Raw genomic sequence first — 286,526 nt, 5'->3', positions numbered from 1 at the left:
CTTTGTTTCCCCTCCCACCCTTTGTCTCTCGATCCTTTCAGACCTTTGGGGCAGGGACTAACTCCACACACCACAGGGCCCCAATCTGGGGCTACTTATATACCAGACAACAGATAATCAAGACATCTATGAACACCAGTGAGCTGTACTGTCGTGGAGAGCACATGGTACTGGAAAGGCTCCCGGGTGGTCCTTCCTGGGCTTGTGCACAGTGTCTGTGGTTCAGCGTGTCCGGCCGAGGGGGCAGGGAGGTCTGACGCACACAGACGGGGGGGCAGGAATGTCTGACGTGCAAGGGTGGGAACTTTTTCTGTTGATGCAAGCAGCAAGGGGCATGGGGTGAAAATAGAATCCAGGCCTCTGAGCAGCCGTTTGAGTCACACCGCCCCTGGGGCGAGAGCTGTATCCAAACGCAGGTGTGTCACATACCAGGACAGAGCCCAGGCCGCATGGTCACTAGTTCGTAGGTTTTGTTTTCACACTCTATTTTCTGAAACATCAGCATCCCATCCCCTTCCCTCCCACCTGGTCCTTTATGCCTCTCCGACCACCACTTTAGCCTGGTCTACACTGGGGGAGAGCGATCAAAGTTATGCAACTTCAGCCACGTGAATAACGTAGCTGAAGTCGACGTACTTAGACCTACTCACTGCGGCGTAGCGTCTTCACTGCTGTGAGTCGACTGCTGCCATTCCCGTCTACTCCGCTTGTGCCTCTCGCGGCGTTGGAGCACAGGTGTCGACAGGAGAACGCTTGGGGGGGTCAACTGAAAGCGTCTAGACTGGACACGATCAATCGACCCCCGCTGGATCGATTGCTGCCCACCGATCCGGGGAGTAGTGTAGACATAGCCTTTGTGTAATGTGGCATCAAATTTGGACCCATTCCCTTGCCCGGACGCCCACTCTGAACTCTGCCTCACTTCAGTGGGGCTTCTCCACTCTCTCCTCTGAGCCACTTCAGTTAGAAGTTGATGGGATGGGACAGTGTTTAATTTGTGCCAGGGCTGCCAGAGCTGAGCCCCGGCACCTCTGGGATCGGCGGGTCAGAGCCCCAGTGCCTCTGGGCCTGGCGGTTCAGAGCCCCGGTGCCTCTGGGCCTGGTCGTTCAGAGCCCCGGCGCCTCTGGGCCTGGCACATCAGTTATGAATCTAGAAGAACTCCTTGAGCCCTGGCACTTCTTTCATTACAAATTAAGCACTGGGATGGGAATACACAGCTGGCAAGAGATGCCTGGAGACTCAGAGCCTCACTTTACCCACACAGACAAGCTTTTCCATGCCCCCTCCAGCCAAAATGGCTCTGGAGGGACCCAGGCCTTGGGCCCATTCTTCCTGGAATGCCCTCTCCTCGCCTTCTGCTAAGGCTTCCAGCAAAAGGGGTCTGTTAGGGCCATGCACGGTGGTGACTCTTGTGACAAGCATGACTATGAGGCTCGCCACTCAAACCATCACAGAATCAGAGGACTGGAAGGGACCTCAAGAGGTCATCTAGTCCAGTCCCCTGCAGCTCACGCAGCTCCTCAGAAAACAACTTACTCTCAATCTCGGGCATATTCAGGCTAGCCACCTTGAGCGGACATTCTCCAGGCCCTGAGCTGTGAAGAGCGACATTCTGTGCCACCGAGTGGGATTGGGGACAAGCCAGCCAGCAAACACACAACATCGGACAGCCTTAGGGCTGGCTAGTCCTCAGGGAGGGTGGGAAGGGGAGCTAGAAGCTGCAGTCTTCACAACAAGGCAAACTCCCCATTCCGGAGGTATTTGCTTTGCAGGGTGACTGCAACTGAACTAGAGAGGTAGCTTGGGGGAACAGCACCCGGTTGGAGCAGGAGCCCAGGGTGGGCTGACCCCCAGCATGGTGCTTAGAGGGGCAGAGGGTGGTGCTAGGACAGTGCTCAAGGAGATCAGCTCTTTTACTGGCAAAATTCCAGAGCTGCCCAGAGGGGAAGGCAAGTGGGGCAATTTGCCCCAGGCCTCATAGGGCCCCCCCCCAGGGGCCCCCAGGAGAATATACTATTCTATAGTATTGCAACTTTTTTTACGGAAGGGGCCCCCAAAATTGCTTTGCCCCGGGCCCCCTGAATCCTTTGGGTGGCCCTGCAAAGTTCAGCCCTTGCATTCCCCTCCCCAGCGTCACCAGAAGAACCCAATCAGCGATGCAGTTAAGGGGCTGAGAAGGAGCATGGCCGTGGAGCCATGAAGAAGGCAAAAGCAACACATTCCCCCGCACCAGCCTGACCGGTTTGGCAGGGCGTTTGGAGCCCGGCCTCGGTGACTGGCTCCGTGTATGACCCCAGGGCGGTTTCCTTTCTCTGGTTGCTGCGGTAAAGGCGGAGATGTTAGCAGAGGCATCTCTGGGGCAGCACTGGGAGCGCTGGGGTGTCCTGGCCATGCCTTTTTTTTTTCCTGGGCGTGCCTCTTGCATGGATGGTTGGACAAGAGGGTAACAGAGCAGCCTTCACCATGGCTCTGTGCCACATTGGCCAGCTCTTTGTCTGCCTTCAATGCACCGCAGACTTCACAGGTCAGAAAGCTGGGCCCTCAGCATAGGAGGGGTTTTGCAGTGGGGTTCTTGCTTTTCCCTGCCCTTGCCTCCCCTATGTCACTCCCTCAGAGCCCTCTGGGCAGCCACTGCTGTTACAGCAGCCTGGTATTGAAACAGCCAGGGATGTTCAGACTCTCAGAGCGGGGAATGCAGGGGAGGTGCTTTTCATTAGCTCCAGGTGTAATCCCAGCTCATGGCCCTGCAGCCTGGGGGGTGAAGAAGGGAGACTGTGGCCTAATTAACTGCATTAGAGGGCCAGTTGTTCTGCTGATGTAAACAATTAACACTCATTAACACCCCCACCCCCACCAAGTTACACTAGGATCTGGCCCAGAGAGTCCAGAGGCAAGAGGCTGGTTTATTCAGCCAGATATTCCAACCACACCACTCTAGCGCCGGTGTTTTCACCCAAAGCACCCTATCGGTCCTGGCTCACTCCACGTCAGGCCTGCGGCCGCACCTAAATACATAGGGATTGTGCGACCGGTGGGGACAGACCACACAGGGAAGAGACAGGTATATATACACAGCTCTTTCGATGGAAAGATTTGTCCCACGTCTCACGTCCCACGTCCTAGCTCCACAGTTAGGGTGACCAGAAAGTGTGAAAAATCAGGACAGTGGGTGGAGGGAATAGGTGCCAAAACCCCAAATTATCAGGACTGTCCCTATAAAATCAGGACATCTGGTCACCCTATGCGCACTGCATGTCAAAAACTAGACTCAAGATGGGTCACTTACAGTACACAAAACCGTCGCTTTATTGAAGCTACTAACTTAATGCTGGCTATGCCTACGTGCCAGGAGGTGGTGCTCTGTTGTCTGAGCATATGGAGTTAGCTATCTCTTTCCTATGGTTCTCCTGTCACGCTGAACATCCAGCCCCTCTCTCAAGATGGGCTGAACCAAATCCTGGAGCCAGCTCCTAATACTGTGATGTGAGCCCCTTCCTCTGGGCTAGGTAGGGATCACGACTGGAACATGCTGGGAAGCAGGATTCCAGGGCAGTTCACGTCCCTCCACTGTGGCTGGCTAAACCATCTTCTGTAGACTGGTTTCCAAACTCCTCTGCAACAGGACCAGGCAGAAAACGCTCCTCTACAACAGGAGGAAAATGCTTTGGGATCCTCCAGAGGAGATGTGCTTTCCCAGGAAAAACAACCCTAGGAGCACACCCACCATAAAGTGCTGGGCCTGAGACATTAGGAGAACGTCGTGTCCCTCGCACTGCGCCGGCTGCTGCTGAGAGTCGGCGATGGAGAATCCTCTTGTCCCACTGCTTTATCATTCTGCCTGGGAGGCTCTTGTAGCTAAGGCACGAGCCTGACAAGCAGAAGCTGTGGGGCCAATTCCAAGCTCTGCAACCAACTCCCTGCAGAGCTTATGGCAGGGAGGAAGGCCGAAGGGTTTATTTTTAATGCAGTGAAGCTCCTAGGGTCATACAACCAAGCCACAAAAGCTGGGAGTAGAACCCCTGAGTCCTGGCTCCAGTCCTCTCCTTCAACCACTACTCTCTTCTGCCTCCACACCTAGTCAGCAGCTCTCCCAGGCAGAGCTTACCACCACTTTACATCACCCCCTCCACTACCACAGAACTTGGGGAGCACTGGACTCTCTAAGGGGCCAACAGACTCATGCTAGCAGGCCTAGGGCCAGCAGGCTAAATATAGAATTGCAGCTCAGGCTCCCAGGCCTAGGGCAGTGGGTGAGTTTACATGCCCAAGCTGCAAGGTCCACATTACAATGGTTAGCCCTTCTAGCACGAGTCTGTTCACTCCGACCAGGGGGGCTTGCTGCCAGCTGCAGCATGGAGACACCCTCCCGTGTGATACAGAACCACCCCGGGCCAACAGGCCAAGTCACGCGTGGAGCTTCTGTCTTACCAGCCAGCTTTTGCTGGGAGACTTTTACATCCAACCCAGCCACAACAATTCTGTGCTTTAACTCATTACTAAGGCAGGGACAAGATTCTAAGCAAGAGAGAGAAAGGGGCTCCTTCCCCAGCACAGAGAAGGGAGCTGAGAAAGTGTGCATGGCTGGATGATTTTGTCAGGTTTCTTCTTGCCCAGAACAAGAATTTAGCGTTGCAGCAAACACCCTGGCAACGCCCACCAGTCACCTGTGTCATTAGCCTTCCAGCTGACAGTACAATTCTGTGTGAGTGTGTGTGTGAGAGAGAGAATGCTGGTGACAAGTTTGCACATCTTCCAAGCTTCTTCTTCCAGAGCCGTCCCTCCAAGAGGGAACATCACAGCTCATGACTCTCTGGGCATCCTCGGCACCACTTCCCCACCTACTGCACTGAGTCATCGGACTCCTTGGCCAACGTTTGCCCATTACTGTCTTGATAGAAGCCAGCCACAGGCCCAAGCTGCTCAGGACAGACCCAGGACTGGCTCAGCAGGGTGGAGGGTGAGACAGGAGTGGGAAAGTGAAGAGCACGGTGGGTCAGGACTGACGGTTGACCGCGCCCTTAGGTACCAGGTGGTCGAGTAGCGTGAGAAGCTGCCTGGTTTGTGCTGCGTTGCTCTCTCAGTATTGCCAGCCTGAAGAGCTCAGAAAGGCACGAGTCGGATCCCCCCAGGAAGCCAAGAGATGCATTTTTTAAAATGACCACGTTGTGTTTGCTCCTTTGGATTTGTATTGTTAACTCCCCCTGTCCATCCTCAGCGTGTGCCTGAGACATGCTTCATGGTGCCCGCTGTCCCAGATGATTTCAGCCCCCTTGCAGGAGTTCTCACCCCCACCTCTGCCCCCAACCTCCAAGTCAATCCTGTTCCCCCACCCAGCACTCACATCTACTTGCCCTCCCCCACCCCCTAGCATCAATTCAGCCCCCACCCAGCCTTGCATCTGCCCAACCTAGGCCCATGAGTTCAGCTACCCCAACCTCTACCCTCCTCTTGGTTTCTGTCTCCTCAGTCCTCACCCCCGCCCTCCATTAAGGCAACAAGATACTGGCTCTTCCTTCTTTATCCCATTTATATAGTGTGCTGGGGGTGGGGGCTAGTCCATGGCCTCATTCTCAGTGCTGACAGCCCCTGAATGTGCTAGTTGGTCATTGATGGTCTGTCTGTCTCCCCCCCACCCAAGTCACAGAGGAGCAGAATCAATAAAGGAATTTCACTGTGCATCTGAGTGACGGGTGCACCAACCCACCCATTCAGGCCCTGTGACAAGCCCCTAAAGACCACGGTGATAGGAGCAGGCAACTTTCAGGTGAGACGGAGAGCTCTCCCGTTAGAGCGACCACAGCGCACAGGCCAAGCGCTGTGGAGGGCCCAGAACCGGAGCAATGCCGGGGAGGTGGGTTTGAATAAAAGTGACTAGGCTGAGTGGACAGGGCCATGAGTGGGATGCTGAAGGTCAGCAGCGAGGTGCCTGGGTACAGCTTTCTGGAGAGGAGGGACCTAGCGGTGTGGGCTCCATGCAGCTCCACAGATCCCTCAGTCTAGCAGTTGAACCCCCTACTTTACCTTGCAGAGACTCCCCTGTTGCTATTGATTTGATGTGGAAGGGGCTCCTCTGACAAATACAGGTCACATTGTGCATTGGAACATTCTGTAGCCAAGGAGAAGTTGGCTGGGGCAGGAATTTCTAGAATTGGGCTGCTTCTGCAGAGGACACTCACGTCCCCTCCTTGAGCCTGCGCATCAGCAAGCTGACAGGTGTTTGGCAGAGAATGGAAGGCCTCCTACACCCTCATTGACACCACAACGTAATTGCCCAGCCCCTCCCCACAAATACTCTCCCTGTGACTCATTCTCTGTCCGCCGCGTTTCAGCTTATGGGCATGGCTGCCTATGTGCCCTTGATGAGCTCCCTGCTCGGGGCGGGCGTCCGACCTGGCTGTCAGTCCAGCCCTTCGGCTTCTCCATGGCAAGCCATGTGAGAAGAGCGACGCTGTCTCTTGGGTGGGAAGCATTCCCGAGCTGGGGCTGGAGACAAAGCTGCCGGTGTCTCCTGCCATCTCCTGGCCACTGCTGGGCAGTGCAGTGCATAATTGAAGCGCCACATCTGGGTAAGGAAATTGTACGGCGGGCCATGAATGCTCACAAAATTGGGGGTTGGGGTGCAGGAGGGCTGCGGCTGGGGGTATGAGCTCTGGGGATAAAGGGTCTGGAGGGTGGGAGGGGGAATCAGGGCTGGGGCAGGGGCACGGGCATGAGAGGGGGTCAGGCTCTAGGCAGCGCTTACCTCAAGCAGTGCCTGGAAGCAGCAGCATGTCCCCCTTCCTATATGGAGGGGCAGTCAGGCGGCTCTGCGTGGTGCCCCATCCGCAGACACCGCCCCTGCAGCTCCCATTGGCTGTGGCTCCCAGCCAGTGGGAGCTGCAGGGGCAGCACTTGGGGCGGAAGCAGTGTGCAGAGACCCCTGGCTGCCCCTACATATAGCAGCTAGTGGGGGAACATGCTGCTGCTTCCAGGAGCCATGCGGAGTGGGGCAAGGCCCAGATCCTGCTTCCTGGCAGGAACTCAAAGGCCAGATTAAAACACCTGGAGGGCTGGATGTGGCCTACGGGCGGTAGTTTTCCCACCCCTGGTGTGGATCAACCTCTATGCCTGATTCACAGAGGAGGTGGGCACCACCGCAGCAGGACCAGTCGAGTTCTAAGGCTACATCTACACTGCAATCAGAGGTGTAACTGCAGCGCCTGTAGTTATACCCAAGCTAGCTAGATCGAAGCTGCAGTCCCACTTCTGGCTGAACCGTGGCCAGACCTAATTTCCCAGACATCAGACTGGAGCACCCCCTATTAAGAGGCGGCTGATCAAAATAATTGTGCCTACCTCGTCTGACCTCTTTCTGATCAAAGGCCAGAGACTTCCACCTGATGATTCCTGCGCCCTGGCCTCCGGATTAGTGACACAGAGAAGGGCAGCAGCCTCCGAGAGGGAAGGAGCTGCAGAGTTGGGGCTGGCGTTAGATGTTTTGCCACCCAGGGCAAAAAACAAAACAAAACAAAACATTGTTCCGCATCACTCCCACCCCCAAGCCGACAGTCTAAGAAAAAAGACAGGGAGATGTGGCACCCCCAGCCCGTCCAGATTCTGATTTGGCACTACCAGAAGTTTGCACTGAGGGCAACTGCCACTATGAGCTGCCCTGCACAGAGCTTAGCAGCCACCAATGCCTCACCTGGCCCAGGACTTAGAATCCAAGCCCCATGAAGTTAGGCACATAACACCTGTCCCTGGCTTCCGCTACAGAGCCCTACGTCTCCTTGGTGAAGGGATCCCTGCTCTTTATTTTCTGCCTCTCCCCTTCCCTTGGCCAGTGTTTGCTGCATTGTCTGTCCTCAGTCCTGCAGCACTGTTAGAGCTATTCCCCTAGCCTTGTGGGCCCGGGAGGGAATAAGGGGGTTGATTTGTGAAAACAGTTGCCTGGTCTTGGAAGGTAGCATTTTGGCAGCGCTCCGGGCTCGACACACCCTTCTAACCGACCAGTTTATACCAAGCTAGTCCAACTTCCTCCTAGAGTGCCAGGTGCATTCCCCTCTCAGCCGATGCCCTGCCTCCACGGCCCTCGCTGACAGAGATGCAGAACACTGGATGCGCTCTCAGGGCCCAGAGGAAGGATGACCTTGTGGACTGGGATTGAGATCCAGTCAGTTCCTGGCTCTGCCAGGTCACTGACTTCAAGCAGAACATTTCACAGATTATTTCGTGACAGGCTCTTGGCTGGTTCGGGTGTGGAGAATTGTGTCTAGTTTTGGCTCCCCCACGACAGAAGGGACGTCGATAATTTGGAGAGAGTCCAGCGGAGGGCAACGAAAATGATTAGGGAGCTGAGGCATGTGACTTACGAGGAGAGGCTGAGGGAACTGGGGTTATTTAGTCTGCAGAAGAGAAGAGTGAGGGGGGATTTGATAGCAGCCTTCAACTACCTGAAGGGGAGTGTGACAGGTTCAACTACAGAAACGCCCTTGGGACTGTCACCTGCAGTGCTGAGACTACCTCTGAGCCCACTTTTTCTGCCAGTTTGGGCCTCCAGAACCCTGCCTTGTTGAGCCAGACAAGCCAGTCTGCTCCAACACAGACTCAGGGTCTGAACCACACGCCCCAAAACTGCCAGTTTAACTGAAAACAGCTTAAGAAGTGCTCCTGTCTCCAGCACCCAGACACCCAGCTCCCAATGGGATCCAAACCCCAAATGAATCCATTTTACTCTGTATAGAGCTTATATAGGGTAAACTTCTAAGTTGTCTGCCCTCTATAACACTAATTGAGAGGTATGCACAGCTGTTTGCTCCCCCAGGTATTAGTCAGTAACTCTGGGTTCAATAATAAGCAAAAGTTATATTTAATAAAACGACAAGTAGGATTTAAGTGGTTCCAAGCAATAACAGGCAGAACAAAGTAAGTTACCGAGCAAAATAAAAGAAAACACGCAAGTCTAAGCCTAATACAGTGGGAAACTGAATACAGGTAAATCTCACCCTCAGAGATGTTCCAATAAGCTTCTTTCACAGACCGGACTCCTTCTTAGTCTGGGCCCAATCCTTTCCCTGGTACAGTTTTTGTTAGCTCCAGCTCAGATGGTAACTAGGGGATTTCTCATGACTGGAACCTCCTTTGTTCTGTTCCACCCCCTTATATAGCTTTGGCACAAGGCAGGAATCTTTTCTCTTCTTGGGTCCCCATCCCTCCTTCTAAATGGAAAAGCACCAGGTTTAAGATGGATTCCAGTACCAGGTGACATGGTCACATGTCCTGTGAGACACCAAAGCCTTCATTCTTCCTGGCCTGACCGACAGGGAGACTTGCAAGTAAACAGAGCCATTTATCACCAGCTGTCCTAGTTGATGGGAGACATCAAGATTCCAAACCACCACTAATGGCCCACACTTTGCATAATTACAATAGGAACTTAGAGTTATATTTTATATTTTTAGTTTTAAGATACACAAAATGATACATTTATACAAATAGGATGACTACATTCAGTAGATTATAAGCTTTGCAATGATACCTTACAAGAGACCTTTTGCATGAAGCATATTCCAGTTACATTATATTCACACTCACTAAAATAAAATCATACTGAGTGCAACATCACAGGGGGTTCCAAAGAGGATGGAGCTCGGCTGTTCTCAGTGGTGGCAGATGACAGAACGAGGAGCAATAGTCTCAAGTTGCAGGGGGGGAGGTCTAAACTGGATATTAGGAAACACTATTTCACTAGGAGGGTAGTGAAGCACTGGAATGGGTTCCCTAGGGAGGTGGTGGAATCTCCATCCTTAGAGGTTTTTAAGGCCTGGCTTGACAAAGCCCTGGCTGGGATGATTTAGTTGGGGTTGGTCCTGATTTGAGCAGGGGGTAGGACTAGTTGACCTCCTGAGGTCTCTTCCAACCCTAATCGTCTACGAGTCTATGACGATATCAAATGGTGAAAGTTCGTTGGGTTCCGAGTTATGTGTATGCAAAAAAGTTATAAACTGGAGGAAACAAGCAGTTAAAAACTCACCTGGTGGCATCAGCCACTACTTCTCCGACTGGCTCATCAGGGCGCAGGGTGGATGGGCAGGTAATGAAACCGGATGGCAGTGCTGAGTTACAGGAATTGCATTCCACGCTCTGTATCCAGAGAAAACTCCCATCTGGAGGCACAGAATTCCAAAGGGATTGGCTGGCATCTGGGCTGGGATTAAGCAATAAGCCATTGGTGCCTGCCTGGTGTTGCAAGGCACAGGACAAAACATATAAGGGCTGATGATTCTCTGTGTTCAAGATGGGCACAGAGAGCCCTTGTTTCTGGGCCTCGCAGGAGTCTGCCCATCCTCCGATGTAAATTAAAGCAGCTTTAGGGCAGTTCTATTTCAGGCACATATACAGCCCTCTCGCTTGAGTGTTTTTATTCTCATAACACCTCTGTGCAGTACAGAAACACTTATTATCCCCATTTTACAGAGGGGGATGAAAGCACAGAGAGACTAGGTGACTTACCCAATGCCAGACAGGGAGTCAGTGGCAGAGCAAGGACTTGAAACCAAGTTTGCCAAACCCTAAGCAAGTGCCTTAACCACTGGACCATCCTTCCTCTTTGCTTCCTACTTGAACTCACATGCTGCTTCCCATGGGCTTTAATAAGCAAAGAAATGCTGTAACATGGGGCTTTCTAGCCACGCCTCCGGATTTTAAACATCGATTCCCTCTATCACTGGGAAGACAAGGTTCAGAGTGTTTTTAGTAATGTATCCTTCCCCTGAGAAAAATAGTGACTCACCAGTCGGCGTATCCCCCCATGGCTGGGCCTGACGTGGCTGGCTCTCCTCCTCTGGTGCACCCGGCGGACAGCTGCTGTTGCCCAGGCCATGGGTTGCTTCTTCTCATAGCTCAGCTCACATGCAGGCTGACCCCTCAAATGGTGTCAGAACTCCCCCTGCAAACAACTATCTAATAGCCGAAGGCCGGGACTTCAGTCCCCACTCTGGGCTCTCCTCCTCCCACCTCCTCCCCCAGGGCTTCCTGCAATCCTGGCTCCTCTCAGCCTCCTGGCTGCCTCCCTGGATAACATCCTGCCCTCACTCTGCCTCAACCCTTTCCAAGCTCTGCTGAGTCCTTGTACTGAGGGACACCTCCCAGGGCTTTGTCCCCAGAGGGCCAGCTTGTCCGCTCCCATCCAGGGCCTCCCCGGGGGGGGGGGGGGAAGTGGGGCAATTTGCCCCAGGCTCAGGGCTCCACAGGGGCCCCCACGAGAATATAGTATTCTATAGTATTGCAACTTTTTTTTATGGAAGGGGCCCCTGAAAGTGCTTTGCCCCAGGCCCCCTGAATCCTCTGGGTGGCCCTGCTCCCATCAGGGCTCATACAGGAGCACCTGACCCCTCTCTCCCATGTGCCCATCTGAGGAAAGGAGCCCAAGGCCTATGGCTCCCTTCGCCCCACAGCTAGCATTCATCCTGAACTGGGCCTGGCCCACCCTCCAGGTGCAACTCGGTTCACTAATTGCTCCCTGGCTCCACTTAACCCTTTCACTGCCCATGTGGCACAACCCTTCACAAATTCCTAACAGGAAATGACCTGGGAGGAAGGTTTTAAGCGCCATTTTTTCCAGGGGCCTGGACTCTGCTGACCCCCTTCTCCCGCCTCCTCTGCGGTCCAGCTTCAGCTAACACCTTCAGCTCACATCTTGCATTGCAACAGCTGAACGCAGAGGGTTGGAACACTACAGCCCTAATTTCTAATCAATATGAGCGAAATGCCAGGGCTACTGAGTGTGGAGGAAGAGACCACGTTGGCTTAAAATCCAGCAATTCTTTCCCAGGCAGCCAGAATCCTCACCCAGGAGGACTGACTCCCCGAACGCTGGCTAGAGGCTGTACCACCCCCTAAACCACTTCCACTAGCAGTTCCCTCCCTTTGCCTCTGCCATGCCACTCTGACCTGCAGCCTTGCTAGTGGGGCAAGGAGAACCCAGCACAGTCATTTATAGAGTTCAGAGTGCTACTTAAGCCTCATGCTTCAGGGCGTAAACTGAGAGATTGAAGGATCAGGAAGGCATCTCCTCCAACCTCTATTTAATGGGCAGCAGGTTTAAAACAAATAAAAGGAAGTTCTTCTTCACACAGCGCGCAGTCAACCTGTGGAACTCCTTGCCTGAGGAGGTTGTGACGGCTAGGACTATAGCAGCATTTAAAAGAGAACTGGATAAATTCAGGGAGGTTAAGTCCATCAATGGCTATTAGCCCGGATGGGTAAGGAATGGTGCCCCTAGCCTGTTTGTCAGAGAGTGGAGATGGAGGGCAGGAGAGAGATCACTTGATCATTGCCTGTTAGGTTCACTCCCTCTAGGGTAACCAGATGTCCTGATTTTATAAGGACAGTCCTGATTTTTGGGTCTTTTCTTATATAGGCTCCTATTACTCCCGACCCCCTGTCCCGATTTTTCACATTTGCTGTCTGGTCACCCTAACTCCCTTTGGGACACCTGGCATTGGCCACTGTGGGAAGACAGGATACTGGGCTGGATGGACCTTCGGTCTGACCCAATCTGGCCATTCTTATGTTCCTATTTATAGAACTCCACAGCTAATCAGGTGCACTATGGGATTACTTTTTCTTCTCTGAATCATCGGCTATTGGCCACTGCCAGAGCCAGGATAATAGGGTATGTATAATAGGGGTCTGATCTTTTTACTGTTGCCCCACTCGTTAAAACAGCCTTGCTTCATTCCAGGGCCTCAGAGCTGGTCACAGGGATCAGCCATGCTCCAGGAGGCATCATGGAAATGTTCATCTGAGATAAGAATCTATAGTAACACTTGCCCTTTCCAGGGCATTCTGTCGGAGCCCTGTCCTGGTTTATTGCTTGTCGGTGCTGACATTTTTGTGTCTGTGACTATAATCGCTGCTATTCAGAGTGTGCCAGACCGCAGAACAAATGGGAGAAGTAAATAAATGTAATAATGAAGACAATGAACCTTGCAAACAAAAAGGTAGCAGGTGGCAGGGTAGGCCACGGGGTGCTGGCTTGCTAGCCAGGACACCTGGGTTCTGCTCCTGATTCTATTGCTCATCAGCTCTGTGTCCTCGGGCAAAGCTCTGTGCCTCTGTTTCCCCTCCCACCCTCTGTTTTGACTATGTAAATTGTAAACTCTTTGGGGCAGGACGTGTCTCCCGTTTTGTGACTGCACAGCACCTAGCACCACAATAATGGCACGTAGCCCTTGCATCCGGAAGTCAGAAATCATTTTACAAAGGAAATCAGCGTCCATTTTGCATGTGGGGAAACTGAGGCACTGAGCGGAGAAGTGACTTGCCCAATAGGCCACACTGCCTTCCCAGATGGGACCCTCATCTCCAGGTGGGGCTCCATACAAATAATCTTTAGTGAGTGTTCAAAGAGTTACACATTGCAGGAGCTGGCTCAGGCAAACCACAGCAATTAGAGATGGCAAAACCCTGGTGGGCCACCTTTCCCCCGGCTGGTTTGCAAAAACTCAAGCCAACACAACACACCCAACTCATCTCAGCACATGACCGCATGGTTCTCAAGACACGGGACAGATTGTGAGGGCAGCGTTGCCTGAGCTATAGCTTTCTAACCCCGCTCCTCCACCAGCCACAAAGCTTGAGTCCTGAGTCAATTCCACACATTGCTGATTGCAAATGCTTTAGTGACATCATCACGACTCCCCTTCACCATGGCAACAGATCCCAACAGCTGCTAGCTCAGAACCGTGACAATAAATAAATGCAATGGACAAAACAGGGGATCCTGTGTTGGGCATGCACTAACATGTGCTCCAGATTCATGGTAGCCTGTGAAATAATAGTACCTACCTCTTATGTAGCACTTTCCATCAGTAGATCTCACCTGGCTTTCCAAAGGAGGTCAGCAGCATTATCCCCATTTTACAGATAGAGAAATTGAGGCAGGGGACCAGGAAGTGACTTAGAATAATAAAATATCAAGGTTGGAAGGGACCTCAGAACATCATCTAGTTCAACACCCTGCTCAAAGCAGGACAAATCCTCAACTAAATCATCCCAGCCAGGGCTTTGTCAAGCCTGACCTTAAAAACCTCTAAGGAAGGAGATTCCACCACCTCCCTAGGTAACGCATTCCAGTGCTTCACCACCCTCCTCGTGAAAAAGTTTGCCAAAGTGATCCCAGGCTTGTAATCACACTCTCTCTAGAGTCCAGGGTTCACTTCAGACAGGAATGATGTCAAAAGAGCCCAGGAAAACCCCCTCTGATATGCCTTTGGGAATGCAAATACAATGCATGCCACCCTTAAGTGAGACATCACCTGCAAGGTGCAATGACACATGTTGGGAAGCACATGGAGTTTGGTCCCCTGGGGCAGAGTGGCTGCAGCCCATGTGTTTGCCTTGCGGCCTGAGAGCAGCTCACTCTTCTGCAGAGATGGGCCAGGGGTTTTGTTGCATTAGAGCAGGGGTGCTCAAACTTCATTACACTGCGACCTCCTTCTGACAACAAAAAATTACTACACAACCCCAGTCAGGGCGATCAAAGCCCGAGCCCTGCCAGGAAGCCCAAGACCTGCAGCCCCAGCAGGACGCCTGTAACCTGAGCCCCCCTGCCCAGGCCAGGACTTGGGGCACAGAGGAAGCTTGCAATGCTGCTGCCCAGGATGTGCTTTGCTGTGGTTTAACAGAAAACCTTCCTCAAAAGCTGTCTGGTCCAGCAGACAGTGCCTTGGCCTGGGGTCTGTTTCCTGCCCTGCCACTGAGCTGCTATGTGACCTAGGGCGAGTCACATCCTCTCTTTCCCCTCTTACCTCTGTGTGTCTCTCTTTGCCGATTTAAATCATAAGCTCATCAGAGCAGCAATTGTCTCTTTCACCATGTTTTTTGTACAGCACCTAGCACAGTGGGGCCCAGATCTCAGCCACGTCTTCTGGGTGCTGCTGTCATAATACTAACTAAGACTGTCTCCAGAGCTGTTGCCTTTTACAAGCCCTCGACACACTTACAATATTTAAAAGAAATCATTAAAAAGGCCAGTGGTGCTGGTCCCTTGACACCCATCACTTTCTGCTATAGCTGCAACTGTTTGCAGTGCAGTAGTGACACCTGGTGGTCAGGTGGATCAGCAACACGCACGTAGGGTGTCCTACAGTCTGCTGTTGTTTAAAGGTTGGAGAGAATAATCCATTGTTTTAGGGACTGATTTTTAAAGGCACCTAAGTGCTTTTGAATATCCCACTAGGTGTCTATCTGCATCTTTATACACTTAAAAGACCTTTAAAAACCAGCATTGGTGCCTCTGCTGGGGTGACCAGATGTCCCGATTTTACAGGGACAGTCACGATTTTGGGGTCTTTTTCTTGTAAAGGCTCCTATTACCCCCCCACCCCCATCTCGATTTTTTCACACTTGCTGTCTAGTCACCCTAGCGTCTGCCCAGGTCTGCCTCCAATTGGCAGTCCCAAGGATGGAGGGAGGAGTTCTTGGTTGGCTCAAGAGGCAGAGACCTGGCCTGGGATTGTCAACAGAGTTAAAGGGAGTTAGATGCCCATGTTTCATGGGAGTTGGGCCCTTATTCCCCTGTACCCCTTTGATAATACCAGCTTTGCTGCTAACAGTCCTTCACTCAATCCCCGCCAATTACCATTTGTCCATTTTGTTACAACAACAAATTGATTAATTAACTTTTTGCTCCTTTAAAATAACGTTGCCAACATTCAGCTGATATCAGTATAAAGCTCTTTGAAAGGATCACGAAGCAGACCCTTTATATTGGGTTCCTCTGGCCCAAAGACTGGTTCATTTAACTTCTCGCTTTATCCTGTAGCTATTAGTTAAAAAAAAAATGAAACGGGCACAATAGTTAGCTCAAGTACACATGGAGTCAGAAAGATACAGTGAAAAATGAACAATGACAAAAGCCTCGTTTCAAATCAGATGGGCAGGGATGGAAGAAAGGGAGAGAATGAAGGCAAACAGGAACAGAAGGGAAACAGCTTCGCTGAAGAAGCTGGAATGATGTCATAGTTCTCGCTATGACAACAGTGATCAAACCTGTCCTGGACCTAAGCTAACTCCCCTAAAAGCCACTTCCCATTTTACCTTTAGGGAGGCCGTTTCTGCCTCCACCAGAATGTCTTCAGACAGCCCAAGGACAGGTAGCTCAAGACTATCCAGTCCAGACCCCATGACTCCAAGGTCAATGAATCCACAATCAGGCAGTCTAGGGACAAGGAGCCTCTCTCTAAGATCTGGGGCCCATTCTCCAGATCAGTACCTCAAGGCTAAAGGAGCAGCAGAAGAAAGCCGGTTCACTAGAGAGTGGTCTAGTTCCCCCGTGAAAGACCGCCCTGTTGTGAAGAAGACAGGAGCCGTTGTGATAGAAACGGGTACTGGGACCTGTAAAGCAGGGTTTGCTGGGCAGCAGAAACCCAAATCCATTGTTGGTACTTTGGTCGGCCATCTTTCGGAGAGGTCAATAAAGTCTGGAGGGACAGGACCAGACACTTTTGTTGGAGAGAGAGCCCGATTGCAACCCAATGTGGAGATCATTTTTCCTGTGAGGAATGGCATCATCATCGATTGGGAGGCAGCAGAAGTCCTCTGGAGACACATGTTCTATCATGACCTTAAGGTTCCTCCAGAAGAGCATGCTCTATTGATGTCAGAGCCACCCCTCAGCCCTACCACCAACAGAGAGAAGATGGTGGAAGTGGTGTTTGAATCTCTGAACTCTCCTGGCATGTACATTGCTTATCACTCTGTCTTGTCAGTATACGCCCATGGGAAAATCAGTGGCTTGGTGGTAGATACGGGTTACGCAGTGACCCACACTGTACCGGTCCTTGAAGGGTACAACTTGCCACATGCCATTCAGAGAATGGATATTGCCGGATCTCACTTAACTTCCTTTCTGCTACAGCTTCTCAGGGACACTGGGCATGCGTTTAATAAGAGGATGATGCATATTGTGGAAGACATCAAGCATAAGTTCTGCTACGTCGCTGCTGACTTTGAAAGCGAGTGCAATCTTCCCAAGAAGGAATACATGGTAGATTTCCAGCTGCCAGATGGCCAGATCATCAGCCTAGGGAAAGAGCGATTCCAGTGCCCAGAGAGATTATTCAACCCCCCCAATATGCCGGGTGTTTCCCTTGTGGGCATCCATGGCATGGCCCAGAGAAGCTTAAAGAAAGTCCCCAAAGAAGCCAGGAGAGACATGCACCAAAATATACTTCTCTGTGGAGGTTCCTCTCTCTTTGAGGGGCTGGAGAAGAGGTTTTCCAGTGAGCTCCTTCAGAAAGTGCCAGCTAACACCAAGCTGAGAGTTTCCTCCATCCCGCTGAGGAATTATGCTGCTTGGACTGGAGGCTCCATCCTGGCTTCCTTGAAGAACTTCCAGTCGTGTTGGATTCGAAAGGAGAAGTACCAAGAGCATGGGCCATACATTGTCCATCGGAAGTGCTACTGAGTTAAACTGAAGGCACAGGAGCCATCAGGAGAAGTGAGTTTGCACCGAAATTGTAATTTGCTTGTGGTTCCTGGTTGGGAAATGGACAGTCATATAATTAATAAATGTCTGCGCCTTATACGGTACCATCTATTCAAGGATCTCAGGACACTCCAGGCTGGAATTTTCAGAGGAGCCTTAACAAGTTTGGGAGCTCAAATCTCATTGAATTCTAGTATCAAATATGGGCTCAATGGCAGGGCATGCATCCCCTTGGGAAAGAGCTTCCCTTTACAGAGGAGAAGGGTGCTCCATCTCCCTGGTTCCTTGGCCTCTCCGCTAAGGCTGCCCACAAGGAGGAGCAGTTCATCCCAGTGGAGATGGGAGAGTGTGTGAGATACGGGTGCTTGTCCTGCCCAGGCGGAGACCCAGCACCTTGTTTTAGGTGGGGCTGCTGAATGGATGTCAGATAAGAATGACTTGCAGGTGCTGAGACTGAATTGGAACTGGCAACATCTGAAGGGGGAAGGCCTCATATTCCAGTCCCAGACCCCCTGAACCAGCCAGCCCCCTGCCCTTCGGCTAGATTGGATCCAGCACCTCAGAAAGCAGAAACATCTCTCATATCCCCTTCCCTAGGTGCTCAGCCAGTAGTCCCTCTGACCAGATGCTAGATAAGAACTAAAACCTTCTACAAGGGAAAAGGCCCCATATCCCAGGCCCCGAGCCAGCCAGTCCCACAGGAAAACTGTCTGCCACTTGTAGGCCCTGAAGTCACCGCTGTCTCATTCATGCCATTTAGTATCCAAGCCATGTTGCCATCTCCTGGCAAACACTGTCCCTAATCTATGTGGTGCATTATTTCCCCCTCTGTCTCTGGCTGTCACCCCTATTTCCCCCTCCCCTGGCACATCCCGGTGGGATATGCAGGCTGCGGTATGATACCTATCTCCCCCTGCCCATCCTGTCCCAAACCCCTGTATGGTCTCTGGAGTAGCTACACAAAGAGATAACCGTGACCATCTCTGCTCCCCCAGCACCTCTCATTAGCCCCACAGGCTTTGCAAACTGTGATAGCTTCCCTCACCCATTGGAATGCAGCTGCAACTGGGGTGGAACAGGCTGGTGGTTTAACAGCAGTGCGACACAACAGTTTGGGACAGGAAGTGAACAGGAATCCGCTCACTAGTTGACACCGCGGTTGGGGATGGATTAAATAACAATGCTGAGCTCTTACATAGCTCTTTCCATCCATACACCTCGAAGCACTGTACACAGGCAGCATTATCCCCAAAGTCCATAAACAGAGGTAACAGGGAGGGGGAAGGACTTCTGCTCGGTCACCCAGCAGCAGATCCAGGAATGCAATCCAGTATCCAGAGCCCGAGGGCAGCATCCCCATCCAGGGGGAATTTAGTTGGGATACCACAATTAATCTCCTGAGCCTGGGCACACAGTTCCGGACTGATCTGGGTTCCATTGAGCGTGCCCTGCTTGGGTGGACCAACGCTGCCCTCTGTTCCCCAGCTAAGAAAGGAACAGGGGCATTCCTTTGCCTTAGAGCCCCAGGGCTAGTGTCTGCACTCAGGCTGCTGATTAGTGGATTCATCTGCTGGCCCAAGGCCCCAGACAAAGCAGCAAAGGCTTCCCAGGCTATTGGGGTGGTTTGGATATGCCTGACTGACTGGATCTCCTGGGAAGTGACCCTCTTCCTGATGCCTCCACAGCCCACTAGCACCTTCCTGCCGTTCTAGCTGCCCCGAAGTGAACAACATTTAAACCCCATTTCTAGTCTCACTGGATAAAAGCTCAGAGCTGGGCAGCTCCTCTGCCCAGCCCAGCCCAGCGCCGGATCTCCCCCAACACCTAGATCTCACTGGTACCACCTCCGTGGAGCAGGTGTCACGCATGGCCCTTGGTGTTTCCCAGGCTCAGGCTTTGAGGGTCAACAATGAGCTCCCAGATAGGGCAGGGCACCGCTCAGCTCTGCCCCCGACCCCCACGGCAGTTAGCTCACTTGCCTTCCCCAGCCTTTGCCAAGGCTCCCCCAGCTGAGATCATATGCCTGGGAAGCCAGGAGCCCCGTCGCCTACTCACTGGCAAAGAATTACCACAAGCGTCCCTCACAAAGAGTGGCTGGCACTGGTCTTATTTCTACAGACTAAATTGCCCACTAGCCTACAGCAGAGCTATGGACCAGCCTATATATAGGGAATCCCCACCCACTCCCAAGTGGCTTGGAGGCAGAGCTTAATGGCAGCAAGCAAGAGAGAAAACCTGGCAAAGGATCCCAGCAGGAACAAGGGGCCTGGTTTTGCCTCTCCTGCCAGCCAGTTCTGGGGCCCAGCGTGCCTGGAGACCTTCCCCTTCCTGCCCCTCCCCAGGGGAAGGCCCCAGCTCCCCCTCCACTCCATTCCCAGGGCTTGTTCATCCATGATGCTCCCATCACCGTATGCAGGATCCATCCAGCGAGCACCTGTGGGGTCAGATCCTGTCCATTTCCCTTGGGAGCAGAGCAGGGGGCTTTCTAACCTTCTGCTGCCCGTGGAGATTGTGTCTCAGAGCCCCACAGATCAGCAACATTTCCCACTTCCCAGCCTGAGGGGAATGCAGAGCTGGGGGGAACACCCCCCCATGGCAATGGAAGGAGCCAGGATTGGGGGCCACACGGACCCCTGGATTGTGGAGCAATGAAAGTTCTGTCCACTCCTCCATTTGTCATTTCCAGCTCGGAAAAGAGGGTTAAAAACCATGGTTGCCACCTCCCCCCTCTGGATCTGAGTGGGAGGAACCTCACCTCAGCAGGGGCAGCTGATGGAATCGGGGGGCCAAGAACAGGGAAAGGGGGGAAAAGAGCCATCCAGACTCCTCCTCCCACAACTCCTGCAGAGTTGGAGTCAGGGGCTCTGTCATTCTCAAATCCACCCCTGCGGGACCTCCGGGACCTCATGAGGGGGGTTGCAGCTACCGGGGATAAGAAGCCCCTGGCCTTCACTCCTAGGCCACCCCTTGCACGCCTATCCCCTCCTGCATCCCTTCCCTTCAATCCTGGGGCCGATGCTTCCCTATTCCATCTCAGCCTTTGCCTCTTGCCCCTCACCCCCACCCCCTCCACTGCCTGCCCCCTTCTTCTGACCCCAGTTCCTTCTCAGCCCCAGCAGGCTGGCAGGAAAAGCCTGGTTTGGGGTCTAGAGATCATGAGGTCCAGTGTGTCGGTGGGGAGAGGGAGGGTTGCACACACTCGGTGCATCTGCCAGAGAGAGCAGTGTGACAGTCGTGTAAACAGGTTTCACCTTGGCCTTTCCAGACAGCTGGCTGCTTGCTTTTGCAAGCTTCATGTCCTTTTAACATAACCTGTGTGCGCGTAATGCACAGCGTGTCTATCAGCACCCACGGATACCCCCCTACAGAACCTACCCCGCTATGCAGACCGATCCTGCAGACACATGCCACACGCATGGACGGGCACGCACACACACACAGTTCTCTCACTGCAAATGGGGAGGAAGCGGAGGGAAAATGTCTCAAAAGGTCCCAAACTCAACGGTGAAACTTGGCCAAAGGCACCCCCCTGGCTATTCCCAGCCAAGTTGCTGAGCTGGAGTGACCTTTGGGGAACAGTTTTTTCCAACCCCCTCTGTGACGTCCCCTGCACCCTATCCCAGCATGCTTGCTTGCTTGGGTGGTGGTTATATTTGGGTTGGTGGAGGCTCATAACGCCCAGCTGAGTGGGGAGGTGCTATGAGCCGCAAGGATCCCGCGGGAAGCTTCTGATGAACAAAGTGCTCTGGCTGCCCATGGGATCTGGCCTCTCGGGCTCTCAGATTGAGTCAACCTAGCACCTTTTCATTTCCCCTGAAACTTTCCAGAGGAAACAAGTTCTTATTTCTCTAGAAATCTAATCCCCAGGTGACAGGCGAGAGAGAGCAGGCGGGTTTGTAGCTCTTGTGAAAGGACAACACCCACATCAGCAAGCTCATCTTGGAACAAATGCAGCTGCCTCCTCCTCCCCCCCACCTTCTCACTAAGGCACACAGAGTTGGCCAGGGTGGGTCCATGCCTGAATAGGAGCCCCGCTGGCTTTGCAGCCCCCCGGGGTAGCTACATTTGCTTCCTCGCTCCTCTCAAGGGAGAGAGGCCACACTATGAAATAACCCTCAGGCTGCTGGGTCCACACGGGCACTGCACTCACTCGTACGGGGCACTCAGACTGCCGGAGACGGGGAACACATCTCAGGCGCCCCTTGGAATGCAGTAAGCTGGGCAGCTCTACCAAGTTTTTCCCTGTGACTTGTGGGAGATCTTGTCTGTCTTTTCCAGGCACCGGGTGGGGGGAATGGTGGCAAGGGATTGATAGGGTGACCAGAAAGGGGGCGAGGGGTAACAGAAGCCTATATAAGAAAAAGACACCAAAATCGGGACTGTCCCTATAAAATTGGGACATCTAGTCACCCTAGTATAAGGGGGGCAATGGTCTCACTATTGTGGGGAACTTTCCTGGCTTCTGCGCTACCCCGGTGAAGTGGGCTAGCGAAAGAATCTGAGTCCTCGCTCCCACTTCCTTTACCTAGAGCCTCCCTGCCCTTAAGGATTCCCCTTCCACTCTCCTGTCTGGCAGAGTCCTCGTAACCCCAGCAAGGCTGGGCCCAGGATTCCTGGGGGGCTCGAACCCCAACCCTGCTGTGGTCACTTAGGACAGGGGCTAGGGTGTCCCCACTCTGGGGTACCCTCTCTGCACTGGGCACCTCCCTGACCCACTGATTATTCCATACAATTTAAAGCAAATACAAGTTGTTTACTTAACAATTAAATTTAAAGAAACGAGTAAGAAAAAATGGGAAAGGTTACAGGAAAACACATCACCTTGCTCTGTGGCAGAGAACATTACAAATAGTGTCAAGGCACTTTGCAGTCTGTTCCTTGTAGGTCCCAGGCCTCCTTCTCAGGCCCTGGCTGTGCTGCAGGGATGCTGCGGGTTGGACACACACCTCTGGGACCCTTCTTCCCACTGTCAGCCCAAGATCACCCTCCTAGCCTGGCCTGCAAGGACCCTTGGCTGGGGGTGTCTTTCTGCACTGGGCCCTTTGCCCAAGGCCCCCACTCCTTGGCTGGCCCCAGTTGCTCACCCTACCTGGCTCTATGGCTGCAGCTCTGGTCCCAGCACAGGATCTGCTCTCCCTGGCTGCAGCTCTGGATCTGGCCCCTGCTTTCTCCTTAGCTTGGCCCCACTCTCTCTGACCCAGGCAATTCCAGCTCACAGGGAGGATGGGACCCACCCTGGCCTTCTGACTCCTTGATTAGCCTGCGTGCCTTGTCAATCAGGCTGACCTGGAGCATTGGCCTTTTTTAATAATTGGAGATATACCTATCTTGTAGAACTGGAAGGGACCTCCAAGGGTCATCAAGTCCAGCCCCCTGCCTTCACTAGCAGGACTAAGTACTGATTTTTGTACCAGATCCCTAAGTGGTCCCCTTCGGGATTGAACTCACAACCTGGGTTTAGCAGGCCAATGCTCAAACCACTGAGCTATCCCTCCCCCAAATGGCCTCTCACCCTTGTTCCTGGGGACTGTCAGTCTCAGGGTCCTGATTTCCCATTGACCCCTCCCCTTTTAGTGCTGGGAGCTAGCAACCAACCCCCCCCCCACTGAATGTTAGTAAGGGGGCAACAGTCCCCTTACACTAGGGATTGAGGCCTGGCCGCCAGCCTGTCTCCACACTGCAGTGTGATTATGGGAGCAGCTCACTGGAGCTTCAGCCTATACCCCCTCTCAGGCCAGCCAGGTTGAGTTAAGGGTACAACCGCGCTGGAGTTAAGAGTTGTGTGTGGACGGGTTAACTCTGCAGCCCTTGGACTGGATGCTGCCATTCTATCGGGCTGGGCTGGCCCGGCCCGTTTGCTCTGAGGTTCCAGAAGGCCAACCCTTCTCAAAACCTCATCTTATGTGAATGGCAGAGCCTGGCTGCTCTTAAAGCAATACACACCCAAACGACAGAGGCAAAACACCAGGGGTGGCAAATGTGCACCCAAAAGACCAAGCGGCCTAAATGTAGCTGCCCCCTCCCTGGGCCGGAAGGGCAGGACAAAGCTAATTGGCTGCAGGCTTTTATTGCTGGCAGGCTCCCAAACCTGCTACCGAAATATCAAGCAACTTGCCTCCCCCTAGCCATCATTTCTATTAAATCATATGCCTCCTACCAAGGATGTGGGGTTTACATGCTTGGGGATGGGCGGGGGAGTGGGGTGTGCTCCCTGACTCTCCAGGGATAAAGAAAAGCTGAAATGGGGGGAGGTGTCACCATGTGGGGCCACCCTAAACCCCCAAATCCTTTGGCCAGTGGTGTTTTCCCCTCCCTGTTGAGTAGCCAGAGCCCTACATGAGCTGAGATTTCCAATGGCCTGGAGCTGCTCTGTCTCCCAGTGAGCTGTGCTTTACCTCAGGGGACTGGAATACGGACCAAACACCTGAGTCTCTTCGAGAGAGCAACTTGCAGGAGGCAGGTGGGACTGGGCCCCGCAGCTGGGAGTGTGGAATTATTCACAGGTGGGTCACAGCACCACGTAGGAATGAGAGTCCAGCATGGCCAAAGCAATGCTGGGGTGTGGTCCCACCCCTGGGCCTGCTCCAGAAGCTTCAAGAAGGCACAGGAGCAAGCAGAAACTGTGTCCCAGAGGGCCTGGCTCTGGCACATGCCTGCTGTGTGTCTTTGGGCAAGTATTGGTGCCTCAGTTTCCCCATCTGTGAAATAGAGGTTCTGATATAACCTTCCCAGTAACATCCTTTCAGCTGTGTGCATGAAAAGAGTAAGACATCCTCCTCAAAGAGGCGGTCAGATATTCCTTAGAGACAGTCTCAGATCTTGGCTCCTTGTCCTACCTTGGGGCCTTTGGCAGCAGGTTGGGAAGGTTCGTTCCTCCCCCACACCTGCAGGACAATGTTCTTCAGGGCTGTGTTTTCCCAGATGCTTCCCACTGGGCAGAAGAGGTGGATGCACATGGCAGCCCTGCCTTGGAAGAGAAGCGAATGGTGCAGGTCAGGATATTTTCCCTCTCCAATGTCTAAGGTTACCCATGAGGCCACCATAGGGGAGAGGTACCAACAGAAATGGGGAAGCTGGTGCCCTCTGCTCTCTCCCCGAGCCACACAATCCCCCAGTGGTCGCCCATTGAGTCAGTGTGAATGGCTTATCTGCCCTGTGGGTGTGTGGCTGTTTTCTGGTTGGCTGGCCTATCCCCTGTACAAAAAAGGGAGCACGTTTTACTCCCTCCTTCACGAGTTAGAATTGGCTGTGGAGTGTCTTGCGCCAGTTTAAAAAAAAAAAAGCAGCAAGAGATTTTTCAAACTAGCTGTGTCAATGCTTCGGTATCAGCTGTGGTCTTGGAAATGGTTACTCCCTCCTGCAGTTTTGCTTTCATGAACGTGCTTACCAGCAAAAATTCCTTAACCCAAACGTTCATGGAAAAGTCTTTTAGCAAGCTAGTTTTCTGCTTCTGGCATTAAGCCCTGGAAGGCAATTAATTGATGTTTGATTATTAGCGGTAAATATGCCCAATGATCTGTGATGGGATGGGATCTGAGTTACTGGGTGTCTGGCTGGTGAGTCTTGCCTACATGCTCAGGGTTCAGCTGATCACCATATTTAGGGTCGGGAAGGAATTTTCCTCCAGGGCAGATTGGCAGAGGCCCTGGGGGGTTTTCACCTTCCTCTGCAGCGTGGGGCAAGGGTCACTTGCTGGAGGATTCTCTGCACCTTGAGGTCTTTAAACCACAATTTGAGGACTTCAATAGCTCAGACATAGGTTAGGGGTTTGTTACAGGAGTGGGTGGGTGAGATTTTGTGGCTGGCGTTGTGCAGGTCAGACTAGATCAGGGGTGGGCAAACTTATTGGCCCAAAGGCTACATCAGGGTTATGCAACTGAATGGAGGGCCGGGTAGGGAAGCCTGTGCCTCCCCAAACAGCCTGGCCCCTGCTCCCTATCTGCCCCCTCCCACTTCCCACCCTCTGACTGCCCCCCTCAGAATCCCTGATCCATCCAACCCCTCCTGCTCCTTGTCCTCTGACCGCCCCATCCAGGGACCCCTTACCCCTACCCCCCCCGGATCCCACCCCCTTATCCAACCCCCCCTGCTCCATCCCCTGACTGCCCTCTTAACCCCTATCCATATCCCCGCCCCCTGACAGGCCCCCCCAAGACTCCAACTCCCATGCCTCCCTGTTCCCCATCCCGACAGCCTCCCCAGAACCTCTGCCCATCCAACCGCCCCCTCCTCCCTGACTGCCACCCAGGACACCCTGCTCCCTTACCCAAGCCCTCTGCTCCTCGCCACCTTACCAGCAGCAGGAGCTCGTAGCTGCACCACCTGGCCAGAGCCAGCTGCGCTGCCCACGCTGCCCAGCAGGAGCGGCGGGCCAGAGTGCGGCCCACGCAGCAGCGTGGCTGCGGGGAAAGGGGGAGAGGACGGGAGCTAAGAAGCCGGCCCAGACGGTCCCGTGGGCCAGATGTGGCCCACGGGCCGTAGTTTGCCCACATCTGGACTAGGTGATCATAATGGTCCCTTCTGACCTTAAAGTCTATGATTCTATGATTCGTAGAAGAGCAAGATTAGGCCATTGCTGGAGTAGTTTGACGCAGTGTTTTTAATCTTTCTCTGAACCCTGTACAGTTGAGCTTGTTGTAACTAAAGCCCCTGGCTTTACAGGGCAGAAATAATAAGTAATAATAATAATAATAATAATAAAAAGATTTTAAAATCTCTTGAATACTCTGTTTGAGATTTGCTAAGCTGCCTAAGAGATATGGACACTCGTTTTCCATTAGAAAGGAATGGGAATTGGGTCTCCAAATGCCATAAATGACTTTGAAAATCCTCCCCCACTACAATAATATTGCTAATCCCTAGTGCTGAAATAGACTTTTCATCAGTAGATCTCAAAGCACTTTACAAAGGAGGTCAAGATAATCATTTTGCAGATGGGGAAACTGAGGCACAAAGAGAGGAAGCCCCAGAAACAGGACTCAGTTCTCCCAGTCTGATGAGCTACCACTCCTTTGGTAATCGAGGTAGCACCTACAGAATGCAGGATATCCATCAGGGTTGATCTGCAGAGCATACTCAGTGCAAGACAAGCCTGCAATCATACCGATAAAACATTTTTAGCACACCGCCTCACATGGTGTGTGTGTGGATGTGTCTGTCTGTCTGTCGGTAAGTGCTCTGAAGCAAATGTCTCTCAGTGGATGTCTGTCAAAGAAATGAGGAGGTCAGAAGACAGAGAATAGAGAGAGTTTGAGGTTAGTCAAAGTCCTGTGGTAACCTAATGGAAAGTATTTCTCTACTGTAATCTTGTTTTGATGCCATCAGCAGGCATCTTCTGCTGCCTAGGACAGAGGCGACAAACGTGGGATGTGTGAACGGATGATACTACACTGGAAAGGTGACACCTACTCAAGGTCTCGCAATGATGCTCGTTGGGCTTCGTGTTTGACAGGGGGTGGGCCAGGAAAGTGGAAAATATTAAGGACAATTAATCTTTAAAAAACCCCAACTGTACCATTAAACCCATCAGCAAATGTTATTCAAAAGCAAAGGCATTTGCTCTCTCTGCCTCCTCTATACCCCGCAGACAAAATTCACTTTCAGACACAACCATTTTGCTCCACTCCAGTCCCTTCTCCTCCCATCATGTCTTCCCCAACCTGGCCTGCTCTCTAACAAGCTTTCGCTATCAGACTAGTCTTTGATCTCCGCACATCCAGCAAGGGGCCATGGGTCGCCCAGACTCTGCCACTGCCCAGACCCTGAAAGGCCCCTGCAGATCAGAGGGCCTTTTGGGGTGGGATGGGGTAGCAGAAAGGGGGGCAACTGCCACACCATGGGGCATGATCCAGGCACAGAGGGGGCCTTTGGCCTCCACTTCAGGGGGCTCTGGTCAAACCCGTTGTCACTAACACAATCTCTCAATGGCCTTTTGCACCATCCCTTGTCTGGTACTAGCGGCCCATTCAAACCTTTTGTTTGATGGGCAGAGCTGCCTCCCGGCTTCCCACCTGGCTTGGAAAGTTCTCGCCTGGCTGGTGCCAGCGCTGGGACTCAGCTGCCTAGGCCTGCCCTGCCTCCTAACCACACTGAGTGACGTGAGAGGCGGAGGTGTCTCTGGGCCTGCCAGGATGCTGCATGACCTCGTCTAGGGGCAAAATAGTCTCCCAGCTACACAGATCACTTCCTGTGCTGCCCTGCCACAGGCAGGCTAAAAATAACAGAGACGAGCTCTGTAATAAGGGAACTCTGAGCAAGATCAGTCAGTCGCTGCACAGGAGGGGGAAAATTGTAGCTCTCTATTTTCCAGAGAGCTACGTGCCATAACCAAAGCCTCCCCGCTGACCAGGCTCTTCAGAACTGCCCTGCAAAGCCAGGGAGGCTGCAAAGAGCGACTTCAGATGGGAGAAAGACTGCTCGGTCCTGAAACATATTTCAGTGTCACAAAGCCGCTATGCTCCTCCCTCACACCAAGCCCAAAGTGCCCCCCTCCATTACATTTAGTGGCCTTGATTTGCCATTGCCCTGCACCGGGGGCAGGGGGGAGGCTCGTCATTTACATCAGGGCAAAATGGTGAAAAGGGATCATCTTAGACTGGCAGTTCTGGAAACACTCTCCTTCCAACCACAGAGCAGGGAACTGCATGACCCTCCGGCTGCCCAGGAGGAGACTTCACCTTCCATGACCCATGCAATCCTAGCATCTCTTAGTCAAAACCAATGAGAAGGCCCCGATCCTCCCAACTGCGGCTTGGACATCGGCCCCCTAGAAAAAAGACTGACCCCACCAATTCCCTTCACGGGGGCTACAGAGTAGTCGCTCATCTCGCTGTAGTGGTGGGGGCTGTACTATAGTGGGGGTACACAGAGGTCTTCCACGGGGGACATCGACTCATCTAGATAGTTGCCTCATTTTAAACAAGCTACATAAAAAGCACTAGCAAAGTCAGTACAAACTAAAATGTCATAGACAATGTGACTTGTTTATATTGCTCTGTATACTATACACTGAAATGTAAGGACAACATTTATCTTCTGACTGATTTATTTTATAACTGGGCGGTAAAAATGAAAAAGTCCACCATTTTCTCAGGAATAGTGCGCTGTGGCACTTGTGTATTTTTATGTCCGATTTTGTAAACAAGTCGTTTTTAAATTAGGTGAAACGCAAGACGAATCAGTCTCCTGAAAGGGGTACAGGTGTCTGGAAAGGCTGAGAGCCACTGTTTAGAGGGTCCTGGGTGCTGAAGACCTGTGGAAAGGGGGTAGTTACATAAGAAATTAGGTGGGGGAAGTGGGTAAAGACTTGGGCAATTGGCCCTTTGTCAGTAGAAGCCATTGTTGTAGCAATTCCTCTGCTCTAGTTCAAACAGGAATTAATGCAGGGGGGAAATCCCCTGGTCTGTGTTATACAGGAGGTGAGACTAGATGATCAGTCTGATCCTCTGGCCTTCTAGAGGTGAGAGTCATTTCTGGTCACTTGCTGTGTCACTCCCACCCTGCAGGGCCCTGAAGCCTGGACTCCAGCTCAGCCTTGAAGTTTACACCGCAATGAAACAGCCCCACAGCCTGACTTCCCTGTGCCTGAATCAGCTGGCATGGGCCGGCTGTGGATTGTTCTTTGCTGTATAGACAAGACCCTCCTGGGTCCTTGCTCCTCCCCCCACAGTGTATAGTGGGGAGGGGACGGGCAGCTATGGGAGATGGTCACCCTGTTTAGAGTTGGACTCAGGAAGCTATATGGAGAGATTAAAGTGGGTTGAAAAAAGGGTTATGTATGTCTCACGGCACCTCACCATCTCTGAGGCCTTTATCCTCGCCCCACTGTAGCAAGGTTGAGCACTCACCGCCGCGGCGCCTCCTGCTGGTTGTCCAGGAATTAGCTCAATTCCAGCACTCAGAGCGCCTCCTGCTGGCCGGTGTCTCTCCTGCCTCAGGCCCCCATGTCCCTACCAGACCCCGGGGCCCCCTACCTTGGGGTGCTGCCCCACAGCAGTGCCCCCACACTCTGGGTCTCCCTTCCCAGGGGAGCCCCTCCCCCTATGCCCACCTTGCCTCAGTGGCTACTGCCAGTCCTCATCTAGCCCCTCGTTCTCTGGGGCAAACTGCAGTCTGTCATGGCCACTTATCACTGGCAAGGGGGTTGGACCAGCTGCCTCTGCCGATCCCCAGGATGCACCTCCACAGCCCAAGTACCTCCTTAAGCCTTAACAAGGCCTCAGCCTGGGGAATTGCCAGGCTGGAGCTCCCCAGCACTGCTCTGCCCTAGGTACCCTGTGTGCCAAGGCAGCTAGGTCCTTCCCCTTCCAAGGCTGGAATGAGACTGACCCAGCTCCTCCCTTAGCCCTTATATCAGGGCCAGCTGTGGCCTGATTGGGTGTGACCCCAGCTGTGGCCGCCTCCCCAGTCAACCAATCTCAGCTGCCTTTAACCTTTTCCCCTAGGAGCGGGGTAACTGCCCTGCTACACCCACCTCGAGGAGGCAGTGCAGTGCTATTCTCCCCCATTGTACAGACGGAAACTGAGGCACTAAATGACTTGCCCCAGTTCACACAGGAAGTCTTTGGCACAGCTGGCAATTGAGGCCATGTCTCCCAAGCTAGCCCTTCAACCATCAAACCGGACTCTCAGAGCATCGGTCAAGGAATCCTTGAGTCAGAGCCTAGCTTCCCAAGCAGCCTGTGCCTCAAAGCGCTGTGGCAGGGGGGAAATGTGTCCCTTCCATCTATGCTCATGGGGGATCCTACTATTTAAACCACAAGAAGAATCTGCATTAGCTGCAGCTGTGTCCTCTCAAGGCTTTGGCCATCACACAGGGCCATGCTTTGGCACCTCTGGCATTCTAGCCACTAGAGGGCAGTGGTGCAATGACATACTGGACACTCCCCAGGGCAAGGATGGTGCCTTGCCCAGGAGATAACTTTCTCTTAAAATGTGTTTAAATTAAGTGTTTGGGGGGATGCACCCAGCAGCCTGCACCTCCCTTAAAACGCAACCTGAAGTCAAAGAGCAAAACAGCCGTCACTTTAATAAGAAGAGAGAAACGCCGGCACCTTTAAGATGTGGAAGTTGGTTGTATAACTTCTGTTTCACAGCTCCACCAACGCTTCCTGACAGGAAGACTGGTGGGTACCAATGGGGCTGAGGCATCAGTGCAAAAACCTTGCAGCCTTGTGCTAAAACTGAGATTGTGGAACAGCTTTATAAAGATTGATTCTCTAATGCCAACCCCATACAGTCAGAAATCAGGCCACCCAGAATCATGAGATTGTTTTAATCTCATGCTTTTTTAGGATAAACATGTTAGGTTCTTTTGATCTGCTGTTGGGTTCCGAGCCTTTAGGGAGTTCGGATTGAAGTGCATGGATAAAATTTAGTACGGGGACTAGCCAATTCTGTTCACCCTTCATTTTCATGGGTCATTAAATTCTCCCCAAAACAGTAAAATTAATTAAATGTATTTTAAATGAAATCACACACACCTTGCCTAAGTGTGTAGGGAGATTCTGCAGCATTTCAAAACTTAGGGCTCTGCAGCCTTAAAGCAAATAGGATTTTTCCTGCGCTTATGTTGTGTGCGTAGTTAATCGTCTTGTAACAAATATATGGCCACCTGGGACTTCATGGCTGACTGTATATTGCAAATTGTGGTTATTCAGAATGTCACAGGAACAGTGGGGATGAAAGTCAGATCTTCACGCTCCAATAGCACCGGCTCCTGCTGCTTGAGGTGAAAGCAAATCACAGTTAGCTACGAGATGGGGCTAGTCAATATTTTAAACTTTATATTCATGGGAAAGTTCAGAAAAAAAAGAAAGTTTTCAGTTTCATTTGAAATTTCAGGGTTTGGGGGTGGGGGTTAATGTCCGATGCCTTTCTGCAAATCAAAATGAAAAATATTTTGGTTGTATTTTGAAATCTTTTTGTTTCTTTTTTGAGGGTTCCGCCTTCCCCTCTCACATTTAAACTTTCTCCCCATGGGGTATAAAGAGTAATGAAATGAGAGGAAGTGGGGGAGGACGGACCCATAATAAAACAAAACAAACAAAGTGAAACAAAAATGTTCATTTCGGCCCAAACCATGTCATTGGGAAAATGTGACCTCAAAATACTCATCCTGTCAAAAAGTCAGTTTTGTTTAAAAAAAAAAAAAGTGTTCAACACAAGATGTTTAACCCACTGGACTCCTTGCTGTCTGCTAGAACTTCTGACTTGTGGCTGCACAGTTCTGATTTGTTCCCGCAGAGGGCAGTGGTACACACACAGACACACACAGTCCATTAGTGACTGTTTTTTTGGTTTGTGAAAGCTAGCAGCGAGCTTTCCCTTTCTCAAGAAGAAAAGCGACCCCTATTCCCGTGAAGAGGCTGAATGAAGATAAGTGCATGCTGCTTCTTACTCATCTCTGCCCCCAGAAAAACACTAACACTTCAAAAGCTCTAGCTGCTTTTTCACAGTGAAATATTATTACATTAGTGGTGTTTACAGGGCTCCATTTCTCCCCTCGTTCCTCATACTGCCTTAGGGTGACCAGACAGCAAGTGTGAAAAATCGGGATGGGGTGGGGGGTAATAGGAGCCTATATAAGAAAAAGACCCAAAAATCAGGACTGTCCATATAAAATTGAGACATCTGATCACCCTATACTGCCATCCCAGAGAAGAGGTAGGAAGCAGTTATCATCATACTCAGACAATTCAGCTTGTGAAAAATGTTCCCCTCTCTCCAGGCGGTCACTCGCCCTGCTCTTCCTTTTAAAGCCTTGCTTCTTAAGGAGCATCGTTATTTCTATAGAGCCCCGAATGGATATACACCTAGGGCTTGTCTACACACAAAATTGCACCCGCTTAATTAAACCGGTTTAGTGAAACCAGTGCAAGCCTCTGTGTGGATGCCTTCGTTTCGGTTTAAGAGTGGCTGCTTTCTGCATAGACATGGCTTTGGTAAGCTACAGCCCCTGCCAAAAAAGAGCTTAGAAGACAAGCCAGACAAAAAATGAAGAAAAGGAGCCAAACTGGCCAAGGTAACAACAATTGGGGGGCAGAGCTGAGTATAAAACCCAGGTGTCCTGCATCCAAGGCCGCTGACCTAGTCACTGGGGTATAATGCCTCCCAACCTGCAGGCACACAGGCTAGGTGGACTGGGGAGGCAGAAGGGGTTGAGGCTTATACACCTTATCCTTCAAAATCTGTTCACTCAGTGCGGTGGAAGAGGACATTCACCATGAAACCACAACACGGTACCTTTGGTGCCTTCATTGGCAAGTGGGAATTAATTAGTATTACCAAATCTGTACATTCTTAGCAAAGCCTGTGATTCCGCATCCCCCCAAAACTCCCTCTCAAAATACATTCCTGGTTGGCTCAGCATGGTTTACACTGAAAATGTAGATCGACAGAGGTGTATCGCTCAGGGGCAAATTCTCACCCCTCGGTGCCAGAGCTACGCTGACTGAACCCCGGGGCAGAAGCAGCTAGGTCAATGGAAGAACGTGTCCATCGACCGCTACTGCTGCCTGGGGAGGTGGATTACCTCGAGGGATGGAAAAAAGCCCTCCCATCGCTGTTGGAAGCCTCTGCGCTCCAGCGGCATTGTAATAGGGTTCCACTCACTGCAAGGGCACCTCCTCCTGGCAGCTCTGGGGATTAGCTCTTTCCAGGTCTAACACTGCCTTCTGCTGTGCCCTGCCACCTTCTTCTCTTAATCTCTGCAGCTCAGGGTTCTCTCTCTTTGTGACTTGGCTCTTGGGCCAGGCAGTCTCAGGCAGTCTTCTTCTTCACTGGCCAAATGGTGCCAGTTCTCCAGTGGCCGGTGGGGGAACCTGGGCCTGCCCTCTCCCAGGGTTCCAGCTCAGGGACCCTCTAACCAGCAGCCAAGGTCTGCACCATCTTAAAACTTGCTGCCTCTCCCTGAGCCTTTTCCTCCACCCTCCCCAAGGTTTCCCTCCTTCCCTCTCTAATGTCCAAAGAATGGCTACAGGGTCCCTTGCTGCAGCCCCCTTCTGCTCCCAGCTGCCTGGCTTTATCCTAGCCCTACCTGGTCCTTCTCAGCTGGGCTCCATCATCATTCAGGGTTACTTAGGCCCCCTAATTCCTCTTAGCCGTGGCCTCTCCAGTTAACTGGCCCCTTCTCAGCCTCATTAACCCTGTCCTGGCTAGTGTGGAATGAACACCCCATCACAGCTATCACTACAGAGCCGTAGCTGTGCTGCTGTGCGCCTGTCATGCAGACCAGCACTTGGAAAGGGGCCCTGCCATGTGGACTGGAAACTTGTCTGTGAGAATCTGTAAAAATAGGCAATGCCCACCCGCCTTGCAGTCAGTTTTGGGGGAAACACAGTCAGGAGCGACGCCAGGGTTTTTGGTGCCCTAGGCGGGGGTCCTTCTGCGCTCCTGGTCATTGACGGCAATTCTGCAGCAGGGGGGTCCTTCTGCACTCCTGATCTTCGGGGCACTTCAGCAGTGGGTCATGGAGCAAGTGAAGGACCCGCCGCAGAATTGCTGCCGAAGACCCGGAGCATGGAAAGACCCCCTGTCGCCGAATTGCTGCCGAGAGCGGCAAAATGCCACCCCGCCCCCCAAATCCTGGCACCCTAGGCGACCGCCTAGTTCGCCTAAATGGAAGCACCGGCTCTGAACACAGTTATTAAGTAACATCTTCTGTAACATTTCAGTGATCTAGAAGGAAGAACTAAACAGCACCTTAATGGTATTCCTCAATAACATTAAACAGCAAGAATGGCCCAAAAAAAAACCCAGTAAGGGATCTTAACTGGTTAGAAGCATGGGGAGAAACTAGCAAAGTGAGATGCAACATGGAAAACTGCAGCTAATACATCCAGGGGGAAGCACAGTTAGTTGGGAAAGAGCAGTTCTGAAAGGGATTTTGGAGTGATGCAGCCGGCAAATTAGGCATGTTTGCAAAGCGTAATTTTGGTAGAGGCCAAACAGGGATCGGGGATCTGTGGTGGTAGGTGCTGTATAAAAGCAAGATGACAGTCCCTGCCCCCAGCATCTTGCCATCTAAATAGAAAGTGAGAGACAACAAAGGGACACAACACGCACATCTTCAGGATAACAGAGACAGCTGTGATCAATGTACTACGTAGCGGTCTCTGATTAAGATGCTGGGTACATTTTTAAGTGTTTACAGCCTATATTTTCACAAGTGATTGGTGGGTTGGTGTGTCTGATTGGTGGCCAACTTGAGCAGACTAAAAGGGGATCGATTTTTAAAAAATGCTGAGCACTTAGGTTCTATGCCTGGCTTTGCCACTGACTTATGGCTAGCTTTCAGCATGTCACTTGAGGAGAAAATCTACTAGATAGAGCAAAATATTGGGCATCTGGACTCCTGGGTTCTTTCCTGGCAATGAAATGGAGTGTGATAGGGCAGGAGGACTAGGAGTTAGGACTCCTGGGTTCTGCTGACATCTGTTCCCTGTGCTGTGCAGGAGGTCAAAGGAGATCATCATAATGGTCCCCTGTGGCCTTAAAATCTAAAAGACCGGCAAGAAAGCCGTGGACAAACTGGGCCACAGGGCTGGCATTTTTGGCAGGTTGGGAGGGGTGGGGGTGATGAAATAAGAGGCCAGATTGGAGATGTAGATTGAGGCTAGGTTAGAGACCCGTGAAAGTCACAGAGGCAGTAGAAGATGCAGAGGGTGGGATGATAGTCAGAGAGGCAGGGTGATATGGTGGGCAACAGATCCCACCCTTGATTGGTTCATGTACCAGCTTCTTAAAAAAATTGTTGTGAAACGAATGGCTGGAACATCAAGTTAATGTACCCCCCTGTGATACAAGGACCACAGTTTGGGAAACCCTGGGCTGGACTGCTGGATGAAGGAGGCCACACATTAGAGCATTGGGGAATGATTTGAGGGGTGTTGTGGGAGTCGAGGTAGTAGCTGAGATGGACAGTAATGAGGTCCTGGACAGGAGAGGTCACGAGGTGGTGTCAGAATAGAGGAGAGGCCAGGTCTTGGAAATGCTGGGGAGAAAGAAATGGCAAGCCTGAGCTCCAGCACGGCTTGGGACAGGGCGGGATCAACCTGGTGAAGGCTGAAAGCCTAGCAGAGGGCAATTACACACTTTCTGGTGAGGGACTGTGACAATCGCTGGGCTAACAAGGCAGTTGGGGGGAATATAAGGGGAAGACACAGGACACAAGGAGCAGCTCAGGAGGAAGCTCAGGGTGTGAGCTAAGGCTGGGGAGTTAGGGCTTTGCTGTAAGCCTGTATGGCACTGGGTTACTATGTAAGAGGGGCATAAATACACACCTTGGGGTGAGATAAGCAGCTCGATGTGTGTTTGTGACTGTGAAACCATCTCAACCGGCCAGGCAGTGAGGTTCTCTGGGTAGTGACGGAGGTGCCCCATGACGCGGCTGTGTGAGGTACAGGAGAGAGGAGGAGCCAAAGCTGACCCCACCTGGGGTAACGGGGAGGGTGGTGGCTTTGTCCTCAGGAACAAAGACCAGGGAGAGTGGGGAGGTATCGGAAGGAAAATGAGCAGTTCAGCTTTGGCCATGTTGATGCTGGGCTGGGTGAGCCAGGATGAAGTAAGGAATGTGTCAGGACAGGAGCAAAGAGGTAGGTTGGTGAGTCGCTAGGACAGAGAGGGAGAAGAGGGGGCCAAGAACAGAGGCTTGTGGGAGAATCCCCAATAATGGTTGGGCGGGAGGAGGAGCCACCAAAGCAGATGCTTAAGGAAGAGATAGGGAGGTAGGAGGAGGACCAGGAAAGGTCAGGATGCCAAGGAGGTCGGGGCGGCCATTGGCATCAATGGCAGCAGAGGGGTCTGGGGCTCACCCTCCATTCTGTTTTTTAAAGTTCCCCTCCTTTGCCACCACTGGTGCAGTTCTGCCCATGACGGCAAAGGACAGAGCTCTGGCAGCTCCCGGCATTTTAACCATCATGCCATCTAGACTCGGGATTAGGTGACACAGCAGCTGAGATGCCCAGCCTGAGTACTTCTGCCCTCCCTGACTCTTCCTCCCAGCTACCAGCGGTGGCGAGGATGGGGAATTTTAAGAACAAAGAGCCAGGGTCAAGCGGTCGCCTCTGGAGCCTGTAGAATTCTGGAACTTGGCATTTGGTTCTGGCACCTCGTGTCCAGAACATGAAGGACAAACCAGAGTGAGCTCAGAGAAGAGCAATGAAGCTGATGAGGGTGATGGAGAGGACGACGTACGCTGAGCTAAGCACACCCATCCTGGCAAAGCAGCAAATCTATGTGAATATCGGACCACAGTCAATTCCCACTGGAGTCCCTGTCTTTCCATTGAGTTGGCAGTTCCATTCCGACGGTAGCTGGATCAGTCCCCTGAGCACCAAGGAGGAAGAGGAATTATTTAGGGCCACGCAGGAAGGTATAGCTAGGGGTGATAGGATGGAACAAATGAAAATGGAGACTGTGGTAGAGTCCCCTTTGAAACCAGACTTTTGTGAAGCACTAGGAAACATATTGTAAGGAACCAGGCTGAGTTTGCTGGATGGCCCAAGAGCCCTTTTCCATCACTGGTTCCTAGGAAAGGACGATCCTAGCCATCTATGGGACTAACCTCCAGCAGCACTAATGTGACCACTTCCTCTCTTCACCTGTCACCACGGCTGCACTGGGCTACACATGTGAAAACCAAATAGAGGTGTTAAACTCAAGGGGACTCTCTTCAAAGCACATGCAGGAGGCCTATAACTTGTTCAGCTGCTTCAGAACCTTTGGGGTTGGGGATGGGAGGTTGTTTCTTGGTCCATCCTAACTGGTGCAAGAGGAAATCAACACAGTGATGTGTGAAACTTGAAAAGGTGATGGGCCCCCCTCCCATTGCCATCAGTGAAGCCTCTTGCCTCGCACTCAGCAAAGCTCCCTCTCTGAGTTCTTGTGTAGCGATGTGGTTAACGTGTGTTTGTTTCCTCTCTTGGGGGGACGTGATAAGTGACTTGGACACACACAACCGCAGTGCCTCTCACGCCACACGTCACTAGGCGAGCTTTCCATTTGCAAGCAACAAACCCCCTATCAGGCTGCTCCTCTGTGGCCTGAGTGGCTCTTTCTTTTCTTCTGGCAGCCAGAAGATAGTGTCATGGGCTTTGCCAAGATAATGCAAACAGCTTCTCTGCGGTCTCCCCACTCTAACTGCCTGAAAGGATCCATCCTGCTCACTGAGAAACCCTTTCCCAAGGAGCTCCTTGATCTGTTGGGGTTCTATTGGTCCCCAACCGTCATCCCCTGGGCTTTTTAAATAGCAGCATCCAGCCAAAAAATTCCATCCTGCTCAGCACATATCACCTGTCCAGTACCAACTCAACCCCAGTATGGAGCCATGAGTGCAATTCCATCATGCCCTGCTCCACCATCAAAGGACCTCAAAGCCCCTTAATTATTGTGAATTGATTAAGCTTTGTGATTGCACTGTGGAGGGACGGAAGGGATAATATACCCCGTGTTATATACAGAAAACCTGATGGGCGCAGAGAGATGAAGTGACTCGCCCGAGGCCACACAGGAGTGCTGGTTCCCAGGATGGAGCACAGTTGACTTGACCAAGCTGCCATCCACTGTCTTATCAACCCCCTGGTCCAAACCCACTGCTCCTCAAATGCCAAAGAGAAAAGCTCAGCTTGACAAATGCCTGGAAGGCTACCAAATCTGGACGTGGGTGGGCCAAAGAGGGAGGTGTGTTTTAAAGGACCCATCACCGGGAATGCTGGGCCAGCCACCCCTCACACCCAAACCAAGTATGCGCTAGGACTATCACCTTTGTTGACTGTCAGGTATTAAGGTCCTGATCCCAATCCCATTCAAGTCAACAAGAGTCTTTGAATTGCAAAGAAATATACTGCCTTCTGTGGGAGTTGGCTGGGCCTAGGGTGACCAGATAGCAAGTGTGAAAAATCGGGACGAGGTTAGAGTTAGGGTTAGGGTTAGGGGGTAATAGAAGCCTATATAAGAAAAAGACCCAAGAATCGGGACTGTCCCTATAAAATTGGAACATCTAGTCACTGTAGCTGGGTCCCTAACAGAGGGTTTCTGTCACTTGGCAGCTAACCTGTTGCTGTGGGTTATTCTTCACTTGGAATCACTGGGCCAGATGCATCCACCTCTGGTGTAAACTGGCTTATCCCTATTGAGTTCAATGGAGCTCCCCCAGTTTACACCAGATGAGGATCTGGCCCCAGTGTCTTACTAGCAGTTCACTATGATCTGTCAGAGTTTTATACTGCTACCTGTCACCGTCGTATCTGAGCACACGATGCCACCAACAGAGTCCTATGTCTTTGCAGACAGTAGGAATAAAGAGAAGGAGCAGACGAATCTTTCAGTAATTAATTTCATGCGCCATCACCACCTTCCCCACCGCCCTTCCCCCACACCCACACACCTTCCCAAAACTATACAAAGCAATTTTTTTTAAAAGCACACCCTCCATTCCTCTCTCACTAAACACAACTCAATCATGGGCAAGCTTTTCAGAAGCGACTGGTAATTTTGGCTGCCCAAGTTGAGACACTGGCTTTTCAGAGGTCAGGGGTGCAACATTTGTGTGTACAACAGGACTCCTGTATGTACATGTTGAGAGCATTTTCACACACAGGCCAAGTTTTTCAAAATGGACTTGTGGTTTTGGATGCCTCGTGTGTGGGGCCCCGGCTTGAGACACCTTCCAAGGGGACCTGATTTTCAAACAGTGCTGAGAACCTGCCTTCTGAAAACCAGGCGCCTTGAATGTGTCTCAAGTTCTGCATCCAAAAAATAGAGGCGCTGAAATCCCCAGTCAATTTTAAACACCCTCCCTTGGAACCTGGCCTAGAAGGAAGCATCAAACATACCATGGCATCTGGAGAGGCACAGAAAGTTCTAAAGTGACAGGCTCATTGGTGGAGAAGACCCTGCCTTTTCTCTTCTCAATGTGATATCATGGGAGGACCAGCAATTCATCCCAGTTGCAGAGATGGGACTTGGAATAGCAGATACTCCACCAGGCAGCCAGGTCTAAGAGTGCTGGGGGGGGGGGACGTACTCTAAATATTTCACTTGCTTGTTGGAATGTCCCCATCAGCACAAACATTACAGCTGCCACGATGCCACAGGCTGGGAATTTCAGAGGAGCCTAAGGGAGTTAAATGCCAACTCCCATTGGAAGCTGGGATCTTAACTCCCCTAGACTCCTTTCAAAATCCCAGCCACACTCCCTTTCTCTCTCTCTCTGTCTTAGGTACTTATATGGCCCAAATCACCATAGTATCTGGGTATACTGTGTTGAATGTGTTCCCCAAGAGACAGTGTGTTCTTCCAAGATCTCAAGGCAATTTTATTTCACCTCCTTGTCTGGAGTTAATGTTACTGCATGGTATACAAATCACAGAAGTTTTCCCTCACTTAAAATATCAAAGAATTCCTGACAATAATAGGCAAAAGTGGAGGAGCAGGATTACTTAGTGGCTGAACCACAGGACTGGGAATCAGGACTCCTGGGTTCCATCCTCAGCTCTGCCACTGACTCCCCGTGTGACCTTAGGCACATCACTTCACCTCTCCATGCCTCAATATCCCCACCTGTGAAATGAGGTTAATCATCGTGAAGGCCTATTTGGAGAGGAAACAAATTCAGTATAGTTTGTAAAATGATTCGCGATCCTTGGAAAGAATGTGCTAGGGAAATACAAAGCATTATTATATTAAATTAGATGAGACCCTAGCTAACTTTAACATGGGTTTATCTGAGCTGTGGGCCAAGTTTCGCAGGGATGAGACACCATAAAATTTTGGCCCAAGATTCAAGGATTGGTTCAAGCTGATTTATCAAAACTTTTATGATAAATAAGTAACATCATATGATGTGCAAGAACTAGGGAAATGACAAGAAGGAAGAATTGAATCAAAGTTCAAGTTGTGTGTACTGGACCACAATTCACTGGGTCATTTTAGAGTGGAAAGATGATCGGATGTTTAGAGCATCAACTGGCAATTTGGGAAACCTGGGTTCAATTTCCTGCTCTGCTACAGGCTTCCTGTGTGACCTTGGTCAAGTCACTTAGCCTTTCTGTGCCTCTGTTCCCCTTCTGTACAATGGCGATAATAGCCTGGTCCTGTCTCACAGGGGTGTTGGGAGGATAAATACATTAAAGACAGTGAGGTGCTCAGATACTGAGGTGATGGGGACCACAGATGGAGAGAGAAATTTTTGGTGCACAGATTTAATTTATGTTTTCATCAAATCTTTGGGGATTCACATTAAGTTTTGCATGCGGGTTTGAGTTAATTCTTAACAAGTTCATCTGGCACTAATAGAAAGCACATGCCAATAGGGCTTCACATTAAAATTCAAAGATAGACTTTATTTTATTCTACAACTGCTGCTGACTGAACACGCTTGTTTGTTTGAGGTTGAGAAGATGTAAAACCTCCCCTCTTCCTCCTTATGTTGTAGCCCACTTAAAAAAAATGTATCAAGTATGAGTAAAGCTACATGCGAGAAATGAAAGATTGTGGTCTTCAGAAAAACTGATATCATAAAACCAACCTGATGATTAACAGTTTAGTACATTCACACTTCTGTACTGTGTTTAGAATCCGATCTGGAGAGGCTAATGTAAGTTTTCTTTCTTCCTTTCTTTCTTTCTTCACCAAATGGCATGAGTCTGAGAGATGGTGGTGTCTGAAAAAAAGAGGATGCGAGTTAGGAGGAAGTACCATAAATAAGACCCCAGTAAAACTCTTAAATAAATGCTCAATTTAAGCACATGCTGAAAGGTGTCCCTGTATCGCAAAGCTCATAACCTGGGATTTTCAGAGGCCTAAGAGAGTTAGACACCAGCTACCAATGAATTTTGAATTGGCCCCTGTGGAAACCCCAGACATAAACTCATGCTGAAGTGTCACTGTGGTCAAGCTAAGCACACATCCAAATGCCAGTGACTTTGATGGAAACTTCATGGCCATTTCTTAGGGCAGACTTTCTGTATTTACCTGCTGACCCCCATCAGCATCGCACGACGAATGGACTTCATAAACATTCATGCATCTTTCCTAACTATGCCACTGGGGATTGTCTACAAAAAGACCCACTGGCAGCCTACTACCGTGGCAAATGTTGTCTCTAGACAGGGGTCTGGAGTTTTACTACCATGTCATCTAATTTTGCTCTGTATGGGGCTGGGTAGCTCAGCGGTAGGTCTGAACTTCAGCTTCCACTGCTACTACCACCAGTAGAACTGTACTGGTGCAGAGGAATGGATGCACCTTTTCCAAGTGGAGTTTTAGTGAAGTAAATCTTTTGAAATGTCCACCCCCTTCGCATAGACAACGCCTAAACGATCTACAGCAGGAGTGGGCAAACTTTTTGGGCCGAGGTTCACATCTGGGTGGGGAAATCGTATGCAGGGCCGGGGCAGGCAGTTGGGCTGTGGGAGGAAGTGTGGGGTGGGGTGCAGTGTGCAGGAAGGGGCTCAGGGCAAGGGATTGGTGCGCAGTGTATGAAGGGGCTCAGAGCAGGGGGTTGGGGTGCAGGAGGGGTATGGGGTGTACAAGGGGGCTCAGGGCAGGGAGTTGGGGTGCAGGAGGGATGTGGGGTATATGAGGGTCTCAGGGCAGGGAGTTGGGGTGCAGAAGGGGTTCAGGGTGAACGAGAGGGCTCAGGGCAGGGAGTTGGGGTGCAGGAGGGGTGTGAGGTGCAGGCAGGGAGTTGGGGGGCGGGGTGCAGGCGGGGTTTGGGCTCTGGCCCAGCACCACTTACCTAAAACAGCTCCGGGGTGGCAGTGGCATGCAGTGGGGCCAGGGCAGGCTCCCTGCATGCCTTCCCTGTCCCTGACCCCACACCACTTCAGGAAGCGCTGCGGCCCCTGGGGGAGGGGGGGCAGAGGGCTCCGCGTGCGCTGTCCAGGTACCTCCCCAGAAACTCACATTGGCCGCAGTTCCCCATTCCCGGCCAATGGGAGCTGCAGGGGGCTGTGCCTGGAGGCAAGGGCAATGCACGGAGCCCTCTGCCCCCAGTCCCCACCCGGAGGCTGCAGGGACGTGGTGCCAGCCCCTTCTGAGATTGGCACTGAGCCCACAGTGCCACGAGGGGCAATCCCGCCGGGCCGGATCAAAAGCCCTGAGGGGCCAGATCCAGCCCGCAGGCCGTAGTTTGCCCATCCCTGATCTACAGGAAGATGATGGCTGAGGTGTAAATAGAAACCAGACCAGATTGCATCAGAGAAGTCCAGAATTTACACAGCATGGAGAGCTATAGTTTTGAGATGCATTGGCGGAAGTGTTGGCGGCCCAGGACTGCAGCAGCAAGGTGTGCTGCAGGATCTGTAGGGCTGATGATGGTGGGGGGGAACACAGCAGGACTGGCACAGCGGAGGGTGCTGCAAACCAGGAGTCTGGGGCAGGGGCAGGGGAAACTTGCACAGAAAGGTGTTTGGATATAAGCAGAGCAACCAACTCCTCATTTTCACAGGGGCAAATTTCACCTATATAAAATGAAGGTAGCTCCAAGCAACAAAGGTATCCTTGTGAGAAGTAGTCCTCACCTGGGGCAGATAAGAAGGTTAGCACGAGATAAGGACCAAACAGCTCATGCTGACTATGGCAGATCAGTCTAGCCTCACATTATTTCTGTATATGGAACAAGATCTTTTCTGATCTCCAGCTGTGACTCGTGACACTATATAGTAAAATAGCACTACTGTAAATTCAGAGAAATGATGTCACCCAAGCAGACATCCTCCCGCCCAGTCCCTCCTCCTCATCTGACCTCCTTGACATTGAACTCAACCCAGTCATCTCTGTGCTCATCCGATGACCTCTCCAGCAGTGTGGGTTCCCTGTCTTAGCTACATAGCAGGAGAAGCTAACCCCCTAGCTCTCTGCTTTGAAGAGCAGATTCTGAACTCAGTTACGAAAGTATAACTCTGGAGTTCATGGTATTCATTGTGGTGGAATCACTCCAGATCACACTGGTTTAACTGAGATCAGAATAAAAAGCAGAATGTATCATGGAATATTTCAGCTTCCATAAATATAATCACCCTCCCCTGCAGAAATAAACCTGACTAGGGATTAAAGTAATGGGGTTTTATAGGAGTCTGTGGAAGCAGAGGACCTGATGGTGACCTATGACCTTGTGTCACTATTTATAGCAATGCAAAGTGAATGTGAAAAGCTGCCCCATCAGAATGGCTGCTTTGCACGTGTGTCAATATAAATCTTACGTCCCCCCGAGCCAAAGACTTTGAGAGGAATGAGATAAGGATTCTGCACTAGCCTATAGAATTACAGCGGGAGGAAACCAAGCTAGAAGGCGGTGGGCACTCTCAAATCTCAGTAATATCTGCCCCTCGCAGGATTGGGCATGCGCTGTGGGAGGGTGCTCACAGCACATCCAGAGAGAGGTTTTTCAAAATTAAGCTGGCTGGTTTAAAAATCTCTCTCTATTCAGTTCTCTCAGTACAATGGACAGTGCACCGGGCTGGGAGTCAGGACGTGTAGGTTCTGTTCCTAAATCTGCCACTGGCCTGCTGTGTGACCCTACACAAATCACTTCCCGCCTCTTTTACTCCTCACCCCCCCTCTGTTTGTCTTGTCTATTTAGACTGAGTGCTTCAGGGCAGGGGACTGTGTCTCAATGTAGGTTTGTACAGAGCCCAGCACAGTGGGGTCCAGAAGTGGGTTTGGACTTCTACTTGCTACCGTAATATGACTATTAATAATATACAGTTGGGATCCTTTGCTATTAAATTCCATCAGGTTGATCTATCGGACTACCTGCCAGTGATTTAGTGGGCTGGGTCACTTCCTCCCACTCACCAGATTCCTCTCCCTACACTGGGCAAGAAAGGGTTAATGAGCATCTGTGCGCTCAGACAGCCTCATCTGCTACCCTTGGGGTCAGGGCGGGTGCAAGGATGTTACGCGCCCTAGGTGAAACTTCCCCCTTGCACCCACCCCCGAGCACTGTGGCAGCTCTCCACCCCCTCCTCCACCCTCAGGTGCCCCCACCCGCAGCAGATCCCTCCCTGCTTCCTGAGGCCCCCCACCCCCTGTGGCAGCTCCCTCCGGCCCGGGGAGCCGTGTGGCAGCTCTCTGCCCCAGCTCACCTCTGCTCCGCCTCCTCCCCGAGCACGCCGTCGCCGCTCCGCTTCTCCTGCCTCCCAGGCTTGCAGCACCAATCAGCTGTTTGGCGTTGCAAGCCTGGGAGGGAGAGAAGCAGAGGGGGGCAGCGTGCTCGGGGAGGAGGCGGAGCAGAGGTGAGCGGGGGCAGGGAGTTCCCCTGCGTGCCGCCCCACACACACTTGCTGTAGGCAGCCCTCCCCGCGCCCCCGTCCCAGCTCCTTCCGCCTAAATGCTGATGACGACCGGGGTGGCTGAAGATCCGGCCACTGCGATCACCACCTAAGGACCGGAAATGCCGCCCCCCAAATGCTAGCACCCTAGGTAACCGCCTAGGTTGCCTAATGGGTTGCACCGGCCCTGCTTGGAGTCATGCCTGGAGGAGCTAAAAGGACTGAAGCTGCCTTGGGCTGGGGGGCGGCTGACCTCTGTCTGTCGCTCAGGGAAAGAAGGGCTGGAGCCAGGGAGCTGGGCAGGGCTGGCAGGCAGAACCTCCCTGAAGGACAGTAGACAGGCCTGAACCAGCGAGCCGAAGGCAGGCAAGCTGCAGGAATCTAGTCCCCCAGGATTCTCCGGGCTGGTGGAGGGGCGTGCAGGGAGCAGGAAGACTTGTTCTGGCTCAGGAAATGCCCTGTCTGGAGAGTGGAGAAAACTCCCCTGCAGTGGAACTGGCTGAATGGCAGAAAGCACTAAGAAACTCTGCAGTTAGGGTTACCGCACATCTGAGTTTTCCCGGACGTCATCTCTTTTTTGGTGGTCCACCCTCCATCCAGGCGGATTTTTCAAATCAGAGGAAACGTCTGGGATTTTTCAAGCAGAGCAGATGCTGCAGCTCAGAAAGAGCAGTCTCCCTCCCCTGCGTCGGCAGCTGCTGGATCCCACCCACCCTGGCTTGGCCCACCAGGTAAGCGGAGGCACCGAGCAGATCTTGGCCTGAGTGCCTGCCCCTTTTTGGGGCTTCAGAGCCCAGCCAAGACTAGGCTGCTAGGGAGGTATTGACTGACGGGTTGGTGCTGCATCCCGGGCCTGCACCAGCTGCCCTGCCACCATGACAGGTGGTGTGACACTGCCCCCCACCTTGAGTGTGACCCCCCCAGTACCTCCTCCAGCATCCTCCAAATACCCCCTCTCATCCCAGTATGCACACACCACTCCAGCACCCCCAAATATCCCCTACTGGTACACACACACCACTCCAGCACCCCCAAATACCCTCTCCAGCACCCCCCAAATATCTCCTACCATTACACACTCCCCTCCAGCATCCCCCAAATGCCCCCTCCCATCCCAGTCAGGGCCAGCTCCAGACACCAGCTCAGCAAGCAGGTGTTGAGGCAGCCAAAGGGAAGGGGCGGAACGCCGGGGTCTTCAGGGGCAATTCGGCAGCGAGTCCCTCGGTCCCTCTCAGAGGGAAGGACCTGCCACCGAATTGCTGCCAAAGAAGAAAACAGGGGTGGTGGAGCTGCTGCCGAAGTGTTTTTTTTGTTTGTTTGTTTTGTTTTTTCGCCGCTTGGGGCAGCAAAAACGCTGGAGCCGGCCCTGATCCCAGTACACACACACCCCTCCAGCACCCCCCAAATAGCCCCTACCAGTACACACACCCCTCCAGCATCCCCCAAATACCCACTCCAGCACCCCCAAATATCTCATACTAGTATACATACAGCCCTCCAGCACCCCCCAAATACCCCTTAAGCACCCCCAAATATCCCCTACCAGTACACACACACCACTCCAGCATCCCCAAAATACCCACTCCAGCACCCCCAAAATCTCATACTAGTACACATACAGCCCTCCAGCACCCCCCAAATACCCCTTAAGCACCCCCCAAATATCCCCTACCAGTACACACACCACTCCAGCACCCCCAAATATCTCCTGCCAGTACCCACACATCACTCCAGTACACCCGAATACCCTCTCCAGCACCCTTCCAAATATCTCCTACCACTACATACACCACTCCAGCACCTCCCAAATACCCCCTACAGCACCCCCCAAATATCTCCTACCAGTACACATACACCACTCCAGCACCCTCCAAATACCCCTAAAGTACCCCCCAAATATCCCCTACCAGTACACACACCACTCCAGCACCCCCCAAATATCTCCTACCAGTACACACACACCACTCCCAAATACCCACTCCAGCACCCCCTAAATATCTCCTACCAGTACACACACACCATTCCGGCACCCCCCAAATACCCCATCCCATCCTAGTACACACACCCCACCAGCACTCCTCAGCTGTACACACACACACAGAGCAGTGTCCTCTATCTGGGAACTTGAAATCTGGTTACCCGATCTGCGGTGATCCTAGAGAGGAGGCTCAGAAGTAGACAGGCGCTTATCATGCACCATGAGCCTGGGAAGAGCCTGGGAAAGGCCTAGGACACTTCAAGGCAGGAAGTGGCCCAGGGAGGAAGTGAGGGGTCTGTGTACACAGGCCTTGGCTACTTGTTAAAGGATCCCTAGACTGGAAGTCAGAGGAGAGGGATGGTCTGGGTCCGCTTGTGGGTTCACAGCTGAGCTGATCACCCAGTGTGAGGCTGTGGGGACTATGTGGCCGAGGGCCGAGTCATAAGAAGAAATGGACCATCACCCAGGCCTAAATGGCCTGTCACAGGCAGCTGGTCCTTTAAGGGGAGCCGGGCACAGTCTTGCCTGTGAACAACACCAGCCGTTATCCTCAAGCTGATCCTGATCTGGTGACTTAAATACAACTAGTGAACTCAGCTGTGAGAGGGTGTGATGGGGGGTGTCCACTCCACACTTGCCCTGAAGGGGTTAATGGAGGCCAGATGGGCTAATTAATGTATGAGGCTGAGAGGAAAGCTCTAATTTGGGGGAAGCTCACCTGTGTGCAAACAGGAGGGGCTTCTCTTAAGGCAAGGACCTGCTCGCAGAAAGGGGCTGCAGGGAAGTAGGCTGCAATGATGCGGTGGGTGAAGGGAGGCGTGTTTGGGGCTGCAGTCCTGGGGGAGTTTGGGATGGCGCACCCAGAAAGGTAGGAAAGGCTCAGGGGAAAAACAGCAAGGGATACGCTAGGGCAGACCTCGGCTACTGAGGGGAGGGCACCTGAGTTGGAACCCGGAGTCGAAGATGGGCCAGGGTTCCCCGGCCAGCTGCTGAGGAACTGGCACCGGCTGGGCAGCGTGTGGGAAGACTGCCTGAGCCCATTTGTCGGGAGAGGCCATGGTACCCCGGACGGAGGAAACATGCATAGTGATTGGGCCTGAAGGCCAAGTCATGAAGAGGGAGCATGCTGAGTTGCAAAGGCTGAGAGAGTGAGGCTGGCAACGGAGACTGCAGCAGAAGGGAGGCCCCGGACCTGGTAGGCGCTAATCCCCAGAGCTGCCGGGAGGCCAGTGGACGAGCGGTGAGTGGACCCGGTGACAGGGTCAGAGTGCACCTCATAGGGAGGGGGGAGAACACAGCTGGGGAGGAGTCCCTGGAGAGAGGAGCTAGGGAGCTCCCTCTCTGGAAAGGGCCGGGTGAAGGCAGGCTGAAGAGGGCCTTCAAGGAGCAGGGAATCCCTTGGGAGAAGCTGCTGCAATCCCTGGGCAAGGGAAGCCATGGGGACCCTACTAGGGAGAAGGGCCTGTATGGGTAAAGCCCTGGGAGGCCGTGCTCAGCATAAGGAGCACAGAAGGACTCTGTGGGGCCCAGGAATAAGGGTGAAGGGCAGGGAACTTCAGCGCAGCCCACGATGGGGCAGTTGTTCATATGGAGTTTTAGTTGCCCTTGAGTTACCCCAGAAGGGGACTGCACTAAGCAACTAAGACACTGCAGACTTAGACAGAGACAGGCCATCTCGGGGCCAAAGAAGTGGTTGACTGGGTGCTAGAGACACATGCCCCTGCACAGCTGCACTCTGACGCCAGTGGGCAACAGCCGTGAGCGAAACCAACTACGCCATCCCTCTAGTTTTGGTCCTGAATAGTGATTTCCCTTGGGCCGGGTGCTCTTTTAGGCTCCGATCCTGCGGCGCTCCCTATGGGCAGATCCCTGCTCTTGCGCTGGGTTTCTCCCAGGCCATAGTATTAAACGCTATGCCTCATGCATCCTCCATGACTTGCAAACCACAAGCAAAACTAGTCTATGTGCGTTCCCAATGCATCCCTGCAACAGGAATAGGGTGACCAGATGTCCCGATTTTATAGGCACAGTCCTGATTTTGGGGTCTTTTTCTTATAAAGGTTACTATTACCCCTCACCTCCGTCCCAGTTTTTCACATTTGCTGTCTGGTCATCCTAAACAGGAATGAGAGAGGGGGCTGTATGTGTCAGATGTCATGGGCACGCCCAGAGGCTCAGAACACCACCCAGACGTTTGTTTGGTTTCCATTTAAGGCTAGACCGGTGGGCCCACAAGCAGAGGGTGACGCATATTACGGAGCAATTGATTTCCCATATTTGTAATACTGATTATCTTTTTTTTGTATGGTTCTGGTTTTCTCCTGGGGTGAAATAGCGATCAAAATAGTTTTTAAAAATGACATTGACCTTTTCAATATATTGATATGTATAGAAAGCTATTAAACACCATGATGTTTATTACAACTACAGTGTACATTTCCAGGAGTCACTGCTAACCTTTTCTAACCCACTCATGATTATTTTGTTCCCCACCCATGAGTCAAATGTTGTAAATAACTCAGACAAATAGATAGAGCATCTGCAGTCATCCGATCGTCTATCACATCTGAAGTGGGTTTTAGCCCATGAAAGCTTATGCCCAGATAAATGTGTTAGTCTCTAAGGTGCCACAAGGACGTCTCATTGTTTTTGCTGATAAAGACTAACATGGCTCCCACTCTGAAACTAAAGGGTGTGAAAATCTTGCAGCAATATGTTGATGGTGGGATTTTAGAGCACTCAGTGTTTTGAGAACAGAATTGAGGGCTTTTTATAGTCCTACCCTAAAAGGACATAAGTCATATTTGTTGGCATTGAATTCTGATTTTTGGGAATGGTCCTTTATGAGGACAGAAAGGAAAAAAAAGAAAAATGTCTTCCCAAATGGCTATATTTTTGAATGGAGGGGGAAATCTCTTCTTTCCCCTGCCCCCACCCCCAAATTTGAGTTTGAAACTTGGTTTTGGATGCAAATGAATTCTCATTTGCACTGTAGTGATCAATGTGCCAGAAAATACATCTATAAATAAGCACTGAAAGTGAAAGATTTTTTTTTTATATGTTTGGATGTGAAAATAGCCATTTCACTTAAATTCGAGAAACACATTGCTGGAATGCAAAAATCTATTTCCGGGACTTATATGGCTTCCATAACCATAGTATCTGTGCACCTGACATCTGTGTATTTGTCACGGAGTGTGGGGGAGTCCAGCCCTGCACCCCTCTTCCTGGGACCCACAGTGACTTTTAGCCAGCCAGTAAAACCGAAGGTTTATTGGACAACAGGAACACAGGTTACAGCAGAGCTTGCAGGCACAGTCAGGACCCCTCCACCGAGTCCTTCTGGGCTTTTAGGGTGCTTGGATCCTAGCTAGGATACCCTGAATTCGCCCATCCAGCCCCAAGCCCAAACTCAAACTGCTTCCCTCCTGCCACTCCCTTCCTTTGTCCCCTTCCCGGGCAAAGGTGTTGACCTTTCCCCTCCCTTACCTAGCTCAGGTTACAGGCGCTGGCATCGTCCATCCCCTAAAGTCCTCTCCTGGTCTTCCACTCCCCACACATACAGTCCCTACTGCATCACAGTATTTAGCCTTACCTCACAGGGGTAGGTAAGTATCTTTATCCCTACGTCACTGGGCAGGAAAGGTGGATGTTGTATTAATTTAGATGGAATAAATGGGCCCAGAGAGTTGAAAGTGTTAACATAACCCTGTCACTGTACAACATTAAACTGTCAAACAAGGGTGTGGAGTTCGGAATATAGAGCCTTGGACTGCTTTGCCCATGGCAAATGTGCCATTAACAAACATTTTAACCTTTGATTAAAGAAGGAAAAAACACAGGATTGGCAGTCTTATCAGCCACTTTGAGATCTGGCAAACTTATAACAGCATCAGATTGTTTACTCCTTTCACATAGCAAGCCTCTGAGTGCGACCCCTGCCTTACAAATTAAAAACACTCTTTTATATATTTAACACCATTGTAAATGCTGGAGGCAAAGCGGGGTTTGGGGTGGAGGCTGACAGCTCACGACACCCCCATGTAATAACCTTGTGACCCCCTGACAGGTTCCAACCCCCAGTTTGAGAACCCCTGGTTTAGAGCATTGCTTCTAGCTGTCTTTCCAGTTATAGGCTTACGGCAGTGTTGCAAAATACACAGTCTTGGCCCATTAAACCAGATTTATACTAAACAGAAGGCAAAGGCAGAGGATGAAGAAAGAGGAGAAATAAAGTAGGGAAGGAAAAGGAGACACAAGGGAGGGAGTGACAGCAGGAGACAAACTCCCGCTTACCAGGTGGGAGTTGGGATTTAACCGAAGCTGGTGGAGGCAGTGATGTCATTTGGATGCTTCTTTTTGGCTCTTAGGACACTTTTCCAGATCAAGCCATCAGTCGTGTTGGTTCTACTGAAATCCCGCACTGAACCTGACCACAGACCCCAATATTGGGCTTAACCCCAAACTGGCCCAATCACTACACCAGATCTCAGGCCCCTTCAGTGGATCCAGTTCTACACTGACATATTGAACTCCCCTAATGATGGGGTGGGCGGGGAGGAGGAAGAGCAGTGGGGATAAGCAGTTGAATTACTATGTTTGCTAAAGTTTCTCTGTAACCATCTGGATTTCTCACCCAGAGTGAGGATCTAAGTGGTAGGTGGCTAAATTGTGGCACCCAGATAAAGAAGTCCAGTGACCAAATCCCTACAAAACAAACAAGAACATAGTCCATTGACATGTCAGTGAATATGTGTTACTAAATCAGTATTTTCAGTGTAATCTTGGTGTCAGGAACTGCGATTCAAAAATTGAAGGGAAGAATGAATTCTGCTGTCATCTACGCTGGCGTGAATCCAATGTAGCTCCTTTCACTTCACTGGAGTTACTCTGGATTGACACTGGTGTAAAAGACAGCAGTTTCTGTCCAGGGATTCAGAGTGTGCTATTGCCAGAGGGCAACCACAAAGAAGTACAGTGTTGGTCATAAGTTTATTCTTACCATTAAACAACTGTATGCCAAGGCCAGAAATGCAGTTCTCATCAATGGCACAATAGGAGAGTGGTTTCGCACTACTGTTGGAGTCCGACAAGGCTGCCTTCTTTCGCCCACACTGTTCAACATCTACTTGGAGCTTATAATGACTTATAATACGCACAGTCAGCATTGGGGGATGAACAATCTCAAATCTTCAGCTTGCTGATGACGTTGACAGCCTGGCAGGCAGCGAAGATGAACTTGCCAGCCTTGTGAAATGATTGGACGAAACCTGCGCAAAATATGGCATGGAAACCAGTGCAGAGAAAACCAAGCTGATTACAAACACATGTGATGGGATCAGCTCACGTATCCCTGTCAGTGGACGAGAGCTGGAGACAGTGAAACAGTTAGTGTTTGGGGACAGTCATCACTGATGAAAGATCCAAGGCAGAAATTTGGGCAAGAACTGCACAGACAACATCAGCAATGGTGAAGCTAAAGCCAATTTAGATTCCAGGGAGATGTTCTTATTCCTCCAAACAGAAACTGTTGCATGCATTGGTCATTTCCATTTTTCTGTATGTGTGCGAGACTGGGACCCTTACGGCAGAACTTGAATGGAAAATACAGGTAGTAGAGATGAGATGCTTCCGTAAAATCCTGTGCATCTCCTACTTCGACCACATCACTAATGAAGAGGTTCGCAAGATCATCACCCAATGCGCTGGGTCATATGAAGACCTCCAGACAACCGTGAAGACGTGCTAGCTGAAGTGGTACGGACATGTAACGAGATGATCTGGGCTATCCAAGATCATCCTCCAAGGGGCAGTATAGGGGAAGAGAAGAAGAGATGATGGACTGACAACATAAAAGAGTGGACAGGAATGGACTTCGCGGAGACTCAAGCAATGACACACAATCGTCAGGGGTGGAGACAATTGGTTGATTGCTCATCAGTGACGGTGCCCCAACGACCAGTTCGGTTATGGGAGTGGTGGTGGTGATGATGATGATGATGATTTCCAGAGGCTTGCCTCTGAAAGAGATGAGTGATTTCCTTTGAAGCAGAGACGCAGCTGGTCCTCATACACCACCACTGCCCTGCTTTGGGTAGGAGCTGGTGCAATCGCTGTGTCTTGGATTCCAGAGCCTACAAACTACAGGGATGAAAGGCCAAATCTAAGGTTGCCAACTTTGTAATATTTAAAAACTGGACACTCTAACAGGAGTACCAGAACCGCCCGTGCCCCGCCTCTTCCCCCAAGACCCATCCCCTGCCCTGCCTCTTCCCCCAAGGCCTTTGCCCACATTTGTTATTTTTCCCCTGTCCCCTTTCTCTCACTGCTTTTCCCCTCTCTCCCCCCGCCACCTTCCCCTCTGTTGGGTCAGGAGGGACTCTCCTGCGGATCCAGCTCCAGGAATTGCAGCCACCCAACGCAGGTAGGAGGCAGCCCTGGATGAGTAGGGGCTAGTGCGAGTGATGACCCAGCACCTCCCCCGCCTGTAGTAACTGGACTTCGAGTGTCTGGTCAGTAGATGTGGCAGGACCCTGTCAGCTCTCCTTTTTGACTAGACACCAGACTTTCTGGTTGAAAGCCAGACATCTGGCCACCCTAGCCAAATCTCAGTTCATTAGCAACAAAAAGAAAGATGAGGTACAACCAATGCTTCTGAACTTGGCATTCTTAGTAGCAGGCTAGTCAAAAATTGTCTGATAAAACAGTTTTCTGATGAAAAATGCTGATTCAACCAGGTCATGGGAACATAGCTATTGTGTTGCAAATGTCAACAAACTATGGAAATGTTTCATTTCAGCATTATCATTTTTACTTTTTTACGTAATAGTCAAAACGATAAATGAAAATGAAACAATTTGGTAGAGTTGAAATGAATTCTCAGAGTAATTTGTTTTTCAAATCTGTCCTGATTTGAGACTAAACAACATTTTGAAGAATTTCCATGCCATGGAAATTGTGTTTTTTCAGCCAGTTCGTCTTAGTTGATCCTCTTTATTGTAGTACCTGCAGCAGGACCTGGGCTAGATTCCCCTGCCTCTTCTCTTTCCCTTCTGTATATCCCAGGGAGGGATTCCCAGTCTGCCCTGCTCTTAAAGGAACAGCATCCTTTGACAGGCCCACACAGTTGTGAAACATGGTTCTGGCCCAACTGGAATGAGTATCATGCTCAAAATAGCTGTCCGAGTGAGACATGTTTCAACTCTGATAGTTACCTGGGCTCGAGAACAATTAGGACATCTCTGTTTCCCTGTTTTCATACAAAGAAGAAAACACGTTACAATGAAGTAGGCTACAACCCTGTTTCATAACTATAGTTAAAGCTCTGCCTACACTTAAAAAACATCCCTTTAGGTATCAGGCAGAACTGTGGGTAAATGGACAGGATACTTTAAGGGTCTTTCACTATGAACTGATCAAAGCAGGGGCACCAGAACAAGGAGGGGGACCAGGGGCCATGGCCCCATCACTTTTTGCCAGCCATAAAGGGCAGGATCAAACCTGAGACCTCTACAGCTTACTGCATGGACCACTAATGCATGAGCTAAAAGCCGTATGCCTGTTAGAGAGAGATTTATCAGTCTGTTCTATGGCTTTAGCTAAGTGGTCTCTGTGCCACTAGATGGGCTAGAACACCACCCCCAGGAAGTGTGTGGGTTACAATGGCAACTTTGAAATTTTTGTTTTGAAAACAAATTGAAATCAGAGCATTTTGATCAATTATAATGTGATATAAAATCAGAGCCTAAATTGGAATGAACCTTTTTTATTATGTTGAAATGAAACATTTTGATCAACCCCAAATGTTTACTGTCTACACTGTAGAAGGGAACTGTGTGTCAGGCGTGTCAGATTGTAACGGGCTCCACCCCTCTGGGGCTGACCCTGGCTAAGAAGGAATGAAGAAGGTTGCATGCATGCAGCGAGCTGGAAGTGGAGAATTCCTCTCTGTTGGCACCCAGGACCAGGAGGGGCTCAGTTGTTTACAAGCCCAGCCTTTGTTCGAGTGTGTGAGAATGCCAAAGACGCTAACAGCAACCCCACCCATGTGTGAAAGATGTTGTCCAAGATAACAGGCAGCTGCAAGCTTCTGGAGGCTCAACATCCAGTAAGAAGCTGAAGGTTGGGAGGCCGTTTACAGGAAGCCGAGAAAGAGATAAAAGTGTGGGTCAACAATACAACAAACTCCTGTGTGGTTTGGATTCTGAGGATCCGTTTCCTACGCACTCTGGGGCTCAGGTTTGCTTTCTGTACCCGGAGGCCATGATAGTTTGGAGCTGGGGGCTGCAGGGCGAGGTCAGCACAGGAGCTGGCGTCCCCAAGGGACCTCCACCGGGCTGTGGTCCTGCAGCCATTTCAGAAGCGTGAAGTGGAGACATGAGCAGGACTTTGGGAGTATTCCGTGTGACTAGTCGCTCAAGACGTGGCCCAGCCCTCCTCCTAGGTGAACAATACAAACTGGCAGTGTATCTACTATGTATTCACACACACACACACACACACACCCCAAGAAGTGAGGTTTTTTTACCCACGAAAGCTTATGCCCAAATAAATCTGTTAGTCTTTAAGGTGCCACCGGACTCCTTGTTGTTTTTCTGGATACAGACTAACACAGCTACGCCCGATACTTCACACACACACACACACACACACACACACACACACACACACACACACACACACACACACACACACACACACACACACAAATGACTAGTTCAGGAAATAGTAGCACCCCATCTCCACTAGCACGCCTCGTGCTTAGCTCCTGTGCACCTGCCTGTTCTGCATTCTGTCCCCATCCCTTGGCCTGAACGCTGCATTAATGATTACAGTGATGTCTAGAAGCGCCAACCCATTTCAGGGCCCCATTCTGCTGGGCATGATACGATCACAGAATGAGACCGTTCCTGCCCTGAAGAACTTACCATCGAAGGCTACGTCCACACTACGAGCGAGGGGGGGCAATTCCCCTGTTTGTGTACGCGGACTCGCGCTAGCCTTCGCCGAGCTAGCATATATATCAATAGCAGCATCGCCGGGGCAGCGCACAGGGCTGAGCCATTCTGGGTACGAGCTGCGACATCCGCTTCAACTTCACACATTCATTTAGTGAGTAAATGATTCCAGTGATTGTATCAAAAGACAGTTTCATAACATCATCATAAGTTAGTTCCCACGGTCATTGTCCCGGCGGGGAGAGGCAAAGTCTGTTTCCTTCCCCTGTCCCCCTCAGGTCTAATTACATCTCAGAAAACACCCCCTAAACACAGAGTAAGGCCATGTCAATACGTGCAGCAGCAGTACATCTGGTGCAGACGCTCTGTGCCCATGGGAGAGAGCTCTCCTGTTAGCATAAAAAAACCCACCTCTGTGAGCGGCAGAAGCTATGGCGGCGGGTGATGCTCTCTGACATAGTGCTGTGCACACAAACGCTTTGGTCAGTGTAATTCATCTCGCCACCCCGAGCAGCCTTTTCTCACTGTAGCCTCCCCAGCTCTGGACCTCCTGCCATTACCACTGCCCCAGCTGGATTGCCTGGGGAATCGTCTGCTTTGTCTCCTGCATGCTCTGTCGGAGAAAAAGGGACCCCTTCTGGCCCCTGGTTTGGAGCAGAAGCTCCAATTTCTTCTGATCAGCAGCTGCCAGACCTCACTGTGCACACACCTGAGCGACCAGTTTTGCTGACATAGACTGTTGTGTAGACATAGCCTAGGGGCCACTTTTTCCCTTTCCTTAATATCTGCACTTTCCCAAGCGGTTCTGGGCTTTCCCCACCCTTTACCAGGGAGCATGAATTTGTCAGCAGTTTTACCACCCAGGTTCTCCCGCATTCCCAAGGAGCCCTGAGACAAGTCATCTTGCAGCCGGGCCTAGCACCTCCCAGCAGCATTCCTGCCCACAGCACTGCCTAGCAGAACTAGGGTCTCAATTGCTCTAACGCAGTTCTGCCTCCCAACATATCCTAGCTCTCCCAATGTCCATCGCTCCCGGCAAATTCTTGGCCTCAGCACCTTTTAGCTGTGCCATCGATGTGCTCAGCACCGACTCCATTTCCTCAGGGAGGGCAGATAACGAGCTCTCCCTCTTGACTACTGAATCTGGCCCTGGCGGATTTACAGCTGAGACCTCGGCGTTTAACCCTGTTACATCATTAGTGAAAATAACACGTCAGGAAAAAGGACTTCCCATCTTCCCATAGTCAGAATCCCCGAACGACCGTTAGTGTCTATATTGACTCAGGCTACCAGCAGGGTGATGGGATCCATCACACGCACCTTTGTTTGCCTGCTAGATCTGGCACCTTATGTCCACCTCCTGGGTCCCATGGGCATAACTTGACCCTCTTCTCCTGTTTGAGCTGCCTGCGTTTGTCCTGGCCTGCAAGCTTCTCTTGCTCCAGCTCTGCCTCTTCACTCTGATGCCCGGCCTCCAGCTCCATCCATCTTGCCACCATGAGCAGCCTTTCCTGCTGCAGCCTCCCCAGCTCTGGAGCTCCTGCCTTCACCACTGCCCCGGCTGAATTGTCTGGGGAATCATCTGCTTCATCTCCTGTATGCCCTGTTGGAGAAAAAGGGACCCTTTCTGGCCCCTGGTTTGGAGCAGCAGGTCCAGTTTCTTTTGATCAGCAGCTGACAGACCTCATTGTGCACACAGCTCTTCCAGTGTTGCCAACTCTTATGGTTTTGTCATTAGTCTCGTGGTAATTATTGTTTTCCTCAAAGCCCCAGCTCCTGGAGTCAAGTGAAGATGTGATGATTTCAGCCAGAGGCGGCTCTAGACGTTTCACTGCCCCAAGCACAGCGTCATGCCACGGGAGGCGCTCTGCTGGTCGCCGGTCCCACAGCTTCGGTGGACCTCCTGTAGGCGTGCCTGCAGAGGGTCCTCCGGTCCCGTGGCTCCGGTGGACCTCCTGCAGGTGTGCCTGTGGAGGGTCCTCTGGTCCCGCAGCTTCGGTGGAGCTGTGGGACCAGTGGACCCTCCGCAGGCACGCCTGCGGGAGGTCCACCAAAGCCATGGGACCAGAGGACCTTCCACAGGCACGCCGCCAAAGGCGGCCTGCCTGCCCCCCCCCCCCCCGGTGGCCGGCAGAGTGCCCCCTGCAGCATGCCACCCCAAGCATGAGCTTGGCATGCTGGGGCCTGGAGCCGCCTCTGATTTCAGCCTTCATTCTTAAAACAAAAGTAAGTTTCCAGTCCTCACGGCTGTGGAGGAAGCTTCCAAATGACCCTAAGGCTCAAAAAGCAGAAGGCAAATAAACATGATTTTACATAATCTCATGATTTTTGGTGAGCCTGACAATGATTTTTGCCAACCCCAGATACTCAATCTTGCTCCTCCAACTGCTTCTTGGTGAGCTCCGTGTATGTTTCTTGGCTCATCCTGCCTTTCCTGCTGCTCTATTCACCTCATGCTTTCTCTTGTTCTATTTCCCTTACCTGAAATAAACAAACAGAAAATAAACTGGAAACAGACAAAGAAAAAGTTCCAATCTTGTCATTCTCTTACAGTCCAGTGTACCAGTGCCTGGATCTGATTCTTAGCAAACTGGTTGTAAATTCAGCCACCACTGTGCACTGTGGTGGTTCTCAGGGTGCTCAGGACTACAAGTCACCTTTTTCCCCCGCACAAACACCTCCAGCAACAGAGAGAGCTGACATTGTCACCCTGACAGCTCCCTGTTAGCCATCCAAACAATCTGCTCTGAGCTAGGCCAGCCCTCACTTTGCCTTGCAGGTAAACATAGGTGCGACCCAGTTCCTGAGCCCCTTCAAAGTGTCCCCCTGTGGTGTCCCCAAAGCATGCTCCTTATCCCCCAAACACTCCCCAGTAATACCAGATTTGCTGTCCCCCCAAAAAACAATGTACACACCAGATTGAATGATCCAACTCAGGATCAGCACTTTGCTTAATACTACAATGCAGAGACATACTTATAGTGAAAACAATCATAAGTTTATTATCCAAGATCAAGGTTTCGGTGATAGTGAGTGAGGAAACAGAAGGGTTACCAGTAAAAGAAAATCATAACATTAGTCCTAGAGACTAAATTTAACAGGCTAAATAAGCTTAGCGCATCCCAAATGTCCTTTGCCGTGTTTTCAACCAGGCCCTGGTTGAGCTTCTGCGTTCACAGCTGCTTTTTTCATTGCCCATTATTTCCTAGGTGCAGGATAAAGAGGTATATTTTTGTCTTACTCTTGTATTCCCCAGGTTCATTGTCTGTCCTTGGACACAGCACAAAACCCTGTGGTTCAGTCTTCAGCGTCTTGTTCTCTGTTGACTTAGTATGTGATTGGGGCTTCCACTGTGTTGGCTTACAATGCTTAATTTACATGTGGCCCGAGAGATGGGTGAATACCCATCCTCTGTCTGGCAGAAACCTGTTTGTCAACCCTGCCTTGATACAGACTTTACATAGTATCTGTACATTCATTTCACAATGGTGTTAATGATCAGTATGAGCCTAGCTTCCCCTGAAGATCTTACATGACCCTTTAGTGAGACAGAATGTACCTATCAGGATAAAAGCAGCAAAGAATCCTGTGGCACCACATCTGAGGAAGTGGGTATTCACCCACGAAAGCTCATGCTCCAAACCGTCTGTTAGTCTATAAGGTGCCACAGGATTCTTTGCTGCTTTTACAGATCCAGACTAACATGGCTACCCCTCTGATACCCATCAGGATATTCTTTTAACCCTTCAGCAAGGGAGTTAGCACCAGGGGATTCTTAGGGTCACACAAACCCATGGTTTCAGAGTAGCAGCCGTGTTAGTCTGTATCTGCAAAAAGAACAGGAGTACTTGTGGCACCTTAGAGACTAACAAATTTATTTGAGCATAAGCTTTCGTGGGCTACAGCTCACTTCTTCGGATGCACAGAATGGAACATATATTGAGGAGATATATATACACATACAGAGAGCATGAAAAGGTGGGAGTTGTCTTACCAACTCTGAGAGGCCAATTAAGTAAGAGGAAAAAAAAAACTTTTGAAGTGATAATCAAGATAGCCCCAGTACAGACAGTTTCAGGCAGGTTTGTAGCTGGCACAGCCATGCCTCCACGGCCATTATCTGTGCTACAGTGGCTACACTGCTGTTTATACTTGTGCTTGGTCAATGAGAGCTAGCCTGAGGATGTGTACATGAGCAGGGGAATCACAGCCCTACCTCATAGTGTGTAGACCTAGCCTAAATAGACAAGACAGATCAAGGGTGAGAGGGGAAACAGGGAAGGGAAGTGTCTTGGCCAGGGCCACTCAGTAGATCAGTGATAGAACCAGGAATGGGAGCCAGATCTTCCAACTCCCAGGCTCTGTGACAAAAATTCTAACAACTTATTTTTTAAAAAATCTTATACAAGTAACCTGTCTGAAGCATCTGTGGGGGGAAAGGTGAAAATTAAATTCTTAGTTTAAGAGGAGCCATTTTCAACAGCTTCTTCCTCCTAAACTACTGATCTACTTTAATTCTAACTTTTCTTAAAATTCCCTCTTTATCTGAAGAGTGAGCCTTGTAAATCTGGTGCTGATATGCAGACTAATATTTTCAAATGTGACTATCGATTTTGCATTGGTCTTTGCTGCAGAGGATGTGAGGGAGATTCCCACACTTGATCCATTCTTTTTAGGTGACAAAACTGAGGAACTGTCCCAGATTTGGGGACCTCAGTAGAGGAGGATCTGGAACAAGTTGATAAATTAAACAGTAACAAATCACCAGGACTAGGTGGTATTCATCCAAGAGTTCTGAAGGAACTCAACTATGAAATTACAGACTGTGAGATGTAACCTATTGTTTAAATCAGCCTCTGTGCCAGATGACTCGAGGATGGCCAATGCAATACTGATTTTTTTGGGGGGGAGGGGAAAAGATTCCAGAGGCAATCCTGGTAATTGCAGGCCAGTAAGCCTAACTTCAGTACCAGGCAAATTCATTGAAACGATAGTAAAGAACAGAATTATCAGACATATGGATGAACACAATATGTTGGGAGAGAGTTCACACGGCTTTTGAAAAGGGAAATCATGCCTCACCAATCTATTAGGATTCTTTGAAGGGGTCAACAAGCATGTGGATGAGGGGGATCCCGTTGATATAGTGGTCCTTTCATGGATCAGTAACCGGTCAAAAGACAGGAAACAAAGGGTGGGAATAAATGGTCAGTTTTTACAATGAAGATGAGAGATAAATAGTGAGGTGGCTGAAGGATCTGTACTGAGACCAGTGCTGTTCAACATTTCATAAATGATCTAGAAAAGGAGGTGACCAGTGAGGTGGCAAAATTTGCAGACAATACAGAATTATTCAAGATAGTTAAGACCAAAACTGACTGCAAAGAGTTTCAAAGGGATCTCACAAAATTGTAACTGGGTGACAAAATGGGAGATGAAATTCAATGATAATAAGTGCAAAGCAGTGCACACTGGAAAACATAATCCCAACTATACATACAAAGTGATGGGGTCTAAATTAGCGGTTACCACTTAACAAAGAGATCTTGGAGTCATCATGGATAGTTCTCTGAATACATCTACCCAATGTGCAGTGGCAGTCAAGAAAGCTACCAGAATGTTGGGAACTGTTAAGACAGTGATAGATAATATGACAGAAAATATCATAATCCCACTACATAAACCCATGGTACATCCACACCTTGAATCCTGTGTGAAGTACTGGTCGCCTCATCTCAGAAAAGATGTAGTGGATTTGGAAAAGCTACAAAGAAGGGCAACAGAAATGATTAGGGATATTGAACAGCTTCCATATGAGGAGAGATTAAAAAGACTGGCGCTGTTCAGCTTAGAAAAGAGACCGCTAAGGGTGGAAATTATAGAGGTCTACAAAATCATGAATGGTGCAGAAAAAGTGAAGAGAGAAGCATTATTTACTCCTTCACATACCGTAAGAACCAGGAATCCCCCAATGAAATTAATAGGCAGGTGTTTTAAAACTAACAGAAGGAAGTATTTCTTCACACAGCTCACAGTCAGCCTGTGGAACTTATTGCCAGATGCTGTGGTGAAGGCCAAAAGTATAACTTTTAAAGATTTAAAAAAGAGTTAGATAAGTTCCTGGAGGATATGGCCATCAATGGCTACTAGCCAAAAATAGTCAGGGATGCAACCACATGTTCTGGGTGTCCCTAAACCTCTGACTGCCAGAAGCTGGAACTGGACGACAGGGGATGGATCATTTAAGATTGTCCTGTTCTGTTCCTTCTCTCTGAAGCACCTGACGCCGGCCACTGTCGGATGCCAGGCCACCTGGACCATTAGTCTGATCCAGTATGGCCGTTCTTCTGTTCGTATGCTGTGGAAGTGGGGCAGTGAAGAGGCCCATTGCTTCATGTGGGAGTTGCAGGAGTTGCAATCCCTTCCAGAGCTCCACCGCGACAGTACACACTGCACAGCTCACGGTGACAGTACAGCATGCTCCCCTCCTTGCAGTGGGCTAGATGCAAGGCGGAGGGGGAGCAGTATCACAGCTTTGCCTCCTTCCCACCCTGCCCTTCTTCCCTGTAGAGCCCTAGAAGGAAGCTTCCCCCAAGCACAGGGACAGTGACTGGTGCATGCACTTTATATACAAGGGGGCGGAGGGTGAGAATGCGCCTTATGCCATCTCCTGCCCGCTCTTTGGAAGGGCCAAGAGAGACAGAAGGGCAGAGCTGGAGCCAGAAAAATGGCTCAGAGATGGACGTGAGATAAACTAGGGTGTGAGGAGGAGCCTGCCTTATCTGTCACCTCCTGTTCTCTCCTGTTTGCTTTTCCTGCTGCAGAGCCACCCTTCCGCCCCATTGCCCAGCTTACACCCCCGTTAGCTTCACCTCTGCGTTTGCCCCCACCCGGCTCATGCAACAGCAGGAGAACAACAAACAGGAAGCGTTACTCATTTCTTAATCATCTGCAAATATCAGCCCATGGGTCCCTAGGTGGAGTCCCGGGCTTGGGCCCCCAGAGCTGGGTTAAGAACCGAACCGCCCAGGCCCCTAGCTCAGTGACGCCCTGGGCAATGGGAGATGCAGAGGAGGGGAACCTCTCATCAGTCCCGGTGGGTGGAGGAGCAAGAGACAAGACAAGCAGTGATGAGGGAGGGGAGTGGAATTTCCTACAGCAATAATTTCTGAGGCTGTTCTCATTGCCAGAAGTTGTCTCTGGGGGGTGCAGGAAATAGACAGGCTTGTGGTTTCTTTCAATCTTTAAGCATCACTGTGGCAAATTTCACACCTGAAGAGCGATTGCAGTGTCTTGGTTTCCCTTCAGAATTCCAGTGAGTACAGTAGGCTCGTCACCACTGAGCCGTAGGGGGCCACGGCCAGGCGGCTCACTGGCAGCCCCCTGGGTTTTTCCACTCGGATGACCGCAAGGCTGACGTGTCAAGGCTGCTCTGCAGTGCTAGATGGATAGCAGCAAGAGCTGGATTGGCTGCCCATGGGAGGTAGACCTCGCTAATCGTCTCGACCGGATGAGCTTTGCTGATGTGCCTCGCCCTGACCGCCTCTGGAGTATTGCTAGTATAGTTTGAATTGCAGTAGCAATAACAGACTCCGGTCAGTGTCCGGCACCCCACTGAGTGCTCTACATCCAAACATATCCATGCAATGAAAAGATGGTCTCTTCCCCCAAGAACTTAGTCTTAGGAACTCGGGGTGCATGTCCTCCCTGATTTGTTCCCGCCATGCTCTTTCTTCCAGCCAGCACAGGACCTGTACATTCCCTTTGTGGTCAAGTCTCAGTGGGACACAGGACCACTAGGAAATGGACAGAGAGATCCCCGAGGGTTGTGAGGGGCTGGGGCACAATGGCTAATGTTCACGGCTCTGTCATTGACTCACCGTATGACCTTGGGCAAGTCAATAAACCTCATTTTTACCCTTCAGTAAAATGGATAGAACATGACAGGGAAGATCTCACAAATGGCAGCTGGGGGCCGAACCTCAATAGGCAATTCTCATTGGCTTTCAGTGGGCACCCAATTGCTCCTCTGTGCCTGTGAGTTGTATTGTGTCATTTACAACCCAGCCCTGCACAGCCACAGGCAGGGCCAGCTCCAGGCACCAGCGCAGGAAGCAGATGCTTGGGGTGGCCAACGGAAAGGGGCAGCCATATCCGGGTCTTCGGCGGCAATTTGGCGGCAGGTCCCTCAGTCTCTCTCGGAGGGAAGGACCTGCTGCTGAATTGCTGCCAAAGAATGAAGCGGTGGCGGTAGAGCTGCCGCCAAAGTGCCGCCAATCGCAACTTTATGGTTTTCTTTCCACCTCTTGGGGCGGCAAAAATGCTGGAGCTGGCCTTGGCCACAGGGGGAACACTATGGAGGCTCTGAGTGGCAGAACTCCCTGGGGAATGGTGTGGAGCCCAAACTGTGACACCCCTTAATGCAGGCAATCAGTTGCATCTCAGAGGGGTGTATCTGAGTCACACACCCTGCCAGAGCTTCTTGATAGCAGAGCCACTAATGTACAGTCTAAACCTTGCATTCTAGGGGTTTGCTTAGAAGAAGAGCTCTTACTACTGATTATTAATAGCACAAGAGAGTCACAAAGGGCCTGATTCTCATCTCACTTACACAGGTTTGACTCACTGACTTCAGTGGAAATTTACTCTGCTGTGAGCAAGAAGAGAATAAGCTCCCTTACATGGGAATCTCCTGTCCGTGCACTTGGGTTCTTCTGAAGATAGAAACGGGTCATCATGGCTGTTTTCTGAACCACAGAAACTTTGCAGGGCTGGAGGGAGCAAGGGAGAGGTTTGCCATCTGAGATCCCAGATCTGGACAGGGATTTTGCCAGTGGGTTCTCTTTACAATGAGGCAAAGCAAAACCCTAGATACAAAGGTCCCTTAACCTTGGGACACCCAGATCTGAATTTTGCATCACCTATAGAACGAAAGGCACTCATGGGGCAGTGGCAAACATGCACCGTGGTGGCAGTCCTCAAAAGCAAGTGAAATGACATCAGCTATGTCATGAGACAAACTGAAAGAACTGGTAGGCAACATCCCATAGGAAGAAAATCTAAGGGATAAAGGAGTTCAGGTGAGCTGTCAGTTTCTCAAGGAAACAATATTGAAGTCATAGGCACCGATTCTGTGGGAAAAATTAGTGGGTGCTTTGCACTCATTGGCAGCCAAGCTCCCCTCCCCTCAACTCCTCCTCCCCTCCTCCCCTGAGCACGTTGCATCCCCACTCCTCTGCCTACCTCCCAGCGCTTCCTGCCCAGCTGCCGTTTGCAGCATTAGCATGCTCCGGAAGGGGGGAGCAGGAACGTGGCACATTCAGGGGAGGAGGCAGAGAAGAGGTGGAGGTGGGGCTGGGGCAGGGATTTGGGGAAGGAGTTGGAATAAGGGCAGGGAGGAGGCAAAGTTGGGGTGGGGACTTTGGGGAAAGGGTTGGAATGCAGGGGAAGGGTCGAGCACCCTCGGGAAAGAGGGGAAGTCAGTGCCTATGATTGAAGGCACAACTGCAAATTATCCAAATGCAAAGGAAAGATAAGAATGGTCAGAGGCCAATATGGCTCCATCAGGAGCTCTTTAATGACCTAAAAATCAAAAAGGAATCTTACAAAAAGTGGAAACACAGAGCTATTACTAAGGAGGATGGATAGCTCAGTGGTTTGAGCATTGGCCTGCAAACCCCAGAATTGTGAGCGCAATCCTTGAGGGGGGCCATTTAGGGATGTGAGGCAAAAATCTGTCTGGGGATTGGCCCTGCTCTGAGCAGGGAGTTGGACTAGATGACCTCCTGAGGTCCCTTCCAACTCTGATATTCTATGACTGCAAAATAATAATGCAAGCATATAGGGTTAAAATCAGGAAGGCTAAGGTGCAAACTGAGTTATACCTAGCAAGGGACATCAAAGGCAATAAGAAGAGGTTCTTTAAATATATTAGGAACACAAGAAAGTGTGGGAAAGAGGAGCTAACCACTGATCACATTAAGTAGGCTGAGGTGTTTAATGCCTGTTTTGTTTCAGTCTTCATTAAAAAGGTTCATGGAGACCAGACATTCAACACAATTAATATTAATAACAAAGGAGAAGGAACACAAGCCAGAACAGGGAAAGAAGAGTTTTAAGAATATTTAGCCAAGTTAGATGTATTGAAGTTGCCAGGGTCCTAGGGTACTTAAGGAACTTGCTAAACAAACTGTTAGCAATTATCTTTGAGAACTTCTGGAGGACACAGGAGGTCCCAGAGGACTGGAGAAGGGCAAATATAGCACCTATATTTAAAAAGAGGAACAAAGAGGACCCAGGAAATTTTAGCCCAATCAGCCAAACTTTGATATCTGGAAGGAAACTGGAACCAATTATTAAACAATCAATTTGTAAGCACCTAGAGGATAATAGGGTTAGAAAGAATAGCCAGCATAGATTTATCATGAACAAATCATGCCAAACCAACCTGATTTCCTTGACAGGTTTAGTGGCCTAGTGGATAAGGGTGAAAGCAGTAGATGTGGTATATTTTGATTTCAGTCAGCCTTTTCACACAGTCCCACATGATATTCTCGTAAGCACACTAGTAAAATGTGGTCTAGGTGAAATTATTATAAGGTGCATGAACAACTGGCTGAAAGACTGCACTCAAAGAGTAGTTATTGATGGTTTGCTGTCAAACTCAGTGGGTGGATGAAGTGGACCACGCAGAGGTTGGTTCTGGGTCTGGTAATATTCAATATTTTCATTAATGACTTTGATAATGCAGTGGAGAGTATGCTTATAACATTTACAAGCTGGGAGGGGTTTTGTGCACTTTGGAGGAGAGGATTAGGATACAAAATGACCTTTACAAATTAGAGAATTGGTTTGAAATCAACAAAATGCAATTCAATCAAGATACTTGCAAAGTATTACAGTTGGGAAGGAAAAATCAAATGCACATCTGCAAAGTGGAGAATAACAGAAACAGAATAGGTGGTAGTACTGCAGAAAAGGACCTAGGAGTTATAGCAGATCACACATTTAATATGAGTCAGCAGTGTGATGCAATTGTGAAAAAGGGTTAACTTCAGACTGGGGTGTATTAACAGGAGTGTTTTATGGCAGACACAGGCAATAATTGTCCTGCTGTCCTAAGCACTGATGAGGGCTCAGTTGGAGTACTGGTGCAATTCTGGGCACCAAACTGTGATGGTGCACTCTATATGAATTTATGAAAGTATGCTGATGAGTATGAATATAATCTAACTGGAATATGCTTCATGCAAAAGGTCTCTTGTGAGGTATCATTACAAAACTTATAATCTATTGAGTATGGTCATCCTATTTGCATAAATGTATCACTCTTGTATCTGAAACTAGAAATATAAAATATAACTCTGAGGGCCTGTTGTAATTATGCAAAGTGTGGGCCATTAATAGTGGTCTGGAATCTTGATGGCTCCCGTCAACCAGGACAATTGACTGCAGATGGCTCTGTTTTACTTGTAAGTCTTCCTGTATACATGTGTGCTGGCGAGTGGGCAATAAAGTCTTACAGTGACAGGGTAAATTGGATTTATTTGGGGTTTAGACCCCATTAGGAGTTGGGCATCTGAGTGTTAGACAGGAACACATCTGTAAGTTACTTTCAGTTAAGTCTGCAGCTTTGGGGCACGTTGTTCAGACCTGGGGTCAGCGTTGGAGCAGACTGGTGCATCTGGCTCAACAAGAGGGGGTGCTGGGGTCCCAGGCTGGCAGAGAAAGCAGGGGCAGAAGTAGTCTTGGCACATCAGTTAACAGTTCCCAAGGGGCTGTATGGCAGACACAGGCAGTAATTGTCCTGCTCTCCTCAGCACTGATGAGGCCTCAGCTGGAGCACTGCATCCAATTCTGGGCACCATGCTTTAGGAACGATGTGGATAAATTGGAGAGTTTGGATCAGTTACAACTCCCGACAGACAATCAAATACACTTAACACCTTTCTGGCAAGAATGAAGATTTTATTAGGCACAACGTCTGGACCCAGCTCTACAATATGGAGTCCAGATCTTCATAAATACAGTGGTTCTCTTCACATTAAAGGGCATTCTTTCCCAAACAAGCTTAAGGAGGAGATGGGGACTATTATTTCTGGAGGCAGGTGGCTTTCTTCATCCTTTTACATTGTCTTGTCATTTATGTATGCAGCACCCACAGAGCTCTAGGTGCATTCTAGACAAATAAACCAGATACAGTCTGTGCCCTGAAAAGCCTGCGACTTAAATGAAAACATCAATGTGACAAACAAAGAACAAAAACAGAAGGGAAGCAGGTGGAGTAATGCTCAAAAGTTAGATACAGATGTTACAGCAACATACAGCCAAGAAGCATCTTTGGCTAACACTTGGCATCCGCCCAGTGTGTATTTGCTACTGTCACAACATATTCTGCAGGGCTCTGTTAATTGAATAGTAAGCTAAAACACAGGGTGTGTTGCTGGCACCCTGTTAATGGGGAAGACAGGAAGGGGTATGAGGCAAAGCTAAGGGAACAAATCCTGGGTGCAAACACTCCCAGTTGTTAGGGGGGAATTGAAATCTAACATTTGAGCTAGAGTCCTATTTTGCAAATGGCCTTTAAAACAGTCAGAATCAGAACTCCAGACCAGACCAGACCTCCTCTGAATGTCCAAATCTGGATCTGGAACTAGAACCATAATTTGTGGCTTGAGCTCGTGTCTGACTTTAAGTTTGGAGACAGACATTACGCAGCTCCTTAATTGAGGTGCTCAGAGCATGGAATGGCTAGAGCTTGAAGGAACTCATAGAAGAGCAACAATGATTTAAGGGTGTTAGGGAAGGATGAAAGTTGAACATAACGAAGCATGTGTGACTTATCTAAGGAATGGCCAAGGAAGGACCCTGATAACTATCTACAGTATTTGAAGCATGTATCTACTACAGAGAGAGAGGAATTCTTTGAGTCAGCCATAGGGTCTAGCCAGGTACTAAGATGAAATTAAGCTGAGGAAAATTTAGGGTGGGAAATCAGGAGACATTTCCTAATGGCAACATCTTTTAGACCAGGGGTGGCCAACCTGAGTCTGAGAAGGAGCCAGAATTTACCTATGTACATTGCCAAAGAGCCACAGTAATACTTTAGCAGCACCTCCATCCGCTCCCCAGCCCCCCAGCGCCTCCTGCCTGCTGGCAGACCCCACCAATCAGCACCTACTCCTCCCACCCACCGCAGTTAGCTGTTTCAGGTGCGTAGGAGGCTATGAGGGGAGAGGGAGGAGCGAGGGCATGGCAGGGGCAGGGGCCTTGAGGGAAGGGTTGGAGAGGGGGCAGGGCTTGTGGCAGAGCAGGGGGTTGAGCAGTGAGTACCCCCCAGCACCTGGGAAAGTTGGCATCTATAGCTCCAGGCCCGGAATCAGTGCAGAAGTAAGGAGCCTCATATTAACCTCTGAAGAGCCGCATGCAGCTCAGGAGCCACAGGTTGGCCACCCCTATATTAGACGGCTGAATAGTCTCCCAAGAGAAGAGAGGGGAACTTCATCACCTGAAACATTTAAAGTCTGTACACTACTCTCAAGACAAGAGTGGACAATTCTTCACTAGTAGGGACAGACTTGAAGACCTAGCGAGTCTTTTCCATCTCTAGCTTCTTTACAGATCATTGTGCAGTGGCATCAAGCATCTCCAGGTGAAATTGCCATGTCTGTTTATAGTACCATGTAATTCCCCTGCCACTACCTGGAGATCAAACTCTGAATTAAGGCCAGTCTCCACCAAGAAGATTCTTCCAGGAGTGCTATGATTGGCCAGCGTAGGGATGCCACTGTGCCCCATCTCAACGCAGTTCTTCCTCTGCGGTGTTTGTGAACCTGTGCTCCTGGGAGCATCTGCTTTGGTGTCCAGTGAACACAGCACGAAGTTACATACTAAAGGAACAGGTGGATGGTCCATCCACTTGGTACCCTGCTTCCAACAGTGACCAGAACCAAGTGCTTTGCAGAAACCCAGCCACACCCATTAGCACCTAATTGTGCTATACCATTGTGGGGAGCGTTCTCCCAGCGATGGTGATGACTTGAGTATGCCCTTGAAACATGACGATAGAGAACATGTTAGCGTTATCTTGACTGTGTTTGATTCCAGCTATTAGCCACTGCCTGATGCTGGGGGACCTATTCCCGCAGGAGTATCAGGAGGTTTAGAAAATCAGGCTTAGTTCATGAACAGAAAAGGGCTACATTCATCTGATAACTTATTCACAGTGAATAATTTGAGCAGCTCTGTCACTGAGACAGAAGGGATGCCAGGAGGCCTCTGGCTTTGGACACTGATAGCGCAAATCACAAACGTCTGTCATGAAACACTTTCCCCAGCTATTGCTCAGAAACAAGTCTTTCCTTTCTCTGTGGTCTGTTAATGTACGTGTAATCCACTGGCCAGTGTATCCCACTGGCTGCCTGATCTACAGAGAATGTGGGTCTATTCTGGCTGTCCCCTAGCGAGCCCAGCTCCTTAATCTAAGCTGTAGAAACTCAGGGTTTCAGCTCTGGAGATTCTCAATTCAGTCCCTGCTGTTGGCCAACAGAGCAGCTGCTGCATAAACACTGTACACCCCTCTCCGGCAGTTCTCTAAAGGAGCAGGAACAGGCCTTCTCCTGTTCAGAGAGCCTGGTCCATCCAAGCAGCTGTTTTCTTCCACGTTCTGACTGGGAACAGACCCAAAGGGCCAAAGCCACTAATACGATTATCCTTCACTCTTCCTGAGTGCCCCAAAATGTGCCAGGTGCAGCATCTTGAGAAAAAGCTCCTTCTCACCAGGTTCCTAACCAATGTCTCTGATGCAAGCGGTTTGGTTAGAACAGAAAAATCAGTGAGTATCTAACCCTAAGCCAAATGCTAGCCCTCTGGAAGTTCAGCCTTGACTAATGTATACGGTCACCCATAAACTAAGATGCCCGTTTGGCTGGTGGAAGGAAATATAATCAAGTAGCAATTACACAGCACTTTGCATTTTCAAAGCCCGGCATGTTGATAAGGGCTGAATCCCTTGAGTGGGCTCAGAAAGTAGGAAACCACTTCTGTTCCCTCCACCCCACCCCCGCACATTTGCACAGGACCCAGAATCCTGGTAGCAGCACTTGCTGGGCTATGTTACTCTGTCTGAAACAGCAGGATGTCAAAGCATGCTACAGAATGTGTAGTGCGTGGCAGCAGGTCCACATGCAGGACCGGTGCTAGGGGTTTGAGCGCCCTAGGCGGACGGCAATTTTGCCGCCCCGCGCGCTGGTCCTGCAGCTCCGCTGGAGCTGCCGCAGTGGTGCCTGCGGAGGGTCCGGTGCTCCGTGGCTCCGGTGGAGCTGCCGCAGCTGTGCCTGCGGGAGGTCCACCAGAGCCGCGCGAGCAGCTGACCGTCCGCAGGTATGACTGCGGCAGCTCCACTGGAGCCACGGAGCACCATACCCTCTGCAGGCAACACTGCGGCAGCTCCACCGGAGCCGCCTGCCGCCCCCTCCGGCAAAACAGCGCCCACCATTTATTCTGGCACCCTAGGCGATTGCCTAGGCTGCCTAAATGGTAGCGCCGGCCCTGTCCACATGGCAAGTTAGGACTACGCTGATCATAGCGTGTATAGTACAGGCACTATACGTGTAGCTGTGGGCTGCAGAGAAAGGTTCTGGCAGCCAGGAGTCAGCAGAGAAACGTTGCGGAAGTGGGGAGCTGCCAGAGACTTTCTCCGCTGCCTCCTACTGCTGGAGCCTTTCCTCACTGCCAGAAACTTTCCCTGCTGCTGGAGCCTTTCAATACGGCAGGGAAGGGCTCTGGCAATGGGACACTGCACTGCTAAAAATAGCAGTGAAGACCTGGGAGTCCCCGCTTGGGTATGTAGTCAGCCATGAAGGGTACATACCTAGGGTTCATGTGTGTAGGGCACTTTATTTTACTCTGCTTGCCTAAGCCGTGCCTCACCGTCGACACTGTTGTTTATACCCATGCAAGCTGGGTGTGCAATGTCTGTACTCTACATGCTGCCCTAAATGTACACGTACCGTTAGTGTGCAGCAGGCTAGTGGATTGTACTTTCACACCCTGGCCTGTCGCACGCTACCTCTCCATAAAGGCAAGCCCTAGAAGTCCAGCGAACTGGCGACTGCTCAGCATTTCTGCTTTGGGTTTCTGGTTTGTAAATGAAAAGGGACAGGTTAAGCAGAATGAGGCAAAGGGGGAGATGCTGCATGGGGGCGAGGGAGTTCAGTCAGGATCAGGACCCTCTTGGCAGTCATTTCAATGGTGCTTTTTTGTTTTCCGTGGGAAATTTTGCACATTCAGCGGAAATTCTACTAGAGAAACATTTCAGCTAAAACCAAAACATTTTGCCAAAAAATGAAATATTTTGATTTGGAAATGTTGCAGTGTTGCCTTATGCTCCCATTCTCCTCGACAGGCTGGGCTCCCTGGGCAAGCTACATTTCCCATGATGCACCATGATCTCCCTTCTTGGAGAAAGGCAGTGGTACCTCAGGGGAGTCCCTGGTCAGGGTACATCATGGGATATGTAGTCTGGCTGGGGAGCCCAGCTCACAGAGAAGAATGGAGGCATGAGGAAACCAAACTATCATTCTCCTGAGGAACTGCAGCATCATTTCCAAATTGAAATATTTCAGGTTTTGTGCATATGGTTTTTCAATGGAAAACTGAAATTTTCTACAGGAAGCAGACATTTTTCATTAAAAAAAATAATGTAGCTGAAAACCCCATTTTCCACTGCAAAAGAAAAATTTCAGCCAGCTCTAGTTGTTACATAACAAGTGTCACAGCAGCCATCTTCTGTTGCCACCGTTCTTGTTGCCTCGTGGGGGGCCAAATCCCTGAGGTAGTTTTGATGATCCCAATCCAGATTTTTAATTTTCATTTAAAGCTGGCCAAAAAAAGAGGGAGTGGGAGGATCTAAAATTGTTATGTATTTCTCATTTTATCAAGTATCAGAGGGGTAGCCATGTTAGTCTGTACCTACAAAAACCACGAGGAGTCCAGTGGCACCTTAAAGACTATCACATCTGAAGAAGTGGGATTTTTACCCACAAAAGCTTATGCCCAAATAAATCTGTCAGTCTTTAAGGTGCCACCTCGTTGTCTCGTTTTATCAACATTTTTGGTGACATTTTAAATGAACATTTTCATGTAGCCCTTTGCTGGAGCTGCAGTGGCTGGGTTATTCAGGCTCTCCGTGATCATCCAATAGGTTGTTGGGTTGAGCCTAATTTGTTCTTCTGCTAGAACAGGGGTGAGCAACCTTTCAGAAGTGCTGTGCTCAGTCTCCATTTATTCACTCTAATTTAAGGTTTTGCGTGCCAGTAATACATTTTAACGTTTTTAGAAGGTCTCTTTCTATAAGGCTACAGTATATAACTAAACTATTATTGTATGTAAAATAAATAAGGTTTCAAAATGTTTAAGAAGCTTCATTTACAATTCAATTAAAATGTAGAGCCCTCTGGACTGCTGGCCAGGACCCAGGCAGTCTGAGTGCCTCTGCAAATCAGCTCACATGCCACTGTCAGCACTCATGCCATAGGTTGCCTACCCCTGTGATAGAACATCATCTCCAGCATGGTCAGATGTGGTACAGGCCATATCGCTCCCTGGTGTATCGCTGGCCATGAACACTGATGTGCCTTGGCTCTGCGGGGATTTTGGCTATAGTATCATTTTCAAAATAAGATGGTTTCAAATGAGAAATTTTTTAGTCCATTTAGTCACGTATTGGGAGATATATATTTTTTTAATTATTGCACAATTAAAAAAAAATCTTTTTTCAGAAATTTCTGATTTACAAAAGCGAATTCAATGATGAACAAAACACAAATATTTTTGATAGAATTCTCAATTAAAAATTAAAAAAAAATAATAATTTTTGCCTCCTCCCAAAAATGATGTAAAGAAAAATGAAACATTTTCCACTAGGCCATGCTGGTTAGGAGAAATGGACATATTCAGTCTGAAGAGAACTTGATGATTGACAGGAAATACAGTAGGCTAGATCCTGCTCTTGTTTTACCCCTACGTAAATCCACTGACATGAGTCCACATTTACTTCCAGAGTAACTACGATCAGAAACTGGATAACTGCTCTGCAAATGACAGCAGAAGCGTGTTTTACTGGGGAGATACTGGGGAGATCTGGAATCACTATCAGGAATCATGGAAGATATTCAAGGTAAGACAAAGTCTGAGCCATTACGAAATGGCTTAAAGGATAATTAAATCTGTTCAATACGAATCTAGGTGAGTATTGCTCTAGAGGCCCTTTCTTCTTCTCACCCAACTGGTTTCTGATCTCACTTCCCATCCTCACACACACAAACAGTCCCACTGCTTTCAGGAAAGTAAGGACAATGGGACTACAGCTGGAACGTGGTTGAATATCACGAGTCTTAGATAGTCCGCTACCTCTCTCCAACGCCCCCATTTGTCCTGAGACTGCTCCAGGTATGTTGAGGTGGGCGTCGTTGAAGCTGTCTCTGTCCATTTCCTGTTTCAAACAAGAAACATGAATAGAAGCTTTAACAGCCCCATCCTGTGGGGAAGAAAGTGTCCATGAAGCAAGAGGAGTGAAAATGGCTGCCACACCGAGCGAGTGTAGTTGGGGTGTAGTGCTGCTGGAGTATCATGCGCTGCTCACCATGCCTGTAATCTTGGCCTTTCCCATCCTCAGTCCTCCCATGCCTACCCCAGACCCTGCCTTTTGGCTCCAGGCATGAGCAAAGCAACAAAGTGAAACCATAAGCCCTCTGTTGTACACAGAGTGAGTCTGTGGGTCTCACTGGAACACGGCGTGTGGAGTTGTGGGGAAGTACTACCATGCCAGACACATACCAGCCCCCGTCAGGCCCTGCTCGCACCCATATCTCACATGTTCAATGCAAAAAAAATCACTTTCCCTCTTCAGTGCATAAGATAATTATCCCCCACTTTCTCTCTGCTTCCCAGCCCATAGTGTGTGGGGGGGGTCTCCTCTGCAATTTCAACGGGAGTCAGAGCCGCTCTCCTCCCAGCTGCTGAGGGCTTTAGTCTTAATTCTGAGTTTGTGAGGCAGGGCAGAATAGCTCCGGCCCCTGGAAGGGTCCTCCGCAGGGCACAGCTGGCTGCTGAGGGGGAGAAGGGATATTTTAGGCACTTGCTGCTCATCATCTTCATCTAATGGGCTTTTGGCGCCTTGGTTCCCTGCCTCAGCCATGCTGGGAGAAGTGGCCAAGAAAGGGGCATTGTCCATCGAAGGGAACCGGCAAGTGTATTTCTCCAGAAAGTGGTAATTGAGGTAAGGGGGGCAGAGCGTGGATTTGAAGGCTGATTCGAGTCTATTTGGCTGGTGAGGGTTCAGATCATACTGGGTGCTCAGTAGGGTCTGCTTTGGGTCAGAGCTCTGGAGATTTCTGGGTGGGGTAAGGCCTTTGTAGGCGAACTCCGTGGGCTCCACCATGCGGGGCACAACACCATTTGTCCTTAAGCAGCCCTCCCGGGTCAAGGGCTCCACCTCGAGGAGAGGGACGGCTGCTTTGCGCCCTCTGAGGTAAATCCCCAGGAAGTCCTGGATGGAGCCGGCCTGGTGGGCGTAGATGTCCGGGCTGATGAGACCGAAGTGCAGCTTCAAGGCCAGGAGCTCGGCCCTGAGGAGGGCGTTCTCCTCGTTGAGAGCCGCCAACTGGCTCTCCATGGCAAAGTCATTGAGTCGTCTCTTTTCCCGGGAGCGTTTGGCCGCCTCGTTGTTCTTGCGTCTCTTCTCCCAGTACATAGTGTCCTTCTTCTCGTCTGGCATGAACTCCCGCTTGCGTCGTGAGGGCCCGCTCGCCTTGCCGTGTAGCAGCTTATTCTTTCCGTGATGAAGCCCCAGCTCGCTGAGGGTGCTTAGCGGTGCCATAAAGCTTTCCATGGCGTCAGACACCACCACTGTATGCTGCTGCTGGGAACCTTGCAAGGTGGAATTCAAGTATCTATTACAAAACTGTTAGCACCGACATATTATTTGTGTTCGTTTATGCATGCAATTATTCATTTTTTTTTGTAGTGTAGTAGGGCCTAGGAACCGCCCACAATTACATCTATTCTCCTAGCCACTTTTGGAGCCAGATTTTCAAATGGGTGCCTGCACAACATGGGGTGCACAATCCCCACTTTTGCCTGCCAAATGGGTGAATGTCTGCATGCTTGAGCAAGGGGCGGGAATGCAGGTCAAATCTACACTAAAATGTCAGGTCGAGCCGACTACATCACTCGGGTGTGAAAAATCCACACCACTCAGGGACATCATTAAGCTGACCTAACCCCCAGTGTAGACAGCAGTAGGTCAGCAGAAGAATTCTTCTGTCAACCTAGCGACTGCCTTTTGGGGAGCTGGATTAACTACGCGACAGGAGAACCCGTTCCGTTACTGCAGCAAGTGTCTACGCTGAAACACTGCAGCCGTGTAGCTGCAACAGGCAACAAGTGGCTGCACACATTTTGCTGGTGCGACTTTAATAATGAAAAGACAGGTCTGCTAGTGCTTATCCTCCTCTGATTTCAAAGCGCTTGATGAAGGAGATAAGTAGCATCACGCACCTTTTACATATAGGGGACAAAAGGAAGAGAAGAGATTTGTCAAAAGTCACGCAGCAGGTAAATGGGAGAGACAGGCCTAGAACCTCAGTTACCTGATTTGCAGTTTGGTGTCATAGAATCATAGAAAATTAGGGTTGGAAGAGACCTCAGGAGGTCACCTAGTCTAACCCCCTGCTCAAAGCAGGACCAACACCAACTAATCCTATCCCCTGGGGAAACTCTCCTACTTTAGGAGCCAGTTTTGAAAATTTGGTTCTGAGAGCTTCAGGCATCTACGACTGTATGAACTCATTCATTATTTTACTTATTAATCAATTCTCATTTGTTAAATTATAAAAGGATTCTTAATGTGCTTTATCACACTCAACATTATGGCTTAAATTGCCATGACGGCATCTGCATAGTCTGTGTTTTATAACAGTGTTCTATAGCTCCATCTGTAAGTCAAAACTAATCATAATAATCCTTTAAGTAGCATGCTTTATTGGACTCTTATTAATCAGAGCTGAATCTTGGAATTTTTTCCAGTCACATGCATGTGACTGGGAAAATGTATTTTATAACATTTGGAAACTTCTTCCCTGCCCCTTTGTGAAATTGTAAAGTGCTTATGTGAGTCGGGAAACACAGCTCCATAAGGATTCCTGGTGGAGCTAGGGGGGAGATGTTTTTTTCATTGAAATTTTCAGGGGAAAATTTTGATTTTTCATTGGAAAAATATGTTTTCAGCTGAAAACGGTCCAAAACTTTTGACCAACAGCCTGCGAAAGTCAGTGTTCTGTGGAAAATTGTCAGGTATTGGGCTTTGTGTTTTCAAATGGGAGATTGAAATTTTGGGAGGAAAGCAGACACTTCTTGCAGAAAATGTTTGTTCGAAACCGTGGTTTTGCTTCCGAAAGGAAAAGTTTCAACCGGAAATTTTCAATCAGCCCTAGCTCCCTACATGTGGCCATGGAGGGGGTGGCCAGAGTAGGGGCAACATATAACTATTATTTATTATTATTCTTTTTAAAGAATCCTAAAATGTCCTAAGTGCTTCTCAAAACACATCAAAAATCCCTGCTCCCAGAAACAATACCTCACTCAGGTTGTTCTCTGGAAGTGGTGAGGAGGGGGTTGGCTGCAGTTGTTGTTCCTGTTCATGGACTACAGGAGTGCAGTGGCGGCGTCCTGCATGGGTTTCGGTGGTAGAACCTGTCATAAACTCTCTGGCAGTACATACAGCATCACAGTGGATAATGTTGGCAACTGAAAACGCAAAGCAAAAGAGACTTTGGCTGAGAATATTTGTGGTTTCTGACAACATCACAAGACAGAAACACTCTGTTTCAGAGCTTAATCACTTACCAGGAATGGTGGGGGGTTGTATATGACGTGACTCCTTTGTTAAATGAGTCAAAGATTACCACATGGCTTTTTCACTGTGCAGCCCCATCCCCTGCCTGGGTGAGCGGAGCTTGCTTTCTCCCCATCATTCTCAATCCAGCTGCCTGGCATAAAAGGGTCCTGTGAAAAGAATTTGGATGGTCATAACAAAATCCAGTTGTCCAGTGGAGCCCAGGAGTTCAGAGTGAGTCTGATCCCCAGCAGGGCCAAGGCCAGAAAGAATAACAAACAACCTCTCCTGATCCCTGAAACATGAACCAACCCTGAAACATGTATATTCCAGCAGTGTTGCTTAACCCTTTCAATCCTGAATTGGTTTGCTCTGAGGTGGGAGCTTGCCTGAGGTCCCACCGTGGCACTATTGGAAGTACAGCAGGTGGCATGAGGAGAAGCAAGACTGAGTTGGAGACGGGAGCTGAATATGGATCTGCGGAGTGTGAGAATTGGACTACAGAGAGGGGATCCTGTAGCAGTAGCCTAAGGGTGAGGGCTACATCTGGTATAGTCAGAAGAGGCAGTCATGGGAAGTTCTTATCTGAGGCAAGATCTGGCCCTTTATAGTTAAGGGATGAAGTCTCTGCTGGGCCAGAAATATGAGAGTTTGCATCTTGTATCCACAGAATATAAACCTCAAATCTACCCAGGTGTCATTTGTCTCTGGTGACATCTTCTCAGCAGCACTGACCCCCATCACCCACAGGGCCCTACATAACATGCAGTCAGCATCCACAAAGGCAAGTGGAAACAGCTTAATATCAGTAAGAACAATAAATTAGTTTCGGTCACGCATTTTATGCAACCAGCATTTCCCAAGGTCCACTGGCATCAAATAAGTTGCTCTCCAGCTAGAAGTGCAGAGTGGTTCCAGACTAGATTCTGCCCTCAGAGTAGGAACTACCGTACCAGCTCAGAGCACAGCTCCTTCTAGTCCAGGGTCCAATCTCCGGGAGAGGGCAGGGCCAGAAGCTTCTGAGAAAGGTGACACTTCCATCTCTCATCCTCTCATTTGCACTCATGTTGTTTAAACTCCATCCTCCTGAAACTGATCTTGTCTGGAATGAGACATTTTCTTTGTGCTGCTCATGTCCAGAGTCAGTGTCCCTAATAGCTTCCTCTTCCTAGTGTTGTTATATACAGAACCTATACAAAAGTTACACCCTTACAACCTCTATAATGGATCTAGCTAATGGTGTTTCCATGCATGGAGGAGGAAATTCCTAAACTCTGAGAAGCTCTGACTCCAAATCCAAATTTTACAGTTGATCCCTAGAATCTATAATCCAAAAATATGGGTGTGAATATCCAGGACCTTGTCTGGGGAGGGGGCTGATTTGCATTTACACTCAGACCCCTTCATACCACTCTACAAGTGGGCGTAAATTATATTTGAACTCATTTCTATGCAGCCACTAGATACTGCATGAGAGATTCTCATTTACAACTACGTTCCTTTTGAATGTTTTCAGCAACGTAAACGGGTCTCCGTTCAGGAGTCCAGTATTTTGGTTAAGACCCATCTTCCCTTTTTCCCCTTAACTCTTTCCTCAAGCGGCAGTAGTGCATCTGCATTTCTTTTTAGTGTGAGAAGTGTTTGGTGGTTTGTTTTCTGAAACAAAAATCTACTTTTGATTATGAATAAGCTTATATCAGAGTAGTTTGAAGTGTGTGTGTGTGTGTGTGTGTGTGTGCGTGTGTGTGTGTGCGCGCGCGCACTTAGCTGTAACTGCCACACACAGACATAGATATGCACCCACATATACACATCATCCCTCTCAGAAGTTAAAAGTGATACAAAATACTTGATTTTAAATACACCTCCAAATAAATCATTGTACAAATGGAAAAGCCATCCGTGGGCCATATTATGATTTCAGGAGTGGATAATAGGCCGCTTTCCAATCTCACGGACACGAGTGTCAGTCTGGAGAAACCCCGCTCAAATCATTGGAGTTACTCCAGTTTTACGCTTGTGAAACTGAGAGCAGAACTTGGCCCACTTGGGAAGCAGAGGATTTTAAATCAGCACAGAATTTGGCCCACTGGTATCACTGACACTCCTCCTGACATGCTGGCGTAACTGAGATCAGAATTCACCCAACTGTTACTCCAGAATTACAGTGGTGTCAAGTGAGATTAGAATCTGGCCCAGTGGAGTTACTCTGGATTTCCACTGGTTCAATGAGATCATTTTCTGCCGACAGTAAGCACGGTACATGTTCACAACAGAAAATCTCTGAAGAAGTTCAATTAACTGATGAACACAGACCCCGTGTTATAAGCAGGTTATTAGTCAGTACAGTTTCATTCTACCCTGCAATATATTAACTTTCTTAGTAACAGAAAACGCAATCTGTGGTTTGGTAGTATTTCAGATCACGCGCTAAAACCTTCGACCTATTTAAGATAAAAGGTTACCAAGTTCTAATTACTCATATTCCTGAACATGTTACGTTTGTACTAATGCAGTGATTACCAGATGCTATTGAGGAACAGGCTTTTTTCAAATTAATTGTTCGTGAGAGCAGAGAGCTGGGAGCAAAGCAGAATAGGGCCAGTGGTTTACATTCGGGGGGCTTCAGGAGAACTTTTCCTTTGGTTTCTATTTCCACAAGATTCCCTGTCGCTGAACATCACTTTGAGGTTCCAGTGAACCCAAAAGTCAAAGCAAAATTAACTCAGAAACCACGGTAACCCAGCAAAGCCATGGATTTACTACAGTTCTGTTTAAGAGCACAAAACAATTGCTTGTGCACGCCACAGCACAGTTGCAAATCTGTCAATAGGGCCCGATTTGCCAAAGTGCTCAAGCACTCACAATCAGGGCCAGATTTTCAAAAGAATCCGGCTCCCATTTGCTTCCAAGCTTTTGGGGTAATCTGGCTGAGTGCCACAATGAGAACCGCAGGGAGCTGAGCTCTTTTGAAAATATAGCCCCAGCTGTAAGTACTGAGCCCTTGAAAAACTGGCCCTTTGGGCAGATTCTGACTCGGAAGCATATTTTGAACTCTCTGGGGTATTAAAAATGCTGGATTATAGATATATCTCCTCACCTCCTCTCCCTTTATCCTAACCCTCTTTGTTTTCTTTCTGTATTATGATGAATCTGGTATTTTGGTATATTTGTTGCATTGGGAAAACATAATTTTTAAAAATGATGGATGCAAATTCAATCATTTAGTATCTGGGATTTGAGAAATACAGGTTGTTCACAAGGGATATGATAGACTAAATGATAGAAAGTTAGCCTGGAGAGGGGTATTCACAAACCTTTAAAATAGAGGTGAATTACATACACATCTCTCTCTGCATAATGTGGAAATGTATAGCTCTTCAGCTGTAAATGTATTAGATCACCTAGTCAGCAAGGGATGATTTTACAGTGTTTTCTCCAGACCTTTTCCTCTGCCCAATTTTAAATAGCTCCAGCATTGGGGGGTTCCCATCCTGTGCCCTGGGAGACTATACAACAGTTAATGCTGATTGGAAAATAGGGAGGTTTTCCCCTGTTAATTTTTTTTTTGGGGGGAGGGGGGGGAATGTTTTGGTTGTTGAAATTTTCCACAAAAAATTGTTGACTTTTTGGCAAAATATTGAAAACTAAAATATTTCATCCAAAATCTGAACTATTTTGGCCAAAATCTTTTCGAGGTTTGAGTGCTCATTTTTTTTCAACAAAATGTCAAAATTTTCTACACAAAGCAGACATTTTTGAAAAAAAAATTCCACTTTTCTGTCAAAAAAAAAAACAGTTTCAAAGGAAAATTTTGACCAGCTCTAAACACTCTGCCTTGGTTTTCATACCTTTCAAATCCTTGCAGCTGTCAAGACCCCCAGTAATTATCAGTGATTCAGTCCATAGGTACCATATTTAGGATCCATTTCTGATCCAAGTTACACAGGTATAAATCAAACGTGAAGTCAATGGAGATACTTCAGATTTACCCTGATATAAGCAAGATCAGAACCCATGTCTAATCTGTGGCACATTTTCTTTTGTGAAGAACTGACTTTTAATATTTGAAAAATAAGATTTACAATATACTGAATATGATATTGGTATAACAATTGACTAAAATAAGTTTTCTTTTTGAATAATATAAGTTATATGGGCAGATCCTTTGCTCCCAAGTTCATCAAAGTAAATCTAGAGTAACTCCACTGACTATAGAATTTGGATAAATAATAATCTAATAATTAATTATAAGAATACTTTGAATAACAGATATGAGAAATATATAACAAATATACAGTTATTATCATTTCATTGTTGAGGTTGAGGCATTTCTGGATCCATATGATTGCTTTTGTTTCCTATACTTTGTTTCTTTTGTCTGATAGACTGAAATCTTTTACATCGAAGTGAAAATAATGTATAAATTATGGCCAAATATTTTATAATTTGGTGCCTAAATCTAGTCACCAGCATCCCACTTTAGGCCTCTAAATTAAAGAAGTCTAATTTCCAAAGGTGCTGAGCATCCTCACATCCATTTAATGTCAGTGAGCGTAGTGGGTTCCCAGCATTTCTGAAACACTTTTACTTACATGCCTACATATAGATTTAAAAACCTAACTTTTGACTCCCAAATTTGAAAAATTTCCCCTGTATTTTGTACATATCCACACCCAGGTGTTCTCTATATGTGTACAGTGGACATCAAAATAATATTAGAAGTAACAACTATCTTTAGAGCGGTGGTGCACAAATGTTTCCCGCCATGCCATCCTTCCCATTACCTGAAATCTGTAACTTTTTTTTTTTGCAAGTTAATAGAAGGCATGAATACTTTATTTTCATTCCTAAATTTATAATTTATAAAGGTTATTAGGAGGTAGCAAACACGAAGTATTACAAACTGCAAACACAGAATTTCAGATGAAAAATAAATTAACCACTCACATTAACTATTCCTTCTTGAGTTCCTTCCTCTTCTTCCTATATCCTGCAGTGGGACTGGGATCCCGCGGGTCCCACAGGACCTGCTACCATAATAGCAGGAGCAGGATAAAAATCCAACAAACAATGCAGGAGTGGGTATTGCGTGGGGGAACAGAAGTCTTCCCACGCTGCAAACAAATGAACGCCCCAGTCAGCAGCCACCGCTTTTCAGCCACCCAGCTCTGAAGGCAGCACTGCCACCAGAAGCAGCGCAGACGTAAGGGTGGCAAAGGGGTACTGGTAAGTCTGCTGTGAAAAGTGACATTTGTATATTTGTTTTATAAAAGGGCCAAAGGTTCTTCGCCCCCCCCCCCACAAAAGTCTCTTGTGCCCCCACCCACCCCAGGTTGTGCACCACTGCTTTAGAGAATAAATGTCACTGAAAGACGCAAACTAATGAATCATAATTAATCTGCAAAGTAATTTACAGAAGTATCTGGAAAAAATATCTCTCCTTACTATATGTTCCACTCTAGGCAATGAAGTGGGCTCTAGCCTACGAAAGCTTATGCTCAAATAAATTTGTTAGTCTGTAAGGTGCCACAAGGACTCCTGTTCTTTTTGCGGATACACACTAACATGGCTGCTACTCTGAAACCTGAAAGAAGTATCTGGGTCAGTCTAGTCATTTCATCCTCCCAGATTTTCCCCACCCAGGGGCCATTCCTTGGGTGTGCAAAATTCCCCCCTGAAGTCAATAGAAGGTTTGATAGTGCAGGGAACGCTGGAAGAGCCCAAAAAGGTGAAAAATGCCCACAGCAAACCTCACCTGGTCTGCTGACCTAAATGGAGGATCGATCCAGTTTCTCCTAGGCCTGTTATCAAAGTCACATTTTATCAGCTTAATATGCGGGAGAACCAATCTTGTAAACTTGTATTGATGTGACTAGTCTTAGCTCATGCAAGTAATACCACTGACTTGAATTGGGAATGAAGTCTCACGTGAGTAAGGATGACTCATGTGAGCAAGTGTCCACAGATTCAGACCCCAGATCCTCCAATGCACAGGGTCACGTTCTCTAAAATTTGGGAAACACACACACACACACACACACACACGCAGGTCCTCAGCTTTGCAGAGCGGAAGAACAGAGGGGTGATGATAATCAGAGCCAGCGCTAGGCGTAAGCAAACGAAGCAATTGCTTAGGGCCCCAAGCAACTCAAGGGGACCCCCATTCGCTTTTTATTATAAGAACTTGCCTGTTTTAGTATTGGGGGAGGGGGAGGATGAGGCAAAAATACTCCTGCTTAGGGCCCCAGGTGGGCTAAAGCTGGCACTGAGGATGATGACTGTAATTACCGGGGCAAACTCTCCTTTCATTTACACCCACTGGGCCTGATTCTCTGTTGCTCTGGCAGTGTAAAGGGGCCTGAATGGGCGTGAATGCAACTTAAACCACTTGGAAGTTCCTTTACGCTGTCGTAGCGATGTAGAGGGACTGTAGTATGAATGAGACGGTTTCAGTGAGGCAGCTCAGTTTTAACTTTGATGGGAAGCCAGTCAAAACACAGCAAGCTTAATATTTGTGGACAGTAACACTGTGTTGCTCTTAAGACCCACCACAGTCTTGACTCAGAGAAGGAGTCCAGGACAATTTAAACTCGTGAATAAGGACTATGTGTGCGTGTGCCGGGGACTGCAGGATCTAGTCCTTAATTGAATCATGGCTGTGTCCTGTGACCTACAGAGAAGCAATAAATGAAAGATTAAAACAGGTCCATAGGCTGCATCGCAGAGGGCAGGGCGGTGAACACATTCATTTTTACACATGTATTAAGGTGTACAATTTAGCAGTTCTACACTAAAAATAATTGGTGTGCTATAGGCTCTGTTCACACTGGTGTAAATCAGGAGTGAGGCCATTGAGGTCAGCAGGATTACACTAGGGTGATATTGGTGTGAGAGGAAAATCAGGCCCCTCAGCTAACATTGTTGTCCGATGTCAAGCAAACTCATGCCCATTTTTGGCCTGCCAGTATACAATATGTGCAGAACAACAGAATGCGACCCGCCCGTTCTTCATACCCAGGCAGATGGAAAATTCCATCTGCTTCATACTGAATCTGGTAGAAACTGTTGTCCCAGCAGTTTCTTAAAAAGTGAAGATCAATGCACAAAGATAAGCAAATCATTTTCTGAGGGCTGCTCCAGCTCTTAAAATGACTCCTCAGCATGATGAATATATGAGATGCCATCTATACGCAAAACAATTCTTCTTTATTCAGAGCGATACATGGTTTTATCTTGCAGCCGGGCTCTGATTCAGCAAAGCTCATAAGCATGTGCTGAAGCCCATCTCTATTAACACCCTCATATGTTGTGATAACTCAAGAACTAGTGGCCCTCCAACAATGCGATTTCAGGATGTTGTCACCTAGGCACCTGTACATAGTTCAGCAAAATGAAATTTGAATTTAGCATTAATTTTTTTTCTGTATCAAAAGAATATGTGGGGTGTAAATCTACCCCAAACATGCTCCACTGTTATCCCATATTTTTAGTAGTTCTATGTACACATTTCCTTCTAGTGAGAGTATTTTGTACTGTAATAGTGGTAACTATGTCTCTCTCACTAAGCGAGCTGTTGTTTTTTACATAAATTTAATTTGTGTACACTACTTAATGCATTGCAGTGAAAATGGTTGCTGCATGCAATCACCCTAAGATGGAAGGTACTCCAACAATGTGTGAAAAGTGCATATAGACTCACACTGAATGAGATTCCTGCTAGTTCTTTCAATTTGCTGGTTAAATAATTTTTTTTTTTGCCTAAAACATTATGTTAGCTTCTGAATGTATTTCAAAAACCAAATTCCCCCAATTTTAATGTAAGTTTTTCATGACAGTGGATTTTAAATACAAACTTTTTCTCCTAAAATATTGAAGGATTGGTTTCTCGATGCATTTGGGGTACAAACTTCTCCCATGACACAGCTAATGTAACCTCTTTCTCGACGCTGGATGAAGGTTAAATCAATGCAATATAAGCACATGCTTAAAGTTAAGTGTGGGCTCAAACACCTTGCAGAATTGGAGTCTTAATCCTTATCCAAGCAAGATTGTCATTGACTTCAGGGAGCTGGTAAAGACCACAGGTCTTGGTAATTAGAAGTCAAGAAAAAACAACAAAGAGAACCAATTTGATAAATTGTGATTCGCAGACTTTCTGATCTGTCCTAAGAATGAGTCTCAGTGGCTCATGGGACCCCTTTGTTAAAATCCCACCTTCAAATTGAAAATGGAGGATGGTGATTTCCTTGCTAATGATGGGGTCACCCACTCTTTGGATCGTGCTACGCTATCACTGCCAAGGTGCTCTTACTACTTTAAAATAGAAAATAAAGTGGCATCTTGTTTAAAAGAGCCATTTTTCTGCTTTAGAAATGCACCAAACTCCACCAAATACCAGCTATCAGAAATGAAAACATTCCCCGGCAGCTGATAATCCTAAACCCCTCTATATTCTTTTCACACACTTGTTCCAAATCACCCAGCTAGAGTTGCCAATTCTGGTCAGACATCTTCCTGGAGATTTCATCACTTGACATAATATTTAATTAAAGATGAATCTTTAATTCCTGGAGACTCCAGGACAATCTTTAACCCAGCCTGAATGTCATGCTCTGCCTTCCAGACATGCAGCGCCCAGCTACCTTGCTCCTTGCACAGTCATTCACACCAGTGCAGATAAGGTGTGAAATGTTTCTCAGAAAGGTGAACCAGGCTCTCTGTCTGTTTTTCAGCAACAAAATAGATACCTTTCCAGCAAATACAGCTCTATGGGACTTTGCGGGCCCAGTGGTGGCAGCTTTTTCCTGGGCTCTAATTATGAAAAAAGATTTTTGCTTAGATGGGAACCAGATGAAGAGATCTCCTAGCCTCATGGCTTCTATCTGCAGCACCAATACCCCCAGAACTTATCACAAGGACCGAGGGGATCCCTTTCTTGAGCACCTAGATCACCCATAGATCAGTTGTATCATTATCCTCATTTAGCAGATTGGGAATCTCTGGCACATATGGGTGGAAATGACTTGCCTGATATTAGACAGCCACTGAGTGGCCAAGCTAGGAATAGAATCCAGATCTCCAGATTTACCTACCACTGCTTTGTTTATTGCTTTCTGTCCCTGAAACTCCCCTTCATCTTTTCTTTCACTGAGGTCTTGCCAGAGCCATGTACAGGTCTCTAAAGGCTTTTGCTTCTCTTTTAAAAGGTGCAAACCCATCAGTAGAAGCTTGTTTAAGAGACCTTCTGATCCTCCCTCATACCTTTGTGTGCACAAAGAGCACATCAGGGAAAGCACAATCGCATCTCTCATTAATCGTTAATATCAAGATTTTCTCTCAGAGGTTTCCCTTTCGCTACTTTATCACAGGAAATAAATGAAACGTCTGAAGATTCTGTAAGACAGAGTCACACATCGGCTACTTTCCACCGAGTCCCTAAAACACATGTAGTGGATGACAAAGAGATCTAGATGCAGGGTGAAATTACCTGCATTTTGGTTCTCTGGCCCAAAAGCAGCTGCCGTTCCTTAGCACTACGATTGCACAGAGCACTACGATGATGCAGCACATTTATACTGCATGCCTTTGTGTGTTCGAAATGAAAATGAATATGCAACTCACACAGAGCAGTCTTAGAAATATTCTCTCGTGTCTAAACTTGCTTTTTTACTGTTTCTTTTTAAAACCATTGGAAGAGAGGGTGATATACTGCGTTAGGGTCGGATGCTGATTTTGGTTGCACTGGTGTAAAATCCCAAGTAACTCCATTGGAGTTGCTAGAGGTATTCCAAACTTCTACCAGTGTAACTGAGATCAGAATCCAGCCCTTAATGGCTTACATAGAAATCAGCGACAGAAAATGCCATCTCCTCATCTACTCCATCCTTTGGAGTCTCCACAGTTTTGCACAGCACATTTTACATGACTCAAGCAATGGGGCTTTCTGTTGATATTTAAACTGTTTGACCATGCAAGAAAAGAGAGAGAAAAAAGAGAGAGAGACTCCCTACCATCACTCTTCCACTTCAATACATGAAGCCAAATTCTGCCCTTATTTACATGAACACGGTCCTACTGCATAGATGTGTAGTTTTGGTCTTAGGCAGGGCTGGAAATAGACACACTGCAATCTGTTTACTCACCAGATTCTTGCTTCTTGCAGGCAGCTACTTATTCTGAAAGATCTCCATGGGTAAGGGCTTGCAGGTCCCCCTCCATAGACAGACCAACCAAGGCAGAACGCTCTGCTCTACCTTAGAACACTGGAAAATATGGAATGCTCCACTCAGCCCTGAACTGCAGCCACCTCCATGGTGAAACGTGGCAGGAGTTTAACAGTAGACGTCACTACAATACTACATGAAACCTAGGCCAGGAAGTGGAGCAGAACACTGCAGCGGCCAATGGAAACTGCCAGGGGAATCTGGAGGAGACAGAAAGGGCAAACCACCCAAACTGGATTTTGCTGAGGAGGCTTGTACTCCAGCAAAAAGTGCCACCACAAGAGGTATCGTGAGCACAAAGAGCCATGTCCCTGGATTTACAACTCACCAGAAAGATGTATTAGAGTCTTGGATAGAACTTCCTGCCAACTCTCATGATTTTATCACAAGTCTCATAATATTTGGTGTTTTCCTTAAAGCCTCAGCTGCTAGAGTCATGATTAGTTGGGAATCTCAGCCTTTCATTTTAGAAAAAGTAAGTTTCTAGCCCTTGCGGCTGCAGAAAAAATCTTGAAAATGGGACTCCTAAAGGCTCAAAAAACAGAAGCCAAAAGGCAAAGGAAAAGAACCCCATTATGTTTTTCCTTAAATCTCAAGATTTTCAAGCCTATCTCATGATTTTGATTCAACATTGTTGAAGGTTTGGGGTTGGCAATACTGTATCCTACTTGGAAAATGTCCCTATGAATTAAGGCGAGATTTTTTTCAAAAGTAACTCACGATTTTGGATATCCCAATTATGAGATACCCAACCTGAGACATCTTAACGGGGTCTGCATTTCAAAAAGTGCTTTCTGAAATCCCCTTTAAGACATCTCAGGTTCGGCACACCAAAATGGAGATGTCCAAAATCACTCATCACTTCTGAAAATCTTGGCCTGCAGATTATGAGAAAAACAGTGGCTTTGGGTAAAAAATTAAATGCTGACATTTATGGCTTAATATCATATGTTCTTTATACTATTAATTTATTGTTTATTCATTATTAATTATTATGATTATGATTATTCCTCATATATGGAGATGCCATATGATGCACCTTTGGGTAATCTTACTCATCAGCCCTCTGCTCACCACTAATGTTCCAAACTCCTGAGCAGTTTCTGGCAGCCGCCATTTTATTTTAAAGCAGCCAGAAATGTATTCTTATGCTTCTCTCAGTCTGTGGAATTTCTCCAAAAAGTTTAGCTTGGCCTCAGGCCAAGGATGGGCAAGATCCCATGTGGACTGATAACCACTTTTCTATACCTATAAAGGTCACATCTTTAAAGTCCAGTACCTTGAAGGGTAAGAAACTGAAACTCTACATCACAAGAAAGAGGGATTCCTGATTTCCCAATGGGACGCAAGCGAACGTACAATAAAGCTGTGACATTTTTAAGTATAGAAAAGCTATATTGGGCCATATGGGGGAGGTTTTTATCACTCCCTTAGAAATTTGAACACTTGGCCTCCGAGTTACTATAGGCAGCTGATTATCCTGTTGGAGGGATTAAAAACAGTCCCAATAAAAATGTCAAAATCTCTCCTAAAACAATTAACCAGTGTGGACCATACCGAGTGGTGTGTGCAACGGTTTGGAGTGGGACTGTAAAAAGATTCTATCGGTCCTTGTGTGGGATGACTGCCAGCATTCACTCGCAGCTGCACCCACTCACGAGTAATAATGCAATTGTCCCAAATTCCTGTTGACAAAACCTTCATCCCACACCATCATGTGTTTTCTTGATATAGCAATAGAAAACCTCTGTTTCTGCATGCTTAAAGCTATATACACAACAATGAGCATGTATATTATTTGACCCTGTAGTAAAGGCTGAAAACACTGGGGCTGGGAATCTGTCCTCAGACACCTTCAGTGCCCTCAGATCACTTCAATAGGAGCTACAAACTTGTATCTGAGGTCAGAGTTTGGCTATGTATGTATTGGCTAGAAAGAGATGGAGGAAAAGCACCAAGATAACATCTTGATGGGAGCTTTATAAATACACAAATATGTGTCTCTCTGTCTGTATTTATATGCTGGGCCCATCATCCATGGTATCTGGGCACTTTTTACCAGCTCCTCAAAGTTATTTAGATATTTAATGATTTAATTTTAGGAGCCGGTATTTTCTCTCCCTGTCTTCCTCTCTCTAGTTATCTACAATTCTACATATCCAAATTCTGCCCTCAGATACACGTTTGCAACTCACTTGAAAGCACTGAAAATAGCCAAGAGCAGATTTTCATCCCGTATCATTGCAGTCGTTAGTATAATGTTAAATAACATGAGTGCTCGTGAATGTACATGTTGATTTAAGTATACAGAAATGGAAGTTGTACTCCAAAAACCGGTGTCCTCTTACTAAACCAATCTACTCTGTAAACTCTTTAGTGATAAAGAGTAGCATTTTCAAAACACATAATGGCTTAGGAGCCTAGCTCCCATCTTCAAGAGTGACCTCAGCTTTTAGGAGACTAAAGGTGTGTCTACACTGCGTTTTAAAACCCGCGGCAGCGTGTCACAGCCCATGTCTTACACATTCGGGCTTGCGCTACAGTACTAAAAGCAGCTGTGTGGATGTTTCGTTTTGGTCCGGAGCTCCAGGCCAAGTCTCAAAATCAGTACTACTGTCTTTAGCACCATGGTATGAGCCCTACAAGCTCAAGTCTGTAGACCCGTCTGTAGTCTGAGACTCACTGGCGTGGGTTTTCAAACGCGCTGTAGACATACCGTAAGACTCATTGAAAGTTAATGGGACGTAGGTTCCTAACTGTCATTTGAAAATGGCACTTAGCCTCCAAAGTCACTTCAGCCTAGAGTGTCCAAAATATTTTGGTGCCTAACTCCCGTGGGAGTTTGTGCCTAAACATCTTTGAGGATCTGGGCCTTCGGCACTGTTGTAAATCCCACTAGACAACTATCTTTAACTTGAGGTGCCTAAATCCCTTTGTAAATCAGGCCCAAAGAGCATTGCTGGACTCTCACCATCTCAGAATGATTTAGTAGGTTCAACTTTTAGAGAAAAAAACCTTTCTTTTCACTTGACGGCTGAGTAAATTTGGCCCAGTGTTACTGGCTGTCAGTATACATGAGAGAACATGGTTCTACGGTTGTTTTTTTAACAGAGGAGCTTTTCAGAGAGAAATCACACTTGAAATCTTAAGAATGTTTTGAGAATATGTTTGATATTTATTGACCGTCATTCATTGTGGGCTGACTATAAAAGGGTCCTGTGCATGGGGCTGTATTTGCATGCTGCTTACCTAAATTATGAAAGACATATTGAGGTTTACCAGATATGCAGCATCCAGACCAATTGGTATCTCTGTCACGTATGCCCCAAAAGCATTTCATTACCACACATTTTAAAATCCCATTGTCTAATTGCTGATGCAATGAGGGAAATTTTGCAAATTCAATAGAATTTTGGAAGATAACTTCATTTTCTTTTGCATTTCAACTCCTTCCTTTTTCAGTATTAGTAGTTCCCTTCTCTATGTGGCACGTACACTGACAGTAAAATTATAATATTCTTTTTTAAAATTAGACAAGCAAGATCCACTAGTGGGCATAGCTATAGGAGAGAAATGAAGAGTTAAATTCTGCCTTTGTCTGTGTGACATAAGAGCTCTGTTCTTGAAAGCCTGTCTCTCTCACCAACAGAAGCTGGTCCAATAGAAGATATTATCTCACCTACCTTGTCTCTAAAATATCCTAGAACCATCATGGCTACAACAACACTATCTATGACATGGGATGTGTAAGTTCCCCCACTGATAGTGTCTAATGCAAAGAGAAATAGAGAGTTGATTGGCTAGCACAAAAATTTAGTGAATAAATTATTTGGCAGATCACTGCAATATTCACTGAATAAGGTAATCTGTTAATAATATTCTACCATAGACAGAGTACATAGATAGATTGAAAGATTGCTCTAAGACAGTGAAACCTCTCCTAAGCAACCATTCATGGAACCCACAGAAACTAAACCCCCATTCCTGCTGAATTTTAACTAAAGTTTGCACAACATTTTTTGCTAGAAACCTTGAGGAAACTTGAGACTATTGGAGCAGAACCTTAGTGCATGTTTTAGAGTGCAATGAAAACTATCCCCAGTAGGCAATGCCCTTTGTATTCTGTGATTCTGAAGTCATGACACTGGCAGAAGAATTCATCCCTGGTTGCATATTTGTGCCCCCTCTTCTGGTTGCGGAGGTAACTTTGAAAATGGGAACTGAGTGTAATCAATGTAGCGCTGCCTGCCTGAGTCTGCTGAGTGCCTGAAACAATACATCTGAGAGAGGTGACCTGCCCTGTGCATCTTAGTCAGGGCTTTCCTAGTTGTTACAGAACTCAGCATTTGTTCTGGATTTTGCCAATTAGCGGCAGCAATAAAGAGTCCTAGGCAAAAACCAAGGAGGCAATATATATGCTAGGCCAGGGGACACATAGGATCAGCCTCTCCTTGCATCATGAACTCATGGCAGCTGTCACAGTCAGAATTCAAAAGCAAAACTGGAGTGATGGATGCTTCACCACAAACCTCAAACATTACTACTCGTAAATTTAGCACCTTCCTCGAATAAGATCAAAAAGCAGTTACCTGACACCTGGCTTCTCTGCAAACCCCAGTGTGGGTGGTGTTCAAAACTGTTCTCTCCTTCTTGCAAAACTTGCTTCAGGGCAGTAAAATAATGACCAAAAAATTATTTGAAACAAGATACAAAGGGTTTGTAAAAGAATGAGGCAGCCAGAGGGGTAATTTAGTTGGGGATTGGTCCTGCTCTGAGCAGGGGGTTGGACTAGATGACCTCCTGAGGTCCCTTCCAACCCTGAGATTCTATGTTTCTATGATAATGCTGCTGGGAGAAACATTGCCCAGGCTAAGCAATGGGGGAAGATAAAGCTTGTTTTTAAAATCATGGCCAACAAGCAGTACAAGCATGGGTCAATTGAGCTTTTCATGTCTCTGTCTGTCTAGGTGTTTCTGATGCACCAGTCCGCCCCGTGGGGGATGTAGTATTAGTGTCCTTACCTGATGGAGGAGCCTCAGAGAGGTCAGCTCCAATTCAGGGATTGAAAACAATGGCCAACCTTTCAGAAGAGCTCTTTGCATGGTAGCTGCTACTAGGTAGCAGCTTTGCGTTAGACACACAAGAAAACAAAGGATCTTAGGAAAGGTGGCTAAATAGGAATTTCGAGCCAAAACACAACCAGATCATGCTCCCAGCTACTCCAGCGCAGCCCTACTGACCTCGGGAAATTCCCTGCCGAATTTGGCCCTGTGTACGTTTCCCAGATCATGAAGTGCAGCAAAAGTCATTACCGTCCAGCGGCCTCTGCAATACGTTCTGTTCTCAGTAATATTCACATCAAAATAACTACCGGCACCGCTGGGGTTCACTGGCCGTGGCTGGCTTTCTCGGTAGACAGGCTGACAACTAAGTCAGCCAAGACATGCACAGTCCTCTCTCACTCCGGAAGTCCCTTCTGTTCAGGGGGGACAGCCATTAGCGGGAGATGGCCGGCGTTCAGCTGTGCTGCACTCTGCCTCGTTACCAGTCTGTGTTACAGTAATGAGTGCTCACCCAGAGACAGCAGGAGATGCCCTAGAAATAGGGTGACCAGATGTCCTGATTTTATAGGGACAGTCCCGTTTTGGGGGTCTTTTTCTTATATAGGCTCCTATTACCCCTCAACCTCTCTCCCGATTTTTCACACTCGCTGTCTGGTCACCCTACCTAGAAACCATAATGCTGCAGCATCCAGGTGCTAAACACCTCCCTAGTCTCATGGCATGTCAGGGTGAGCCCTGCTGTTCTGAAAAGAAGCATCTGCCACAGAACCAAGGTGGGGAATGGAGGACAACAGGCAGTAACAACCAGGCAAAGAGCAGTGGCCATCAGCCGCGGCGGCTTTGGGTCCACGGATCCAGTTGAGCTCCCTCGCCCACGGTGAGGACTGGCCGAGAAAACAGGGCAGCAAAACACCAGCTGCTGCAAGACAGAGGGCTTGGGTGTGTGGAGGGAGCCAAGCATGCCGGGGAAGGAGCTCTGCTGGAGAATGGGTCCGAGCACGGGGAGCTCACTTGGGAGGAAGAAAGGTGGTGGGGAGAGGCAGAGAAAGAGAGAGGGAAGAAAGGAGAGGGGAAGAAAGAAGGGGGAGAGAGGGAAAGAGAGACAAGACAGCAGAGAAAGTAAAGGGGGGTTCCCTCTGAGAGTCCCCCATGGACCAGCCAAGCAGGAGAGCTGTCAGATGGCTCGGGCTGAGCGCAGAGAAGTTATAAGGTATTTCCCCCACCATTGCTGCTGCCTGCTTAGATCCCAAACAAGCAAACCCACCATCCCCACCAGTGCAGATCATGAGCTCAGCTCTGCCCATTCATGCCACAGGGGCCCAGACTTACCTGTAAGACATGATAAGTCATCCAGGAACCAGCAGGCATCAATCCCCTCCACTCCAGAGACCCAGTGAGGGTGAGAAGAGGCCGGTGAACTCCAGTGCAGAGCAGCCTCCCATAGCACTTGTTACATCGCTGCTCCGAGCAACATGTTAGTGGGTCAGCAAGGCACTAATTGATAGGTTGTTGTTTTTTTGGTTTTTTTGCATAACCAGGTCTTAGGAAAGCAGGAGTCATGTAGTGATTACGTAAGAGCGAGTGACACGCAGTGGCAGGGCAGGCCGTGTTGCTAGAGGGTCAGGTGGGTTTCTCTGGCTACACAGATGCTTTCTAGATTTCTCAGAGCTTCCTGGTAGTCGCATACACACTGAACGCAACCCTCAGCCAGAGGAACCAGCTCCCCTCAGGGCTTCAACTTCACTGTTACAAAAAACCCTCCCTGCGTTGAGTCATATCGCTACGGTGCATTATAAATACGGGGGAGGGGGACAGTAGTGATGGGGATAGGTAGACAAAGATAAAGTCAGACCACGACATGAAAATGATGAAGATTGCGCTGCCTGCTAAGCCACACTCAGCGTCTTCAAATTGCTTCAGAAACATTAACTAAGCCTCACACAGTCCTTGGGAGCAGGGGCATCATTTCCTGCAAGGCACAGGGAGCAGTTGCCCCCACCCCCTGGATGTTTCATAGGTCTGTACGCTCCCCTTATCTCCCCCATCTCCCACAACTTGGCAGGATATAATATAATCACGTATAATGTTCAACAGGCTGACGCAACCTTACCCTAGGGTGACCAGACAGCAAGTGTGAAAAATTGGGCTGACGTGGGGGTAATAGGGGCCTATATAAGAGAAACCCCCAAATATCAGGACCGTTCCTATAAAATCAGGACATCTGGTCATCCTACCTTACCCTCTCCCCCAGTTTTCTCTGCAATGACACGCCTGCTTGGGTGGGGGGCCCGTTTGTATCCCACTCCCTATTTTACACCTGTGTTTAACCCTTAGTGGGCTGGCATGTGGTGTGGTGTTCGAACCCCTCAGGGCAGCTCAGCTGCCAGGCTCTGTGCTGGGTGGCTAGCTGGCATGGTGCTGAGGTGACTGTGTCTGTTGCTATTGGGTGGCAGGGCCTGGCCAGGCCCAGGCCAGCCCTCCCAGCCTGCCCTACCTCCCCTGCAAGGGGAAATACCACAGGGGGTAACCTTGGGTGGGGCAGGATGGGTACAGGCTGGCTGCTGGGGAACAAGAGGCTCTCTGCCCCTCGCGGGGTTTGGTGGGTGATCGTAAGGGGAGTCCCAGGAGAGGCCTGGAGAAGGTGGGGGGGTCACTGACTCCAGCAGGAGCAGGGACAGGCTTGTGAGTTGCTCAGGGGTGTGGGATGTATCGGACTCAAGGGCGTCAGCCGGACCCAGTCTCAGAATTAGATTAACACACAGACCCCCCCACCCCAGCACCCTGTCGTCTGCTCAGACTCCTGGCTAACGCATCGAGGGGCCAGATCCAGGAGGTTGTGCACAGCCCCAGTGAATGGGCTGGGCCCAGGGACTCCCCACGGAAGCTGGAGGGGACAGGATTGCCTTCCTCAGTTGGCTGTGGTTCTTGCTACTGTCTAAGGGTCTCAATACGATTCTCATCCAAGGCATGCCCCCACCCCCCGCAAAATACCCCTCTGCATTGGCATAGATGGAGGCCCTTGGGGGAAGTAGGTCTGCAGTGGTTCTGCTACCAGTGTGGGCGGGGAAGGAGAATTCACTCAAATGCACACATCTGGCTAAGCGCTCTCCAGCTTCCTCACAGGAGAAGGAAACGTTTCCTCCTTGGGCACAGCCCAGGAACTTGTGATCTGATCTGTCCTGTGACAAGGATCCTTATATACATTTAGTAAAGCACAAAGAGATCCTTTCGATTACATACAACACGATATTTCACCTCCTATTAAAAGACCACCTAGCAGCCCCAGCCTACTCAGCATCCTACCATCACATAGTGAGAGATAGCTCCTCATAACCTGAAGCCCAGGGGAAGGGTCTTGGCTGAGATCACATGGCAGATTAGTAGCAGAGCTAGGAATAGAAAAGAGGTCTGCTGAGTTACCATTCATCGTCCTATCCACCCGCATTTTCCAAACTGAGTTGTGACCATCATGGGGCAGGGGGGATGGGGATGAAAGGGCACCAGACCAAGACACGCCTGCTGCACAGTAAGAAATGGTTCCATGCCCCGCCACCGCCGCCCCAGGCCTTCTACACACTCATCAGTACACTCACCCTACAGCACTGCAAGGTGGTAGCGACCAGCCGACGCGGGGCTCGCAGCCACACCTAAGCTGTCCCCATGGGCACGAGGCGGGGGACCAACCCGAGCTGAGCCAAACCCAAGGGGGGCTGGGTTATTTTCTGATCCGACACTTGCAGGCAGGTTCCACTGGGTCCTGGCCTGGTTGCAGGGCTCTGTCTCAGACCTCTGAGGGTCACATGAATAGAGGTGAGCCCAAAGCGGGTGGCGGCGTGAAAAACTTTGGGATGCACCGCACTAGCCCGTGCTGCCTCGCTTTCCTGGTGTAGTTTGTGGGCCTAGGCAGATGCGGCAGGGGACTCCTCAGTGCTTTGAACTGTGAGCTGCTTGGTGCTTTGTCGTGTTTGCACTGAGAATGCTGCTTAAAGTATACTCTGCAGCTCCAGCAGCCCTGGCGGACTGAGGGAGCCGTAGGTGGAGGTGCAATCTCACTCTCGTCACCAGGAGCCTGTGGGAGGACAAACATGTTCTTGCTTTCTTGGCTGGTTGGGTGAAAGGGGTTGTGTGTAAAAGCAAATCTCAGTGACCAGCTGGTATCCATGCAAGGACCATGCAAACCTCAGTGATCCCCTGGTATCCATGCAAGGTCCGTGCAAATCCCAGTGATCCCCTGGTATCCATGCAAGGCCCGTGCAAACCCCAGTGATCAGCTGGTATCCATGCAAGGACCGTGCAAATCCCAGTGATCCCCTGGTATCCATGCAAGGCCTGTGCAAATCCCAGTGATCCCCTGGTATCCATGCAAGGCCCGTGCAAATCCCAGTGATCCGCTGGTATGCATTCAAGGCCCCGGTACTAGGGTGACCAGATAGTAAGTGTGAAAAATCGGGATGAGGTTGGGGGGTAAGAGGCACCTATATAAGACAAAGCACCAAATACCGGGACTGTCCCTTTGCAATCAGGACATCTGGTCACCCTGCCCGGTACCGGTTAGTGATCTGCTCAGAGCACAGCAGTGCAAGCCTGATGGAAGGACCCTCAGATGAGTGACCTCAAAGAGAAACTTGGGATGCTGCAAGGTGTGAAGCTGGTGCCCCTGTAGGGGGCACCCTTCTCTCTGACTCCATACTGAGCCAGCTCCTTAGGAGACTGCTGAGGAGATCTTGTGGTGCCCTGGGATGGGACCAAGTTCAGGCCTGGTTTTGACATCTTGTGTGGTCTTGGGCAAATCACTTCACCGCTCTGTGCCTCTGTTTCCCTGTCTGGAAAATAAGAAAGCTAATAACGGCATGGAGGCAGAGTTGCCTAGGGGTTAGCTCACTGGACTCAGACTCAGGAGACCTAATGCAGTAGCTCTGCCACTGTCCTGCTGGGTGACCTTGGGCAAGTTACAGCCCTGCTCTGTGCCTCAGTTTCCTCATCTGTAAAATGGGAATAATGACACAGACCTCCTTTGTAATGTACTTTGAGATGAAAAAAGCTATAAGAACAAGGTATTAGTATGGCTCTTGACCCTACCTTGCAGGAGGCTGGGGAGCTTAAGTCACCAATTTTTGTCAGATGCTCTGAGGCTGCTGTGGCAAGGAGCAGAGAAATACCTATAACTACAGATAGGGGTGCTGTGCTGTTGGTGATTCTCTAGAAACTGTGTCCTTCACTCCCTGTCCTAAACTGCTGTGTGATGTTTCCATACACTTTTAAACAGCTTCCTCATCCTATACTCTTTAACTAGTCCCATCCTGAGGCATCTGCATTTCAATGTGCGGGGACGGGGAATGGAGGTGATCCCAATAAAGTGCATTGGAATCCTTCCAGGTGCAAAACTTTGGAGCAATGGTTCTTTTTTGTATTAAGGGTGAGGGAATAATCTCTCTAAAGTGTCACAGCTGGGCGAGGCAAACCTTATCCTGAGCAAAGAGTTTCCACCACCTTCCAAGTTCCAGCCAACCCAGCGACTGAGATGCTAAGGCAGGGGAGTGAACACAGAGGTGTGGAAACCAGAGAGGAATGAAAGGCAGTGGCCTGGACTCAGAAGATCTGCGATCCTTTCTCGATTCTGCCACAGTTCTCCCTGGGTGACTTGGGCAAGTCACTGCATCTCTCTGGGTCTAAATACCCAATCTGGAAAATGAGGATAAGAATCCTTCCTTCGCCTATTTAGATTGTAAAGGCTACAGGGCAAGGACTCTCTCTTCCGAGGTGTATGCACAGCTCCTAGCGCAAAGGAGTGCTGATCTCAGCTGTGTTTCTCTGTGTTACTAGAATACAACTGGGGACATTCTCTAGATACAGAGAAGCTAGGCAGAGTCAGAGCTTGTATCACATACCCAGAGGATAGAAAATCAAATTGCAGGCTCTGCTGGAGTATGTGAGACAGTCCAGAATCTCTCTGGGACTTCCCTTCCCCAGAATATATTTTAGTGGCATTTCACCTGCCTGAAAGCATGTGTAGGTGCAGATGCCCCCTCATGGACGCTGATGGTGAAACAGCTAACCACCTGGGCTGTATTTAGTTATGGGTGAATAGAGTAATACGCTGGCTGAAATGCACAGATAATAATGCTGGATCCTGCCCTCAGCCCCACAATGCGGGCCTGCTTTGCAATGTGAGAATCCTCATGATTCTGGGGCTTTGAGAGGCAACGGGAGAGACGCATAACCAGCTTTCTTCAGCCTCCATCTCAAATCTGGTAGTGGGGAGTGTTAGCTAGCTGCTCCCTGAACAAGCAAGAAAGGGAGAAATCCCAGAGAGCAGTCATCTAGTCTGCAAAATCACAATTTCACAGGAAGTTTTGTGTGGCCTCGTTGTGCTCACGGCTGCATGTATGAGTTTTTACAGAAAAGAGCCATCATTTCAACCAGCTGAATACAACAGGCAAAGCTGCCAGTCCATGCTGAATGCTTGAATTTCTTGCCCTTGTTTTTAGCTGACAAGAGGCACAATTTTCAAAAGCACCTAAGTGACTTACGAGCCTAAATCCCTAACTGCTAAGTTATTTAGGCACTTCTGAAAAGTTTACCCATGTACTGTTTTTTTAATTGACATTTTTTGACAATCAGAAACCCAGCAAGAATTCCAGCTCCAGAACTCTGAGGACTTGAACATTTTTGTCTTAACTGCAGTTTAAAGGACTTCATTTGTAAAGGAGCATTGAGAGGATGATTTCTTTCTTTTTTTTTAGCTAATTCTGACAAGACTGAATCCTCCCCGATGTATTAACCATGACAGCTTCAACCATGGTGTCCTTCTGAGCTCTAAGGGGCGCTCTTGTTCTGCATTATTTCCATGGTGAGTTAACTCTCTTATGATGTGTGTTGGGGTGTGATACCAAGAATGATGGAAAGTGTTGATTTCAGTGGGCTTTGGATCGGGCTCCGGGGCTTCCTTCATCGGGCTGAGGGTCAGAAATAACATCTTTTTGCTAGCTAGCTGCACACGTTTGAGACCGTCCTGGGAGACTGTAAATGAAAGGGAGCTCCATATTTTACAGAATTGCTTTTCAGAGTAAAACATACTCTAAACTACTCGTACATACTGATGCGTCTCGTGAAAAAGACACAGGCACTGGAGACAGTTAAGGCATCTGTTCTGTGCCCAGCTATGGTCACTTACAGGCTATTTGACTGTAGACAAAAAATATTCCAGTGCCACTCTATGAATTGACATGCTACCCGCCCCGTGGTCACTGCGTTCGCTCTTAGTCCCTTCCAACCCAGCTAGAATCGAAAAGTTCCCCGATGCTGAGAGACAGATGAGGGGCAGGGGGGTGGAAATGATCAAAAAGGCTTGTGCCCACACAGGCAACCACAAATGGCTCCTCCTTCACACTCATCCTCTGAGCTGAAGCAATGTAACCACTGTGCTCCCCCATCCCCCAAATCCCAGCTCTTGCTTCTGCAGCTGCCAGCCCATGGACCCTTTGGAAAAGTCCTGTTTTAATGCAACCACTTTCTTAACCAAGAGAAGGAGAATTGTTAGAGCAGAAAGCTTGGTGTCAGAACTCCTGAGTTCTCTTCCTGCCTTTGCTGCTGACAAGCTGCGTGAACTTGGGAAAGTCAATTCCCCTGACCGCTGCCTCGGTTTCCCCATTTGTGATAGAGACAATGCTATTAAACTCTCTCACAGGGGCTGCTTGTGAATGGTCTAGTGGTCAGGGTGTTAGTCTGGAAGTAGGCGTTAGAAAACCTAGATTCAATTTGTGGCTGTGCCACAGACTTCTTGAGTGATTTGTGGGCAGGTCCCTTAGCCCCTCTGTGGTTCAGTCCCTCCTTTATGCACTGCACAACCACACAGGGGGGTTGTGAGGATAAATGCAATGAAGATAGAGAGGTGCTCAGATACTGTGGGAGTGGGGTCCACGCATGCACTTCCAACAAGGCAGTTGGACATTAAGGCCAAAATCCAGGTAAGAATCTGAGGAGATATGTGTGTGATTTCAGTGGGCCTGGAGCCAGAGAGTGGAGGGCTGGAGACATGCCCTCACTGCTACCAAGCAAAATAGCTGCAGTAGCAGCTCACTAATCCTGGAAAGGCAGGCCTCACCCTATTGTAATGCCCAAGGTGTGGGTCACCTGACTGGCTTGCACCTGCTATGTAAGCCTGGAGCTGGGTATGATCCCTGAGTCATTGTGCAGAAGCTCTGCTCTGCACTCTCACCTGACTCCTGCAATCTGCATGCAGCCCCCATTCCCAATCCCTGCTCCGCTCCCATCCTGTTCTTTGTTCCTGCCCTTGCCCTCAGCTCCTGGTGTGATTCCTGCCCTCTCTCTAGCCCCTGTGTCTATGCTCCACTCCTGACCATTGGGTACCGGATTCCAGCTCTGACCCTCAGCTTAACTCCTGGTTCCTGGCTCCAGCCATTAGCTTGACTCCCAATTCCTGACTCCAGCTCTGACCCCTGGCTTTGGTTCCTGAGACCTGTTCTAGCCATTAGGTAACATTTATGCCCTGGTTCCTAACAAGAAGTCCGGGGAGAGCAGGAAGGCTGACCCCCAGAGAGGAGAGGCTATGCCCAGCTTAGAACTAGAGCAGAAGAGTGTTGACTATTGGGACTGGGTTGAGTTTTTCTTCAGGAGCCCTATGACAAAGGGAAACTGAGACATGGTGCTGCAGCACCAACCCAGGACACAAGCAGATGCTCAGGAGGCAATGAACCAGTTACAGTACCATAGGTAGAACCTCAGAGGGAAGGTACCAATGCAATACGAAGTCGGACGTACACTCAGAGTTCAGAGAGTCTCAGGGCCTGATTTACCCAAGGGGGAGTGAGAGGTGAATCTCCTCCCACGTACTCCCAGCACGATGCAACCTGGGGTTTGTGAGCATGGTGTGATTGGAAAGTCAATATCTACCATGGGCATATCCGGTGCCCTACAGGTGGCTCTGGGGTTTCACACTAGTCCAGGGGTAGGCAACCTATGGCATGCTTCCCGAAGGCGGCACACAAGCTGATTTTCAGTGGCACTCACAATGCCCAGGTCCTGGCCACTGGTCCGGGGGGCTCTGCATTTTGATTTAAATGAAGTTTCTTAAACATTTTAAAAACCTTATTTACTTTACATGCAACAATAGTTTCGTTATATATTACAGACTTATAGAAAGAGACCTTCTAAAAAGGTTAAAATGTATTACTGGCACGCAAAACCTTAAATCAGAGTGAATAAATGAAGACTCGGCACACTGCTTCTGAAAGGTTGCTGACCCCTGCGCTAGTAGGTAGTTTCACCCGATAGCATTAGTGAGATCAATAGCACAGACCCTGCTTCCCTACTCCCTCCCATCCCCTCTAGCAGGCTAGGAGTAATTCCCACTGTCTTCAGCAGGAGTCACTCATGCCCTGCTTGGAGGAATGGGACAGCAACCGATTCAACAGCATCTCTTGGGATGGCCATTAGGCCAAATGGACCCTGTTGACAGCTCCTCCTATTTAATCTGTCCCATAGTGTAAGGCTAGGGAGTACTCAGTGATCAAAGGTAACATGCACAAATGAAAGAGAATCCCACAGATTTCAATGCCACAGTATAATAAGGAAGCAATTAGCTCCGCAGAGTTCAGAGGAGGATTGACACCTCGATGAACTGCGGTAGCATCCTACAGTTGGATGCCAGGATAATAAATCCAAAGGATCTAAACATTCAGGCCTCAGGTCTAGCTGGGATCAGGGAGAACTTTGCTTCCAGTGCTGCTGTATTGCATAGTTAGGCAGGTGGGTTAGGTAGGGCTTTTCCCTGGGCGAATAATTCTTCTAGGGCTCTTCCTGTTACCCACAGCCCACCGGCCAGGGCAATCTCTATTGAGCTGGTGTCACAAGTCGATGCCCATGCTGTCAGCACCGTCACTTTGGGTTCATGATCTGCCAAGCCTTGCGGCTAAACCCAAACCAAAACCTCACAGGATTTCCTAAACAAAATGCACAGGTTCAATCAAGAACAAGAGCTGCACCTGTGTATCAACCTTTCCGCTGTTCCCAGCTTCTGCCTCCGTCCACCGGTACATTACTGCCACCGGCCTGTACGAATTAGGCCCTGCTCAACAGGCTCATCCATAGCCATAATTAACCTTATAGTTGCTGGATTAAGACATCACTCTGTGCAAAAGACCCAGGGTGAAATGGCTTCTCTGCAGCATTGGCACTGTGAGCCGAAGAGGCTGCTCATCAATAAAGAGCCTGTGGTTTCCTGATGCTGTAGCAGGCTGTCTGCCGCTCTCAGGCAGAGTGTACCGAGGATTTTTCATTGGACGATTCAGCTGCCCACAAGAGACCAGAGGAGGCCCCTCTGCCAATTTCCATCAGAGAGGATTTTGTGGGCACACTGAGCTCGTGAATTCAGCTGCCCCAGCACGCTCGCCTACCACAGGTAGAGGAAATGAAGCAGACTGACAGGGTGGGCTGTGAGTCAGACTTCAACACAACCTTAAATATAAAGCCCCCTTCCATTCCCTGCCATGCCAACTTCCGTCGTTGCCTCCGACGTAATGGGGCCGCTGGGAGACCTGGCACACGCTTTGTGCTTAGCATGAGCTGGAATGTCATTACTATGTGGTATTTATATTACAGTTGTGCCTAGAGGCCTTAAGTGAGATTGGGGCCCTGTTGTCCTGGGTACAATACAGGCGCAGACCTCCCGGCAGAGCCAGCTTCCACAGGGCTTTGACCCCCAAGACCGCCTGTCCCGGCTGAAGTGAATGTTTCCCACATTAAGGGCTGCACTGAGGGAGGAGAGAGAAAGGCAGTTTGTTTTCTCTGGGCCTCCCACTTGCGAGGGCCCCCAAACCAAGCGGCATTGCAACCTGGCGCACGGGGTCGCAGCACCACTCAGGTTTGGCCCGTCCGCCCTTCCATCTTCGTCTCTGGAGGGGTGGATAAGCCAAAGCTGAATGGTGCTGCATCCTGCCTTAGCCGCTGGAAATGGGGGGTGGGTTTGCAGACGCAGAGTAGGAGAAGGAGCTCACAGTCTAATTGGAAAACCCCAGAGGCTGACATTTTGGGCACTTAGGGGTAAATGTATTTTTTTTTAAAGGCAAAAATGGCCCTTCCATTGACATGAGAGTTAGGCATCTAACAGCCTAGGCTGCATTGGTGCTGTTGAAACTCTCCCTCTTAGACCCAAAGGGTGAAGACGTAGCATCTGCACACAGAAACGTGAGCACAGGGGCATTTGCAAGAGCCATCGCTGCCGTTTGCCCACACCCTTGCAGTGAAAGGGGATGTAAAAGTAGGTGCACATTTCGCGCACGAGTCACTGCCTGCTGAAAACGGGGACTTTCAGCATTAGTGCATTGAGATGGATCAAGGAATCTGAGTTTGGAGTTATCATAACCCAGTTTTGATCAGGGGTCCAACCATCAAATTCTGTCGCATTTCTTATTAGGTCCCAGTCAAGTTCATACTCCTATCACACAGACTAACAGTACCCGAAAGAGCTTGCAATCTGAATAGACAAGAGAAAGCAAGGGTGAGAGGGGACACAATGCACAGAGAAGTGAAGTGACTTACACAAGGCCATGCAGCAAGTCATGGAAGACATGGAAATAAAGCCCAGGTCTCTCAAATCACAGAACTGTGCTCTAGCCACTAGGCTATATTGTCTCTTTTTACCAAGGTGGATTTTATTCCTATCTATTGCATAGACCCCCCAGTAGATTATATGAAGTTGTCTGCATGTAAAATAACCAATGTTGAACTGGAGTTAAAGAGGTGTTAATTTGATAGAGATTTGACAAAATTGATTTTTAAAATGTGAAAAATGATTCAGTTAAAGGGTCCAATGGGGTTGATAGAGTAGTATGTTCAGACACAAGATTTGTTTATATACTTGGTGCTTTTAAAGGGCCTGTTTCATAAAGCTGAAAACAAATGAGTCAAATCAGCTGGGAGGAAGAATTTAATCAGAAAATGTGAATATGGGAATCATTTAAGAATACCTTACTAGGTGCCCAAAAAGCCGCAATCAAGGATCAAGGCTTTATTGGTTAAAAAACCAACCTAGTTTAGAAGGGAAATGAAGGATATATAAAATATTTTTTAAATGACAGAAAGGGGAAATTGATAATCATTGATATAAATGAGAAGCTAGGATTTGTAGAAAACTGAAAAGGGAAACAAAGGGACATAAGGAAAAATCTGTGGCCTGCAGAGTTAAGGACAATAAGGAGTTTTTTTAAATGTATTGGGAACAAAAAATATCTTTAGCAGTGGAATCGATCCATTACTAGATGGAAATGGTAGAATTATCAATATAAATGCAGAAAAGGCAGAAGTGTTTGTAAGTATTTCTGTTCTGCATTTAGGAAAAAATAGATGTTATCATATAACACTCTAACATCCTCCTGAGATACTAGTGGAATGAAAAAGAGAAGCTACTAAAGTTAGATATTTTTAAACAGCAAGTCCAGATAACTTGCATTCAAGAGTTTTAAAAGAGCTGGATGAGGAGCTCATTGGACTTGTTAATGTTGACTTTTCAATAAGTCTTGGTACACTGAGGAGTTTCCAGAAGATTAGAAGAAATTTAATTTTGTGACATTGTTTAAAAAGGATAAATGAGATGACCCAGATCAATATAGGCCTGTAAATCTGACATCAATCCTGGACAAGATAATGGAGGAGCGGATACAGGATTGGATTAATAACAAAATTTTAGAATAATAATATAACTAATGCCAATCAACATGGGCTTGTGGAAAATAGCTCCCGTCAAAAGAACTTATTTTATGAAGTTACAAATTTGGTTGATAAAGGTAATAGCCTTGATGTAACATATTTAGACTTCTGTAAGGTGTTTGACTTGGTGCAGTATGACATTTTAAGAACGATTTAAAAGAAACATGCCACACATTGAATGGGTTAAAAGCTGGCTAAATGATAGGCGTCAAAATGTAATTGTAATTGAGGAATCATCATCGAAAGGGTGCGTTCGTAGTGAGGTCCTGCAGGGATCAGTTCTTGACCTCTGACTGAGTATACAAACCCCACACCAGTGAGGAAGAGGTTAAGCAGCTGTTATGGGCCTAGGCAGCCCCACTTCGCCTGCGAAGCATGCGTAGCTTGCATGAGGAGCTGAAAAGAAGAGCAGCCAATAGGCCAGTAGGGCCGCAGACAGTGGAGGTGAAGTGACTTATGCTCTGAGCTCAAGGAGAAGAGACAGGATCAGGGCCGGCTCCAGGCACCAGCCCAGCAAGTAGGAGCTTGGGGTGGCCAAGGGGTAGGGGTGGCACGTCAGGCTCTTTGGCAGCAATTCGGCTGCAGATCCCTCAGTCCCTCTCAGAGGGAAGGACCTGCCGCCTAAGTGCCACTGAAGAAGAAAGCGATGTGGTGGAGCTGCCGCAGATCGTGATCACGGCTTTTTTTTTTTTCCACTGCTTGGGGCGGCAAAAACCCTGGAGCCAGGCCTGGGCAGGATTCTCAGACAGTCTGAGACTATCTTTGATTTCAAGTTAGTTAATGTCTTCACCCATTTGGAGAAAGAGAACTGGTAGGAAGTGCTCCAGGGAGGCAGCAGTATTATGCTTTGCTGGACTCAGCTGCTTACTCTGGGCCCCAGGTTGGAGTGTGGTGGAGGGGGTGGGCAGGCCCTCCTACCAACTCCTAGGAAGTGCCAAAGGCAAAGGCTGACCACTGAGGACTGAAGGGGCAAGACCCCAAAATGTCAACCAACGCAGAAACCCAGAGACCCTCATCTGACCCAGTGGGCTGCCCCTTTGCTGGATTCTTTATATACCCCCAAGGGGCAGATATAAAATGTGACCTCACGGAAGGGCTGAGTCAAGGAAGGGAGAGACCACTCCCAAACCAGAGTGTCTGTCAACAGGAGCACCAGGAAAAAAGAGTGCCTGCCATGCCCTGCGTGACCACTGGGTGGTGCCGGCAGGAATGACCCCCTTCACGCACCCCTGTGTTATTTTAACTTTTTTTTGTATTAATAACCTGGATGAAAACCTTAAATCAGCATTGATTAAAGTGTGCAAATGATGTCACAGTTCAAGGCAACAGCACCTGTATCACCCGTCTATGATCCACCAAGAATCACAGCTCCCCTGCCATCACCTGTCCCCGGCAGAGAGATGTGTTTATCTAACTCTAACAGGGTTTTTTTGCAAGCTGCACAGTTCCTGGCCTATGCTGTGAATTCCCCTGCAAGTCAGATGCCTCAGCAGGCCTGCTTTGCTTTCTACTCCTAGGCTATAAACAGCGCAATCACCCTCAGTTACAAGATACCACACAACCTTTTCTAAGCAAGTACGTTATTCTTAAAGTGAAAGCATTACAGAGAAAACTTATTAAAACAAAGAAAGCCCCTATATGCATGCTAATAAGCTTACAAGAGACCACCTCAACTCCAGCAATGGCTCTGGTAGGAGTCAATCCTTCAAACCCCACCAAGGTGTTTTTCTGTGTCTCCAAGTTCATGGCCGCCTTGGGTCAGAAGAGGCACACCCATGAAACTCTGAGCCGTTCCTTTAAACAGTTTGGGCCTCTGATCTTGTCTTGGCATAACAGGTGATTAGCAACCAAAGGTCCCCTCCTCTGCCTGTTGTAGCCTGAGTTATTGTACAATTGGACATGCATAACCCCTACCTCCCACCATGAGATTTCCTGGGAAATCCACTAAACTTTAAAAGTTCATTCTTGTCTCAGCCATTTGTTTCAAATAGTCCTTTGAAGCTTGTAACACTTCCCAGAGTTACATTAATCATGTCTTCCCCGTCAAAAAAGTTACATACAATCCCCCAATAACACGCAAACACCTGCATTTTTAATACAGTGAATGCCGAAGATACTTAAATTTAATTCAATAACTGTCACAAATGACACTCAAACTGGAGGAATGGTAAATAATGAAGAGGGCAGGTCTCTGAGATAGAGGGATCAGAACAGGGGCAAGCAAACCAAGTGTTTTACTGTGGCTGAATGTCTACATCAGGGGTAGGCAACCTATGGCACGGGTGCCGAAGGCAGCACACAAGCTGATTTTCAGTGGCACTCAACCTGCCTGGGTCCTGGTCACCGGTCTGGGGGGCTCTGCATTTTAATTTAATTTTAAATAAAGCTTCTTAAACATTTTAAAAACCATATTTACTTTGCGTACAACAATAGTTTAGTTATATATTATAGACTTATAGAAAGAGACCTTCTCAAAATGTTAAAATGTATGACTGGCACGTGAAACCTTAAATCAGAGTGAATAAATGAAGACTCGGCACACCACGTCTGAAAGGTTGCTGACCCCTGGTCTACATCCAGGAGAAAATAATGTGGGACATATGTACAGGAGGGGAAACTCTATCCTGGGTAGCAGGGATTCTGAAGAAGATTTGGGAGTCATTGTGGGATAATCATCGGAATAGGCACTTCCAGTGCAAAGCTATGGCCAAAAGGGCTAATGCAATCCTTGGATGCATAAACGGGAATCTTGAGTAGGAGCAGAGAGGTTATTTTACCGCTGTGGGAATCCTGGTGCCCACAATTCCAAAAGGATGTTGATAAATTGGAGAGGGGTCAGAGAAGAGCCACGAGAATGATTAGAGGATTAGAAAATCTGCTTTACAGTGACGGACTCAAAGAGCTCGATCTATTCTGTTTAACAAAGGAAGATTAAGGAATGATTTGATTAGTCTAGATCAGGGGTCGGCAACCTTTCAGAAGTGCTGTGCAGAGTCTTCATTTATTCGCTCTAATTTAAGGTTTCGCATGGGAGTCATACATTTTAACGTTTTTAGAAAGTCTCTTTTTATAAGTCTATAATATAAAACTAAACTATTGTTGTATGTAACATAAATAAGGTTTTTAAAATGTTTAAGAAGCTTCATTTAAAACTAAATTAAAATGCAGAGCCCTCCAGACCGATGGCCAGGACCCCGGCAGTGTGAGTGCCACTGAAAATCAGCTTGTGTGCCACATTCGGCATCCATGTCATAGGTTGCCTACCCCAGTCTATATGTACCTACCTGGGGAACAAATATATAATGACGGGCTCTTCAATCTAGCAGAGAAAGGAGTAACATCATCCAGTGGCTGGAAGTTGAAGTTAGACAAATTCAGACTGGAAATAAGGGGTACATTTTTAACAGTGAGGGTAATAAAGCATTGCAGCAATTTACCCAGGGTTGTGACAGATTCTCCGCCACTGACCATTTTTAAATCAAGATTGGAGGTTTTCTAAAATATCTGCTTTAGGAATTATTCTCAGGAAGTTCTCTGGCCTGTCACACCGGAGGTCAGACTAGATGATCACCATGGTCCCTTCTGGCCTTGGACTCCATGAATCTCTGAGGTAAGATCCATTTCTGGTGTGGGCTTGTCTCTACGATTAAGATTGTCATTCAAAGCATAGATTATAGTTTTGCAAGGCACTCAGAGACCATGGTGAACCTGGATAGAATAAAAGAGAAGACCTACATTGCAGATTGTCCTTCATCACTTTAGATGGGAGTGACTCTGGCTCTGTTAGTGGCAATCATAAGATGTAGAGGGAAATGGGCACGTTGCATTAAACCTGCTGAGTAAGAGCGATGGTGCTGGAAATTGATTGGCAAATAATTCCCTTACTTCCAAATCACAATTGCTGGCCAGGCCGGCATGTGTGGCCAGGTCAAGAACAGGATTGCTTATGTAACCCATTGGCTAGTGTTTGTTATGGATCCACCTCTGGGCCCAGTGCTCAGAGGGACTAGCAGCAGCTAGGGAACTTTGGTTTATGCTTCTGGCCTTGGAAGTTTCTGGTTCAATCCCTGAGCATCAGCCACTGACAAATATTCCGGCTCTACGGAATGAAGGGGGGTTTGGGCTGGTGGAAGTTGGGGCCTCATGGTTTTTCCCTGCACCTGTAACAAACCTTGGCTCTAGTCCTCCAAGGTACAGGGGAGCCAGATTTTCAAAGGCGCTTGGTTCTCAAAGTCAGTAACCCAATTTTAGAAAGCGCTTGGCACATTGAGTGTGGAGGAAGCTTTCCCGGATGCTGCCCGGGCTCTAGCCGTCTGTGGCTGGACAGAGGACTCTGGCCTCTGGGGCTGTCACCCAGGCACACTTCCCCAGCACTGACCATGACTGAAAGAGGATGAAGAAGCCAATTGCCTCAACTGCACCATGTCCCTATCTCCCTTCTTACAGGAGGTGGAGCTTTCTCATTGGCAGCAGTGGGAGCAGGACTCATTACAGTAGCTGCAGAGTCCATGAAAACTGTGTAAGGGGGGGAAAGCCACATCCTGTCGGAGAAGATCACGTGTATCTGTGGGGTCGGCTCCTTCATCCCACCAAGGCAAAGGGAAGCTGTAATTGTGTCTGCAATCACCCAAGGGTTAATGTGATTTCTAATGAGAGCACATCAAAGTCCCTTTCCCCAAGTCTCCTTATTTGATTATTTTGATTCTCTTTTGGCCGAGTAGAGTTTCCTGTTTCTAACTCACCAAGCAGAAGCTTTCATCTTGTCCTTCCGCAGATTATATTTGAACCTGAGCCTCTGTCCTCGAGGTATAACGCAAAGTACTACGGACATTTTATTCATGTGCATGCGGAGGGCACAGGCCTATGTAAGGGTACACCAAAAGAATGTCATGTAAGGTCTCTATGAAAACCCGTGTTCCACTGATCCTCAGAATGAATGTGAGATGTATGTATGGCGAATACGTGAGGAGTAATCCAAATTCTGTCCTCTAGGCCTTGTAGTTAAAGGCAGGACACTCAAAGATAGCGTGTCTTGAGATAAACCTCTCCAGCCTGGAGGTGGGAGACTCTTATCTCCCTGGTGGACCCTTGTGTGTCTCACAACAGAAGTCTATGAGCATATTGAGTGAAATGCTAATAAACAGCTGGCAAAGACTTGCAAAGGAAACTAACAGGAAGAGGTAAATAGTGTGTGTTTGGGAGACACCCTGTTCTCAGGTGAAGATCAAATGACTGGTCTGGTGTATGCGGGGATGCGGGGGCGAGAGAGCACAGCCTGAAGACTGGCTGCCAGTGGGCTTGATCTTATGAAAGGGAAGCTTTCCTGGCTGAAAACACTTGGAAAAGGACTTGGGGCAAGCTATCCTGTAGGAGACAAAGGAATTGTTTGTGAGTTAAATTTACACTCTTGATAGCATGTTATGGTTTTGTTTTATATGTATCCATTTCCCCCACTATTCTTACTTTCTCTAGTCCTTGATAATAAACTTATTCTTGTTTTCACTATAAATATATCTGCGCTGGATGTTAAGTGGAGATCCTGAGTTAAAACTATAAATTGGTGTGCACTGTTCCTTTGGGAGTAGTGAATCCGTGAATTCTGTAAGCATGCAACAGCACCAATCTGCGCCCTCCAGAGAGACGCTCAGAGGTTGGTGTGTACCTGTCACTAACCTGGACAGAGGGAGCAAATCCTTCAGTCGTCTGGGAGGCCATTTGTTTCGCCAGAGGCTTGTGGTGTCAGGGAGCTGAACCATAGCAGGAACGGACAAGACTCTCTCAGGCTAAAGGCAGGTGGTGGTGAGATACTTCACCACCCTGCTACCCTGGGGGAGTGTCACAGTGAGACTGTGCAAGCCTTCATGTGTGCATATCTTGAATTTAGTAAAGCTTTTGTAACGGTCCCATGTGACATTCTCATCAGCCAGCTAAAGAAATGTTTGAAATTACTATAAGGAGGCTTCCCAACTTGTTGAAAGAGTAGTTATCAATGGTTCACTGGCAGGACATATCAAGTGGAGTCCTCTTGGGGTCTTTCCTGGGTTTGGTATTAGTCAATATTTTCATGGAGTGAAGAGCATATTTGTAAAAACTGCAGATGACACCAAACTATGAGGAGTTGCAAGCACTTTGGAGGAGAGGATTAAGATTAAAAATGACCGTGATAAATTGAAGAACTGATCTGAAATCAAGATAAAATTAAGTCAAAATAAGTGCAAAGTACTTTACTTCGGAGGGAAAAATCAAATGCACAAACACAAAATGGTGAATAAGAGGATAGGCAGCAGTACTGCAGAAAGGGGTCTGGGGGTTATAGAGGATCACAAATTATGAGTCAAGAATGTGATACAGTTGCAAAAAAAAGGCAAATGTAATTCTGGGATGTATTAATGGGAATGTCGTATAAAAGAACTGGGAGGTAATTTTTCTATGTGACTTGGTGCTGGTGAGGCCTTGACAGGAGTACAGTGTCCAGTTTGGGGCAACCACACTTTAAAAAAATTTAGACAAATTGGAGAGAGACCAGAGCAGAGGTGTAGAAAACCTGATCTCTGAGGAGAGACTGAAAGAATGGAGCATGTTTAGTCTAGAGAAGAGAAGACTGAGAGGGGGGTCATAATAACTATTTCTAAATATCTTAAGGGCTGTTATAAAGAAGACACTGCTCAGTTGTTCCTCGGGTCCATCAAGGGTTGGACAAGAATGAATCAGCTTAGTTTACAGGAAAGGAGATTTAGGTTTGAAATTAGGAAAAAGTTTCCTTCTGTAAGGATAGTTAAGCACTGAAACAAGTTGTGACGTTACACCCGATATTATTCATGGAAATGTGGTTATGATATGAATATGACATAACTAAGATATACTTTATGCAAGATGGCTCATGTAAAATATCACTGAAAAGGTTATGACCTACTGAATGTGTTTATCCAATTTGTATGCATCTGTCATTTTTGTATCTGAAGCTGGGAATATTGACCATGGATCTGTATTTCAAATGTGCTACATTGAGTGACACCCACAAGCAGCCTTTCATGTACGACAGTAAAAAGGCCAAGCAATGTTAATGGCTTATTGAGGGAAATGCACACAAACACAGGACTTACCCAAGGAACTGTGTGCAATAGAAACCTCTCAGAGATAGCTCTGTCCAACGGGAACTGTTTGACCCAGGTCACAGCAAAAGAGCTTTCCAGCAAGTGGGGGGAAGATATAACAGAGGGACAAACCGGACAATGACAGCATGAGGGGACCTCACTTCCCCTACTACAACACACCTTGAAACGCCTGAGGAACAAAGACTGAACTGTGAGAAGTGGTGGTCCCAGGCTAGGATTTTTAGCCTGTGTGTAAAAACCTGGGAAAACCAAGGCAGCTTGTGCCTTAAGAATCTGCCAGCCTGTTTATCACTCAGAGTGAGAATTTGCTAATTGATATCCTACTTATCTCTTGTGTTCAGCTCACTTTGCAGATTTTGTTTATTTAAGAACATAGGAACATAAGAATGGCCCTACTGGGTCAGACCAAGAGTCCATCTTGCCCAGTGTCCTGTCTTCCGACAGTGGCCAGTGCCAGGTGGCACAGAAGAAATGAAAAGAACAGATAATCTTTCAAGTGATCCATCCCTGTGGTTCATTCCCGCTCCTGGCAAACAGAGGTTAGGGACACCATCCCTGCCCATCCTGGCTAATAGCCATTGATGAACCTGTCCTCCATGAATTTATCTAGCTCTTTTTTGAACCCTGTTATGGTCTTGGCCTTCACAAAATCTTCTGTCAAGGAGTTACACCGGTTGACTGTGCATTGTGTGAAGAAATATTTCTTTTTATTTGTTTTAAATCTGCTGCCTATTAATTTCATTTGGTGACCTCTTGTTCTTGTGTTATGAGAAGTAGTAAACAACACTTCCTTATCTACTTTCTCTATACCTGTCATATTTTATAGACCTCAATCATATATCTCCTTAGCCATCTCCTTTCCAAGCTGAAAAGTGCCGTTCCATACCCCTAATCATTTTTGTTGCCCTTTTCTTAACTTTTTCCAGTTCCAATATATCTTTTTTGAGATGGGGCGACCACATATGCACATAGTATTCAAGATGTGGGCGTACCATGGTTTTATGATATTTTCTGTCCTGTTATCTCTAGCTTTCTTAATTATTCCCAGCATTCTATTCACTTTTTTGACTGCTGCTGTACATTGACTGGATGTTTTCAGAGAACTATCCACAATGACTCCAAGATCTCTTTCTTGAGTGGAAACAGCTAATTTAAACCCTGTCATTTTATATGTGTAGCTGGGCTTATGTTTTCCAATGTACATTACTTTGCATTTATCAACATTAAATTTCATCTGCCATTTTGTTGCCCGGTCACCCAGTTTTGAGAGATCCTTTTGTAGCTCTTCACAATCTGCCTGGGTCTTAACTATCTTTAGTAATGTTGTATCGTCATAGTTACTAAAGTAATCTGCTTTGTTCTGTTTGCCATCTCTTATAATCACTTAAAATCTGCCTTTTATAGTTAATAAATTTGTTTTGTTTATTATTAAACCCAGTTTGTGCAAATTCATATTTGAGAGGACAAGAAGTTGTGCCTATCTCTCTTCACATTGAGGGAGAGGGCAAATTTTTATGAGTTTGCACTGTGCAGCTCTTTACAGTGCAAGACAGTATTTTGGATTTATTTCCCCAAAAGGGGTGTACACGTGAGTGCTGGGCGAATTCTCGCACACAGAGCTGACTTCAGTCTGTGTCTGCAGCTGGGTGTGGCCCTGTGTGTGTGTGTGTGTGTGTGTGTGCGTGTGCGTGCGTGCGTGCGCTGCAAGAGGCCAGACAGCGTAATTCAGTAAAACAGGGAGAGGGAATCCAGGCTAGTGGAGCAGGAGGGGCTCAGTGAAACCCCAGCACATCAAGTGACATCCCAAAAAAGGGTCCAACCTGCCACACAAGTTACCTAATGAGGTTCTGGAATCCCATCACTGGAAGTTTTTAAGAACAGGTTGGACAAACAAGGGTCAGGGATGGCCTAAGTCTGTTTAATTTACTGGGTCCCTTCCAGCCCTACACTTGTATGATTCTCGAGGTGTGTGTGTGCATTTGCATCACTGCACACTCACAATAACCAGGGCCGCATTCATGTTTTCATTATTCATAGATTAGTCATCAAATCCACAAAGGAGAAACCCATCAAGCCTCCCACCTGCACTTGAAAACATTAACCACGCTGGGCCGGTGCTCCTGGGGCTCTCACTGGGGTCTGGTTCAAAACGTCACAAGACCACTCACAGCTTCCCCCACCTCCTTTCATTGTTTTTTTTAAAACCTCTGTTTCCTTTACCGAGCTACTTGAATTGATTAATAAACTGTCCTTCTGTTGCTTTGTGTGTTAGAGGGAGTTTGCAGTTCATATTTATTTGCATTGAGGTTTTCACTGACAAACCATACAGCGCACGGCAGCATGTTTAAAATGCCTTTCTCTCTCTCAGTCTCTCTGTGTGTATATATATATATTAGCCCACCATAGGAATGAGTTTTAACATGCCCTCTATTCATGACTTTATACACCAGGCTCATGTCTTGCATGAGGGGGGGAGCTGTTGGATTCTGGGACTGGGAGCCGGGAGCTCTGAATTCTATTCACAACACTCTCTCACACTAACTTGCCTGTAGCCGTGTGCAGGAGTGAAAGTAACTTAAAGGATTTACCGGTACACCGGAGTCCTGAGTGGGGGCATTGCCTCAGTCAGAAGAAGTGAGGCCTTTCAAAATTTAAAGGTCCTGAGGCTCCGGCTGTGGCTGGGAGCCCCAGGGCCTTTAAATCACCCTGGAGCTACCAGCTGCTGCGGAGCTCCGGGCCCTTTAAATCACTGCAAGAGCCCGGCTGCCGGAGCTCTGGCGCGGATTTAAAGGCCCAGGGCTCCCCGCAGTGACCGGAGCATCGGGCCCTTTAAATCCCCACCCGAGCCCAGCTGACGGAGCTCTGACAGTGCTTTAAAGGGCCCGGGGCTCCCCACACCGGCTGGAGCCCTGGGCTCTTTAAATCACTCTGCAGAAGCCGGTCCAGTCTGGCACAGCGTACTGGCTTTTGCCGGTACGCCGTACCGTACCGTACTGTACCGGCTTACTTTCACCTCTGGCAGTGTGCAACACACTCCATCTCTTTTGTGTCTGTGCAAGAAGAATGGTGACAATGGGGACTTATAGAGCAGGGGTACAGAGAAAAAAATGATTCTCAAATCATAATTTGATTGAAAAAAAAAGATCTCCCAAATTCACCACCAATATTATCTGCAACAAATGATCTGATCAACTCTGCTTACTTAATGCCCAGGGCAGGTGAGGCTTAATTTCAAAGGGCTCTGACATCTTCAGTTGAAAGGTGCTAAAATAATAATAGATTGAAATGGAGAACAAGACAATTATGGCAACAGTGCAAAACTCGAATAGACCTTTATCCAAGCAGCCTAGTATCCTGTTGGTCTAAACACGTAAATCTTTTTATTATCGTTGGCACAAATGTCTTTTTTTATTTTTTACATTTAGGACCAACTCTGCTCTCAGTGACGCTGGTGTAAATCCAGAGGAGGCTGAAGGGATTTGATGGGGTAGACTCCAAGGTAGCTGAGAGCAGAATTGGGTCGTTGCTGGAGTTTTAGACACAGAGCACAATGTGTAAAACTACTAATATTCCACCAAGCAAAATCATCTACAGTGTTTCTAGACCGAAGAAGGAGCATTCTGAATAGAAAGACACCACTGGTTGGAATTATACTTAGCTTTGCCCTTCTGTTTTAATTGAAAAATCCTCAGGCATAACTAACCCCTATCTGCCCATCTATTCAGGCCCTAATAGAACCCTGTGTATAATCTGGGCATCAGATCACAAAAACCATACTTCTTAGGTACTAGCTTGGCTTTACTGTTATTGTTGTTGTTGTTTGTGTTCCGGTTGCACCTAAAGGCATCAATCAACCTCAAAGCTTTATTATGCTGGGCCCATACGCAGTGAAGGACAGTCCTTGCTACAAAGAATTTACAGTCTACCTAGCTAAAGGGTGGGGGGAAGGAATAAAACATAACAGGAAACGAAGGGGAGCAGAGCCATCCAGAGATGAAGTGACTTGCTTAAGATTACACAACCGTGTTTGTAGATTACACAGCTGAGTTCATCTGCTGTGAAGGCAGATCTCTTAAGGCCTCATCTAGCTCTTTATCCAAGAGCAGCCTTCCTGCCTAGCTAGCTATCTTTTCGGGGGGGGGGGGGGGCGTTCAGGTCCAGATTTCCAAGAGCTCGGGCCTTGACGAATGGGGCCATGTTTTCCAAAGAGCAAAGCTCCCATTTAGTCACCCAAATAAGGGACAGATTTCCAAAGGTGCTCTGCACCTATTCGGTAGCTCATCTATCTAAGGGGAAGTAAAACAGGCTGAAGGAGCCCAGAGCAGGGGACCCCATGGGAGGTCTGCTGGGTGTTTCCCAGGCACTACACTTTTCCCTCCACCCACATCCGGCTGTGGGGATCAGCTTGCTGGAAGCATTGGCCAGGGATGATGACAGGCTGGGGATTAGGGGTCTGTACGGGGCAGAATCCATCCAGATCTCTTGCCTTAAGGCTTGAGCGGATGCCATTTGCACATGGCTCCTCTGGCTGAGGGGCTCCTGGTCTTCATTTCCTATATATTTTAACTGAAGCCTGTAGGGAAGGTGTTTGAGTCCCATGCTGCTGGTGGTACTAAAGAGATCCTGGGCAGAGGCAGCCGCATCAGGGCTCACTCTGATCCCAGAGTCTTGTCTCTTGGTTCTCTCACTCTCCAAAGGGCAGCCCTCGCAGGTCATGGACTCCTCACGTCCTGGGCCTTGTTTCTCCTCAGGTACACCCGCCTTCCCAGAGCCTAAGCCGGAAGGGTGCGGGAGCTGATCTTCTGAAAAGATGAGTCCCACCAAAGTCTTGGTCAGTAAATCTTGCTCCTGGCCTGGATTGAGGGGCATTGGGCAAGCACTGGATGCTGTGATTTGGCCCATCTTGAAATGCCAGAGGTTGGGAATCAAGTGGGACAAGGAGCTGCTGTAAAATATGTGACCCTGCGAGGATATTGGGTTCTTCACTTGCTCACATCACAGCTTCAGAGCCATAAGCTCTGCCTTCAGGTGCAAGTTCTCTTCCTTCATGGCTATGAGCCTCCTTTCCAGCATCAAGTCATTGAAGCACTTCTTAGCCCTGGAGCGCTTAGCTGCCTCATTGTTCTTCCTCCTCTTGGTCCAGTAATTGGCATCCTTTTTCTCCACGGGGGAAAACTCTTGTTTCCATCCTGTGAAGCTGGCCACAGGCAACTTCCTCTGGACCCTGATCCCCAGGGTGCTGTGGGGAAGAAAGGCAGGAAGTGGGAAACAGATGAGGTCCCTTTGAGGGGCATCATCTCTCACTGTGCTGTCAGGAGCCAGAGCGGCAGGGTCACATATCCCCACAGCATGGTCATTTGGATGGGACATGTTCTTGGTTAGAGGAAGCTACAAAGAAATAGAAGAGGAATGATGAAGAAAACCTAGTTTCTGTGAATGTCTATGCCATGATGCTCTGTGTTGATGCACACATGCAAAAGGAAACTATATGCACCATAACTATATTATTATTTACATATTGTCAACGAGAGCTGTGCAAATACCTGACTTTTATCAGTTCGCTGCCATACAAAAAAAATAAAGGGCAAGGGGGGGGCAGGCCTTGACCTGAAATGAACATTTTGTTCATTTTTTTTGGCATCCCAGGTTCAAAAAGTTGCGAGGTGGGGGAAGAACACATTACAGGTCAACGTTGAAACAAAGTGTTTCATTTGAGCTTTTAAAACCACTTTAAAAAGTATTAAATTAAAGCACATTTTGAAACCAAGTCATGCAGAAAAGAAAAATCTAAACCTTTGGTTTCAAAAACAATTTTTTTCCCTCCAGAATTCAACTGAAACAATTTGGCAAAACTAACAAAATGGTTCAATTGATCCGAATCTCCATTTTTGGCAAGAAAAAAAAGCATTGCCAAAAATTTTAGCCAAGCTCTAGTGGCAACAAGATGCTAGGTCTGGTACAGGGGTCTGTGCCAACACAAGGAATGGCTGCCTCTAAGAGTTTACAACCTAAATACACAGCACCCAGCGAAGAAGAGGAGGGCGGTGTTCAACACGGTGGTGATGGCAACCAGCTGAGAAAAGACCTTTTGCCACCTCCTTCCTTGTCCTTTCCTATTCTCAAAAACAGGGACATTAAACGTAAAACCCTTTGCGGATCCCTGTTTTAAGGTGGCACCGTTACCGTTAAACAGAGTGGAGGAAGACAGAAGTCGAGGGGTGAGATTCTGTGCTGTCTCTAGCAGGTGCAGCTCAGGGGACGGAGCGTGGGGCTAAGATGACTTTAAGCCACCATTGTGCCCTTCCAATCCTGGGCTCCTCTGGGGTGTGAGAGCTTGCCTGTGTTCTGGCAACCTCCCTAGGATAGCTCAAAAGCTCCCTGCATGGCAACTCTGCCCCCAATCTCATCCCTGACACCACCATCCCTTGCGCAGGAGTCTTTGGGAGTCATCCACAGTGCCTGCTCCAGGGGAATCAGTTATGGGGGCCCCTTTGCAGTGCTCTGGCCTTTCACACAGCATAAAAAGGGGAAAGGAGGTTGAGGTTCTCATCAAGGTTCCTAGAGCAACGTTAATAGAGACAGGAGATCTGATTTGCAGGAAAGGGAGTAAAACGTTGCAAACGGGATACAATTTAATAACTAGAGCCCTGCGCGGATACAAAATTTGCATCCACATCTGATCTGTAAACATGGTCCAGGGATATCTGCAGATATAAAGTGGATATCCGCAGATTTGCAGGGCTCTAGTAATAACTCTTTAGAGGTGCAGTCTCTGATATCTGCACTTTTCACTAGGCTGAGGGCTCTTGTGCCTGTGCCTGTCCAGTTTGGTCCGATTGGCCTGTTTATCCCTATCCAAGCTGCAATTTGCTCTTCACTCTCTCCCCTCGGGCCTTTGAACTGTTCTTGCCTCCCAGTTTTCTCCCTCCCATTATGTTTGTGATGTTCAGATTGATTTTCCCCCCCCTGGATTTATTGGCCAAAATTTTCCATGTTGAATGTCATGTTGTTTTCTGCTTGTGATACCTGGGCCTACAAATTGACTCTAAGTGTGAGCGTAACGGTGGGAAAGTGGATAAAAGTTTATAAAGTGTTACAAGAATCCGTAGCGATCAGTGTTGCTGGGAAACGGTAGAAAAGCAAGACAGAAAGATGGAATTAGTCCAGACGAAAAGGCCAACTGATCTAACTCAAGGGCTGTGTTCAGCTCAAACCTAGTAAACAAGAAAATGTGGGATTGGAAAATAATAAACCCAAACTGGTGTGTTGGATATTAAGCCTCATTGGACAAAATAATGAGAGCCTGGGCTATTTCGCCCAACTTTCCCTTTTGGGGCTCTTCAAAAATACTTAGGGTGGAGGGGGAATACGGACACACTGATGGAGGTTACCAGTGATGCTGGCTGACTGAAAGAAGGGGGAAGGAGCTTCACCGTCATGCCTGCATCCCCTACCATATCCTGGGACCCTAGGCCGTTGCCAACCTGACCCTGAGAGATGTCCTGACCAAACCAGGCCAGTGAGAGGGACCCAGATGATGTCACCACCGCTCTTGGCTCTGACTGAATCCCAGCCCTCACTTGGCATGTGAGACTTCCCCTCTTTCCCCCTGGCCCTCGGTGTATCCTTTCCCTTTCCCGCCTTCTTTCTTCTCTTTCCTATCCCTCCTTTTTCCATCTGTCTAATAAGAGACTGGCTTAGCGGGCGAAGACTGTCTGTTGCACAACACTGCTGAAAGCCTGTGGCCAGAAAGAGGCTGCTAAAAGCAATGCCCTGAAAAGCCCGATGCTGGTAGAATTTTGCCAGGTCTCAAAGAGGCTGATAAGAGCATGTGCTTTTGGGGGGGCGGGGGAAATAGGAGCCTAGATAAGAAAAAGACTCAAATACCGGGGCTGTCCCTATAAAATTGGAACATCTGGTCACCCTAGATGCAGAAGCTGCATTTTTCATCTTTGCTGTTCTTTTCTTCCCCCCCCCTTGTGTGTTGTGTTCTAAAGGAAGCAGGATCAGACTGCAATAACCACAGCTCCAGCCCACCTCAGCTAACTTCTTCTCTTTTCCCCAAAAGGGACAATAGTTGCCATCTTTAATACCAGTAACAAAGGGATGGGGGCACGAGTCCTTCTAAAGCAGTGATTCTCAAACTTCTGTACTGGTGACCCCTTGCACATCGCAAGCCCCTGAGTGCGACCCCCCTAATAAATCAAACACCCTTTTTTAATGTATTTAACACCATTATAAATGCTGGAGGCAAAGCGGGGTTTTGGGTGGAGGCTGACAACTCGTGACCCCCCATGTAATAACCTCGTGACCCCCCAGTATGAGACCCCCTTTTCTAAAGACACCTTCCAGCTAAAGGGAGCTAAAGGGAACAAGGGATGTTGTTGAATGAAAACTTTATTTCATCCTTTACATTTCAAATGCTTTGCCTATTTTTTCCCTTCTTTTCTGTCTTTTAATAAAAGGTTAAAAGCATTGTAATGGTGTTTGCCATGGAGGCTGAAGCCCCTGTATACCAAACCTTACTGTCTAATGTTGAACAGTGACTTTGGACCCCTTTTGTCCATCTAAATCAATACAATCGATACAGTCCCTTTCCCTGTCGTCTCTCATGTTTGCAACTCCTCCCGATTTCGTATCGTTTGTGAATTTCATTAGTGTGCTGTCTACTTCCCCTTCTCGATCATCAGCGAAGACGTAAAGTAAGGCTGGTCCGAATAGTGAGTCCCTGGGGCATCTCATTAGATGTCTCTCCTCTGTTTCATATGTTGCTTTTCACCATTTCCTTTTGGAGACAGGATAATATCCTAGATGCTCTGCTCTGGTATTTCCTATCTTGCTATGTTTGCGGGGTTTTAGCTAGTTTTGAGTCCACATCACAGTTTTGCCGTCCTTGTTTCTATTAACGTTGGGTGAGATATAGAATCGTAGGATTGGAAGAAACCTCGAGAGGTCATCTCATCCAGTCCTCTGCACTCATGGCAGGACTATGTATCAAATATGTTATTTAACTCCAAATATATTACACTTACTGCATTCCCTTCTTCCATTGATTTTATGAAGCTACCCCAACAAGCATTCAGGTTGGTTTGAAGTGTTATCTTCTTTTTGACTAATCGCAGTTTTCTCCATGGTGTGGGTTTTTTAATCTAATACAGTTGACTTTCTACCAGCTAAATAGCATATTATAATAGCCAGAGAAAATCGATACAGTTTGGCACACCCTTATGTATCATCACAAATATAGTCAAATGTTGATTCCTTTGGGAAGTTAAGCCTTGTAGGTGCACAAAAATTGTACTGCTTTCACTGTACCGGTATAGTACCAGTACCTGTAAAGGAAGGGGCATAAGCTAGTCCACTCTGAGATTCTTTATATCAAAATAGCTACATCATCTCCTCTGTGTAGTACGGAGTCAAAACCCAAAGGAGGAAAGGAAGAGTGTTAATTTTGAGACAAATACATTTCCTAGAAAGCAGAGGCCCAGATACGATTAACAGATGCACACGCACACCATGCACATGTCGTATCTCATGTTCATTTTTAGGTCCAGGACATAAAAAGTCCTTTGGGACTGATCCTCATTTGTGACAATCTCCTAAAGGAATCCCTCCTCTCTATCCAGAGCAGGGAGATGTTCATATTGTAGGAACGAGGGACTGGAGGCCTGACTCTCTATCACCCTCTTCCTTGTGCTGTAATAAATACTACTCTGCCTCAGTAGGGCTTTGCTCCCACCTTGCCCTGGTGTCCGTGGCGATGGCAGCTTGTTGGGAATTTTTTGAGTTTTCTGTCAGGAAATGTGGCCGGAGGGAATTGAAATGTTCTGCTCCAGGATCGTGTCAATTGCTGCAAAATGTTTGATGGAAACCTGCCCATCTGCCTGACCCCCTCCTCGACTCTTGGGCACCCCCCTGGTGGGTCATCAGGGTTCCCCAGCTCCATGGCCTCTCAGGCCTCCTCTGATCCAGCCTCCCAGGCTGTCCAATTCCTGGGGCCAACAAGAAAGCCAAGAGGGGAGTTAAGTAGCCCTCACCCCAGGCAACACAGTTCCCCAGCTAGCCAGGTCCCCGGGGCCGTCCATCTCTCCAGCTACCTTCCAGAGGGGCAGAAGGGCTCTGGCATTTTTTCTTAAACATTCCATTTCTCTTCTCCCAAACCTTAATTGCTTGAAATTGACCCTCCTGCCGACTGATTCAGAATGAAAATGTGAAATTCTTTGCAGGAGGGAAACTCGAGTTCCCGCCCTGCTCTGCTCATGCCACAGGGCAGTGGAGAATCAAGCTCTGAAAAGACCAGCGAGGTTGCCCGCTCCCTGCCAGTTGAAGGCTGCTCCCTGCAACCTGTTTCCTAATACCAAGTCTAGTTTTAAATGGTTCGAGCAAGGATGCTCTGATCCCTTCCTCCAGGCTCACACATTTCCCTGTTCCAAAACTAGGCCGGGAACTCAGATGAAACGTCTTGTCACAGTTTCTTGCTGGTCCACTTTTCGCCATTTGCCTGTAATGTTTGTTATCCCAAGCACACCCCCGCCCCTAGCCTATTCTTCTCCCTCCTTCGTGCCTCTACACTTTAAATACTTACAGACAACTATCGCCTCCCTCTGCCAGAGCCCCTAGTCACGTGACAAGCGACATACGGACAGTCTGGACTGTAAAGCTAGTCGTGCCACATGTGCACTGGAAGAAGACGAACACTGTGACAATAGCACATTGCCTTTCCCTAGTGGCTCTCGTCCGACGACCTCAAAGCATGTTACCAACCTGAAGGCAGCCTTGTAACCCCCCTGGCTAGCTGGCTGTTGACTGCGAGGGAGCTGCATGTTATTATGCCCCTTTCCCAAACAGAGAACCGGAGTTGAAGTGACTTGCTCAAGGTTATGCAACGAGTCAGTGGCCAAGTGGAGACGAGAACCCAGGAGTCATTCCCCAGAGGCAGAACGAATGACACTACCACCTAGCTCTTAGCTAGCACTTTTCTTCCGTAGATCTCAAAGCCCTTTGCAAAGGTGGGTCAGCATCATTAACCCCATTTTGTACATGGGGAAACTGAAGCACGGGGGAAGTGACTTGGTGACTCAGAGGCCATCCTTTAATACTTAGCTCTTATGTAGCAGAAATGGCCATAGCGCCACAAATGGTCTATGACCATTTACACCAGCTAAGGATCTGCCCTCAGGTCTTTATTTCTGTCTGTCTACACATCTTCCCAAACACCCCTGCCTCTGAGCCACTTGGGATGCCTGCCTGCCAGTTGGAACTGCTGGGGTTCATCACCTGTGCGAATCAGGACCCCCGTGCGCCCACTGAACGCAAGCTGGGGGAGAGCAGCGAATGCGGGCCTCAGAGTGAAATAGCCACACTCCAAGGGAGAGTTTCTCCAACACCATCAGCAAATAAATTAACGGCACAGCCACACTGAGTGGTTTTTTCAAAACACAATTTTCAAAGAAAAATTCTAAAAGCTGTAACAAGTGAGGGTGAAATGGATTGTTTTCTTTACCTGCAGTGTCAGGATGAGTCTCTGTTGAGCAGGTGAAGGGATCTGAAAGGCGTTTTTCAGCCCCGTGGTGTAAAGTTGAAATGAACCACTACATGTGTTTAAAAAAAAATCACCCCCCCCCTCACCCCTGCCAGCCCACGTAGGGAAAAAGGGGCTGCAGCCAATGAGAAAGGATGTTTGGGAAACAAGGGCTGCCTCTGTGGTTTGCACTGCCACTATATTTCATGTCGCTGTGTCCCTGGTAACACAACACTCATATTAATAACAGGGGGCGAGAAGAAATTTTCTAGCCTTCTATCAGTCAACCTCCCCCCCCCACCAAATGGTGGGATCTTGGTTCACCAAAAAAGCTAAACACCCCCAAGCTCACGTCTTAAACAAACTGACCCCCTCTCTTCCTTGACCAGTCACCTGAGTTCTGAGTCTTTAAGGTGTGTATTTATTGATGCAGAGAATATATTTGGGGATATTGTTATTATTTGTAATACTGCAATGCCTAGGAGCACATTGTGCTAGGGGCTGTATGAACAGGAAGAGATGGTCCCTGCCCCAAAGAGCTGACACTCTAAATAGACAATGCAGACACGAGTGGGAGGGGAAACGCAGGGTGCAGGGCATTGATTTGCCCACGGTCACACAGCTGGTCAGTGAAGAGTTGGGGACCCGATTCCCAGTGTAGTGTCCAAGACTCTGCTGCTCCCACACGTACCTATATGTACCTATGGATCAGTGAAACCCTACAGGGGAGACATGGGGGTATTCAATGTAAATCCATTAGTCGTTAAGTCAACAATTAATTGTTTTTCTCTTTGAGGATTAATACAATTCTAACAAATATTTCCCTCCCGGTAACAGAATTCTGTTTGCCCATGTGGAACTGTTCACAATAGCAAGGTGCTAGCCCAAATCCAACTCTTTAAGAGCAGCCTAGGCCACTGGCTTTCCCAAAGACCTACAGCCTGGCCTTTCTCCTCTAGCCATGGCAGAAGAGCTCACCTCCAATCAGGCGCACATTCAGAATCCCCAAATGCTGTGATTGCTTTGGGGCTGGAAATGCTCACTGCTGCAAAACCGCCCAGCTGCTCAAATCCTCAGCCTTTTAGCCCCATGCCAGGTGCTCCTGGACTCTGGGGAAATAACACACCGCAGGGGTGATGGGTGAATTAAGATGTGTCTTGAGTAGAACGTGTGTATGTTTGTCCTTTCAGAAGCCCCACATTAGGGATACTCGGGGACTCTGACAACCTTCCTGAGAATTTCCTTAGAAGCAGCCTTGAGTAATACCGATATCAGCTCAGCAGCTGGGGGAGAAGTGAGTGTCGCTAAGTTTCGTTCTGCAGAAGCAGCTGCAGGCTTTGTTGTACAAGCTGCAGATAGCCCAGGGTGATGGGTCATGGAATCAGTAAACCTAGCTAGAGCGTAAACCCCTTGGGAGGGACACGCAAGGGAAGGGAGGGGACTTTTAGTTTAACCCCTGCCCCTTTAAGGCCCAAACAGATGGGTTTAGTCATGAGGGAGGGAAAATAACCCCCTTCCCAGAGCCCCCTTGCCCTTTACAGGTCAGTCCCAGCAATGGAAACAAGCCCTTCGGAGCTCATTTTCCATAGAAAGATAACCTAGGGCCGTGGTTCTCAAACATTTGTACTGGTGACCCCTGTCACACAGCAAACCTATGTGGCGCCCCCCTCCCCAAATTTAAAACATTTTTTTTTATATTTAACACTCTTATAAATGCTGGAGGCAAAGCAGGGTTTTGGGTTGAGGCTGACAGCTCGCAACCCCCCACGGAATCACCTTGTGACCTTCAGTTTGAGAACCCCTGATATAGGGCCAGGGCTGCACAAAGGTTTTGGGGAGCCTGGGGCAAAGTCTGAAACTGAGCCGCCCTCCCAAAACTGAGGCCCCAGCGGGAGGAGCCGAGGTTGGAAAGCAAGTCCACCCCACAGTCATCCCGCAGCAGCTGCTCCTGTCCCATGGGGCTGGGCCCAGCTCTTCGCTCCAGGCTCTGCTATCTGCCATAGGGTCATACCGCCCCTCTGTCATGATGGAGGGGTGGCCAGGCCAAATTTGAGTGAGTGGCGTTGCGACCTGGTGCATGGTGTCCCAGCACCCTCAGCATCCTGTGAACCAGAGCTTAACACCACTCACTCCAATTTTAACAGGTTCAGGGGCCCTCTCAAGCAGGGGGCTGGAGACAAACTTCCCCCAACCCTGGGCGGCCCTGCTTAGAGCAATGTGTTAAAATGACAGGAGCTGAGCCCGGGAGGCCACAGGCTTCAGACAGTGTGTAGAGAGTAAGAGCTGTGCTGAAACCACCATGGCTCACCCTGTGGGCTGGCTGCTGGAGACAAAAATAGCCACCAGTCCAGGACAGACAGGAGGTGTGAACCTGTCTGTCTTGCTCTGAAACTGCACCTCCTCTTGTGTGGTATCAGATTAATGGTACAATGCAATCTACATGGGCCAGTGGACCGGGCAGAGAGGGCTCCTGGGTTCTATTCCTGCCTCTTCCACTGATGTTGGGTGGGTCACTGCCTTGTGCCGTGCCTCGGTTTCCCCCATCTGCAGCGTGATGCTCACTGTTGTAGACTGCTTTGGAATCTAGCAGTGCTTTGTGAATGCAAAGTGTTATAAGAGTTCACAGGGATTTTCACACAGCTGTAGAGGTTCTGGGTTCCAAATCCTTGCAGAGCCACTGGGGCTCTCTTTTCAACCTCCAGTGAGCCACTCACCCCACTTGTGCCGAGGCTGACCCTGTAAGCACAACAAAATGGACCTTACTGCAAGGCAGATGCTGCTGCAGCTTGTCAGGGAAATGCACAACACAGACTCAACGGGACTTACCTTTTGGATGCTTCCATAAAGGAGGAGGTTCAGGAACCAACTGCAAAGCAGCGTTGAAGCCTAAATTCTCTGCCCAAGGTGCTCACTCTGCAGGTGCATTGCTAGCCTGGGAGCAGGTCACATAGAATGCCAGAAGAAGTTGATGCTGTTAAGTTTCATTTCACCCCTGATAGGTTTAGCACCAATACCTCCCTATCACGCAGAGGTTTGCCATACGGATCTGCAAACCACTTGTGAACACATCGGGGCCAGCTCGGATCACCCTGCCAGCGTGCAGATTGCTACTCAGGAAGCAAAGCCACAGTGATGTACAAAAACAAAATGCACTCTCCTGACCCCTTGAAATCTCAGCTGCCCTGGAGGACCACTCACACTCTGGACTTGGGAAGAAATAATAGGTATCCCATTGCTTCAGTAATAAGAGGAAAGCTGCACCTTGGGGCTTAAATACTCAATGCTCATGCTGTGGTGATGGATGCTATAAAGGAACCTGAATATCTAGATAGATAGATCTAATGGTTTCCTGTGTCAGTGAGTTCCACAGATCAACTCTCTGCTATGTGAAGGGACGTGTTTCCTTTTCTGTGTTCTAAATTTACTTCCCCTTCAATGCCCTTGAGTTACTCGTGTTCCCATGCCAAACCCATTGGGGACAGGAGGAACTGGCTGGTTATAAAAGGAGGAACCCCGGCACCTAGAACTGTACATAATTCTCTCTAAGCCAGTTGGTGAAGGATGGGTATCTAGCAGGCCATGGTCCTTTTCCTTCTGTGTGCTGAGGGGGGTAAATTTTCCCAGCTGTCTCATTCAGCTTCTCTGAACTATGGAGAAGAGACGTTAGCTAGTGGTCAAAGCACAAGATTGGACAATGGCAGACCCGGGTGCTCTTCCCAGCCCTGCCACTGGGTGGTGCTGATGCCTGGGATATACAGAAGGTCAGACGGGCTGGTCCCTTCTGGCCTTACACTTTGTGACTGTCTGTGTCTCCGTGCCTCAGTTTCTACATATGTAAATGGAGACTAAAATAATACTGACCTATCTCAGTGAGCGGGGTGTGAGGTTTGACGAACCAATCAAAGTCTGTGAAGGGCCCTGGTGTGGTAAGATGGATGGTGCTAGAGGACAAAGCATGGTGTGACTATATATCTCTCGGGACAGTCCTAGCAAGATGGGTTGGGAGGAGAGGATTTGTGCTAAACACATCCTGATCTAGTAGATCAGCCAGTGCTTTGGCTGCACTAATGTCTCCAAGTTCCTGACTCCAACAGGGACAGAGACATGGGGGGTTCCAACAGGCCTCTACCCATAACAACCGCTTCTGCTTTGGCGTGACTCCAGCCAAAGAGGGTGGAGGTGACAAATGACACACCAGCCTGGAGACTGCGTCATTCCTAACTCACAAGGGAGGCCCCATGACATCAGCCCCCCAGTGTTGCCTTTCCGCCTTCCCCCATAGCGATTGCTGACGTTTCTGTGAAGCCCCTGGCCGGCTTTTCAGAAGGGCCCTGCCTTCTGTCACCTTGGCCATGCCCTTTGCTTGGGGTTCCCGGGGAACCCCATCTGGATCCCCACCCCACTGAGCCCCAATGAGCCCCATTCCCCCAGCATCTAGACCCGGCCCCGATCTCCCCACACCCAGACACTCCCCTGCTGAGCCCCGACTACCTTCACCTGGACCCCTGCAGAGTCCCATTACCATTGCACTCAAAAACCCTCAACAAGCCCCTGTGCTTCCAGATCCCCCCACACCCGGATCCCCCACTGAGCCACTTGCACCCAGATTGCCCCACACAGAACCCTCTCAACCCACACCTGGATCCCCCCCACACTAAGCCCTTCCACTCTTGGATCCTGCCTCGCTGAGCCTGCCTGCCCACACCTGGTGCACCTGGCACGGAGGGGCAGGGCCCTGGGGTGTTTCTGGGGCAGGCCCAGTCCTTGCGCTGTGTCAGGGTTGGGTGCAGCCTCACCGCTGAGTCCATGCCCCAGAGGGGGAGCTGTACAGTGATCTCCCACCTCTGTGCAGCTAGGGGCCTGTGCTCCCCACTGCCGTGCTGGGGCCTCCACATTTATTTATTGACAAATAAAATTTGCAGCATTTTAAATTATTGTGCGCAGAATTTGTAAGTTTTTGGCGCAGAATGCCCTCAGGCCTAGCTAATTCCTGCGCTCGGAGGCAGAAGGAGCTAAGCTGCCTAAGCACTTGGTGTCACTCCAGGCCCTGCAAATCTGAGGCTGCTTCTGAGCCAGGTGAGGGGCCTGCTCATTGCACGTTCAGTTCAATCCACTGACCCCTGCCCAGGTAACTGTATGGGGGATGCTGGGAGGGAGGATCAGAGCTACGGCTGGCTCCATTCCAGGGGCTGTGTGGCCTTCCAGTGAGACCCCAGCCCACCCAGACAACAGCTCTGCCCTGCCCTGGGCTCTAGCTGCTGCTTTCACCTCCTGGACAGAGCACGCTGGCTGGGCTACGGCTGGGCCGGGCCAGGCGATGGTGAGAGATAAGCTTCCCCTCTCCCTGGCTGGTACAGCTTCTGCTTCCTCTGCTCCCCACGCCCACCCTGCTCACACCACAGTCTCTTGGCTGTCTCTTGACAAGGGAAGGGCAAGGCTGTGCCAGGGGTTGTTGACCCTGCTGCAAGACTGGGGACACACACACACACACACACACACACACATATCAGTGGCATCCCTGACTGCACAGGTCTCATGTGGGCAGGACTGGGAGTAGATTGTGCTCTGCAGAGTCCATGAGAAACCGAGGCAGTGATAATCCAGGCATAAATACTTGGCCCTTAACACCCCCCCCCCACACACACCTGAAGATCTCAAAGCACCTGGTGCATGTCACAAGATACACATACGTAGTCCACTGGTGAAGCGATATCACTGCCCCCATTTGACGGATGGGGAAACCGAGACCCAGACCGGTCAAGTGACTCTGAGGCAGGGACAGAGCTGGGGAGAGGCCCCAGGTCACTACCGCCTCAGGTCTGTGCTCTAACCACCCTTCCCCTCTCGCGTCTCCTGTCTGCCTGCCTTCCCCACCCTTGCATTCTCTCCTCCCCCGCAGGGGAAGCAGCCACGGTACCTGTGAGGTTACTGACAGAGTTTCAGCCATTTCCTGGCCTGTCCTGGAGAGGGGTTGGTGGGATGCTTGTGGTTAGTGCCGCATTTGTCATGCAGACTGGCCTCTCCAGCTGGGAGGCTTTAACTGCGTCTGCTGCCTGGGGCGGCTCAGACAGATGCTGGGGGAGGCAAGGCCATTTATTTTTTCCTGTTTCATTGTTTTCATGTCAGACTCAAAGCTTAACTGCTCCTCACGGCGGGCCCCACCAATGCTGGCCTTCCGCCTCCATACATCCCAAAGCGGCGAGTGATTTGGGACAGCCAAGCTGAGACGCAAACGTTGCCTGATTTTTCACAAGGTGCTGACTGAACGGCCGCCCTCTGGCACCCCAAACCACTACCCCTTTCTGGAAACACAGGCCTTTGGGCCTGGTGCTCCATTGGGCTCTGCGGAGCCGCCATGCCCGTCTCCGACACTGCAGCCTGTGCTGCCACCAGCGAGGGAGATTTAACCCAGCCCCAGGGCAGGCTGGGCTGCCACTCAGGAGTAGCAGGGAGAGTGCTTGGGGAGGCGCCTGGGGAAGCCTGCCTTAGCGTAGGGCGGTTTTTAGATTTTTTAAAACCAATTGTTTCAAGCGAGCTCTTTCTCCAGCTGCATTTCCAACACTTCCCGCCCCCAGGCCCTGCAATGGATTGCGCCTGAAAGTTCCTCCTTGCTCCAGTGAACAGCTGACCCTCCTCCCAGTCCCCTGTCCCCCCCACGGCTGGCCCTCTGCCCAGTGATGCCACACAACTCCACTACGGCTGGTGGATGGTACAAGAGTGTTGGACAGCCCCCTCAGCCGAACCTGCTGGCTCTGGTGTGGTGCCCTTGATGGGTGTGATTAGAGCCAGAGGCTAGCTAGCTCCAGTGAAGTCACGGCAGGTGGGGTGATCAGATGTCCTGATTTTATAGGGCCAGCCCCAGTATTCGGGTCTTTGTCTTATACAGGCGCCTGTTATCCCACCACCTCCCGCCCTGATTTTTCACACTCCCTGGTTGGTCACCCTAATGACTGTAGATGCTTCGGCATAGGCCGTCCTGGGACCCGAGGGGTTTGCTCGCGCTGAAGTGCACCCTGCTGCAGTTGCTACATTACAGCAAGCTCGGGGATGTCTACTCAAACGACAATCTCACCCTGTGATTCCAGTACAGACATACCCGCAGTAACCCTAACACTAAATAATCAGTCAGCCTTTGATGGTGAGGGATTGTCAAAGGAGGTGCGAAGTCATGGGGCTGAAATGACACAGATGAAACCTGCCACCCCGCTAGAAGCATGCCCATTTTATTATGATGAGCAGACTAGAGCTCCCTGAACTTTAAACTTCTCCAGGCCTCCGCGAGGTCTGAATGAGTCAGCAAGGCTCTAAGCTCTGTGATGCTGCCGGCTGAAAGGGGGCTGGGCAGACACCTCACGCGGGACAGGCTGCTGGAGGACTCCGAAGACAAGGCCGGGAGCAAGGTGGGAGCAGCTGCCAACGTTTGCAGGAGTTGAATAGTCTGAGATGGGTTCCAGGGTAAAGACGAGCCTCGTTTATTTATAGGGTCAGTGGATCTCCAAGCTGAGAAAGAGCAACACTCGTCATGGTGGGGAGCGTACAGGGCAGGGGCCGGAGGTGAGCACCGCATAGGGAGCTAAGGGCTTAGCTGGTGGAAAAAGGTTTCCCAGGCCTGGCCACAGATGCCCTGGGGGAGCTGCTCGCCCTGCAGAGGCTGTGGCAGACACGGGGCGTGGGCTCCCGGACAGTTCCCGCCCCTCCCACTGAAAGGGAGCAGTGGGCATTTCCCCAGCGCCCAACTCCCAGTGCTGCGAGCGGGTGTGGAAGGAAGTGGCCAGCAGCCCATCCCCCAGCCAGGCCCCTTTGGGGCAGACAGCAGCTCATTCTGTGCTCTAGGAGTGCAATCTGCCAGCTGCCTCCTGCCCAGCTGCGGTTCCCTGTCCTCTGCCCCCCACCCCTGTCCACCCTTCACCGGAACGGCCCAATGGCAAATCGAGGGAGTTAGGGGACATGCAATGTGCTGCTGGAGGAGGGAGCCATGGTGGGGAACCCTGGGTGAGCACACTGCGGGGGATGAGTGCTGAGAGTCGGGGACGGTGGTTTGGAGGTGTGCAGGAGAGGGCTGCCATACTGTCCTGCTCAGTCCCCCGGGCGGGACAAGCAAAGGCTGCAAATCACGGCCGAAAGATTGAACTGTGGCTGAGTTCCCTTGGGAGCCTCCCCTCCGCGCCAGTCCAGCCAGCACCGTTCTTTCCAAAGGGCTCAGTTCTGTGACTCCCCGAGAAGCACCAGCAGGAGAAACCAAACCAAAACTAGCCAGGGCATCTCCAGCGCCCATGCCAAGGACTCCTCTGGGCACAGAGAGGAAGACTCAGGGGCAAGCTGCTTTTGCCTTGTCCTCCTCCGTCTCCTCTGGCCCCTTTTCTATCTTGGCAGCGATACTGTAGTAATAGGAACGGATTATGGTTTCCACCGCTGCAAACCCTGGGCGATCTTCCCACCTGGAAGAGAAGGGAGGCACTGAAGAAGGATCAGCAAGAAGGACCAGAATGGGTTGACCAAAACAAATAGGCTAGGATGGGGGGACAGCCCAGGTGTGTCCTGAGGGTGTACAGTGTCAGTGTCAGGAGTAAGATCCTCAGCTGCACCTGCTCAGGATGCCTGACGCCCTAACAAGCCAGCCAGGCTGCCTCATGACCTGCCCTGCCTGATTGGCTGGGAAAGCCCGCAGGCCGGTTCTTCAACCTAGCAGCGGCGGCAGCTCGCTGGCTGCTCAACACCCACGGACTCTGCCTCCCTGTGCTTGTCTCTGCAAGCCCTGCTCCTGCTCTGCTCCTCTACAGCTCCAGCCCAGAGCCTGTCCCAGCCTCGCTCCTGCCTCAGAACCAGCCCTGCTCCTAAATTCCCTGACTCCTGGTAATCTGGCTCCGACCCTCAGTTCTGCATCAATCTTTAGCTCTGGCATTCGGCTCTGACTCCTGACATTGACTCTGTCTTGCCCCTGGGCTCTGGCATTCAGACTCCGACCACTAGGCATGACTACCTACGACCCAATCCGTTGACAGTGGGGCAGCGGGAGCGGGGGATGTGGGAAGATTTCCTGGCACCATGTTTGCACCGGGGCTTGAGAGGAGAGTTCGGCCACTGTGGTCTATTAGTCATTGGCCTTTCTACTGAGTCTGCAGGCAAGGAAGCCAGTTGTGCTAATGGGTCCAGTATGTGGACCCTGCACTGACCAGGCAGATGCCTGTCATTTCTGACCTGGGCTGGACTCAGCTCAGCGACAGGCTCTGTGTCCCGTGGCAGGAGCCATCCAGCAGCATCCCAAGAAGAACCTCGGAATGGGCCCAAGCCGCAGAAGTTGGCTGAGTGGGAAAGACACTGCTGGACTGTGGGAAGGCATCAACCGCTTTGGCTGTGAGCACTGATTCTGCCACACTGCCAGGCTACTGGGAAAGGGACCCTCAGGGGTAGGAGTGCCCACCCTGGGACTTACCACCCCTGCTGCTTAGCACCCTGATATGAAAGCTCAACAAGGCCAGTAACTGAACAGATCAGGCAGAGCAGAGCAAAGGGACGCTCCTTCACATGGCAGTGGCGAAGGGAGGAGGCCTTCCAATTGCTCGGAAACCCCAGGGGGAGCAGAGAGGTGAGTCACCCAGAGAGGCTCGCCCTGAGGAGCTGCTATGTTAAATCTAGAGTCGCCCAAGGCTGTTTTGCTTTGTGTTGTGGTACCTAATGACTGATCAGCTAAAACCCTGTCACAACCCTCCGACTCTTGTCAGTTTCGTTTAGGGTCATCCCCATGCACCTGCTGACCACAGATGCTGCAGCCTGGCATGGTGGCCTCCTTGGAGAGGCTGAGACAGTTTCGGAGACAAAGAGCCCTAGAGGGGCTCTGACCTCCTCCAGGGGAACTGCAGGTCAGGGCAGGGGAAGGAAGGAAAGGAAATAAGCACATCATTCATCACAGACCCTGCAGCCCAAGCCAGGGGGAGATCAGGACAGGAGACACCCACACACACACACACACCCGCCACCCTGCTGCAGACAATGTGCCCAGTCCCAAGCGGGGGGGCCTGCTCCGGGGATTAGCTGGGGAAAGCCTTACTTGTAGGTCCAACACTGCTGCATCAGCTTGTACATCTCGGCCGGGCAGTCTGCTGGGCACTCCATGCGCTTCCCTTGCTCTATGAAACTGATCACCTCGGGGCCTTTCATTTTCTAGGGTGAGTAGGGAAGTGTGTTAATGACCCTGCCCTCCCCACCAAGCACGGGAGCTGATGGGGCGGCTGAGAGAGGGCAGGTTAGATATGCCCCCGCCCGGAGGGCCCTTTTCACTGATTCTATAAGGAGCTAATGGCACTGGGCGTGGGCCACCTCCTGCGACGACACTGTCGGTAATCACCGCACCTTGCGTTAGTATCTCACGCCTGCCCTGGCACAGGTCTGACCTCATAACCAGGCCAGCACCCTGCTTTTCGGCAGTGTAGCAGGGACCCCCTCACCGTGACTGGGTGATTACTTTGGCTGGCCTCCTGCCCTGGGAGGAAAGACATCCCAGAGTTCGTTGCCCCGCATACCCCTCTGTCCGCCTTCCCTGTGGCTACTCTCTCTGCTATGGGACTGCTCCCCGGCAATTTGTGGGATGCACTGAGACAGCGGGGCTGGGGTGGGAGCACAGCCGAGGAGCCGCCCTTGGTGAGTAAAGCGGACTCTGAGCCAGCAGCGTGTCCTCGTGCTGCTCACCTTGTATGGTTTCTGCCCGTAGGTGAAGGCTTCCCACATGGTCACACCGTAACTCCACACATCGCTCTTGCTGGAGAACTTGTGGTACAGGATACACTCTGGCGCGTACCACTTCAGGGGCCACTTTCCAGCCGTCCTGGCCTGCAGCAAAGAGACGGAAAGAAGGGGGTAGCTTACCCAGCAAGAGTCTGACACGCTGTCATGCCCCGAGCCGGAGCGCCTTGTCTTGGGTCTGCCTTGCCATACCTGTCGGTCCAATGAGCTCAAGACCTCTTGAGTGACGGTTCACTGCCAAAGGCAGATTCAAAGGGCCTAACTCCAAACCCTGGATGTGGGCAACTCCAGCAGGTCAGGGAAGCAGTGGATCATGACCGGAACCAATATCCAATTTATAGAATAGAAGATTAGGGTTGGAAGGGATCTCAGGAGGTATCTAGTCCAACCCCCTGCTCAAAGTAGGACCAACCGCAACTAAATCATCCCAGCCAGGGCTTTGTCAAGCCTGACCTTAAAAACCTCTAAGGATGGAGATTCCACCACCTCCCTAGGGAACCCATTCCAGTGCTTCACCACCCTCCTAGAGAAATAGTGTTTCCTAATATCCAGCCTAAACCTCCCCCACTACAACTTGAGACCATTGCTCCTTGTTCTGTCACCTGCCACCACTGAGAACAGCCGAGCTCCATCCTCTTTGGTAGCTGAAGGCTGCTATCAATTTATGAGTTGGCCCCTATCACTATACTGGGATGAACCAAAAGCCCAGGTCTGAAAACCTCTGCACTTTGGGCTGTTTGAATCCGGATCGGCATCCAGATGGTGCACTGAGACCATCACTAATTCAAAGCTGAGCTATCCGAGCTGGGTCCTTCGAGCAACCGCCTTTCTGGCTCTCCGGGGGTAAGTCTGCCCCAGTGTCATATGGGGAGAGGGATCTGTTTGCCAGAATGGATGGAGGATGAAAGTAACATGAAGTTCTGTCTGTTTCTGAAACGGAGCCTGGGAGCCGCCCGTCCTCCATATGACTAGTGAGCTGTTTATAGAGCCCCAGGGTGTCCTCTGGGACCCCCTGCATGCAGAATCCAATCCAGATCCCTATTTCCCCCAGAAGGCACACTCTGGAGGCAGCGTTCCAGCCAGGAGCTATGCCTGTTCTTGATCTATAACGCCTATCTCAGGGTGGGCGGAACAACAGCGCAGGGTCTCCTGCGCAGCCTCTTGGATGCTCTCCAGATTCTGAGGTGTCACCTGGCAGATGCGTGTGCCACTAGGTTAAAAACACAACACAACACACACACACGCTGGGAAATGAAACTGGGACCTGAGCCATGTCTGGAGAAATCACTGTGCGAATGGTGCCACCCTGTGGCAACCACACCCGGCTGTGCTGGCAATTGTTATTTACTATCTCTAGTGTGGGGGCCCCCCTTGGGGAATGGGGCTCCTTGTGCTGGGCACTACAGAGACACAGAACAGAAAGCTGGTCCCTGCCCTGACGAGCTTCCATCTACTCAGCATCGCTCCTTCTTCCCCTCGCTCTCTGGCTTCTCTGCTTCGCTCCTCCCTTCTCCAGCAGTTCCACATGGCTACAGTGAAAAGAACCTTCTCCCACAACTCCACCCCATCACCCACCATCCCTGCCCCACCTTTGGGGCCCTCCTCCCTTTGTCCATGAGTATTTCGAGCCCCTTGTTTTCCTCAAGGCTCAGCAGAGCTCCCTGCTGCCAGCATCTCTGCTCTTGTTTCTTACTTCACCCTCCCCCAGCCTCTCCTGCTACATACCTAGCACCCCCCACCTCTTTCAGATCCCTTCACAGACCTCTTCTCTGCTGTGTGTCTTTCCTCTCCAGCATTGTGCATCTTCATTCGTACCCTTGATCCTTAGCCTTCCACTGTACCCATCTGTGTTGAATTGTATATGCCTTGGGGCAGGGACCAGCTTTCTGAATGTTTGCAAAGCCCCTTGCACAGCTATGGCATTATATAAACAACAGGCATGAGAAGAACTTGGGGTGATCACAAGGCAGAGCTCCTGGGAATGGCTCTAGGTCTCAGCAGCAAGCCGGAAAGGTTCAGGTCACAGGGTGTTCTGGGTGAGATGCGTGCCTGGCTTCCGTTAACAGGTGGAATGAGGGGCATGGACTCCATCCGGGCTGACTCTGTAGATATAGCCCGGTCCGTGATTCCTCTGCTGTGCTTCCACTCACCTTGTAATAGCTGTCATCAGCTGCAAGAGCCTTGGAGAGTCCAAAGTCACTGATCTTGGCATAATGCTGGTTGACTAGCAGGACATTTCTGGCAGCCAGGTCTCTGTGGACGAAGTTTTTCTCCTCCAAGTACTTCATCCCAATAGACACCTGGTGCATCAGCTCCACAACATTGCTCACTGGAATCTCCTCTCTGGGGCAAAGGAAAGAGAGGAGGATACAGCAAGAAATCCCTGGACAAGTAGAAAACTGTCATTACCATGGCCCTCGGAGCTTAACAGCCACAGTAAGCAGTGAATTTGGACTCTCCTACTCTGGAAGCATCAGCCCTTAGTAACCAAAGTAAAAGAAAATCTCCCATTAGCTATTTGCAGTACAGGGCCTGTGACACACAGATGCATAGTTCTGGTTAAACACAATAGAAGACCATGATATGTGCACACTAGCAAGTACAATACTTTATCGAGCTGTTCCACTAGCCAGCCAATAGATCCTCCACCACCAGCTTGCTGACGGTCACCCCAAATGTGTGCCAAGAACCCATGTATTTCCCCCCACCCAGCCTACAAGTGCCACAGCCAGACTATTCTAGGAAAGTTTCAGAGCACTCTCTAGTGTTTTATCGGGACTCTTTTCCATATCCCTCCACCTTCAAAGCAAGTCGTCTGCCGTTACTGTGAGTCTGATGGGACGGTGCCCGGAAGGGGAGATGAATCAGCCAGCCATGGCTATTCAGTACCCCAAAGAAACTCACCTCTTGGAAGACAAGAACTTATTGAGGGGTCCGCCCGAGGCCATCTCCATGACCAACATCAGGGACTCTGCCTCACAAACCCCGATCATACGGACTATGTAGGGGTTGTCCAACTGGTGCATGATCTGTGCCTCCTTCATCATTTCATCCTTCACGGCCTTCTCATTGTTGCTCTTCAGGACCTTGATGGCCACATCTATCTGCTTCCTAGCCAGGGGGCAAGAGGAGAAATGCACATGGGGTGGGTTAAGCTGCAGATGATGGAGCATATCACAGCCAGTAACATGATCAGCGAACAGTGGTACTGTTTAAAGCGGGTGGCTCAATATGCTGTATCTACAAGGCCTGGGGTAATAATGATATTATTAGGGCATCTCGTTCCCAGTTATGGTCGTGGGCTACAGGTCTGTGAAGCCAGGTTGTCGCAGATTAACTCTGGCTGAGGTGCTCCTGCAGCAGTGCCCTTGGGGAACCCTATTCGAGTATGCAAGGACAGGAAACGGTAGCTAAAGAAATAATGGCAGCAACTGAGGGAAAAATTCTGTCTCATACTGTGCAATCGGGGGCAGTTAATCTCTTCCCTCCCCCTTTCTAAAGGCACCTTACAAAGCAGCATTTCACAGGTGGGGAAACTGAGGCACAGAGAGAGGTGGGACCATTTCCAGGGTCACATGGGGAGTCAGTAGCAGAGCCAGGAATAGAAACCGTCTCCTCCTTCTTGATCCCATACCCCATCTAGCGGATCAAGGTGCCTTCCTTAAAACCATGAGCTCCCCCTGTGAATTCACATCTGGCCGGCAGACACCTCCGGTACTGGCAGTCAATGTGCGAGTTCCCATCGCTGGCTTCTCCAATGCGCCCCACATTCCCCAGTGCACATGAAGTCGCTGTGGCACCTTTCACCAGGAGCTTTCCCATGCACACCCCACCCCCTCCCCCATCAGCACAGACACTCCTGTCTCCACCCCATTACAGCATCTGCTCTAGCCCTGGACCCAAACTCCCCTGCCCTGGGAGGGGTTTGACCCATCTCTATCCTAGGCTCAGTCTGAACCATGCTCCCCTTCTCATTCCTTTTGTACAGTGCTTACTTCCGCATCTTGTAGACTCCTTTCCTGACGCAGCCGAAGTTCCCTGACCCCAGCTCCACCTCGTCAATCATCAGGTGGTCCCTCTTCAGGAAGAGCTTCTTGTCCTTCAGCTCCTCTGGGTCACTGTAGGGGCTTTCATAGACGCTGGTGTCCATGGGCAGGAGGCGCGATTTCCCTGGCCCTTCCACAGGAGAACAAGACCAGGGATCGGTCACATGCCCCCTGCCAGAACTCAGAGCCTCCCCGTTCCCTCTGGCCACTGTCCTCCCTGTGCTGACCTTCCAGTTCCAGCCTCCCTCTCGGTCACCTCCCTTGGCTTGCCAGCCTGTGCTGGTCCCTCCCAGCCCTACTACTGGGTGGAGTTGGAGCTGCCAGTGCCCCTACTACCCCGAGCCCTGGTCCTAAACACGCTTACTGTGTGCACGGCTCCTCACACGTGAGCAGTGCCACTGAAGTCTCATTACGCACGTGTTTGAGTGTTTGTGGATTCGAGCCCACCGATAGTAGCGAGGCGGGGGAAGCAGGGACAGGACTGGGCTCGGCTAGGTTTATTCCTGGGAGCGACCGTTTTATAGCATTCATGCAAGAGGTTTGGGGCCCTGGGAAACAAATGGGACCTTTGGCTTGTCCTAGGGTGCCTTGAGTGCGATGAAAGCCTTGTAGCACCTCTCTTGGCCAGAAGGTGGTGCTCACGTGCCAGGCATTGTGCATAAGCTCGGTTGCATTGTAGCTGTAGGTACATGCGGCACCACTGGCTGGTGTCCCACAGCTCGGCTGGCCTGGGGCGCCCTCTCCTGGGTCTGTACTGACGGGAAGGGAGGCCCCTGCAGCGCTACTCACCTATGGGCTCCGGGGTGTATCCATCTGTGTTCAGAGCCCCCAGGTGTCTCTGGGCCTGGGAGAGAAACAGTGATCAAGTAAATGATGCATTTAATATAAGATGAAGGAAACCATAGGCATCGACTCTGGGAAAAAAATACCAGCCACAGCTGTTTGGCGGTGCCCCTGATTAGCTGATCAAGGTGCTGCCAAACAGCTGATTGGCAGCTGCGGGAGGGGCTTGGGGGAGGGCAGTAAGCAGGAAGTGAGTGGGGGCCTTGGTAGGGTGACCACATGTCCCAATTTTATAGGGACAGTCCCGATTTTTGGGTCTTTTTCTTATATAGGCTCCTATTACCCTGCACCCCCATTCCGATTTTTCACAGTTGCTGTTTGGTCACCCTAGGCCTTGGGGAGGGGTCTCGGGGAGAGCTGCAATGGGAGTGGGGCAAAGCAAGAGTGGCGCACCCCCTGGGGAAAAGAAAAACTCAGTGCCTATGGGGGAAACAATTGGGGTGAAGGGTGGGACCCTCCAGAACCAGTGCCTTCCCATAATCCCTATGGCTTTATGAGATCACTGCCTTTGGGTGCCCACTCGCTGGCTGCTGCATATGCAGACCTTTCTAGCTAGCAGCATCTGCTTGGGGAACACGTGCACCCTGCCTATACCCCAAGGAAACAGAGAGAGGGCAGCCCCATCCATCATGCTGTCCCTTCCACCCCACACATAGTCTGTAGAAGGAAGGGGGTGGGGAGGAGGGATCCAGGCCACCATCTCAACGCTGGTAAGGAGCTTCTCTTTCTCCTCCGGCCATGGCTTGAGTGCACCCCCAGGGCAGATGGGCCTGAGCCAGTCTGGGATCTGTCTGGTGGGAGGTACTCTGCTGCCAATCTGGAGTCCAGCTCTGCCCCAGTAACTCTATAGATCCTGCTCCTAGTGCTGAGGGAAGTGGATGTACCTAGGTGGATTCTTAGACACAAAAACTGGAAGAAAGGGCGAGCTGTTTGGAGAGTCGAGTGCACCCTTCTGTGACGAATCGTCCTTTATTAGCCAGGCACTGAGACTCACGTACACGAATGCCCAGTAGCGCTGAGAGTCCCTCAGCCCCCCAGTGTGTGTCTCCCACCCCAGAGTCCTGAGGCTGCCTGCAGCACTTTGCAGTCAGAAAGGCAGAGAAGCAGGGGCACAAAGATCTGCCTGAGTGTAACCAGCCTCTGCCAGGCAGACCAGCCTGGGGTTGAACTGGACTCCCCAAATTACAGGCCCACATGTTGCATGGCAGAGGCTTGCTTCCATCTCCAGCTGTAGCTGTGCCTGGCCACTCCCCCTTCCCCCTCTGCCCCCCAGGCGGGAATGGCCGCAGGGTTAAGCTACCCGTATTACATTCCAGTCAAGTCTCTGCCTTTCAGAGAAAGGCAGGATTTTCTCCCTAGGTTAAAGGCAAGGACATGAGAAGCTCTGGAGGGACGGAGAGAAGAGACAGCCTCAAACTTACGCTTCCAGAGGGGTGGGCTGGCGGGAGTGGTGCAACGGTTGCTGAAAATCAGGAAAGAGATGTTAGCTCGCTGCCCTGCGCAAAGATCTGGGCGCAAAGGGGGTTCCATTCACCTCTGTTGCCCAGGCCTGATTCCACCTCGTACTGGGGGCTCTTCATACTGCTCTGACAATGTGGGGTCAATGAGGAAGAGGCCCCCAGACTCTGGTGTGGGTGGGAGGTGATGGGTGCATGGAACCCTGTGGCTAGTAGCAGGGAGAGCGAGCTCTGCCCCATACTGCAGTCCAGAGAACAGGGCACTGATCTGAGACTGATTAGACATGGTCCTGATTTGGGGGGCCCAGCTTAAGACACCTTAAAGGGGCCTGATTTCCAGGGAGTGCTGAGCACCTGCCCTCTGAAAATCAGACCCTTTCAAGCTGTCTCAGGTGGGGGGCCCAAAATCATGAGCCACTTTGGAAAACCTGGGCTCTCCTCCCAGCTCTGCCATTGTCTCGCCGTGACCTTAGACAAGCTCCAGAGGCCAACGTTGGCCTAACTGACCACTAATTCTTGGCCGACTTGGGACGTTGTGGCCCTGATTGTCCAAGGTGCTGAGCGCCCACATTGTGTGTCCCTCCCGACCAGAATGGAGGCGTATTGATTGGGTCCAGTGGGGGGGAGCTTGTCCTGTTGCTGCTCAGACTGACCCCGCTGGGGGGATAAAAGGCCTTAAGATTCCAGGGCTGTCAGTCTGGCACCGCTCCCCAGCAGGAGATTCACTCGGCTTCTACAAAAATGGGACTAAACCAGCCAGGGAGCGACAGAAAAGAAGCAAATACAAAATAAGCCTCTTCCCTTCCCCTGCACACAGAGCCAGAACCGTTCCACATGCTTGGCAGTGGATCAGCAGGCATGGGGCAAACAGAGAACCCTTGGCCTTCCTGCTTCAATGAGGGCACTGGGTGACTGATACCTCAGCGTGGAAATGAAAGCCAGTGACTGGGTCCAATGGTGCTAAACCAATATACACCAGCTGAGGCTTTGACCCCCTCTGTCCTATCTCTGGATCTGGCTTCATCATCGCTGTCTTCCCTATCTTTGTTCATTTCCACCATGTACAGCTTTGCGCAACAGGCCACTCATAGGGAGGGACCTGTTTTGCCTTCATCTGAAATATCGCCCCCCTTTCAGCAGCAGGCCAGACACTGCCCTAGACTGATGCGGGGGCTGGTTTGCTAAGGCAGAAGTTGGATAGCAGAGGAAAGCAGTGCTTAATGTGGAGTGAAACCGTCAGGGGAGCTGTCCCCCCAGCCATGGGAGAGGAGGGGAGTTGTGAGAGCTGAGCTCCTACCCTCTGTTAGCCCATATCGTAGCCCCTGGCCAAGACGGGGTGACGCTGCGCTGCAGTTTAGCAAGAGCCAGGAGAGGCCAATGCCGGAGCCTGCTATGAAATACGCCCATGTCGCAACTCCTGTCCCCGAGCAGATCAAGGGCCTTTTGCCCAGTATCCTCTGTCCAACACTGGCCATCGCCTGATTCTTCAGAGAGAGAGATGTGCAAAAATCCCAGAAAGAGACAGTTCGGGCAGGGGGCGGGACACTAACTGAGCTGGTCTCAGTGATCTGATTTAATATGGCAGGAAGCAAGAGAACAGCGGGGCAAATCTAACAGAAAACCGAACGAACCCTGGGGCTACCGTAGATCCCCAGTATGAAGACGAGGTTTGATGTTCGCAGCTAGTCCTGCCCTTAAGAGTCAACTCACCTGCCGGCATATTGGGATTATGGCAGCTTTCCTTCAGGAAATATATCAGTCCATCTGGCTTGAGTTTCAAGTACTCCACCAACTGGGGGAGGAATCGGGAAAAGGAGAGGGAGGAAAATCACTGCTTTGTTTTACAGGCAACATTTGTGGTTTATGGTAACTATTTCTCTTAGGTCTGTGGCAGACAGGCCCCATTAGCCCATTAATTCCTCTAGTCTGTCTATGTCCTCGGGACCCTCTTTGCTCTGTATTTACAAACCCTGCTGGCTGGGAGAGGGATTTGGGTTGTTACTATACAAAGGGAAAGAGAACAAGGACAAAAGGAAAGCCGGCAGGACTAGAGCCGGTTGGAACATTTGCAATTATATGAAATGTGATTGAAGCCAAAAGACGGAGACAAGAGCACTCTCCTTCTCCTGACTGGAGGGAGGGGAGGCTGGGGAGAGTGTCCCGAAGCATCATACCTGCCACAGCGTGTCAAACTTGGTTCCCTCGGGGATGGAGTATTTGCCGGACTTGTCCTGGTCGATGCGGTAGTGATACACTGTTTTCCCATAGACAAGGGACAGCGCGTAGGTGCCATTTTCCTTCCTTTCTCGCAGTCTGGGTGGGAAGGAGGAGGGAGTCAGAGTGGCTGGGTTTGGGGCTCGCCCAATGAAATCACCATGCGTCCTCACAAGGCTCCTATACCAGAGCTCTGGGAAAGATCACCCCCTCCCACATGGGTCACATCCTTCCATGGGAAAGTGGGATTTGTTTCCCCGTGGAACAGGCCAGAAGCCTGGTTTCCAAATCCTGGGGCTGTCACATCTCCTGGATGGGTACTAATCTCAAGGCAGAGACCCAGAGCACCACACTGGTCCTGTCCTCGCCGATCTCCCAGCACAGAACTGTGACATGGGCTCAGCTGCTGGCCCAGCCCTGACAACACCTTGCTCTACATCCCCTCAAGCAAATAAGGCGTAACAGGGTTGGAGAGGTCACAGTAATCAGAGCAGGTATCTCCCAGTGCTTTGGATACTCACAGAAATTTTCCATCAGGCTGTGCTCCAGAATAGAGCCTGCGTTCAGCCTCCTCCCGAGAGATATTACTGTGGTACCAGGGCATCTTCTCATGGGCAGTGGTGGCAATGAGTTTCTCGACCTGAGGGGCCTGGCTTATGATGGCCTGTTCGAGGGCATCACCCTGCAAGGAAGCGAGAAGGGAGACCATTCTACCTAGCTACCGCTAGGCACCATGCCAGCTGCTGCAGGGCAGCGCTGGTTTTTATTACATCCTCTTGGGCAGGTAATAGCGACCTCTCAGGAGACCTCAGAATCCCTCTCTTGGTCACCGATAACGCTCTGGCTGAAGGCACCACTGGAGCAATGCTGGGCTGAATTCTGCTCCCATCTAAATCCAGAGTGACTCCATCATCCAAAGATGTCACTGTCCCTCCCACCCCTCGCCACTCATTGTGGGAAAGGGAAGAGAGCTCACCGACTTGCAGGTGAGAGAAGCAGAAGGTCATGGTGGCCTTTAGAAGAGGACTATTCTTAGATCACAAGTCTTGGGGTCTGTCTTCCATTGTCAATCCAGAGCCCTTTTAAACTCTTTCCTGGGTGCTCTGTCTCCCTTTACTTTGCTCCCTAGTCCCTGTTAAGAGCAATGTAATCTTGAAGCCATTCACAGTGCACGGCAAGTTTATGGCTCTCACAAATGTATGGACAATTACATTTTCTTATTTGCCTGTAGATGGCACACTTTATATTAATGACCTGTACTCGCATGGAAGCACCTATATCTCCTGTGTCTGAGGATTTGTCTATGCCACTGGCCAGATCGACGGCAGTGATCGATCCCGCAGGGGTCGATAAATCGACCACCAATTGCTCTAGCATCGACTCCGGTACTCTACCACAACGAGAAGATCGATCTCACCCTCTCCTCCCCGTAGTTTAGGCCAACCCAAACAGGCCCCAGCATGTGCATAATGCCCATCCTGCCAAACCTCTCTACGACTGCTCTTGGATTGCACCTGGTGGCTACCAGAGCACGAGGTAAGAACCCTGGGGAGCACTGCAGCTTTAAAGCTGGGAATCTTTCCCAGCCACCTTCAGCATTTATTGATTTCTGATGGGCAATGGGTACCCAAATCTCCTAGGCAATTTTGCCACCCCACCCTCAGAGCATATCTTTTCATTTTTAGCACAATGAGGTCCTGGTCCAGGACTGGGGACCAGGCTCCTAGGTAGTATGATATTTCTATTAATAATAATCACATAGACAAGCCATTGGTTTGGTGATGCCTTTCTGTTGCAAGGCAGGGTTGCCAGTTTTGGTTGGCCGTATTCCTGGAGGTTTCATCACATGACATAATCTTTAATTAAAGATTAATTCCTGGAGACTCCAGGACAATCCTAGAAGGTTGGCAACCCTATTGCAAGGGCTTATTTCTGTTAGAACAGTGGGTAGGACCATATTAACTCTTTGAGGCCTTAGTTTGTTCTCACACCACTGTCAATCACAGAATTACTGCATTGAAGTCTAGACACTTATACCAGTGGAAACTGGCAAGGAACTTCAGAGGGACCTAACCAAGCTAGGGAAATGGGAAACACAATAGCAGATTAAATTCTTTGTTACAAAGGCGAAGTAATGGACATTGGAGGGAATAATATGAACTGGGTTCTAAATTGACTGAATCAACTAAAAGAAAAGACCCCGGCATCGTAATGGATAGTTCAGTGAAGACCTTTGCTTAATGTGGACCAGAGGTTGAAAAAAGCAAAATTTCTAAGATGCAGAAAGAAGGGGATGGAGTGTGACATTGAAATTACTGTAATGCCATTATACAAATCAGTGGTGCAGCTGCGTCTGAACTAGTGTGTGCAGTTCTGGTCACCAGGTGACATTCTGTACCTTGGAGGAGCACCATGTAACCCCATATTCCTCATTTATGTGTAATTGTGATCTTACATATAAAGCAGCAAAGAGTCCTGTGGCACCTTAATCCATCTGACGAAGTGGGTATTCACCCACGAAGGCTCATGCTCCAATACGTCTGTTAGTCTATAAGGTGCCACAGGACTCTTTGCTGCTTTTACAGATCCAGACTAACACGGCTACCCCTCTGATACCTTACATATAAAGCAGGCCTTGTAAGGTATCAGGAGAAAGATTATGACCTGCTGAAAGTCATTTCTCCATCCATGTGTGTATATCCTTAATGCATAGGAAGTTATGAGAATTGTGTTGTATGGTGGTCACGAAAACATGCTGTAAGTTGGGGAATCAGCCAGACATTAGCTCCCCAGAGGCAACAGCAAGGGAAGTAACCAAGGCCCAAGTGGGGTATCAATCAACCCATCAACAACAATTGTCCAGCAAGGGAGCTACAATGCAATGACTCACCTGCCCGAGGCCAAACCAGGGGAATTGCTCAGCCTTGCGTAGAGACTTAGCAAGGCCCACCCAGTCACATCTGGACTTGTGTTTTCCAAGCACATGGACTAAAGGTATAAAACAGACACAGTGGAAGCATACTGGGCCTATTCTCCTGCCCCCACCTACGCTGCAAGCAGCTAAGACACTGAGAAGATAAGACTCCAGCAGAGGAGGTTGGCCCAGGTTTAAGGAACAAATCTGTATATTAAGGGCTGCAATATCCAGTGGGGTGAGAAAAACTGCTTCATCTAGTTGCTGCCCAGTCTAACGGGGTTGAGAGGTTAGACTGAGTGCTTGTATTTTATTTCTTTTGGTCACTAGCTCTGACTTTTTGCTTATCACTTAAAATCACTTAAAATCTACCTGTTATAGTCAATACATTTGTTTAACTTTATCAGTGAGTTTTTATGAAGTGTGTAGCAAATCTGCTCGGGTTTGACAAAGGCTGGTATAGGTCCAGTTTCCAGTGATGAAGTGGTGAACCAATTAATAAATCTGCACTGCCCATCTGGAGCAGTGCAAAACGGTATATTCCTGAGGTACAGTGCTGGGAGCTGGGGGGATTTGGCTCTGGTGCCTTTCTCTGTGTGATTCATGAGTGGCTCTGGGAGCATTCATGCAATCTAGCTGGGTATGGGGCTCCACATGTGGCTGTGCTGAGTGATCATAGCGCCTGAGGAGGTTGCTGCTGGTCACTAGCAAGGCATTGTGGGAGACAGCCCAGGCTGGAGTGAATCCAGGGGGCAGTGGTCCCACAGTCCCAGGCTGCACCCCAGGGAACCCGTCACACACCCCATCTAAAAATAAAATTAGAGGAGGTTTGGAAATGGGCAACATGTTCAGGGGCGTGAAATAGTCTAATATGAAGAGAGACTGTAAAATCTGGTACTATTTTCCATGGAGAGGAGGTGAATAAGATGGGATGTAATAACGTATACAAAGTATTGGATAATAAACAGAAGGTAGAGAGGAATCTTCTAATCATCCTCTCTTGGTATACAAGAACAAGGGGACGTTCAATGAAACAAAGGTGTCAAATTTAAAACTGATAAAAGGCAGTATGTCTTCACATTATTATAATTTGCCTGCGGAACCTTCTGCCACAAGATCTCATTGAGGCCAAGAGCATAACAGATTTCGAAAAGGGTTTGGAAATGTCTATGGATAACAAGTACATCCGCAGTTAAATTAGACAGAGGGTAAAATTAGGTAAAGGACATAGGTTATAAGGCATAAGCCAGTCAGTCTGCCTGGGGGCTGGGAGAAGTTACCCATATGAGCAGGTTATTTTATAATTGTCCATTATGGAGTTTACTGCATCTGCTCTTGTGGAGGTTCTGGTCCCAGTCACTGTTAGAAGACAGGACACTGGAGCAAATGGGTCATACTAATAATTAATATAATACTTCTTTACTAGCACTTTTCATCAATACAGCTCAAAGCACTCTACAAAGGAGGGCAGTAGCATTATCCCATTTTATACATGGGGAAATGGAGGCACAGAGCTGTGACGTAACTTTCCCACAGCAAGCAGCTGGCAGCACAGCAGGAACTAGAACCCAAGTGGCCAGATCCCAGTCTGGGGCTCTGTCCACGAGGCCAGACTGCCTCTCTCACTGATAGAACCTATGACCTATAAAGCCCTAAATGGCCAAGGACCAGCCTACTTAAGGGATCTCTTCTCTCCCAATGCCATTCTGCCACAGCTGTAGTCAGCAGGGGCCTGCGGGCTGGATATCCCTCATTGCAAAAGAGAGGGGGTGCCTGACAGAGAGGGCCTAGAGATTTTAGAACTTGCTTCCCTCTTTGGTCTGAAATAGCCTGAACTTGGTAACCTAGTTGACATGTTGCAAAAGCCGCCTGTTTGTGAGGATTTGGGGAGGAGGCTTGTGGTGTGCTTCCTGGAGGAGGAAGGGCAGAAAGGGGTCCCTGCGGACGTGATCAGATTAATGCTGCTGAGTTCTAAACTGCATGTACTGTTGTGTGGTCCATTGCCAAGAGCCTTGGACAGGTGTCATTCCAGTTATTTCATAATTGGAATAAATGGATATGTAGCTAGCTCTGATTCGATACACCAGTTCCTGCGTTCACAAGAAAAACTCCCCGTGACTTCAGTGATGAAAGAACTGAGGAAAAGCAGAATAAACATCTCAGGATCTGGCTCTGTACATGTTCCGTACAGCACCCGGGAAGCATAGCCAACTTGGGCTGAGTGCACAGTAGCCAGGCTAAGGACACTGGGACTAGCCCCCCTCTCTTATCCTGTGAGCTCTGCAATGGCCACCCAGGACAGACAGGCCCTGTCTTGTTAAGTTGGAGCAGAGGAAGAAAGGAATTTGAAGGCACAGGCAAAGGATCAGAGCTATTTCTGCAGAGGGAACTGGAAAAAAGGAGGAAGATTCAGTAGGGCTTTTCCAAATGGCAGGAGCCCCAGTTGTGTTGAGCATGTGGAAAGGGGTAGAGAAGAGTCAGTGTAAGATGAATGGAAGAAGGAGGAGCTGAGGGACGTTGTGACCAGCAACCGCAAGTCCCCCCGGAGGGGTCTGAATACAGCGTTTGCCTTGGGACCAGCTAGTACCTCCAATTTCCACGTCTGCCGGATGTACTCGCGCACCATGTTGTCCCGCATGCTGTCGAAGACGCCGGGCTGGAGCGCCACACCGCTGGGCCGGTTGCAGGGCTTGCGGAGCGTGCAGCAGAGCCCGTCGGCATCCTTGGAGTAGAATTCGCAGAGCTCCTCCGGCCCACAGTGCGCCTTGCCCCCCGCAATGGCATATGTGCCGTTCAGCTGGCGCTCAATGGGGTAGTGGTAGAACTGCAGGTTGTGCACCATGGAGAGGACGTAGCCCCCCAGGCTCCGCAGGCACTGGCGCAGCAGGAAGAGGCCGTCCGACATGCCCGCCAGTTTGAGATACTCCTCGGCCTCCGACCGAGAAATGCTGCCGTAGAAGAAGGGCAGGTGGCTGGCTGCATCCGGCATCTCGTACGCTGACCAGGGCTCCTCAGACCTGCTCAGACACTCCGTGTGCTGGGTCTAGGGAACGGAAGCAGAATTCCTCATTGAGACATTGCATTGCAATGCAGCCATGGACAAGGGAAACTATTAGCAGACGACCCCTTCGGAGTGCAGGGCCTGTGTCACCATCTCCAGCCATCTGCCCACAAGCCATTACCGCAGGGTCAATTAAGAGAATCTAAGGCCAGAAGGGAGGATCCTAATCATCTAATCTCCTTTCCTGCGTAACAGGCTAGATAATTCTACCCTGTGATTTGTGTATCACCCCCCTAACTTCTGGCTAAGCCAGAGTGTGGTTTTTAGAAAGACATCTGGTCTGGAGTTAGAGATTTCAGGTGATGGGGAATCCACCACATCCCCTAGTGAGCTGTTCCAATGGTTAATTATCCTCACTGTTAAAAAATTGCAGCCTGACATTGTCACTGGATCTAGTTATGCCATTATCGTCTAAATTAAAAAGCCCCCTACTACCCAAAATCTTCTCTCCGGAGAGGTTCCTGTAGATCATGATAAAAGGAAATACCGTTTTTTGCAATGCATAATTGACCTTTGGAACTCACTACCTCAACCTACTGATCTGCCAAGAGATTAACAGGCCTTTAAAAAAGTACTAGACAGTTCTGTGGGTAGTCAGAACATTGACAGTTCCACTAGACAGGATACAAGTTTATAAGGGATATAAAACACTGATGCTTCTCATCGACTCATAGACTTTAGGGTCAGAAGGGACCAATATGATCATCTAGTCTGACCTCCTGCACAAAGCAGGCCACAGAACCCTACCCATCCACTTCTATAACAAACCCCTAACCTACATCTGAGTTACTGAAGTCCTCAAATTGTGGTTTGAAGACCTCAAGCTGCAGAGAATCCACCAGCAAGTGACCCATGCCCCACGCTGCAGAGGAAGGTGAAAAACCTCCAGGGCCTCTGCCAATCTGCCCAGGAGAAAAATTCCTTCCCGACCCCAAATATGGCGATCAGCTAAACCCTGAGCATGTGGGCAAGACTCACCAACCAGCACTCAGGAAAGAATTCTCTGCAGTAACTCAGATCCCATCCCATATAACATCCCATCACAGACCACTGGGCATACTTACCTGCTGATAATCAAAGATCAGTTGCCAAAATTAAGCTATCCCATCATACCATCCCTTCCATAAACTTATCAAGCTTAGTCTTAAAGCCAGATATGTCTTTTGCCCCCACTACTCCCCTTGGAAGGCTGTTCCAGAACTTCACTCCTCTAATGGTTAGAAACCTTTGTCTAATTTCAAGTCTAAACTTCCTAGTGTCCAGTTTATACCCATTTGTTCTTGTGTCTACGTTGGTACTAAGCTTAAATAATTCCTCTCCCTCCCTAATATTAATCCCTCTGATATATTTATAAAGAGCAATCATATCCCCCCCCCCAGCCTTCTTTTGGTTAGGCTAAACAAGCCAAGCTCTTTGAGTCTCCTTTCATAAGACAGGTTTTCCATTCCTCGGATCATCCTAGTAGCCCGTCTCTGAACCTGTTCCAGTTTGAATTCATCCTTCTTAAACATGGGAGACCAGAACTGCACACAATATTCCAGATGAGGTCTCACCAGTGCCTAGTATAACGGTACTTGTATAACCTCCTTATCTTTGCTGGAAATACCTCGCCTGATGCAGCCTAAAACATACTTCTAGGCATAATCCAACCGCCAAGTGACAAGGGTAAAGAAGAAGATTTTCCTATCTGTTGCTGAATTTTTTGCATCTTCCACCAGAGTATCTGGCAGTGGCCCCTGTCAAAGATTGTTCATTAGATGGCAAATGGTCTGGGCCAGTTTGCCTAGTCCTCTGTGCTTATCAACCCAGAAAAAGCTGTGACTCCAGTGTGACAATCCATCGTTGCAGATTGGATTCCGTACAATTCTTCCGCCCTTTTCAAACTGGAGTCTGCAAATGTGACTGGAGGCCCCTAGACTCACGGCAGAGTAATACCAGAAAGGGACTTACCACCTATCCCGGTAGAGCCAGCTCTCAGTAGGAACCCAATGCATCATGTCACACTGCCGGCTGAGCCTTTGACAAGTCTCCTCCACCAATGAGCTGTTATCTGCGCTATTGGTTTTGGTATCAAGTTATCTAAATCCCACCCACAGACCAAGGTCAGTTTCCATTAATTAACGGAAATACCAGTGAGCTCCAGGAGGCGCACCGGTTCCCTGGGAGCTGACCTTTGGTGAGGATGTAGCGTGACATGAGAAGAGCTGAGCTGGCGTCTTCTTTCCACAAACATTTCGGTCACATTCAAAATACAGTCAACCTGACTCCTTGGGTCGCTGGGTCTGGTCTCTGCTCTTCTGCACACATTCTTTATTAATTAGTAGTAGTAGTCATAGTATCATAGTGCCCAGGAGCCCCAGTCAGAGACCAGGACCCAATGGTGTTAGGGGCTGTACAAACCCAAAACAAAAAGACAGTCCCTGGCCGATAGAGCTGATCGTGTATCAGATGAATGACAGATACAGACAGACCGACAAGATTTTAAATTGTCCCAATGGCCAGGCCTCTTGGTCGACTGAGGGACAGACCTATTGCACATTAAAGGCTGGCACAGAAAGGACCAGGACTTAGATGGTCATATGGCATTCTGAGTTGGGCTGGCCACACCCTGGTAGTGTGTGGCCTAGGCAGGGACTGTATAAATGACACACACTAGTGTAGTGGTTTTCAAACTGCGGGTTGTGACCCAGTACTGGGTCACGGAATGGAAGGCACTGGGTCATGGCAGCTCTGGTCAGCACTGCTGACTGGGCTGTTAAAAGTCCTGTTGGCGGTGCTGCGTGGCTAAGGCAGGCTAGTCTCTACCTGTTCTGACACCACGCTGCACCCCAGAAGCAGCCAGCAGCAGGTCCGGCTCCTAGGCAGGGGGGCCATGGGGCTTCATGCGCTGCCCTCACCCTGAGCACCAGCTCTGCATTCCCATGTTCCTGGCCAATGGGAGCTATGCAGGATGGTGCCTGTGGGTGAGAGCCACGCAGAGCCGCTTGCGAGCCTCCACTTAGGAGCCGGACCTGCTGCTGGCCGCTTCCGGGGCACAGAGCGGTCCACAGTGACAGGACAGGCAGGGAGCTTTGCTTAGCACCCCCACTGCGCCGCTGACCAGGAGCTGCCCAAGGTAAGCCAGCGCCCCAATTCTCTACCCCAGCACTGAGCTACCCCCAAACCCAGAGCCCCCTCCTGCACCCCAAACCCCTCATCCCCAGCCCCACCCCAGAGCCTGCACCCTCAGCCCAGAGACCTGACCCCCTCCTGCACCCCAACCCCCTGCCCCAGCCCAGAGCCCCCTCCCAATCCCTGAACCCCTCATTCCTGGCCCCACCCCGCGGCCCTCACCCCAGTGCCCCAACTCGCTGCCCCAGCCCTGAGCCCCTCCCACAACCCAAATCCCTCATCCTCAGCTCCATTGGGTTGCAGGCATCAACAATTTTCTTCAACTGGATCATCAGAAAAAAAGTTTGAAAACCACTGGCCTAGCGTATGTGGAATGGGGATGGAGGAAGATTGCTGGAGAGATGCCATCCTGCCACAGCTCTCCTGCTTTGCTCAGGAGCAAGGCAAGGAGATGCCTGCCCAGGGAGCTGGATTTATGGCCACCAGCTTTTTTGACCTATTTGTTTTTTATCTGCCTGAAGCCCAGAAAGGGCCATCAGACAACCGAAGGGGAAAGCAGGCTGAGCAGAGGAGGCGTTTTACCATTGCAGGAAACCACAGCAGGAAACAGTCAGGGAGGTTTGCAACTTGGGTACAAGCCGTAGATTAAACTGTGTCAGGCTCAGCAAAATTCAGCTTGCGTTGTGAAGCCCCTTTAACCAAATGCATGAAATGGGAGGATACAGAGATTGGAGGGGCAGGAGATCTGAGTTCAGAACACAGGAATTGCTGGACCGGTTCAGACCAGGGTCCAACTAGTCCAGTATACTGTTACCAACCGTGGCTGATACTAGTTGTGTCAGAGGAAAGTGCAAGAAACCCTGCAGGAAACAATTATGGACTAACTCGTCCCTAGTTAAATTTACCTCCTGACCACTAATAGTTAGGGAGTGAATTAGGCCCTGATGCATGCAGGTTATATCCCTTCCAAAGTTTGTGTTTAATCTTTACTATTATAATATAACTATGGAAATTGTTGTATGCAGTGGTGTGGTAGCCGTGTTGGCCCCAGGATATGGGAAATGTTTGTTATCTCTATACATGTCCAGTCCTTTTCTCAACCCTGCTAAGCACTTGGCCTCAAAGATATTTTGTGGTACTGAGTTCTATTCCTAACACTGCCACTTGTCTCACCATGTGACCCTGAGCAATGATCTTAGCTGCCCCATGCCTCAGTTTCCCTCTCTGTGAAATAGGTACAGCATTTTTGTCCCCATCTTGTAGTGGTGTTGTGAGGCTTTATTTATAACCCTTCATACCAGGCAAGCACCTGTATGGTGCTAGGCACTTTCAACTCCCCCTGACTGCTAAAATCAGGCCCTGATTTTTCAAGCAGCCTCTAAATGTTGGGTGGCAGTTTGGGCCTGATTTTGCAGAGGTGCTGAGAATCCCCACATGCCTGAAGTGTCTCAAGTTGAGCATCCAAAAAACAGAGGCACCCAAAATCAGTGGCCACTTTAGAGCATGTTGGATTTCCTGTGCGACGTTGCACTGAGAAAGGCCTCTCCCCCACTTAATTAGGGCTGATCAAAACTGCAACCACATTTAGGTGGGCAACAAACAGAAAGATCTCCAAGATATCTGTCATTTACAGCTACCTATAGCCAGCCACAGACCTCGGCATGGGAGAAAACTGCCAGCAACGGTGCATCGCTTCATGACATCTAAACACAACAGGCTGGGCCAAATTCTGCTGTCTGTGACACTGGTGCACATCAATCAAAGTCAGTGGAGTTGCATCAGTGAACCAGGGAGCCGTATTGAGCCTGTTATGACGGCTGTTTATGTCTTCCTGTTATTATTGGTGGTGATATCATCATTATTATTATTATTATTGTTTATTATTAACCTGGTCACAACAAACCCCAGCAATGCAGCTCTCACAGTGGCAGCTGGCCCTTTAAGATGGATGAGGTTCAGCATCACCTGTGCCAGGTGTAGCCTGCCTCCCCAGGTGAAGGAAATGGAGAGGGGCAGGGGGGCCAATGGGATGGCTGCATGTGACTGAGCACTAGGCCTGCTGAGAAATATAAGGCCAGTGTGACTCTCTGGTATGCTTGAGCAGAGCTGCAGGGAGAGGAGTTTGCTAGGAGGAAGATTAGTGAAGCCAGCACTAAGAACCCTCCACCAAGGGTCTGAGCTAGCTAGGATGGAAGGTGGGTTTGGAGGGGGAGATTTGTGGGTGTCTGAATGTTACCTTAATAAACCAGACTCCTGAAAGGAGACATGTTCAGAAAACACCAGCAAAAGGGTGGTGGAGAACAGTGGCAGTGCCTGAAGCCACATGGAAAAGCCCTGCTGTAGCCTCTCCAGGGCTGGTGTTGCCTTAATGAAAGGCAGTGACCGATGTGCGGGGAGGAGAGAGAAACAATCCCCTTGGCTGTCCTCTCGTTAACACCTCTAGCTGGGCCTGGCCTTTCAGAACCGCTGCAAGGGTCTGTTCCCATCCCAGGAAACACAGCAGGGACAAGGGTAGTATGGGTGAAGATCACGCCTGCCTTCCCCCGAGCTCGGCTGCATCTCTCTGGAACGCCAGCAATGCTTGGGGTGGGGGAGCCATTTCCTTGCCCCATTGCTTTTGATTTGCCTACCCTTCCTGCTGGAACATTACTGCTAGGGTGACCAGAGAGCAAGTATGAAAAATTGGGACAGAATGTGAGGGGTAATAGGCACCGAGGTAAGAAAAATCCCCAAATATCAGGACTGTCCCTATAAAATTAGGACATCTGGTCACTCTAATTTCTACAGAGTCCTAGTGGGGATGACACCATGAGGGAGCGGCAGGGCTAAGACTCCAGTGGCTACTACAATGGCACCCAGCCCTGGGCAAGGCAAACAAGCCCCAGCCTGGGGATGTGGGCTTGAGGCAAAGGCGGGAATGAGGTGCGATTGCAAGAGGGGGGGCTGTTTGAAAGGGCTGGTGCTTAAGGCAGAGAGTCAAGGTGGCAGAGCACTGAGACCAACCCAGGCCATGGAGCTGAGAGCAGGGGAGGGAGGTGGAGGGATGAGGATGGAGAAGGGGGAGTGAGAGCAGGGATGCATGTTACATGGGGCCCAGTAATGAGGCATGAGGCACTAGTCTGAGGTGCTCTGAGGGGAGATTTTTATCCATGTCCAGACTGCTTCCCTCCACCCCTTCTCTCTACGGCTGCATCTGCTTACCAGGAGGCTGTGCCCTTGGGATCCCTACGTGGCCGCATACTGGACTTGCTGTGATGGGGGTAGGGCTGGCTAGTTCCAGGGTAGAAACTTTCCCCTGCTCACCCGGCTCCCAACCAATGGCTGCTGCTTCCTCCCGCTTAGCGGCTTGCAACTGCCATGGAACCTTCCCGCTAGGCCTGTGGGGAACTGCTTGGCCCCTGCGGCCTCGTGCACGGCTCCGCCATAGCCCTGGCCTTGCAGGGTTTGTGCCAATAGGTGCGTTGCTGTTATCGGCTGTTGTCAGGCCTTGGAATGGGGTCACTTGGATAACTTAGGCCCATTCACATTTTGCTTCTGTTTTTTGTGATCACCAGTCAAATACAGGTGAATAGATATTGCTAAGAAGAGTCATTTCTTCCTGGAAGAGGGTTTTATTAAGTCTCGGCCCTAAGTGAAATGACTATGTTCATGGTTACAGAAACCCTAGAGAACAAACCCCCTAAACGTCTGTCCTGAGGCTTTTCTTTTGGAAACCTGCACCACTCAGGCTTCACCTGGGACCTGGTCTTCTCTCGTCTAAGGAAGTGAGGAGGTAAGGCTGTGAACTTGAAGGATAGTACTTGGCTGTGTGTTTAAAAGGGTAAATAATTAAACGTCTGCGGTCTCTTTCATCCCTATGGATCCCAGACTGTGCATGTTGAGATTTTTCATCCACCACTGAAATGCAGCCACTTCTGGTGTGGAACATGGTGACCCTTTTGCCCTAGTAAAAACGCACAATTTTTAGGAAGCAAAGTGTAGAATGATTTCTCTGATACCATGGGAGGGAGGTTAGGAAAATACTGCTCCAGGCAGGAAAATGAGGAGAAATCAGAGTTCAGTAAATATCGTCTTTACTTCTCAGCTGTCACTGAAAGAGGATCACTCTTCTGGGGTGGGGTCTGTGGCAGACAGCTGCTTCTGCGTCCCTGTCTGTATCACCCACGTTCCACTTAGCGGATGTCTACACTGCAGCTGGAAGCAAATCTCCCAGCCCAGGCAGACAGGCTTCGAAGCAGCAGCAAGACTTCACTGAAGAGCCCTGAGGGGCCTGTATCAGTCGGGATATGAGCAGCTAAGTCAAATCACAAGCCCCTAACTCAATCCTTGATCATGGTGCCCAGAACCCTAAATTACCAAGATTTTATTGGTTAAATAAATGGAACTTTTGCCCAAGGCACTGACTGCTTGGGCCTGTGCTCCCTGTGGCTCTGCTGACTGACCAACCAACTGCTCAGCACCTTATGGTCCATTATGCATCTTTCTATCTGTGATCTGGTAGCACTGGCTAGCAAGGCTCTGTCTTGGTCCTGTGCTGACTTCCTTCTCCCACCCCAGCAGCTGTTGAGTTTACTGACAACGGGATGGGTAGTTGGTGACTGAGGGGAAGCTCATCACATCTGGGTGGGGAGGAAACTCATGAACCTTTATGCAGAGTGCCCCCACCCCACACACACATGCACACTCCCCTCTACATCTGCTCCCCCAGGCTCAGGGATTGCCACCGATACACATCAGTCCCATCCTGCCTTTTCATCGCGATTCATTCAGTCTCTGCCTGTGCTTCGGCACAGCCACGCTGAGCTGGCAAGAGCCCCCAGAAGGAGCAGCACGCTGATTCTGCTCGAAGGGGAAGAAGAGATCGGGTGATAAAGAATGGAAAAATAATGACACATTCGATTGGTGCAGTCAGATGGCAGTGAAGGCCTAAGCTTGTTCATATCCTGCAGGGGCCTTTTTTCTCTCTCTGTGGTTATTTGTCAAATGCTAATGAGCAGAAGCAATTAGCTCCCATTGCTGTGTGGGGAGGGAGGCAGGCCACCTGCATGGGGGGAGAAGGGGGCCTGGTGGGCATGGCTCAGTCAGCAGTTTGAAAGCACAATTCTCAGCCTAGAAGGCTTCGTATCTGAGCTGTATTTTATTGTGTGTGCATGGGTTGAGGCTTTAATGGTGAGGATCTCTTTGTTACAAGAAAGTTGTTTTCCATTTATAGAGTGCCTTTCATTTTACAAATGGATGTGCAAATTGTAAGCCACAGGAACGAGTGGAATGCAGCCACCTCTGGGGTGGAAAGTGGCTGCTGATTGGTGGTGTGGAGCTGCCCTCCTATCAGTGGGAGCCTAAGAACAGTTCTACAGCCAGGTAAATCGGGAGGGCAGTGTGAAGTCACCCGAGCTGGAGTCTGGTCAGTGTTCTACTGCAAACAGTACCATGGGGTCTTTAAAGACCCAGCAGTGGTCAGGACTGTCTGAGAAGCAGCAGCACAGTGGGTATCTACTGACTTGGTGGTGGTGTCCCTTCTTCGTGCTGACCCATCATGAACACTCCTTATTGGTGAGGGCTGCTGGCTAAGCAGATTTCAATATAGATCTACTTATGCTTTTCCTTGCGTCTCTGCCTATCCAGGTACTCATATGCCCCCATCCGTGTTGTATGGGAGACCCCGGTCAGTATCACCCTCCTGTTCCTTTTCGCAAATGGTCACTAGCTAATTGTTCCCTGTAGGGGTGGAAAAAAGGACAGGAGAGTTCACAGACATCACCTTGAACTCAAAGGGGCTAAGCAGCATTAAGTGAAACAGGACAACTTATGGAACATGGCTGCTTTCGGGCAGTCACTCTTTGCTGTGGTCAGTGACTGACCAAAGAGCAGATGCAAACTTTTTCAATCTAATTCTGGCCATTACCAAAAGTGTCTTGGCTCAGCTAAAGTTGCCATTGCAAAATACTGCCCTGGAGTAGCCATATAAGGTTCCTCTCCTGCAGCAGGATCTCCAGGTGATGGACCCTTTATCTCATGTAGAAAGGGTAAGCTACGGGATCTCTCTGCAAAATTAAGAAGCATGATCCATCTGTCTCCTGAGAACAATCCATGAGAGCAATGCAGGGCATAGAAGGATTTTACTGGTTGTGGCGTTTCATCTAAATTTCATATCGTGTCTGATCTTGACCGACTTAAGCCCTTAGGACATGATCAAATCCTGCACCACTGAAGCTAATGGTAGCTCTGCCATTGACTTCACTGGATGCTGGATCGGGTCATCAGCAAGAAGCCTGCTGAGTTTCAGGGAAGCTGTTGCAGCTATGCACAGACCTGTCTGCCCATGAAATCAGTTCTTAGTATCCTCTTCCCTATGACCAAGATGGTCATTCCCCAGGGTTTTCCTTCTGGGGCATAGTCGTTGGATGGAGGGTTGGGATTCCTTGGCACAAGGGACATCATGTCACCTGGCCTGGCCTTTGGTGTGCGATAGCGGGAGGCCATTGCATTTCTAGAGCAGTTTTTTCCCTGAAGTGGTGGGATGCTCCAGATAAAGCTGGCACTGCGTACTTGCATGCAATGCAACCATAACATCCTGGCTATGTGTCTGAGTGAGCAGTAGAAATCATAGAATATCAGGGTTGGAAGGGACCTCAGGAGATCATCTAGTCCAACTCCCTGCTCAAAGCAGGGCCAGTCCCCAGACAGATTTTTACCCCAGATCCCTAAATGGACCCGTCAAGGATTGAACTCACAACCCTGGGTTTAGCAAGGCCAATGCTCAAACCACTGAGCTATCCCTCTCTGTGGCTAAACTGACAGAAAGGATAGGGGACTAGCTGCCACTCTCTGAAGCCAGATTTCTCCATTAGTGGTGTGTGTTTGGAGCTGAAAGGCGAGGGGGGGGTCTAGTCTTTGCTGCCTATGTGTGAAGAACACACGACTGCTTGTGTCTGCAGCACATGGATTTGATTCAGAGGCTGGAGGACAGGCGCGCGTGTGCACGCACACACTACAGAGATCTGATGGCTCTCATCCCACAGGTCCAGTGTAGCGATTGACTAGCGTTCAGTAACTCTGAGGGTGCATCGAACAAATCCCAGCCTGGTGCTCCCAGCACAGCGTGCGGTTCTGTTCGCTCTGCCAGGGGGGCGCTGTCTCTGGATAGGAAACGCCAAGTCTTTCAAACCAGTAATAACTTGGTTTCAATCTACCTCGGTGCCCCATGCCTACCACTCAGGCTGAGCCCTGTGAGGACACCAGCCACAATGTAGTGTCTCAGCATAAGGGCTCCAGCCCTCCATCTCCATGACCGTCTGCAGTACAGAGCAATGGGCTCCCAGGCGATGGCACATAGTGTGCAAAGGACAGAGAGGCCTGACAGAGCGGAAGTGAAGTGGAAGGATGGGCCAATGGTTAAGGTGCTAGTCTGGGAGTGGGGAGGCCGGAGTGCAGTTCCCGGCTCTGCCACAGACTTCCTGTGTGACCTTCGGCAAGTCACTGAGCCTCTTTGGATAAAGGATGATAACAAATTGGAGGATTGGGCCAAAAGAGATCTGATGAGGTTTAACAAGGACAAATGCAGAGTCCTGTACTTAGGAAGAAAGAATCCCCTGTACTGCTACAGGCTGGGGACTGACTGACTGGCTAAGCAGCAGCTCTGCAGAAAAGGACCTGGGGATTACAGTGGAGAAGAAGCTGGATAGGAGTCAGCAGTGTGCCCTTGTTGCCAAGAAGGCCAATGGCATATTGGGCTGTATTAGTAGGAGCACTGCCAGCAGATCGAGGGACGGGATTATTCCCTCCTATTCAGCACTGGTGAGGCCACACCTGGAGTATTCTGTCCAGTTTTCCGCCCCCACCCCCCCACTACAGATGGGATGTGGACAAATTGGAAAGAGTCCAGCGGAGGGCAACAAAAATGATTAGGGGGCTGGAGCACATGACTTATGAGGAGAGGCTGAGGGAACTGGGGTTATTTAGTCTGCGGAAGAGAAGAGTGAGAGGGGATTTGACAGCACTCTTCAACTAGGGGGGTTCTAAAGAAGATGGAGCTTGGCTCTTCTTGGTGGTGGCAGATGACAGAACAAGGAGCAAGGGTCTCAAGTTGCAGTGGGGGAGGTTTAGGTTGGATATTAGTAAACACTACTTCTCTAGGAGGGTGGTGAAGCAGTGGAATGGGTTCCCTTGGGAGGTTGTGGAATCTCCTTCCTTAGAGGCTTTTAAGGCCCGTCTTGACAAAGCCCTGGCTGGGATGATTTAGTTGGGGTTCGTTCTGCTTTGAGCAGGGGGTTGGACTAGATGACCTCCTGAGGTCCCTTCCAACCCTAATTTTCTATGATTCTATGAACAGTGCTTCCTACTCACAGCAGCACCGTAAGGCACTCAGGTACCCTGGTAATGGGGGCCATGTAAGAGAGCGAGAGAAATGAGAACTATCTTTCATCTACCGCACTGGCCCCGGGTTGTTGTGACCATGCATTTAACAAACAGCTTCTCACGCATGCCTGAAAGCATCGCTGCGTGCTGCAGAGGCAGCCGTCTTACAGGGAGACACTTTACGCCTCGGCCTCTCACCCACACTATATGCCTCATGCTTAAGCAACTGTCAGAAATGTGTGTTTCCAACCACAAAATGACCTGCCAGTGACCTAATCCTCTGCATGTTTGGAATATGTTTTTCTTCTTTAAATTTAGAAAGGGGAGATCTTTAAATATCCTGGGTTTGATGTTTAATCTTATAGTTTAGCTCATCTTTTTATTGGTGTTTGTACTGTAGAGCAGAGGTGGGCAAACTATGGCCCGTGGGCCACATTCAGCCCACGGGACTCTCCTGCCCGGCCCCCGAGCTCCTGGCCTGGGAGGCTGACTCCTGGCCCCTTCCCCACAGCCTCAGCGCGCCCCACTGCTGGCGCAATGCTCTGGGTGGCGGGGCTGTGAGCTCCTGGGGCAGCCCAGCTGCAGAGCCTGGCCTGATCCGGTCTCTGTGCTGCGTGCTGGTGGCGTGACCCGGCTCCAGCTGGGCGGTGCCGCTGTAGCGCTGCCAGCCACCAGTGTTCCAGGCAGCATGGTAAAGGAGGCAGGGAGCAGCAGGGGTTGGATAGAGGGCACGGGAGTTCGGGATAGTGGTCGGAGGGCGAGGGTGTGGATAGAGGTCGGGGGGAACAGGGGGTTGAATGGGGGCAGGGATTCGGGGGGGCAGTCAGGAAGGACTGGGGGTTGGATGGGGCAGCAGGGGGCAGTCAAGGTCAGGGGTCCCAGGGGCAGTCAGGGGACAAGGAGAAGGGGTGGTTGGATGGGGCATGGGTCCTGGGGGGGCCATCAGGAATGAGAGGAGATGTTGGATGGGGCGGCGAGGGTCCAGGGGCGGTCAGGGGACAGGGAGTGGCGGGGTGTGGATGGGCAGGGGTCCCAGAGGGGCTGTCAGGGAACAGAGCAGATTGGATGGGGTAGGATGTGGGGGCCGGGCCACAACCCCCTCCCCTAACCAGCCCTCCATACAATTTACGAATCCCGATGTGGCCTTCAGGCCAAAAAGTTTGCCCACCCCCGATCTAGAGGCTCCAACCCAAGATACAGGTGCTAGGTGCTGTACAAACACACAGCAAGGAACGGTCCCTGCTCTGAAGAGCTTACAGTCAAAACAGAGAAGGCAGAGGGACTTGCCAAGGAGGTCACAGGTGGTCAGTGGCAGAGCTGCCAATTGACTCATGGGTCCCTGATGCCTAGTCTGCCGGCCTAGCCACTAGCACACTCTGCCTCTCGCAATGGGACTCTGATCTCAAGTTGTACTGCAGTGCAAATAAGACAAATTATTAATAATGCCCCTTTTGTTAATTGCATTCTATATCATCATCTCATATTGTGCTTAAATACCTGAGTGATACTCGACTTTACCTTGGCTCCCATCACCCGTGTCTTCACCAATCACTCGGCAAAATGATGCCTCCTTAACCCTAAGTTTTCTAATTCTAGTCAGTCCAGCAAAGGCCAATAGATCATCAAGCTTAAAATGTATGATAACTAGAGCTGTGCGAGAACAGTGGAAAATTATGCAGTTCCAGAAAAAAAATTGGTCCAAGTTGGACTGAAAAGCTGGAAATGAAATTTTTTTCACAGCATAGAAATATCTTGAAAAACTCCAGGCTGGTAAGTGGGCTGGGAAGCTGGCCACCCTTGGAGCCTGGGACCCTGCCCACCTGCTGGCTGGTTGGCCAGTGGGCAGGTGGGCTAGCAGGAAACCAGGCTGACTAGCCAGTCTACCTGCCATTTCCATTGAAAGTCCATTGACGATTTCCACTGAAAGTTTCACCGGAATCGACACAGTTGCGCAGAATGTTTCAGTTCCACTGAGTCAGCATTTTCCATCTGAAAACTGTTGTCGGAAAACTTTTGACCAGCTTGAATGAGAACCCTCAGGCTTCAGTATTTTTATCACGTCACTTCTTAATCATCACCTCAATCTGTTTGTCAGTCCATGCCACCATACCTCCAAGTCAGCAAACTCCTCCGTTCTAGTTATCTTGCTAATCTCCTTATGGTGAATTCCCTTTCGTCTACCTGTACCCGTCCTCAATTCAGATAGGCAGGGTTGGAGACTTTATCCCAAATGCAGTCTGAGCAGAGCTTTACTCAGTGATCGCACAATATCCTTGCATTTCTGTCTTGTCCCCCTGTGCAATAGAAGCCACCAATCTACTAGCCTTCTGTACCGCTGGGACATGTAAAGTTGGATTTGTCAGTACACTGAGTCTCCTCCTCTGTCCTTCACTGCATTAACTGCTCTACTTCACTTCAGGGGTGCTGAGACAATTTGTACAGTGGGTGTGCTGAGAGCCATTGAACCAAACTGTAAATCCTGTATCTGAAGGAAACCAGTTCAAGCCAGAGGGTGTGGCAGCACCGCTCATTCCAGCACTGCCATTTAAAAGCTACTTAGCTTGGATGTCTTCTCCAAATGCATCGCTTTCCACTCGTGTTCAGTTTCGTATTCCACCTCTAAATCCATTCACAGCATTTGTCAAGATTAACCTGCCAAACAGAGTGCAGCAGACAGACTCAGACATGCACAGAGACGAGGACTATCTGTTTGTGCAGCCCCTAGCATAGCTTGGTTGGGATGAAATCCACCATCGTGCAAAAGGTAGCACAAGGTCTATGCCTTACTAGTGAGACAATAGTCTTGTGTGCTGGTCCTCTCAACTTCACCCATTTGACTTCCAGGAGCAGCTCATTTTAGGACCCCTACTTCTGGCCCAGCCCGGCGGAAGTGCTCCTGTCTGCTCGCAGAGGGGTCCGAATGCAAGTAGCCGTTGGAGGGAGAAGTCCATTTTTTGGTGGTCATAATAATGTGACATGCAGATAGCATCTTTCATCAGGAAAAGTCCCAGAGCACTTCGCAAGTTGTTTATATGGATCATTCACCCTCCTCTGCAACGTAAAGTCAGTGGAGCAGAACGACTGTGATGTTCCTCGGAGATGGGATGTCCCAGCCGTTCTGCTGCTGTGACCTTACACAAGTGTCTGGGGAAGGGAAGAATTCGTTCTCCAGTTAAAACTACGGGGGGGGAGGATTTAGAGAAGGCAAACATAATTACCCAAGTTGGAATTTCACCAGGACCTCACGGTTAACGTCTCTACTCTTCAAACATCTGCCAAGAGATCTCTAATGATCACGAGTCACAAGGCTTTTGTATCTCATTTGAAAGGGCAGTCTAGTGGGGCCAGAAGATCCGCGCGTGACAATACCTTTTTTCGATAGCTTGTTTGTCACTAAGCAGTGGTGCTGTTCACTTTTAAGAATACAGACGGTTGAGTGGCTGGAATGGAAGCCGTTGCCAGCTGGGGCGAAAGCCAGCAGAGCCTGGGGTGCATTCATCAGTTCTCAAACAAAGAGAAGTCGTCTTTGTATGGAATAAACCTTTAAAAAGTTGCTGTTTTAAAAAGAAGTGGACACCTGGCCCCCCAATGCAGCTGCCCCTGGCAAACGAAGGAGCCAGGCATCCTGATCCTGCTGTTGTTTATTTCAGCTGGCATCTCAGTATCAGAAAAATGTCAACGAACTAGCAAAAATTCAGAGAGGAGCATTAAAACTGCTAGAGGGCTGGCGGGACTGATTTATGAGTATAATTCTCGTGAACTAACTATGCACATGGTGTATTGGCCAAGCATGACAGGGGGGAAAATGTGATAGCCAACTCCCAGTGTCTGAAGAGCTTGATCACTAAGGAGAGAGAGGAGGCAGTTTGTTAACCTATTCCAAGGGGATATTATTAGTAGGAATGTCCTGGTATTAAGGAAAGGAAAATGTAGGCTGATTATCAGGAAACATTTCCATTTGGGCATGGAACTGTCTCCCCAAGGAAGTGGTGGAAGTCCTATTACTTGAGTCATTTGGAACGGGCCTAGAAAATATACTGTAGGGAATAATCCCACATTGGCAGGTACTGGATGGGATGAGCTAATAGGACTTTCCCATATCTGATTTCTGCAATTCTGTGAGTTCCACCTGGGGAAAATGATTCTCCGGATTTCTAATCTTGGCCTGAGTGTAATGTGAGGCTCGGCGAATGCTCTGTAGAAAACTCTGGAAAAGGTTCCATGGAGAGAGATTCTGCTTCCATAGATTGGAATTCTGTTATCTTTTCTGCTGGCTGTTAAAGGGCTTAAACTGACAGCCCTGAAGAACAAGCTCCCCCTTTTTTGGAAGGTGGCTCAGCCCTGACTTACAAGCCCATCTCTAGTGGAGAAAATCGAGTTCAGTCTCAATGACCTGATCAGTCCTTAGCCTTTGCGTTCTCTGTGCTGCTGCTGGCCCCGGGTGTCTGGCTTGAGTTACTCCAAACCCTTCTTTGCTAAGATATTTATTGCCATTCTGGAGCCAAGTCAATCTTCCTAAGCTTTCCCCATGGCCCTGCTGCCTCGCATACTTGGCACCCTAGGCAAACTCACCGGGGCCGTTAGCATCGCATGTTTGCAGTGGGACATCTGCTCATAACAGGTCCCAGCCCCATTCTACTGCCGCACAGAGACTGCAGCTAAAATCAGCAGCCAAGGGTTAACGTTCTCCCCAGCAAACCCTCAGACATCTGTCATCTCCAGCCACACCCTCCTGCAGTGCCCAGCAACGTCCAGTTATTTCACCAATGTGCAGGCTGCTCCTTGGATCATTTGGTAATAACCCATGAAAACAAACTCTCCTGGGGGAACATTATTGCTCAAGGAACTGGGTTTTTGCCACAGAGCCTTTCACCTCCAGGTCACTGGATTGAAACCAGTCCTGATGAGATGTGATTGGCTGTTCCAGGCTGACAGCTGTTTGGTAGCCCATAGGGGAAATACGTTTGCTGCCTCTGTCTGATTCATAGTGGACTAGCATCCCCATCGCAACAATTAGGTTGACACAACAATCTAGTTGACACCCCTCAACACACACCCAGAAGAGAGTCCAAGAACTGAATTGACTAAGGAGATCAAACTTGCCTTCCAGGTCACAGTGAAGTGTGTTGGTTGGAGGGCATGTGAAAGCTTGCCCTGCTGCAGCCTGGTTGGTGGCTGTTTTGTGCATAGAGAGGGGACTTTAGGATCGGATTCTCAAAAGCACTCGGCATTGGCTTAACTCGGCACCCAGTGAAGTCAAGGTTAAAACTCCCACTGACTTCAGCCAAAGCTGCATACAGCATTGGGCGCCCCTGAAAATCCCCAGCCGTCTCTGGCACCCCTTAGTCCAGAAGGAGGACGCTGGATTGGGGGAGGGGAGGATGCAGTTCTTTATGACCATGGGGCCTTTAGCCAGTCTCTTGTTCATTCACGTGCCCGGGCTGAGTTCCTCTGGACAGTGTCCTTTGGACCTGTTCTCTGCCCGGTGTCCCCCTCTGAATTGCTTGTTTTGATTCTGTGATCTGCACCCCCATGCCTATTCTTTGTCCTCCATAATCTGTTGCTTTTTGGACTTTGTGGCCCCTGATTTGAGGGGAGGGTGGGACAGTAGTCATTTTGGTAGGCTCCACCCACCAACTCAGGATTCAAGAAGGCTGACACTTTTGTCCAATGCCAAATTCACTTAAAAAACCAAAGTACGCTTTAAATAATGATCATATGGCCATGCTGACATCTCACCTAGGGTGACCAGATGTCCTGAGTTTGGGGGCTATTTTTATATAGGCTCCTATTGCCCCCCCACCCCCTGTCCTGATTTATTACACTTGCTATCTGGTCACCCTAATCTCACTTCTGGTTTCGCACTCTGCGTGTGATCACAATCTCTCCAGATAAGAAACAGGCCGTATATGTGCATTTATACACATGAACTGTTCAGCGTCTCAGCTTTTTCCACACAAACATCTGGGAGGGGGCGTGTAATGACTTTCACTGTGAAGTGTCACAGTGCTGAAATGAGAAATTCTTCTCAGTTTTCCATTTGCCCTAGTGACCTCTAAGGGGCTCCAATCTGGTGTGCTGGTGAAACGTGCCATCGGAGGCACTTTAAGCAGAACGACGGGAGGGAGAGGAGGTGGTTGACAGAGTGACAGAAAGGCACGGAGAATGTGATGAATCTGTCTTTGTCTTTTTAAAATTGACACCACTGGCGTCATGAGAAGCAGGGGTGGATGAACCAGTCTGGATAGTCTCTTACGAGATGTTGCCTTAATGGCCTCTTGAAGGACTTTGTCAAAAACATTTGGAAAGTCCAAATAAATGTATTTATTAATCAATTTTACGGCCTCATGGGACCCCAACGATCATCTAGTCTCACCTGCTGTCTAACAGAGGCCAAAACCTTTCCAGGAGGGTAGAATCAGATCAAGACCCACCACATTAATTTCACACATGCCACCAGACATTCATTCTGGACCAGTATAGGATTTGAACCCATGCCCTATAGGTGATGGGCACCGTCCCCGCATCCCACCTGATAAGCTGTTCATCTCCCCTCTCCTGCTCTTTGTCATCTCATTCTTCCTGCACAATGATTTTGCCACACACAAAAGATTTCTAAGCACTTTGGGATGGTACGTTTTTGGCTGAATAATCATTGGTGCTAATCCTCCTGAAAAGTCAAGATTCATTAAATTTTCACTAATGGACAGCAACTGTCCAGATACTGGCAGCTAATGGATAACATAGCCCCAGGAATCTGCAGGCTCAGTGGTTTTACTGTGCAGCGTGCAGAGGTTTGCTTATCCCAAACGCTGTCTGAATTGGGATCGTTCCAGGAGCTCCTGGAAGAATCCAGCTCATCCCGTAGAATCCATCTCCCAACTGGGCCTTGTGGAATTCTGCAAGCAGCCCTGCCAACTCTCGCTGCAGATGAAATGGAAGGTGGAATGTCCTGCTTTGGTTTTAACCCTTGTGATTTGAAGGGTTTTTCAATGTGTGTCAAGGGGCGTGTTAATTCCTCTCCTCCTCTTTGTGAAAACTCGCTATATTTCAGTGCTCCCAGCTGGAGAGCCCTGGAAGAAGCTAGAGAAGAGGGGCCCTTGAGAACCAGGGTTCCTTTCCCATTGACGGACAGATTCAGGGTAGATTATTCCCGATACCATGGGAAATTTGTATTTCAGAAACATTCACTCAGTATTTTTCTTTCCTGGCTGCCCGACATGTCTCTGGCATGTGGCTGTGCATTACCTTAGAGGCAGGTGAAGTGATTACTCGTTCTGCAAAGCACTTTGGGGTCCTTCAGGATAAAAGATGCATTTATTTCTATAGCAAGAGAGAATAATAATGATCCTAATTCATAATGTACTGGGATAGAAAAGACAGGCACTGCCTCAAGGTGCTGCTCCTACTTGCATCTGGCCTGGACTGTTTTTACATAATTACCCCCGCCTGTAAACCATCCCTGCTTCCCTTAGGCTCCAGATTAACATCCTAGCTGCAGTCCACCCACATCCTAGCAATTGCAGGATCAGGGGTGAAGGTGGGGTCTATACTAGGTAGTGTTAGTTGGCACAACCTTGCATGCATCCGCACTTAATTCTGCGTCCTGCTCACACAGCTATTCCCCTACTCCCGAGCAACGTACAACCTTCTACCAGCAGAGTGCCAATGTGGACGTAGAAGTATAAGCAGTCCTCTGACAACAATCCCAGAGTGCAGCTGTCCCTTCAGCACTGCACTGGCTGGTAAAGGCTTTGAACCCTGCTGCCCATGGGTGTCAGTGCCCAGAAGTACATTGTAACCCTGACAGACTCCAGTAATCAGCAGATGGGCTTGAACCTGAGGCCTATGGAGTTTCGGGCATGAGTTTCTACTGCGTGAGCTAAAACCTACGGGACTCTTAGCCAAAGCTATAGCAGACTCTCTAATCTCTAGATCAGTGGTTCTCAACTGAGGTATACATACTCCTGGGGGTGTCCAGCGATCTTCCAAGGGGAACAGCAACTCATCTAGATGTTTCCCTAGTTTTACAACAGGCTACATAAAAAGCACTAGCAAAGTCAGTACAAACAAAAATTTCATACAGTGACTTGTTTATACTGCTCTATACACCATGCACTAGAATGTAAGTACAATATTTCTATTCCAGCTGATTTATTTTATAATGATAGGGTAAATGAGAGAGTCAGCCATTTCTCAGTACTAGTGTGTTGAGACACTTGTATATTTTTGCGTCTGATTTTGTAAGCAAGTCGTTTTGAAGTGAGGTGAGACGTGGAGGTACGCAAGGCAAATCAGACTCCTGAAAGGGGGACAGGAGTCCGGAAAGGTGGAGCGCTACTGCTGTAGGTGCCACTAGAGGGGGACAAAGCACCACATCCAGCAGCCATGGGTTACACAAGCCTCCCATTTTAAAAGCTCAGTGGTTTGCTGCCAGCAACAATCTGTTACCTGCTCCATAGGTGCTGGAACTGGGGTCGCTGCCGCACCCCCTGGCTTGAAGTGGTTTCCATCAGATACAGGTTTTACAGTTTGGTTCAATGGCTCTCAGTCCCCCCACTGTAGAAATTGTTCCAGCGTCCCTGCTGCTATTTCTCTCATCTCTGCAAGCATGGCCCCTGCTCAGCCTCCTGCTGCTGCATGGCCCAGGAGTGAGATTCTGGATCATCTTGGGCTGTGGGCAGAGTAGCATGTGCAGGCCCAGCTGCGACACTCCGGCAGGGTCAGGGGAAGTCGGCGGGAGCTGTGGGGGCTAAAGGCCCAAAATCATGTATGGCCAGGGTCAAACGTGCAAATTCCTGGGTTCACAACTGCTGTGAAGTGGGCAGAGCTTGTGTGAATGTTTCTGCTCCAGAGCGCAGATGTGACACTTCCTTCTGGCTCTTGAAAAATAAGTCGTATTGTCCTGAAACCAAAGGAAGTTTAACTGGGATCCGCTTTCCATTGACGCCACTGGGAATTTTGTCATGCCCTTTGATGGGAGCAATATCAGACCTGAAATGAGCTACCACCAAAGTTATGTTTTACCATCAGATTCCCATGTGGAATTTGGCCTAGGAGCATTAAATGTCTTTTAAAAAGTCCAAGGGAAGGTTTTTAGCCAGCACCAGCCAACCATGCGTTTTCCATTGGGCAGTAGCTGAACTTCCAAGCTGATTTTGTGCCTGTTCATTCATGTAATATTCATGCACTTGTGGAACTCAAGAAAAGTTGAATAAAGATGCAGGGCTAGATTTACCAGTGCAGTCCCGCAGAGGCGCTGGACCTGGGGATGCTGCCACACCCTCTGGCTTGAAGTGGTTTCCATCATATGCAGAGTTTACAGTTTGGTTCGATGGCTCTCAGTACCCCCACTATACAAATTGTTCCAGCCCCCCTGCACTCCAACTGCTTTGCACTGCCCCAGCAGTTATAAATCCACTTTAGCTGGTCAATTCTCTGGGCTCTTGGCTCCTTTGTGTCAGCAGAGCACGGTAAAGCAGCCATCGCGTACTGGTGAACATGACCTTGATTAGTTATAAACCCAAAGAACTCTCCTGCACCTGGTCTGGTCTGAACGATAGGTCTCCCCCGGAGAAATACCTTGCAGCAGAGAGTCTGAGCCCAGGTCTTGACTCGGGCTTGCACTCCAGGGTTAAAAATAATGGCGAAGACATTCCCGATTTGGGCTGGAGCCTGGACTATGAAACTCAGGCTCTAAGACTCTCTGCTGCTGTGGTTTTGTTGCATTGTCGCCATACCATAAGGAAATTAGGTATCCCACTGAAAGTCAATGGGGCCCCTAATTCCCTTTGGCTCATTTGACATCCCAGCCTATGTGTCTGTCTAATATTCTGGGACCAACGTGGCTACAACTATATCTAAGAACACAAGAGCGGCCAGACTGGGTCAACCAAATGTCCATCTAGCCCAGTCTCCTGTCTTCCGACAGTGGCCAATGCCAGGTGCCCCAGAAGGAATGAACAGAACAGGGAATCATCAAGTGATCCATCCCCTGTCTCCCATTCCCAGCTTCTGGCAAACAGAAGTCATTTCAATTTTGACAGTTTTTATTTTTTAAATTGTTAGTCTCATTTTTAACTTTGAAAGGAAAAGTCATTTTAAACTGGAACTCTGGAGATTTTTGTTTATAAATGTTGAAATGTTCTCTTTTGACCATTTGGAAACTTTTTGCGACTTGTTTTTCTAGCCGTAAAATTAGTCAAAACTGGCCCTTTTCCGCAAAAAGTTTCCAATTCAACTCACTGGCATTTGTCGACCCAAAACCCACTGTGTTTGAAAAAAGCCCAGCCAGGTCTATCTGGGAGTGCTCAGCACCCTTGAAAATCAGGCCATTGGTTTAGGTGCCATAATATGGAAGGACGGGATGTTCAAAAAGCCTATGGGAGTTAGGCACTCAATCCTACTGAAATTTAATGGGAGCTGGTTCCTTCGGATCTCTTGAAGAACCCTACACTAGTTGCCTACCATTAGTGGGCTGCGTTTGGAAACAGTGAGGCCAGATTAAGAACAATTCAAGGCAGCAGCGAATGTAGGGCCTGACTTTCATTTACACCAAGGGGCCTTAATATAAATAAGAATCAAACTTCCTGTGCTTAGTCTGCTTTGAAATACTGAGGCTGGTTACGGAGCCATGGGGGATGGGTAGTGCACAGAGGAGAGACCTGAAAGCTTCGATTTTGGTTGAGGTTCTAATGGGGGCAAACGAAATAGCACGCCAATGCAGAACTAATCATTATCTGGGACTAACAGCAAAAACAGATCAGCTGAGCCGACTGGGGCTGCTCCTTGAAGACCCTTAAGTCATAGGCTTAATTTATAGTTGAGGCGCAGCTTAATCGGCAGCCAACACAAGTAGTACAAGAACTGACTAATATTCACACCCGTAGCGAGTGATCTTTAAATGCAGGCTTGGGCCCTGGTCAGTAGATCCCTGGGTCATTGCGAGGGCTGACTCCCCACATCCAAATCATTGCCCTGTGAGCCTGGAGGAGAGCATACCACTGACACTGTTTTCTAAACAGAAGATTTTTTTCCTTTCTTGTTCATCTCCAAAGATGCGTGTAAAACTCACATTAATGCACAAGCTTAAAAGGCACGTTCGTGGGCTCTCCCTTTTTTTAGAGGGCAGCATTAAGGGGGGGGAAGGTTCAAACTTCATCAGCTCTGCTGCATGTGCAAAACGTTATGGGCACTGACGTGCAAGCAGATGTTTGCACGAGACCGGCATGCATTTGTGCAAAGCAGGTGACTCCGTGAAAACGGATGTTGGTGTGCGCTAGTTGCTGTTTCTTGTGTGAAAGGATCCGTTCTGAGTGTGCAAATGCGTTGTTAATTTTTTGCAGGCGAGGCCCATCGTTTGTGGAAGTGGCTTAGATGCTGAATTTTGAAATATCCAGCCCTTAACATCTGCTGCATGGCAAAGGCTGAGAAACATGTTTAGCCCTGATTCAGGGAAACCATTAAGCATGTGCTTAAGTTTCATTGTGCTTACGCCCCAGGAAGCCAATCTTACGTGCTGCCTTGAATTGGGATGGTCTCCTGTCCGCATTGGCCATTGCTAAGGCTTAGACCCAGCTACTCATGGACTAAATCCTCATTGCCAGTCTGCCCTGCAGTCCTCTTGCTGCATGTTCTGCACATGTCCAGGGCATGTCTACACACACAGCTGGGGGGATGATTCGCAGCTCCAGGAGACATACTGGTCCTAGCTCTCATCACACCAACATGTAGCCACAGCTTCGCAGGCAGCGGGAGGGGCTAGCTATGGTCTGGGATGGGGTGTCCCAGAGGAATCTCAGATGCCCCCCCATAGATCCCACCTCCTGTGCTGCAAACCACACCCTAGCGAGGAGGATCCCTCTATTCCCAAACAGCTGACAACGCCACAGCAGAACTGTCGTCACAGCAACTCTACCTAGTTGATCTCGGGGCTACTTTGAAATAGTAAAATGCTTCGTGATCGTTGATGGTCTGACAAACAAATAACCAGCCTGTCTGAGCTGTCGTACTGCCCAGAGATGACAGCCGATTACAACCCAGCTCCACGCCAGCAGCTAACTGGAGGCAACACATTAAAAATGGCAGGGATCTTGGAGGACCTAACATTGAGGGTGCTTCTGTTACATCTCGTTGGCCCATGCACAGAGTAAGGGCATGTGCTGTGATGGTGGTCAGACCTCAAAGCTGTGTCCCCCTGGGTTGGGTCAGTACTGGACAGGGAGATTTTTAAGGGATGTTAGGCTCATGAACTGGCATTTCCAGTTCACTAGGAGGCCCTGTTCCCTTTGGATCAGCAGCAAAGCCATGCTCCTCCGAGGCGGTAGGGATGCTAGGGGTGGAGACTTTCAGAAAAGGTGCATAGCCTGGGCCATCATGTGTGGTCATCAAAGATCCATGGTGATTCTTACATAAACAGGGGTGTTTAACCACCATGTACGTGGCAAAATATCCACTTGGATAAGAACATTTTTTCAGCCTCTCCCTGCAGTTTCACATGGCATCATTCACTTGCTGAGTTTTGTTCTCTGTTAAGAACGGTTGCTGTTTCATCCCAGAGCGGGCTGCATTTCATTGGTAGCTGAAGCAATCCCAGTGCAGTGTGTGAGATAAAAGGCATTGAAAGATCAGTCTCACTAGACAATGCAGATTTATCTTAGAGACTTAGCTGGCCTCCATCACTGCAGAATCCAAGCCTCCCACAATCTTTAATATGTTTATTTTCACAGCCCCCCTCTGAGGTAAAGCAGGGCTGCTCACCACCTTTTTCAGAGGAGAACTGAGGCACCAAGTGTCTGATATAAGGTCACACAGGAAGTTTGGAGTAGAGCAGAGAATTGGACCCTGGTCTCCCAAGACCTAGGCTGATGTTCTAACCACTGGCCCATCCTCCTTATTTAGGATCTGTCCTTTCCAGGAGAGCGTCTAGCATTCCTTCTTTTCTCCCATTGCAGCTAATGAATAAGTGACATGAACCTTGTTCTCCCCTCCCCCATACCGGCTGCTTGTATCTACAGTAGAACCTCAGAGTTATGAACACCAGAGTTACAAACTGACCGGTCAACCACACCCCTCATTTGGAACCGGAAGTGCACAGTCAGACAGCAGTGGAGATAAAAAAAAAGCAAATACAGTACAGTACTGGGTAAATGTAAACTGCTAACAAAATAAAAGGAAAGCGGCGTTTTTCATCTGCATAGTAATGTTTCAAAGCTGAATTCAGTTAGGGTTCAGTTGTAAACTTTTTGAAGAACAACCGTACGTTTTTGTTCAGTTACGAACAATTGAGAGTTCTGAACAGCCTCCATTCTCGGTGTGTTCATAACTCTGAGGTTCTACTGTACTTGTTTCTAGTCTAATACTTAGACTGTAATCTCTCTGGGTCAGGGACCAACGTTTCCTTCCAAGGATGTAAGGTGCCTCGCAAATGGGCCCTCGATCAGGGCCTGGGGGTGGTATTGCAATAGAAACAAAATCATTGATGATAATTAGTCAGGATGAACTAAATTTAAAAATACAGATTAACCACTGGGAGGCAGAGGGAATGATCCCAGACAGACAAATGATACAGTATGCAGCAGAAGTCATAATGCTGACAATCCATATGTTGCAGTCTGTTTAATATTTTGTTATGGTAGCTGGGATTAACAACGGTTCAAAGAAAAGCAGGTGCTCTACAACATATGTGGAATTTCAAGTTATTTCATATTGATTCCCCACATTCTGTCTAGAAAGCCACATCCCAGTTACCCCAAGACCGGTGTTCTGCAACACACTTACATAGGTCTTCACCTAGATGGATATCGACAAACACAAGCTTCTCTCTCTTCCCCCCCCCCTCGATAAAATGTTTCAACCCTGACCTAGAAGGCCATCATTAGGGGTGAAAAATGGTTCAGTCTCAATGGCCTGGCCAGTCCCCGACCTCTTTGCTTCTTTTGCTGCTGGCCCCATGCAGCCAAGGTTTGTGTTAGTCAAGACCCAGCCTTGCTAAGATATTTATTGCCATTCTTGAGCCAAGTCTGTCTTCCCAAACCTTTGCCACTTCGGTGCTGCCTGACGTGCCCAGGACACAGTGCAAAACGTGACATGGCCCTCAACCCATGGCCCATGCACGTCATGTTTACAGGCTAACTTCCCAGTGGAACATCTGCTCGTAACAGGTCCCAGCCCCGTTTTACTGCTGCACAGAGGCTGCAGCAGAGATAGGTAACCAAGAAAACCCTCTGCCCGCTCCTTCATTTCCCAGGCATTGGCCAATTAAAGGACAAATGTGCTCAGGGCATTGGTTGGTTAAAAGACAGTTGCCCAAGGACAGGAGTGACCTTGTCATGTATTGTCTCCTAATTATTGTCTTGGTAGAAAAGAACCTTTATAAAATGTTATAAAACCCTCCATCCACTTTACAAGTTAACATTTAATGCAATTGTGGCTTCATGCCTATTTGTTTATGAAATTGTGTCTTCCTCAACTGTGGTGCCAAAGCATTTTACAGGAATATCAGCATGGCATACAGGAAGCTTTGCGACTCCTCCACGCCAGTAGAGAAAGGATAATGAATGGAAAAAATATAGAAATCAGGCACGGTTGACAAAAATCTTCTTAGATCACCTAATTCCACCCCCCTGCCAAGATAGGAGCCTTCCCTGTGATCTTTTCTCCAGTTCTTTGTCCTGATCTACTTATAACTGACCCAAGTTGATGGAGTTTCCACTGTTTCCCTTGGAAGCTTATTCCACGGTCTAACAAATCTGACCGTTAAGAAAGGTTTCCGGAAACTTAACCTCAAATTTCCTTTGTTCCATTTTTTTCCATAACCAAGCTTGAATTGATGGGATTTTGCAATGTTGCCTGTCTTCACTAGACAAGTGCAGAGCAAGATGAAATGACTAAAAAATTTAGGGAAATAGATGAAAATTTGCCAACAGCCTGTCTTGTGGAGTATAGTTTATGTCGATATTTGTAGGTGGAGAGCCTACGAAGGCCCTCTCTTTAAAGGTGTTCGTGAACAGGTGTCAGGGAATCTCAGCCATGCTCTCCTTCCCGTATTGCTAACTGGGACCAGGGCTTCAGGCTAGATCCCAGTTAGATGGGAGAAAAGGCTCTGGAGGTGAGTCCTGGTATGGAAAAGTTTGAGAGCCACTGGGTAAAAGGATGTCAGGCCATTTTAATCCCTACCCCAAGCTGTCTAACCCCGCTCTGTTTTAAAAGAAAACTCAGGGGGCCTGAAACACTCTAACCTTCCTCCAGTTTTGTTCTGTTGCACCACTCCTGAAATCAACAGAGCAATCCAAGGGTGAAACTGGAGCCATGCAGCGGTGAATCGGGCTCAGCGCATCTGCAGTGATACTTAACAGGCCCTCAGTGCTCTGAGGACATAGAGAAAGATATAAGAGAAGGGACCACGCACTGTAGCTTACCTGACTTTGCAGATGGGGTGAGGGTCCTGGCTGGATTTCTTTACATCAAATACGCAGAAAGAAAGCAAACGATATTCCTGGGTGTAAAAGCAACGTGATGGCTTCAGAAGAGAGCGAGAGGGAAACAGGCCACATCCCATCCCCTCTGCTGACTGACATTCGCAAACCCCCGCCTATAGGTTTCTTTGAAATGTGACCTATTTCCTTGTCGCAAAGACAGGAAAGGAAAGAAGAGAAAAAGGCTCTGCAACTCTGAAGGGGTACAGAGTTCTGAGAACCAGCCCGACATGGTTGCATTACTGCTTGGTATGGAGGAAAACAAAATCAAAAGAAGAAACTGACGTGCCCTGCCTGGAGAGCAAAGTTCATCCACGGAGCAGATGCCATCCGGAAAATGAGCCCTTTGGCACAAATGCACCTTGCTAACATGCCACAGTCCTTCCCTGGAAATCACTGGGGGCTAGAGCGCAGGGAATCTGCGCCTGGCTGCTCTACTCAGACTGCCAAGAAAGGGCCATTTGTATTGCCCCGCTGCTGGTTTTTTGGGATATGACACCCGTTGTAACAGTGCTGGTTCTGGCGGGACCCAACTGAGAGTGCCAATTCAGGACAAATTTCTTCAAGCAGGGCAGTCACTGCCCAAGGCTGGGGTTTTTCCACCTCTAAGGCAAACCAAACCAACCAGACAGAGAGGACTTTGGTTTCACCCCACTGGCTAACCACAAGTCACACAAGCAATTCCCTTAGACACTCCAGTTTGCTAGTATCACCACCAGAGCCACTCATCATGGGGATGAATGGTTATGAAAACTAATGCCCCAGTAAAAGAATAAAGGTTCTCTTGATCCCAAAGGACCAAGCCCCAGATCCAGGTCAATATATAAATCAGATCTTACCCACAAATCACGCTGTTGCCAATCCTTTACAATCTAAAGGTATATTCATAAAAGGAAAAAGATATAGATGAGAGCTAGAATTGGTTAAATGGAAGCAATTACATACAGTGATGGCAAAGTTCTTGGTTCAGGCTTGTAGCAGTCATGGAATAAACTGCAGGTTCAGATCAAGTTTCTGGAACATCCCCAGCTGGGATGTCTCATCAGTCCTTTGTGTAGAGCTTACGTTTGTAGCAAAGTCCCCCCCAAGGTAAGAAACAGGACTGAAGACAAGATGGAGGAGATGCAGCAGCTTTTTATAGTCTCTTGCCATGTGGTCTCCGCTTTCTTTGTCCCAAGGATGAGCTGTCCATCACACGGCATGGAAAAACCTCAGAGTTCTGCCTATAGGCATGTCCCTGCATGTCTTGCTGAGTCACAAGGTGTATCTGCTGTCTCTCAATGGGTCAGTTGTGTAGCTGATGGTCCTTAATGGGCCAACAAGCAGGCTAGGCAGAGCTGACACCAACTTGTCTGGGGTGTAATCCAGAAGCATAGCACAAGTTTGAAATACAGACAGTATAAAACCAATACTTATAACTTTAAATACAAAAATGACACATGCACACAGATAGCATAATCATAACCAGCAAACCATAACCTTGTCTTAGACATCTTATTTGACCCCCTTTATACAAGATTTGGTGCCACTACAGGAACTTGGTTGCCACAATGATCCATATGGTTACAGTTCATGTCAATAACATCACATCTGTCCACTCTCTGAGATCCACCAATCCATTTCATGCTGAACAGCCTCAGATGGGAAAGACTTAGGGTTACCCCTGCACTGGCTGTAAATCACTATCTGAGAGGGGAGAGGATCCACATCCCATTACCTATCCAGCCATCTCGACTCTATTTGTCAGCAGGCAGACCTTGCCTCCTTATGAGAAAAGCTCTATGTTCCTTTACAGGGCGGTAGCAGCAATAACAGTAGCTCATTGCGAGCACCCAGAAGGCACGTCGGGAGGATCTCATTCTGCTCAGTGCCTCTTTCTCCATGGTCTCAGAACAGTGACCAAGCTTTGGCTTTGTCCATCTCCTGTGCTGCTGCATAGAAAAGACCAGGGCCGGCTCCGGGCCACAGCGCGCCAAGCGCGTGCTTGGGGTGGCATGCGGTGGGGGGCGCTCTGCCGGTTGCTGGAAGGGTGGCAGGTGGCTCTGGTGGACCTCCCGCCGGTGTGCCTGTGGAGGGTCCACCGGTCCTGCGGCACCGGTGGAGCATCTGCAGGCACGCCTGCGGGAGGTCCACCGGAGCCGCGGGACCGGCGAGCGGCAGAGCAACCCCCGCGGCGTGCCACCGTGCTTGGGGCGGCGAAATTGCTAGAGCCGGCCCTGGAAAAGACCCATGATAACGGTCCCAGTTCTTTGGTTCACAAATCCCCTTTCTGCCGTTTTACTGAGCATGCTGCAGGTATTTCACATCCTGGTTCCCCCAGAGCCCCACAGGTGCTGAAAGAGGCAACGATTCCTTGCCTTGGAAATCATGGTCCTGTGGATGCATTTTGGCCTATCCCATTCCTCCTTCAGATGACTTTGTTGAGCCCTCTCTGAAAAGGCGCGCAGCAAAGGCCCTGTCTACACCATAGTCACGATGTGGGGAACAGAGCTTAGCGCCTTTTGCCTCCAAAATCCCAGCCTTTGAGGATATAGGAAAAGCTGCATTGGCTCTTAGTTGTATTTGGATTTGGGATTTGGTCCTCTCCATGGCCACCTTCCACGGAGGGCAGCACAAGCTTCTGAACAGATCTGATTCAATCCACTAGAGGTCAGTGGTCACATAGTCCCTTCCACCATACAAAAACCAGCCTTGGCCTCCCACGTGGTCAAATAACTCCTGGGTTTGGTTTCTGTCTGTTTAAGGAAGGGGGCTGAGATGTTTAGTGGAGGGGTTCTGAACCTGGGCGGGTCACAACCACTCTGCCCTTCTCAGATTGGTCCGAGCTATATCCCAGCTAGATTTGGAGGGTGATTCCAGGGCGAGTTCTGGTATGGAAGAGGGGAGAGGGTGCAGGTATGGAAAATGTTGAGATACACTGGTCCAGTAGTTTGAGGTTTAATCCATTGATGTTTCCAAAGTGTTTTAAGGTCCTCGGACGAGTGCAAATAAGGTCCTAGGATGGAAAGCATATGACAGACCAGCTACCCATGAATGTTTCTCTTCTCCCCAACCCCCCGACCCCACGGGGTTTTATTGCCAGGTTTCAATCTGGGATTTCTTTTCTCACATTAAATTCTGCAGCAGCATGAGATTGTGAACACCAGCCTATATTAAAGGTTTAACACTAAACACAGGACTGCTACGCTGCATACCATCCCCACTCAAAACTTCAGTAGGGATAGGACCCAGATCTTCCTGCTTCAAGGAAGCAGTGAATTTGAGCTAAAGGGAAGCCAGAGATATCTCTCGGTAGTATAGGACAGTGACTCTCAACCTTTCCAGACTATTGTACCCTTTTAGGAGTCTGATTTCTCTTCTGTACTTCCCAAGTTTCACTTAACTTAAAAACTACTTGCTTACAAAATCAGACATAAAAATACAGGAGTGTCACAGCACATCATTAATGAACAATTGCTGACTTCATTTTTCCATATAATTATGAAAAAAATCAATTGGAATATAAATATTTTACTTATGTTTCCATGTACTGTATATAGAGCAGCATCAACATGTCGTCTGTATGAAATTTTCATTTGTACTGACTTTGTTAGTGCTTTTTGTGTAGCCTGTTGTAAAATAGGGAAATATCTAGATGAGTTGATGGAACTCCTGGAAGACCTCTGCGTACCCTCTGGGGGTATGTGTACCTCTGACATACAGCTGGGCAATTCTGATTCCTCCAGGAGAGGGCAGAGGTGTGTATGCATGCACACACACACACACACACACACACACATACACACACACACACTGCTCATGTCTCTGCAAACACATTCATAGCCCAGTGATTGACTAAGCCCTAATTACACAACACATCACAACCACACCAGTCAGTCCCACAGCCCCTGCAGCAAGATGACAGAAACATTATTCCACAACTTGGCAACAGAATGCATACTTTAGCAAGAAATGTTCACAGTCCTGCAAGCCTTCCAACAAAATATAACAGGGTGACATATTTTCATACATTAATCCCAGACCCATCAATATAATCCATAAATGATTCCCATATGTTTGCCCATCACCCTCCTCTGTCCTATGCTTTATAAATCACCGTCTCCAGCGACGCTGTGTAAATCAGCCTCACTACCTCCCATTCTGTTGCCTTAAAACAGTTCTTTCTGCCACCCTTGAGAGCTGAGATGCCTTCCTTAATTCACTGCGCTTCAGGCCAGAACTATGATTAAGGATGCACGCGGCTGGATTAGCTGCCGTGTCCAAGGGCCTCAGCCAGAGCCTGTCCATTGGATCTCGTGGACTTTGGGTCTGGCCTCCTGCAGATTCTCGGATTTTTAACAACCCAGCATCCTCTCAAGATGCCCCAGGAGACCGTCCACATGCATCGATATCCATGCTTTGGCCAGCTGAGGAAGACAAGATGATATCCATGAATCAGGGCCTCATGGCGAAAAAAAGTAATGCTCAAAAAAACCCAGGGGAACCGGGTCATCTGGATTCAAAATCAACAGGCTGATGAGGTGAGGAAGGAAAGCCTAGTGGTTGGGGAACTAGCCAGGGGTTTGGGAGGCTTGGGTGGCAAATCACATTGTTTCTTTAGGCCTCAGTTCCCCATCTATGAAATGGGAATGTCCTACCTGCTGGGTGTTGAGGATAAATCCATTAACAATTGTGAGGTGCCCAGAAATTCTGGTAACAGACTGTATAAGTACCATAGCATGCCATAAGTACCAGGCCTTGGGGCCTGTCCACTCACTCTGATTGCACATACTGGTGGAAACGGAGCCGCCTCCGATATACATTGGGAGATCAGAGTCAGGCTTTGGTCTGATTATCCCAAAGGGTGCTGCGGTAAGGGGTGCTCTTAAAGGGTCCCGGTATTGCTGAAATCCTTTCCTGGAAACCGATCAAAGGACGCAGAGGAAGGAAGCCAGCTTTGTATAACAGGAAAAATGGAGGTATTTGCACATGAGAGGGAAGTCAACCATCAAGCTGAATTTAAATGTGCGCAAGGGACTACCGCCATCTCTGTGTGTTATTACGTGCAGGATGCTGCACAGTACAGGGTCCGGAGTGTGATTAAACATACCAACCTTACTGTCAGCCTGAGCTATTGAATGCCTGTTTAGCCTCAGCCAAGGGCCCTTTCTCTCCACTGCATTCGCCTGCACATTTGTCCTTGTTTAAAGCCCCTATTAGGCCCGGGCAATAAGCCATGTCCCCTTCTGGCCACGCTGTCAAAGCCATCAGTTGTTCAATAACACTTCCAGACTGGGCCTTTGTTCTCCCTAGTGACACAATACAACTTTGGAGGTGTAGTTAGGGCGACGTCAAGTGACCTGCACCAAACACATTTAATCATCTCCATGACAAGGAATACCTAAGATTAATGAAACTGATCGCATTTTTTTTTCAAATGGGATCTATTTCTCCCTATTGGTGCTGTTAGCTTGCTTCCTTTTTGCATTTCTCTCAGCTCAGGCTATGAAAATCAAGGATGTCAGTTTCACTTTTTTTTGGTAGTCAGTTTCACTTGCAAGGGCTCAGCCTTGCAACTTTTGGGTGGCAAAAGGTGCTGGGAGCACGAGTTACTCGCTGCTGCTGCTGTTTATTATGATAGCACCTAAAGGTCCCAAGCAGGTCCTCATTGTGCTGGGTGCTGTACAAACATAAAAAAAATCCATGACCTGAGTTGCTGACAATTTAGATGGCACATGAAGTGGGGGGAAAGTACAATCAGGTGATCGGGATGTTGTTTGGCGCATACGTTAGGTCTAAGGCTTTTTGACTGAGGGGATAGCTGGGTAGACGGGGATAACTGAAGGTGGTAGAGACCATGATCTCAGCACAGAAAGACCTGGTTCCTGATTTTATTTTGCTGTGCTATAAAACGATCACAACACAGCACTAGGCCTCTGTGTCACACACTTCTTTGTGTCGTCTTGTCGGGATGCCACATTGCAACAAAAGGCACAATGTCGTGACACGGTGTTGCAGAGCAACATCGCAAGACCTCAGATACTATCAGGGGCTCTTTAATTACCCTACGAGCCAGAGCTGTGGGGCAGGCCCCTGAAAACTCAGGAGCACCCCACAGATTTGGGGGGAATCTGACAACTGTAGCCAGTGATGATGACTGCCGTGTGCGTCAGGCTGTATGTGATCATGTTTACAACCTTTCTAGAGGGATGGGATCGGACTCCGTACAGCTGCTCTGCGGGATCTCCGCATTTCATTACGGGTGACAACTAAGCAGTCCGGACCTTTAGAGCAAAAGGTTCTGTTCAGGCCAAATGCAATGTCATGTGGAGAAAATGTGAGAAGTTCTGAGTGCATTTGAAATAACCTGAATCCTGATGTGACTATTGCCAGTTGTGGCCACACGAGGGCGCAGTGTAAACTGCTTTTTAGGCCCTTGCTGATTCTCTGGCTCCCAACTGCTAGGGTCCAAACTAGTGAGGCTGCAGCAAAGCCAGCGGAGTGGGATTTTGAGTGTCTCCTGGAAACGGGCCCCAAATTCTTCATTGCGAGAGGGAGAGGATCCTGAAACAACAGTGCGCATAGTTAGTCGAACGGCAGGGTTTGCGTGCCAGTCCTCCCCGACATCTTCATTTTGTCACCGGTGCCCTCTACTGGAGAGAATCTGAACTGTACAACTGTGTGTCTGCCGCCAAGCACTGCAATCAGCTTGAGGGAGGTTCTCCATTTGCTTTAGCAGCAGAGATCTGTGCTTTAGAAGTAGCTGGAACTGAATTCTATCTCTGCTGCTGCGGATTTGCAGGATAGTCACAACCAGGAAGCTCCTGGATGGCTCCAGCGTGAGTCACCTTAGGCCTGGCCAGTTCTTAGGGTTGGAGGTGCTATTACCGGGGTGAGAAGGGCTCTGGTTCATGGCAGCCAGGAAATCCACTCCTCCCTCGGGCTGTGAATGACAGCCAGTCCCAGCCAGGTGCCCTACAAGGAGAGGGAGACTGCGTGGGCAGAAGACAGAGTTCCCCAGAATGACTCGGTGCTCAGATGCAGGGCTAGGAGGCTTTGAGCATAAGGCAGATGATGGTACATTAACCCTGCCCCCCTTGTATGTTACGATATGGTTTCTAGCGGCATCTCTGCAGATCAGTTGAGAAGTCACAAAATCCAACCTCCAATACAAGGAGAATCTCTTCCCCCAAGGGGGGAAAAACAAGTATCAGGGGGAGAGAAAGCAGGGCAGCAAATTCCTGGGCAGGAAAGGTGTATGTCTGAAACCTCCTTTCCTTGCAAATGATACATGAAGTGTGCATGATGAGAAGCTTTAGCAGAGAGAAGTCATTCGAAAGTCCTTTGCCTGGCTTCAGGCCATGTTCAGTGCAATTAGTGAGTTTTCCCCTGGCCAGCAGCAGTTCCATTCAACAATTAAGCCCCCAAATACCTTGTTTAGCTGCTCTTTTATGCATGTACTTTGGGGGCTCGTACAATGGCCAAGGCAGCATGAACTGTATGGAGAGGAAGGAAGGAAGCCACTCTTCCCACCCACCACGAGAGCTGGCCAAGACTGTAACCCAGAAATCACCTCCTCTTTGAATTGCTTTTATGCAATACATGGCCAATTCCTTTGGGTTTTTAATGTCCGTAAATGAAAAGGCGTTTTCTTGCCTGATGTTTTCTGTGCTCCAGTATCGCCTCGTGCAGAGATGCCGGCGGCTCTGACCTCTGCTGTCTATGCTTCCGAAGTAGCCATGTGTGTGTTACCCACCCACCAGAATATCAGCCTCTTGCTGGGGCTTTCAGAATGAAATCTGGGCTGGGTTCTATACAGACATCGGGGTCCTTGGCTGAAACGTGCATAGGCAGAACCAGCCAAGCCACTGCCACTTGGGACTGGAAGACATCCTTTAACCCCAGAGTATGGCTTTTATCTTGTATCGCAGCGGCTCTCAACCTTTCCAGATGACCGCCCCCCTCTCAGGAGTCTGATTTGTCTTGCGTACCCCAATTTCACATCGTTTAAAAACACCTTGCTTACAAAATCAGACATGAAAATACAAAAGCGTCAGAGCACGCTACTACTGAGAAACTGCTTTCGTTCTCATTTTTACCATATCATTCTAAAACAAATCAACTGGACTATAAATACGGCACTTACGTTTCAGTGTACAGCATGCAGAGCAGCATAAACAAGTCATTGTCTGTATGAAAATTTTAGTCTGTACTGACTTCGCTAGTGCTTTTTATGTAGCCTGTTCTAAAACTGAGCAAATACCTAGATGAGTTGATGTACCTCCTGGAAGCGCTGTGCATACCCCCAGGGGTATGTGTACCTCTGGTTGAGAGCCATTAGTCTACAGGCTAGTGGGGCCTGTATGCACACTAAGTCACTGCACCGGATGGCTCTTTTCTCCAACATGCCCTGGTTTGAGCTAGGAGTGTGGCGGGCTGCGGGATTTTGGGAGGCAGGCGCCCTTTGCTGCAGGGTAAAGGGCTGCAGTCCTTCTTTCCCCAGTTCACCCTCTTTGTCTGCTCCTGATGGTCCCCAGAAGTCACAAAACCCTGCAGCCTGTGTTTCCACACTGATTGGGAATAGGCCATGTGGTACCTGATGACAGAACAAGGAGCAATGGTCTCAAGTTGCAGGGGGAGAGGTCTAGGTTGGATATTAGGAAACACTATTTCACTAGGAGGGTGTTGAAGCACTGGAATGGGTTCCGAGGGAGGTGGTGGAATTTCCTTCCTTAGAGGTTTTAACGTCAGGCTTGACAAAGCCCTGGCTGGGATGATTTAGTTGATGTTGGTCCTGCTTTGAGCAGGGGGTTGGACTAGATACCTCCTGAGGTCCCTTCCAACCTTGATATTCTATGATTCTGTGTGGCCAAAGTGACCCCTCTGTGAGCTCCCTGAGGCAATAGGGGAACAGAAGGATATTCAGAGCTAACCTTGCCAGGCTAGCAAGCGATTTAAGTAGCACTGTCACTAGCAGCAGGGCAGACATTTGTGCTGGGTCAGCTGGGCCCTGAACTTTTCCAGCAAGCTGGCGGGGGAGACTTGAACTGTGGACAAGGCTGAGTTGAAAGGGTGGCAGTCCCCCGAAAGACGGACCATCAAACTCAGTATTTGGGTATTGAACTCCAGTGCCTAGTAATGAGTTGGAGAAAGGATGTTTTTGCTAAAGAACCAACCCCTCCCACCAACGCTTTTCGTAAAGGAGTGAGAGCTCACGATACAATTCCTCGGAATGGTCCAGGGATGACCAGATTTGATGATCTGATATTTCTATGGTTAAATCTTCAGTGAAAAAGAAACGTAGGCATTTGGGAGGGGAGGACCTTTTCTTTATTCATTGTGGAAAAGGAAAGCAGCCCAATTTCTAAAACATCTATTGCACAAACCCTTCAGATCCATTCCTCTAATTCAGAGGCTCTCAACCTTTCCAGATGACTGTACCCCTTTAAGGAATCTGATTTGTCTTGCGTACCCCCAAGTTTCACCTCACTTAAAAAACTGCTTCCTTACAAAAATCAGATATAAACATACAGAAGTGTCACAGAACCCTACTACTGAAAAATGGCCAACTTTCTCATTTTTGCCATATAATTATAAAATAAATAAATTGGAATATAAATTTTGTACTTACATTTCAATGTTATAGAGTTATATAAACAAGTCATTGTATGAAATTTTACTCTGTACTGACTTTTCTAGTGCTTTTTATGTTGTAAAACAACGCAAATATCTGGATGAGTTGATGAACTCCCTGGCAGACCTATGCATACTCCCAGGGGTACACATACCCCTGGTTAAGAACTGCTGCTCTAGTTTCCTGGTCATTAAGTTGTATAATTATTTACCATATGTAATTACGGTCGCCCTTAGAAGCACCCGTCATGGAGCAGAACCCCACCGTGATGGGCCTGGTACAATCACAGTGCAAAAAGTTGGTCCCATTAATTCAAGTCAGGGATGGATTGTTTCCTTTTAGAACAGGGAAACTGAGTAGTTTTATTTTGTAGCAGAAAAGGCCTGCCTTCTTTTGTGATTTCATCAGTCTGGGCAGGGCTTTTATGGCCTTGTGGGGTTTTGACTTTTGTGTGTGTGTGTGTGTGTATCCCTGGCAAAATTCCTGAGTGAGCGGTGATTTTTTTTTTTTAACAGCCCCTATCCATGCTGCCTGCAAGCTGCTCTCTGATTACCGCTTACTTCCTGAAAGGAGACTTTTCAGCAAAGCCTCTCACTCAAGAGCTGCCGACCTCTGACAGAAGAAGGCTATTCTGCTGTGACTTGAGGAAGGACAACACACACACACCCGCAGCCTGGAAAGTTTCTGACACGCAGGAGGGAGAGAGACGCTTTTGGCTGCAGCTGGGAAGAAGAAGAGACACGGACAGACTAGAAGGGGGGAACAGAAGAAAGAGGGGGAAAAGATAACCAAGGTAATTCACTTTCTTAATAAAGAAATCGTTACAGAGCAAATTGTCAGAGGTTGGGCTTGTGGGGGTTACTGGATGGGGGTTATGCAGATGTTCTTTGAAATCCAAACAGTCTCCGGTTGAAGGAATGAGGCTGAGGAATACTGCATGCTGGAAAAACATTTATGAGAATGAAAACCATGTTCACCCGTCTCCAACATTCAGAGTTTCCATAAAACCTCTGGGTTGTGTTTCAGAGCGGCTGCAAACAGCAGGAGTCAGGCATTTGCTCTCGATTGCTCCCTGGCTCTCCCAAACACACCAGTCAACTGCTTGGACTGGGCTAAGCTCCCTGATTGCACACTTGTTTGTTCTAAAAGCTGAGACCCTGTTGCAAAGCGGCTATGGGGTGAAACTCTCAATTACGAAGCCCCAAAGTTGTAATCGGGCTGCAGAATTATATGTTCTTAGCTGCCCTGGTTCCTGAGAATAAGCACACTTTGCTTTCTCTCTCTCTCTCTCTGACTTCATGAGCTGCCAAGGCTTGCTTTCCCTCCTGTAATATGTGGCTTATTAACTGTCTGCCCCCAAAAAGCTACAGTGCCGCTAATTTTTTTAGCCAGCATCAGGCATTTGGCAGTTTGGACTGGTCATATGTTTCTCTGCCTTGATTATATTTTTTAAGGTTTTTTTTTCCTAATTTAATCCCCCGGACCATGTTATTTTAAACATCAAGGTAAATGTTAGCGATGGTGAAATGCCAGCAGATTATCTCATTAGGGTTGGTGGAGCTGTGCTATAAATAGGAAGGCGTTTATAAAATAACCTTGGTGATCACTTCCAGCAAAATGAAATCAAGAGAGGCACTGAATGCTGGGCTGGTGTGAGCACTGCGGAAGGACTGCTACCCTCTGACTTTGGCGCCAACTAGGGGTGTGCGGCAAGATTTAAATTTTCAAATTGGGGCCAGAGCTGTTCTCAGCAGCGATTTGGTCCAATATCACAGTGGCTGTAAGCCTTGAGTTTCTCTAATGGCAGCCGATACCGATTTCCATGGGAGAAGAGTCGCTATCATCCTCGGACACACCAGCCAGACGGGATTTCTATCTCGGTTTTATCCATTTTCATCAGTAGGGTTTAGACTTTGACAGCTCAGGGTCTGGTGTCAGCTGTGCGGAGGGTCCCGAGGGTTCCTGGGGTCTGTTATTTCTGTTCGTCTTTTGGTTTGGATCCATCATAGAAGCTTGGAAACTGTGGGAACTGGAAAGGACTTATTGGGCCATCTAGTCAATTTCCCCAGCCGGCACAAGATTCCTCCCGACCGTCTGTTCACCAGGGCTTTTCTCAGTCTAGTTTTAAATGTCTCTGTCAGTGACACTCTCTCCATTTCTCTTGGGAGACTGTTCCACTGAATGGTAGTTTGCAGTGTTGTTGTTGTATCTGTGGTGGTCCCAGCCGGTCCTGGGTTTCCACATAATTATAGACAGGCATCATTTGCTATGGGGCAAGGGGGCAGTTGATCCCCTAAACCTTGGTTTGCCCCTCTGTGACTTTTATAGGTCTATATGCTTGATTATGTCTTCCACTCCCACCATAACTTGCATGACATAATATCTCATATAATGTTCTATTTGCTGCCACAGCTTTGTCCAGCCCCAGAATTCTTCTGAAATGATCCCGATTATAGATCTCGCTGTCAGGAAGAGTTCCTTATATTAAACATACCAAGTGTTTCTTTTGCTCCATTTCATCCAATTATTCTCAGTTATACCCCACTGGGCCTCCCTGTACATTCCTTTCCCCTCCCTAATGTTTAAACCTTCCAGACACTTATATTTGGTTCTCCGGCCCTACTCGCTCTTCGCCATATGGTCAAAATCACACACATTTTGTGCTTGTAATCTTCGGGGTGAACCAACCCCTTTGCCCAGTTCACAAGGACAAGGCACTGGAGGCAGAACACTTGTCATTTGGGCATGGAATGCCCCAAACAAAACCCACGATAAAGAGAGCTGTTAGATTCAGGGAGGGCTATTAGCTGCCCCGAGGTATACAGATTCCCTCTCCCATACAAGGAATATAAATGTACTTTAAGCAACCACATGGAATAACCAGCAATGCTTGATTTCCTGTACGTAAAGTGTAGAGGTCACAGGTGTTGTGTGTTAGTTTAGGCAGCTGGCCACTAGAGGGCAACACCAAGGGCAAAGAACCCAGGACCCATTGGCCCTAAGATGGGTCACCGAGCCCCTGACAATGGAGGGATAAAATGCTCTGCTGTTCAGGCGGAGTGGGGTGATCCAGAGGGGGAGGGGAGCATTTATTGCCACGGTCAGTCCTGGCTGCCCACCAGTGAAGAAGATGGTGAGGAGTGTGCAGCTTCGAGGCAGCCTCAACCAGTGGGAGAGTCTTTTGACTTCAGCGGGAATTGTACTGGGGCCTAGTGAGCAGAGAAGATCACTTATTGGGATGGTTCCGTCCATATCTCAAGCTTATCCAGGCCCCCCTTTAACTCTGAAAACCTCAATAGTTCATTCCAAGTCAGAAACTTGAGTTCAACTCTGAGTTCATTCCAAGTCAGAAATGCCACAGGAAGTGCCTCTCAGCCATTTGTCACTTCCCAAACCACTGTGTCCCGGAAGCACAGGGGCCGTGCCAATCAGATTAAAACCCCCAGAAAGCGAACCAAAGTTCCTCAGCTTTCAGAAAGGTTCAAGGCAGATTTGGATTTTTATGGTGAAGTTTAGGCTCAGATGTCTGGGTGATGCAGGAACCAGAAAGAACACAGCTTGACTCTCAGATTCCGGGCAAGGTTTGCAGGGCGGCAAGTTAGGAAAACATCTTCTGGTTTGTAAGCCGATCAGATCTGATGTGGAATTATTCCAACATGAGAAACATGGGAACCCACATGGCCATTTTCAGAGCCGAATCACATTGAAACTGTCTTCAGACCTAATCCAAGGTGTTAATAGTAACTGAGATGAGAAATAATTAGCTTGATGGTATCCCTTTACTATCAGCATAACGTCATTGAGTTAGTGGAGCTGCTACATCAGTTGACACCAGCTGAGGATCTGACTGTTCTCCAGTGATGCTGGTTGCTTGTTTTTTGGTTTCGCTCAGCGTGGGCAGTGAAAACAGACTATTCAGCCGCACCGTTTCTAGTCGCTTTCACTTTCTGTTGATTGTCCTAGGCCAATGCTGTCGCTTTTAGGTTTCCAACACTTCTTCACACAATGCACAGTCAACTTGTGGAACTCCTTGCCAGATGATGACTTGGTGATCACCTGTTCTGTTCATTCCCTCTGGGGCACCTGGCATTGGCCACTGTTGAAAGACTCATAGACTCTAGGACTGGAAGGGACCTCGAGAGGTCATCGAGTCCAGTCCCCTGCCCTCATGGCAGGACCAAATACTGTCTAGACCATCCCTGATAGACATTTATCTAACCTACTCTTAAATATCTCCAGCGATGGAGATTCCACAACTTCCCTAGGCAATCTATTCCAGTGTTTAACTACCCTGACAGTTAGGAACTTTTTCCTAATGTCCAACCTAAATCTCCCTTGCTGCAGTTTAAGTCCATTGCTTCTTGTTCTACCATTGGAGGCCAAGGTGAACAAGTTTTCTCCCTCCTCCTGATGACACCCTTTTAGATACCTGAAAACTGCTATCAGGTCCCCTCTCAGTCTTCTCTTTTCCAAACTAAACAAACCCAATTCCTTCAGCCTTCCTTCATAGGTCATGTTCTCAAGACCTTTAATCATTCTTGTTGCTCTTCTCTGGACCCTCTCCAATTTCTCCACATCTTTCTTGAAATGCGGTGCCCAGAACTGGGCACAATACTCCAGTTGAGGCCTAACCAGCGCAGAGTAAAGCGGAAGAATGACTTCTCGTGTCTTGTTTACAACACACCTGTTAATGCATCCCAGGACAGGATACTGGGCTAGATGGGCCTTTGGTCTGATCCAGGATGACCGTTCTTCTGTTCCATTTTCAGTTAATTTTTAAAGAAAAAACAAATCATTAACAGGATTCTGCTCCTTTTAGGTTTGCAAAACCCTACTGAATGCAACACCTACATAGATATTGGTGCTAACATGAGTTGATCTTAGTGCACGCAATACTCGGAGTTTTACCATGCAATGACACCAGGATTTCACCCTTCAGTTGAAACCAGAACAAAAGAAATAGTTCAATCCCCTGTCCAGTTATCAGACCCATATTCCAAAGTGATGAATCGCGGTGTCTTGTTGGTGACTGGACATAGATAGCCTTTGAGTTGCAGCGACCTCATTAGAAACCTACATATTTTGGCAAGTCAAAGCGTTCTATGCCGTGTCTCATCAAATCTAAATCATCTGGCTGACATGCATCCTCCAGAAGAAAGCCCACAGACAGGGGAGAAAGGGACCCTAAAATCCTGGCAGGTGAGAGCCATCGGAGCTGACCGCTCATGCTCCCGGCAGGAGAGAGATTTGGAGCTCAGAGCAGGAGGCAAGAGACATGACCTGCAAACCCCGTGACTCCATGAGATCCATATAGAAGCCAGGACCCAGCAGAGTGACTCACCATTCTCTCTGCATGTCCATGAAATTAATTTCTGAGCAGAGCCTACAGTACAGTCTTGATCCAAAAATTGCCAATGGTGGAAAATTTACCAGTACCCCTGGTGAATTGTTCCACTGATTACTTACCCTCCTGTTAAAAACTTGTACCTTATTTCTAGACTTTCTGCTTCCAGCCATTGGATCTTGTTATATCTTTGTCTGCTAGATTGTGGAGCCCAGGATCAACGTTGACTAGATGACCTCCTGAGGTCTCTTCCGATTCTAATATTCTACAATTCTATGATTCTATTATTCTAAGTTCTGTTCACCAAGCAGGTACTTATGGACGGTGATCAAGTCACCCCTTAACCTTCCCTTGGTTAAGCTACATAGATTGAGCTCCCAGAGTCTCTCACTAGAAGATCGGTTTTCTCATCCTTGGATGATTCCCGTGGCTCTTCCCTGAACCATCTCCTATTTATCAACATCCTTCTTGAGTTATGCCCACCAAACTGGACACCGTATTTCAGCAGCGGTCAAACCAGTGCCAAGAGGAATGATAGCCTCCCTACTCGACAGTGCCCTGTGTATGTATCCAAGGGTGGCATTAGCTCTTTTGGCCCCAGCCCTGGGAGCTCCTGTTTGGCTAATTATCCTCCATGATTCCCCAGAGGTCAGAGTCACTGCATCCCAGCACACACCCAGGTTTTGATTACAGCCGTGCACCCGCTTTAATCCAGCTTCACTTGCTGCCTTGGAGCGTCACTGTCCAGCATGAAACAGCTGCTGTGCTCCATTCCAGAGGGGGTGAATTGATCGCTGTACATGGCGGTTAAAATACGCGGGGACCTTTTGGGGTGACAGGCATGGTGGAGTTGCAAGGCACTGCCCTAGCTCTTGTCCTGCATCCCCGCGTCGGGCTCGGCACTGAAGTTCTTCGTCTGAAGTAAATCAGTGGGACTTGTGCTTGAAAGAAGAGATCGAGACTGGCACTGCGGTGGGGCAGTCACTGTGCCACCGGGCGAGCCTGTGGGCTTGAATCTCCACGGCCCTGCACCCTGTGCAGGTATTAACACCCGGGCATAGTGGGTGTGTATAGCTACCATGGTCGTCTGTCTTGCACAGGTGCCGATGACTGCACAAGGCTCTAGGCACCGGAGAATCAGGCCATGAGGTTTTGTTTGTAGGAGAGGTGGGGGGGGGTGTTTCGCTGCCTGTGTAGAACCAGGAATGCTCCATCCTTTTCCGAGCCTGGACACAGTTATTGCGAGCAAAGGAGAGCCGGTCACACTGCTGGGTTTCGCGGATGCTGCTGGTGGCCGGGGATGGGGGCAGTGAGAGGAGTGGGAGGGAAGCTGCCTTTACTGACACCCAAGAAGGTGATGAATGCATATTTCCTGCCCACACCGAACCCCATAAACTGTAAGGAGCATAGTGGGGCCATTCACAGTTGCGCACACAGTGCAGCTTATGTCTGAGGACGGGATGCCAGAGCCAGCAAGCCCACTGAACTGCGAACTATTAAGCAGTCAACGCTCCAGTTTATGGAAGCGGGTGCAGGGGCCACAGAGCTGATGTGGCGGCCCTGAGTGCCAAACGATCAGTCTGCACAGTTGAACGGTAACGACTCGAGCAGGTGTTTGTGGCTTTGGATCCGGTGGAAATAGGGTTTGCTAATTATTTTTTATTATGATTGTATCCTGAAGCTCTCTTTGTCAGGTTAGACTGTAATAAACATGTGTGCACGTGCACGCACGCACACACACACACGTTCCCTCTGTCCCATGTTCTCTCTCTCACACACACACACGTTTCATCTGTCCCATGTTCTCATACATACATACACACACACACACACACACGTTCCATCTGCCCCATGTTCTCACACACACACATACATGGAATCACCGAATTGTAGGACCGGAAGGGACCTCGAGAGATCAGCTGGTCCAGCCCCCTGCACTCCTGGCAGGACCAAGTGTTACATATACACGTCAGATGGACAGGGCTAGATTTTCAAAAGAACTCAGGGTCAGATTTTCAAGTGCTCGGCCCTTATAATTGTGTAGCACACCCAGCACAGGTGGCAGACACGGACACACGTGTAGAGAGATTAATCTGTGTAGATGGAATACATACCTAGTCATGCAGGCATGGGAGTGGCATATACACGGACAAACATATGTAGTTGGTACCCACACACACAGACATACATGTGTTTAGGTGGCACACATGCAAAGATGGTGCACAAGAATGTAGATTGCACACATATTTATGCATGGATGACACACACGCAGAGATGGCACATATCCATGTATGTGTAGATGGCACACACAGACGTACACACTTATGCATAGATGGAACACGTGTGCATAGAGGCATGCACACATTTGGATGGCACACGGACATAGAAGTGTCGGTGGCACCTACACACATGCAAGCCGATGTGCTGATGGCCCACACACTTGTACAAAGGTGGCGTGTGTGTACTCACACTTCAGTGACATGCGCACACGCCGATGGCAGATACGTTCGCTCAGTGACTGCCTGTTCTTTTCTTTTTTTTCACTGCCGTTTTGTAATGGCTGAAGCCAGTGAGGAGTGTGATGGCTGGGGGCCAGCAAGTCTGGGTCACATGGAACGGCTCCAAGCCATTGCATAACTCCTGTCTGAGAGGGGACCTGCCTGGGAATGCTTAGCTTCATCTCCTTAAAGGAAAAGAAGTCCCGGAGCCGATGTCTCCTTCGAGGGCAGGAGCTTCCTGTGTCACTCAGTCCACAGCTGTCTTATCTCTGGCCTAGATGGTTAACCTGGGTGGACCAAGGACTAGGGTTCAGACCGGGTGCGGACGCTGCCATGTGAGGCAGGACAGGAGGCACTGCCCCCACGTCTACAGCACCTCCCCGATCAGGCTCTCAAAGGAGCTGGACAAGTAACATGATCCTCGTGGGACAGATGAGGAAAGCAAGGCACAGGTCAAGCGATGCCTCCAAGGTCACAGAGCAGGTCAGTGGCAGAGCAGGGAAGAGATCCCAGGACTCCCTTGCCCCCTGTCCTGGACTCGGCTGCCTCCCACTAAAATGCGGTGCCTTCTGCTCCAGGCCTGGGGAAATCAAAGCCGTGGTCTCCTGGCTGGCGTTCTGTTCCCAGCAAGAGCGGCACTGAGTGAGGGCTGAGTTCTTAATGACTTCTGCGTTGGCTCCTTGCTTGAGGCTGTGTGGGGAGGGAGGGAAGCGAAGGGTAACTGCGTTCTCTCCTGTGGAGCCCGAACGGGCCTGCAGAGAGCTTAGGAGAATGAACCCAAACACGTTAAACTCCCCTTGCTGGCCAGCAGCCAGGGCGGCCCCGGAGAGCTGTGCTTGGCCAGCATTGCCCAGCTGGACTCATCAACGCCTTCAGTATCTTCCTAGAGAGCCAGGAGCATGCAGGATGCAGGGAGACAGTGGAGCAGGAGCCATGAGAAATGGGATCCGCTCTGAGGGCTCCATTTCAAAGGCAAGAAGGCAGGTTGGTCTTGAGAGGCTTTTTCTAACCTAGCTATTCCCTTCAAGTCCTTATGCCCTCACCTTGGCAGGCAGGAGACTCTCCGGCTCTGAGCCTGCTGGTGTCTCCTGCAATCCTCCTTCTGTTTCAGCTCCTTACAGCCCTCCTGCACCCACAGAGAAACAGATCCCAGCGCAACCAACCGGGCTGTTGCAGCCAGTCCAGGCGCTCAGATTCTGCCATGATCGGCGTCAGCAGAACCCCCCAGCTAGACAGCCACCTGCAAGGCAACACCGCCACCCAGGGGTGTAGGAGACTCCAGACAGACGTGCACTCCATTCACTTCTGGGGCTGGTACTTTCATTTCCCTGATGTGTGAGCGGCAGGCCGGTTGCCTTGTTCCTCCAAGCTGGAGCCAACAACTTGCTACATTTGATGCATGTGAGACCTTCGCAATGAGAGGCAAAGCTACTTGATGGGGTTTGGATTGGTTAAAAACTCAGAAAAGGGCTCATTTCCCTCAACAAAACAACTAAAACAAAATTCAGTTTTAAAGTTCCCATAGTTTATGAATTTTTCACTTCAATACAGACCGGTCTGGCTGTGCATCTCATCCTGCCAAATGGCCAATCGGATTCAGTTGCATGGAGCCGAACGGCCAATCAGATTCAGTTGCATGGAGCCAAACGGCCAGTCGGATTCAGTCGCATGATGCCGAATGGCCAGTTGGAGTCGGTGACTTGGAGGTATTTCACCATGCTACCAAGCCCAGCAGGACATCCTGTTTCTCCTTTCAAAGAGCAGAGAACAAAGATGCACTGTTGGTTGATAGGAATGAGTTTGTCACATGTCTGGGAAATTTATGTTTAAAATAATAATCATCCTAATAAAAAGAGGCTTGACAAGGGGGTGCAGCCCTTGAGGATGGTGTCCTCTCTGTGGTAAGTTCACTGGTAACTTAGGGGTGCTGTGCAGGTGGACCATGAGGAATGAATTAAGGGCTGTCTCTGGAGATCCAGCCATGACCTCCCTTCAGCTACTGCCTGGCAAAGCTAACAGCGGCTTTGGATTTTGGCTTTCAAGAAATGCCAATCCCCCGTTAAGCAATTTGGAGTTCTCTTGATCACAAATTTCTCAGCTTTCACATTTTATCTGAGTGATCCCTGCAGGTTTTTTCCTTTCATAGGAACACAGAAATCAGACCAATGGTGCAGTTCAGTAGTTTATTTCCATCAGTGGACACAACTCGAGTCTTCACAGCTGATAATGAACAATTATGCAATAATCTGTGATATTGGCCTTGGTTACTATATAACCCTGAGCAGAATAACCCAGACTAGGATTGGGACCGCAGTTTGGGATGACACAGAACTATCCTTCCTTCACCTTTTGACTGGATTGGTCCATGTCTGAGAGCCTTATTTTAGCAAAGGCTCCAAACCAGAGTTGGTAACAAAAGAGCAGGTAATGAAAGGCTGGTTTTCAGAGAGAAGAGATTATGATAATCTCTGGATGAGTCTGTCTATTTGGGTGAACTCTTAACCTCCCCTGCTGCAAGGTCTTTGCTCTGCAGAAGTCCTGGGTCCTTCCTCGGTTCAGGTCCTTATTCACCTACAGTAGCATCTTTCTTGTCTTGGTCAATAGCGGTAGTGATAGGAGTGGAGCAGATTGATGGGGCAGTTTGGTTTACGGTGATTGTTTGTGATGAGAAATCTTGGAGTAAGGAAACTATCCAGCTGGACGGTGTCTACCTCTGGTATTTATGGCCCTGAGCACCTCAATTGTTCAGGCATTGATCCTCCCAGCACCCCTGTGTTTTGGGGAAGTGCTATTTTACTGAGGCACAGAAGAGACTGAGGCTATGTCTACATTTGCACTTTTGTCGGTCAGGGATGTGAAAAACACACTCACATAAGTTTCACTGACAAAAGTACTGGTGTGAACGGCGTTATGTCGGCAGGAGAGGCTCTCCCACCACTCGTTGGGGGTGGTTTAATTACGCCGGCAGGAGAGCACTCTCCGTAGGCACAGAGCGGCTGCACCGGAGACCTTGCAGAGTTACAGCTGTGCTGCTGTGAGGTCCAGACTGTAGATATGGCCTGGGTGATTTGCCCAAGGTGATCCAGGAAGTGTGTGACAGAGCAGGGAATTAGAGCCAGGTCCCACAAGTTCCAATCTAGCACCTTAAATCCCTGGAACATCCTCTTCCTTTGGGCTGTGTGCTCCCAATCTAATTATATCAACCACCCGCACTGGAACTGGGCAGCAGACTCGGGGCATTAACTGAGTGCTCTGTGGTTGAGTCCCTCTGGTTCTGAGAGAGTATCCAGCCTGCATGAACTGTTACTACATTGCGACAGCATAGACAGAGGCCAGCTATGATCCGTTCATTCATTATTTAGCTAAGAGAACAACTCTGTCTGGAAGTTCTAATACTGGAGCTTTATGTTCTCCTTGTTTTCAGCAGCTGACGCTGCACATCAGGGAAGGTGTGTTGGTGGAAGGGGGGATGGGGAGGGGCTGGCAAGAGGGGCTCACAAGTATTTCCTCCCACCGGGGCGTGCTGGAAGCAGAAATCTGCCTTTGTCTTTATTTCTCAAAAAGGCAAAGGGACTCCTGAGCTCATAAATTGCAAACGCTGGATGAGAACCTGGAACCAGCAAGCCCCTGCGTCTTTAAAAGCATTTAAGTTCCTCTCCTCTGCACTAGGAGGCACCTTGAACCTTCCTCTTGGGCCAAATCAGAGCCCATCTGCTTTCTATTACCTTCCCATCCAGCTGCCTCTGAAGCCAAAAAGCCAGGCTTTCAGGGAATTCTGTCTGCAGACCCGATGTTGAAATTAGTAACAGTTGTCCTTTCTGTCTGTCTTTCTTTCTATCTGTCTTTATTTCTGTCGAGCCAGGGATCCAAACAGCCGCCTTGTACTCATGCCACAACCCAAGAGTTCACACAGAGAAATCCACCTTGGCACCCACAGCTGGGAGTGTTCGCTCTCAGGCAGCGCCTGCCAAGTACAATGAATTCCTAGGAAAGGAGCAAATCGGAACCGACCCAAGTGAGGCAGGCACGAGACCCAGAGAGGTCACGCTGTACCCTGGACTTCTTTACTGCTGGTCATGGCCCCGCCTCATAAGATCCGAAGAGACTGCTGTGCCCTCCCCCTCCCCGACCCCGTGCACAGATCCGGGGTCTTCCTGCCTGTTTGTGCTTGTGTATTATTGACATCCTGAAAGCTAAAGCTGGACACGAACGTTATGGAAAACTTTATACATATTAAAGAAACTGAGGAGCCCGCTGATCTTCCAGCTTCCCTATTCCTCTGCTGCTTCTTTTGGGTCTTTCCCTCCCATGATAAAGGGTCATTGGGGGTCTCAGAGATGGAGTGCTGTGGAAACGGGGATGCAGGGAATCAACACTTGGGCCCTTCCCCCATCACCCCCCCACCCCGCCGTTCAGGGGAATTTTACAGCTCTAATTCCCAACCTGTGGTGCTAAAAACAGACTTTCCTCCCTGTGAGGTCAAGGGTTGATGGGCTCTTCCTGCTCTGCAGCCTCTCCCAGGCTTTGATTCCTTTGGGGATGAGGGCGCTGCTAACATAAATGAGACGGAGAGAGAGGGAAAGATGGAGGGGATAGGAGGGAGGTCAGAAGTCATGACCGCTGCAGCTCAGGGTCCTGGAGATGTGGAAGAGCAACAGGAAATAATAACCGCTTTGAGGAAGCTGGTTCAACAACGGAAAAACAAGACAAATTAGGAGTGTAAAGCCCAGAGGAAATATACTTCAGCTGAGAGGCTTTCTGTCCAGAAACCCTGGAACTAGGACAAAGTTTAAGAGCTGGAATCTCAAAGCTTAACAGAGTCTAAAAATGCTGACTTAGGAAAGCCAGAGCATGCTGGGCTTTTGCTTCCCTTCTCGCTTGTGCAGTTTCAATCACGCAGTTTTAAGGGGAATCATGATGGACCAGGTCTGAGGTTTTGCATTGGTTTGGCTGCATGATTACGATTGCTGCTCTCTCAAATTTACTCTCCGTTCACCGTACAGCTGGAGGTCGTGTTGCGATGTGGCAACGTCACTAGGTTGGACGCCGCTACGTCACTGCCTTGTGACCCCACAGCATGGGCCACATCGGCCTTACATCATTGAGAGGTGGGATCAAGGATAGTCCTGCCTACCAGCCCCCTAGATTTCTCTGATCTTGGTGACCAGAGTAACCCAAGGTCAAGTTTTGGCCAGCTATTCTTCGGCCATGTACTTACTTCACTGAGGCTATGGCATAACTGAGAGATGATGGTTTCTGCGTAGGATGCGAAGGGCATGGACAATTGTGTTCTATCTGCATACACTTGGCATTGAACCCAGGGTTTCTAATAGTCTTCTCAACATGTGTGAGATGATAAAACCTTGTAGGACTCCTCCAATGAGAACCCAAGAGACAGAACTAAAGAGACCCATTACAACTTGGTGGGTTTGAACTGAGAGGAGAGCCTGGTGCCAGGAATGCACTTTCCCGCTGTCCATAGCAAAGAAGCGATCGTTTAATAACACAACCAAGGTCATCTCTGATCCATACCCGGCCTGCCATTTAAAGGGATACAGAATGTTGATGGCAGTCAGGTGTGGTTGGAATCGTAGCTTCTCATCCACCTTATTTAGAAATGGGAGGTCAGACACCAGCCTACAGACATACTGGATAGTTGGCCAAGTGTGTGTCAAGTGATTGTTTCTTAATCACTAACTGGAGTTTGCCAGGCTTTCAGAGGGAAGACATCTACATTCATCCAAGGAGACATAAATTAACCAAGGAGCCCAAGAGTCCTTAATAAGCCAAAAAGGGCATGGGACAAAGTTGCATGTGGTGCCTCTGAGATCTTGCAGTGCTTCCAGGACTTCCTCCGATATGAAGAGTCCAAATCCATGGGGACGGAAATGGAATCCCGGGTTCTGTATGTGTCCATCAGTATACCTGAGGAGTCCTCTTGGATTAGTGTGATCTGATCTGAGATGAACATTCTTTGCAACAAATTTCTTATGCCTCTGTCCCCGGCTTTTCACAGTTTTTGTTATTGACCTTTGTGCTTCCTTCCTTTCTGCAGGTCATCTGAGCACCATGGGTGCCTGTGGAGTGATAGGAAGGAGACTTTTGGTACTAAGGTATCAATGACAGTGGGAAGTATGTGGTCCAAATGTCTTACCAGATCTCCATGCCGTGGCCACTTATTTGGTGGCCTGTTTCTTTTAGGATGTTCTGAAAGTTGGCTGGCTTCCTGAGTCTGTATGGTCAGACTATTCTCGGTAGGGAGAAAGAGCTGATGCTAGCCTTGATGAGTTGACTGTCTGACAAGGACTCCCAGTGTCCAAATCCAGGCTTAAAGATAAGATCTAGAGTGTGACTGGCCAAATAGTTAGACTTGGAGACTCCCTGGGAAAAGCTCCAGGAGGAGAAGGTTGAGATGAAGCTCCATGCCAGTTTCTCAGAGGAGCTGCTCGGGCAGGCACTGAAATCAGGAAGCCTTGGGGACTCAGCATCATGCCTGGAGAATATTTCTCTCAGTTCTGCCATGAAATCGTTGCTTTTTGGAGATCCTAGACGTTGCTGAATTCACAGGCCACGAGAATGGACTCGGGGGACATTGTTCTCTCTCAAGGGAACGTCTCTTGCATGGAGGTGGGATGGGAATGACACAGCCGCCCTGCCCCAAGCTTGTCTTTCTCAGTTGGTACTGGACAGAGTAACCCGAGAGGACAGGGTTAGCTAGCCAAGCTGCAGTGATGCACGTCATGGGGATGGAGGGTGTCAAAGAAACTCCCAAATTACAGCAGGCTCTGCACCATCTTCTGTTTTCCCCAGACTCCCTCTAGTGTTCACAGATGGGTAGTGCATCATTCCATCTCTATCCAATTAGTATTTGACGTAACGAAATATTGACTTTCATAATGCCTCCAGGAGCTACTTATGGGACTAAACACAAGATCATGGTATTTAAATTCTTGGATGGTGGAAATACCCCAAGGAAGCTGTATCTTTGGTTTATTTTATCTTTCTAAAGCAAAATTAACTCCCCCAACCTAGGGCTGGTCTACACTGGGGGGGTTCAAACTAAGATATGCAACTTCAGCTACGCTATTTGCGTATCTTACCTGGCGGTCCTCAACTCAGTGGTTTGAGCATTGGCCTGCTAAACTCAGGGTTGTGAGTTCAATCCTTGAGGGGGCCATTTGGGGGTTGGTCCTGCTTTGAGCAGGAGGTTGGACTAGATGATCTCTTGAGGTCCCTTCCAACCCTAATTATCTATGATATGATCCTCCTGTTAGCAGAAAAGCTCTTTCTATTTGAATTCACTCGTTCTATACGAGCCATCTTCCTCAGTCTTTTGCCGGAGCATTCACATGCTCTGTCTGTTCTGTAGCATCCCAGTCAGTCACCACAGATATGGCAGTGACATTCCAAATGCTGCATGATGCTACAGCGGGACTGATTTGAACTCAGACCCTTTACTCCACCTTGTGCCTTCCACTTCTGCTCTGTCCTGTTTCTCTTTTGAGATCTCTGCTGCTGAGCCAGCCAGCTTGCTGTTTTGCTGAGGGGGCTCTCTGAGCGGCCCCTTCTGAAGCTCAACCCTTGTGCCTCCTTCAAACATTTCTGCCAGAGCAGCCGCGCTGTGCCTGTGTTTGTTGTTTGTTTTTAAGAGATTGGGAAGAGCTTGGGCCTGATTCTCCTTTGCCTGGCGCAAAGTTGAAAAAAGGAGGTGGGTCTCATTTACACAAAGAACAATTTATACCACGTTGGTAGGGAAAAGGGGCCTCAAAGTGGGCGCAAATGGCAGTTGCCATCACTTTAAGGTCCCTTTACGTGGCCCAGGCAGGAGAAAGGACCTCGGTGTAGCTGAGCGTTCGGGCCGGTGGGTGCCAAGGGCTACAGTGCCAGTCAATCAGAAAGGCACCCACTCTTCACTGTTGGAAATGATGACACAGAGGGGCAGGAGGCCGGAGAGCGGGCCCCTTGTCTAACATGCTATAAAGTGACATGGTTGATCTAATTTATACTCTTCCCCCTGTTCACGCCCCTCTTTTCCTTTCCTTGTCTGACATGTGCACTCTTCCCTTCCTGCCCGCTCTGCTTTCCCTGCCTTTTTCTCTCTCTCCTTTCCTTCTCCTTTTTTCCCCCTCCGTTCCCTCTGTCCTTTACTCCGCTTCTCTTTCTCCCGCTCCCTCGCCTCGCCCTCTCTTCCACAGGGGCAATGCCACCGAGAGCCTTTGATTCTAATTAGCACACGCTGAAGCCATTACGCCGGCCCGGGTACAGCGCACTGCAAAGACGCCATCAGCTTTGCTGCTTCGGGGAGCGCACGAAGCGGCTGAGGATGCCTGGGAAGGGACCGAGGACTCCTGTCTCTACATAAGCAGTGGCCCAAAGAGAGACATGTTGGGACAGAGCCCTTTAGGCTGGTACAAAGCTCCCTGCGCTGAGACGAGCATCGCTAACCATGGCAACTGCTTGGAGGCTTCTGACGTGGACTCTCATCTTCACCACAGCTGCGTGCGACTCTCCCGGCTACAAATTCCACTCACAAGGTAGGGATTTCCCACAGCGGCGGGGTAGAGGGGCTGGAATTGTGTGCCGAGGGGGGCAGAATCCCTAATGCTGGCTCTAAGGTGGGAAAACCCTGCGAGCTAGTCCTGCTGTGCTAGTCCAGGGATTCTCAACCCCTGGGGTTACTTAGAGATCTTCCAGGGGGCCCATCAACTCATCTAGAGATTTGCCTCGTTTCACAACAGGCTACTGAAAAGCACTAGCGAAGTCAGTACAGACTAAAATCCCATCCAGACAATGACTTGTTTATACTGCTCTATGTATGAAAGGTAAGAACAATATTTATATTCCAATCCATTTATTTTATAATGATCGGGTAAAAATGAGCGAGTCAGCAATACCTCAGTAATAGCTCACTGTGACACTTGTATTTTTAGGTCCGATTTTGTAAGCAAGTAGATTTGAAGTGAGGTGAAACTTGTGGGGGGGGGTGCACAATACAAATCAGACAGTTATCTGGAAAGGTTGAGAGCCACTGTGCTAGGGACCCACCCCTAAAGTAGGGGAACCCCTAGAACTGGCTCTGTTGCATCTGTAGCCTTGTTTAGACCCCATCTGCCTGTGAAAGAGAGATGCTTTTCTTTTGGTATTTAATACCCATTGATTTTAGGCAGTGCTTAGCTAGCAAACCGATAAGGTTTGTATCAAGCCCCAGGATGACAGCTAGGGAGCACAAAGGCAGCTGCCTGTTAGCAAGAGGAATAAGGGAGCTCGCATTGCACTCCAGTGGAGTGGAGCCTCCAGTAGGAGTAAGAGCTTTGTCGTGAAGAGCCTTATGAAAAGGGAGACACGTGTATGTGCATATTGACACGTGTTTTTGAAGGCATTTCTCTGTGTGTGCATGTCTGTATATGTCTGTATTAGCATATGAATGGACATGTATAGGTCTGTGTCTGTGCAGATGGCTGTAGTTGCGTGGGTGATTTTATAGGCTTGAGTGTGCTTGCGTGTGGGTGGGCGGGGTGTCCGTCTGTGTACTTTTGGGAACATGTGCATGTCATCTGGTGGTGAATGTATGAATGCATCTATGAGTCAGCGTGTGGTAATGCAGGCCGGTTGTGTCTGTCGGTCTGTATGCAGCGTGCATGAGTTTAGGTGAACGTGTGCAGGTGTTGGATTATGCCCAGGGAATTGTGTGCACTCCAGATGATGGGGCTAGCTGCAGACGGGCTAAATTCAATGCTGTATTCAGGCCCCTTGCACACACGCCTAATGCCATCAGGCTGTGGTCTGCTTGTTACATAGAGTTCCAATGAAGAAAGGACAAAGCCACGAAACTATTCTGGCTGGGGTCTGAGTACAGTCTGAGTGCCACATCTCTGCTCCAAATCCGTGGGACGGCCTCCTCCAGCTGCAGCCCGCGCAGGGGTGAACCAAGAGGCGACTGAAAGCAGAACCACCACCGACGCTGTGCAGTTCATAGTTTTATAAAGGCAGAAAAGAAATTTAATCAGAAACAAACACGGTTCCATGTGCTTTTAGCCAAAGGCTCTGGCAATTCCTCTTCTGAATGTTCTGGGCTTCCTGCATCAGTCAGTTCACACCTCGCTCCAGCTGCATTACCTTATTCGCTGCACTAAATAAACTCCAATGAAAACTTAACTACCCCACACAGTTCTGCCAAAGCACCTCAGTCCTCACCTGGAACAACACCTGCTGCCAAGGCTTGACCCCCGACTCAGTTTTGTCAATGCATCTCAGCCCAAATCTACAGGACCCCCTGCTGCTCCAGTCCTGGGATCCGGTGCAGTTCATTCAGCGCACCTAGGGCTGGCCCCCAACATTTGGGCACCTGAGGCGGGGAGCTCAAATGACTCCCCCATGCCCCCTTGCTTGGGCCAAAACTTTGAAAGGTCTCAATTCTGCCTTCTTCCTGTTTTACTTCTCTCATGGTACTGCTCTGCTATCTACCCCAATAAGGAGAACAAACAACTTAAAATGCCTTGTTCAAAAATTTTAAGTAACACTTAACTTTCAAACACCTGAACAGCAAATGTAACACCGGCATTTTTATCTGTTTGAATAATCAAAGTGGTGCTTTCCATGCCTTCTTGATTGCAAAGACTTGAACTGCTTCCTGAAGGTCCACAGTCTGGGCCAGCTCATGCTCTGTTGAGACGGTTGCAAGGCCGACCAGCCTCTCCTGTGTCATTGTGGAGCGTAGATGTGTTTTTATTAACTTCAGCTTGGAGAAGCTGCGTTCTCCACTGGCAACTGTTACAGGAAGTATTAGAAGTATGTGCAGAGCAACGAAAGCATTTGGAAAGAGGGTGGTCATCTTATTTGCGCACATATATTCCCAGCGCTGGTGCAAGGATGTTTTGCGCCCTAGGCAAAACTTCCACCTTACGCCCTCCCCCTCCCCGCACCTCTGCCCTGAGGTGTGCCCACCCCCCCGTGGCAGTTCCCCCCCTCTGCCCTGAGGCGCCCCTTGCTGCAGCTCCCCACCCTCCACCCTGAGGCACCCTCCCCGCCCCAGCTCACCTCTGCTCCGCACCTAAGCTGATTGGCGCCACAAGCCTGGGAGGCAGGAGAAGTGAAGCAGCGACGGCGTGCTCAGGGAGGAGGCAGGGCAGGAGTGAGCTGGGGTGGGGAGTTCCCCTGAGTGCCACCCTCCCCCTTACTTGCTGCAGGCGGTTCTCCCCACGCTCCCCTGCCCTAGCTCCCTCCGCCTAAATGCCAGCAGTGACCGGGGCAGCCGAAGATCCGGCCGCCGGTCGCTGCCAAAGAAAATGGCGCCCCCCAAATCCTAGTGCCCATTGCCTACATGGTTGCACCGGCCCTGTATATTCCAGAACAGCCTTTGGAGTTGATCCTGCTGAAATGTATCTTGAAAGGGCTTTCAGTTCATCACCTAAATCACTCGCATCAATATTGTGCATGTCATCATGTGTCAACACTGTCTCTAGCGCCTTGCATTGCTGGTGTGGGTCTTTTTCAGGTATAGTGAGGAGTTTGGGAATATCATACAACATCCCAAATGTACTGCTGTGTCCCTTGAGCTGCATGAAACCTTCTTCAACTGACTGTATTGCACTATCTAGCACCTGGTTAAAGAATTCAACTTTGAATTGCTCTTTGGGATCTCTTGTGGGATTATCCCATGCCTCGTAATCAAAATGTCGTCTTCTTCGGTGACTCTTGTATTCCTGAATGGGTGGGAAAATAGCTTCAGTGTGGAGTTCCTCTGTCAGCTTCTGTGCACTCTTCAAACCATTTTGAAATCCCTCATCTGAGTGGTGAGACTGTAGGTATGACTTTGCTTTGTCCAGTTGTCCCATTGCTCCAGATATCAAGGTCAACACCTTGGTGTCTCTTGCTTACAACATTTATTTCAAACAGGATGTCCTGCCACAACACTAAGCCACACAGAAATTTGAAGTTAGGTATGTTTCTGGTGATTCCATTTCCCTCTGCCACTGTTCTCCCACGAACAGTTCCTGTCACAGCATTGTCCCCCATAATGGCAACTATGGCATCATCTATCTGCCCATTTGTCAGGAGAGACTTTGGTACCTTGTAAGAAGGAAACATGGATAGTGACCTGGCTGGAGGGTCAAGTCCTGAAGAGGAAGCTGCAGCACCCGGAGAGAAAGAGAGGCGCCGGAGAGGCAGCAAGACTGAGACCGGCAGCAGGGCAGGCAGCAAGCTGCAGAAGGGGACCTCAGGCCTGGAAAGAGCTAACCCCCAGAGCAGCCAGGCGGAGGTGCCCCCTGCAATGAGTGGATCCCCTGACACTCCCCACTTGGCAGATGTGGAAACTGAGGCACAGAGCAATTAAAAACCAACATTTGTAGAAGCACCCACTGGTTTTGGCCTGTGTGAGGTGCCCAAGGCTGCTCGGTTAGTTAGCATCCGAGTAGGATTAGAACTCAGGACTTCTTAGCTCAGAGGTGTGTGTTTGTCTAAAAGATGTGCTCACGTTTAAGCAGGAATTATTTCTGAGCAGTTCTCTGGTCAGTGTTACACACTGGGTCAGACTAGATGATCAGATTGGCCCCTTCTGGCCTTGGAATCCATAATATCCCTGTGCTCCAGTCACTACGGCACGCTGCCTTTCATTATAGGTGGGGCCCACGTGTAAATGCATTTAGCCTGCACTCTCAATTGTGGAACATTATTCTGGTATGATTTTGCTGTGCTAGGCATGGTGCCAGAGCAGTAATCTGATAAGATCCTGGTTTAGAGCAATCCAAGCTGCTGCCCATATGGCGAGGAAGGGAAAATGTATGGGATAGACGTCCACCAATTTATGGTACCACGGACAGTTCCTGTCACTTCTGCAAGCTAGAAAGCTGTTCAGATGCAATCCAACCCATCACTGGAGGTGTAGCTCGATGTCTGTCAAAGGGAGCCAGAATCTGATGGGAATAGGCACTGTCTTACTCCTGTGTTTGTAACCCCTGTGACTGCTACTGGAATACCGCTTGGAGTTCTGCTGTCCACAGTTCAAAGAGGATGTCGATGAACTGGGAAGGGTTCAGAGAAGAGCCACGAAAATGATTAAAGGCCTGGAAAACATGCCTTATCGTGATAGACTCGAGGAACTCGATCTATTTAGCTTCTCAGGCAGAAGGTTAAGGGGTATCTTGATCCCAGTCTCTGAGTACCTACACACAATGAAGGTTCTACCAGAGAAAGGTATAACAAGATCTGATGGCTAGAAGTTGAAGCTACACACATTCAGGATTAGATCATTTATAGACAGACTGGAGAGGAGTGACGTGAAAGGCAAGGAGGCCAGGATCGGGGACTGCAGTAGTCAGGGTGCGAGGTAGTGAGAGCCGTTCTGTGGGAGTGTGGAGGCATGGATGCCCTGGAGACAGAAATGGAAGAGTTTAGTGGCAGTGTTGGTCTGAGCAGAGGAAAATAGAAAGAAGTGGGGATGAGCTGAGAGACGTCACGTGCACAGATGAACACCAAGAGTCAACACAACTTTTGTAAAGGGAAATCATGCCTCACCAGTCTATTAGAATTCTTAGATAGAGTCAACAAGCATGTGTACAAGGGTGCTCCAGTGGATATGATGTACTTGGACTTTCAGAAAGCCTTTGGCAGGGTCCCACGCCAAAGAGTCTTTAGCAAAGTAACCAGTCATGGGATAAGAGGGAAGGATCACTCATGGATCAATAACTGGCTAAAAGATAAGAAACAAAGGGGTAGGAACAAATGGTCAGTCTTCACAATTGAGAGAGATAAATAGTGCTGTCCCTCCAGGATATGTACTGGGACCAGTGCTTTTCACCATTTTCATAAATGATTTGGAAAAGGAGGTGAAGAGTGAGGTGGCAAAATGTACAATGATACAGAACTACTTAAGACAGTTAAGTCCAAAGCGGATTGCAAAGAATTACAAAGGGATCTCACTAAACTGGGTGATGGGACAACAAATTCGCAGATGAAATTCAGTGTTGACAAATGCAAAGTGATGCACATTGGAAAATATAATCCCCACTGCATGTGCAAAATGACGGGGTCTAAATTAGCTGTTATCACTCAAGAAAGAGATCTTGGAGTGAACGTGGCTAGATCTGTGAAACTATCTGCTTGGCGTGCAGCGGCAGTCAAAAAAGCGAACAGAATGTTAGAGACCATTAGGGAAAGGATAAATAATAAGACAGAAAATATCATAATGCCACTATATAAATCCATGGTACGCCTGCACCTTGAGTATTGTGTCTAGCTCTGGTTGGCCCATCTCAAAAAAAGGTCTATTAAAATTGGAAAAGAGGCAAAGAAGGGCAACAAAAATGATTAAGGGTAGGAACCACTTCCATATGAGGAGAGATTAAAAAGACTGGGCCAGTTCAGTTTAGAAAAGAGGAGACTAAGGGGGGATATGAGAGAGGTCTATAAAGTCATGACTGGTGTGGAGAAAGTGAATAAGGAAGTGTTTACCCCTTCACATAACACAAGAATATGGAGTCATCCAATGAAATTCATAGGCAGCTGGTTTAGAATAAACAAAAGGAAGTATTTCTTCACACAGCGCACAGCCAGCCTGTGGAACTCCTTACCAGGGGATGTTGTGAAGGCCAAAAATATAACTGGGTTCAAAAAAGAACTAGATAAGTTCCTGGCAGATCAGTCCATCAATGGCTATTAGCCAAGATGGGCAGGGACACAGCCCCATGCTCTGGGTGGCCCTAAACCTCTGACTGTCGGATGCTGGGCTTGGATGACTTGATAATTACTGTTTTTTGTTCATTCCCTCTGGGGCACCTGGCACCGGCCACTGTCAGAAGACTGGATACTGGGCTGGATGGACCATTGCTCTGACCCAGTACTGCTGTTCTGTGTACCCAGCTGCCTCAAGGCAGGGGGTCCCAGAGCAGTCTGAGCTTTGGGAGCCGGAGGGCATTTTTCTCACCCATCCATTATGAAATGTGTGAATGGGCTGCTGCCGGTGGTAACAAGGCTAGGGAAGCTCTGGCTTCCTTTAATCCCATAATCCCAGGCAACCATGTGGCGGTACGAGATGCAGGAACTGAGACAAGGTCCTGGCCTATCTGGAACAAAGGGCGCCACTTGGCAGGGAGCTCCTTCCTGCCTCCCCCTCCCATGTCACGCTCCCTCTTCCCCTCCTGGGGCCACCTCTTTCTGGTCCCCCTTCACCTCTTTCCATCTCCTCCTTGCTGTCTCCCTTCCTCCCCAACACTCCCACTCTGTGTCTGCTGCTTCCGCTCAATCTGTCTCTGTCCCCCTCCTGGCACCCCCTCACGCTCCCTTGCAGATGCATTTCCCCTCTCTAGGGCAGATGGGAGACCTCAAATGGGGTCTGAGAGTGTTCCCGCCGTCCAGCCCGAACGGCCCAGCAAGTTCTGTTCCCCCAAGGCTCAGTATGGTCTCTCTCTAGTAATGCAGTCGCTGCTGGAGAGCTTGTGGGAAACAGCAGGCGCCTTATCACCTGTGCAAACCCCTTTGGTCCAGATGGGTACAATACTACGTGTCATGCCAAGGTCTATTAATACAGCATGAGTGGCTGCAAGGAGAGAGAACAGGACTGGATTTTCGGGAAGGAACGGGACTGGCTAAGGTCCAGAGAGGTTTGTTCTCCTGCAATGCTGGGCAACGGAAGAGGAGGGGCCCTGTAATGCCAATGGGTGGGGGAGCCTCTGTAGTCCCCCAGAATAGGAGGGAACAGGGGAGCCCTTGTAATGCAGCAAGGCAAAGCTGGACAGGGAGCCCCAGCAGTGAAGCAGGCCAGGGGAGCAGGGGAGCCCCTGTAATGGAGCATGGCAGGGGTAGCGGGGGAGCCCTTGTAATGGAGTGGGGCAGGCAGAGCCGGAGAGCCCCTTTAATGGAGCAGGGTAGGGGGACCCCCTGTAATACTCTAGGGAAGGGAGAAGCACAGGAGCAGGGCCCAGGGGCAGATTATCTAGAGTTGCTTAACCGTTTTCCCACAGAAGTGCAGCCTGTGAATTGACAACACCCCTCTACGCTCGACCACCAGCCAGCCGCTCGCTATTACACAGGGCTAGATTCCAGCCGTTGGCCTACAGCAGAGAGGCTCTGTGGCCGATTCCCGGCCCCCAGCATTCTCAGTTCTCATTCATGGGGAGCTTTCGGACGGAATTGCCTTGCCGGGGGTGAGCTTGCGGCACGTCAGACCAGCCCAGGAAATCAGTTCTCTCCCAGGAACTGGGGGGCAGGTGGAGATCCCTCTCCTGACACCTACCAGTTCCACCTCTGTCGCTGCTTGAATCTCAGGGGTATAAGAGTAACTTTGCCCCTCTTCTAGCCAAAGATCTCAAAGCACTTCCCACACATTAATAAATCCTCATAGCCCCCTATCAGGCAGGCTGTCGTTTTTATCCCCACTTTACAGGCTGATAGATAGAACCTCTCTGTGTCTGTCTTCGGTACACTAGATTATAAGCTGTTTGGGGCAGGGGCTGCAAGGTAGAGCAATGCTGTTATCCCTATTTTATTCATAGGAAACTGAGGCACAGTGAGGCTAAGTGACTTGCCCATGGTCACACAGGGAGTCTGTGTCGAACCAGGGACTTGAAGCTGGATCTCTCACAGCCTAAGCTAATGCTTTAGCCACTGGACAATGCACCTTTCTGTTCTGTGATTAGCGGCATGCAACAAGTCAGTGGCAGAGAGCCCAGCTCCTGGCTCCCAGCCCCCTGCTCTCACCACTCCTAGCCAGGCTTCCTTCTGCCCATGTGGCAGACTGAAGAGAACAGAAAGAAAAACAATATGTTTCCGGTAGCAGCAAGTTTCTCCAGGCTGCTAGTCATTCCTTAAGTGGAAATAGCTTTTCCTGTTTGCCCGGCTGCATCGCACAAGATGTGGTCTGGTATGAGGGAAGCCGAAGCAGAAGGAGTGAAAATAAAACCATCACTTCTGGTTGGTCAGGTCAAGGAATAGGTGCCAGAGATGTTTAAGGTTTGGAAGGTCCGGACGTAACCCCTAGACCCAGCCAGTAGGAAGGATTGTTCCATTAGCAGTAGCCCAAGAAACCACTCTGTCAAGATCCCACGCTGGAAAATGCATTCGAAGGAAAGTAAATGTTCCAGAGCGGGGCATGTGGTGACAGCGTAATTTGGAGTCCAGATTTAAGATGGCTTTGAAGATGGGCATTGTGGAGCCAGGCAAAATGCAGCCACCTCAGGGCAGCCTGACTTCTCCCCGGTTGCTTAGAAAACAACAAGAAAAAGAATGCAAACTGTGCAGCAAGTCCCTTGGACAAAATGAGCAGGTGAGTCCAACAGGGTAGAACTTCTCCTGATCCTTGCCATGAAAAGCTCATGCTTCATGGCATAAATCAGCCTCTAGCTACTGGGGGTTAGGAGGACATGCCCTACAGGTAGATTACAACATGACTGGATACTGGGCTCGCTAGAGCACAGGTCTGAACCACTCTGGCAATTGGAGAAGTTTCTCTAGAGCAGTGTTTTCCAAACTGTGGGTCATACTGCTGAGGGGACTGAGGAGGGGAGGATCATGAAACATGAAAGAGCATCAGGAGGTCATGAGATGTGTGTGCTGCATTGCGAGGGGCAGCTGCTCGCCCTGCCCCAACTGTCCGGCACTGCCTGGCTGTGCCATGCTTGGGTTGGCACCGCAAAGTGGTGGCAGCCAGCAGGGATGGGGCTTATAGCCACCGCTGTGCCAATCCCTTGAGTAGGAGGAGGGGAGCCAACCTAAGCCAAGCCCAAGAGGGTCAGAAGACAACCTGGCCCAGCTAGGGTGATTCATTGGATGGGAATAAGGGGAAACCGTATGAAAAATCTGGGACAACATTTCATTTTAAGGGACGTTTTAGGGAAACCCCATTTCCTTTAGCACAGCATGGGTTTGTCACTCAAACATACATTTCTACTGCCCTCAAGTACATCATGCAATTATCATATGCTTCAGTTTCCTCTTTAGAATGGAATCAGTCACGATCAGTTATTTCAATACATCTCAAAATAAGGGACTGGTGGTTAACCTAGACGCAACCCGAACCCAGCATGCGTAGTCTGGTCCCACTGAGTCCCGGATGGGTTGCGGGGCCCTGTCTCAGACCCTGGGGCCTGGTTAACACAGGTGAGCCCAGAGGGGGTCATGGCATGAAAAAGTTTGGGAACCACAGCACTAAACGTTACATGGAGTCAATCTTTTCGATGGAGAAAGGTGTCGTGTTCCCCTACAAGTGCAATCAGACGTCTAGGACTAGGATCTTGTTAGATCACATATGCTAAGTGGTGGTGGACTGTTGTCAGAGACTGATGCATCGGAAGAGGAGATGATAGAAGAAGTTGATAAGTTAAAGTGCAACAAGTGGCAGAAGTGCCTAGAGGGGAAGGTAGTGGCTGGGGTAGGTTCTGTTCTTGATTGTGCCACTAGCCTATTGTGTGATCTTGAACTCCGGTTTCCCTCCCCCTTGTCTCTCTTATTTTGGTTGTAAGATTTTCAAGGCAGGGACTCTGAGCAGGGTTTTGAACCATGCCTATCACAACAGGGTCCTGATCTCTCTTGGTGCTTCATCATATAAATGATGATGATGATAATAATAATTAATAACAGTGAATCATCAGGACCAGATGGTACATCCCAAAGTTCTGAAGGAACCTCAGACTGCCTAGCTGAGTTGCTAACGAAAAAGCACAATCACTTATTAAAATCGATGGCTCTGCTGAACGACTAGCACAGTAGCTCTCAACTACTGTCCCCCTTTCAGGAGTCTGATTTGCCTTGTGTACCCCCAAGTTACGGCTCACTTATAAACAACTTGCTTCCAAAATCAGGCATAAAAATACCTAAGTGTCACAGCACGCTATTACTGAACAAAACTGCTGACTTTCACATTTTTACCATGTAATTATAAAATAAACCAATTGGAATATAAATATTGTACTTACATTTCAGTGGATAGTAGATAGAGCAGTATAAGTAAGTTATTGTCTGTATGAAATTTTAGTTTGTACTGAATTCGCTAGTGCTTTTTAAGTAGCCTGTAAAATAAGGCAAATATCTGGATGAGTTGTCTTCCAGGGGGTGCATCCTCTGCCTGCCCCCAGGGGTATGTGTACCCCTGTTTGAGAACCACTGGACGAGAAGGTAGTTATTGTCATATCTGTCCTTTAAAAATTGATCATGGAAATTGCAGAGTAGCACCCTTGTCTTCAGTACCAGGTTGTAGACAGTCAATGATTGTTTGGTCAAAGAGCGCGTTTCCTTCCCTCTTCTCAACATAATGCTCTGGGTTTATGATTTCATTTGCTAAACCATTAGTCCACCCTCTGTGCTTTAGTGCACAGCTGTGAGACCTTCCCTCTAGGACAGTAATTCTCAGCGGTTACTGTTCTGGGACCACCTTTCCCATTCCAGGACCCCTGTTCCATCTAGCGGGGAACCCTGGCCCATACAGCAATATGGGAAAGGCAGCAGGGTCATCATGATCCCTTGGCACCTGTTTGCAAACCCAAGGAAATAAACCCCGATCTAAGAATTTCAGAAATAAATAGCTGTAGTTTGTCCCCATTTTAGAGATGAGAAACTGAGGCACGGAGAGACTAAGTGACTTGCACACGCTAGCGCTGACATCAGTATAACTTAAGTCACTCAGGGGTGTGGAAAAGCTGCCCCCCGAGCAACATAAGTTACTCCAACTTAAGCGCTGGTGTGGACAGCGCAACGTTGGCAGGAGACGTTCTCCCACTGACAGAGCTACTGATGCTCGGGGAGGTGGAGTCATGATGCTGACGGGAGAGAGCTCGCTTGCCAGCATGCAGCGTCTAGTGTTGAGGAGTCCTAAGTCACTTGCCCAAGGTCTCACAGGAGTCTGTGGCAGAGCAGGGGATCCAGGTATCCTGCGTCTCAGGCTTGTGCCCTAACTACTCAACCATCCTTCCTGCCTCCACTGGGCCATCCTTGCTATTGGTCTGTGCAGCGCTGGGTGCAGTGCGTTAGCTGCAATCTTACCAGAACTCTATAGAGAAGGATGGTCCTCTCTCTGATTTTGACATGCCCCTGCAGCCGAGAATTTCGTTGGCTTTTACTCTGCCCCAGGTCTCCTGACCTCCCTGTCTCTCCAGAACATGACTGTCACTGTGTTTGCTATGCCCTCCAGAGGAGTTCCTCTCCAGCCTCGATCACTATGAAATCGCTTTCCCCATCCAAGTGGACCAAAACGGGGACTTCCTCACCTTTGACATGAGAAGCCAGCTGAAGCGGCGCTCCCGGCGCAACCTGGGCTCCCTATCCTACGATGCCACTGAGCGGCGAGTCTTCTACAAGGTCTCCGCCCACCACACCCAGTTCCTCCTCAACCTGACCCTGCACTCCAACCTGCTGGCCGAGCACTTCACAGTGGAGTACTGGAAGCGGGACGGGGTGGACTGGCAGCACGACTTCCACGAGGAGTGCCACTATGCAGGCCACTTGCAGGATCAGTACCTGAACTCCAAAGTCGCCATCAGCAACTGCAACGGACTGGTGAGCTTCCAAAGGGATCGTAGGACAGGTCCTCCCAGTTTGCTCAGCCAAGGGCGGTATCAATAGTTAGGACTGCCCATAAAATGGAACAGATTGCAGCTTCCCTGATCTTCATTACAGAGGTGCAACCTACTAAGGTGACTGGTCCCAGCATTCAATGCTCTGTTGTGATGTGCATGGCCAAGCGGGCAGAGCTGAGATGGGACATTGCATGCTGGGATCCATCGCCTCCACTGGCCGTAACTCTCTCTCTTAAAGCTGAGGGTGACCAAAAGCTAGTCGAAGGCCCATGGAAGCCAGTCAGTTTCCACTGATGTCAATTGGCCTGGGATAGGGAGACCTATAGACCCCACTTTGATTACTTTAGCTGCCGGAGACCCCAGCCCTGTGCTCCTTTGCCTCTTTCCGACAAACAAACGCTGCGTTCTGCATGTACTAGTTAGCAGTGAATTCCAGGAAGGGGCAGGACTCGGAGACAAGCCCTCAAAAAGTAAGTTGCTGATCCAGACCTGTGTAGTTTGCCACCCAGTTGTGTTTCAACTGCTGGGGGGAAAAGAATTGCCTAGTGATGCCAGTCGGCTGGATTGCAAACCTTGCATCGTTCTGCCCTGACAATGCCTTCATGAGAGACAGGGCAGTGCTGTCACATTGTGATGTTAATCTTACCAGGCAGGGATGCAGTGTGTCGTCTGAGCAGATTCACGGAGAGGGTATATTGTGCATATGCTGTGAGACTGTCCCGTTTCCCTAGTGCCTTCTGCATGGATGAGGGCTGAGTCCAGTGTCTCACGGGTCACATTAGCATCTACCTTGTTACCTTCTGCTTTCCCTTGATGGCAGGTGTGGTATCTCGGGGGCTTCCCCATACATGGGGCTTCGTGCAGCTTCCAGAGAACAGCTTGCCAAGTATGATACCCTGGTGCCCCCAGAGAGAGGGATGGAGCAAGCATACTCCGCTGTGGGGTAAACATAGGTAGGAATTGATTTGGTAGGTCAGATCCTCCTTTATGCCAAGGCCCCTCGGGCAGCGTAAGGGCATTAACATGGGCATGAATTTACACCGCCTTTAATGCAGCTTTCCATTGCCATTGAAAAGGCCCTAATGTAATGAGAATCTGCCTCGTTATGTCAAGGATTCTTTTACCATGTTTCCACCCCACCCCTGGCACCAGGGTTGCAGCCTAGATCCTTTCCCCTCCCCAGACTGCTGTGTCAGAACCGGCTCTCCATGCATCTGAGGGTAAGCGCTCCAGTGATGTCCTAGTGGATTTCCTAGGACTCAGAGGGTGAGCTGCTGGGTGCATTGGGCACTGCTGGCTCGTAAGGAATCCAGTATCAATGCCTTTCCCACAGTGGCCCATACGTCCCAGGACATCTGATGGCCAGACAGTACTTTGACCAAGCCCAGAACGTCCCAGGGGAATGGACGGGGGATGGAGAGATCCCGATGACAGACGAACGCCCAGCCCCTCCTTGGGAGGTGCAACAGGGCAGGAAATAAACCCTCTGCAAGCCCAGAAATCTCCCCATTACCTAAGTGAAGTCCTGCTGTCCTGGGGAGCTTATGGACATCAGTGTGGGGGATGGGGGAAGGGAGTTCAGCTGCTTTGGTGGGGGGAGTCTGGCCACATCCAAGCTGCGCCCAGCCAGGTCACAGGGCGGCCTTCTGGGGAGCTGACCCCATCAGGCACCGAACCCCCCATCAACCCCTCACTCAGCCATCATGCTTCCTCCCTGGGCCCTCAGAGTGCAGGCAGCTAGGGCTGCTTGGGACAGGAAAGAGGATCCTAGGTGCAGGGCCGGCTCCAGGCACCAGCGAAGGAAGCAGGAGCTTGGGGAGGCCAATAAAAAGGGGCGGCACGTCCGCGTCTTCAGCGGGAATTCGGCGGCGGGTCCCTCAGTCTCTTGCTTCCTCTTTGAGCTGCTGCCTAAGAGGAAGAGAGAGAGTGAAGGACCCGCCGCCCAGGGGCGGCTCCAGGCCCCAGCACGCCAAGCGTGTGCTTGGGGCGGCATGCCGCGGGGGGCGCTCTGCTGGTTCCCAGGAGGGCGGCAGACGGCTCCAGTGGACCTCCCGCAGGCGTGGCTGCGGAGGGTACACTGGTCCCGCGGCTTCGGTGGAGCATCTGCAGGCAGGCCTGCAGGAGGTCCACCGGAGCCGCGGGACCACCGGACCCTCCGCAGACACGTCTGCGGGAGGTCCACTGGAGCCGCGGGACTGGCGACCGGCAGAGCGCCCCCCACGGCGTGCCGCCGTGCTTGGGGCGGTGAAATGGCTAGAGCCACCCCTGCCGCCAACAAAGAATGGAGCAGCGTGACTGAGCTGCCGCTGAAGTGCCGCCAATTAGCTTTTTTTTTTTTTCGCCACTTGGGGCAGCAGAAAACCTGGAGCCAGCCCTGCCTGGATGCCAAAAGCATCTCGCCCTTCCCACTCTGCTTTCTCTCCTCACTGAACAGAACTATCCAACTGTCACTCCCGACTGCCAGGGCATTCCCAGACCCCAACATTCCACCCGGCAGCCCCCCAGTCACTCGTCACCACCCCGACACCTTCACACCCCAGCACCCCTGACTGCCAGGGTACCCTCAGACCCCAGCATTCCACCTGGCAGCCCCCCAGTCACCTGTCACCACCCCCACACCTTCACACCCCAGCACCCCCGACTGCCAGGGCACCCTCAGACCCCAGCATTCCACCTGGCAGCCCCCCAGTCACCCGTCACCACCTTCACACCCCAGCACCCCCGACTGCCAGGGCACCCCCAGACCCCAGCATTCCACCCGGCAACCCCTCAGTCACCACCAATTGCCAGGGCACCTCAGGCCCCAACATTTCACTCAACAGCCACCCACACAACCCCAAACCTCTTCCCCTTTCATCTCTCTCTCTCTGTTTTCCTCTCTCTCACCTGCTGCCTCTATCTCCAGTAAAATATAGATGGAAAAGACCTATTAGTTCATCCAGACCCTGTCCCAGGGGCCAGTGCAAGATTGTTCCTTATGGCCGACACGCCCCATGCCAGGTACATGTCCTCTGACTTCCTGCACCCATTCACACGGAGCAAAGTTGAAAGGAGATGTAAAGTGGCCTGTACGTTAGATGTTGCTAAGCTGGTGCCAGTTGGTGTAAGTTGTACATGAAGGAGGTAGAAGCTGGATGGGTGTTGCAGGAAAAGCAACTGACATGAGGAGAGAGGCTGAGAAGGGATAACATAAATCAGGCCATCCCTTGTTCTCTGAATTTCCTGCTATTCCTCTCTGGTGCACCCACCGCTACTTCAGCATGTAAGTTACACCAGCTCACACCCACTCAGTGATGTATAACTCACACCTTATGTCCCACTGATAATTACATAGATACACACTGACTCATATTGCTAGCTTCCTGTGCACGCACGCACGCACGCACGCACGCACACACACACACACACACACACTACCCTGATATCTAAACTCCTCCTGAGACATCTACACCACACTCACAATCATCTGAACACACATGCAGATCTGAGCACATCTATGTCCCGTATCCATTGCTACCCACAAATGCGCACGCATTCCAGGACTGAGAGCTGCCTCATGCAATGTGCTCTTTGCTACGCTTTGTTTTGAACAGAATAAAAGTCACTGAGGCTTAAGTTGTCGGAAGCGAAGGGCAGAATGGTCAGGATTCCAAAACATGCACAGGCTGTTAGCTGCCAGCAAGGCAAGGCCGCCAACAAGCCTGCAACGAAAAACAGCTGGAGGCGGCAGAAAGCAGGCCCAGCAGCTCTCTCTGCCTGGGCCCTAAAGGGGAACTGAAAACCTTGCATTACACAAAGCAATATTTCAATCCACTTGCTGCTTGAGTTCCCTGAGACCCAGGTGCATGAGAGCACCACAGATAACCTCAGCTCAGAGGGAAAGAGTTGAAAATCACACTTTCCTTCCTTCACCTCCCATGACCTGAGTTCACAAGACATCATTCCTCCTGCCGCTGCTAGGGACAAGAAGCAGTGCAGTCTGGTAGTTAGGAAAGTTGGCTTGCAAATCAGTATGCATGTGTTCAACTCCCTCCTCTTCTGTTGAATGGCTGCAGGCCTTGGGTAAATCACTTTGCTTCCCTGTGCCTCAATTTCTCTATCTGTAAAAAAGGGCTAATGCTACTTACCCTCCTTTGTGAAGTGCTCTGAGACAGGCTAGGTATTAACATTAATATTCACAGGGAAGTGTAGCCCGTGGAATTCTGAGCTTTTGACAGGGTTTAAAAACATTCCAGTTCCTCCTTAACGCTAATTATTAACGGGTTTGATAAAGAATTTGATTTAACTGGTAAGTTATTCCTATTATGAGTTGTATTGCAGTAGGGCCTGCAGGCCTCCAATCCAAATCAGGACCCCCATTGTGCTAGGGGCTGTACAAACCCGGGGTAAATATCATTGCTGCCTCTGCCAAAAAGAACCCAGTGGTTTATAATCTCGCAGTAGCGATCGGGACTGATAAAACCCTATGAGCCAACATTCTATCCCTGTAGACAAATACATACCATAGATTGTAAGGTGTTTGGGGCAGGGACTGTCTTTTTGTTTGGTGTTTGCATAGCACCTAGAATAGTGGAGTCCTGCTCCATGACTGGATCTGTTAAGTGCTACTGCAATGCAAATAATAATAATGATTAATAATACTCTAGTGACTGGAGCTGTGTAAATACTTCAGACACACAGACCGCCTATGGGGGCCCTCCTTTGCGGTCGGTTCTATCTGACCATCAAGGACTATGGAATTCATTACTGTGCAACCGTCTGGTTTTCCTTCTGAATCTTGAATTGTTCAGGCCTTTACATTTGGAATGAGCAATACTTGGGATCAAATCCTGCTCTCGCATTGGTGTGAATCAGAGTCATTCTGCTGACTTCACTGGAATTAACTCTGGTTTTTACACCAAGGGAAGTAAGAGTAGAACTTGGCCCTTTTTATCCGTTGATGTTGGAGGTGGGGTTAATTTCCTGATTGCAACATTTTTAATTTAATTAAGACTGGGGGGCAGGAAAATGACCTTGGAAGTCAACATAATTCGCTATCCATCCAAGTTAGACCCAAGATCTCTGCTCTGGTGAATATCCCCCAACTCTGGCATTATCTGATTATCATTACTGGCCCAAATGTCTAGACTGAGCCTGTCTGTCTTTCTCATTTTTATGAGGCAGCCCATCCCCCTAGTATTTGAACCCCTTAGTGCTGTGGCAGCTGAGAAACTTAGCCCCCCAGCTCCAAACTTCCACGTACTTTGGGGGGAAGTTTGGATCCAGAGCCTAATCCAGACATGAACTTTGTGGCTTGGATCCCTCTCGAGTCAAAACTCATAAGAAAGACAAATCAAGGCCCAGTCCTCCAAACACAGATGTGCTTAACTTTACTCATGAAGCTTATATAATAATCCTGAGCTCTTACATCGCACTTTGCATCTGCAGATTTCAAAGCACTTCACAAAGGAGACAAGTGTCGTTAGCAATATGATGTGTAAGTGTTTGCCGGCTCGGCGCTCAAACCCTCCCAAGCCTGGCTGTCAGCGAATGGGATAGACTGTTCAGAGCCCATCCCTGCTCTGCAGGTGACTTGAGCAAAGCGCAGACAGGATGTCCGGCTCATCTCCCCCACAAACCGCAGCTACATCTCGAAGGACTCCATTCCGCCCCCTTTCAGCAGCCAGATGTTATGTCAGCAACCCAAGCCATTCAGCCTGGCCCATTGCAGAGCTGCTTTTGGACCCCAGAAAGGTCAGAGCTTCACACACGCATGGGCAGGAGAGGCGGTGGCATCCCCTGCACACTAGAAACTCTGCAGTGGTCCCAGAGATGATGTCCTGGGCAGATCAGTAGGGTCCTTTTCTAACAGCACATGATTTCCAGGCAGTTCTGTGCTCTCACTTCCCGCTGTTCCACCATAAGCTGGCGGTGACCTCCTTCCCCCTGTCCCACAAAGCCAGCAGCCAGCTGGCTTTGCAGGCCGACGCTCGGCTTTCTGTTGGAATCCTCGCCAGGCTAACCTCACACTACCTCGCTTGTGTATGAAAAGGTGGAGCCGGGCCAAGAGCAACAGAGCGTGGTGCAGAAGGAAATCCCCCAGCATTCGGTGGAGATGGGGACTTCGCGGTGTGCACACTGCCCTGATTCAGCTTTCATAGCGGGGAGGGGGGGGAGGAGACAGAGAGAGCCCTATTAAGGAGGCAGCATAGACCCCCAAAGAATGCTCACCCCAACTTTCCCAGCAACCATTCTTTTACTTACATAGCACCTTTCATGCAAGGATCTCAGGGGGCTTTATTGATCTCCAGTCTCACCCCCTGGAGCAAGAAGCTTGGTGCCAAGCGACTTGCCAGAGAATAAGCAGTAGGAGAGCTTGGAAGGGAACCCAAATGTTGCTATTCCCAGGGCTGTGCTTTAATTATGAGCACCGAGAGGAAGCATGGCCCAGTGGTTAGGGGATTAGCTGGGGAGACTCGGTTTCACTTCACTGCTCCACCCCTGATTTCCTGCGTGACTTTGGAGAAGTCGCTTGGGTTTGTCTACCTGCACCATTAGTCTGCGGCAAGCTGGGCTGTGAATCTCCCACTGACGGACTGTCCTGACTCACCTGAGCAGTTCTTTAATGCCCTTTGATCTATGCCTGTTTCCAAAAGGCTCATCAAAGCACTTTCATGAACTGTTAATGTGCACCAGGGGGTCCACATGGACAGCTGGTTCGCGGCAGGCTATTGCAGGGCAGATTCACACCCCAACTTGCTGGGAACTCCAGGTTTTGTGTAGACAAAGTCCTAAGTCTCTTTCTCCCTCCATTTGCCGATTGTGAAATGGGGTTAGCAGCACTTTGTACCTTACCGGGGTGGGGCGAGGATAAATACATTAACAGTTGTGAGATTCTCATGTATGGGCATAATGGTGACCAGATAAGCACTTAAGAGAGAGAGGCTTCCCCCAGGCCATGCAGAGCTGAGCTGATCATAGAATTTAGACAGGCAAAAATCCTTGTAGGTCACCTAGACCATTAGTCTGGCCTAACGAGTAGGGCAGGCTCTAGGGAAAAGTACCACTCACCCTCGCTTGACTGCTTTTCACGAGGGCAGAGTTTTGCTTGCACACCTGTTTGCAGAAAGCAAATTGTGCAGCCACCGCTGAGATATGTTCAATCAAGAGAGGGGAAAAATCAGAAGTGGAAGTTGGTCAGGGACCAGAAGCAATGCCAGCGGACTTGGGCCATGTCTACACTGCAGCACTCTACTAGCATTGCTACCGCACCGTAGCTCTGCCAGCATAACCCCGAAGTGCAGATACAGCCTAAGCCAAGCAAAGGGGTTTGTCAGTGGGTGTAGGGACACCACCTCCCCAAGCAATAGTGCCTAGGTCAAGGGAGGTATTCTTCCATTGGCCTACCTGTTCTTCCATTGACCTAAATGTTCAGTGTAGACCAAGCCTTAGCTAGCCAATCACCTACTGTGAAGGAAGAAACATAATGAGGAGGCTGTGTGGCCCAGTGGGTAGACACCACCCCCAGCCTGGGACTTTTGAGACCTGGGTTCTGTTCCCATCTCTGCTGCTGGATGACTTTAGGCTAGATTTTCAAAGGTATTTAGGTGCCTAAAGAGGCAAACAAGTGCCTAGTGAGATTTTCAGAAACATCTAGGTCTAGTCATCGAAATACCTTTAAAGGGTTTACCTCCTCTGTGAAGTACTTTGAGCTCTATGGATGAAAAGGACCATATGGGAACTAGGTATTACTTTGGCTAATACTGACTATATGAATGCTCCAGAAAAACAGTCATAGTTCCACAATCAACCCTGGACTAAGCTCGCAAGCAAGGCTAAGATGGTTTAAGCTCTGTGTGAAGGTTCAGTTCTGTTCCTATTTCATCTACAGCAGCTGATGCCTCTGACCCTCTTTGTCGCCTGGGGGGTGGAGTTTTGCAGATGGGAGAGAGTGCCCTGCTTCCCTCCTCACTGCCCCCTCCCTCTCTCCTTTTACAGCACGGCGTGATTGTTGCCGACGAGGAAGAGTATTTCATTGAGCCTCTCAGCCTGGGAGCCAACATGAGCACAGGGAGTGAAGGCGAGGGAAGCCCCCATGTTGTGTACAAGCGATCGTCCCTCCAGCACTTGCACATGGATGCGGCCTGCGGCGTTTTAGGTATCGGTGTCGACAGACAAATCCTCCCCAACACTGTGATATTTACTTCCACGTGTGCTAGATTATCCCACTGATAGAGCCAGATTTCTCTCCCATCCATGAGAACCTGGCGTTGCCGAGATTGTTTCAGAGAGGCCAGAAATGCTGAGGCTATCGCACTGTACCTCTGTCCCCTTCTAATGCTTAGGCCACATATCAAAGATCACAAGTCAGCTACTGCCTGTAAACTAACGGGATTGGTTCTTTAGCTCAAAGAGATTTTAGATCCAGAGGTCGTGAGTTCAATCCAGGCAGATAACTCAACTAGGAACATTGTTCCAAGTGCCCGTACAGGGACTAATCCTGTACACATGCCATAGTCACCACACAGGGATGAAGGGTCCCTTTGGTGTCAGCAGGGATTACATGAAGCTATGTTAGTTATAGGCAGGGCTGGCAGCACCTGGCTGTTGTTAAGGTTTCCTGGCACTTTCCATTATAAGACCCAGTTTCCAGCCGCTTATAACTTTACATTTCAGCCCACGCAGTTCAGCCGTTTCCGAGATTGGGTGCAGTGAAAAATGTATTGCTTTGCTAACATTAAAAAATCCTTTTCTTTGAGAAGCTTTAGCGACCCCATGCTTTGTAGCAAGGACTTGAAGCTTGGCAGGCGGGTGGCCTTTGAGTCAGGGATGTGGCTTTTGCTGCCCCCATGAATATCCACCCAAATTTGGCCAAGTTATAAGCCTTTGAAAAATTCCAAGTTTGCACATGCTTGGTGGAGACTTTCTAGAGCTTTGGTGTTAAATTCCCTGAAGATTCTGTCCACACTGAACAGGACTTGCTGGGCCAGGCCTTGGTTCAGACCTTAGAACGGAGAGCTGGGAGCCAGCCTCTACTGTGGTCTCAATTCCCTCCCACCCCGCTGAGCTCAGGCACAGGGGAAAAGGAAGCCACCTGGCTCAAATACAGAGGGGGACAAGAGCTGGAGTGGGGGATGGGTATTAGATTGGGACAAGGAGCTTGGAGGTGTTTAGGGGCAGACTGAGACCAGAGGATGGCGGGAGGGTTGAGGAGAGAGGGAAACTGAGGCTGGGTGTTTGGGTGGAGGAGACTGGGACTGGGAGCCAGTAGGTGCAGGAGAGATTGAGACTGGATGAATAGCATGCAGCGAATAAGGCCTAGAGGGACCCACACTGAACAACGAGGAGAAAAGAAAACATGGACTAGTTGCTCGTTAATGGAGCACCATCCAGCCCTTGCGCTGAGCAAGGCAGGGGTGCTGTGGAAAATTAGCATGTGCTCATGTAATTAAAGGGTGCACATGCACAAGAGGATAATGATGAATAATGTTCTGAAAATATGTGTGTGTGTGTGTGTGTGTGTGTGTGTGTGTGTGTGTGTGTGTGTGTGTGTGTGTGTGTGTGTGAGAGAGAGAGAGAGAGAGAGAGAGAGAGAGAGAGCAAAATATGTACAGTTAGGGTTAAAGGAAGGAATCCCTCCTCATCGCACTCCCTCCCGTCACAGTCTGAGAATGAGCCTCTGAACTGGTGAGCATGAGTGTCTGTGTGACCCCGAAACCCCCAAACCATAGACCTGGATCCAGACTTTGCATCTTAGGTGCTGTCTTGAGCATGTCCTGTGCATACCGGTGAGTGTTTGTGGGCCTTTCCGTTCTGGGTGGGTGGGTGAGCGTTGTTATGTTGGGGTGAGCACAACTGAGGTGTCTATGCACGGTGTGAGGGGGGGACTGTAGATTGCGTGATTCTTTGTGTGGGGTTAGGTACACGGTGGATGTGTCTTTATAGTACCATGAGTTTTGGTGCCTGTGGGGGGAAGGGTATCTGGGGGGGAGAGAGGTTCCGTCGGGGAGGGGGAGCAAGAAGGGAGGTTCTGTGGGGTAGGGGGATCTGGGAGAGAGGTGCATTGTGTGAGTATCTCTGTGTTAGGGGTAGGGGTCGTGTCTCTGTATGGATGTGTTTGTGTGAGGAGGTGTGGGGTGAGGTACTGTATGTTTGGGTGAGCCTCTGGTGCTGAGTGCGTGTGTGTGTGCTGTGCCTCTGTGTGTGTGTGTGTGTGTGTGTGTGTATGTGTGTACTGTGTCTCTGTGTCTGTATGTGTGTGTGTCTGTGCTGTGTCTCTGTGTGTGTGTGTGTGTGTGTGCTGTGTCTCTGTCTGTACTCTGTGTGTGTGTGTGTCTGTACTGTGTCTGTGTATGTGCTGTGTCTGTGTGCTGGAGGTGTGCTCTGTGTATCAGTGCCTGGTGTTTAGGGGCACGGCACACCCTGGGTAGAGGAACGTCAGTCCGCGTGTGGATGGTGCCGCTCCACCCCTCATCCTGGATCTCTGGCCCTGGCTGTGGCGAGCTGGGGCTCTGCCCTCCGTTTGCCAGGTGGGATGAGCCCAAGGCCTGGCCCATGTTTGGGCTGGAGCGTTACACTTCCCTTTGTCAGTGTGAGTCACATTTGCACCGCTCCGCTGTCGGATCTCCATGGACAGGGTGAGAACGCAGAGCCATTCACAGGAGAGAAACAACAGCTTCCGAGAGTCGGTGTGGGCTCTGGGAGGCATTGGGAAAGAAGGGCAGTTATGTATTTACCTTCCTTTCTTACTCCTCCACTGGGAGACTCTCCCCCTTCTCCTCGCCATCGGTGCTCTTATGATCAATGCCCTAGAAGAGCATAAGACAGGACTCCTTTAGAGGTGATGAACCCCCATACACAGATGGCCCAGAGGGTGCCAGTAGAAGTGTCCATTCCAGCTGCAAAACTTGCGCCTGCCTCCATCCTGCAGAACGATGCTGAACCCCAGCCTACGGGCCCCATTTCGCTATCACGAATCATTTCTGTCGTGCCAGCCGTACCAGTCCCCAGTGCCGTGCAATCACAGGCCTGTGATCAGCTGGCAAAGAACTGCTGCCTGCCACAGAGAGCCTACAGACTAAATGATCTGATTATGCATCATATTCTAATGAACTGTGTGCTGTATGCACACGTGTGTGTAGAGATGAAGAACAGTGGTTAGCCTGTGACCTAGGTCACCTGCACCCTGTTCCCTGCTCTACCACAGACTGTCTGTGTGACCTGGGGCAAGCCACTTAGCCTCTGTGACTCAGTTCCCCCTCTGTGAATGGGGGAGAACAGCACGGCCCTGCCTCCCTGGGGTGTGGTGAGGAGAAAACATTAAAGATTGTCAGACACTTGGATATTACATATGTACCTGAAATACATAGTGTGTGTGGTAGGTCCTGCAGTGGGAGAGGAGATTCTCCTTTAGGGCCAGGGCCTCTGTTTTGGGAGCAGGGGGATCTGATATTCATCTCCATTGTCTGTAGTGTGTGGCAAGGTGACAATCCCAACCCTAGGCTGCCCTGGGTAGGCTCCTGCTGATCGCACTAAAGGAAGATGAAAGGAGAATCTCCCCCACTACAGGGTTCTCTGTCAGGATCAGAGAATGCAGAGAGGCGGCTGCTCCCAGCTGCCGCAGGCCCTTGGCAAGTTTGAATATCACTGCAGGATGTGTTTGACCCCGAGCACGTAAATCCAGCATCTCCCTGACCTGCGGAGGAAGCGCAGTTCTAAGGGCTGGTGACTGAGGAGGGATCTGAGGCGAGCTCCCTCCCACCTGTGCCTGCTGGAGCATCAAGAGACGACCTGGACTCTCCTGGCCCCGCGTTACGTGAGGCAGCCAGCAGAGTCCCCTTGTGCTGACTCTTTGCCACATTCCCCGGCTTCCAGACGAACGCGAGTCTGTTCCCAGTTGTTTCTTGGAAAGCAAAGACCACAGAGTAAGAGCCACAGGCCAAATACAGCTCTGAACAACCACAGCACAACTGGCTGCAGCAGCGACACTCCCTCCCATCCCCTGCACCCCGACCAGCCTCACCTGTTTGCAACAAGGAGCTCCTCCCCATCAGCCCCAGTGAGCTCGCCCAAGCTGCCGCAAGGCAATGACTGAGAGTCACCGCTCCCTGATGGCCAGTGGCAGCCGCATTCCCACCCAGGAGGACGTCATAGATTGAGCCCCACGTCAGGACAGAGAGGACATGAATTCGCGCCGCCTCTGGTTTCCCAGTCGGTGAGGTCAGTGGGAGCGCTGGCCGCAGCCTTCCAGCAGACCGCAGCTCCCAGAATTCCTTGCAAGATGCTTCTCCCTAGGGGCAGTCGCCATTCCTGTTTGGCAGTGGGGAAGGAGCATCCCCAATGAGGTTGAACCCATTGGGAGGCAGCCAGTTGGGGGGCAGAAGCTTAGGTGGCACCAACTGCTCTTGATGCTTGCAGCAAAATACCACAGTCCTGCTGCTGCTTCGCGGTACGTCCAAACGGCAAAATAAAACCTCCAGCAGTGAATCTCAGAGCCCAGGTCAGTGGACTCAGGCTCCTGCTGCGAGGATAAAAATAGCCACGTAGACGTTCCTGCTCGGGATGGAGCCCAGGCTCTGAGACCCACCCTCCTCACTGGGTTTCAGAGCCCAGGCCCCATTCTCCAAGCAGCAATGTCTACGCGGCTATTTTTAGCCTATTTTTAGCATGAGCCCTGCCAGCGCCAGTCAGTTGAGCCGGGCTCTGAGATTCGCTGCTGTGGGGTGGTTTTTTACAGTGTAGACGTACCCTTAGAGGTTGCAGCTCTTGCTGCAGGGGGAATCCCGAATCTCAAACTCGGGTCCCAGCAGATAAAAGGGAAAGAAAATGATTTGCCGTTGCCTTGTTTTCAGGTTATTTCTTTGTAGTTTCTAAATCTGCACAGCTGACGGAGCAGTGCTCCCACGACAGAGCAGTGTGCGGGCCACAATGGGGAAAGGGCTCTGGCTCGGGATAGCAGAAGGTGCTGCCCACCTCAGCACTGAAGTGCAAGGGCAGATGGCGAGGAGGGTGGCTCCCAGGGCTGGGCAGCAAGGGTAACTGGCAGGACAGGGCTGTGATGAATCTCATTCACGTGCACCAAAGCCAGAAAGCCCTTTTCTCTCCTCAGATGAGAAGCCCTGGAAGGGGAGACCTTGGTGGCTGCGGACGCTCAAGCCCTCCCCTCTGAAACCATCGAGCAATAACAGCCAGCGAGGCCAGCTGCCCCTGAAGAGATCCGTCAGCAGCGAGCGCTACGTGGAGACCCTCGTGGTGGCCGATAAAATGATGGTGGGGTACCACGGGCGGCGGGACATAGAGCAGTATATCCTGGCCATCATGAATATTGTAAGTGTTATACCCATATCACGGCCCCCCAGGGTCCCTGTGGCCCCCAGGATGGGAGCCAGGGGAACAGCCGTGTGTCCACACTGCTGGCTAACCGGGAGAGGCTGCCAGGGAGCAGGTGGGAGGTAGACTGCAGAGTGCTGCACTCAGAGGGCACCCCGTCTCCTGGAGGATCATTGGCAGCCCTGGGGCAGGTCACAACCTGAGTCTAGACATGGCCTGGTTTGCCTAAAACACAGTGACCCAAAACCCAACTTCTGTATTTGCTGGGGAGGACGGATCACAACAGGCCGGACTGTGCCTGTATCTCACTCAGCCAAGCAGGGCACAGTAAGTGGGAGAAAGCTCTGCCCCCACCTCCTTGTTCAGGTGGGTAAGATCGACCCAGCTAGCTCTTGGGTCCAGGTTTGGTGTGGGGCAGACCCAGTGCTCCCATTGCCAGCACATGGATAGGAAGAGGCTAGAAAGAAGTGGGGAATGAGCGGACCATTTGGAGGCCTGCAGTGACTTACTCCCCACCCCCAGGGTGAGGGATGTCAGGAGCAGAAGGCCCTTCATGGCTATTGCTGGGGCGGAGCAATTACACGCCGTCCCTTACTCCAGGCAGAGCCTAAAGTTCTTCATGTAGCCCATAGGGACCACTTCTAGAGTCGGGTGCTAATGTATCTGACTAGGAGTGGCAAAGTCTAGCCCCACACAGCTGTACTGTAGGAGGGTGGTGTCACGGAGTCCCTAGGCGATGCTCTGGAACTGCTCCCCACAAAGCCAGTCAGGACTTTGGAGAGCCTCCTCTCCCTTGGAGCAGACTTTTTCAGGGCAAGAAGCTCACACATCTTCACCTCCTGGGTCTCTCCTTGGAGCATTCAACATCCTCTGCCCCTCCGTGTGCTTCCCACAGCGAGCCGCCTCGGCGGGGTCCTGGGGAAGCCACAGGGTCCTGCACCCCCACTTCGCAGTCAGACGTGACTCTCAGCCAGCCAGTAAATCAGAGGTTTATTCGATGACAGGAACACAGTCTAAAACAGAGCTTGTAGGTACAGAGAACCTCTTGTTTTGACCCTTTGACCTTCACACCTGCCCTTGTTATATTTTCTGTTGTCTCCCGTAATTATTTGAGTTCCCGGGCTTGGTGCATCCTCCCCAGAACCCAATAGGACCAGGTGCAGATTGTTACAGAGGCAGGATTGTTACAGAGGCAGGATACCAGGCGAGATGGATTAAGGGGATGCCCTGGGTGTGCTGACTCCTGTGTTCCCGTGAGAAGAGACAGGCTGGGAAGTTGTTAACAGCAGGTGTGAAAGCCTCTCTTTGCTGGCTCTTTGCCCCGTCCCCTGCCGGACACCATTTAGCTAGACTTGGGGCTTGTTCTGTGAGTAGTTTCTAATTGTTGCACATGTTGTAAAACATTCCCCAAGTTGTTTCCTGCACCTATGCATGGTCCTCAGCAACATTCAGACCCAAAGACAGTGCAACCCCAAAGCCAGAGACCTTCACCCTCTGAGCTCCAGCAGAAGATCCAGAGAGGTGGCGCTTTCTGTTAGATTCAGGGCAGAACTAAAGCCCCGATCTGAACACCCTTGGCCTTTGTTAGGTTCCGAAATCCAGATCCCAATGTGATGGCGCAAGCCCGTCACTGGCTATCATGTATCTTGAGTTCAAGCCTCCCCACAGTGGAGGGCGAGACCTCTACACACCAATAAATGCTCGAGCAGACCTGGTTCTTTCCAGCAGAAAGCAGCAGCGTGCACGTAAGATGCCATCTCCCCAATGCTGAGCTCATTTTTAAGACTTGTCTTTTCTTGTTTCTTGGAGGTCAGGTTGCCAAACTTTTCCAGGACTCAAGTCTGGGCAATATTGTCAATATCCTTGTGACCCGTCTGATTCTCCTCACTGAGGATCAGGTAAGGTGGCAGCAGAGCTTCTGGCTAGTGGGGGAGCTTTGCCAACCCCACCCCCCTCCACCCTAGCTGTGCAGTGTAGTCATGACCCCCTGATCCAGCAGTGCTGCCCTGGCTTTGTGAAATCTTGTATTTTAACTGTGTGGTAAAGCTGTGAACTGCTGCTGAATGGTCCGGGTTCCATGCAGCATGCAGCTAGTGTGCTGCTCAACAAAGCAGGTTCTCCCAGGTGCAGCACACCTGCTGTGCTAGAGACCAGACCACGTTTGTTCAATCAGAACTCACCTGTCATGCCCCTGAATGGACCCAAGCATTTACTGGGGGCTTGATTCTCTGTTCGGACAGAGTGGAGAAGGGGTTGCTGCAGGGATCCAGTTGCAGTTCTGCTCCCAGGCAGGTCCCATATCTTCTGCTGTACTTTCCCCGCCTCTGCCCGCCAACCAGTCCATGCTCACAGCCCTACTGTGCAATGACAGAGGGAAGCAGTGCTGGATTTAGCCCCCACTCATCTAGGGAAGGGCAGTGCACCTTCTCCATGTCACACGCTCTCCTCTTGCTTCCGTTCCAGCCCACCCTGGAGATTAACCATCATGCTGGGAAATCCCTGGACAGTTTCTGCAAGTGGCAGAAATCCATTGTGAACCGGAATGGCAATGGGAATGCCATCCCTGAGAACGGCATAGCCAACCACGACACTGCTGTGCTGATCACCAGGTAAGGCTCTCGTGCTGGCCTGTGCTCTCTGGGTCCCTCTTCGCTGCAGAGGTGACCCAGACACTTCCCCAAGTGTTGCCCCCAAACCTCTTCCATCCAGACACAAACCCACCTCTCCTGGACATGGAACTGCTTTACCCCAAGGCTCGCTGGCCCTTCTGGGGCTATAGGCTAAAGTCCGAGCGAGGCTTTTGCCCAGGCCGGTAACCCACCCGCTTTGCAGTGATGACGCAGGCTAAACCATGTGAGTCCTGACAGTCCTTCAATGCCTTCCCAGAATTCGCCCAGCCTGGCCAGAAGCAGTTGTGCTGAAATCGATGGGGTATAAGCACATGTCCAGGTGCTATGGGCCGTACTGTTCTTCCTGTGAAAGTATGACCACAGTGCAGATATGAGAACTGTGCAGGGTTTAACTAACCCAGGGCATTGTGTCATGGGCTAGCCCCACCTGGAGTGCTCTCCTGAGGCACACCATGGCACAACAGGCCCATCTGCCTCAGTGTCCCTCATTCAGAGACCCAATAACTTTACTCCAGGTTCTGTTGCCTCAATAATACCCCTCCCAATGGAGTTTATTACAAAATCGTTGTGCAAAAATCCAAAAACATCAGTCCCAACCCATAGTCCATTTGTTAGCTCCTGAGCATGGAGTCTTTAAAATCCCAGGGCGTCTAGACCCTCGGCGCCCCACGTTCCACTCTCTAGTGTCTTCTGCCATACCTGGCTTGGTCCTCTCCTGTCCTTCTGCAGGACAGCCACCCAAGTCCTTCCAGCTGGTCCTATTTCCTTCCGAGTGGGACCCCCACTGTCTCTCTTCTGGGAGATCATCCTCACCAGGGGAGCATCCTTCACTCCCCCGGTCCTCTCACTCTTTCCCTGGGTCCAGCTCTGCAGCAGAGAGACGTCAGCAGATAAGTTCCTCCACTGCCCCGCTGCCTTCAGCCTTCTCCAGCCCTCAGCTTCAGCTCTGCAGGTTAGATGTCAGCAGGCAACCCCCTCTGCTGCTCTCTGGCCTTCAGCTGTCTTCAGCCCTGGCCCTCTGGCTAGATGGAGTCAGCCAGAAAACCCCTCTTGCTGCTCTCCTGCCTTCAGCCTTCTCCCAGGAACCAACCACAACTTCCTTCAGGGACCTTTCAAAGCCCCCAGGTCTCCGGCAGCTCTCATCGGCCCTGTCCTGACTGACGCAGTCTCTGCTCTAAGGCAAGCCCCAGATGTCTCTCAGGTGTCCCTGTCCCCATCTCCGCCCTCATGCCGCTGTACTAGTGGTTGGCCGGGAAACCGTGCACCAGGATCCAGCCCAGGGATCCTACAACCCCCAGCCAAGGTCTGCTCAGTCCAGCTCCTCGGTGCTGCTTCCATAGGCTTTTCTTCCTACTGTCCAACCTTTGTCAGGCCTTCTCCCCCACAGCCTCTCTAGGTTCTCCCCTCCTGCAGGGCTGGGAGTCTCAGGACTCGCCCCTGGAATTCCCCACAAAATCCCAAACTAAAAGTATAAACATAAACCAAACTTCTGCCTTGCATGGGCTTGACTTTTCATCCTCCTCATTTTCCTGGCTCTTGTCCTCGTTTAAAGACCTCCTTGCACCCTCCCCTGAAGTCCAGCTCCTGCCCTTTTATCGGGACTTTACCACTGGCGCCTGCTCCGTTCCCAGCAGCTGCTTCTGCCCTCTCCTTTCTCGGGTTCACTCTGATCCTTTATCGCTGTTTCGCCCTCTTGCCTGGCCAAACAGGGCGCACCTGTTCTGGCACTGGGATGCTGGACCTGCTTTGTGAACTGGATCCAGCCACCTGTGATGTGTTGGCTGAGCAAGACAAAAGCTGGGGGTCCCTGAGAGCCCAGGACTGTTTATGAGGCATGAGACTGGCATGTCAGTGGGTGCTGACAGGCACGTTTGGAAGACTTCGGCACAGCTGCTCGATGCTTGCCCGTAGCCAGCGCTGGCTGCCCCTCGCCTACCTGGACGCTCAGTTTTAATGGCGGGGGCTCAGGTTGGAGACGGGTTGGATGTCCCAAATTTGGGGCAACTGCAGTGGGCTACATGCAGATGGTGTGGGGCGGGGCGGAAGGGAGGGAGTTGCACGTTCCTTTTTCCTCCAGGAAGCGAGTCGGGAAGGTCATAAAATGAAAGCAGCAGAGCAGGGAGTCTCCAAGCAGGACCCAATTCCTGCTGGCCTCCCCAGCATGCTGCACACTCACTGCAGTTCCCTCAGCTGCAGAAGCTGCACGGAGCCTGGCTCCTGTCAGGGGAGCTTGTGAAATTTTTGATGGTGGGAGGAGGAGCAAACCAAAGCCCTGTCAGCCCCAACTTCACCTTCCCTGGCTCGCAGCGGCTGCTGCGTGTGGGACGCGGACGCTGACTCCAAATTCCTTGGCCTCCTGCCAGATGTTTGAACTAACCCTGAGAGACTCTCTGGGCCCAAGTCCCCGGGGCCAGCTCCCGCGCCAGCCCTGGGAAGGGCCTACCGCATCTGGAGCTGTCTGTAATAAATTCCCTGTCTCCCGATAACATCTTGCTGAGCTGTGAGCTTTTTTCCTCCGCCTGAGACGTGTCAAGTCAGAACCTCCGAAGGCTTTAGCGGAATCCGCTCGAAACAAACAAAGCGGCGAATGTTTCCCCCTCGCTTGGTTTCCTGTCGGGGGCGAGGGGTTTGGACACGTGGAGCAAGCAGGGAGGCCAGAGGGCCAGGAGCCATCTACCAGCAATTGTCACTCTTAACCCATTGCCTGCTGGAAGCTGGTTTTCTCCCCGTTTTTAGGGTCTGTGAGGCAGCCAGCGGTAGCAAGGCTGATTTTTAATGCTGGCTGGCACGTGAGCTTCCCCCTTCCAAGCATCCTCCACCCTTTGAGCCATTGCACCTCACTCCTGACCAGCAACACGCCTGCTATTCCAGCCCACCCTCCACCATCCTCTTCTCTCTCTGTCACGCACACACACACATAAAAATTCAAGAAAGGCCTGTGTCACTGCATTGTTAGTTCCCAAAGCCCGTGAGTATCTCTATCTGGGGCTTAGCTCTGGTCTTTCTTCGTACCTACCCACCTGGCCCTGTGCCCCAGGTGAAGGAATCCTGACAGACTATATGCGTCACACTCCTCACCTTGAAGCTCCATGGACTTGGGCTGGGGCTGACTAACGGGGAAAGTGGATTGCAGAGCCAAGCTCCGTTCCAATTCCTCTGACGCCTCCCCCTCCAGCCATGCTGAAATCAGGCTGGCCAGGTCAGGTGCCGTAAAATTGTCCAAAGCGGCCATGAGTTTGCTTGGGTCCCCCCGTCTGAGCCTGGGTAAAAGACTCCTCCGGAAACCGAGATGCACAAAATGAGCAGCTGTTTTGGGAAACGTAGGCCTTGCCATAACCTCCCTGTGCATCATTGTCCCCATCTGTGAAAGGTGGCTCACAGGGCGCCTGAAGGGGGATACGTTCATTGGGGCATGTGAGGCTGTTGGACACTCAATGGACGGGGGCTATGGGAAAGGCTACTGGGGAGCAGGCAGTGCTTAATTTGTAGTTAAAAAGGTGCCAGGACTCAAGCAATTTTTTTTCATTCACAAGCCTAGAGGTGCCAGGGCTCCAAACCGCCGGGCCCAGAGGTGCCAGGGCTCCGAACTGCCGGGCCCAGAGGTGCCAGGGCTCCGAACCGCCGGGCCCAGAGGAGCCGGGGCTCCGAACCACCGAGCCCAGAGGTGCCAGGGCTCCGAACCACTGGGCGCAGAGGAGCTGGGGCTCCGAACCACCGGGGATCTGAACTGCCCTGGCACAAATTAAGCACTGGGAGCAAGGCCCCATGGGTAGTAGGTGGTTCAGCCAGAGTGAGGTGAGTAGAGCAGGTGCTGTGATTGGCCATCCGAATCGCTGCTCGCTTCCTTCTTTCAATCTTGGCATCATTTTCTTTTTGATCAAACGAAATAAGGAGGGTATTTTCCAGCAGAAGGGGCACTGCTGCTGCTCGGTTCCTAAGATCTCCTGGCATCTCAGGGGATGTCTGCACTGCCATAAACAACACCACGGCGCCAAGTCTCAGAGCCTGGGTCAATTGGTGGGTTTGCAGGGCTTAGGCCAGGGGCAGTGTGGACTCTTAAGCTCAGGCTAGAGTCTGGGATCCCATGAGAGAAGTGGGTCTCAGAGCCCAGACTCCAGCCTGCGTGTCTACACTGCAGTTTTATAGCTGTGTCATCTGAGCCCCATGAGCTGGAGTCAGCTGACCCAGGCCAGCCGCAGCCATGCAGTACAGTGTAGACAAACCTTCAGAGGCCCAGGCTGTGATAATACAGGTGCTCAGAGCAGCCGGATGACAAATATCCAAAGTATCTGTGCTCACTTCTCCTAGGAGAAAAGCCCGTGGGGCTAAGATGCTTTGGCAATTAGCCAGAAAACCATGCCTTTTCTTTTCCATTGGGGGGAAACTGTGGAGATCTAATGAAAGTTGCCATCTTTTCAGCTTGCACAATTTTTTTATTTAATTTCATCTCTTTCCTTTCTTATCTTTCAGATACGATATATGCATCTACAAGAACAAGCCATGTGGCACGTTAGGTAGGTAAGAGGCCAGCTCAGAGACTCTATTGTAACTAATTCTTCACTCTTATCTAGCGCTTTGCATCAGTAAAGGACAAAATGTTTGCCAAAGGAGATCAGTAGCCCCATTTTACAGATAGGGAAACTGAGGCAAAGAGCGGCAAAGTGCCTTGCCCAAGCTCACCCAGCAGGCCGGTGATAGAGCTGGGAACAGAACCTAGGCATCCTGAGTCCCTGTGTAATGCTTGATCGTCTAGGCCGCACTGCCTCCTTACTTCAATCAGTGTTTAAAAAAAAAATCTACTCAGTGCCAAAGGTCTGGTGACTGGCTTTGGCCCATTTCACTGTTCTATCCTTTGTTCAGTTCCAGCCCAGTGACTCAGAACCGTTCTCATTCTGAAGGCTGGTCAGCAGCCCAGTCTCTCTGGCTGCAGAGGAGAGAGCTAGGACTCTGTTGTGATGTACATGAAGGGAATTCTTTATTGCCGCTGCTGAACACAGACCACGCTGTTCTCTCTGGCTCTGCCCTCTTGTACTGCCCATACACAGGGTCTCCGTAAGTTTGGTCTAAACTGAGCGGTCACAGAAGGGAGGGCTGAGTATACTTCCCCAAAGTAAAATAGATAGGATAGATCTCAAAGAAACTTCTTAGAGGCTTGGTGATCCAGCTGGGAGGCCAAGAACCTAATGGGCCGTGGAGGACAAACTCCTCACTCCTCATGGGATTGTGTCCTGTTCTGGTGGATTGGTGGGAAGCTTGCACCTGCTCTGTAGTAAATAGAGGGTTCCCTTGTCTCAGTATGGCACCTGTCGGTAGGAATCTATGCTCTTAACAAATAACCAAAGCCTCCCCCTAGCCCTGTTGCCTTGCTTCTGACTCCATGATGGAAGGGAGCCCGGCATTGAGCCTGGGGCATTCTGTGTGCAGAAGGGCTGAGGAACCCAGAGATATTCCCGGGGTGCTGAGCAGCACAGATGGATGAAGGTTTGATTCTAGTGATGATGGGTGCCAACCAAACCCCCGGAGCAGAAAGCCCAGGATCTGGGCTTTGTCTCTTTCCAATGGGCAGCAGCAGGACCATGGCTTCAGCCCTTTATAGACGGATAGTCAGTTTGCTGAAAACAGGCTTTGGATGGGCCTTTCTGTCCCCACTGGGCTCATCTGACGTGACCAGCTCCACTTCCTCACTGTGTAGACAATGTGGGGAGCAGATCTGAAGCCTGGTGGAGTTTTATTGGCGCTTGACGTTTCCAAGCCCTCCTGCTGTTGCCAGCCATCTCGCGGCAAAGCGAGTTCGTGGACAGCACTAGGAGTCGCTGGAGACCCGGGCGCTAGAGCCCAGCAAACCACTTACCCCTCCTGCTCTAGGGCCTGATGCACAGTCCACTGAAATCAGTGAGAAGAGTCAGGCCCTCCAGGCCAGGTTAACGTGCCGAATTAACATTAAGCCCAAAGCCCGCTGTTTAACCCTGAAACACGGCTTGTGGCCTCACCACCAGTGCTCCTCACTGGTCCCATACCAACCGCAGCTGCCTTTCCTAGGGCTAGCCCCGGTGGGAGGAATGTGTGAGCGAGAGAGAAGCTGCAGCATCAACGAGGACATCGGGCTGGCCACTGCCTTCACCATTGCCCATGAGATCGGCCACACGTGAGTGTTACACCCGGAAGCGTTCCCCCAGGGAGTCGCTTAACAGGAAAGACCTCCCCTTTTTGCCTGCTCTCACCAGTAGCCAACTGGAGAATCGTCTTCAGCGTAAAGACCTTGGAATAGCCATGCGAGGTGGGACCAACAGTCCATCCAGTTCAATATCCCACACCCATAACAGATCAGACAGGCTAATGTCCCCACTCCGGGCCAAAGCAGATCACAACAGTAGTACATGTAGACAGATCTCACTTCTTGCTCATACTGGGCCAAGCCATTGTCCTGTCTCCAGCAGTGGCCAATGCTCTGTGCATCATAGGAAGGCTTGTGATGCCTAATGCACCTGGACCAATGTACGACGCTATACCATGAGGAAGGGGAATTTCTTCCTGACGTTAGTGATGCGCTGGTGTCCTGAGCCTAAGCATTAACAGCCCCTTGACACTTTATCTTCTCTTGTGTAAACTTTTGGAGTAGGGACTCTTGTTTATTTTATGTTTGCACTGCACCTTGCACGGTGGGACCCATTTATCTCACATGCACTTGCTTCTCAGTAGAAATATTTAATCATAATTAATACATTTATTCAAATAAACATCTCGGTTTTAATCCTGTTTAGCTATATGCCTCAGCAATGACAAATATCAAGAATGACAAGAATAGCATCCTGTAGTTATGTAGGCTAAACTAAGAGCAGTCAAATCTCATGCTCCATGTCTTCAGCTGCCACCTCCATGGGTTAGGAAGGAATTTGTGCCCCACATGCTTTCATGCACAGTTGTTGAGGTACATTGTGGGTGGCCAGGATTATTACACTATCCTCTGAAGCTAGAAGCAGGACACTGAACTAGGCAGCCCAATGGTCTGGTCAAAGAGAGGAAATGCCATATTCCTATAATACTGTGTTACTAGCCCCGTGCAGAGTGTGCAGGAGGTCAGACTAGATGATCAGATTGGTCCCTTCTGACCTATGAGTCTATGAGTCTATGAGTCTCATTAATTTGCGGGAGGGGAGAATATTAGTCATTAAGGGCCCAATCCTGTGAAATGCTGTGGAAACAACTCCTGTTGCCATCAAGAGGAGATGACCTTGCTGGATCAGGCTTTTAGCACTCATTACTCAGAGACTTACTTTACCTTAGACCTTGGTCCAGCCTGTGCTTTGCTGCACATTGGGCAACCCACATTTGCCATCCTTGCCTGTCAATTGCCCTTCTCTCCAAATCTTCCCATTTCATGCTGAGGAGCTTGATGTCGTTCAGAACTGTTTATTTCCATGTTATTCGCGGTCTTCCCCTCTTTTTTCTTGCATTTTCTGGCTTCCATTCAAGGGCGGTATTTGGTAAGCATTCCTTTTCCATGTCCCAGCCACTGAGGTCTTCTTTTGTAGAATATTTGTGAGAGGGTGCCTTGTCCAGTAATTTTTCTAACTTCTTCATTCGTCTTCCTATCTCTATACATTACTCCCAATATTCTTCTTGGACATTTGTGATGAAATGCATCCAGCTTTTGAGTATCTTTCTTGGTAAGTTGCCCTGTCTCACTGCTATATGTTGTAATGGTGATAACAATTGCTTTGTACGCAGTTTTGTCTCAAGGGAGATGTTTTTGAGTATTCCAAATGCAGAGTTTGCCTTCCTGATTCTTCTTCTTGGCCCTGGTCTACACCTGGGGGGGGATTCGATCTAAATTATGCAACTTCAGCTACGTGAATAACGTAGCTAAAGTCGACATACTTAGATCGACTTACCGTGGTGTCTTCACCACGGTGAGTCGACTACTGCCACTCCCCCATTGACTCTGCCTGCGCCTCTTGGCAGGGGCAGCTCTAGGCATTTTGCCGCCCCAAGCATGGCAGGCAGGCTGCCTTCGGCAGTTGCCTGCAGAGTGTCCACTGGTCCCACGGCTTCGGCGGACCTCCCACAGGTGTGCCTGCAGGAGGTCCACTGAAACCGCGGGACCAGCGGACCCTCCCTAGGCATGCCGCCAAAGGCAGCCTGCCTGCCGCCCTCACAGTGACCAACAGAGCTCCCCCAGTGGCTTGCCGCCCCAAGCACACGCTTGGCGTGCTGGTGCCTGGAGCCGCCCCGCCTCTCGCAGCACTGGAGTACAGGAGTCAATGGAAGAGCACTCAGGGGTCAATTTATCGAGTCTAGACTAGACGCGATAAATAGACCCTCACTAGATTGATCGCTGCCCGCCGATCTGGTGGGTAGCGTAGACATACATTTATTATTTCCTCAGAACTAGTACCCTCTTGGCTGGTGGTGCTTCCAAGATACATAAAATTGTCCACCTTCTCCAGTTTCTCTTCTTCAATTTTGACTTCTGTCCCTATAGTCCCTGTTAACATGACTTTGCCTTTCTTTGCATTGTATCTCAAACCTATCTTCTCCAGGGCTTCTTTTACTTGATTTGTACATTTTTGTAGTCCGTTGGCATCTTTACTGACGAGAGCGATGTCGTCAGCACAGTCTAGATCAAATATCCTTGAATTGTTCCATTTTAGGCATATGTATCACTGTCACATTGTTTTAATCCATAGTCGATTGCTAACATTAACAAAAAAGGAGACAGGACGCACCCCTGCCTTACACCTGTCTTGATGCTGAATGGCTTAATCATAGAATATCAGGGCTGGAAAGGACCTCAGGTGGTCCTCCAGTGCCCTCCCTCACTCAAAGCAGGACCAATCCCCAGTTAAATCATCCCAGCCAGGGCTTTGTCAAGCCTGACCTTAAAAACCTCTAAGGAAGGAGATTCCACCACCTTCCTAGAGAACCCATTCCGGTGCTTCACCACCCTCCAAGTGAAAAAGTTTTTCCTAATATCCAACCTAAACCTCCCTCTCTGCAACTTGAGACCATTGCTTCTTGTTCTGCCAATTCCTTTTCCATATTAAGGCAGCACTTTGAGTTGGCGTAGAATGCCTTCATCATGTTAATTAATTTTGTTGGAATTCCATATTGTTCCACAATTTTCCACATTGTTTCTCTGTTTACACTATCGAATGCCTTTTGAAAGTTCACAGAATCGATGGCATGACTGCCTTGAAATTCAATTGTGTTCTCAATAATCCATCTCAGGGTGAAAATAGCACCTGTGCATGATCTCCCTTTTCTAAATCCAGATTGTTGTTCACGCAGGATGGTATCCATCTTTCCTTTCATTCTGTCCAGGAGAACTACTGCTAATACTTTTCCTGTGACAGATAGAAGTGTTGCTCCCCTCACCTTTCTTTGGTAACTTAATTATGATAGCAAGGGTCCATTCTTCTGGCACTTTCTCCTCCATCCATATTTTGCTGCAGAGCGAACAGATGACTTGTTCTGTGTCTTCGCCTCCATATTTAAGCATCTCAGGATGAACGCCATCCAAACCAGGTGCCTTGTTGTTTATTAGCTCCAGCAATGCTTTTTTTACTTCTTCGATTTTTTACCTCTGATACATCTATATCTAGGTCTAATGGTTTATCATTGTTAGATTCCAGTCTTGTAACTGGTTCTGGTTGGTTTAGCACTTCTTTGAAGTGTTCCACCCATCTATTTTCGTGTTCCTCCTTGACAAAGCAGTAAAGAAACAGTGCCAAAAAAGATAAGCCAAACTGGTTAGAAAGTAAGGCTAGTGAAGCAGGGGAAAGAAACAATATAAGAACAGTCTACACGGTCCTGAAACAGTTAACAGGATATGGAACTCAGAGACTAGAGCTGAGTAAACTCCTCCCCGGTCCATCTCCCTCCTCCCAGATCCTCTACCTCCCAGTGAATGCCAGAACACAGCTCCCTACAACCTCCCAAATCTTCTCTGCCACCAGCGCCGTCTTCCCCACTCAGCCGTGTGGTCAGATCCTCGCTGTTCTTCCATGCTTTCCCACTCTTATTCCCCCGCCTGAGGGAGGGATGAGAAACTGGAAGTGATGGGAGGCCCGGAGAAGAGGGCGTACCCAGGAGGAGCAGGAAAAGCTGACGGGTTGCACTCTAAAGTCCCCACCTCCCAGGGCATCTTCCATTGGCCCAGCATCCCTTACTGGCTTCCCCTAGCCGAGGAGCCTGGCCACCTCGGCATCGTCCAGCTTCCTGTGGGTCTGTGCCCAGACACGCTGGAGGGACATCAGCTGCTCGTAACCGCAGCTCGCGTCTTTGTCGTTGTTGTTGTGACCTTTTCCAGATTCGGCATGAACCATGATGGAGTCGGCAACAGCTGCGGCTCCCGCGGGCAGGAAACGGCCAAGCTCATGGCTGCTCACATCACCATGAAGACCAACCCCTTCGTATGGTCGACCTGCAGCCGGGATTATATCACCAGCTTCCTGGAGTAAGAAACCTTGGCCATCCCCACCCACCCTTTTCCCCCAGGCGCAGAGACTTCTCCAGCCTCTGTCAGCAATTTCCTTGGCTTCCCCTGCCCATTCTCATAAATTACCCCACATGCTCCTGCCCCATTTGCATTCTATTCTCTGGCTCCCAATATTCAGCCCTTTCCCAGCCAACAAGGCATTTCTCCTTCTCTCTGTATATTTGTCTGTGGTTCGCATTATCCTCTGCTAATGCCACTAACCCTCCCAACTTACCTGGCCCTGCAGCATCCAGACCTTTCCATAGAGCCCCACAACTAGCAGGAATTTCCCAAACGAACCACCAGCTTTTTGAGACCTTCCAAAGGATTTTGGTTGAGCTGGGAAGTGTGGAGAGGCGTTGCATGTTGAGAAAGGGTGCCGAGGAGATGCAGCTCCTCTCTTTATCCACACAGCATGGGCAGCAGCGCAACCAGCTTCCCCCATACGCTGCGGGTGGGGATTTTCAGAAGTAGCTAAGGCAGGAGTGGACAAACTTTTTGGCCTGAGGGCCACAGCTGGGTGGGGAAATTGTATGCAGGGCCAGGAATGTAAGGATGGGGCAGGGGGGGTAGGGTGCGTGACGGAGTGCGGGTGCATGAAGGGGCTCAGGGCAAGGGGTTGGGGTGCAGGAGGGGGCTCAGGGCAGGGGGTTGGGATGCAGGAGGGAGTGTGAGGTGCATGAAGGGGCTCAGGGCAAGGGGATTGGGGTCTCAGGGCAAGGGGATTGGGGGCTCAGGGCAAGGGGTTGGGGTGTGGGGTGCAGGAAGGGGTCAGGGGGATGCATTCCTGTCCAGCACCACTTACCTCAAGTGGCTCCGGGGTGGCAGTGGCATGCAGTGGGGTTAAGGCAGGCTCCCTGCCTGCCCTGGCCCCATGCTGCTCCCGGAAGTGGTCAGCATGTCCAGCAGTGGCTCCTAGGGGTGGTGTGGGGCAGGCAGCTCCGCCGTGCACTGCCCTCGCCTGTGGGTACAACTCCTGAAGCTCCCATTGGCTGCGGTTCCCCCTTCCCAACCAATGGGAGCTGCGGGGGACAGTGCCTGCAGGTAAGGACCATGCACGGATCCCTCTGCTCCCTCCTCCCCTAGGGGCTACAGGGACGTGGTGCCAGCTGCTTCCAGGAGCGGCGCAGGGCCAGGGCAGGCAGGGAGCCTGCCTTAGCCCCTCTGCGCCACGGGGCTGGCAATCCCGCAGGCTGGATTGAAAGCCCTGATGGACTGGATCCGGCCCGCGGGCTGTAGTTTGCCCTCCCCTGAGCTAAGCAACTTAGGAGCCAAGGGAGAGATTTTCAAAAGCACCTTTTGGGATTTAGGTGCACAAGTCTTAGTTACTGTCACCAAGATTTGTGCACCAAAGTTCCTTCAGTGACTTTGAACTTTTCTCCCCTGAGTCCCATTGAATATCGATGGGACATGTGCTCCTAAGCCTCTGATGTGCTTTTGAAAATCGTACCCCGTCCTAGCAATGCACTGCAGTTCTGCTCAAGCAGGACTCCCAGGGACATGAAGGCTCTGTTTCTGTGGCCATGCAGTCCTCAGCTTTCCTATCAAGCAGGGGCAGCTCCAGGCACCAGCACTCCAAGCGCGTGCCTGGGGTGGCGAGCCACTGAGGGCGCTCTGCTGGTCTCCGCTAGGGCGGGAGGCAGGGTGCCTTCAGCAGCGTGCCTGTGGAGGGTCCGCTGATCCCGCGGCTTCAGCAGACCTCCCTCAGGCACGCCTACAGGAGGTCCTCCAAAGCCATGGGACCAGCGGACCCTCCATGCTTGGGGCGGCAAAATGTCTAGAGCCGCCCCTGCTATCAAGGAGGCGCTGGTTAGCACCAGTTGTCATGGGGGGTTGTTGGTGTGATGTGGATCCCGGTCTCTGCTAGAAAGATGATGCCGACTTTAAACTGAAGCTGGATAGGCGCAAACAGTGTACTGGGGTCATCAGCCACTGGTCCAGTCTTAGAATGGTCCAAGCATCAGAGCCCTCTAGAGTAACGTGTAAAACAAAGACTCCTCCAGTTGCAATTTTTAAAGACTGTAACAAACACAGACCTTTCCGATGGGACCCCAAGGGCGTGAGTTTTCCTCCCCTTGGCTGGGACATGAGGCTTTACCATGAAATTCCAGTCCTGGCAGCTTGTCTTTGGCTGCAGCGAACTCCTTCCCTCTTAGACCCTTGATCTCTGCACACACAACATTGCAAAGAGCATTCCTTCCATAGTGCTGGAGAAATGTGGCCTCACCAAAGAGGTTTCTGTTGTTGGCACAGAGCCCTGGAGGGTCTCAACTGGTTGGCGGGGGATGGAGAGTTGACTTTAGCCCCCTTGGCCATCCCTTCCATCCACCCCTAGTCAGATGCAAGGACCTGCACAGTCCTCTTGTGCCACAGAGGCCATGGGAGTGATGACTGGAGACTTGATTTCAGAAAAGAACATGGCAGCAAGGAGGGACCGTGGTGCGGGAGGGAAAGGCAAAGTTCTTGTAAAACTTGGGCGTCCCCACAATGGCCTGGCACACACAGGGCAAGCTGGGAAAAGCAGGAGTGTTCCAGCCATTGTTAATTGTAGCATTTTTGTGCCATGCGGCTCCTTCTGTGTGAGGAGCTCCAGCTAACTCCAGGCACGTGATGCTGGGCACTAGAAGCGCAGAAGCTCTGCACTCAGACCTGCTCCTTCCAACCATGCATTCTCCATCGGCTCTGATACCCAATAGGCCAGCTGTCCGAGTGGGTAGCTTAGAGGGTGGGCAACAAGACACACAGCCTATAGGCTGATGCTTCAAACCCAACGGTCCACAGAACCACACTTATATACCGAAAATTAAGGACATGCATAAGTGCTTTGTTGAATCAGAGTCTAAGTCCTTTCCCCTTACAGAGGGCGGATCTCAGAGCACTTTATCAACATTAAGTAAATCCCAAAATTGCCCCTGTAAGGTAGGTCAGTATAATTATCTCCAGCCTACAGGTAGAGGGCTGACTTTTCAAAGGGGCCTATGGGAGTTAGGCACCCACTGAAAGTCACAGGGAGTTGGGTGCCTCACTCTCCTGGATACCTTTGAAAATCCCTCCAGAGAGATTAAAGCCGACACTTGCAAACTCAAGTGCCTAAACTTAGTCCATATTTCGGTGCCTAACTGAAAGCAGCCTGCCAGAGGAGCTGAGCACGCTCAAACCCGGCCACAGCCCATAGACACTGAGTGTGTTCAGCATCTTCGGACACTCAGGGGCCCAAACATCGATTCAGCTGCCTAAGTTTAGGCCAACATGTTTGAAAACCTTGCCCTAAGTGACTTCTCCAAGGTCAGCCAGCAAGTCGCTGGGGACAGAATCCAGTTCTCCTGAGCCCTGGCCTTGTGTTTTGCTCACAGGACTAACCTTCCCACTCCCTTCCCTTCTCTTACCCTCTTCCTGCTGCCTGGGGGCCAGGAGTTCGTCAGTCCAGACTTCACAATGGATAGACCTGAAACCCCAGCACCCTACAGCTCTAGAGTTCAAGAAAAACTTGAAACTCAGATCCAGACTTTGCAGGTTGACCCCTACTCCAATCTGCGTAGCAGGAGAACCAGTCTGATGCTCTAGATCCCTGTGTCTCTGGTATCTCCACTGCCGCCATCACTGTAGTATTTGGGTCCTTGCCGAAAACTCAGATGGAGCAGTTTATGAGGTTCAGAAGAGTTTGGTTCATTTGCCCTCCTGTTTCATGTCATTTTCCCAACAGCCTCTGCACTTCCTGACTCTGTCTGGAGGTGGAGGTGCTGAGAGACCTCGACAAAGCCTGTCCCACTGAGGCTTCCATCCCAGTTGTGCAGATTCTAGCTATCTGGAGAGGTAACCCAGGCTCACCTCCAAGCCGGTAGCCGTTTGCCCATCGTTCTCAGCTGGCTGGTTATAACCCCATTTGTCTGCACAGATTTCCCATCTGTGATTCTCTGTTTCTTTTCCAGCTCAGGCATGGGACTGTGCTTGAACAACGCTCCTCCCAAACAAGACTTCGTCTACCCAACGGTGGCTCCCGGGCAGGCCTACGACGCGGACGAGCAGTGCCGTTTCCAGTACGGAGTTAAATCTCGCCAGTGTAAATACGGGGTAGAGAGCCTTCCTGCTTTACTATCGGTTCTGAGGGGGCGGAGGGCTGGGCCGTGAAGGGCTTGGGCCATCAGGGCCGTTCTTCCACCTCCCATGAGTCTTTGCTGGCTTGCGCGAAACAAAAGCGCTTTCCCTGTTAGCTTTGCTGTGAAAGGGCAGAATGGGCCATGTCAGATCTGCGAAGGGCAAGCTCAGCTGAGCTCAGTTTCCATCCGCTCAGCTCTGGCAGAAGCAAACCACTCGTCTGAGTCATCCGCTGCCTAGGGAACACCACAGTTGGTGGGTGATGGCCGAGGTTTGTTCACACTGGTAATTTTCGTCATTGTTATTGGGAGCCAGCTGGAGAAATCCCTCGCACACAGGCGCAATTAGGAGGAGAAACCCCTCCCGTGGCAATTCTTTCCTGAGGAAACGGACAGATACACTTCACAGAGGGTCAGTCTCTCTCAGATGAGACAGTCCCACCAGTGAAAGAACTTTGGGACATTAAAGCAGCCATTGCCTTTCCCCAGAATGCCCCTCCGCCTCCTTCACACTCAGCCAGTCAGCTCAGGGGGAAGCTTCTGAAGCCAGGGAATGTCTGCTGTGGAAGGCCAGACTCCTCTGGTGGTGAATTGTATCAGCCACTAGGCCTGTCCCTGAAAGAAAAACAGCTGGGAAGAAAAGAGAGTAAGACCAGATTTTGATTTCAGTTACATCAGTGTAAATCCAGAGGAAATCCACAGAAGTCAATGGAGTGACTCTGGATTTACACTTGTGTAACTGAGATCAGAGTTTGACCTATCACTTGCTCTAGAAATGCACAGAGAGCCCCTTGGATGCATTTCACTTACTGCAATTATGACCCAGAGAGCGATTCTCTACCGATGGCATCTCTGCATCCATCTGCAGCTCCCACGGCAGTTCACTCTGCTTACAAGGCAAAGTGAGTTTCTTTTTCATTGGCAGCCACCACCAGCTCATTGTGGGGATCCGATGGCCACGCTGGTTTCTCTCTGCTTCTAGCATCATCAGCAACCGAAACGATTCTGAAATCAGAACTTAACTGGTCATTTGACCTGGTGCTCAAGACAGAGGAGAATCCTGCTCACCCTCCTGCAGCCGTGTCAGCTCTGTGGGACTAGCAGGATTAAAACAGATGATTATCTATCAGCTCGGACTCATCGGGAGATCTCACTGGGGTCTGTAATCTAGCAGAGAAAGAAAGAACAAAAATCTGGTGGCAGGAAGCAAAAGCCAGATTCAAACTAGAAATAAGGCCCACCTTGCTAACAGTCAGGGTGATTATCCATTGGAAGAAACTACCAAGGGAGGTGGTCGATTCTCCACATCCTGATGTTTTCAAGGCAAGACAGGAGGCTTTTCTGTAGATTCTGCTTTAGTCAAACACAAGTGACTGGGCTCAATGAATTATTGAGGTTGGTTGAAATGTTATGATCTGTGTTGTACAGGAGAGCAAACTAGATAATCTGACAGCCCCTTCTGGCCTTAAAATGAATCCATGAACAAGGGTTGATACTAGCAGGGAGGCTTTGCTGATTGTTACTGTACTTGCAAAAGTGGAATGGAAGTTTTCCAAGTTCACACGCCCATTTCCCAGCTCCTTTTTAGCTTATGTTGATGCTTCTTGAGTGAAAAAAGAAAAACAAATACCTGCAGTATTCTAGAGTAATTGACTCAAAGACTACAGATGCCCGAGGACCTCCACAGTCTTCTTCACCTTAATGAATTCAGGTCACGTTCTGCCCGGAACAGTGACTGTAGAAATGGTAAAAAAAAACAAAAAAAAAAAAAAAACGAGGAGTCCTTGTGGCACCTTAGCTACTAACAAATTTATTTGGATGTAACAAATTGTGTCCATCAGAGCCGTGTTTATTTATCTCTCTGTGAGTCTAGATCCAATGTGCCCCATTCAGGTGTGAAAAGATTTCTGTTCTCCTTGCCAGCCCTGAAGCCTGAGATCTGAGAGCAGCTGGGTTCTTTCCTTCTGGATCCTCATCACCAGCAAGGAAACTCATGTCCTCACATGACACGTTTGCAGCCCCACTGGGAGCTCAGTTACATTATTGACAGGCATCGTGTAGAAAGCAAGGTGCTGTAGACAGATTTCAATGGTAGCCGTCTTAGTCTGTATCAGCAAAAAAAAATGTGCCTTGTGGCACCGTAGAGACTAACAAATTTATTTGGGCATAAGCTTTGGTGGGCTAGAACCCATTTCATCACCTTCTTGTCAACTGTCTGTAATGGGCCACTTCAAAAGTTATTTTTCCTCCCTTGGTATCCTGCTGTTAATTGATTTATCTCGTTTGGCTGACCTAACACTTGGGAAAGCACCCCCATCCTTTCATGTATTTATACCCGCTCCTGTATTTTTTACTTCATGCATCTAATGAAGTGGGTTCTAGCCCAGATAAATTTGTTAGTCTTTAAGGTGCCACAAGGACTCCTCTGTTTTTTTTACAGAAAGATTGTCTTCCAGTTCTGCCCTCTGTTGTCTGTCTACACTGCATTGTAAACCTGGGTCTCCCAGCTGTGCTAACCTGTCCATCCTGCATCACACAGACCACTTAACTCAGGTTTGTGGCTCAATCTGCTTCCACATTGCAAAAGACAGGGCTTGGACCCAAGTCACAGTGGAACGCAGGCTCTGATCCATTTCCCTAGCAGGGTCCTAGGAGCCAGGTCTTAAGTGCTGGGTGACCCAAATTAGACTGATTGGTGTGGGGACCAAAGGGGGCCTTGGGATCAAACTGGAGTCAACCTGGGCTTAGGGTGCAGTGTAGACATATCCAGTGATGCCAGTGGAGCCTCTGCCCTTCAATGGGCTGCCCAGATGTATCTGGTAGAAGCTCATCAAGCAATTCTGTTGATGCAGAAGAAGAAGCAGACACCCTCTCCTATCCCTGTATTGGCTCTGCAAGGCGAACAGGCAATAAGTGGAGATGATTTCTCCTTCCTCTAATCAGGGGCAGTAGTTATGTTATTGGCTGGGATTTGCCTAAGGGAGTTAGGTGCCTGTCTGCATCCCACTGACCCTCAGTGGGAATTGGGTGCCGGACTCCTTTACAGCCCTTGGAGATGCCTCGCCTCTGTAGGGTGTTGGGTCATTACTGCAGGATACCATGGTATTTCCTTATCCTTAGTCCCCTCGAATGGTAGCGCCAGTAACAGCGGGACCAGCACCACAGTGTCAGGTTCACATCCTGCCCCCTTCGGCACCCACTTGCTGAACCAGTTCATTTATCGTCATGGGGTGTCGGCTCCTGTTCCGAGTGCTGCCAAAGGATTTCCTGCTGAAGCGCTCAGAGAAGAGAGGAAGGCGTGATTAATGGCCTGTCACCCGACTGCAGACTGGTGACCTGCGTGAGCGTGGCACTGTCAGCGCTTGCCGCTTTGGGAATGAGGGGGAGGCCAGAGATTGGGAGGGTTTTGCCTCGTTCTCTATCAGCAGCACCAGTAGAGTTGCCAACTTTGGTCGGACACATTCCTGGAGGTTTCATCAACCCTGAGCACTGGGCCTGTGGTGCTGAAGAGCTATAGCTTGCTTTGGCTGAATAGAGCTAAGGCCTCCACTCGGATCGCAGCCAGGCCTGCCTGAGAGCATGATGTGCGTGCCACTGGGTCCTCAATACTGTAAGCCCCGGGTCTCCGAAGAGACCCTGACTCTGGTGCATATGGCACTGGATTCCGAATCCCACTGTCCCTGCATCTCTGGGGGAGGCCCAACCGCAACCTTCCCTAGATCCTGTATCCCATTTGATCCTCCCTCTGTATCAGCCAGCGGCCTTCACTCCTCTGCTGCCCACCTCCTTCCAGCACCTGGTCATCTTGGTGACTGCGAGACTCACCAAAGCAAATCTATGCTGCCACAGCAAGTGCTGCTTCCTCCTTCCCCTTCCTGTATGCTGGGACACTGCTAAGCAGGTCTGCTGCTCTGTTCATGCCGTGTAGTGGCTAGAGCAAAGAACTCAGCTGGTGGGTGGCAGTGTTTTAAGAGGTCTTGCAATCCACGCCGTAAAGCCTTCATTCGCCACTAGCATATCGGATAGCCCTACCCCGCTGAGGCTAGCTCCTGTTCTCACATCTCAGGCCGTGTTTCTACCATAATAAAAAAACAAACTACAGTATTGTTTTGTTTTTAATACCCACAAACCTAGATTAGCTCCCCCCTCTCCCCAGGGAGTCATTTTCTGTGTAATGCTGAAAAGTTCAAATGGGCTTGTTCTAATAACTATAGGGCCACCACAGAGATCAGGCAACCAACTCAACCACCCTCCTCAGGTGCTGCGTTGTGGTTTGCGGGTGCTGAAGTCTGGATTTAGAAGATTGGGGGCCAGAGCAGGTTCCGAGGCTTCTGCGTTTTCCAATTGAGCAGCTGTGACGGATTTGCAGAGTCTCTGTGATGGAACTGACTTTTGGGTGGGTTTTAAATGGACTGATGGGAGAAAAGGCCCAGCCGAGGGGAGCTTTGTTCACCTGGAGCCCATGAGGAGTCCTGGTGGGACTGGGCTTGAGAACCTGGAACTTGGATAGAGAGCTGCTTCGAAGGAGGAGTGGAATTTTAGGGCTGAGATACACTCAGGGGAGGACCTGATGAAAGAGAAGGAGACTCTAAGCCAGCCTCCCTCTCCTCCAGTCCTGGCGCCAGTTCAGCACCTGGCATAACTGAGAGCCTCCTAAAGGCAGATCTAAATTCTTCCAGCTGGAACAGTCCCTTAAGGACCGTTACCCCATCTGGGGACAGTGGTAGTGCTGTGACCCTCCCCCTCCAGTGCACTTCCTGTGGTGTTTGGGGAAGCCAGGAGAAAAGTGGCATAAACCGTCGAAACCAACTTGACATCTTTTGGGGATTCCCAGTTGCCCTGTAAACGCAGATCTCCATCCACCTGGCACCAAGAGGCTGACAGGAGGGGCCAGGATCTGTTCCATCGTATTCATAACTGAGACCCACAGAAGGAGACATTCCCGCGAGCATCACCCCAGAAGGGAAGGACTGGGAGGAGGGGAAGGGCTGGACACACTGGGTTAGAATCAGATGCACCGGGTAATCCTGGGAGACACTTTTTCTGCGAGGCATCGTCTGTTAAAAATGGAGTTCAGATGTGCAGGGAGCACAGTTCGTTGCCTTAGTGCCACTTTGGTGCTTCCAACGCAGGTGTCCATCTTTGAAAACTCTGCTTCCATGTCTCTGGATGGACAATGAGTGGTGTCCAAAGAACCAGAAGCATCCTCGGCCCAGACCCCAAGAGGGGCTGAACTCAGCGTGCATTGTGAGGGCTAAACGCCTCTCCAGATATGATCCCGTCTTTTTATTTTCCCCACTGAAAATGTTTTCATTACTAGAATGTCCCAGACCAGCTGGAGCTTCTCAAAGACACCAAAGTGCTGCTACTGCAATCCTAGCTGCTTGTAGCACAAGTGATTCCTAATCTTGGCTCTGTTCGTTTCTTTTTTCTTCCTCCTCCCCCCCTGCCCCCCTCCCCCATCACCAACCACATCTCTTTCCAGGAAGTCTGCAGCGAGTTATGGTGTTTGAGCAAAAGCAACCGCTGCATTACCAACAGCATACCAGCTGCTGAGGGGACCATATGCCAAACCAATACCATTGAAAAGGGGGTAAGGAAACCCAGGACACCAGCGTGAGTTGACAATGTGTAGTCGAAGCAATTTTCTGATGATTAGCATGATTACTGTGCATTGGTGAGTGATTTGAAAGTACTGTGTGCCCACCCCTGCCTCTTGCATCCTAGTGTGGAGGGAGTAGACTGGGAGATTTAAGGCTGGAATCTACCAAGAAGCATCATTGAATTTCAATTCATTTTATGCTTAAGTGAGAGACTCTATACCACCGCCATGAGGCCCCAAAATCCAGCTGCAGGTAGGCCCTGTGGTGTGATGGGTAGACTCAGGAGACGCTGGTTCTGTTCCCACTTCTGGCTTGCTGGGTGACCTCAGGCAAGTCACTTATCTATGCCTCAGTTTCCCCTTCTGTAAAGCAAGGATAATGGCTTGTGAAGCACTTTGAAATCTATGGATGAAAAGGGCTAGATAAATCTTGGTGTTATTAACCCTTCACTTTTTCTGGTCAGCTGAAGCGTGGACAGTTTTGGTTGCATTTGTTGCCATGACTATTTATTTGGAAAGTGAATTGTGATTTGGCAGTGTCCATGCCTCCTCCGTGTTTCCTCAGAATTTCCACTGCCAATATTCAAGGGAGGAGACGTTTAAGCCTATTCGCTGAGTGCTAACGTCAGTCTGTGAAATTGACGGTCGTCAGTCACGCTGGGTTGGTTAGCTGCATGCCACCCAGTCGGGGAAAAGACTCAACACCATGTGACTAGCCAACCCAGTGTGAATTTCAGAGCTTGACTACTGAAGGGCTGGTTCTCCATTGCCATGGACCTCATGCAGCCAGGGTGACGTGGGTGACTAAAGCTGGCTGTTAATGACTAACCTGCCCTTTGCACGCTGTACATGATGGAGAATCAGGCCCTGAACATTCACAATGAAATGGACGTGAGTTTTTCCAATAGAGGGGAATTTGTTGCAAAGAAATTCAAGAATTATTTCAAATCATTAATAGGTTTGAGAGTTTCAGGCAGAAAAAGAGGCAGAAATTGATCAGCGTGTTGTTCCTTGCGAACAGTCCGCTCAGCTCAGCTGTAAATCAGATTGAAATGTATTAAACAGCATCTAGAAGCTGGGCATCCATGCTGGTCAGGGCTCACCACACACCATAAGAAAATTTTCTACCGATGATTTTTTTTCTATTAATTTCTTCTTTTTTTTTACCCTTTTCTACCAGTGATCGGCAGCTTTCTAAAGAGAGGCAATGTGTCTAGGAGTTAGAGCACCCAGAACTCCTGGGTTCTATTCTCAGCTCTGACCTAGACATACTATATATCCCTGGGCAAGTCACTTCACCTCAGTATGCCTCAGCTTCTCCATCTGTATTATGGGGATGATGGTACCGATCAACCTCATAAGATGGAATGTGAGGCTTAATGTATTAATGGTTATGAAGTGTTTTGAGGGTCTTTGGTTGATATAAGCTTCAAGGGAATGTTGCTTTTTCAGAACCCCTGTTAGCTAAAGTTCCTGGTAATCCAGAGTTTGGATATCTCCCTCTCTCTGGTTTGCTTGCTGGGCCAACTCCCAACCTTGCACACCTTGCTAGATCTGTGCCTTTGCATCTCCACTGGCTTTTCCCCTTTGGGCTGGTGGGGGAATAAGGATCAAGGTGTAGGAAGCCCCAAAGGTGTTTTGTCTATCAGAGATTAGGCTGAAGGGGAAAGAGCAGCAGTTGTGTTCTAAGTGGCGCATAAAGACTTCTCCTGTCTACTCTCTTGATTTACCAGCCCTCTGGGTCATGGCAGCCCTGAGATTTCTGGGTAATCCAGATTTGTCTCTCTGTGATTATTTTCCAATGGACTGTCATAGTTGCTCTCTGGGAATCCGTTCCTGTGGGGTGTCTGGTACCAAGAGCTGCTGCTGCTCAGGATTGGCCCCAGGGTCCAGGCCGTGCTACCCATGCTGCTCCTTGGCACCTCTATGGGCAGACCACGGCAGAGCTGGGGAGGGAGACATGATTCAGAGAAAAGAAGGGCATAACTCTGGGGTGTTGGCGCTGATAGTGTCTTTGCCCCATATGGCTGGGCAGATTTCTTTCCTTCCTACACTGCTGCTGGTCAGAATATGCGAGTGCTGAGATGAACAGGCCAGCTAGCCCTGGGCATGGGGAACGGATACATAGCCACTGTCTGCCTCAGAGGCTGGATGCAGCCTGGGGCTGCCAATCCAAAGGCTCACGAACAGCAGTGGATCATGGCAGGAGGGTCAATCTGGGCCCCAATACCTGCACTTTTGCCCTCTCCCGCCCCCCCCCCCCCGCATGCTCTGGAAATAGCAGAAATAGGGCCTCTCTTCCCTTTTCAAAGAGCTGACAAAATTCCAGAGCCCACCCTGCCACCCCCTAAAATGCACCTCGGAGACCTCCCTGTCAAACCCATCCCTGCACCTCCACAGGCCGGACTAGGCCCCGTGCTTAGTGTCCCGAAATGGGTCTCGCCTTGCTCCATCCCGGCCATCCCCTGGGCTGACGCAGGACGGGGAGCTCCCTGTGAGGGGGTCATGTGCTCTTGGACGCTGACACTCTGTGTTTCCCCAGTGGTGCTACAAGAGGGAGTGCGTGCCCTTTGGGACGCGGCCAGAGGGAGTGGACGGTGCCTGGGGAGCCTGGTCCTCCTGGGGGGAGTGCAGCAGGACGTGCGGGGGAGGCGTATCGTCATCCATCCGCCACTGCGACAGCCCGCGGTAGGTGAACTGCTCGCACCGCCGAATGCAACCCTTTGCCTCGGGGAGTACCCTGGCTTGCTGCCCCGCCCAGCCACCGCTGGTGAGGAACGTAGCAGCCATGTGGCCAAGCGGCGTGATCCATCCCACTTAGCCCTCTCTCTCCCCTCTTGTTCTCTGTTGGAAGGCCGACCATTGGAGGGAAGTACTGCCTGGGCGAGCGGAAACGCTACCGGTCGTGTAACACCGATGTAAGTAGCAAAAGGCCTCTTAGGGGGATGGTGGACAGTAAGGTTGATGCAGATCTGCAACAGGAGACAGCAACAACCCAGACCAAAGCAATCGGGGGCAGGGTTCCATCACAAAGCAGGGAGATGGTCATTCCCCTCTGCATGGCTCGGGGGGTGCTGGGTGCCGGGTTGGCATCCACAGAACCAGAAATACAGTGACAAGCTGGGGCCAGTATGGAAAAGAGCCACGAAACGATCAGAGGGATTCAGTTGCGACCGAAGCTTGAAAGAGTGACGTGGCTAAGTGATGAGATGTCACGGCACCAGCTTACACATACCTGCAGGACGGGAAAGGAGCTATTTGGTGGGGTCCTTGGAGTCAAGAACAAGGAACCAGGAGGTGAAATTAACAAAGGAGCATTTGAGGAGAACTCTCTGACTCTGAGATAATGCTGATGACTTTGTTGCAATAGCAGCGGCAAACCCCGGTCAGGGGTCACGGCCCCATTGTTCTAGGGGCTGAAGACAAACATAACAAAAAGTTCCTGCCCCAAATCTTCTATTAAACAGTGAAGCCGTGTCCCAAGGCAAGGGGTGAAAGCCTCATAAGAGGCAAATGGAAAGTTAACCTAAAGCTAGACTAGAAGGCGTCTGGTAGAAGGCAATCCTGCATCTGTCCCAGGGACAGTGGCTGAATGGCCTAGAACAGTGGTTGTCAACCAGGGGGTAGGCAGAGCTCTTCCAGGCAGTACATCAACACATCTAGATACTTGCTTAGTTTACAACAGGCTACATTAAAAGCACTAGCGAAGCCAGTACAAACTAAAATTTCATACAGACAATGACTTGTTTGTACTACTCTATATACTATCCACTGAAATGTAAGTACAATATTTATATTCCAATTGATTTATTTTATAATTCTAGGGTAGAGATGAGAAAGTCGGCATTTTTTCAGCAACAGTGTGCTGTGACCCTTGTGATTGTGTGAGCAAGTAGTTTTAAAGTGAGGTGAAACTTGAGGGTACCCAAGACAAATCAGGCTCCTGTCTGGAAAGGTTGAGAGCCACTGGCTACAGCCTTTGCTCTCTCTAACATCTATGATTCTGGGATTTTGTTGCTGCCAGCTCTCAGCTCCCAGCCTGTATCTCCAACCTTTGTGACTTTTATATTCATTTGCAGGCTGCTAGTGACGTTAATGGCATTAGTCCAGTAGTTCTCTAACTTTTTATATTGGTGACCCCTTTCACAAAGCAAGCCTCTGAGTGTGACCCCCCCATAAATTAAAAACACATTTTCATATTTAACATTATTTAAATGCTACATTTATTACCCTATTTTTAATGAATGAACCTTTTCTCACCACTTTTAAATTAAGACTAAAACATATTTTATTGAATTGTTTTAAGCATTAAAGGGGTTTTTTTTAATGGTTATTGTTTAATACTGGGGGCATGAAGAAACTTTGCCGATATCACTTTTCACAGCAGACTTAGCGCTCCACTGCCACCCTTACTTCTGCACTGCTGCTGGCGACAGCGCTGCCTTCATAATACCTAATAACCTTGCAATGCCAAGGGGCTGCGGCCCCCAGTTTGAGAACACCTGCATTAGTCACTGAGAGCCTTCCCATTGCCTTCAGTTGGTGATGTGTCAGGCCCCTGACGTGATTCACAAATGAATGGGATGCTTGCAAGCATGAGTCTCATCTGCAGACACACGGGTTGGGATCCAATGGCAGTTGCCATTGGCCTTCATGCTGTGCTTAGGTTTAGAAAGAAGATGCCCCTCCCATGCTACAGTTGGTCAGGGACATCACTGGCAGGGGTTGTTGGCTTTCCCCTTGACGTGCCGATCATTGGCCGTTGTTGGAAGCAAGATGCCCATGTAAAAGGACCATGGCTCTACTCTGATATGGCAGTTTCTCCTTGTAGGGCTTATGCACGGTCACCCTGGCTCTCTGCTAGGCTCTAGGGAAGCCACTAATCTCACTTGAATCTGTGCCCCGCAGGACTGCCCTCCAGGTTCCCATGACTTCCGAGAGCTGCAGTGCGCTGAGTTCGACAACATCCCCTTCCGAGGGAAATACTACACCTGGAAGACATACCGAGGAGGTGAGTGGCACAGGACTTGTCCGGCACTGTTCCTCTCGCTGCTTCACCAGAGCATCTCTGGGCCTCAGTGGCTCTGGCAGCCAGAATTGGAGCAGAGTCTTATTAACAGGAGCAAATTCATCAAATGTGCAGATTTGTCAAATTTGCAGATTGGCAAATTTCAACAAATCTATCTTTCCATAGGTCCCCCATTCCTGTGGCACCCCAGTCCCTTTTGAGAAGCTGCCTGCATCCACATTTAGAGTGACTCTTGCGTGACAAATAGAAACACACTTCACTGGTTGAAGTCTTGTTCTCCTCCGGCAGCTGACTGCTGGCATGATGACACCACCCAGCAGTTCTCCTGCTCTTGTTCATGTTACTCTATGCAGCTGCTTTTTAAATTCCTAGCTATGCAGACTAAAATCCAACCGGAGAGGAGCTGTTTAGTTTATTTCTTTGGATCTTATTGTTCCTTAATCTCTGAGTGGTATAAACAAGAAGACCAGAGACAAAAACAGGAATTGCTTAGTGACTGAAACCACTGCTCAGTTTAGTTCATTACCTAGCCTCTGGCATTGGCCAACACTTGATGGCATTGAGGAAAAGTGAAATCCTCCCATAATTAGGCTAGATGAATAATTGGTTTTTGTTTGTTTGGTGGCCGAACCAAAAAATTGGGAGGGGGAGTATTTTTGAGTCAGATGAAGTGACAGTTTTTCAGCTTTTTTTGTCAGAATGTAAAACCAGACAATTTTTTGTTTTGGGTCGAATGAAAAAACAAAATATTCCATTTATGGGTGTGTTTTACTCTCTGGGGAGATTTTAAGATACATTTCGCTTCATTTCTAAAGGTGATGTTGTTTCAAAATGAAAAGTTGAACCATTTTCTTTTGAAAAATATTGAAATGTTTTGACTTCATCAGAATTCCACCCACTCACCCCCCCCCCTTGGTATTTTTCTGGCCTAAACTATTCGACCAAAATTCGTGAACAGTTTCAGCTGACCTGAAGTTATAATTTTCAGCAAATAAACTATTTGCTGAAAATTTTTTGCCCATCTCTGCCCATAATGTCCCTAACCTCACTCTCACACACAGATTTCACTTTTCAGCACCTGGCATTTTAGTCTGTGCCCAGCCAATTGGGGAAGAGAGCGGCGTCTATCATCTGAACTAGCTGGTTGCTAGCAGGGCCCCTTCTTCTCTTCGGGCAGTTCTAACAGGTCTTGTAGAAGTGAATGGCTAACGGGAAGGTGGGAGGGGGAGATCTGTGGGCAGAAATCTTTTCATAATGAGAAAGAACAGTGTGTCTCCTTCATGTACTTAATGAACTCAACTGGGGAACTCCTTTGCAGCTGTGTAAATAAGCTTATCTCCCCGGGGGGACCCTGCACCAGGAACAGATGTGCTGAGGCTGTAGGGGATGGATCAATAAAAATGTAATAAAATGGCTAAGCAATAAGTCAAACAATGACCCTGAGGGATTCCATGTGGAAAATGCAGTTGAAATACTTGCCTGGACCTCTTGCTCAGTCCCAGCTGAGAGATAGACATGGCCTGGTATCTGACTATGGGGCTTGGTGCAGGGCACCATTGGTGGGTTGCACTTCACAGAATCTCAGGGTGAGAAGGGACCTCAGGAGGTTATCTAGTCCAACCCCCTGCTCAAAGCAGGGCTAATGCCCAGACAGATTTTTGCTGTGGATCCCTAAATGGCCCCCTCAAGGTTTGAACTTGCAACCCTGGGTTTAGCAGGCCAATGCTCAAACCACTGAGTTGTCCCTCCTCCCTCCTGCCTTCCAGTCCACCTCTCTGACCCTGATTTTCTCTATGACTTTGAGTAAGGTGCTTCATAAGTTTCCCCATATGAAAAATGAGATGATAAAACTCATCTTCCTCTGAGGAGGACAGGAGACATCATAAGTTAATGTCTGCAAAGCACTGCGGAGTTGTCTCTCTTTAAAAACATCCTGGTTTTGCTTTTGGCCTTGATGATAATTAGTAATAATACTTAGCTCATTTGCACCCTGTTCATGCACAAACTTGAAAGCTCTTTGCAAAGACAAGTCAGTATCATTGGGTCTGTTGCACAGATGGGGAAAGCCAGGCACGCAGAAGGGAAATGATTTGCCTCTGGTCACACCAGCAGAAGTGGGAATAGGACCTAGGTACCCCAAATCCTAACCTAGTGTCCCAGCTACTGGCTAGCTTTTAGCCAGGTATTTCATCTCCTCGGGAATAGCTAGGGAGCACTGTGTACATTGTGATAACACTGTCTAGTTTGCAATGACAGGGAGCATGTTGAATGGTGACTGTTGTCAGTATTCTTAGAGGAGACTCCTGACCACCAAAGTGCAAGAAAGGGGAACCGAGGACTGAGAGGCAAAGGCTGACTGGGCCCCATATGAAGGCCCCAGAGGTCAGTGGGGACAGTGGCGCTAGCCAGACTATCACAGCTGTTTTGTGCATGGGAATATCAGTGGCTGGTCTGAGGTCACCCTGCCAGTCAAATCCCTGAGGATCAGGTTAGCTTAGAGCGAGTGCTACTGAGTGTCCTTTGGGAGGCGTGGGATCAAGTCTGTTGAAGACAGTGGTGCTACCCCAGAGGGGAACCTGCTATGTGTCTGTTTGGAGGAGGGAGAGGTTGTCTCAGGCCATCCCATTTGCATCTGATATTTTCTCCCCTAACCTCATGTTGCAGCAAGACCCCGTACCACAAAACCCTTTGATCTGCTAATGCTTCAGAGGCAGCACCAGTGCCCTCAGAGCTTCCAAGGATCCGTCAGGGATGATGCTCTTCTCTCCTTATCTCCCACCCACCTGGCCTGGGGTGTGCTCCAGCCGCTCCCTCCTGTCTGGCTGCTGGGCAGAGAGGGATTCAGTCTCCTTCTTCTCTCTCCCAGGCTTCAGTCCCACCCATGGGACATACTCTGCTCCGTCCTGGAGTCTTTCCTGAGTTCTCATAGTGCTCTCTGCTCCTTCAGCTGGTGCCATCTTGGGACAGAGCCTCTGGCAGCTGCTGCCTCACCCTGCAGGGAAATCTGGTCCCAAGCACCTGTAAAGCCAGCTCCAAGTGCCTCTGGCTCCTTATTCCCCCTCAGAAAGGCTCCTGTCCGAGTTAACCAGCTTCAGCTCTCAGATCTGGGCCGGCTCCCACAGCAAGGGTCATCAAGATGTCCTCCTTGTTATTGCACCGGGATGCCACATTTTCACCAACATGGCTGCCATTGTGTGGGACAGGGAGGGAGGCCCTATGCTGGGCAAGATCCACGTAGGGCCAACCCAGCAGGCCCAAGAGCTGTCTTTATTAGCAAGATTTAAAGGCACAGAGCATCCCCATGGCTCAGCTGGGGGAGGGAGCCAGTTTCTGGGGAAGATAGAAGCAGTCAGCTGAAGGCCTGGTGCCAGCTGCCGGGTGACTGGCGAGTTGAGGGTGGGTTTTGCTTGGGGCCGGTACAGCATGTTTTCCTGGTGGTGATTTATAACAATCCTGGAGCCCAGACCCTGGCAGTGCAGGATACACAGACCCAGCGAGAAGCGCTGAGCTCAGCCTGTCCAAGTTTAACAGTCAGCAGATACCTCTTGGAATGTGGCTTTAATTGTTTGTTTATTTTGTTTTATTCGCTTAGTTATTCATTTTGCTCTTGGCAAACGTCAGAGCCAAGAGAGCAGGGAGCAGCTCATGGGGTCAGGGTGGGGAACCAGGGTCTGCTGAAAACAGGAGAGATTGCTCATCATAAGCTATTATGCTCTTTAATTCCTTCTGGGGGAGGTAAGAGGGGGACGGACGGGCAGCGGGAACAAAACACATCCTCTGCGGCAAAGCATTGTGGGTAAATGCAGGCACCCATGGCCATTCTTTCTTATTGACTTTGGACAAAGCCAAAGAACACACATCTTGGTGTTTCTGATGAATTTTGTGTGGATCAGCCTAGTTTTCAACATTTGGAATTTTCACACTATTTACCCATGATCCTTTGTTGCTCAGGAGCTTATGTCCCAACAGTCTCTTTGGTTTCCCAGCCGCCTATGAGCTGGTGCAGAATAACAGCACTAACATTCACTGGAAAGCCAGCAAACCAGCATGGTTCTGCCCCGAGAAAGGAGGTTGGGAAAGTGGCCCTTTCTTACCCAGCAAACCCACCCCTGGGTGTATTCAGAGCCATGACAGCTCAACGCAGATAAGCTTTCAGCCCTATTCATCCTGCAGAGCCAACCCAGCTTGGGGAGAGTGAGCTGGATTCTCTTCTGGCTCAGCATGGCCAGCACAAGTGGTTACCTCCATTCGAAACGCGGGGCCAAATTCTGATCTCACTTAACCCCATGCAATCGCAATGAAGTCAAAAGGTAAGAGAGGGCTGAATTTGAAGACAATAGGGTAACAAAAGATCTACCATCCTCGTGATCACGTTGGGCCTGATTCTTCTCTCATTTATACACTTTGACACCTGTGTAACCCTATTCACTTCAGTGGAACTACTACTGGTTTACGCTGCTACAGGAAGGAGCGGAACCAGGCCCTTTTTTTGTATGTTGCATCCCCTGGTCTCTTTCATCTATCTTTGGCTTTGAGGTTTGTGTGTCCTTTGGCACAGGAACTGTTTCTCTAGGTTTGGAAAGGCCTAGCACTCTCTCTAAATTAATAAATAGGAATAATAAAGGAAGGCAGGATTCAAGCTAGTGGATCTTTATTTCTAGCCAGAATGCATGAGAAGGGAAAGGTCCCACTTGAATCTCAGAGCCCTGGTTGAAGTGGTAGTGTTGGTAGGTAAAAAAACCCAAAACAACAAATAACCCATATCCATAGAGTTGACGGCCAGAAGGGCCCATTAGATCTGATCTCCTGTATAACACAAGCCATTAATTTTCACCCAAATATTAAACCCAAAGACCTTAGTTAAACACTAAACCAGGGGTCCCCAACGCGGTGCCCATGGGCACCATGGCACCCGCAGGGGCATCTAAATGCGCCCGCGTTCTGGCCCACGGTGGAGCATCTGCCAAAATGCCACCAAATTTCTGCGCTGTTTTGGTGGCAACACCTCTCGATGACATCACTTGTCGGTGGCAAGTGACGTCATCGAGAGGTGTCGCCACTGAAATGCCGCAGAAATTCAGCAGCGACGCCACTCAATGACGTCACTTGCCGCCGACAAGCGATGTCATCAAGAGGCATCGCTCCTGAAACGCCGCAGAAATTTGGCAGCGACGCCTCTCGATGACGTCACTTGTTGGCGGCAAGTGACATCATCGAGAGGCATCACCGCCAAAATGCCGCAGAAATTCGGCTGCATTTCGGCAGGTGCTCCATCGCCGCCGTGGTCCTTCGTCTGGCGCCCGCCAGACGAAAAGGTTGGGGACCACTGCACTAAACTATTTCAGTCCTCATGTGGCTGGAGTCTGTGCCACAGGTAGAGAGCAGGAGAGATCAAAGTGCCATCCATGCCCAATGCCTTTGAAATGGCAAGGAACTGATTAGATGAGATACACCCAGATGATCCCAGCAGGTGAACCACACTGCACAGAAAGGTGACCCTCCCGCCCAATCATTCTCATAAACTGAGCAATCTTAACATGGAGCCTGTTCCCACTGTGCCATTTTCTAGAGTACCATTCAGATCAGGACCACTTTGCAAGGCTCCCGATGAATCCCGAAGTCAGTGGCTTTTCAGGCCAGCGCAGGCCATGTGACATGGTCATGCCGCTCTGCAGTGGTATTACTCCTCCAAGACATGGCAATGCTGCTCTTCTCGGGGCCTAGTCACTGCAGCTGGAGTCAGAGCCAGGGCCAGGTTTTCAAAAGAGCCCGTCACCCAGCACTGGCCACTGAGAACAATTCCCCCTCCCTCCCCCTTCCATTGAGAACAAGGGGTACTGCCAGACATTGAATGCTTATGAAAATCTGGCCCTCAGCTCCCACATAGGGGAAGCCCAAAATGCGCCCCGATCCTTAAAGGAGCTTCACGGGATCCTACAGTATGACTAGCCCCTTTCCCTGCAGTCAGGAGAAAGTCGATCATCAGCAAAACTTCCTTGCTGGTGAATGCAGCACACGAGCCATTTCCTAGAATCACAGAACTGGAAGGGACATTGAGAGGGCGTCTAGTCCAGTCCCCTGCACTCAAGGCAGGACTAATTATTATCTAGACCATCCCTGGCAGGTGTTTGTCTAACCTGCTCTTAAGAATCCCCAGTGACGGAGATTCCACAACCTACCTTGGCAATTTATTCCAGTGCTTAACCACTCTGACCTTTAGGAAGTTTTTTGACTGATCTAGCCAGAAAGATGCAAGTGCAAGCAAATATCCCAGGTAACACAGTGAAGTGCCTTTAGTTGAGACGAGCCAGATCCAAACCCCCTCAATCATGTGGAGAATTCAGAAGTGGGTTTCAATTTTGCTGTTTAGAAATGTGTCTCTCTGAAATTCACAAGCCAGTTAGGTTCCCAGCAAGCTGCCAGCGAGGCCCCTGGGGTCACAGATTTGGTCCCTGGCTGTTCTCCCATTAAGCATGTTCACAAAGGCCCCCCCCAAAAAAATAGACTTTAAGAATCTGGAACTGGGCCACTCCCCCCCTCCCCCACACACACACACACACCAGGGCAGAACTCCCTCCTCCATTCCTTACTGAATGGCCTGGGAGCCCTGCTAAGCCAACACCCCTATTCCACAGCATCCCATGCCAAGGGAAAGAGAAACCGCAGCATCGGAAACCTCGGAGAGCAGCAGCGACAAGTTGCAGCCTCTTGGGTTCCCCTGCCCACATCCCCAGACAGCACCTGCTTTTACACACAGGGTGGGGAAACCCGCCTCTCTGAAGTGTAATGGTGAAAGCCTGGTCCAGCTGCCAGCAAGAGTCAGGCAGGTCAGGACAAAGCACAGAAGACAGAGATGGCAAAGGGCTAATAGGCCCCATGCAATCCATCTGCTTTGTTCCACCTGGCTACGCCCTGTTGGTTGTTAGTATCGCTGTTATTTCATTCATTTGCACTGTCCTCGGAGGACCTCCAAACCCTTTGCAAAGACTGAGAGAGCCTGTGAGGTGTGTCAGGGATGGACCGAGACCCTTTGATCCCCCTCAGAAAGGCGGGGGTGGAGTGAGCCAGCACTCTTCAGCACTTAGACAGGAAGTGAGGAGTGTCACAGGAGCTCAGGGAGGCAGCGGGTGGGAATCGGTTAAACGGAATGGGGCAGACCCAGCACTGCCTCTCCTTGCGATCCCATTGGACTCTGAAGGCTAAACTCTGCCCTCAGGGACCCCGACACTGGTTCAGCTGGTGTAAGCGAATGCAGAGATCGCCGCAGTGGAATGGCCTGGCATGTCAGAAACAGGAGAATTTGGCCCATTGCCGTACCTCAAGTTGGAGTTTGGCCAGGACACCAGGATTAAGGCTCCTCACATACTGTGAACTTCCATTTCACCTCTCATCTGGATGATGGTATCTACAGAGCCGTGCTGGGCCATTGCCACCTATTTCCTAGCTGGCACCTCTTCATGCTGCGCTCAGTCGTTTCCCAGCCAAATACAATCATGGCTTGGCCCCGCTGTTTACATGATCACAGCAGCGTGTAGCTTGGCAGCAGCCCACAAGCTGGCCATCGGGGACCAGTTCATTTGCACAACAGCTCGCATGTTTTCTTTTCTTTAAATCTTCCATCCGCTGAGGACCAAAATACATAAACCACCACCAGAACCAGATCCATCAATCCGGAGTAACTCCACCCATAGGGTTTACACCACTGCCGGGGAGATCCGAATGGGGTCCCAGCTGCAGAGCCATTCGCCGTTTAGCGGTGGCTTGTTTGTGCTCAGCTGGACGGCTAGCTCTTCTGCCTCGTGTCTGTACTGCATGAACCGAAACCAGAGTTGCAATACTGTAAACGGGCATTGAGAGAGAAGGGACAAGTCTTTGTGCTCCATGGCCCGGGCTGGGGCAGAGTGGCCTAGGAGGGACCGTGTGTGAAGGGGGACCATCAGGATGCACGTGGCTAATGCCAATAGCAAGAAGGCGGCAACGAACTCCCTGTTTTCTGGCTTAGAAAGGAGCCGAGTGGCTTTGCTTCATGACCTGTTTGTTTAGTTCTCTTGGAGGCTGCGCAGGGCTACTGGCCAGTGCTGCCACCGATTTGCAGGAGCGCAGCCTGTTTGCCATGAGTTTCCTTGGACAAATACAGCTTGGGAAGCCTTCGCCGAGCAGCATGCATAGGGGCTGATCCATTGGAGTCAGCGGAAAGACTCCCAGGGACCTCAGTAGGCTCTGGATGAGGCCCTGAGTGAGTGAGGCAGAAAACCATGTGGGAGGAGGAGGTGGTTTCTCTCTCCATTTCACTTAAAATCCTTTTTTTTTTTTGTTTAAAGAAAAGCTCTCCCAGCTGCAAGCCTTTCTCAAATCCCCCACCAAACAGCTGGCCAGGGGAAGGTGCCAATAAACCATCATCTGCTCACAGAGAGATTTCTCAGACCCTGGGCCATCCTGGGCTTTGGCAGGGAGCGGGCTGCGGGAGGTGCCCGAGATGTGCTTCCTCTCAGCAAAGCAGATCTGCTCCTCCCCCCCAGCTCCCTCCAACCAAGCAACTTCATTCCAGCCTGTCGGTTTGTAAGGGTGGTGACCCCTCCACACTGGAGCCCAAGCCATAGGGAACCAGGGCATGAGGCATAAAGGGGGATGCATCATAGCCATGCGGAGGCATCATGGTCCCATGGTGAAATGTTGTTCTGCGTGTATCAGTGGCTTCCAATGAAATCAGGGCCCCATGTGCCAGGAGCTGCCCAGACACAGAGTGGGAGACAGCCCCTGCCCCAGGGAACTCATCATCTAAACAGAGAGGACAGGCCAAGGGCAAGAGGGGAGACACATATAGGCAGTGACTTTGCCCTTGTCTTGACTCCTTGTCCGCTGTCCTTATCTACAAGACAAACTTCTTGGGATGTGGCACAACTTGACACTAGCTGCTTGATATTTGCATATAACCATAGGGGGTGGCTGGTACAAGCAGCCAGGGAAAGGGCAGAGACACCACTGTAGGATCTTCTGTTCCATTTTATCCCGGAGAATTCACCCCGGTGAGCAGATCTCCCCTTCTCTCCCATGCAGTGTCCCAAGCTGGCTTGCTCCCTTCTATTGGGGCATCGTGCCCATTGAGCTGGGCAAATGGGTTGTTAATTTGCCTAACCAGTTATGACACAGTAAATCAAAACAAATGGTTTCCAGTTTTACTTTCCCATCAGAAAAAGTAAATAAGCCATGGACATTTAGCACAAGGCCGGGAGGCCTGGGATTTCATAGTCACCTGAGTGGACTAGCCTGTTCAACCAGATTGCCTGCCTGCTAGCTGGCATCCCTGTGCACATAGCCACCGCCAAGACATGACACAGGATGCTAGTGTTCCATCGGCAAGTTAGCCTAAAGGGACTTTACCCCAGATTGACCTGCTAGGAGCCAGACTGTGCTGGCCTCAGCTGGAGGTCTCACTCGCTCGCTTTCTCTATTTGCTGATTTCACTTGGAAAGAAGGTTGAATTCTGAAGGATTTAAGCAAAAGAAAAAAAACAACATCCTCCTGGGCTGTAATGTGGAGAAGCCAAGGAGGAAACGCCAGAGCCTCCCCCCAGAACAGGATTCATACCTGCCAGCTTTTCCCTCCCTCTCGCCCGAGTTCTTACGCCCTGCACCATTCCTGTAGGTGCTGCAACAAAGCCGGGCAAAAGAAGGAATTTGGCCATCATGCCACCAATCCCTGATCCCTTTTTTCCCTCTTTGGCATAGAATGTTTTTCACTCCCGTTTTCTGTGTTGGCTGCTTTTTGTGAGCCTGTGATGGTTACGCTTTGGGCCGGTTGCTGCTGTAGGCTGAACATAGGACAGCAGCAATAGGAGAGTATTATAGGAAAGAGTGAGAGGACCCCACAGCTGCTGAAATGGAGAAGAAGACAGGGAAGGTGGAGGAAGCAAGGCTGTGTCATGATTTAGCTGCTTTACAGGGGGGGAGGGAGGGTTCTACATTTGGTCTCACTTCTCCTGCAGGGGAGACTGGCACAAGGAAGGAAGGGGGTTGCGTGTGTGGAGCAGTTTAAAGAAACATTTGCAAGTCCTGAAATGAGACCGCTGAGTCTTTGGCTGGTTCTCGGTCCCACCTTGTTGCATATTCAGTCTCATGCTCAAATGATGGAAGAAAAGAGAGACTCCCTTCAAGATGTGGATACAACAGGAAAGTGGGTGGCTCTGTCTGGGGCTGAAGGATCCACCGGCAGGGTTGACTTTGTGTCTGTCACTAGGAGGTGATTCTGGGGGGGACAGGAGTGACACCTCTGAAAATAACCAGCTCTGAAGCAAGATGGCAGACAGGATTTAACCTAGAGAGCACCAGGGACAATTAACCTGCTTGGACAAACTGATAGGTGACAATTCACAAGAGCCCCTCAGTATCACTGTGCAGTTCAATGACAGGCGTGCTCCAGACACAGCAGCGGCAGGCGGAAAAGCCCAGGATCTGGATATATTATTTGAGCTACAACATAGTTCTGCAGATCAGTGACTTCTCCCCTTGATAGGGCAGGCAGCATGGGACATCTCATTGTAAAGAAGCCGTCCCAGAGGCAGAACTGATGGGAGGCTTTGGGGATGGAAGGAGAATGAGGTTCAGGCAGAGGAGAAGCTGCAAGGGTTGGGGTGGTTTTGTTTGGAAGTGAGAAGAGTAAGACAAACAAAGGTATCAAATAAATTCAGTCAAGGCCAGTCAAAGGTGCTCCTGAGGCCACGTCTGGTCTGGGCAACCACTGAGCCCTTGAATTAGCCCAAATCACTAGTCCCTGTCCTCGTGGGAAGCCGCCACCTGCTGACACAAAAATATATCGAGTAACAGGATGCAAACTTGTCTTGGACACTGATGTCTCTCGGGGAAGAAACTCTTGGACACAGGAGCTTTGGGATGTTGCGGTCAAGAGAATTAAACTAGCAGCAGAGGCCCAGCTGTCTCAAGGGTAGAGGGTGGGATGTTGAGCCTCTGACCTTCAAGTCACAAGTTCAAATCCACCCAAGGGGCGTAGCTACCTAAAGGCCTTGCCCAGCTGACGGCTGCTTGGTGGCCTCCCTGAAATGAGTTGGTGACCTTAGTGGAGTGCCCAGTGGATGGGGGTTGGTGTGACTCTTGGTGAGTTCAGGCAGGAAGCTGAGGATTCAATGGGCCGTGGAGTCTCTCTCCTTTCAAAAGGATCCCCCAAGCCAGCATCGAGACACATTGTGGTGATCAAGAAGGAGAAGCATGTATGGCTCCTGCCCATGCTGTCCCTGGCCTGTGATTTGACTGTAGCACTGTCAGTCCAGCATTTTTCAACATCTTTCAAGGGTAGAGGGGAGATCAAAGCAAAAGAGTTTCGGTAGGTGATAGTCCTTGGCTCTCAGAGAGTCAGGGATAATGCAACCCCCTTCACCAAGTGCCTAGCCCAGTCGTCATTCTCAACTGCTTTGCCTGGAGCTAGCTGAACTCCCCTCTAACGTCCCCCCGTCTGACTTCCCTCTTCCTTCCCCCTCCATCTGCTTTCACTGAACTTGCAGGCTCCCAGACACAGCTGGGCCGCCTCTTCCCTCCATCTGCCCCTTTGATGTTCAATAACGACTTGCAGGTTTCAGTTGCTGAGGTTCTCACTAAGCTAAGTGGTTCAGAGCTCCAGCAAACAGCTCATGAGCATCGCTGGTACCACGAGGAAGCTGCCAGGGTCCCAGCCCCAGGGGATGCCTCTCTGCCCGAGTCTCCTCCATGTTGCTGACCTCCCTTAGGATACTGCAATACTGAGTGAACACTTCAAGCACAGGTCCAGTCGGGGAGGGGTAGAGGAAAATTGTTTTCTAGTCATTATGCGCCTCTTCTTTTCGTCCTCGAACACTAGGAATCTGCTTCTGCCATCAGTCTAGTCCCATATGCAGCCTTCTTCCAAAACAGATCGGACTTGCTCGTCCTTCTCACTGATCTCCCACTTCCTGCTCGGCTGTTTCAGATCACTCATGTAGTCCTGGCTCCGTGCCTTACCAGAGGAGTGAGGCTACTGGTCCAGCCAGTCCTGGGTTCTGCCAGTTCATCTGGTCTAACCTTGCCGCTTGGCTCAGAATTTGTTCTCTGGATGAAAGTTCTTCTGCCACAATTTCTTCCAGAATTGAATCCCATGGAAAATCTCTCAGCTCTCCTGCCGCGGCCCTGCTTACTCCCAATGGTGCGGAAGAAGGTGCAGGAGAAATCATAATGCACCAGTCGGTAGGAGACAACGTACAACCTTCCAGTCACCTGCAGATGGTCAGCCGGCCCCTGAAGGTTGAGATCTTGTCAGATGACACACGATATAGTTTCTGCTTCAGGCCCAGTCCTGCTCCCTCTGCTGGCCCATAGGAGTTTTGCCAGTGACTTCCATGAGAGCTAGGTTGGGCTCAGAAATGCTGATGGTTCACCATGGGGATGAATGTCAAGCTTACCTGCCTTGCACTGTTTCCCTTTGCTTTGCTCTTTCCCCTGCCCCGTCTTGTTCTTCTTAACTACCCCCACCTTCCCTGCTCCCTGCCCTACAGACGAGGGCTGCTCCAGGAAGTTCACACTCATGGCTGGCTGGGCTCATGCCCCGGGGGCAGTTAAAGACCTCCATCCTGGGGCCTGAAGGGAGTGAGCTAGGAAGGGATCCCCTCCCCGCAGTGTGGGATTCGCTTCCCCTGGGATTCCCTCTCTCCTCCCTTCTAAGCAGCATATTCAAGATGCTTTTCCCCCATTGCGAATGGCCCAATATCCTTGCCCTGCCTTCTGCACCTGTAGCTGAAGAGGATGGAACTGGGTGGTGGTCTCATGACTGTGCAGCCTCCTCCAGGGGCAGGGAGCAGGTCAGGGGGTCAGCGTTAGAGAACTAAAATGGTTAGCATCACCCCTTCTCTCTGCTCTGCCTTTGACCTCCCCCTCCATCTCCCTTTCCTTCTTCTCCCTCTGGCTCCATGGCTCCCATCCTGTGAAGGTTTCAGGCCCACGTAACCTAAGGAGGCAAAGCCTGGCAGGCAGGGGTCACAGGGTGTGAATTCAGCCCTCCAGCTCAGCTCTGGCCTGTGCTGGCCAGAGGTGGGGCTAACCCAGCTCAGGGGTGAGTCTGTGCTGAGATGCCTGCAGGTGGCATGGGCAAATCAGGAGTTTACTCCCCCACCAAGCTCTCAGCAGGCTGAAAGGCTGCGTCTCGAATCTGGACCTCTCCCTCTGCCCGCACCTTTCTCTGGCGCTTGACCTACAGTGGGGCATGGTGGGGAGTAGCACCTCTGAGCCCCGAGGTGTACGTCAGACCCACCTGTGAGTAGGCAGGTTGGTCCAGTGGCCAGGGGTTTAGCTGGGGGCTATTCCTGGCTCTGCCTATGACTGGCTGTGGGGGGTAAGTCTCTGCACCACCCACCCTTTGACTGCTCTATTTAGCTTACAGGCTTCTTGGGGCAGGGGCTGTCTCTCGCTGAGCACCTGTACAGCACCTAGCGCAATGGGATCTGGGGTCTCAGGGCGCTTCCGTAACACAAACAGCAATGCAGTGGGGGTGCTCTTGGGGCTCCCCGGTGGGTATGTCACAGAGGTGTGCACTCTGAAGGGAGGAGGGGTGAGCCCTGGCTCCCTGGGAGCTGGGGATCAGTGCAGGACAAGCCCGGAGGAAGAAGACCCTGTCAGGCCGGAGGGCTGCATGGGTCGGAGTGGCTGCTTCCAGAAGGCGAGCTGCAGACGGCGCCCTCAGGGGGCTGGCTCTGTCCTCATGCCCCACAGGGTAGTTAGTGAGCAGCTGTAAGGCTTCTCTGAACCTGCTGCCTGGCAGTAGGGCCTCCTGACCCCTCGGAGCAGCCTAGGCCAGGCACAGACTGGAGGGCATGAGGAAGATGGCTGAGGGGGGAAGCTCCATCACTAGGGCCCTCACCAAATTCACCACCATGAAAAAGGCGTCACAGACTGTGAAAATCTGGTCTCCCACCATGAAATCTGGTCCACTGTGTGCTTTTACCCTATGCTATACGGATTTCCCAGGGGAGACCAGCACTTCGCAAATTGGGGGTCCTGACCCAAAAGGGCGTTGCAGGGAGTGACAAGGTTATTTAGGGGGGTTGCGGTATTGCCACCCTTACTTGTGTGCTGCCTTCAGAGCTGGGCAGCCAGAGAACGGCGGTTGTTTGCCGGGTGCCCAGCTCTGAAGGTGGCACCCAGCCAGCAGCAGTGCAGAAGTAAGGAGAGCAGTACCGCAGCCCCCCTACAATAACCTTGCAGTCCTCCCCCCCGCAACTCCTTTTTGAGTTAGGACCCCTGCAGTTACAACACTGACCTTTCAGATTTAAATAGCTGAAATCATGAAATTTACCATTTTTTAAAACCTAACAAACATGACATTGACTGAAATGGACCGTGAATTTGGTAGGGCCCTTGCCATCACTCCTCTGGCTGTCGCTGTTCTGGAGCAGGTGGAACTGCCTCCTTTTCTCTTTCAGGGGGCGTGAAATCCTGTTCTCTCAACTGCCTGGCCGAGGGCTTCAACTTCTACACGGAGCGGGCAGCGGCCGTGGTGGACGGGACACCCTGCCGGCAGGACTCCAATGACATCTGTGTCAATGGGGAGTGCAAGGTACGTGCTGAGGTCAGGGGGTGCTGGAGGGGGAGCTGGGATGAGGTGAGGGCTCCCCTGTAGGCACTCAGACCCTTTCCTGCACTCTGCAGACCCTTCTCGTGTGCTTTGGCTGTGGGTGGGGAGAGCAACTGCCTCCTTACGGCAGAGCAGTGAAAGAGCACAGCCAGCTATTCTCCCACTTGCCCGGGATCTCATGGACTCAGCATGAGGCCGAGGTCCCAGCTCTGCTGCTGACTCTTTGTGACCTAGAGCAAGTCAGCCCACCTCTCGTGCCTTGGTTTCCCCATCTGCAGAGTGCGGGCAATAGCCCTGAGGTACCCTACCCAGGAGGGCACTGTGAGTGCTTAGCATTACCGTGGGAGAGACTCAGGGCCTGAGGCCTCCCCCACGTCAGTAGCGCTGCACTCTGCCCTGAGAAGACGAGCAAAGCCTTCAAGAGCTCTGGGGAAGGTCTGAAGGACCTGAAGGGGCCTGAGAGTACCTCCCGGATCTGAGGGGGCATTGCTACGTGAGCAGGAATCTCTGGGAAGTTGGCGGTAGGCCCAGCCTGTCCCTTCCAGCTGCTGGGGCCTGTGCTGTAAAGGACCCCAGAGCACGGTGGAAGCCTGTCAGGAATCAGCCCATCACACAGGGGCTGCTAATTATAAGCACATGGCATCTCCTCCTTCCTCCCTTTGAAAACGTCGCCTTCTCCCTCTTCCTCATCCTCCGTCGGGGCAGCTGGACGTTCCGCCTCCAGCAGATGAGGGTTCAGTATCAGGGCCTGGAGACACGCTGGCCTGACCCTGCGCCCGCAGTGGGAGGTCCAGGACCCAGCAAGGGCAAAGGGCCCAGCCTGGCTGGAGGCAGGAAGGACCATGGAGCCTCTTCTCGTGAGATTTCCAGCCAGGTGTTGCAGACCCAAGCCCTCCAGATAGCCAGGCCAACACCGGCATGTGACAGGGGCTCCTCCAGCTGAGCCTTGGAGTAGCCCCATCGCTAGCCTGGGGCTGGCATTAGCCATTGCAGGACCATAGAGATCTGGGGCATTTCCTTTGGGGAGGGTGAATCCAGCCAGTCGTGGAGGGCCAGCATGAGGCCTGTGGCAGGGCTGTGCAGGAGGAAAGGGGCACCCTTCGTACCCAAATGGCCTGGCCTGGAGAGGGAGCTCCCGAAGCTCCACATGCCAGGAGCCTTCACGCAGGTTGTGGAGAGGACATGCTGAATCCTCCCCCCGGGAGGGAGGGTGGATTCCATCAGGGTATCCCCCCACACACACACTTAGCCCTTCATCCTGGGCGCTCGGGGCGCAGATGGGGAGAGGCAGATTTCATCCTTGGGCCCCATGCTCACGCCCCTTTCTCTTGCCAGCCCCCAGGGATGGCAGAAAGACAGGGGAGTCGTGCTGAGCCCCCATGGCTGTGAGGGGTAGGGGGCAGGAGTAAAATGGAGGCAAAGGGAAAGTTTGAACCCCCCTACATGTGATACCAGAACGGCCGTCTGGAGGTCTGGTCAGTTGGAGGCCAGTGCCCCCTGCAAGCAAATAATCCCCCCTGCTCTTTCCCTCCAGCACGTGGGCTGTGACCGCATCCTTGGCTCTGACTTGAAGGAGGACAAGTGCCGCATGTGTGGGGGAGACGGGAGTACCTGCGAGACCATCGAAGGCATTTTCAACCAGTCCCTGCCTGAGGGGGGTAAGGAGCGTCCGGCCCAGTTGGGACATGGCGAGGCTTGATTTACCCGCCGCTCATTTCCTTCTCTGGTTCAGTGCCTTTATCTCAGGAGATGGGGGGGTCGGATACACCCATGGGCTCCCTTGGGTGGGGTGGCAGGGGTCGGGTACGCCTGTGGGCTCCCCAGGGTGGGGGATGTCGGTTACACCCATGGGCTCCCCGGGATGGGAGGGATCATTGGATACACCTGTGGGGTCCCTGAGGTGGGGGTTGGATATGCTCATGGGCTCCCTGCACTGGGGGTTGGATATGCCTCTGGGCTATACTGGGGTCTTTGACTTGTTTTCCCTTGGTGGGGTTCAGGATTCCTCCTCCCCACCCAAGTTGCGCTGGGCTCAGGTGGTCTCCCACCCCCAGGCTGCCCCATGCAGTCTCTCTGATCCCAGCCTGGCTAAGTTTCCCTGCTAACCCCACGCCCTGGGCTTGTCTTCCAGGTTACAAGGAGGTGATCTGGATCCCCAAGGGCTCTGTGCACATTGATATCCGGGAGCTGAATCTCTCTCTCAACTACTTGGGTGAGAAGACAGCAGGGTCTGCAGCCCAGGGGTGACGCTGGGGGACAGAGAGAGTCACAATGGACCACCAGTGAAATCTCAGTTACATGCCCGTTCAGTGCCAAGGCGCCCCTCTCTGTGGGTGCTGGGTGGGCAAGAACTGCCTGCCAGATCTTCCCTTAGAGGGCGATGCTGGGAGAGATTCAGGTGCCAGCCTGAGGGGCAGTAGGGGGAAGTATTCTCGACACTCGGTAGCTAACCCCTGAGAAAAGCTTGTCCCGTTCCCCAGAGGTGGCATTGGCGGGCAAAGCCGCGGTGCCTAGCGAGGTTTACAGGGCATGATGAAGGAGCTGTTTCGGGGCCGGTGGGGTGTTTGGGTGTGGCGTAGATGGCCCCTATCTCGCTGCAGCTCTGCCTCTGTTCAGCAACATAACTCGACACAAACTCCACACCCCGGTGCTGGCTCTGGCTCCCTGGCACGTCCCTCGGAGCCAGCATGTTCAGCTGGGGGTTCAAAATCAACTATCTTGCTCGGCTTTCCAGCTAGACGCTGCCTCGTTGCTTTTCTCACGCGATCGGCAGCCATTACAGCGAGGGGAGAGGAAGGGAGGGGAATGTAAACATCACCTGGCAGGTCACCTGCAGCTCTGCCACGGGAGCTTGGCCACGGCAGATTCCAGAGCCTGCACTGAGGTCCCCTGGAAGGGAGCTCCCTTAAGCTGGGGTTTCCCTGCAGTTCTGGGGGAGCAGCATTCGCTAACAGGGCCTGCGCTGGTGCCAGACCGGGTAAGGGACCCCTCTGGCCGGCTCCCTGGTGCTGCTTCCAGGAGAGCAGCATCCTGGACCAGAGCCTGCCCCGCTGTCGGACAGACCGGGGCTCCCCATGTCTTTCCAGTCCATCAGAGACGAGTTGCTGGTGCATCCACGTCACCGGGGAATGATCCTGGCTAAGGGCAGGCTGGGATTTTACGTCCTCCTCTAATGGGGCCTGCCTGGCTGGGTCACTTGTGAGCCCATCACACCTGTGGAAAGGCACCACCCAAACTTGCCTCTGTCCACGGAGTCCCCTGCACTGCCTGCTTGTCTGGGCTGTGCTCGTGAGATTTCCAGCCTGGAGGGGAACGAGTCTCCCCTGCATTTCTCACCCGTGCGGGACCATCCACCCTGCCCCAAAGCATCGTGGGAAAGAGCATATTAATAACAATAAGTGTGTAACTACGAAAAACTTAACCGTGGGCCTTAGTGTAACACACAGGCTTTGTGTGTGTGTGAGAGAGAGAGATGGTGTCTCCCTCTAGTGACCATCCTCTGCGACTACAACAGCCAGCTGCTCACTTGCCATTCCTTTAGCTCAGGCCCTAGAACAGGGGCGGGCAAACTTTTTGGCCTGAGGGTCGCATCGGGTTTCGGAAATTGTATGGAGGGCCGGTTAGGGGAGGCTGTGCCTCCCCAAACAGCCAGGCGTGGCCCGGCCCCTGTCCCCTTCCCCTCCCCGCTTCTCACCCTCTGATGGCCCCCCCAGGACTGCTGCCTCACCCTCCCACCCCTGCTCCCTGTCTCCTGACCACACCAGGAGCCCCCACCCCTGGCTGCCCCCCACCGCCCCATCCAATCCCCCCTCCTTCCTGACTTCCCCCCAGGACCCCTGCCCTCATTCAACTCCCCTGTTCCCCTCCCTCTGACCGCCCTGACCTCTATCCATACCCCCGCCCCGTGACCACCACTCCGAACTCCCCTGCCCTCTATCCAACCCCCCGCTTCCTGTCCCGGAAGGGAGCTGGGCCACGCCGACAATGTGCAGCACAGAGACTGGGTCAGGGCAGGCTCTGCAGCTGCGCTGCCCCAGGAGCTCGCAGCCCCGCCGCCCAGAGCATTGCGCGGGCAGCGGGGCACGCTGAGGCTGCAGGAGAGGGGGAATAGTGGGGGAAGGGCCAGGGGTGAGCCTTCCGGGCCAGGAGCTCGGGGGCCGGGCAGGAGGGTCCCACGGGCCGTAGTTTGCCCACCTCTGCCCTAGAAGCTGTATTTCGGGCCTGGAAGATCTCAAATGTAGTCTCAGCAGTGCATACGAACTGGCATGTGCTAGGCTGTTGCCCTGGTTACCGTCTCTAGTGCCATCAGGATGGCTGGTAAGCCCTGTCCCACCATGGCAACTTTAGTGGGACCCAATGGCTCAGGCATAGACTGTGAATTCAGAGACTGGGGGGCTGTTCCCAGCTCTGCCCCTGGCCTTGACCAAGTCACTTAATTTGTGTGCACCTCAGTTTCTTGATCTGTAAAATGGGGACGATGGTACTTCCCTGCCTTGTGACAGTGACTGAAGAGCACTGGATGGCAGGCTAAGCATCATTATGGTGTCACGGGGGGGTAGAGGAAATCCCAGTGCCCAGATACTATGATGAGGGGTGTATTAGAAGCCATGTCCCATGATTCCCATGGCAGAGCTGCTCAGGGGGCCGGGGGCCCATGTGCAGAGTTGCTTTCAAAGAGGATCGATAGCCTCTGAGTTTTGCCCGTTAACTCAGTGCCGGGAGGCAGTGCATGCTGGGAAATAGCCGGCAGTCCCCTCCACACTGAGGACCCTCTCCTTGACTGTCCTTCCAGCGCTGAAAGGAGAGAACGACGAGTATTTCATCAACGGGAAGCTCTCCATCGACCCACCCAGGCGCTTTGACATCGCTGGGACGACGTTCCACTACAGGAGATCTCAGGATGACCCCGAATCGCTGGAGGCCTTAGGACCTACCAATGCCACTCTCATTGTCATGGTTGGTAACGGCCCTTTCTGTCCCCCTGGCCTGCCTGCCTAGCCATGGCTAACCCATCCCAAGCGATTATCCCGCCCCCCCCCCGGACACACGCACCAGAGTTAGTGCTAATCAGGGATAGAGGGACACCATAGGGGCCAAATTCTTCTCAGATCTCCGCTCTGGAGCAGAGGGACCATTACACCGCAGAGCCAGACTTTGGAAAGAAATCGGGCTTTGGCTGTTCTGGCTCCGTGGTCCCTCCTGATCACTGCTCTTCACGCCTCTGTGCTGCCCTGCTGTGCCGGGCCAGAGTCGATGGATATCAACTCCCAGTGGTTTCAGAGCTGGGAAGGCAACGGAAGCCCAACAGGCCTTGAAGAGCTTGGAGAGCCTGGTGAGGGTCCTGAGACACACCACAAGACTGGCCCATGGTCATGCTCGGCTCTGATGGCTCATTGGCCCCAATGCACTGACAGCCCCTTTCTCCACAGGTTCTTGTGCGGGCAGAGTTGCAGGAGATTCAGTACAAGTTCAACGCGCCCATCACCCGAGGTTCCTTGACCCAGTACTCCTGGCACTACACCCCATGGACCAAATGCTCAGCTATCTGTGCCGGGGGTGAGAGATTTGACTGTACTTTGGCAGGGGTAGCGGTATAGTGTCTGCAACTCCCTTGACTTCCAGGCACAAGACGCCATGCACAGGGACTTGCTTTGGGAGCCATGTTGGTCTAATGGGGCTCTCAGACCAGGAACTCCCACTCAACTGCTTGCAACTTGGTGTCAGTCAACAAGGCTGCATGGACAACAGGTGTTGTCACCTATCCTGGGCGTTGTTCTTTGGCTGAACCCCAAGAGTGGCTGATAAAGGTCACTGGGTTGAAATGATACCCTTGAAATTCAATGGCGTGTGTTAGGCAGGAAGTTGGTCTAATGGTCCCCTCTGGCCTTTAAATCTCTGCATCTGTGAACTGGTCCTCCTCAGACAGAGATTTCCCAGAGCCCCTTTGGGTCATTCTGGTGGTTTCTGTGGGGTGTCTGAAGCCGTGGTTTCTGTGGGGTGTATGCAGAACCTGGCTGCGAGAGGCTGAGCAAATATTCAGAAGAACACAGAGGCGGTTTCACAACCAAGGTTGAGCGATCTTTCAGCTTTTTTGTTAGGGTCCTTGGTTTTGCATGGGGCAGCAGTCCTCTGCAAGGGGAGTGCAGGACAGCACCCCCACTCCTCCCCACTGCCTTTCCCTAATCCTGCTCAAAAAAAGAGATGCAAAACTTTCAAAACCAGTTTATTTTTCTGGGTGCAGGAACCCCTTAATCAAATGCCTTCACATTTTCTCTACAAACTTTGCCCTGGGCCCTGACCTACCAGTTTTCAGCCCAACCTGTCAGATGTTGTAGATTGTAGAGATGATGGAAAACTTGGCTTTAAATAGAAACTTAGGGGCATCCTTGTCTAGCGATTGTGCCCTCCTGTAGACGCCGAGTGAGCAGCTGGGCGGTGCATCGCGCCTGCTGGCTACCCAGTGGGGGACGGGCTGAGCAGTTCTAGACTCTGGCACCAGGATAGAGCTATTTCTCTCTTCTCTTTCCCTTCCTCCACCTCCCCCACAGGCAGTCAAGTCCAGTCCGTCATATGCAAGAAACAGGCCGACAGCTCCACAGTCTTCAACCATTTCTGTAGCCCTGAAACCAAATTACCTGAGAAGCAGAGGCCATGCAACACTGAGCCATGTCCGCCCACGTGAGTGCGGTCACCGGTCTGGGAAGGGTATCTGCTGTTGGAGGTCACACGGCATGGGGCGGCTGGGCTGGGAAACTACTGGTGGGGTTCTTAGATGGAGAAGCAGGGCTGGATTGAGGTGGAGAATGGATTTGGTGCCTGCTCTCTCCCTGAATCAGGAAAGCAGGTTCCCCCATCTTATTTTCTTCCCCTGAGTCAGTTCCCGTCTTTCTTCCCTCTGGGAGAAAGGCTGATCTGTTCCAGACATGGCCACAGGCACCTGGGTGGAGTCACATCCAACCTCTGGGGGTGATCATCATACTCAGCAAGGCACCACTGGGCTCCCCAGAGGAAAGGTGTCGGAGGATGGCAAGGGTGTGGTATTATGTTATCTTTCTGCTCTGTCACTAATAAGAAGATCCAGTGCTTTTCACCTCAAAGTGCTTCACAAAGGAGGACAATAGCATTGTTCCCATTTTACAGAGGTGGAAACTGAGGCACAGAGCGGCAGTGACTTGCCCAAGATCCGTGGCAGAGCCAAGACTAGAACCCCAGTCCCTGTCTGGGGCCCTTAGCCACCAGATTAGTGCAGGTGATGGGCGCACCGAGTGTGTAGCTCTGCTGGCAAGAAGGTTCATCTGTAAAGCAGCATTTCTCTAGAGTCATTGTTCCCCCTCTCCCCCACAATGTGCCCCTCTCCCTGCAATATTAGCACCATTGCTCTGTGCGTCCCCTTTAGAAACATGCACAGTCGCAGCCTCAAAAGTGGGTGTCACTGTCCTCGCTCTACATGGGGAAATGGAGACATGCAGAGATTAAAGGACCGGTGCAGAGCCAGTCTGTGCGAGGCTGGGGGGAAGCTGGGTATGTGCACACAGCCTGTGGGAGCTAGCCTCTCAGCCCAGGGAGGGCCGAGAGCCTCAGGCTACAGGACTTGTATAAATAGCTCTTTAGCTTCTGGACCCGAGCTCCAGCCCGAGCCACAGCCTCAAAGCACTGGCTACTCAGCTGTTTTCAGAGCTCTGCTAGCCAAGTCCGTCATCCTGGGCTCGGAGGCTCTCTGCACGGGCTGTGCAGATGTAGCTCAAGGCTGCGGGCTCCTAGTGCTGGGCTCAGACAACGGCTGCCCACGGTCAAGCCTCGCTCCTAGCTGCCAGCGCTTGTCTCTTTCCCCAGGTGGGTGATCGGGAACTGGTCCGAATGCAGCCGAAGCTGCAACGAGGGCGTCCGCACCCGCAGCGTCGTCTGCCGGAGGAAGGTTGCTGCCACCGAGGAGAAAATCCTGGACGATGGCTCCTGTGCCCAACCCCGGCCCAAGATGCACGAGCCCTGCAATAACCAAACGTGCCCCCCAGAATGGACTGCTCTGGACTGGTCAGAGGTAAGGGCTCCTTGTTCACACAGGCTCTCAAAATTCACTGGGTCCTTTCAGCTTGGGCCCTGCTGTGCTCCATTCATTAGAGCAGGTCAAGGCTCTCCAGGGGCTCTGGGGGGGTGGTTCTCCCCCACGCAGGGCACAGTCCTGCACTGACCAAGGTGATGGACTAGATGGGACCTAATGAGGCTTTGCCACTGGGTGGGAACCTGGGTGATTTCAGTGTCTGCCCCACGCTGAGCACCTAGGCTGCATTAGGTCCTAAGCATGTCAGAACGGCCAGATTGGGTCAGATCAATGGTCCATCTCGCCCAGTATCCTATGTTCCATAAGCAGCCAGTGCCAGGTGCTGCAGAGGGACTGAACAGAACATGGAATCACCAAGTGATCCATCCCCTGTCGGTCATTCCCAGCTTCTGACAGTCAGAGGCTAGGGACACACACAGCATGGGGTTACCTCCCCGACCAGCTTGGCTAAGAGCCATTGATGGACTTACCTTGTTCTTTTTTGGACCCCATAATAATGTCGGCCTTCAAAATATTCCTGGCAACAAGTTCCACAGGTTGACGGTGGGCTGTGTGAAGAAATACTTCCTTCTGTTTGTTTTAAACCTGCTGCCTATTCATTTCATTGGGAGACCCCTGGTTCTTGTGTGATGAGTAAGGCGATGTTTTAGTCATGGGTATTTTCTGTCAAAGTCATGGACAGGTTGCAGGCAGTAAACAAAAATTCACGGTCCGCGACTTGTCCATGACTTTTACTATATACCTCTAACTAAAATTTGGGTGGAGGCTGTGGGTGCTCTGGGGGAGGGGTCCGGTGGCACCGTGGGTGCTGGGGGAGGTGGCCCAGGATCCTGCTAGTGCTGGAGGGGGGGCAGTGGCACGCAGCCTGGGACCCCCACTGATGCTGGGAGGAGGAAGGTTGACGGGGCCGGCAGGGGCTCCTCACCCGGTCCACATGTCCCTGCAGCTCGTAGGCAGTGGAGGGGCCAGGGGGCTCCGGGCGCTGCTCCTGCAAACAAGTGCCAGCTGCACAGCTCCCATTGGCTGGGAACCACAGCCAATAGGAGCTGAGGAGCGGGGCCTGCGGGTGCAGGCAGCTCGTGGAGTCCCCTGGCCCCTCCGCCTAGGAGGAGCTGCAGGTCCATGCCAGTGGGGGCCCCTCGCCCCAAGGTAAATGCCCCCCCACACCAGCCAACCTCCTGCCCCTAGCTCTGAGCCCCTCCCACACACCCAACTGCTGCTGCTGCTGCAGAAGTCATGGAGGTCACAGAAAGTCATGGAATCCATTACCTCCGTGACAAACTCGCAGCCTTAGTTATGAGAAAGTGTTAGTTACTCCTCCTTATTCACTTTCTCCCCCCCCCCAGGCATGATTTTATAGCCCTCGGTCCCATCCCCCCTTAGTTGTCTCTTTTCCAAGCTGAACAGTCCCAGTCTTACTAACCTCTCCTCATACAGAAGCTGTTCCAGCCCCTGAATCATTTGGGTTGTCCTTCTCAGGACCTTTTCCAGTTCTAAGTTCTGACATCCTCCAAGCTGGGAGGGCCAAGCCTGGGGCTCATTAGCTGACTTGTCAAGGTAGCGTTACCACAGACTTTTGAGAGCTAAGAGAGCACGGAGGGCCAGGACGTCCCTAGCCTGTTATGACCCCAAGTGAAATGATTTTGGAGTCTCAGCTCTGAGTGCCGAAGCAGCGAGGAGGGAGAAAGTTCGCTGGCTTAGTGGCTTGTCTCAAGAAGGGAGAATCCGAAGGCACTGAGCTATCGCTTTAGAAACTCTGCTCGAAGAGCTCCCCGCCCCCTTCGAAGCAAGGCCCTGTGTGGCACCGAATTTAAAGAAGGCGTTGTTATTCATTATTTTATTTTTGTATTACTGGAGCTCCTAGCAGCCCCAGTCACGGCCCAGGACCGCAATGGGCTGGGTGCCATACAAACAGTGAAAGGCCAGTCCCTGCCCCAGAGAGCTTCCATTCTGAATAGACAGGCGACACCCCTGGGGCACAGACGGATGAGGGAGCGCAAGGAAACGATGAGGCTCTCCTAGCCCGCGTGACAGGCACTGGCCTCCGCACAGCAGCCACTCAGCTGTTGTCAGGCTGCTGCCTTTGGAGAGGACACCAAGATGCTAATACTTGACAGTTACTGGGCCAGATGCTCAATGGGTGTATATCGGTGTCGCTCCATTGACTTCAGTGGCGCTGCGCCCGTCCACAGCAGCTGAGGATCTGGCTCCCTACACACTGCTCCTTTCTGCAGAGATCTCGAAGCGCTTTAGCCAGGCATCATTATCCCCATCTGACAGATGGGGTGTAGAGGCCAAGTCTCCTGATCCCACTGCTTTAACCTCTAGCCCTCTAACCTCAGAGCACCTCCAGCCAAACTGAGATAATTTAGCTTGGAGAGATCTGACTGCAGTATTTAAACTAGCCAAGGGTAATCATCAGTTTCCACTGGCTTTCTCTGGAGTTACTGGAGAGATCAGAAGGAGGGAATTAAAGGTGGAATTTCCTGCGGAGAAGCGATCAGATGCGGCAGGCTGCTATTCATGGGAGAGGGGCCAAACGGAATGATGGGGTCAGATCTTAAGCTGTGGATTGTCGGAGTTGCGCAGAAGTCAGTTGGAACTACATTGCGTTCCAGCAGCTGAGGACCCCACCTGCTCTGTGTAACGTCATGCGTGAGCCTGGGCTGTGCCCGATACGGCGTGCTAAGCAGAGTGAGAGTACCTTGAGCTCACAAACTCAGCTGTGCTAAGGGAGGGGGGTCCCACAACCATTGGAAGTTACCTGCATGACCCATATTGGCCTCCCCGAGTTGGGATCTTAGAATCCTAGAAGTGGAAGAGACCTTGAGAGATCATCTAATCCAGTCCCCTGCATTCATGGCAGGACTCAGTATTATCTTTGTGACATGGTGCCTTCTCCACTTGGGCATTGGCAGGCTGAAATGCGTGGGTGTCAAAGGACATGGAGGGGGCTGCTGTTGCTCAGACCTTTACCTTGTACACCCTTGGGTGGAGAGGGAACGGGGAGATTCTTCTCCATATGCCCTGAGATCAGTGTATCCTTTCTTCCCTGTGCACCCTAAATCTGAGCCTGCCCCTTGCAGTGCACCCCGAGTTGTGGGCCTGGTTTCCGCCACCGCATCGTGCTTTGCAAAAGCGGCGACCACAGCACGACTCTGCCGACCTTGCAGTGCCCAGAGAATACCAAGCCCCCGATCAGCATGAGATGCAACCTGCGACGCTGCCCACCCCCGCGGTGGGTGACTGGCGAATGGGGAGAGGTACTGAATGATCTCCTGCCAGAGTCCCAAGGATTCCCGGCCCACTCTATAGCCTTGGGGTGGGGAAGCCAGGAGATCTCCCAGGTGGGACCACCAGGGGGTGCTGCACCAGAGGGAATTGAATAATGCAGCATGGGTGGAAAAGCTAAAGTGCCAAGGCCGCCAGGCAGACACTGACTGACCGCAGCAAACAGCCCTGCCCTAGTCCCTTTGCCCACAGGCCCCTGTCAGTCTTAGAGCAAGGTCTGCCCTCCCCTGTATCCATACGGCCCCATCTGGCTCCTAGGACATGTCTACATGGCAATAAATAACTTCTTGCTGTGGGGCTTGAAATAGCAGAGACGAGATGCAGGCATCCAGGCTGAGACCCACCCTCCTCATGGGGTCCCAGAGCCCAGACTGCAGCCCGAGCCCAACGTCTGCACAGCAATTAAACAGCCCCACAGCCCAAGCCAGCCACAGCTGTGCCATGTAGACGTGCCCTCGGAGTCTGCAGACAGACACCGGGCTGCGTGCCGGGCAGTGCTCTGCTTCCAGTGGTCGTCAGCGCAGCGGTGGAAGTTGGCTTCTGACCAGCCGGGCTACTCTTGCCTAGGCCTGGCTGGAGTCCCTGCTCCATGGGTTTGCTGCCCCTGCCCCTGGACTCCTCTCTGCTGGGCTCTGCTCTCTGCCCTGCACAGCTGCTCAAGCCTTGTCTCTTGCCTGGTCACTGGGGTCCCTGTGCTGTCTAGCCCGCTGGGCAAATGAAATGCCTCCCTTTGCGAGCTCGGAGCCGCTCCTTTGCCACCTTTGGGGCTCCCTCTTCCTGCCCCCCTTCCCTGGGGTAGGTGGAGCGTTCAGGCTGGCTCGTGTCCCAGATGCCAGGCCCCCTCCTGGAGTCAGCTGGGCACCTTCTTCCCACTCAGCCCTGAAGTTTCAGCACCTGCTTCTTCCCTGCAATGGGGAGAAGTGGGACGAGGAGGCCCCAAGCCATAGCCAGGTGGGATCCAGGCAGATAAAGGGGAGAGGTACCCTTAGGTCTGCTCCTCTTCCCTTCCCAAAGGGGACCCTTATTTACCTGGGCACGGTTGGTGTGCCCACCCCCTTAGCCTCTCAGCCCCTTCCCCAAGAGCCCAGGAGTCCAGCCTTCAAACCCCTCTGCTAGCAACCAGTAAGCGATGTCCAGCCAGGGAACTCAGCTGATGGATCTTCCCTCCGCTCAGGCACAGGCAGGCTGTCTCTGCCTCTGTGGCCTAGGCAGTGCCCCAATTACTGATGGAGGGTGGGCGGCTGGATTAGCAAACGTACCGAGAACTGGGCTCTGTGGTGCAGGGCAAGGTGGGGGTGGAGGGTTGGACTCTCCAACATAGCAGCTATTTAGGGGTGCGCAGGGGGAGGGCTAGTGGGCTTGGATCAGGCCTATACAGGCAGATGGCCTGCAGTGGTCAGCTCCATGCACTGGAGTCCCTGTAGCCAGCTGGAAGCAGCAATCTGCAGCCATCAAGGGTTGGATTAAACACACTGGCCAGGCTGCAGCCCTGGGAGAAGCCAGGCCCAGGCCCCTCCCCATTAGCAGGGTGGTGTTAAAGAAGAACTGCAGGGGAGCTCTGACTCTGCACTGTCCCCCCTCCCCAGTGCTCTGCGCAGTGTGGCCTTGGCCAGCAGAGGCGCTCCGTCCAGTGCTTGACCCACACTGGGCAGCCGTCCGGCGAATGCGGGGAGAACCTGAAGCCTGCGGGCATGCAGCAGTGTGAAGCTAGGTGCAAATCAGGACCTACCGAGAGCCCCGAAGGTATCGCAGATACGGGAGAGAGAGCTTCAGATCTAAATCCTGTCCATTGCTAACAGCCGGGGTCAAAATCTCCCCTCTGGGTCTGTGACCCCAGGATCCCTGCACGGAGCGGTGGGGTCTCAGTAAGGGGCGCTCGCCTCTCTGGGTCAGTGCTGAACCAAACCCCCTGGATGGGGCGTGGGGGCGTTGTCTGTGCTGCAGGGCGTGGGGTGGGGTCTCAGGGGCGCTCGCCTCTCTGGTCAGTGCTGAACCAGGCCCCCTGGATGGGGCATGGGGGCACTGTCTATGGTGCAGGGAATGAGGTGGGGTCTCAGTAAGGGGCACTCGCCTCTCTGGGTCAGCACTGAACCAGGCTCCCTGGATGGGGCGTGGGGGCGCTGTCTGTGCTGCAGGGTGTGGGGTGGGGTCTCAGTAAGGGGCGCTCGCCCTCTGGTCAGTGCTGAACCAGGCCCCCTGGATGGGCATGGGGGCGCTGTCTGTTCTGCAGGGTGTGGGGTGGAGTCTCAGTAAGGGGCACTCGCCCCTCTGGGTCAGCGCTGAATCAGGCCCCCTGGATGGGGCATGGGGGTGCTGTCTGTGCTGCAGGGTGTGGGGTGGGGTCTCAGTAAGGGACGCTCGCCTCTCTGGGTCAGCACTGAACCAGGCCCCCCGGCTGGGGCATGGGGGCGCTGTCTGTGCTCCAGGGCATGGGGTGAGGTCTCAGTAAGGGGCGCTCGCCCCTCTGGGTCAGCGCTGAACCAGGCCCCGCGGCTGGGGCATGGGGGCGCTGTCTGTGCTCCAGGGTGTGAGGTGGGGTCTCAGTAAGGGGCGCTCGCCCCTCTGGGTCAGCACTGAACCTGTTGCCTTAGTGGTTGGAGGGTGAAGTGGCTCCTGCATGTACACTTTGTCCGGCTGAGCCTGCCAAGCACTGGGGGACCCCTGGGAGGAAAGGCCTTGATCTCCCTGTAAGATTCACCGTCCCGAGCTCGGTTCATTGCCCTTGTGTGGGGTTCACCCCACTTGCTCCTTGTCAGCCAGTCTCTGGAGCCTGGGCCCTGAGCAACAAAACTTTCCAGGAGTTTGGGGCAGTTGATCTCGTGGGTGGGGGGGCTGCTCTCTACCCTACGTAAGTAGACTAGGCTCCCCCTCTGTGCCTAGTGGGGTCTCTAACCCTGTTCCCTCTGGGCTCCCTTCAGAGTGCAAGGATGTGAACAAGGTCGCCTACTGCCCCCTGGTGTTGAAGTTCAAGTTCTGCAGCCGGACCTACTTCCGACAGATGTGCTGTAAAACGTGCCAGGGGCATTAAAGGAGCAAGGCGACCCCTGTAGGAAAACTGGAAGGCGAAAGCAATGCCGGAGGGCAGCCGAGCCGTGCCCTTCCCCTCCACCCCCGACCCCCGGGAATCTCCAAAGGATTCAACCCAAACACTGGTCGTGCTTCTGGAGGGAGCCGGCGACACCCCGCCACCCCAACCCCACAAGAACCCCAGTTAAATCACTGCCAACGCCTGTGCCACTCCGGAGACAGGCAGAACAACGCGCGGGAGGAGCAGGGAGATCTCTGCCGCCACAACGGAGCCGGTCACCGTGCCGGGAGAGGGCAGAGCTGGGGACAGCGTGGCAACAAGGACATTACTTGAAATTCTGACACTTGTTATTTATTTAGTAGCACAGCTGGGTCCTGCGGGCACCAGCCAACAGCCTCCAGAGGGTGCCAACAGCCCTGCCCGCCACACTGGGGAGGGCAGGGCGGTTCTCGACAGCCAGTCAGCATGCTCTGGTCCTGCCCTCGTCTTGCTCCGTGCCCAGTCTCCTGAAAGGCATCGCTGTCCGCCTCCAGGAAACTGAGCATGGCCCGTGGCTGCCATGGCGCTGGGAAGCAGGCCTTGAGCAGGGGAGGGAGATTGAGCGAGTGGAGCAGTCCGTCCTGCCCTGCGCCAGCAGGAGCCCAGAGAGGGCAGGAAGAGGAGAAGGCTTTTAGCTGTGTGATGCATCAACCTGCCAAGGACAACCCTTGGCTTGTGCCTTTGGGCTTCTTTGTGATGGATGAGGCAAGGCTGCTGGGGTGGGAGGGGCAGGATTGTTTGGTTCATTCAAGCCTTGTCTCCCCTGGAAGGCTCTGTGGATGACTGGAGAACTGGTCAGATACTGATTGTCCCAAGGAAGTGACACCGTATGAATTGGGAGGGGAAGGTGTGTTAAAAACATTGGTTTTCTGAAGCCTTTTATTATTATTTGTATCACAGGGGTGTACCTAGAAGCTCCAGCTGAAGTCAGGGCTTTGTGGTACCAGGTGCTGTATGTATACATAAGAGACAGACGAGCTTCCAATCTAAATAGACAAGACAGAGAAAGGTTGGAAGTGGAAAAAAAGGAGGAAATGATTTGCGCAAGGTCACCCAGCAGAACCAGGAATTGAACCTGGATCTCCTGAATCCCAGGCCAGGGTCCCACCTACTGCACCCCACTGCCTCCTGCAGCATGGTGCCTTCGCAGTGAAAAGCACAGCTTTTTCCTGTCAAGGTTCAGTTAGGACTACGAGCGCTCCCAATCCACTTCTCCAATCTCTCTGTGGAGCACCCGCAAGAGAAGAGCACACTTGACATTCCTCCACGTCACGCTCAATCAGATTCCGCTGCTGTGCTAACAGGGGTGTCATCGTCTTATGATTTTCCCCAGCTCTCCATAGAGTCTTCCAGGAAAAACAGGGCTAGACAGGACCTGAGTTTCCAGTGTGAAAAGAACATGGATTTTTTTTTTAAATCACATTTTTCTGCATCATAATGAAGCAACACAAGGCCCAAGCCCGGGGGATCTGTTCCATTTGCAGGAACGATGCAGGAACGATGAACATCTCTCTCCTCCCTTGCCCCAGTGTCTCTATTAATATACCTGCTACAGCATCATCATCCACTCACCAGCCAATCACAGCCTCTCAGGTGCTGGGTGGCTCCTGATAGGCTGGTGCGTGGGTATTAATTGTCTTCCTTCCTGGTGGAATGTTCCATTCCAACACTTACTCTGGGGGGGGTTGTTTTCACGATTTTATATAAATACATTATAACAAAAAATTGTTTAAAATACTAACTGTGAGAAGAAGGCGCAAAATAACGGCATGATCTATAATAAAGGAGTAGCTACCATCCCGGGCAGCTTCTGGTCCGAGTGTCATTGCTCAGCTGGCCCTGCACCTGCCCGGATGGCCTGGGGCCTTGGGCCGGGCGCTCAGCTGCGTCCCAGTGGCCCATTCCAGGCCGCCCTCCCCCACCCTGCAAACTCACTCCCATCCTCCTCCAAACTTGGGGAGCAGGACGTGT

At 50.1% G+C, this 286,526-nt stretch overlaps 4 protein-coding genes across 5 annotated transcripts; 2 read left to right on the top strand and 2 right to left on the bottom strand.

Annotated features, from left to right (window-relative positions):
* Nucleotides 1–16,184: 16,184 nt before the first annotated feature.
* ACTL9 (actin like 9) lies at nt 16,185–17,453 on the top strand. Its single transcript, XM_030540680.1, has one exon. It carries the CDS (start codon nt 16,185–16,187, stop codon nt 17,451–17,453), a length of 1,269 nt encoding a protein of 422 aa, XP_030396540.1.
* Nucleotides 17,454–73,642: 56,189 nt separating this feature from the next.
* LOC115638635 (nuclear factor interleukin-3-regulated protein) lies at nt 73,643–94,363 on the bottom strand. Of its 2 annotated transcripts, none has more exons than XM_030540482.1 (4): nt 94,198–94,363; nt 77,591–77,749; nt 77,322–77,491; nt 73,643–75,613 (listed from the first exon to the last, which is right to left on the bottom strand). In XM_030540482.1, the coding sequence occupies exon 4, from the start codon at nt 75,573–75,575 to the stop codon at nt 74,670–74,672; it is 906 nt and encodes a 301-aa protein (XP_030396342.1). In that variant the 5' UTR covers nt 75,576–75,613; nt 77,322–77,491; nt 77,591–77,749; nt 94,198–94,363; the 3' UTR covers nt 73,643–74,669. The 2 variants fall into 2 exon arrangements, with proteins under 2 accessions (XP_030396342.1, XP_030396343.1); XM_030540483.1 differs by lacking the exon at nt 94,198–94,363 and adding an exon at nt 87,725–87,849.
* A 37,089-nt stretch (nt 94,364–131,452) lies between these two features.
* Nucleotides 131,453–176,541, bottom strand: LOC115638731 (tyrosine-protein kinase ZAP-70). Its single transcript, XM_030540681.1, has 13 exons — nt 176,394–176,541; nt 149,032–149,487; nt 144,052–144,212; nt 143,491–143,629; nt 143,027–143,108; nt 141,281–141,321; nt 139,806–139,860; nt 138,966–139,146; nt 137,875–138,081; nt 137,121–137,313; nt 134,917–135,057; nt 134,279–134,391; nt 131,453–132,668 (listed from the first exon to the last, which is right to left on the bottom strand). The coding sequence occupies exons 2-13, from the start codon at nt 149,431–149,433 to the stop codon at nt 132,539–132,541; spliced, it is 1,845 nt and encodes a 614-aa protein (XP_030396541.1). The 5' UTR covers nt 149,434–149,487; nt 176,394–176,541; the 3' UTR covers nt 131,453–132,538.
* Nucleotides 176,542–194,319: 17,778 nt separating this feature from the next.
* Nucleotides 194,320–285,593, top strand: ADAMTS10 (ADAM metallopeptidase with thrombospondin type 1 motif 10). The gene is made up of 25 exons (XM_030540804.1): nt 194,320–194,388; nt 202,322–202,439; nt 214,025–214,389; nt 222,387–222,546; nt 227,497–227,714; nt 229,532–229,615; nt 230,181–230,326; nt 234,818–234,861; nt 236,387–236,492; nt 240,657–240,803; nt 244,754–244,895; nt 250,404–250,511; nt 253,063–253,208; nt 253,375–253,438; nt 255,429–255,531; nt 269,987–270,120; nt 271,673–271,796; nt 272,270–272,350; nt 274,931–275,094; nt 275,568–275,694; nt 276,687–276,816; nt 277,972–278,176; nt 281,284–281,460; nt 283,075–283,231; nt 284,407–285,593. Exons 1-25 carry the CDS (start codon nt 194,320–194,322, stop codon nt 284,514–284,516), a joined length of 3,429 nt encoding a protein of 1,142 aa, XP_030396664.1. The 3' UTR covers nt 284,517–285,593.
* The last annotated feature ends 933 nt before the right edge of the window (nt 285,594–286,526 follow it).

This window comes from Gopherus evgoodei, chromosome 22 (assembly GCF_007399415.2).
Source record: "Gopherus evgoodei ecotype Sinaloan lineage chromosome 22, rGopEvg1_v1.p, whole genome shotgun sequence".
In the NCBI taxonomy this organism is placed as follows: Eukaryota; Metazoa; Chordata; order Testudines; family Testudinidae; genus Gopherus; species Gopherus evgoodei.
The sequence above is the reverse complement of the archived record's forward strand: the minus strand, read 5'-3'. Positions and strand labels throughout refer to the sequence as shown.

Bases quoted from the DNA above. Each gene is read 5' to 3' on its own strand.
- ADAMTS10 (XM_030540804.1), top strand. From the start codon at position 194,320: ATGATCCTCGTGGGACAGATGAGGAAAGCAAGGCACAGGTCAAGCGAT. The intron at 227,715-229,531 runs GTAAGTGTTATA...CTTGGAGGTCAG, and splicing joins TCCTGGCCATCATGAATATT to GTTGCCAAACTTTTCCAGGA. The intron at 283,232-284,406 runs GTATCGCAGATA...GGCTCCCTTCAG, and splicing joins ACCTACCGAGAGCCCCGAAG to AGTGCAAGGATGTGAACAAG.
- ACTL9 (XM_030540680.1), top strand. From the start codon at position 16,185: ATGAATCCACAATCAGGCAGTCTAGGGACAAGGAGCCTCTCTCTAAGA.
- LOC115638731 (XM_030540681.1), bottom strand. From the start codon at position 149,433: ATGCCGGATGCAGCCAGCCACCTGCCCTTCTTCTACGGCAGCATTTCT. The intron at 143,109-143,490 runs GTATGATGCTTC...TTCCTCCCCCAG, and splicing joins AGTTTGACACGCTGTGGCAG to TTGGTGGAGTACTTGAAACT. The intron at 132,669-134,278 runs GTAAGGCTTTCC...CTTCTCTTCCAG, and splicing joins CAGCAGTGTTGGACCTACAA to GTGGGAAGATCGCCCAGGGT.
- LOC115638635 (XM_030540482.1), bottom strand. From the start codon at position 75,575: ATGGAAAGCTTTATGGCACCGCTAAGCACCCTCAGCGAGCTGGGGCTT.